Source organism: Labeo rohita, chromosome 3, assembly GCF_022985175.1.
Source record: "Labeo rohita strain BAU-BD-2019 chromosome 3, IGBB_LRoh.1.0, whole genome shotgun sequence".
Lineage (NCBI taxonomy): Eukaryota > Metazoa > Chordata > Actinopteri > Cypriniformes > Cyprinidae > Labeo > Labeo rohita.
The window spans coordinates 3,150,268-3,438,625 of NC_066871.1; the positions used below are offsets into that span (position 1 = coordinate 3,150,268).

A 288,358-nucleotide genomic window follows, 5' to 3' on the forward strand; every position below is an offset into this window, starting at 1 on the left:
CGCCATTATTTTGATGACGTCAAATGGTTGCACTCGGTGAGCTACTGGCGCTACCTGTTGCTATTTTTACCATAACACAACTCAGAAAATAAAAGACTGATATGATGCCACATTGAAGATGCCTGAGGATGAATAAAACTTCCTAAAGACCTACGTCTTTGTTCTCTCCACTTCAGCCCTGATGCCTTTGAGGCTCTTAGTAGACCACAGCTACTGAAACAGCTTACAAACGGCAGAGACAAGAAACGCTAGATGCCATCCTGACAGGATGTAAACATGCCGACGCTTGTCATGAAACCCCAACCACTAGAGGAGTTTCTCAGTGCGGACTTCACTTGATATTAAGGGGTATTTAGACTCTTTGTGGGGAAAATCAATGGTACAGCATTTGGTTAGTCTACATTATATCCATCACCACCTGTAAGCTCTTTCAGTAGTTGTGCTTATCGTATCAGTGTTTTATTTTCCGAGCTGTGTTGTGGTAAAAATAGCAACAGGTAGTGCCAGTAGCTCACCGAGTGCAACCATTTTACATCATCGAAATAATGGCGTCCCCCCCCATAGTCCAAAATATTTATAAAACTAGTAGATTTTTTAAATAACATAAGTTTTATGGGTTTTCTACTACATATTTCAGTAGGAGACATCATTTACATGCTATTAAGCCATACAAGTTTTAATACCCGGGGTTCCCTAACACCACAACGATATTTTAGAGGAGTGTTTGGAAAAGTTTAGTAACTTGGAAGCACTATAAGACTATATCACCATACTTAGAATTAAAGAGAAACAGTTGAAAGGAGAAACAGAAAAAGTTCACTTTTTAAGGAGAAACAGATGACTAGGATCAGAACTGTAATTTAAAAAAAGCACAGACTGATCACCAAATTGTTTTATCTTAATTGTAGGTCTACTACTTTGCTAATGTTTATATATTTCCTCAGCAAGTTCAGCAGAAGACTGTTTTTAGGATCCAATTTTACAGCAGTGCTTCAGGATATCAGATTGTATCTTCAATGAAACTGTGGTAGGTCTTCAAAAGACTCACACTCATGTCGTCAAAACTTGCACGTGACCGTTTCTCAAAGTTTCAGTGTTCTGTGAAAGAAAGAAAATTGCATGAGATTGGACTGACATGAAAGGGAGTAAGGAAGGAACTATATATAGAACATAAAGCAACTGCTACTTTCACTTTTTCCCCCTTGACCACAGATTGCCACAAAATCTCATTTTAACACTTTTGATATATATTTAACAATTCTGACGTAATAACTCACAATTGCAAGTTATAAAGTCAAAATTGTAAGATATAAACTTGTGTTTCTGAGAAAAAAGTTACAGTTGCAAGATATAAATTCACAATTCTGAGAGAAAAAAGTCACTTAATTTAGGCTTTCATATGTTTATATGTTTTTAGATTTGTGGAGTAAAAATTGTTTTTATTTTAAAAAGATTAAAAAGGTCCCAGAGTGGCATGTTGTTACTAGTGTTATTATTTTTAAATGTAATACTTGTAATAATAATAATAATATTCAGTATCTCCTTGAGTTAAAAGTACATTTCAGACATCTTTGCTTTTTATTAAACCCTATAGGCTAATTAAAGGAAATCATTCAATTTTTCATTTTTAGTGTTGATATAATGACATATCTTAAAATAAAGGCAATTAAATATGCAAACATTCATATGTCTGTATGTAAGTCATAGTATTTCAGATGGATCTCTTTTCAACTCTTATCAAACTAAATTAGTAAATGTTTCTACTTGTTTCTATTTATTTCTCTTCAGCATCATCATCATCCTGCACATGATATACTGTACATATCTACTTTCTGATAAAAATCCCATCAGAATCCCATTTATATATAATTTTTTTATACATAGATTGAATAGAGCCATCCTTGCTGTCTTGCCAAGTAAATTTGGGGCTTCCCGGATATCCTTATTTATCGAGCCAGTATCAAGGGATGATGTCCAATGTTCTTGTTTATGCTAATCTAATACTTTGTGATAACAAAAACGGGAAGGCAAAAACTCAAGCAAACATATGATCAAAGAGCAACACAAACACACAAATAATAATTTCTCTGACTCTTTTTTTATTATTATTATTATTTAAAAATCCACTGTGATAAAGACAATTGTTTAATATGAAGTGCTTTGTAACATGAAGCAATGCTGATAGTGCTATTATGAGAGTTTAGTAGAGGAAATAAGACATGCATTTGCTTACACTGTGCACTGTAAAAATAGCTGTGGTTGCTAGAAGTTATAAAAAATAAATAAAAATGCTTCTGGCAGAGCATGGTGCTGGCAATGCCAAGGTCATGGACTTCATTCCCAAAGAACAAAAATTCCTGTAAAATGTCTTGAATGCACTATAAATCTGTTTAGTTTAAAGTGTCTGCCAAAACAATAAAAAGTGACAAAACAATAAAAATGTGATGAGTAATGCAGGAATTTATGCACTTTTCCCTGCAAAATAAAAGGAATTCATTCTAACCCTAATTTTACCCTAAAAGTGCATGTCTTTATAAATATAACATGATTTTTATAAGTTGTAAATCTATCTATCTATCTATCTGCCTATCTATCAGTCATAGCCAAAAATATTGGCACCCTTGCAATTCTGTCAGAAAATGCAACCCTTCTCTCAGAAAATTGTTGCAGTTGTAAATGTTTTGGTACTCACATGTTTATTTATTTATTTATTTTGCATTGGAACAACACAAAAAAACAGAGAAGAAAAGTCACATCTGATGCAATTCCACACAGAACCCAAAAAATGCACTGAACAAAATTATTGGCACCCATAACCTAATATTTGATAGCACCCCCGTTGGAAAAAAATAACTGAAATCAGTCACTTCCTGTAACCATGAATGAGTTTTTTTTACACCTCTCTACTGGAATTTTGGACCACTCTTCTTTTGCAAACTGCTCTAGGTCATTCAGATTTGAAGGATGTCTTCTCCCAACTGCAGTTTTGAGATCTCTCCACAGGTGTTCTATGGGATTCAGATCTGGACTCATTGCTGGCGGTTTCAGATCTCTCCAGCACTTTGTTTGTAACCATTTCCGAGTGCTTTTTGAAGTGTGTTTTCGGGTCATTCTCCTGCTGGAAGACCCATGACCTCTGGTGGAGACACAGCTTTTGACACTGGCCACTACGTTGTGCCTCAAAATTCTTTGATAATCATCAGCTTTCACGATACCGATCACACAGTCAAGGCATCCAGTGCCAGAAGCAGCAAAGCAACCCCAAAACATATTTGAACCTCCACCATGTTTGACTGTAGGGACTGTGATCTTTTCTTTGAAGGCCTCATTTCTTTTTCTCTAAACAGTTCCATTATGTCCTTTACCAAAAAGCTCTACTTTTGTCCACAGTATGTTCTCCCAGAAGGATTGTGGTTTTGTCACTTAAGTTTTGGCAAACTCCAGTCTTTTTTTTTTTTTTTGCTCTTCCGTCCACGTCAGGGAGGATAGCTACAGTGCCATGGGCTGTAAATCTCTTGATGATATTGCACACAGTGTACACAAGAAACATTAAGATCTCTGGAGATGGACTTGTAGCCTTAAGATTGTCCATGTTTTTCCACAATTTTTTCTCTCAAATCCACAGACAACTCTTCAAACTTTTTCTTTTCTCCATGCTCAGTGTGACACACAACACAAAGGCTGAGTCAACTTTTCTCCATTTTAACTGGTTGCAAATGTGATTACTACATTGCCAACACCTGTTACTTGCCACAGGTGTGTCTAAATACAAATTACAAGAGCATCACATGCTTGAAAAGCAATTATTAAGATTATTAGGTGCCAATAGTTTTGTCCAGTCCATTTTTGAGTCTGTGTAAAATTTTATTAAGTTTGACTTTTCTTTGTTTTTTTTGTGTTGTTGCAGAGCAAACAAAAATAATAAGCTAATGAATACCAAAGCATTTGTGTCTGTGTGTAAAATTATCTATCTATCATTTGTTTGGTTTTGATTATCATGTCTATCGTGCTGATATCATTCATTTTAAACCATACTAGTTGAAAGATCTGACATAAGGATATCTGAGTGCACACATCCAAAGCACACGCACAGAAAGCGGCTGCAACACGGCATGTGAGTACTAAATACTAAGTACTAAGTTTTCTTTCATGTCTTATTGTGCTTGAACTGATAAATACATACAGGTTTATGTTAAAAACACACAACAGTGGGTCATTTCTGTGAAGGTAAGCAGCTGGGAAAGAAACGGCATGTTTATATTAGATCTGTGTGGCAGCAGCGTAATATACAGTAAAGAAATCAATAAATCCACTGCTCTCTTGTCTCCTGAGGCTGGGACTCTAAATAGTGCTTGTTCTGTACTCATCTGTGCAGCCAAAGACATATTATTTTATGACTGATCTGTAATAACAATGAACCACAAACTATGATCGTTTTTGAAGGGGAAATCCATTTTATTTGCATTGCAAATTTTATTAACAAAATTGTCATTTTGTTTTTAAAACTTCAGTTTCATATATGTGAATATCTTAATGGTACTATTTTATTATGGGCTTATACAGTGGCAAATAAAATTGGTAAATAAAAAAAACCACAGCACACCAAGCACTGAAATATAGAAATAAAAATAGAATATGAAAAAAGGCGTTTTTTTTTTTTTTTTTTTAATATTAAACACAGTTGTCAGAATTGATATTATGACTTTATCAGACTGCACTTAACATTTTATGAAAATCAAGCTCAGATGGAGTTAATTGGTTTTTGACCAGCAAATGAATCTGTGTTTTGTCTGTCATAAGAACAGCTGTATCTGAGGCAGCAAGTGCATCGCATTATGTGCTTTCATCAACGTACAGGTTATAACTTTTATTGTAGTTATATTGGCATTTAGTTATTCTTGTCTTTTAATACACCAAAATCTCATGATATAGACATGAAGCTCTATATTCACAGGATATTTAAAACGTAGACTACAAAAGTATATTGGCTACAACTAGACGGCAAAAGTTAAGAGTCTTCTCCGCTCTTCAAACACACCCAAAAAAAACATTAGCCTTTAAAGACATAGTGTTTGAGTAAAGAAAACGCTGTACTTAATCAAACATCAGTTATTTATTTACCCTTGCATTGCGAACAAGCGGAGAACTGTCCCCAGTCTGTGGTGACGTCACGCGACAATTGTTGCTTATTGTCATTGTGCTTTTTCCAATGAATTTTAATGAATATTCAAATTAATAAAAGTTTTACTTCTTTGTTGTTACAAAATTTGCATTTATTTATTTTTAACACCGCACCCCCATTTTTTCACATGCTTGCAAAAAAAAGTTAATCAAAATAAAGTTACTGGGTTGTCTTTTTTCCCGTTTTCTGGGTTGGTAGATGCACTGGGGACCTGATTATATCACTTAAATATAGAAAAAGTCAGATTTTCGTTATACGTCACCTTTAACTATACAACATTCTTTTAAACTGAACACTAAATCTCATAATATTCTCATAGATTTTGTCTAGCTTGAACAAGCTCAAAAACCTAGACAGTAGGTTTGACTATGTTTTGACCTCATAAAGCAGTAATGAAACATGACAGCATTACATGTGTAAGTCTGTGTAAATGTGCAGTTGATGACCAGGTGCTGAAGATGACATACGTTCACAGCTCCACATCTCCATTCATTGTTGTACACAGTGACCGTGAAATTTCCAACAACATCCTCGACACTTAAAAAGTCAGTTTGGACGACAATGTTGGTATTTCCTGGTAGCTCTTTTTGTTGGCCTGCTGAACAGAGAAGAGGTGAAACAACACACCATTAATCCACCACAACGGTGTAATTGACAGTCCTTGATGTTCTGCAAAACACCTGCAGTCATCTGGCCCATACAAAACAATGCTTAACGTGCAACATGTTCTAATAAAAAAAAATATGAGTGCCATATGATTGTGATTTAGAATTGGAGGAACCCTACAAAATGTAATTTCTTCCAGAAAAAATGCTTTAATCAGGCTGTTTCATAAGAATAATCTCCACACAATTCTATTACGCAGCAGCTGGAAACTTGGAAGGAAAAAACAGTATTCTGATTAACTTTTGAACTAGATTTCCAAACAAACCCATACGGCTCTATTTATCATGTGTCTAGAACACCAAAGTATTTCTTGTGATGTTTAGCCGTAGGTGTGCGGAGGAGTAGACAGACTGAAGTGTTTTTTTTTTGTTTTTTTTTTTAAACCAGGTCAAACCTGTTTCCACAGCTCTTCAGAGACAACACAGATCTCTCATCACTCACTCAACACTAACTCTTCTGCTCCCTGGAAATCAGCATCCATTCTGTAATTAATCTGTGCAGACAGATGTGTTTGAGATGACAGGCCAGATGTTGAAAGCATGCAAACAATGAAGCTTCGGAAAGGATCTGATACTAAATTTCTTTATTTTGCAGCTTGCCTCAAATTTCAACCAAAAATGGCAAAAATAAAAGTGATTTTCAAACTTCATCTTCTATTAGTTGCGCAAACAGATAGTTCAGCCCCCAAACTCACATGATTGGTTGAGCTTTAAAAATATTTTGAAAGCAGCACAGAGATGCAGAGCTAACATTTCTAATCTGGCCAAATCTTATTTTTAAAATGTATTTGTGCTAAAAAAAAAAAAAAAAAAATACAGTAATAACAGTAATATTGTGAAATATTATTAGAATTTAAAATAACTGTTTTCTAAGTTAATATATTTTAAAATGCAATTTATTTCTGTGATACAAATCTGAATTATCAGCATCATTACTACAGTCTTCAGTGTCACATGATCCTTCACAAAGCATTCAGTATAATTGTCAGGCATTCACCACAGCCACCTCCATCTGCCACACCTCCGGTAGCGCCACCCACTCGTTCATCATCACCCGAATTCTAATCAGTTACACCTGGACCTTATTGAGCCACGCCCCATTTTAAGAGACTCTCACGCACACACTCATTGTCTAGTCTACCGTTCACATGCTGCTTCCTTGTCTCTATGCTGTTTCCACGTGGACTTCTACATTGTGCTCTAGAGATTGGCGTGGCTCAATACTTGGACTCTGTTTCATCTCAACGCTACAAAACCATTCAGTTAAGAACTCTTTATTCTGCTATTTACCCTGCTGTTCAGCTTTCAAACATTTTAATAAATCACTGGATTGGATTGCCACTCACCTCTCGTCTCCTCCATCTCTGTGTGTGTTTGTGACAATAATATACTGCAATTATTATATGTGACCCTGGACCACAAAACTGGTCAAAAGGGTCAATGTTTTTAAATGCATAGAAAGCTGAAAAAATAAGCTTTCCATTGATGTAAGATTTGGTAGGATAGGACAATAATTGGCAATAAAATAAAAAATATTAAGAAAATCACCTTTGAAATTGTCCTAATTAAGTTCTTAGCAATGCATATTACTACTCAAATTAAATTTTGATATATTTACAGTAGGAAATTTACAAAATATTTTGACAGAACATGATCTTCACTTAATATATTAACGATTTTTGGCATAAAGGGAAAATCTAAAATTTTGACCCATACAATGTACAGGTATGTGCCAAAAAATTAGAATATCGAGTCCATTTATTTCAATAATTTGTTTCAAAAGTTGAAACTTGTATGTTATATTTTAGGACTGTAATATGAAGAGTGAACAAATATATCTTTAGCAGCAGTGTGAAAGTGAATAGCACATAACAGCCACAATTACCGGTATAAACATGGATATCTATTAATACAATATGCGTCACATGACTAAACATGCGTCATCGTTTTCAAAAGCCTCCGTTTTCACAGTCCACACTGCAACGTGAAAACGGCGTTTTCAAATTTATCCACTTTGGAGAGTGTTTTTAAAAAGCTCAGTTTTCCTTGACCAAAAACACTGTCTCAGTATGGACGGAAGGCCAAAATGGAGAGAAAAAGATGCGTTTTCAAACGAAAACGTATTATTGTGGACATAGCCTTAGTAGGCTTTAGAATCATGGGGAAGACTACTGACTTGACGGTTGTGCAGAAAACCATCATTGACACCCTCCATAAGGAGAAAAAAGTCTCAAAAGGCAATTGCAAAAGAAGCTGGATGCTCACAGAGTGTTAAGAGGAAGGGAAAAATGTAGCCGGAAAAGGTGCACAAGTGACAGGGATGACCGTAGCCTTGAGAGGATTGTCAAGCAAGGGCGGTTCAGAAATCTGGGGGAGCTTCATAAGGAGTGGACTGAGGCTGGTGTCAGTGCATCAAGAACCACCACATACAGACGTCTGCATGACAAGGGCTACAGCTGTAGAATTCCATGCGTCAAGCCACTCCTGAACCAAAAACAACGTCAGAAGCGTCTGTGCTGGGCTAAGGAGAAAAAGTACTGGTCTGTTGCCCAGTGGTCCCAAGTCCTGTTTTCAGATGAAAGCAAATTTTGCATTTCATTTGGAAATCAAGGTCCCAGATTCTGGAGGAAGACCGGAGAGGCACAAAAGTCAAGCTGCTTAAAGTCCAGTGTGAAGTTTTCACAGTCAGTGATGGTTTGGGGAACCATGTCATCTGCTGGTGTGGGTCCATTGTCTTTTATCAAGTGCACAGTCAACGCAGCTGTCTACCAGGACATTTTAGAGCACTTAAAGCTTCCTGCTGCCGACAAGCTTTTTGGAGATGATGATTTTATTTTCCAGCAGGATTTGGCACCTGCCCACAAAGCCAAAACTACCAGTACCTGGTTTAATAGCCATGGAATAACTGTACTTGATTGGCCGGCAAACTCGCCTGACTTAAACCCCATTGAAAATCTATGGGGTATTGTCAAAAGGAAGATGAGGGAACAGAGACCCCAAAATGCAGATGAGCTGAAGGCCAATATCAAAGCAACTTGGACTAACATAACACCTCAACTGTGTCAAAGGCTGATCGCATCCATGCCACGCCGCCTTGATGCTGTAATTAGTGCAAAAGGAGGTCCAACAAAGTACTGAGGACATAATCCAGTACATTAACACACTTTTCAGAAGATTACAGTTTCTTTTTTTATTGGTCACATGAAATATTCTAATTTTGTGAAATACTGGATTTGGGTTTTTTTTTGTCTTTAATCCATAATCATCAAAATTGAAACAAATAAAGGCTTGAAATATTTCACTTTGTGTGTAGTGAACTAATATAACATACAAGTTTCACTATTTGAAACAAATTATTGAAATAAATGGACTTTCCCTTGATATTCAAATTTTTTGGCACATACCTGTATTGTTGGCTATTGCTACAAATATACCCGTGCTACTTATGACTGGTTTTGTGGCCCAGGGTCACGTATGTGCTCAAATATTAATAATGGTTTTTATTATTAACAATGTTGAAAACAAATTTTGTTGCTCAATGTTTCTGTAGTTTTTTTTTTTTTTTTTTCAAGATTGTTTTATTAATAGAAAGTTCAGTGAACAGGATTTATTAAAAATAGATTTTTTTATTATTACATTATAAATGTGTTCACTTTGACTTTTGAACAGTTTAATGCATCATTGCAGAATAAAAGTGTTAATTTCTTTCTTTCTTTTTTTTTTAAACAAAAAAAAAAACATATTTAGGCCAAATATTTGAATAGTAGTATAGAATGGTTTCCACAATAATATTTAGCAGCAAACTTTAATAAGACATGCTTTTGAGTTAATGAGGTCAAATTATGATTGCCATAAATTTCGAGATAAACACTTAAGATTTTCAAAACAGTGAAAGGTAAACATTACATGATTTGTCTAAACATCGAGTCACTGATGAAAGATGTTTTTAACTGCTGTTGTGTCTTCTATTTCTGTCCTTAAGTGTCTTATCTAGGGAATGTGATTTATAGAGCCCCACTCACATTAGTGCCTGTCCTAAATATGCAGCACTCCAGTTTAAAAGCATCCACACTGTCTGTTCTGGTCAAGTGCAGCTGATCCTTCTGCCTGCTGGTTTGCCAAACACAACAACTCAGTGTTAAGCTGTACAGAAATGAGCGTTTGTTGTTATTCTGTGGAATTAGTACCCACCCTGCTACATTTAGATTTAGTCTCTCCATACCAGTACTGGACATCTTCCTAAACAAACCCAGTGGGATTGTTGACCTCTTTTTAGACGCTATCATCCTATCTTCTCTTCTAAACAAGTAATTTTACCATGGAACCATACATTTACAACCATATCAGTTCCTATAAAATCCCCTTTTCCCAAGCCTCTACAAACCTGACCACACACTTGACTTTGGGATCACCAAAATCCAGCCAACATCCCAAGCTTACTGTGACACCTGCTGTTGTGTCCGACCTTGGTTCTTCCGACCATGTTTGACTGTTTGGTTGAGTTTTTGATGGCCTAATCAAAATAAAGCATGAGAGGTCATGCATTAAAGAATTAGCTCATTCCTGAATTAAAATTTCCTGATAATTTACTCACCCCCATGTCATCCAAGATGTTTATGTCTGTCTTTCTTCAGTCAAAAAGAAACTAAGGTTTTTGAGGAAAAAATTCTAGGATTTTTCTCCATATAGTGGACTTTAATGGGGGTCAGCAGGTTAAAGGTCCAAATTGCCGTTTCAGTGCAGCTTCAAAGGGCTCTACACAATCCCAGCCAAGGAATAAGGCTAAAATCTGGTGAAACGATCAATCATTTTCAAATAAAAAATTAAATTTATATAACTTTTAACCATATATGCTTGTCTTGAACTAGCTCTGCGATGCGTGTTCGTGATTTCACGCAATATGTAATCACATTAGAAAAGTCATGCGTGGTTAGCTCTTCGTCTGTGTACTCCAGTTCAAAAAGGTAGGGTAGGGCGAAAAACTCCTTCTCATTTCTCATTTCAAAATCATCTGACATTGTTGCTTTACCTTTTGTTGTTAAAGGGATCATCAGATGCTAAGTTCACTTTTTCATGCTGTTTGAACATTAATGTGTGTTGGCAGTGTATGTACACATCTACCCTATAATGATAAAAATCCATGCTGTGGTTTTTAATTAATCTGTAAAAATAATATCCCCTTTTTCAAATCGAGCTGTTCTCAGATGCCTGTCGTTGTTGCGTCACACCCGCAGAGGCCGCTCCCACAATAGTTGATTGACATGAGCGATTTACCTTGAATCAGCCGTCACAGTCCGCCCTCTTTGTTTCGATGCCAGAGCAGGGATGTAAGTTAGACAAGAATATCTCCGATTGAGCGACTGAGGTGTTGTGTTGCTGGATGTAATAATGAACATAGTGGTTGTCATTTACTCCCGACATCTGAGCCGCTGAAGATGCAGTGGATTACATTTGTTTGTGAAGGGAATGCGGCTCCTGATCTACATATATCCGTCTATGTTCGCGCAAATCATTCATGATCCAGCTTCACTTACAGCACAAGTGAGTATAAGGGTTTTTTTATGAATCTTTGCGATCGCCTTTCCTTATAACGTGGTAGTTAGGAAGTTTAGCGGCTAAACGCGGCTAGATGCGGCTAATGTAAACAACACCGTCTTTTCCACAGAGAGAAGAGAGGGGCGGGGCGAGCAGAGCTCATTTGCATTTAAAGGAACAACCCCTTTAGAATGAGATGATTTTTTCTGAGCTCATTTTGACAAGGTAAAAAGGGTGTTGTTTTACAAAACCATTGAGAATTTTTAATCAAAGTATATTAGAGACTTTTTATTAAGACCCTAAAGAATCATATCAACTTGTGGAAAATGGGCATCTGATGACCCCTTTAAGGGCATTTGACTTTGCACATTCACTTTGTAAACACTGGGTTGGTACTTCTGCCTTCGTCACGCATGACATTTGCAATGTGACTACGTAATGCGTGGAATTGAGCTAATGCGAGACGAGCATTTAAAAAGTATATACAATTTAATTTTAAATGAGACCCTTATTCCTCAGATGAGGAATAGTAGAGACCTTTGAAGCTGCATTTAAACTGCAATTTGCAGCTTCAGCCCGTTGATCCCCATTGAAGTCCACTATATGGAGAAAAATCCTGAAATGTTCTCCTCAAAAACCTTCATTTCTTTTCGAATGAAGAAAGAAAGACATGAACATCCTGGATGACATGGGGGTGAGTAAATTATCAGGAAATTTTAATTCCTAAGTGAACTAATCCTTTAAAGAGATTTTACCACAGGCAAAAGCTAAAACATTATTAAGTAGAGTGACTAAAACTCCTATTAACTATGAGAAAAACTGGAATATACAGTATCAGGTGATTTATTGCATGATTTATTTCCCCTCAAACACTGAAACGACTGTTTATACAACAAGCAGTGTTTCCTTGACCACCCAAAACACAGTATGAGGCACGCGATTGGCTGGCTGTTGCTAAGGATCTAACAGTAACGGCGTATTTCCACTACAGTGTAGCGAAAGGAGCGGAGCGGAGCGTTTTCCATTCATTCCTATGGAAGCTGAGCGTAAACGCTCCTGAGGTGCATTATGGGATTGAAAGTTGTACGGAGAAAGCGTTGAGAGCGGCTGAGAGCGTTGAAAAGGTGGGGCATTCCTCAACTTTATGCAGATCTCGAGCGTAAACGCCGGGCATCAACCAATCGCTTTGAAAAGTAGATTTTGACGTATGCTTCCAAGTGTTTGCGGAACTGGTGTATTACAAAGCTAAAGTCACATGATTGAAAAAAGTCATGCAAAAGTAATTGCATGCTTTGCATGCTTTCATTATATACTAGTGTTTAGTTTGCGAACCACCGTTAAAATAAGAAGATAACACGCAAACAGGGTGTAAACAGAGGCGTGCTCTGCCTTAAATGTCACACGCCCCAAAGCAGTGGCGTTGTAGCGTTGCCGGCGGCACTGAGCGTGGATTTGACGCTGTAGTGCAGGGGTCACCAGACCCAGTCCTGGAGGGCCAGTGTCCCTGCAGAGTTTAGCTCCAACCCTAATCAAACACACCTGAACCAGCTAATCAAGGTCTTAGGTATACTTGAAACTTCCAGGGAAGTGTGTTGAGGAAAGTTGGAGGTAAACTGTGCAGGACACTGGCCCTCCAGGAACAAGTTTGGTGACCCCTGCTGTAGTGGAAATACGGCGTAAAGCCCCGTTCACACTACAAGCGACAGGCGGCGACAAAGCAACGCGATCCCATTCATTTCAGTGGAGAGCTGGCGATTTCCGGCGACAAGCGCGACATCGAGCTAGAGCGACCGTTGGCGACCGGATTGGGCGTGTCCAGCGACGCGACAAAGTTCAGAATCCCTCAACTTTATGCAAATGAAGAGCGACTTTCGGGAGCGACAGCCAATAGGAAAGAAGACGGCAGAGCTCATGTGATCGTTCTCCTCTCTCAGCCATAGATAAACATACTCAGTTGAAATAAGTAGGCTCTGCTTCTTGTTCGTTTTGTTCATATGTACAGATTTAACTTATATTTATATTATATTTAGTCTTTTTCCTCGAAAATGTTTGTATTTAGCGGCAAGAAACCTGATTCGCTGTCAAGGCAACCAGTAGTGGGAACGCCCACTAGCAACCTCGTCGCCAGCCTCTTAAGACTGAAGTCGCTGCTAGTGTGAACGGGGCTTAACGTTCTACACCGCATTGTTTCATTCTCTGTACAAGTTTAAGCGTTTTATAATCGCGGGTAAAAAGCAGCTAACTCTGCTTCTAGATAAAAAGTATTGACCTTGTGTAACCCTGCCCCCTTTTTAGCGCTGCATGTGTTGTCTTCTGTCTTGCGGTTGTATTTCTACAGTGATCTCACGGATTTATGAATGAACCACTCGTTTTAAAATCTTCCTAGTGGACAGTTGCTTTAAACATTACAATGCTCACGATAACTTTCGTTAACTCTACAGTACATAAATGCACTTTACCAGCTAAATTACTCTACAGTGATGATGCCATAGAAATATACAGCGGAAGTTCAAAGACAGTATTCTAAAGATGGTCATGCACTTGTTTCTCTGGAGAAAAAGCTCAGTAGAGCAAGATGAGAAGTATAGAACTAGATAATACATAAATGTTATAGGTAAATAGTTTAACTGTAGGCTGTTTAGTACTTGCTGCACTTGTTGTGTTTTTAAAAGTGAATGTTAGTAATTAATTTAGTCTTAATTTAGTAAGGCAGTTTCTTTTTAAGGCTTTTTATCAATCTGGAAAAGTCTAAAATGCACAACATGATTGGAACAATGGCTCATGGGTAGTTTAAAATTACCTCTCTCTGAAAGCATTCATGACGAAACATGTCATGGGAAACTGAAATCACAATTCAAGAATAAAAATAGCAGTGTGGAAATGTTCTAAAGATTGTTTTTAAAAACATATTTGCTTCTTCAGTTTTGCAGAAACACTAAGGCTGTGTGCCGACCAAAGCATTTTTTGCAGAGGCCAGTTTATCTCTTCAGTTCATCAATGTCGCTTTTTAGAGAGCCATTCAATCACAGTGGAGGAGGGGTGTGAATAATACATCAACCAACCGCCACATCCTAGTTGTACAACAGCAACAGACACAACAAGAAGTACAAATATAGCTCCAAGCAGTGGTTACTGGGGTTCAAGCATTTAAGCATATAAGGAAAAAGGCATTTCATATTATTTAGCAAGGCTGTACTCACCTAAATCAATGATTTAAAAAAGCATTTTGGCAAATCCAGTTCATTTACCATAGAAATACAATGTTTTTGAGTCTTTTTTTAACTGTTATAGCACCAGCTGTGGTCCAATCTCCTTTAAACTTTGCCTGCTTGTTTAAAATCACTTGTCGCATGTGCTCACCAGGTTTTGTGAAGTTTTGAGTTTTCCTTTAGGCTTTATACGATTTGGGGTAAATTTGCACAGGCTCCTTTTCTAAACGACCCCGTTATAGCTTCCCAAAGGGTAAATTTCAAAAATGTTTGATGATTATTGCCCTAGAGAGTCTAGAGAATTGTACTGCAGTGGCTTTTCCAGATTGAGCAATAAACCTAGAACTAGTTCGCAAAGTAGGTTTTTGACATCTTCTGAATCACTTAACAAACGATTTGATTGACAGCAGTGGTTTTAGAGGCAAAGTTGTCTGAAATGAGGAGTTCCATCATATGATATGAATATGTATGTATGAAAAACAGTGTGATGTACAACCATTTATGCCTTTGAAAAATATGATATTGCCCCACCAGAGGCCAATTTCTTTCAAATTTCTCTCAGACCTTTGGAGTTGTGAGTCAAACAAGCACACCAAGTTTCGTTCGATCAGCCTCTGTTAACCTTGACTAACAGGTGCTCAAACGTCGTCAGCCAATGGCGGCCATGTTTTTTGAGATATGCAAATATCCTTATAGACACTTGTGGCACTTTGGCCTAAGACTGTGTACTCACATTTTCATATTGAAAGGACAAATGGTTGCGTAGTTATAGCCATTTTTATGTTTTGTTCCCTCTAATAGCGCCACCAAGTGGCGAAGGTCAGAATTTTTTCACAAAGATATCTCATTCCTTTCAGGAGTTATAAGCATTTTACTAAAAGTGGCCCCGCCCTTTCAAACGTTTTGGTGTCCCTTTGTGACGGTGAGTCAGAAGTTCGACTTTTTTTTTTTTTTTGATTAATTATTGATATTCACTCACCAGAGAATCTTTCTGCACTGGTTTGGTTGCAATCGGGTGAAAAACCTAGGACTAATTTGAACACCTAACAATGGAACAGAATAATTTAAACAACATTTAATTTAAAATACATATTTATATTCAGAAATTAATCTGCGAAATCAGTTACACTTTGCAGATTTTCTATATCACAGCAGCCAAAGCATCCCAACTGTAAAAAACATGGTGTTACAGAAACGTAACTCTGCAAAAATAAAGGTTATTTTAGATAAGGTATGATTAGTTAATTGAAAGCTTTGTCATTGCTTAATAAAGACAATAAGTGCACAGCACAAAAAAATAAAAAAAAATAAAAACACATAAAATAATCACTTTTAGATTTGATACTGTGCATATTTTGCAGTTTGCACACATAATCTAGACACGTTTATATTGATGAGGCATGCACAAGACCCCATTTCCCCCTCTTGTTTCCAATTATTCACCTAATTTTCCTCATTTATCTAACTATAAACAGAGACAAAAGCCTAAATATCTTTAAAAACAAAGGAAGTTACCTTAAAAGACCTTATGATCAAAAGAACTGAAATGAGATTAACTTTTAGTGCAGAGTGAAGCAGATAGTCGATAAACTTTCTGATTAACTTAAAGACCATTTGTTTCCTATTTAGGCCAAGTCAGGGCAATTAATCTTCTAACACACACTCTTATAGCTGGCTACAATATCAGTCTGACCTTATTTCACCAGAAGCCAGAGAGAAGACCTGGTACATAAGAAAAGACGATTCATTTGCTGCACACACACAAACATAATCAAGCCCACTCATTTCGAGAGCTGCAGACGCTTTCTGTAAAGCCTAATATAGTGGTTTCTAATTTGGTTTGTGGAGTTACTCAAAGCCTCCACAAGTCTGAGAGGTAATGTCAAGGATACACACCAGCACGACTCTCATTAATATGCTTGTTTGAGCTTAGTGTTCCTCTAATGCTCCAGAGCAATAAATTGAGCCAAGACACTGTCCTTAAATATAACCTGTCTCCCACAAAGACCATATATTTACAGGCGGAGAGACTCGGTTCTTATGCAACATTGGAGAATTTATATCTTTGATCTTTTGCTTTGGCTCCGGGGAAAAAGATGCGTCACTTCAGTCTGTCAGGAAGCAATAATTTGAGAGATTCAGAAAAAATAGTGCGCTATCACTCATATTATTATTATTTGTTTATATTTTGGTAGAAGTTAGTATAACAGTTATATGCAGAAACAAAGTCACACCAAATTGTTTTTTTCTTCATATTTCTTGAGAATTATACATTCTTCACTAGTGATTCCCATTTACAATTATAAAAAAATGCTTATTGCTTATTAATTGAAAAGGTCATTGCAAAAACCCAAAGGAAATTCCCTAGGGATATCATGACAAATTAGCCTTTTGGATTTGCCTATGTAAGACATTACAGCTCTATAGAGGACTTAAATGTAACAGACTGAGTTCAGTTTAAAAAAAAATAAAAATGCATTGTTTATATATATATATATAAAAAAATCTGGTTTAAGAATAAGAACTTTATGTAAACATTCTTAAAACAATTCAAATAACTGACAATCTGAATTGTTCTAAGAATGTTTAAATATTTTCATGTAAAATTATATGAGAATGACACAATGTGATTTTAATAGTGATTAAAAAAATACAAATTTAAAAGGAAAAAATTAAAACAAAAAAAATGTAATTATATAAGAATAAGATAAAAAAATGAGTTAAAAGTTTTTACAGAAGAAGACAAAAAGAGACAAAATACTGGTAAAAAATAATCTTTAGAGAAAAAAGTCTTAATGTCTTGTGCAGTACTGCTTGTCAATTAAATTTAAATTGTTTTAGAAATGTTTTAATATTTTTATTTGAAAAAAAAAAATTACAGAAAGATATTTACAGAAAAATATAGGGAAAATGTGATTTTAATACTGATTTTTAAAAAGACAAAAATACTGATTACAAAAACATTTGTGACCCTGGACCACAAAACCAGTCTTAAGTAGCACGGGTATATTTGTAGCCAGTTATAGCCAACATTACATTGTATGAGTCAAAATAACAGATTTTTCTTTTATGCTAAAAATCATTATGATATTAAATAAAGATCATAAATATATTAAAACTTAATTTATGATCTGCAATATGCATTGCTAAGAACTTCATTTGGACAACTTTAAAGGCTGTATTTTAAAGGCTGATATTTTTGCACCCTCAGATTCCAGATTTTCAAATAGTTGTATCTCGACCAAATATTGTCTTATCCTAACAAATATAAAACAAATATATAACAAATATCCTATCAATGCAAAGCTTATTTATTCAGCTTTCAGATGAGGTATAAATCTCAATTTTAAAAAATTATATAATACAGGAAAAAAAAGGTAAAATGAGACAAAATATTGATTAAAAAGGGATTTTTACAATGGAAGACAGCTGTAATATAGAGACAGAAAGCTGTGAGAGTAAACTTTAGTGGAAAAAACTTAGGTAGACCAAGGCTTTGTAAAATTTATCCAGCCAGTCTGGTATGTTACTCCACTACCTCTGTGTAAACACCCCAAAAATACAGTGTTTAGAAACAGCGTTTCTGGTGCTGAAACTGTAATCAAGCCCTTAGGGCTCTTGTTTGAATCAGTCTCTCCCTGTTTAAGGTCATAAAGCAGACATTCAGACTGTGGCGGCCGGTGCATTAACTGTGATTATGTGTAAGCGATGTGTTAATATTCATAATCTCCACCATCTCTCATCTGAAAGCCTTGTAAACACAACCAGAGTTCATCTGCATGAGCACACACTCTTTAAAGTGGTCTCATCCCAGTATAAAACAAACTTTAAACCTATTTTACAAACTCTTTTGGAGAAGATTTGTCTCTCAGAAAGAGCTCTAATGCGTCTCAGATCTACTCTTACAAATCCCAGTTGCCCATAACAAACCATAGGGTGTATTTAAACAGCAGGATTGAAACAGTAATGTAAAAATACAAAAGCATTAAATTGTTAATGGCTGTTTAAACTACCCAGAGGAGCATTTACTGCTCAGATATTGCTCTTTCAAATTAATTATCGATATGACAGAGTAACCTCTTTCTTTGGATTAAACTACAAAGTAAAATTTCAAATGAATTTTGACAAATCAATATTTGTTAAAATCAACAAATACTACCATAAAATCAGCAAAATACATGTTGCTGCATCCTAGGCAGTGTTTATACAGTGCCTTGCGAAAGTACTCATACCCCTTCATTTTTTTTTACATTTTGTTATGTTGCAGCCTTATGTTAAACTGCTTTAAAATTACTATTTCCCACATCAATCTACTCTCCATACACCATAATGACAAAGCACAAAACAGATTTGTGACAACATCGCAAATTTATTAAACTGAAATACACTGCCCTCCAAAGTTTGGAAACGCCCTAGAAAAGTGGGGTTTTGGACAATATTGGCATGAATCCTTTTTAATTTGTGATAATTTTGCACTGATAAGGGACAACACTACCTACGAAAACATATTTTATTACATAAACAGTTTATACATAGAAAAAAATAAATTTTTAGATTCATCAAAATATCCACCATTAGCATAAAAATTATAAGGATTTATGCTGATATCGTCCAAAACCACACTTTGCCAGGGGTGTTTCCAAACTTTTGGAAGGCAGTGTAAGTACATTGCATAAGTATTTATAAGCATAAGTATTCATACCCATTCAGTTGAATTTGCCACAGGTTAACTTCACTCAAAGTGTAGTAACAGCTACATGTGATATGAATGCTCCTGAACTACATTTGTATGAAGTATGAATCAAGTATGAATACTTATGCAATGGAATCATTTTAGTTTTTTTCTAATATGTGTTGTTTTGTCATTATGGTGTATGGAGTGTAGACTGATGTTGAAAAAAAAAATAATTTCAAGCAGTTAAACATAAGGCTACAACATATGAAAATGTGAAGACAAAAAAATGAAGGGGTGTGAATATTTTTGCAAGGCACTGTATATTCAACCGTTTCGAGGTTTACAACATCTTGGGCTGTGCTCAGACCAGTCACCAAATTCAGAGATTTCATTTTCATTTTATATATATATTGTTGTACATCTCATATCGACTTGGCCCAAACAGTACAGTCATGACACTGCCACGTAACATTTGTGTCACTGGCTTCCAGTGCAAACATGCTGATTAATCTAGAGCAGTGACTCATTCAGTATGTGATGAAGAACATATATTTATATGATAATACTAATCTCTACACTTAATGTCACTGATGTTGTGTCTGGAGGACATGCAGAACACACTGGTGTGACAAGCAAACTGTTACATACACGCACACACTGGGATAAGAAGAGCGTTAGATTGATAGTGGCAGGTTGAGGAACTCAGATCTTTGGAATGTTTTGCAGAAGGAATATGGAAAGTGTGAATGTGACTGTGACTCAAGCATCTGAACATGGAGTTCATCAGCAGCAGACACTCTTAACAAAGACAGAGGGGAAAAAACACACATAAAGCATAACCTGTCAGGAGCATGCCTGAGTCATATTTCACCCTATAATTGAAAGAAAGTGAAGATGTTTTGTGGACAAAATGATTTAAGTAATACAAATAATTTTAAAAATAAATATAATATATATATATATACTTTTTTTTGTGATATTCACCTGCATACAATAATACACACGTGGATTGTATATTCTTGAAATCAGGGCTTTACAATGGAAATCCGTTTCTACCACTGACTAAAAAAATAAAAAAGGTAATTGTGACTTTTTATCTCATAATTTTGACTATTTTCTCAGAATTGTAAGATATAAACTCACAATTCTGAGAACATATCAGTCTTTTTCCCCTCAGAATTGGACTTCACAACTCGCAATTGTGAGTATATATCTCACAATCTTGAGAAAAAAGTCAGAACTGTAAGTTTTCATCTTGCAATTCTGACTTTATTTCTCGTTACTGTGAGTTTATATCATGCAATTGCGAGAAAAACGTCAGAACTGTGAGTTTTTATCTTGCAATTCTGACTTTGTTTTTCATTACTGTGAGTTTTTATCACACAATTTCGAGAAAAACGTCAAAATTGTGAATTTTTTCTCGCAATTCTGACTTTATAACTGGTAATTGCGAGTTTATATCACGCAGTTCTGAGAAAAAAAGTCAGAATATATTTCTCTTTACTGTGAGTTTATATCACGCAATTGCGAGAAAAACGTCTGAATTGTGAGTTATCTTGCAATTCTGACTTTATAACTTGTAATTGAGTTCATATCTCGCAGTTCTGACTTTATAAATTGCAATTGCAAGTTTATATCACATAATCCTGACTTCATTTCTCAGAACTGCAAGCTTTTTATCTCACAATTCGGAGTTTATTTCTCTTTACTGTTAGTTTATATCATGAAATTGCGAGAAAAACATCAGAATAGCGAGTTTTTATCTCGCAATTCTGACTTTATAACTTCTAACTGAGTTTATATCTTGCAGTTCTGACTTTATAACTCATAATTGCAAGTTTATATCACGTAATTCTGACTTCATTTCTCAGAATTGCGAGCTTATATCTCACAGTACTGACTTTTTTTCTCGGAATTGTGAGATATAAGCTCGCTGTTTTGAGAAACAAGTCGCAATCGGTGTTTGCAAACAGTGATGTGTTTTTTATAATAAAGCGTAAATTTGAGTTTATATTTCAAAATTCGGACTTTATTCTCACAATTCCGTGATTATATCTCACAATCATAAAAAAAAAATCAACTCGTCATTCTCTCATTCCCCTCGGCTCAGAATCACAAGTTTATATCCCACACTTCTGCCTTTTTTCCCTCAGAATTGAAAAGCTTGCTATTGTGGAGTAATATCAAGTTATAAAGTTCTAACTAGCAGATATAAACTTGCATTTGAAATGTGAGATAAAATGGATAAAATATGTAAAATATTATGTAGACAGATTAAATCAAATGTATGCTTTAAAAGTAGAGTAATCATAGCAGGTTTCATCCTTAGTCTGTATGTTTAAATGTCTGCGTTTAGCTTCAAATGGCATACCTAAAAAAAGATTTGCATTCCGATTCTGACATCCAAAGGCACAACAATACACAGCAGGTGACGTAACTGTGACGTCTATTCCAAAATGGTCAGTAACCTTTTTTTTTTTTTTTTTATTCAAGTGGCAGAAACGGCTTCCATACTTTACAGCTGAGCTTTGTTTAATCATGTCTCATTTTTTCAGAACAGTAAAACTATTAATAAAACTACTAATCATATATCAGCACATCCACAATAACCTGTTCTGACACCTTCATAATAAAATCTGTAAGTAGTGTGAATAACTTTGATGAGCAGATACCGGAATATTCTGATGACACGAGAGACACTAAAGCCTCCTAATGCACTGCACGAATCTTTCGGACATCGATTGTCCATCAGAGCCAGGAAGAAAGCTAGACTATAAATAAAAGATGCCACTTCATGCTCGTCTGCCTCAGATGGCAATTAAACAGGATGCTGAGCGGCAAAAGCAGAGGAAGGAAGGGTATTAGTGTCTAAGCCAGCATTACCAGGGGCTCTCAGAAATTCAAGAGAAGGGCTGTGTGACATAATGTGGGGCTCATGCGGGGAGAAGGTCATATGGGGTCTGACATGCTTTTTTACTTTAGGATTGAACTCAGAATAGAAACAGAACAACAGTAGCACAGAGGCTTGACATTTGCCCAGCTGACAGACATTAATGTTACTGTCAAAATGACAAATAAATGGAAATGTCACCACTGGCATCTTATCAAATTGTGCTTCCAAATGCAGAGATGACTCAAAAATGAGTCCTGGAATGCATTTTAGAGAAATTGTATCTAAAATTAAATGAAGATGTCTGACACCTGAGTCATTAGTCTTTGTTTTTCATTTCTGCTAGTTCGGACCAGCAAAATGCCTGTTTGGATAACAGCTTGAAACAATTAATCACCAATTTAGATCAGCTTGGGCCAACTACTGACCAATCTATTCCAGTTTTGACCATCTAGAAATGACTAACTGGTTTTAGCTGGACCAGCACAGAATCCTAACATTCCATATTCACATAGTTCTCTGACTTTATTTAACACTGACACTAACAAGACAAAACTCAGTTCGTCTCCCACATCTGCACTTCGTCAATGTCAGATTTCACAAAACTGATAAACTAAAATAAGTAGTTACAGTTAACAAGAAGTACTGGAAGAACGGACCTGATCCGCTCAAAGCTGCATGACTTTGACTTCACATTCCACTGACAATACACTGCAGTGGCTTTTCATGCATGTACAAGAAACTAATAGTTTATGAAAAAGCCAATGGAAATCAAGTAAAGCAGCTTGTCCTTTAAGATCAGGGCCAAGCTATGAATCAGAGTTACGAGAAAGCAATCGCAACCTCGATACACTCACCCCAGAGAATACCAAGGAACACCCCACACTTTTCATACCAATAAATTTATATTTGTAGATGCTAATATCCCACTTTAGCACAATGCAGGCACAAAAGTGTGCCAGATGCCAAATTAAAATGTAAATATTCAGTCTGACGCAGGCAATCACAAAACAGGCTGTTGCTTATTTAATTCTAATTTAGACTGACAAAGACCTCTGTTCTCACATCTGGCTGCAAAACCCAAGAGAGGGAAGGAGTGCAAGGTTATGATAGGGAAATAATCTGACAGAAAAACACTTCAGAAAGAGAAAGCCACAGGCACGGTCCCTTGAGACCAAGTATTTGTTTGGAAGTGAATTTTCAGCGGAGACGCTTCATCTTTGTCAGATCTGTTTAGACACTGGCAAACCTTCTCTAAACACGTGTTTTGCTCAGGAAAACACACTTTCCATCATAGAATTGTAGCTTGTGGCCAATATAAACACTAACCCACTTAGAATTGGAGAAAGAGTGTGAACGCAGAAAAACAATGACACACAAAATTAATATGAACCAATATGTGTTTTCCAGTGGCTAACAAAACAGTCCTAAATTTATTCTAAAATAAAAATTATTAGAGATTCGAGCGTGTAACACTGAAACCCTATTGTAATTGTTAGAATGGTCACGGATCAGCAGTCTCCACGTAAAACTGATCGTGCAGACCAAACTGTAAGTCGTTGAGAGTTGAAACTTGGAGGGGTGGTTGTACTCACACCACCGACAACAGGGGCGCCTAACAGGGGCGCTACAGCGATCAAAAGTACGAAATGGCTCATAACTCCTGTATCATCAGTCACAGGCTCAAGTGTTTTATGTCATTGGAATCCTTGGCTCACGCCAAAATAGCAAAGCCTGCTTTTGCGAACTACACTGTAAAAAACAATTTGTTGAGTCAACTTAAAATAATTTGTAACCTGGCTGCCTTAAAATTTTAAGTTCAGTCAACTCAAAAAAAGTTTATTCAACTTGAAATGTTAAATTATACTAAGTGACAACTTAGATATTTGAGTTGAATCAACTTTAAATTTTAAGGCAACTGGGTTATCTGTTAAGTTTAGCAAACACAAATATCTAAGTTGTTACTTAGTACAACTTAACATTTCAAGTTGAATAAACTTATTTTAGTTGACTGAACTTAAAATTTTAAGGCAGCAGGGTAACAAATTATTTTAAGCTGACTCAACAAATTGTGTTTTTTATTTTTTACAGTGTAGTCGTAGGTTTTTCGTGCGATCAGAACCAAACCAGTGCAGAAAGATTCTCTGGAGAGTGAATATCAGTATTATCAAAACTTAAAAAAAGTTTAACTTTCAACATTTGACTGTCACAAAGGGATGCCAGAACATTTGAAAGAGTGGGGCTACTTTTAGTAAAATGCCTATAACTCCTGAATGGAATGAGATATCTCCACCAAACTCAAAAAACTTATGTAAGAGCTCAATCTGACGCCACAGAAAAAAATCTGCGGAGTTTGGCTACTTGGTGGCGCTATAAGAGGGTAAAACATAAAAACGGCTATAACTGCGCAACCATTTGTGCTATCATCATGATAAACAATGTGCACGGTCTTGGTCCATAAGTGCCACGAGTGTCTATAAAGGCATTTGTGTATTTCAAAAAACATGGCCGCCATTGGCCGACAAAGTTTTAGCACCTGTTAGACAAAGTTAACGGAGGCTGAACGGAACGAAACTCTGTTGGCCTGTTCGACTCACAGCCCCAAAGGTTCTGGGAGAAATTTGAAAGAAATCATATATCACATTTGCTTTAGAATATCACATTTTTTAAGGGCACAAATGGTTGTACATTGCATGGTTTTCGCACATCATCCTGAACATCTTTGCCTCTAGAACCACTGCTGTCAATCAAATCGATTGTTAAATGAGAATTGAGAAGATGTCAAAAACTCAAAGCTTCACGAAACCTGGTGAGCACATGCAACAGGTGATTCTAAACAATCGTGCAAAGTTTAAAGGAGATCGGACCACAGCTGGCGCTTACAGTCATAACTGTTAAAAAACATAATATTTCTATGGTAAATTACCTGGATTTACCAAAAGGGCTTTTTAAAACATTGATTTAGGTGGTTACAAGCTTGCTAAATAATGTCTTTTTTTATATGTGCTTAAATGCCTTAAAGCACTTGGACCCTGATAATTGCTGCTTGCAGCTATATTTACTACTATAATTATTCTAACCATTCAAAAGGGTTTTGAAAGACGTCTCTGCTCACCAAGGCTTCATTTGTTTGATCAAAAATACAGTAAAACACTACAATTTAAAAGAACAGTTTTCTATTTGAATATATTTTAAAATGTAATTTATTTCTGTGATGCAAAGCTGTGATTCAGCATCATTACTCCAGTCTTCATTGTCACATGATTCTTCAGAAATCATTCTAATAACGATGAATTTTTAGGATTTTTCAATGCATAAAAGGTCCAGTATTTATTTGAAATAGAAATCATTATGACTGCTTGTACTGTGACTTTTTGATCAATTTAGTTTCTTGGGGAAAAAAAATCTTACTGATTGCAACATATAACTACCAAATAACATACTGGTTTGGAAGAACATGACAAAACTTTAATTTTTAGGTAAACTGTCCCTTTAATTTTTAAACTATTGCTCCAGTCCTGAATATGTGGTTACTTGTTTGCTAGACACGTTGCTGTTCTTCTTACACAGCTGCGTTTGGTGTATTTTGGAAGGAAAGTTTGTCTCTAAGGTCCCATATGCAGGAAGAGGAATGTCTGTAACAGTTTCTGTCCTTGGCTTTGATTCATCACCATCAGCGAGACACTGAACCTCAGAGGCCCCTGTAGTAAAACGTGCTGTGTTTTCATCTGTTTCATATTAAATGAACATAAAATTCATTCAGTGACAGAAAAACAAAGTTTCTTTCAGAAAAAGGTGCAATAACCCTCATGTCGTTCCAAACTCAAATGATTTTCTTTCTTCTGTGGAACACAAAATGATATTTTAGTATAATGTTCATGATATAATACAGTGGCCAAGGACTGTCAAGCTACAAAAAGTACACAATTTGAAAGTAACAGTAGCCTATATGATTCATGCATTTCATTGCAAGTCTTCTGAATCAGTATGATTTATTTGAGGAACAGAGCTAAATGTACAATATGCTTTTGCTGTATGGAAAAGACCAGACTAAACAATCAAGAAAGTCACACAAATTAATAACTATTTGAATAGGGAACATTGTGAAAGATAGTATTACGTAAACGTATGAGTAAGACTTTGTGTTGGTGTGCGTTTTAACAGAGGAGGTGAAAATGCAAGCTTCATCAAAGTGATGATAAAACTGATAAATCCTTAAACGCTGGACATGCTCCTGTTCTTTGTTTAAAACTCTGCATTACATCTGTGTATGAATAACTCTGGTATGGATTCTGGTTCATGTTCATGGGTGACCAAGAAACAGTCATCACCTTCATATTACATTGAGTTATAATGGAAATATCCATTGTGCAACACTTGAGAGGGAATCCTGGTTGAGACAAGAGCTGGACGGTCACCATAAGCGGTTAACAGTTTTATTCCCATTTTATGCGTTTCATAGCTTTATGGTTTTCAGGAATGCGTTAATAAGCAGAGGTTTCTTGGGGGAAAGCATGTCTTTTATACAGAAGGCTGGAAACCTGAACACAATTCATCTGTGAAACAGATGCATAAATGTTACTTGCAGATTGGTGACTGTGTTTCGTAAAGCATACCACAATAACTATTTTATCAAACTTAGAGAACATTCTATAATTTCCTATATTTCACAGTCCTATTTGGAGTTCTCCTAACAGGAGTGAAATATGTAGTTTTTTAAGCATATTTCATGAAAAAAACTTTATCGAAATTAGAGAACAATTACAGATACCTCCCAGCTATTGGTGTTAATTTGGTACTCTGTACTTATGTCCTTAAATAAATGACAAACCCTGTATAACTGGCAGCATTCCACCAAATTTCACTGAAATTGGAAGATGGTGGACCGCTCTAAGGTGACTGAAACTCTGTGACAGGAGGTTGTCCAGATGAAGGCCAAAGGGATGACCCTTTCAGCCACTGCAAGAGAAGTTGGTCATACCAAATCTGTGATTTCTCAAACATTGCAGGTTTACAATGATACCACTTCATTCGAGTCAGCCAAAAAGTCTGGTCATCCACAAGACAAATACATGAGAAGACACGATAGGGGAGAGTGGGATAAGTTGAGCCAGTGGGTAAGTTGACCCACCCCATGTATCTTGGCAACTGTACACTTTTACTGTCATGTGACCATGTATCTTGGAATCACACATGATTTCTGCCAGACTGTGAAAATAAGAAACACATGGGAGGAGCGGAAGGCACCCATTTAGTCTAAAAACTGTTTTTGGCTTGTCAAAGTAACATTTTAGCATAACAGATGTAATGGCTGTTACATCAGAACAAATTTATCCAGGTCTAAAAATATTTATGATGCATATAGGTGATATGACAACATATAAAACCATGCAAATCATTTAGATGAATAAGCTAGCTAGTTTTTTCCAAAATGCCAGCTATTTGGCAAAGTGAGCCAAATGCTCTGGGGTAAGTTGAGCCAACACTTAAACTTACCCCATCATAAGACACTAAAGTTAGATTAAATCTCTGACATATAAATTGGTATTTTAATGTAAAATTACGCTTCTGGTTTAGTTTATCATATATATAGATATTATTTGTAGTTTATTTGATAGGGACAGTGTACAAGTGCACCAGATCCTTCTCTAAGAGCCAGAAGATGCTTTTCATCACATTATAATCAAATATATCTTTCCAGCTGTAGTCTCTAATGGCTGGATGGACATTGCAGAAAAGGTACCATGCCAATAATCTTTTGACTAAAGTATTTATTAGTTTCAGTGACATTTATTCCTTCATTCTAATTCCGTTTTTATTTAATTTTACTCAACAAACTCTGTTTAGTCTGTTTTGGGGAAGGTTAAGACTTCAACAGATTGTTTCAGAAATGCAAACAATTAAAGATTTAAAAAAAAGTACAATTCATTTGATTGTTTTTATTTTGTTTAAGCTAGCTTTAGGAAAGAAATATGACTGTTTGTAAACTAAAATTTTATTATTAAGAGGTAAATTATCTAAAATTTCACATGGGTTTGAATCAAGAATCAAGATGGTGTATCTTACCCCCTGACTTGGGTCAACTGAGTCACAGGAACACTTTTTTTTATAAGAAGCCTTATTTTTAGAACCCTTTGTCATAGATACAATCAAACACTTGTTTTAATCAAAATGATAGGAAACATCCTGAAATGACTTGAGATACTTTTACTATACTTCTGCTTCATTTTCCCTTATCTTGAGGACCACACAAGTAAAAAATGGCCCATCTTACCCCACTCTCCCCTACAGCAGAGACTTTCAATGGGGAATCGGTTCAGCACTGCAGCTGGAATTGCTTGCCAGTTCAGTGGGTAAGGATCTGTTTCGGCGTGTTTTAAGAGAAGTTGGACTGAAAGAGTACTCTGCAGTCACCAAGTCTCTCATCAGCAGAAAGAATCGAAAGGCTAAGCTCACCTTTGCTGAGGAGCATGTTGTGTGGAGAAAGGAGAACTGGTCCAAAGTTAATTTTAGTTATGAGAGCAAGTTTAATTTATTGGAGTCTGATGGGAAACATTTTGTTTGACGTCAAACTGAGGAAAGACTGAAGCCCAAGTGTGAAAAGAAGTCAGTGAAAGGTGGAGAGGAAGTGGTATGGGGAATGTTTTCCGCAGCGGCAGTTATACAGATACATGGCAGAGTGAATGCAAATGTTTATCAGAACCTCCTTCAGCAGCATGCAGTTAACCTTTCCAATGTCAATAGCAATGTATTTTCATGTTGCACATTTGTTTTTTGTTTTTTTTCCCCTTCTTTTCTCTCATTATCCTAATGTTTGTAATTTAATGTCATGGCTGTTTCAACATCTGGCCAAAAGATTTCAGCTGGAAAATAGCCATCTGGCTAATCCTGCCATATTTACACAAGTTTTAATGAATGTGTTGTTCAAACAAATCAATGAATATCTGCTGTTTGTTTATGTAGTCATTATTTGATCAGACTTCAAATTTACAAATTTTAGGACATTTTACACAAATTTAATTAAAAAGGCAAAGCAACATTTTAAACAGAATTATTATATTAATGATAATGAATTAAACATGCAATGAGGTCATGTGGCAAGTGTGTAGCATTTTACTGTTAGAAACATATGTTTGCATAATGCATTCTGTTTTAAATGCCATTTGTAAAAATAGCTGGCAATAGGAGTCCCAGGTGAAAAAAAAGTGCACTTCCATACTTAAAGTACTCTTCTTAAGATAATCACATCTAAGTGTATTCAAATGTGCTATTTTGGGACACCATGGATATGAACTAAAATGTGCTTTTAACATACTATCTCTGTATTTCAAAAATACAAAATATATTCAGTACATTCTAAACGCAAGATACATTCAAAAATACATTCTAAAAACGTTTTGCTAACATTCTCATTAAATCCCGAAAGCATTTTTTCTGAATGCTCTCTTTTTTAAAATGTTTTAAAATCATGTTTTCTTGGTTACATAAACATTAAAAACATTAATTCCTTCATTTTGCTGTTTTTTTTTTTTTTTTTTAAAAAAGCAGCAACATTTAAAAAATCGTAGACAAATCGTCCCTTTATCACAATACCAGTGTTAAGTAGCACGGGTAAATTTGTAGCCAAAAACACATCGTATGGCTTAATTGGTTAAAAAAAAAAAAAAAAAAAAATTGATTTTTCTTTTAGCTCTAATTTCTTTTATCTCTAATCTCTAATTCTTTATCTCTATTTAAAAAAAAAAAGATCCTTATGACTGGTTTTGTGGTCCAGGTTCACAAATCTTAGACAAACGTCCAAATAAAAAACATTGCAGAAAACAATCTTGCTAGAACATTTTCCAAAGTTCTGAGAAAGTTCTGTTAGCAAAAGACTAACCACATGGTGAATCAAGGTGGCAAGGATTGTGTGAGAAAGCACCACTCACATTTTAATCACAAATATGCAGTTGTATATAGAGTTATTGATCTAACTATAGACATTTTGCTCTGGTAAATACCAAAACAAGCAACAGCAAAAACGTTGAGAAATCCAGAATTTTCCTGGAACATTTCCTGCTGTCTGTGGGACAACAACTGCCTACAAACATACACACCTACTCAAAACGTAAAACAACAGTGTCATTGAACTGTCGCGCTGTGTTTTCCTAGGGCACACTCCCAGGGAATTAACCTGCATCCTTTCTGGAAAGAAATAAGCAGATGCAAGGCTAAATATGGCTCTGCAAAAACAACACTCAACAGAAGTAGCCTAGATCAAGCCGAACTACGCAGAAAATCCTCTAAAGCTAATGGAGGTTGTGGATTTCAAATGTGGGCAACTCACTGGACGCAGAAAAGAAAAACGCAGAGCCTGACCAGATGAGTTTATTGTACGTGAAGTCATGGAAGAGGCATTCATCCAGCTGCTGAGTGATGGTTGAAAGAGCTCGGAAAGCTGGAAACGGTCACAGAAGATACTCTGTTGTACAAAAAAGACCTGCACTTTACTTCAATACAATATTTAGACACCAGAATTCTTCAAAAGGCTTCACGACCACAATTTATGTCAATCGATTTGGGACTTTTGGAAAAAAGGAAATGCCAAACTGTGTCATGTGGTCGCGGGCACCAACAAAAGTTGATTTATGAGTGGTGGGATTTGAAGAATGACTGAAAATGAATGTTCCAGTGTCAGATAAATAAAACAAAGTTAAAATATCGTGGTTTAGAGGATGGAACTGGTATAAGTTTGATGTGCATTGCTAAAAATTGCAAGGATTTAGCAGTAACGTCTTACAATAAAACACTTCAATACATTCAAAGCAGTAGCAGAGAGGAAAACTCTCAATGTTTGTTCACCAAACACACTTATAGTTCACCCAGAAATGACAATTTGTTTCAACCTTAGACTATCCAAGATGTAGGTGAGTTGTTTTTTCACAGAACGAGATCATTTGCTCACCAACGGATCCTCTGCAGTGAATGGGTGCCGTCAGAATGAGAGTCCAAACAGCTGATAAAAACAATACAATAATCCACAAGCAATCCACATCACTCCAGTCCATCAGTTAGTGTCTTGTGAAGAGAAACCCTGTATGTTTGTAAAAAACAAATCCATTTAAACCATCACCTGTGGCCAAAATATTCCATAATAACGGATCCTCCATAGAAAAAGTCCAACACCTGTTGTCCTCTCACATTAAAATCTGCGAACATATTTGTTCAGAACTGTTTTTTCACTTGTAACTGGTGCTTGATCTGTTCATATTTCTCTTCTGATTCACACAAGGCATTTTTTCACTGAAGGAAGCAATATTATGGATTATGGACAGTATTTTAGCTGGAAGCAACAGTTTAAAGCTACAAATATGTAGCTTTTCACTTCACAAGATGTTGACTGATGGACTGGAGTGATGTGGATTACTTGTGAAATATTGTGATGTTTTTTATCAGCTGTTTGGACTCTCATTCTGACAGCACCCATTCACTGCAGAGGATCCATTGGTGAGTGATGTTATGCTAAATTTCTCCAAATCTGTTTCGATGAAGAAACAAACTCATCTACATCTTGGATGGTCTGAGAGTGAGTACATTTTCCGCAAATTTTCATTTTTTGGGTGAACTGTTCCTTTACGTGTGGTAAACACTGAAAGATTTTCTCTCAAGCTTTCTATTTTAATACATGTTTTGCAATAGTTGAACATGACTCACTCCGCAAAAAAGGTCACTGTGTTTAGAGAATGACGTCTACAATGAACATCACATCAGTCATAGCATAAAAGCTTGATTCTATTAGCATGTTAAATGGTTGCTAAAATGAAATTCTGAATTATTGATAATACTATTAACAAAGGTATGCTGATGACGACGCCTGCATCAGTTCAGACAATAACATATGCAGAACTCAGGCATTTTTTTTGCATTACGTCGTTGTGTTTAATGGGTGCCATATAGGTTTGAATCATTTCTATTGATTGTATCATTAAAGTTCCAAAAAGTTAAAGGGGTAGTTCACCCAAAAATGAAAATTCTGTAATTTACTCACTCTCATGTTGTTCTAAACCTGTTTGAGCTTTTTTGTTCTGTTGATCACAAACAAAAATAATGTTGGTAACCAAACAGTTGATGGTTGTCAGGCATTCACCACAACCACCCCCACCTTCCACGCCAGTTCTAATCCTCCACACGTGGTTCCAATCAGCCCTGCCCTATAAAAGACACTCACCCTCAGTCATTCACTGTCTGGTCTACCGTTTACATCCCCTATGCTAGCTCCAGACCTCTCTTCGTTTCTTCTGTTAGACTCCCCTGTGAATGACCTGGAATCATCGTGGTTTTCCCCTTAAGGTGCCTGTTCTTATGGGAAAAATAGGGTGGATAAAAGAATTTCAACGTTTACACACAGTTCAGCTCATTAGTGCCAGTTCCAAAGCAGTGGACCAATCAGAAGACCCCAGAGGCGGGGCATGCATTGCAAGCTTTTGTTTACAGTAGCAGGTTGGCACGCTGCACTTTTTAAAAACCATTCCGGAACGCTGTAGCTCACGTTTTTAGATCCAAAGATGCATTCTCTGTGTGAACGGCTCCTAAGAATGTTTTCTCTCAGCATCATGAGAACATTCTGAAAATGTTGTTCCAAGAACTTTTTGTCTCAATGTTTTTAGAATATACACTACCAGACACAGGTTTTTGAACAGCAAGATTTTTTGTTTTTTAAAGAAGTCTTTCTGCTCTCCAAGCCTGCATTTCTTTGATCCAAAGTACAGCAAAAACTGTAACATTCTGAAATATTTTAACTATTTAAAAAAACTTACTTCTATTAGAATACATTTTAAAATGCAATTTATTCCAGTGATCAAAGCTGAATTTTCAGCACCATTACTCCTGTCTTCAGTTTCACATGATCCTTTAGAAATCATTCTAATATGTCGATTTGCTGTTCAAGAAACTTTTATTATTATTATCAATATTTAAAACAGTTGAGTACATTTTTTTCAGGATTCTTTGATGAACAGAAACATCCAAAGATCAGCATTTATCTGAAATAAAAAGCTTTTGTAACATTATACACTACCATTCAAAAAAGAATCAGTATTTTTTATTATTTTTTTCTTTTCTTTAGCAAGGATGCATTATATTTTATATCAAAATGATGATAAACACATGCTATTCTTCTGAACTTTCTATTCATCAAAGAAACCTGAAAAAATCTACTTAGCTGTTTTCAACTTAATAATAATAAATGTTTTTTGAGTAGCATATCAGAATATTAGAATGATTTCTGAGGTATCATGTGACTGGAGTAATGATGCTAAAAATTCAGCTTTGAAATCACAAGAATAAATTACATTTTAAAATATATTCAAAAAGAAAACAGTTATTTTAAATAGTAAAAATATTTCAAAATTGTACTGTTTTTTGTTGTACTTGCTGAGCAGAAGAGACTTCTTTAAAAACATTAAAAATCTTACTGTTCAAAAACTTTTGACTGGTAGAGTATATCAAGTATTACTAAAGTTATAAGAATATTCCATAAACATTACTTTAGGAATGTTTTGTCCTAAAATTTATATAACTTAAAAAAAAAAAGTGTAAGAACGTTCCCTGTTAGCTGTGTGGATCTGAACCATCAGAGCTTCACCTCACCATGACCTTATACACAACAATATAAAGCTGAAAGCCTGATACATTAGATCTGGCAACAAAAACAATCTGGAATTGACGGTAATGTACGTCTGCATGCAGAACAACAGCTCAATCATAATAGGACGGTTCAAACATGAGGCATGGAAGGACAATCTGGTGGATCAATGCAAACTTCATCTTTCAAGATGTCCAGAATCTCTCTGCACGTCTCAAGGGGAAATCACTAGCAGCTCAGTGAGATCTCCAGAGACCTGCTCTACTGCCAAGAACTGATGCAGATAAATGACGGGGATTAGATAGAGATCGAGAGAAACATGGCCCGCTGTCCTTAGAGAAAACGCATGATGGCTCATTAGAAACACTTAGAGCAGCTTGTCCACTCATCCCAAATCTCTAACCTAAATCTAAATGAAGAAAATCAGCTTTAAAATTTGATATAGATTTTATATGTAGAATCTTTTGACAAATGATGTGTAAATACATTAATTAATGATTATTAAACAATTTAGAAATTATAATAATATTTATTATATAATATTTATAATAAATATTATAGTAATTAATCATTTTTTTTAAATTACATGTTCAAAAAATTGACATTCATGGTCATGCAATTTCTCAAAAATAGGCCACACACTCCCAAAAATAAACATTTGCGACCTGAAACACTTTGCCAAAGATGTTGCTAAAGCTTCATGAGTCAATGTTTTGTGAAAGTCTTGTGGCACACTTGAGTAGTAAAAAAAACCTGCAGTACATCTGTATACCGCTCTTTCATAAGGCATGATGACACGAAATCAGCAAGCTGAAAGAAAGAGTTAGTGTTTTTCAGTAGTAAATCTAGACGGCTAATCTGTAACATTAGAAACCGCCATAAAGTTGTACTAAAGTGTATAAATCAGTCTTAACCAGCCTTTAAAGGATAGTTCACTTGAGGAAAAAAGAATTTGAAGAATTTGGTTAACCAGACAGTTGACAGTAGCCATTTACTTTAATAGCATTTTTCTATACATGGTGAACTACTCCTTTAAATCTTCTGAAATGTGATTTAATATGAATACTTTAGTCTATTAACACAACTTTAGAACAACAACTTGTAAAACTCAACATTTCATGTGACCATACTTTTTGTGAGAGCATACATCTCAAGTTATCCATAATCTTATTTTATACATCTTATTATCCATAAGCCAAATTTGCTTCTATACTGTATTCAAAAAAATATTACTACAGTAGAAAAGCTTCATAAATTCAAAGGATTGCTAGAACATTTGATAATTAGTCACTAATTAATAGTAAACATATAGTTTAATAATATATTTTTTTTGTATTCAGTATTTTAAGGAAATATTGTCTTGAATATTTATGTGATATTTATACTGTAAACACAATGCAATTAAAAAATTGTATCATGTATGTATCACAACCAGCACTGACCATTAAAAAAATAATAAAATAAAATAAAGTCAAATCATTTTTTTTTTTTAAAGTCAGTCAATTTCATTAACTTTGAGTATTTTTCAGTGTTAGTTCATATTTACAAATGTGACCCTGGACCACAAAACCAGTCATAAGGGTCAATTTAAAAAAAAAAAATGTTTTACCAATTTTTTACTGAATAAATCGGCTTTCCATTGATCTATGGTTTGTTAGGACAGAACACTATTTGTCCAAGATACAATAATTTGAAAATCTAGAATCTGAGGATGCAAAAAAATCTAAATATCGAGAAAAAGGCCTTTAAAGTTGTCCAAATGAAGTTATTAGCAATGCATATCACTAATCAAAAATTAAGTTTTGATATATTTATGATAGGAAATTTACTAAATATCTTCATGGAACATGATCTTTAATTAATATCCTAATAATTTTTTGGCATAAAAGAAAAATCAATTATTTTGACCCATACAGTGTATTTTTGGCTATTGCTGGATATATTTGGGTATTGTGGACCAGGGTCACAAATGTAGTTAGAAATGAACAATTAGAACCATATTGTATAGTTTTACCAAGCTGCTATGCTTTTTTAGAAGCTGCGAGAAAAATGCACAGAAATAGGCCTTGTGGGTCTTTGTTTCTTATGATGTCTTTGATCAGATTTAGCCATGACTTTGAGTCTTTCTGCCTGATGGTGTTTTTCTCTACTTTAAAGAGACACAAGTGTGTCTGTATAGTTTATGTCTGAGCTACTTCCCCATCCTGTCAAGACAACAGATCTCTGAAAGCATCTCGCCATGCTTCCGTCCCTTTGCTCGAGATCTGCCATTGTCTGGCTTTTTTTTTGGCTTTTACGTTTGTATTCATGTCTGAGCCGTTTGTTCTAGTTTGACACACAAACCCCCATCCACAGTAGTTCGTCTATCTTTCTATTTAACGCTGAATGTCCTAGATTTTCTGCGAATGTCCTAAGATTGTTCACACCATATAATTATTATGCATATAATGCATCAGACAGCTCACTCTCAGAGTACAACAATATACTCTCTCATGGTTTGAATAAGTCTTTTAAGTATGTTTTGATACTGACAAACTGAAAAGTACATGAATTCTTAAAGAAAACAGATATCCATTATCACATTAAAAGCCTTTCTGGATTGGGTGGCATGCAAATCAGACTGCTTTGAAATACCACGTGCTAAACTATGTTTATCTAATGAGAAGACCAACTCGGCTCCTCAATTTATCAGTTCTATCTGAGAATGTGAATTGCACAAAATCACTGAACATGGAATGCTTCCCGAACTTCCTGCCATCAGAAGCCTCTGGATGCATCCAGCTAAGAAGAAAATCTACAGTAACACTATCACAAAAAAAAAAAATTCAATGTTATTTCCTGAATTTAAATCCCAGGTGAGCAAATGATAGGCTGTTAATTCTTTAGTGGCTGAATCATAAGCTTGGCAAGAGGTCCGAATATGTGTTACGCTCTGTAGCTCAATAGCGCCCTCCTCTGATATGTTTGTTACATGTTCCACATTTACTTAGCATAAATAATATGATAAATAAAGTGTGAAAAATAGATATTATCGTGCTTTTTTTAGCCTAACCATATTGTGTGTGAATGTAACCGTATTAAGGACTCAAATACAGGACTGACAACCATATTCTGATGCTGTGTAAACGTGGCCAATAAGACGGCAGACCCCATTAATTAACGTTAGTTAATGCATTATCCAACAATAAGCAATAGTTTTGTTGCTTCTTGTTTTATGTATGTCCTAGTTTATATGTTATAGTATGTATTAATCTTTGCTAACTGTTAATTTTTAATTCATGTTAACTCGGATCTATTATATAGTATCATCCGATACAATTTTTGATTTTAAAAATGTTTAAATTAACAGATTAGGAAATGCTTTATGACTATTTTTCATTGTTTGTTCATATAATTAATTAACGTCAACAAATAGAACCTCATTGTAAAATGTTAGGCTACTGAAATTGATATACTGTTCAAATTAAAAATTAAATAAAATAAACTGTAGGTTTAGCCTAAATTAAACTGTCACTCAGAGTCAAAGCTTAACTAGTTTGGTTCTAAATATTGGTTCATAATATTTTTTAGACTTGACATTACCTCACCTTTCTTAACATAAAAATAAAATAATAAAATAATCAGTCAACCAGTAATAACTAAACAAATTGTAACACTTTACAATAAGACCCCATTAGTTAACGTTAGTTACTGTATTAACCATTAATATAGCAATACATTTGTTACAGTAAGTATTAATCTTGTTAACATTGGTTAATAAAAACAAAATTCCTCTGATCCATTATGTATCATCCAAAATAATTTTTGATTAACAGATTAAGAAATTTCAGACTATTTAATTTTTTGTTCATGTGATTAACTAATGTCAGCAAATGGAAACTTATCATAAAATGTTACTGAAATTGATATACTGTGCAAATAAAAAAATAAACTAAATAATAAAATTAATGTAGGTTTAGACTAAATTAAACTGTCACTCAGTAGAGCCTAGCTAGTTTGGTTCTATATATATTGGTTCATAATATTAGACTTGACATTACCTCACCTTTTTAACTTTAAGAATAAAATAAAATAACTAGTCAACCAGTAATAACTAAACAAATTGTTGTGACACTTTAAGACTCTACTAGTTAACGTTAGTTAATGCATTAACCAACAATATAGCAATAGATTTGTTACAATTTGTATTAACTATTTCATTGTTTGTTCATGTTACTGGAATTAATATACTCCGCAAAATAAAATATATTGGTTCATAATATTAAACTTGACATTACCTCACCTTTCTGAACCTAAGAATAAAATGAAATAAAATGAAATAAAATAAAATAAAATCAGTCGATTGTGGCCATTAAACAAAAAAGTATTTTTCATTGTTTGTTCAGAATGGGTAATTGGCTTAAAAGTTTAGCTTACATTAAACTGGCACTCTATAAAGCCTAGGTAGCTTAGGTCAACATGTTGGTTTATAATTTTAATAGACTTGACAAATCAATTACATCACCTTTCTTGACTCGGGTAATCGAGCTGAAATGGTTGAGCTTTTTTTTTCCACAGTGAAATTACTATCAAAACAGATTATGTTAAAATGTGCTGCTACATAATTTTAATTGCTGGATACTTAAGAAGTTCAAGACCTCTGAGACTGGAACGACCATATCATCATGTTGATTTTGGCCTACATACTGGGTACAGTGTGTCAAAAATGCTTTTTATGGCAAGCTAATTTTATGTAATAGTTTACATAACATATGTAATAGTGCTCACTATAAACACATGATTCATGAAAAGCGGCACGCATTTTACAAATATAGTACAGCAGTTCAGGAAGTTTGTTATCACTGTGTTACCATCGTGTCCACTTTAACCATTTACCAGCTGTTTGTTTTGTTATCTCACTGTTTGGAACAGTCCCAGTGCTGATAAGACACCTGCAAAGAAACATCACTCTCCGTTCAGTGAAATTACGCCGTTGGTCATCCCAGATACGAATCAAAAAACGAAGCGTGCACAACTCGCTGAGATTTCAGATCACATTTAATGATTTTCATTCAAGAGCAGATTCACACGAATCTTCCTCTGGTCAACACTTCCATGGCATTTCTCTCTTTCGGCCACAAAAAGTCCTTTCGTCTCTCTCATACACACAAATACTTGTACAGAGACCAGCTGAGGAGATCTTTAAGAGAACGTACACCATCAGCTGTAAAGCACATGCCAACTGGGCAACAGTCACAAAATGACCCAACTAACCAATAACATAATGTACAGAGAGCAGTTGCGTTTAAGACACGTTTTTAGAGTCCTTGTGCAAGGACTTGACAATCTCCCTTTGGAACAATCTTCACTTAAAAATCCATTCACATCCACTCGTCCGCATGAGCACCAATGTACTGTATCTTAAAAGAGAAACTGACAGAATAAAAAATAAAACACTGATCTATTCCACTGGTATGTAACTGCGAGTAAAGGAACGCACGTCTCATTAAAAAATACACAGCATTAAAAATCAAAATAAATTCACAATGATCAAGATCACATTTGAAGTGTTAAACTGTTAATATCTTCTTCTTGTCTATACATATGTTAGGTTAGATATATCAATAATATTCCCTTTTGGAATACTAAAAGCCTAACAGTCAAGAGTGAAATCATGAAAGCTGCAACAAACATCCGTAGCGGACCGGTTTGTTATTGCTTTCCTGTGCAGATATGGAAATTTAACCAAAAGCACTCGAATGTTCGGGAGGCAGTCATTGTATTAACGGTAAAAATAGCCATAGTCAATTCCTGGCACCACGAGTATGGTGTACTTGTACAGTATACTCACAAAGCACAACTCAGTTGTCAGTTTCCATTTTTAAAGCAAATCCACAGCAGCAAATCTGCTGCCGCCATCTACTGCTCAAAGACAAAACAACGGACTTGCAAAAAAGCTACGAGACATGTGTGACGTTCTCTTTGGCACATTCTGCCACTGGCAAATTTCTACAGTTTACGTTTTTGTGAAAATGCCTTTAAATTGATACAGGGAAAAGCTTTTTAAGAAAAAAGCATCATCGACTTTAGCTCAGAAAAACAAAATATATATATGTAAATATATATACAAGAGTTTGAACACACAAACGCTCCCTAATCTTCGCAGATAAAAGTGCATTAATCTTTTACTCTTGTGAAAAATTCAAATGTAGTGTAGCCAAATAGTTTAGTTAGTTAAACATTCAAATTTGGGTTCTCTTGAAATGCATCTGGAAAAAAAGTGATAAAATACTTCGGGCAATCAAGCAATTTCTCAGAAAGCATCATTATCATTTAAAAAGCAACCGAGAAGAATTTTAGACAGCTGCGTCGGCTGTTTCATTTGGAGTCTGCTTTGTGCCAAGCACAACGAGAAAGCTGCTGTGAAAATGGAGAGCGATCTAGGATCGGATTCATCAAAGCATTATGCAAAGCATCGCATAAGCTTGTGCAAATGCGCTACAAAATAATGTGCCGTACAAAAAAGCAACGAAGGCATAAATACGTATGGTTGAAAGCATGACAGAATTTGCATGCTTGCTTTGTACAAATGTTGGTCATGTGCTAAAATGATGCATTTAACTAAGTGTGCTTAGCTTATTTAAATATTTAGCAGCAGTTGGTTCCAGACAAATTTGATCATGGACTCTAAGTGGCAAGACATTATCAACGTCAAGATTGCGGGGAAAAGTTAACGGAAAAGAAAAGGCATGTCCTTTTTGGACACAAACCCATCTGTGTCTGCATAACGAATATTTTTATATCTTTTAATAACTGCATGGCAGTGCAAGCTTGTAGTCAATTATCACAGCTAAAACAGCTGTGAACTTGAAATGCTAGAAACAGATAAGCTTTGTTTCAAGGCTTCAAGGCCTTTTGTTTAAGTGCTTCATAGTGAAACCATTTAAGGTTACTTTTTATATATCTGTGCCTTTTTGATTGTAACCCTCTGATTTGTCAACAATTTATAAATACTTTTGGTAAGCTAAATGTTTCCATAAGTTTGTTTTGAACCAAAAATATTAGGCATTGGGAATAAGAGCCAAATAGCTTACAGATCTGAACTCACCACATACTCATTCTGCTTTTCGAAACAATCAAAGCATATCCACAAAACAAAACAAATGTAAAGTTGCTTATACTGTGACTTTTTCTTGTTCGTAAATACTGATCGATCCTTACGAGACAAAAGGGAGATGAGAACTGTCATGGCAACACACCTACCTCACGCCTGAATCATAACAGATGCTCGTGATGTAGGTCAGGGTAAGCGGGTTGCTAGCTTTTTCCAAAAAAAAAAAACTCTCCCTTTGATCAGAAATTGAAAGAATCAAAGATGAGCAATTCAGAAACAAATTATGGAAATAACCGGCAAAGATGATGGCATCTCATACATATGTAGGAAGGACACGCGGCCTAATTAGCAGGAGAAGGAATTGGCTCTGCTGTGGCCAGCCGCGCCGCGGAGGCTTGGTTGGGAGCGGGTGTAGGTGTGGAGGCTGATGTGGGCGTAGCTGTGGGCTTTGGGGAGGGCGTGGATGGGGTCGTGGCGGGAGCTGTGGTCGTAGTGGAAGTGGAGGTAGCAGCTGAGACTAAGGGCTTGGGATCAGGAGTGTCACTTTGGGCGGGAGTGTCGTTTGCGGGTGATGCAGTCTTGTTGTAGTTAAGATTGAGGATGTGCTGCTGGAGGTGCCTGATCCAGTCCTCCTGTACCGAAAGAGGGCCGTGAAACTCCACGTCACAGAACCTAGAAGAAATCATTTACAAATAAATGACAGTTGATTCTGAGGGCTTACACATTAATACAAAGCTCTGAGCTATTTTAAAAATACTACCTAGACACCAAAAGACACTATAGCCATAAATACGATCTTGAATAAACAATGTTTATTAAATGTTATGCTTATTGGTGCAAATATTGCAACATGCTAACATCAACTGGAAGTTGACTGTCCTGTATAGTCACTGTTTGTTCCTACAATTGTAGATAAGTGATTATAAATATATTTTACCATAAAGAGAAAAGTATAAAAACAGCTATGTAAATATAGCTGCAAGCAGCGATTACTGGGGTTCAAGTGCTTTAAGGCATTTAAGCACATGTGAAAAAAGACATTGAAAATGCAGGTAATTTACCATAGAAATATTATGGTTCGTAACATTTATGACTATTATAGCACCAGCTGTGGTCCTTAAAACTTTGCATGTATCATGGCACCAGGTTTTAATAAGTTTTGGGCTTTCCTATAAGTTTTATAGGATTTTGGGGAAATTCGGACAGGCCCCTTTTCTAAACTACCCCATTATAGCCTCCCAAAGGCTACATTTCAAAATCTTTTGATAAATATTGGCCTAGAGAGTCCAGAGAATGGTACTGCAATGTTTTTTTTCCGGACTAGTTCGCAAAAGTAGGTTTTTTACATCTCAATCATTTAACAAATGGTTTGATTGACATCAGTGGTCAAGGAAAAGTGGTCCAGAATGAGGAGTTCTGTCATATGATACAAATATCGTGTGTATGTGTGAAAAAACACAGAATGCACAATTGCTTATGCCCTTAAAAAACGTGACATCGCCCCCCCAGTGGCCGATTTCTTTAAAATTTTTCACAGACCTGGGGCCGTGAGTCGAACAGGTCCACCAAGTTTTGTTTCAATCGGTCTTCGTTAACCATGTCTAATAGGTGCTCAAACTTCATTGGCCAATGGCAGCCATGTTTTTTTTGAGATACGCTAATGTCCTTATAGGTGCTTGAGGCACTTTGAACCAAGACTGTGCACAGCGATTTTCATGTTGATAGGACAAATGGTTTGGTAGGTATAAACATTTTAATGTTTTTTTCCCTCTTATAGCGCCACCAAGTGGCCAAGCTCCGTGTTTTTTTTTCCTGCAACCTCAGATTGAGCTCTTACGTAAGTTTTCTGAGTTTGACGAAGATATCTCATTCCGTTCAGGAGTTATAGATAGCCAGTTTACTAAAAGTGGCCCTGCCCCTTTTGAACGTTTTAGAGCCCCTTTGCAGTGGTAAGTTGAAAGTTAGACTTTTTTTGGTAATTATTTATATTCGCTGTCCAGAGAATCTCTCTGCACTGGTTTGGTTCTGCTCGGGCGAAAAACCTAAGACTATTTTTAAAATAAATCATTCATGGGTTGTCTACTACATAATTTAGTAAGAGACAACATTTAAGTTATATTAAGCCATACAAGTCTTAGTGTATTATGCATTCTTTACGTTTATTGCAGTATCATGCTATTAGCTTAACAACATGCTAGCTAACTCAAACTGGTTGTACGTTGAGTCTCCTGTGAAAAGCACTGTTTGTGAAGCACACGGAATTTCCAGCATTCTAGATTGTTCTAAAACAGATCACTTACAAGGTTCCATTTTGGTTAATGCTAGACATCAAGGCAGCTCACTAGGTTATGAAATAGGTCTAATATGCAACTCACCGGCACTTGAGTGAGTAAATTTTACCCACAAGTCTAACCAGTGGGGTGGAGGGGGGCTTTGGCACAAGGGCAGGAACGGTACTGGAGCGAGGCTTCGGGGGGCCACTTTCTCCTTCGCCTCCTTCAGCATGTGACGGGTGTTTAAGTGGCCGTCTCTCAAATCCTTAAAAGAAAGAAATCTGCAAATTAGGTACAATTTTGCAGGTAGATAGGAAAAACGATTAGAAGTCATTAGGGTAAAGTTGTGCTCAGACCTCGTGGCAAACGCACGTTGAGTTCACTATGCGCCACCTGCGCATGTGGTAGTGCATTATTGGAATGATGACCGCCCGGCTGTGGAATAAGGCTATGCTGAGTGGAACTTCCACTCCTGCTTTTTGCATCTGTTCCCCGTGATGACAACCCCCAGGAACAACTGTTGACATCCCGTCCAATTGCTCTCTTTTGAGGCAAAGTGAGAGATGCCCATTTGGCCACAGCAGGCTTTTGGGAAACAGGAGTTGTAGGGTCGGAGTCACAGGACGGAGAGAGAGCAGCACTGCACCTCTGCAAAAGATTATATGCATTTTAACTGATATTAAAACAAGTTTTTTTTAAACTTTCACAGCTAGACACTACAGAATTGCAGTGACTAGGCAGAGTAGTAAAGAATCAAAAAATGTTCCAGTTGCTTTCATACTTTCTTTTGGGCATAGCGGGCTCCTTGTGCATAACTTTGCTGCATCTCTGCTGCCTTCTGTGGACGGCTGCGTATCCAGGCACTCAGCGTCTCAATAGGCGAACCATTTACACACCACTCCGTCACGCCAAACTGTCGTAAATGTGCTCGAGCGTGACTGGCCAGTGCCTTCCGGTTCTCAAAGTAGAATCCGCAGAGTTCACAACTGGCATCTGAAAAGGAAAAGCAAAAAGATGAAGTCACATTGTTCTTGAGAGTATTCACACAACAAGGAAACAAGGAAAACTTATTGTGCCAAACATGCAAACAATGAGTAGTTCACAATAAGACCAGAACATCTACAGAAACCAAAAAGGGTCAATGTTGATATCGCTTTTTGCTTAAAACCACCAACATTACTGAATCTATTTTAATCTGAATCTGGATTTCTGAATTGGGCTCTTCTATTTATTTCAGAGTCATTCTTCTGCAAACATGGAAGCAACAGAGACACTGCACTACAAATAGTCTTCAAAAAATGTCATGGAAAAGAACCAAATAAGGAGTCTTGCAAAAATATACCCTTACCCATGTGGCCTACCCCATGCTTCTCCACTGAGGCTTTACCCTTAAAGGAATAATCCTGTGGGGGAGGCGAGAAGTTTTTAGATTGGATGAGTAGTGCTTTTTCTCCTGGCTGTCCCTCCTCCCCCATCACCTTCTTCTTCAGTGGAGGCACTCCAAAAATCTTCCCCACAGGTGAGGTGGAAGATAAGGCAACACTCCCTAGCCCATGCTTATGGAGGCGCGAACCAGAGTGGAGCAGGTTAAGAGGTGACTTGCGGGACAGGGCAGAGGACTGATAGCCTGGACTGTTCAATGAAATCCCACCATCCTGTCCTGGCTCCTCCTTTATGCCCAAGGCAACAGATGCAGGGGTAGTGCCTTGCCTCCTCATGACTTCCCACAGCGTGTCAATGGGTGAGCCGTTCACAGACCACTCTGTGATACCCATATGCCTCAAGTGTGAACGTGCGTGGCTTGAGAGGCCTTTGCGGTTTTCAAAAAATTCGCCACAGAACTCACAGCGAATATCACGGGAAGGTTCCTTCTCCTGAGTCATAACTGTAGGAGGAAAACAGTACAAAGACAACAGATTGAGCTGGGAATGATTCAGTCATCCATTTAGATCACTGAAAATGCTAAAAGTAAACAAACAAAAAACATACCCAAGTTGACTGGATAAACATTATCTGAGGTGTTTACACTGGAATGTAGTGGCTCTGGGTTGTAGCTGTCATTTACTCCCATGTCTGATCCTTTCATGGTAACCTCTACAATTTCAGGCTCTGGTTTCGGTTTAACCAGCTCTACGGTTGGGGAAGAACTGGCAGTAGATGTTGATGGAGACATTTTGCGGGTAGGAGGCTGGTCGTGGCTTGGTGTTTGGGCAAAATGGAAAGGCAGGCGCCCAAGCACATTCCTTGGCGGAGAAGAGGACTGGAGTGCAGGTCGAGGCAGTCCTGGGCTCGGAGAAGAAGAGGGGGATTTCGGGGACTTCAGAGGCATGATGGACGGTAGGCCTCGACGGACTATAATCTCTTTTAGTGTGTCAATAGGTGAGCCATTCACAGACCATTCGGTGATCCCAAGTTGGCGCAGATGGGACCGAGCATGACTGGAGAGTCCTTTGCGGTTCTCAAAAAGTTCTCCACAGAATTCACAGCCCACGTCTTTCATTGGCTCTGGTGGAAGTGTACAGAACAATTTATCAGACTTAAGTCAGTTTAGGTGCATAAATAACCTTACGTAACTGAAAAGGCAAAAAATGCAACAAACACGTAAAAAAGTTATTACCTATAGGAAAGGACATCACTTCCCCACTGCTGAAACGAAGGACCTGTAACGAGGAGGGTTTCAGCTTCTTTGGGGGTGGGCCCAATAAGGGATGGGCAGAAGAGGAGGTAGCTTTGGAGCCAATGGTTGTCTTCAAAGAAGAAGATGCCGTTTTATATAATACAGGGCTGGAGGGAAGAGATCTCTTAGGGGAAGTGGAAGTGGAGGGTAAGAGGGAGGTCATGCTGGTCTTCTGGGACCTCAGGTCCTCTGGAGTATCTGAGAGAAAAGAATTTGCTCTGTGCTTAAAGTCATCAGTCAAGATGAACCGGTTGAGTAAGTCAATTGGGGAGCCTTTGGATTCGGAGTACTCAATCCCAAAATGGCGCAAGTGGGCACGAGCATGGCTCGAGAGGCCTTTTCTTGTTTCAAACCACGCACCACACAACTGGCAAATAATGTCTTTAGAGTCCACATCCATTGCTGCAAAGGAGTGTGAGAGGAACAGAAAAGTTAAAGAGATTGTAAGAAGCTCAGACAATAAATGCACAAGGTGTCCAAACTCAGTCCTGGAGGGCCACTGTCCTGCAGAGTTTAGCTCCAGCTTGCCTCAACACACCTGCCTGGAGTTTCTAGTATGCCTAGTAAGTCACTGATGAACTTATTCAGGTGTGTTTAATTGGGGTTGGCGCTAGTGGCTCTCCAGAACCGAGTTTGGACACCCCTGTGCAAGAGAAACAAAATAATCACCACAACACTACAAATCAAATTATCTTTATTAATATTTAGTACATTAAATGCGTTCTTACTAAGATTCAATGGGGCATCCGTCTCTTGCGGTGCCCAGAATGGTTTATTCGGACTGGAGAGGTTTGTAGACTGGTTCTTTCCTAAGGTCTTATGCTCCTGGGATCGCAGTGGGGAAGACACGGGTAGTAGGGAAGAGATGGGAGCCTTTCTCAGCACTGGGGAAGGGGAACGAGACTTTACAAATGGAGAGGAAGGCAGAGAGCCAGCTGCAGAGTGAGTAGTTGGGGAAGAGGAAACTTTAATAGCGGAACCCGCAATAGAGAATGGGACAGGGGGTTTGGTGTCCAGCAGTCCTTCTTCAGTTTCAACATCTTTTGTGGGGCTAGGTATAGGAACAATAGGGGCATGGTGCTGGGGCTTCTTAGTTGAATCCACAGTAGGGGATGTGCCAGTAAAATGTGCATCACTGGAACGTTCCTTAGTGATCTGGTAGAGGAGATCAATGGGCGCGCCACTGTTCTCCGACATGCCGATCCCGAGCTGGCGTAGGTGAGAGCGGGCATGGCTAGACAAACCACGACGAGTCTCAAAGGTAGCACCACAAAACTCACATTTTAACAGGTTAGAGCCTGTAAAACAAAGAATTGGTTATTCAGGACCTTAATCACTTCATGCATTTTGACAGATGGGACTGTTTACCAAATTTTTTCTCTAATTTTTTCACTAAGCAGAGTTAATAGACCTTTACTGACACTAGACTGTGGAAATCAAAACTAATTTTTGTAAAATGTCACGTAAAGAGACAAAAAATCAAGGTGGCAGACCAGACTAATAAGGACATATATTTCATCCCATAAGCTCAAATGTGACCCTGGACCACAAAACCAAGGTTGTAAGTATCATGGGTATAATTGTAGTAATAGCCAACAATACATTGAATGGGTCAAAATTATTGATTTTTCTTTAATGCCAAAAATCATTAGGATATTAAAGATCATGTTCCATGAAGATATTTTGTAAATTACCTACCGTAAATATTTTAAAACGTAATTTTTGATTAGTAACATGCATTGCTAAGAACTTCATTTGGACAAACTTAAAGGTGATTTTCTCAATATTTTTATTTTTTTGCACCGTCAGATTCCAGATTTTCATATAGTTATATCTCGGTCAAATATTGTTCTATCCTAACAAACCACACATCAGTGGAATTTATTCAAGTTTCAGATGATGTATACATCTCAATTAAAAAAAAACTGACCCTTATGACTGGTTTTGTGGTCCTGCAATTAACCCTAACAACTTTGAATGTTTTTAAAGGATTACTTCATCCAAAAATTACCATTCTTGTGTATATTTACTCACTATCAGGTCACTCCAAACCTGTATGAATTTCATTACCCATACCGTCTGTCTCTTTGGATTCAGGGCTCTGTTCCTCAATAGAGAACAGGGTCTTTTCTCCTGGACTTGAGGCCAGTTTATCTGTAATGGGCATTCGGGCCTCCTCTTCTTCCTCTTCCCCATTGTCTGCCTCCTCCCCACCTGAAAATGCATAGACAGAGACAACATTTTTAAATTAGCGAACTGTAAAGTCAAACCCACAAAGGTCTCAAATGAATGTTACCCTTTGAAAACTGTAATTCACAGAATAAAATAAAAACATTTGTAATTAATTCATGCTTAATTACCTGGCTAGGTGATTCTGTAAAATCATCTGCTAAAAGACATCTGCTAAAAGTTTTCCTCATTATGGGGACAGAAACTAGGGCAATCACAAAATACTGTATATAGGTTGATTTCAATTTCAGCAAAACAATTCTAAAATAAATAGTTTAACCTTTTAATAGCCTTTGAAATGCACATGAAATTTTCCTAGACGTCACAATTTCCAGTCATATTTCGTGACATTACAGTCTAGCAATTCTTTTCCCAAAAGTATGACAAATTCATCTCTGACTAAACAATTTTTTTCTATCTTATTTTTTTTTTTTATTCTCAAGCACTGTACTGCACAGAGAAAATGTCAAGGGGAGCACAGCCCACCCCAGCACCCTTCTAAGTGCAGAACTCTCACAGCTCTTTGATTGCAATTTGTGACCGCAATTAAACTTAACAACTGAGTTTTTAAAACAGACAAACTCTGCCAATAAAACTGTAAAGAACAACTAAGCAATGCGGACTAACAGCAACCAACTAGATAAGAAAACAACAGGTTTGTCTGACTTAAGAGTTGTTTTATTTTGAATTCTCTAGTCTAACTATTAGATGAACATACAGACTGACACTTCATTCACTCCAGAGGTAAATTCAGCAGATCTACAGTCAAGCAGCACACAGTGATTTTCTTTTGAAGCTCCTGCTGGTCTTGCTCTTCTCAGCATATTCAATATAATAAGCTGTGAACGCGTTCCTGCGGTGGGCGTTTCTGTTCTGTCATTTGATCTGCCCTAGACACAATTCTAGCAACATCAGCCCTTTTTCTGCTCAGACTGAAAATGAAAATTCACTGTAATGGCATACACTCCATGAAATAACCAGACAATAAAGAGACAAAAGGCATTAAATGCAATAAGTTTAACACGAAAATCCACCGTTTAATAACTTATCCAGGACAACATAAAAGAAGCAGCGCTGACATTTTCTTTTCAAAAATGTTTTTGTGAAAGTGCGCAGAAAAAGAAATAAGACCCAAGAAAAAAGCGCTGGCGCGCTCCATTTCAACATTAAAAAAAGCACCTCAAGTAAAATGGCGAAGACTCAACCTAATTTCGGGAATCATAAAGACATATATGCATTCAAAAAAGAAGCCGTCGTTTTGACAGGACATCAAAAACTGCCTTTATTAAGCACCTGAGCGCAAAATGTCACGTATCGTCACTTTTCAGATCGAAAAGTGTTCAGACACTAGGGGAATGAGTGGCTTTCGTACGTGCACTCTGTCTCACTGGACCATTCCTGGCATCAGTGATTTAAAACGCACATCGGGTATGACAGGAGCTTGTCTAAAATGTTAACACGATTGCATGCCATGCAAGCTTTAAAAGTGGCAAAGCTCTGTGCATATGCATCTCGCATGCATCTCCATGCACGGCGCGGAAGTGCATCCACTCACCATTCAGCGGCTGCAGCGCATCGGACTTATTACAGCACCTACAGTCAGACAATTTTTCCGCTATTGTTTGTGTCTGCGGGGAGGTGGAAGCAGCCATTTTGCCCCGCACACATGCACTAACGCACCAAGGCGTGACGAACCGAATAAAGGCGGAGACTAGGCAAAATATTAAATGCCAGACATCAATTACATTAATGAAGACTGCATTAAGAAATTAGCAAGTCTTCTGCACCATGCAAAAAATCTTTACAACTGCTTTCAACATCTGCCTCTCACAGCATTACAAAAATCCCAAGGCACGCACAAGCTTTTGAGGTTTCTCTTAGTGTATTTTGGACTTCTGACCACAAAGCAGATGAGGTAAAGGCTATCTATTTAATAGAAACATAACTTATGAGTAAGTACACACTTTATGCGTAAACACACTGCCTCAATTACCTTTTGAAAAGACATGTAAAACATCTAAACAGCATTTAAACAAGGAAAAATAACTGAGAAACAAAAAAGTGATCAAAACAGTGAAACCACTATAGTAAACCTCGTCTGAGCCCACTAGTGATTTAGCATTTTTGTTAATGCAATACAGACATTTCCATCAAAACAGACATTATGACCACAACAATCAGTTTTTTAAAATGATCTTTCTCAACTATTGCTTTAATGACAGCATGCACTTGGCCTAAGCATGGACTTCACAAGTTTGTGCAAAAAACTGTCATCTAGCATGACTTTACAAAGTTTCAAAACGCATCATGTGCTTCAAAAGAATCAACGAACATCTGACCTTTTGTACAAATAAGCTTGCATTTGAGTAGTTAGAGAAATGGTGTGTTTTCACGATGCATCATCTATCAGCCACATTGGCATAAACAATACATAAACAATGCCACTGAACTGAACAGAACTTATAAATTTAGCTGATTATTGCTGCTTAAAATGGTCAATTATTGTCATGTTTTGGGCTGTACTAATCTGTTGGTCCAGGACAACATTTGGAGTACTATAGACTGCCAAAAGTTATAACAAATCAAAGAGAAGAGTGCAAAAGACTGTCTGAGGAACAAAAGGCGTTGTTGTGGTTGGCCAAACTGAACCAGGATTTCCAGGGCAAGAATCTTGACAACATTTGTGTTTGTTCTTATTTCCAGTCAGGTAGGTGAAATATTAGGTTAATATCTTAATTAATACTGCTCGTATGTATCTTTACCACCTATTAACTTTAGTTTGTCAAAATATTGCGCCCTTTCCTGCTCTATATGAGTCCTTCTCTATATGATTTAGCAGCTTCCACACAATTTTCTGTGATTTGGACAGCATAAATTAGCAGAACAACATATTCTGTAATACATTAATTGTGCAATCCATGCTGTTGTTTACATCCAGGTATCTCCAGCATGGCTGCACATTTGAGTACCTGACCAAACTGTGACGTAAGTGCAAACCTATAATCCAGACTCAAATACAAATATTTCTTAAATATATTTTATGTAATGCACTTTTTAAAACTTTGTGCATCACTTTTTTCTAACATACAAAGAACTTGTTAAGCAAAAACTATGACATGACTCATGCCTTAATCCTTCAAAGTTTTTGAGAAATCAAGCAGAAGTAAATCCCATCTACTTACCCTCCAGTTCACCGATATTGAGCTCTTCCTTCCAGCGCCGTTTTGGAGAGTCAGAGGAAAGAGTGGCGGGCTCTCCTGTCATGTTCTCCTCCTCCTTCATATCTTTCCTGCACTCTTGTTCCTCATCAGAGCTTTGCTCTTGACCTGACTGAAGAGTATGAGTGGGTGCAGTGGGTAGAACAAGATCCGGATGCTTGGCAAAAAGCTCTCTGAGAATATTAATGGGAGAAACCGTGACTTCCCAGTTGGTGATGCCAAAGTCTCTGAGATGTGCTCGGGCATGACTGGAGAGACCAGCCCTGGTGTCAAAGCCAGCACTGCAGAACTCACATCTCATTACACTGAAGGTCGACGGGTCAAAGTTGGCAACTAGAAGTAGCAATAGAAAGAAGAGCAAGTTACACAAGGCATTGGTTCTGTGTGGTAGGCAATTAAACTTTAATAGTACATTAACAGTAGTGCCATCTGTATTTACATTTAAAAGCATCTTCACCTTTTTTCTTCTTTTTTTGGTAGGAGAATTTCTTCTCGATGGCATTGACCTCTTCGGGGGAGATGAAGTGCCTAACGTTGTAACTGACTCCCACTCTGTTCAGATGACCCCTAACATGATTGGCTAGTCCAATGCCATTATGGAATCGATCTGGGCAATAAGGGCATTTTCTTTCCACACTCTTTAACAACCCATCTCTATCATCGTCTTCATCATCTTCTTCAGTTAATGCACCAATGAGACGACTAACAACATCCTCTTCATCTTCGTCGTCATCAATATCATCATCAACATCCTCCAGTTTTGCAGCAACAAGTTCTTCTCCACTCTTCTCCTGACTATCAGATTTCTCTTCTTTGAGTTTAGGTTCCTCCTCTTGTGCTTCAAGCTTTTTGCTGTTCTCATTTGGCGAGGAGGAGTTGGCTTTAAGATTTGGAACATTAGCAAGTGGCTCCGTCCCTGGGGTGGGGTTAATGTGGAGTGTTACAGAGTGTTCAACAGTTATAAAAAAAAAATAAACAAGACCAGTATTGCACAATTTAATGGTTAAATGCAAACAAAATGTATGAGGGATGCAATGAGAATGGTAACAAGCTGTGTTAATAGAATAGTAGTTGATCAAAAATGAAAAGTCTGTCATCTTTTATTCACCCTCATGTTGTTCCAAACTTGAATGACTTCCAACGAAACATGAAACAAGCTATTTTGAAGAATGTTCATGCTACTTTTTTCTCCAAAATGTCCATCATAATTTCTCCTTTTGAGTTACAGAAGAAAGATTGTCATATGGGTTTGGAACATGAGGGTGAGTAAATGATGAGAGAATTCTCATTTTTTGGGCTCAGTGTATACAGAAGGAACAGCTTGGCCTGACTACTCTGCAATAATTTAAGATCTCTGTAGCTCTGCTCATCACTCACCCATCACCCTGCTGCATGAGAGGGGAGTTTGGAGGTCAGAGCTGAGAGACTCTATGAGGACGAGGGGTAACTCGTTTCTTAGCTGGGCTTGCTGCCCCTCAAGCAACCCCAGCCTCTCTGCTGCCCCTCGGAGGCTGGCTGAGAAGCTGCTCTTCAGCTGCAAGGCCAGGGCAGGTACCTCCACAGGGTCTGCAGGGGAAGGGACCAGGTTCAGACCAGAGTGAAACCTGGGATTTTCCCAAGTTTATGGCCAGGCTTGCCATTTGCCCCCCGTTCAAGTATTGGTCCTTGCTGACTATGGCCACTGACTGGGTTAACTGTTTGGGAAAAATTGAAGGAAGAACACCTGTGCACCACCGGCAGTGGCTAATAGTAAGCATTGGCCAACGGAACAGGAAGTAACACCTTGCAATTATAATAACTGGCCAGTGGAATGGAGTGAGTCACCACACTCTTTTAACCAGTGGCCAATCAAACAGGGAGTTGCACTACACAAAGTTTGATTCAAGGATGGTTCTGGCACATCAAATCCAGACATCACAATAACACAACAATACATACAGTGCACATACACATATACGTGCATCACCACAAGACCAAAGACAGCAGTACAATTAATGTATTTATTCAGATTTTGCCTATATTAAACTGGAATTGTAAAAGCAAATTCTCATTTTTCTGTTGTGGTTAATGATAGTATTATTTAACGTGCCAATATTATAAAGAGATTGTGAGAACTTGATAGAAAAATACACACTTTTCTGAAAAGACAAATAATTAAATTAAAAATATATCAGTTTATGATATTTTGCAGCTTCTTTTTTTCGTATGTAAATGTTGCATTGGTAAGTATAGTTTACTTGACACAAATGGCGTCGATAATGCTATGTGTTAGCATTTACTTACTGCATTTACCATTATGCTTTTGGCAAACACCTTATCCAAAGCAAGTTTTAAGGCATTCAAGTTTTATCCAACTTTTTTTTTAAATACGGAAGTAAGCCTGTGAGTGAGACTTCCGATTCATTAGCTGCTATAGGAAAATAATGAGAAGAATAACAATGTGCATTAAATGGTAAAACTGTTTGCACTACAAACTAGTGTGCTCATAATTACGATAATACATTAAAATAATACGATAAGACACACCAATCTGCAATATCAAGCAGCAAAACAAGCTGTTTTGTACAGTTAAAAATAGCTGGATGCGGATGAGACCGGAAGCCAGACCCATACATTTTTCAAATGGCCGCGCCCGCTCTTACGGGGAAAAAAAAGGTGGAAACAGTGTATATATTTCTGTTCTCAGGGCATGGAAGTCTTGCCACTGTTAACACCTTGTCAGTTTAGCTACAAGGCTAAGCCTTGACTGTTCTTGATGCTATAACCTGTTATTGACTTACCTTTTTTAGAGTCTTGTTTTGGATCAAGTTCTGGTTCTGCTGTTGGAATGTCTTCTTTCTGGCTCTTATCTTCGGTCTGGTTTGAGATGTGGACTTGTTTTTTCATAAGGGAAGTAGGGGTGGACTTAGAATCCAGTCTTGTACTCCCTCTTGTGCGCCCCGGTCTACCCCTTGTGCCCCGGCCTGAGCGTTTATTCCCAATGCTCTTGAATGCCACATCCTTACGCAGCGGAGCAGCCCTTGGATTGGCCGGAGATGACATGAGATGCTGAGGTTGTGGAACATTCTCTTCCACAGGATTAGCCACAGTTGTCCTGGGCTCTTCTGTTTGTCTCGGCTCCTCCGTAGGGTCTGTATTTTCTTGCAGAGTTGCGTTATCAGATTGGTCTGTGGCTTTTGCTGGAGTTGCAGAAGCACTTTGACAAGACAATGAACTAGAGTTTACTTGTGAAGCACCACCTTCGGGCTGTGTTTCTTTAGACTTTTTGGATGCTCGGATGGGGTACCTCTTGTTGAGAGGTGGCGTGCCAAAAGTTGACGTATCGTCTGCAGAGGACTGAACTTGTCCTTTCTTGCAGGACTTCTGTTGAAAGCGGGGTGAGGTTCGAGAGACACCAGCCCTTCTTCGTGTGTTGTGCGTCTTGGCATGCTCAGCAAGCTCTTGAGGCAAATCAGAGCTAAAGTTGCATTTAAGACACACAAACTGGCTGACCTCAGTTGACTCTTGGATGACTGGCTCCGATGCCTTACTGCAACTGGCTTGCTCTGCCATCCGCTTGTCTCCCTCATTTAATTTCTTAATCTCTTCAAGTATTTTCTGCCGTGACTCCTCATGGCACTGCTGATGATCTAGCAGCAGTACCTTGTCTAAAAACTCCAGACCACACTCTATACATTCAAAAGCATTTTTAGTAAGATGTCCGCTCCAAGAGTCTTTCTCTCCACCTTGCCATTTCTTCCCAGATCTACCGACCTGGCCATGCTCTCGCATGTGTTCACGTAGATGGGCACGTTTCTTAAAGTAAATGCTACATTCGACACATGTAAAAATATCTTGGGAGAGGCCTCCATCCAGTTGGTGGTCTACTACTGACCTCTGCCTTCCCCGTACCTTCTCTTCCTTTTCCTCTGTAAATTCGAACATCCCTCCCCCAACCTTTGTGGTTTTCTTACGCTCCTTTGCTCCCGAGGGTTTACCTCTGGTCTTTCTGCCAGTTCCCGTTGTGCGTTGCCAAGTATCTAAGCCAGAGAAAGGTCTCAATATGGCCCTCTTCTTTCTTCGGCGTTGGATGAAGGTGCAGTGCGCCCAAGGTCCAGGCGGTGGACTCTCTGGCTCAGAGTCTCCTGGAAAGGTGTATACATCTGGCTCTTTGGTGTTCTTTTCTTCCCGCCCTCTACTATTTAGCATCTTCCGCTTATCTTTCTCCTCTTTTTGGCATCCCTCTTTTGGTGTAGTTTCTGGTGGATGGCTCTTTTTGTCTTGTTCCACTGCAAATAAATAGCAGAATGTTTTATTGGCTAAAGTATTTTTTATATGACAGGGTGTTATTGACATGAATCAAAACTAGGGTTGGGCCAATAGACGATGCCATCATGCATCACCGATGGCAGACAGACATCACAATGTTGAGCCGGCATTGTGATTCCTCCCCCAACCCCCCGTCCCACAACCCGCTGAATCTGAATATTGTATTCAGAAAGGAATTTATGTGTACTACGGAACCCCTAAAGCAGGGGTGCCCAAACTTGGTCCTGGAGGGCCGTTGTCCTGCAGAGTTTAGATTCAACTTGCCTCAACACACCTGCCAGGAAGTTTTTAGTATGCCTAGTAAGAGCTTGATTAGCTGGTTCAGGTGTGTCTAATTAGGGTTGGAACTAAACTCTGCAGGAAACCTGCCCTAAAGTATTTCAATACTTTCTCTCGCAGTTATGTTATTTGGTAATTATACTGTATATGCACTGTGGGCATCAGAGAGCCGATATTAATATGCTAGGCATTGAAATCGCTTTTGAATGCACACTCACTTTTTACTTTTACTGTAGAGATTGACGATTACACGACTCTGTGTTTGCTACGAAGCGGCAGTACTTACCGCACATTTAACAAGATTAGATGTTTGTCAGTGGCCAATTTGGTAGACATCGCCCAACCCTAATCAAAACATGCATTGTTTTTTTACGTTTTGCTGTACGTTTCGGTAGGCTGGAGTCAGTTTTCGGCTCCTTGTATGCAACATCTCTTTGATTCTCCACCCCCAGGGGGGCAAGTGGGATCTTCTCAAGAAATAAATGCTTGGTTTCCAGAGGTTCTTGACACGGATCAATGTCAAATCTGCAAGCATAAGGATTAAAATGGATAAGTAGGTTACAACTTAATATTTATCTCAGTCAAACCCCTCAATGTTTAAAAAAAAGTAATGTATGCACCTTTCTGTAAACCTGTTTTTCCATGTAATCATGTGTGTCTCACCTGTCTTCTTGCTGTCCAGAGGTGGGACTTCCTGGGCTGTGAGCAGCCAGACCATGAGGGTTAGAAAAGTGCTGAAGTTCTTCCTCTGACATAAACCATTGGAATACACATAGGAACACAAACAATTTACACATGACTAAACAGAAAGCATGACTTAACTCACAGTTATATCTACAGCATGTAGACAAACAGAACCATTAACGCTGTTCACAGAGAGACACGTTTCACAGTACAAACACAGAAACTAGCTGAATCATTGCAGATTCTCATTTCCAGTAAGTCTGCATTTCTTATACTTTTAGGAAAAATGGTACATAAAGCTGTCAGTGGGGCGGTACCTTTTCAGGTACACTTTTGTACCTATATTGGTACCTTAAAAGTACATATTAGTATCTAAAAGAAACAAAAGTGTACCTTTTAAAAAGATAATACCACTGGTGACAACATTTGTACTATTTTTTCTGAGAGTGTATGGTTCAGACATGCATGTATTTTTCACTGACTTGAAAGTAAGAATGAACCATGGACAATTACCGTCCAAGGTTTCTTTCTCCGAGTCCGAGTCCCATGTGAGAGATGAGGGGAAGGCTGAAGATCGTGGACTTCTCTGTGCTTTACCACAAGACTCCAGTGTGGGGAAAAAGCATTTTGGACCGTCTGAATCTCCATTTCCATCGCCCTTCTCCATGTCATCGCAATGCAATAACCCCCCCTGTGAGTTCAGAGGGTTGAAACAAGTCCAACATTACATAGTTCTGTTTAGGGGAGAAATAAAATGTTGCAAGATTCTCACACAGCTGTACACTGATCGTTAAAAGATAGGAATCAGAAATGTGCACCATCACAGTAAAATATAATTATAATTAAAAAGTATTAAACTGTGTCAAACCAATGACTCCCACATGCTTTTTTTAAGTTCACAGAGTAACAATTAAAAATCTATTTTCTTGAATAAATTAATCCAAAGAGAAAAAGGGGTGTTAAATGCTGTGCCAATTTGCATACTATACTTCCTAAATAGCATAGAATTATAGTAATAGAATCAGCGTGTCCCAAATCATACTATGTTGAAATGAGTATCCCAAAGTACTACAAATAAAACAAATAAAAAGTGAGAAAAAAACATGGTGAATATGCAATACTGAGGGTTAACTAGAGAAGGTTAGATAAAGGAGTTTATTAATGATCAGTATCTAACCTAATCAAAAAAACTGTAATGTTATCCACATATTTCAACATTGTGAAATATTTAGTCATCAGTTTTTAAATGAGCCAAACACACGAGAGCTCTTGGCGCGACAGAACTACGACCGGCAGATCAACATGCTGCTTCATTTCTAATAAGTTAGGTAATTAAATTAAACGTGATGTGGAGGATGTTAACTGTGAGAAGATGATTGACAGGGCAGTTTAAACAGTGACTGCATGTAAGTAAATTATGACAAAGCTTGTCTGCTCTTCTGCTACACACTCAAAAGTATACTTTTTCTTCACAAAAAGGGTACATCTTTTTTGGGGATAATATAAGTAGGCAAATTGGGATGCAGCAAAGGGTCTTGGCTATACCAGGAAGCTGCAGTTGAGCAAGGAGGTGGATGTTGAAGGCAGTAGCCCTTGCGTAGACATCAGATCTTGGGGGTCCCTGGTCGAGAGATCGTCCTCAGGCTCCATGGTCCCTGGTGCACTGGTTTGGGTGCAACTGCAGTCCACCTCTCCTGTCCTGTGAAGAGCAATTCCATTTCTGGACAAAACTAAAATGCAATCTAATCTTTTTTGGCTCAGTCGACCATCTGTATGCAATAGATATAGACGAGAAGCCAGAAAAGTCAAATTATGGTGTCTTTAAAGAAAGCCTATAGAAGGTTTATAAACTCAAGGTAAATCTAGTGATAAATTATAGTGTTCTGTGCAGTCCAACCTTTGAAAAAGTGCATTTTAATAACTAAATCTTTGTGTTTAACTCATGAGGAGTGTCACTCTGCCTGACCTATTTTATCATGCCTCATTTCCCATGTTGATAATATCAAATGAGGCCGTTTTTACTAGGGAAAAACCACACCGGCTCCCGAAATAACGGGGCTCGTCTATGCAGATTACATGCGTTTATAACTTGCGATGTCAAGACTGGACTATCCGCACACGCTGTCCTTCTCTAGGAACACAATCTGTTAAACATCTCTCTGGATGTGTGCGGCGAGGATGGAATTGTGCAACACTCACGGAAAGCGGCCTGTCTTTGGAATCTTCTGCGTCCAATCACATCGCTCTATCCATGTCTAATATGGATTGAAGTGGCACGAACGCACGGGCGCTTATAGAGCATGTGTGCGTTGCGTTTTATGCGTCCCGGAGCGTCGCTGCCTTCCCTCAGGAGCACCGGGAAAAGCATGTAGGTTTAGCTAACGGTGAAGACCGCCTTTGCACTCTAAACACCGGACTCCATGTTGTTAGTTTCGGAGGGATGGTGACGTTGGTGGGGAGGGGAAAGGAGTTTATGTATCAGCCACGCTGTAACTCTTTCACAGCAGGTTGAGAGAGATGAACGACACCTGATCTGTGCGGTAACAACGGCGTTGTTGCGTGCGCGGTGCTTAGCGGACTACTTCAGTACACTTGTTAGTGTGTGAATGACTAAATGTCACTCATTTTAAGAGTGAAAAGAATGTAAAATGCTACAGTTCGAAATGGTAAAATAATTTAATAATTCAAAATACGCTTTAAAATATATAAAACGGCAAAATATAAATATTGTAATGTTTTATTGTGACTTTTATGTATATAAAAGTAATTATACATAATATGATATTAATTTCTAGAGGATTATTAAAAATCAGCTCTACAAAATCTGTTACATGAATAAAGTAAACATCAGGCATGATACATATCTAGAGTAATACTAATATATCTGTCTGTCTGTCTATCCATCTATTTTTGTGTGTGTGTCTGTCTATATATGTAAAAACTGGCAAATGTTAAATCATACTGTACATAACTAGATGTCTCTGGTAACTGTTAATATGCGTAAATAGTGTAACTACTCATATTTTACTGAGAAAATGCCTTAAAACATTTATTAACAAATATATAACAATTAAAACATAAGTACAATCAAGCTACATTTAAGGTGTTTTTGTTCTAACCACAGCATAGTTAGTTTTGTAAATATACAAAATCATATTAGCTAGATTTGCTGATTTTATTATATTCTAACAATGTGTAATAACACGCAATGTGTGATGAAAATAATGTACTTTGAACATTATAATTTTGTAAAGGAACTTTGCCTTTGATTAATCGCATTTAAGGCAAATTAGATTTTTGCCAATTTGCCTTACTAGATTCATTTTTAATGTAATGTGTAATAACACAAAACATTAAGACATGATTTTTAAAGTTTATTATGCATTTATTATGATTGATACATGTAATACTGTTTTCCAGAGACACAATTAGTTGTCTATTGTTGATGCCCCAGTCATCAAGGCAAATAACTCTGTAGAGAAGAGCAGAGAAACAAACAGTTAGAGTCTGAACTGTTACCACAGTGCATTTGTCAGAACATCATAAATACAATAAATCCCAAGAATCAATAATGTACTTACATCCCAATGCTCCCAATTCTGGATTTCACGGTAGAGGGTGTTTCCTGGGCACTCTGTGGAATCGGCTTGCCTGTGTCCGTATAAGCTGTAAGTTGAGGCCAGGTCACCTCTGCTTATAGCGCAGTCTATGAAGTTGTACCGCACCATGTTCATTGCACTCGTGCTGGGGAGGGTGGAGGTATAATCTCCAATGAAGCAGACGCCATAGCTTATGGAGTTGTACCCATAAGCGTGGGCACCAACCCAATCCCAGCCGCGACCTTCATACATGTTTCCGTCAGAACCTGCAACAAAACTACAGGGGGACAAACAATGATTGTTATTATAAATTAAATTGCAATGATTCTGTACAGAACATAAAACACAGTTTAAAAGCTTTAGGCATACAGAGTATACAGAGTTGTCTAACAAATTGGAACTTTTCTAACTTGTATCCAATGTCAGACCATCCATTGGTTTGCTGGTGGTACTGCTGCATGGATCTCATGTCACTGGCACATTGATCAAAGGTGGTGCAAGGTCTGGAGGGTGAATATGTGTGGTGGATGAAAAGGTAGTACACAGGATAAGGCAGAAAGGAGGGCGAACCAATATAAGCTGCAGCGCCCCACTGAGACCTCGTTTTGATGCTGGGACAAGCTTTGGAGGGAAAAAAGCAATGTAAGAACACAGTATTGCTACTGACGGATTGCAAATCTGTCATAAATAAAGTGGATCACCTAAATGATATTAAATATTTCAAATTTAACAGTATAAAACAATGTAGGTATATTAAGTCAGAAAAATGTGTTTATTTAAATATATGTTTAAAATGTAAAATCAGTAATAAAGAAATATGTTTAATTACTTGCATAGACATGGACAAACTTGTCAAACCCATTGTTCACAACATCATCCAGCCTCTTCCTCTCAGACTCATTTAAGTTGCGGCGAACTGTTAGAGCCTGGACCACTTGGCTTTTCATCAAAGAGAAGCTGACGAGCTGTTTGAAGTTCTTCCTTCTGTTTTGACTGATCAGACGGGGTGATGCGTTCAACCCTGTGGCGTCAGGCTGGTGGCTGTAGTAACTCTTCAACAAGTCACTCAGTGATTGCTCACGAACGTTAGATGAGGCAGCCTCTGACCCGAGAATGAACCCATCCATACCGCCAGTTATTATGGCGTCTGTGGCCAATGAGGGCAAATCTTCATGAGTGTAGACCTTAGGGAATGAAATGTTATCCCAGAAACCTCTGGTGCCAAAAGGTATGCTGGATTGCTCATTCTTGATATGATGTAGAAGTGAGGCAACCAGGTTGTCGGTCAGAGTTAAAGGGTACAGGCCTTTGATGGTGGACTGCAGCCCAGCCTGAAGACCGAGGAGCATTGGGGCCAACGCCACATTTGAACCATCTATGGTCAGAACCACACCCTCTTCCTTACCCACCTGAGAAAGGCTGTGTTTAATGACCTTGATTACGTAGGAAATGACTGATGGATCTGCCGCAAGGTTGTGGGCATCACTGAGTTCACCGAGGAAACGCTTGGTGAGGTCGGTTTCAATGCCAGCAATTTTACGTAGACCTTTCACCACATCGAGCATCTGAAGTCCTGGATTTGCCTCTTCAATACTCTCCACAGCTCTGATGAAGTCCCTCATGTGCATTGTGGTGGTGGCTGATGGAAAACGAGGGGGGTACAGGAAACAAGAACAGTAACAATGTCAACCTTTAACAGTCCTGAAATTAATATATAAAAACAAGCATAAAATTTGTGCATCTCCACATTTAATGTAAATGAACATAAAATGTTGTTAACCCTTTTATAGTTCAGCACAGCGAGTAGAACATTGAATATATGTCTTACCTTCAGCAGCAAACACCACAAGCAAAGAAAGAAGCAAGCGCAAGTGCCAACCCATGATGACAGAACTTGAGATCACTGGACAGTCTCTTTTCACACAGTCCCGTTACGCACCTACCCCATTATAAAGATACCGCTTATGTAAGCTCACGCTGATAAACTGTGTTCTGTTATATAAAGATTTTGCTTTGAGAAAGTGACAGATGCTTCCAGTCTACCTCAAATAAACTTATATGTAACATTAACAATATAGTATTTTATTCATCTTTGTCAGTTTACATTAATAAAATATACTAATATACTTCTGATTTTAACAATATTTTAGTGAATGTTGAAATTTACATAAACTAAGATTAAGAAAATCTTTAGAAGTATTTTTCATTATTAGTTCATGCTCACTAATCTAGTTAACTCATGTTAACAAATTAAACTTTATTGTAAAGCATTACTCAGCTGTTTACATTCATGCATTCTGATATGTTTTCAAAAAGACAAAAAGAAAATGGAGAATAGCTACAATACCCATTTCAGAGCTTTCCATTTAAAATCAAATCTTAGAGAAAAGTGTTTTTTATTGCTAAAAATCTTTCAGATATGTTTAGTTTTCCAGCAAAGAAAGAATTTGTTTTTGGAAACCATGTTGACAGATATAAAGTGTTGCTTTTGGTCTTATTCTGTATCAAAGCAGCCTCTGATACGTTTCATCACAAGGTAATTTGCAGTTTATCACAAAAAAAAATTTACTTTGCGATACGTTTTATCAAAAGGTAAACAACCTAACCGGTTCACCAAGTAGAAAAATGGTTAGGTTTTTCATGGACATTTGGTAAAGTTTAAATCATATTTGATAAGGGTGAACTCAGGTAACAGTCTGAAAAAAATGTTAAGAGCTGATATTTGTACAGGTGTTTTTCTGCTCTGAACGTTGGAACTCACTATTTTATTTATTTATTTTTTAAAGATAAGAATTAAACTCGGATGTTTGCATCAGTACACTCTCACATTTACTTTAAAATCCACAAAATATTGTTTTGTACTGATGATTTTTAAATTCATCAGGAACTGACTGGTTCCAGTGTTACTTTGGTAAAAATGTATACAATTGTAACATTTGTTGATATTTTAATTTAGCTTTGTTTTTTGAGTTTTGCATCTAATATTTATATTTTATTTCATTTAAATGAACTATTTTAATAGTTTTAGTTAACAACACTGACTGGCTCGTGAAAAGTGGCAAATCCATTATTTGCTATTATTGTGGTAGAATTGTATTGTGTTGATGTTAAACTGTCCCCAGTTTAATGGCTTTTAGTATAAATATGTTAGCCTTAAGGTTAACTTTAAGCTAGTATGCTCCAAAACAATGACAAAAAATGCATTTACAAGATATAAGCATTAAAAACATACAATCTTTAACCTCCGCCAATATGGATCAGATTCTTAACTTTTTTGTCCAATCAAATGCTCTCTAGAATCCGAAGCGTCCCGCCCCCTACACTATAAATACACGCTGCAGCTGCAGCTGAAATCGTTCACTTGTTCACAGAGTTGTTTTTTTCTGTATGGTGAGTGGCACGTAGTGTACTATATAGGATATAGGGAACGATGCAGAGACTCGATTTCAGGGGCGAAAGAAGATTTTGCAGAGTGCACAGTCTGCTCCGGTCCAGAGACACAACAGCACGGAGCGGATCATATGCGTGAGTCGGCGCAAACCACAAAACTTATCGGGGCTATTCTACACAGAATGCAATGTTTCATTTATACCGATATGGATGAGATTAGGAGGAGAAACTGTTCGACAAACAACACTGACGAGTAGAAGAGATAGCACACTTTTTAAACTACACATCCTCAGCTTTTTGTTTTGCTCTAGTTGCATATTGAATCTAAAGGGGGAATCTATTTGACTCTGACTGTCATACGCTGTCAAATGCGGCTTTACCGAGCTCAACGGCGCTGGCCCAAGGTGTGATATAAACGAAACGCTATTGGCTATTTTAAAAGGGTTATTTGTTTAATCCTGATTATGGAATTTTTTTCCAAACTTTTCAAACTTTTTTCCGTCGGAAGAGCATGCAAGTCATAAAAATAAAAAATCATAAACAATAAGACCTGGAAAAAGTACGCAGGGTCTATTTTTCAAGTTGACTTGAAAATTTGAAAGGCAAAGTGAGCTTTAAGCAAAATACAGGAACGTGCAATAACGTTACCAACCAGCAGAGGGCACCAAGCACATGTTCATGACATGTACTGAAGAACTGTCACAAGCTGTTGACAATCCCCACTGACAACATGGGCTGCATCCAAATTACATACTTTCCCTACTCTCAGTCATGGGCGTTGGAAGCAAAATAAATGTGGTTGGTTTCCATTAATGTGATAACATTACAAAAGACAGCTGTTTAAACACGTTTCCAGTGGCGTAAGTGGTAAAGTGAGTAATTAGTGTTTTTTGATGCAAACGACCCGAGTTCGCATCCGCCTATTGCCGAAATCGCTCTTCTGCCTTTTCGAATCTCATTTTACATCGTAAAGGCATATAATCAAGTAAATAATCAAAAAGTTTGAATAAAGTATCGGGAAGGGTTAGGTGTATCTGAGCAGCAGATACGGTCAGATGCTTTCTTTACTTTGGTGTGTTTTGAGAGTGAAGCAGCCACAAAATGGAGTTTAATTAACATGCAGTGTTGTAGTGCAGGGTATATCCAAGTACACTGCGTATACCCACTTCTTTATCAGTCGGCTTTGCGTATACCCATCTCTAAATCCCCTCTGATGCACATCATACAATAGTCTCCTCTATTAGCCAAAATCATAACAGACCACCAGTGGCTAATCAAATCGCATATTAATAAATAAAAATATTCCCTAAACACACCCAGTAAAGACAGCAATGCGGTCAGGACCGTGGCACAATTTGCACAGCTTATAAACCAGAGCTATTGAATTGGCGGACTGCCAATCATCTTCATCTGGCCTGAGGGAAGAGTATGTGCAGGTCACATATACACTTTGAATTGTTTTTTGCACTTATTAGTTTGTCCACAAGGTGGCGCAACACTAGCCGAGGCATTCACAGCCGTAAAAGAAAAGGAAGAGGCACAACATCAAGAATCTATCAGAGACCGCCAATATAAATATACGGCAGCGTTGACAAGCGCTTGTGTGAGGGGATTATTAGATATCCACAACTCTAGTTTAAATGAGTGTAAAGACAGTGTTATTGGTCAAAACCTCTGGCGAGAAATAGTGCAGACCCTGGACACAGATGATTTTTAAATGGAGTATAATTTGAAAGGCTCCACGTTTGGCTGTACACATACACTGATGATTCAAGCAAGTGCGCCAGTAGCACTTAAACTGACACAAACACGTCTAAAACAGTTTTATAGGAACTAACAGTGACGTAAGTGTACGCTGATTGGCCAAACGCATACAAAACACCGGCTACCATTCCACTAACATGGAAAACAGTGATAACGGCAGTGCTGCTGGTGTGAATTCAACCAGGAAAATGGCTCGAGGGGCAAATTGGTTCCTAGAAACCACCATGCTGGCTAGTTCTTAGGACTAAGTTCTTAGAACTATGCAGCGTGAAAGTGCTTTTTGGCCTTATTTAAGCCATATATGATGCTGGTGTAGAACTGTTGATCGGAGCTAATGTGCCAGAAGCACTGGAGCCATGGCAGAACATTCGTAGTCAAGACACTGGTCCATGCGATATAAAGATCATGTTTGGATGGACAGTTAATGGACCAATTAAGCGAATGGATAAGCATGTTGTTGAAAACCATCCTCACATGACTGTTAATAGGATCACAGTTATGAAATCGAATGAGTTGTAGGAACAACAGTTCAAGGCTGACTTTCCTGAATGTGTTCAAGAGGAACAAATAGGATTGTCAAAGGAAGATCACTAATTCATGGATTTTGTGTCACATTTTGCAAAACTTATCAATGGCCATTATCACATTGGTCACATTGTGTCAAATGATACCAACACTAGGGGTCCCTGTACTAAGCACTAAAGATGCTGGACTGCTTTACGAGAGCACGGGGGCACAGATGTTGACAAGCCAATTATGTGCATTTGGTTGTGACACCTCCTCACAACCTTCCAACACCCAAGACTTACAACCTCACTCTCCAACATAAGGGAGAGCCACCAAAAGTTTCAGGTCACCTCAGCCGGAGCCTTTTCTCATCAAAACAGGAATAAAAACAGTCCTGGTAATCAACGGGAGCATACATTTTCCCAGTAAGGAAAAAAAGATAATATGGAGGTCACATCCTACCCAAAGGGGAGGTAACATGAGGATCATCCTATGGACTTACAGAAGGAAGTACCACATAGGGAAGATTCTCTGATGGGCTCCACACCGGGGAGAGTTACCGGACACAGAACCCAATAACAGACCATGTGTGTGTCTACGGGAGGCACTGAACCCAAGGGGCAAATCAGTGGAGTGCTACACATATGGGGCCACGAAGAGGAGCCACAATATATGGGGCACTAGCTCATTGCAGGAGTTTACTCAGGGGAAACTCTCTCATAATGAATTCTACAGCGAGTTCCTCTGCCAAACTATGCTATGTAAAAGGTGCTTAAGTGATGGAACGGTTGTCCAGGGTTCATGAGAAGGAACTGAACTTAATAAGCGCAATGCCATCTGAGATGGGGAAGGTGCTGTGTGCAAGCTCTACACTCTATCAGTCACTTGAATTCAAGAACTAGCTGAGAACTAGTTCAGAACCCTGAATGAAACTGGTTCTATTTGCAGCTTGTAGAATCTGGCAAATGTATTAGGTGTAGCCCAACCTGCAGTTCTACAGATGTCTGCTAGAGAGGCACTATTCGCTTAAGCTGATGAAGCAGCAACACCCCTGATTGAGTGAGCCCTCACTCCCAGTGGGCCTGATAATCCATCAGGATCGCATCCACAAAACTGTAGGAGATCCTCTGTTTAGAGACAGCATTCCCCTTCTACTGTCTTCCAAAGCAGACAAAGAGCTGTTCAATCTTAAACTCCGTGTGCATTCCAAATAAATGTGCAGGGCTTGCACTGGGCACAACAGAGACAGGTCAGGGTCCTCCCAGTGGGATAGCTTGCAAGATTGCCACCTGATCCCTGGAGGGCGTGATGGGATCCTTGGGTACATATCCAGGATGGAGTCTCAGGACAACATGAGAGTCTGCTGGACTGAGTTCTAGGCATGATTCGTTAACAGAGAGGGCTTGAAGATCCCACACCCACTTGATAGAAGTGAGCGCAGTCAGGAAGGCCATCTTCGTGGAGAGGGCACTAAGATCAACTGCCAAGATCAAGAGGCTTGAACGGCTCTCTCTGTAGGGCCTGAAGGACCACTGAGAGACCCAAGAGGTAATGAGGCGTGATCTTGGGGGATTTAACATCCAGGCACCTCTTAGAAATCTGACAACTAGATTGTGCTTCCCTACCAATCTGTCATCTACAGTGCAATAGCAGCCACATACATTTTAAGTGTAGAAGCAAACAGGTGGCTGTCCATGTCTTCTTAAAGGAAGGAAAGCAGTGATCAGATGGCAGGGAAAGAACACCAATCAACATGGGACCAAACATGGAGGTTCTAGAGGTCTGGGCGCAGGTGCCAGATTGTGTCCCTCCCCTGCGAGAGAAGGTCCCTTCTCAGGGGAAATTGCCAGGGGTTAGCTGATATCAATAGCATAGGCTGCGAGAAACAAGTCTTGTTGGGCCAGAACGGCGCCACTAGCAAGAACTGTTCTCTGTTCTCCCTGACTTTGCACAGGGTCTGTGCGATGAGGCTCATTAGGGGAAATGCATATTTGCAATTAGAATGTGAATATCCACTTCCCTGAGAGAAGCAAGGGCAGCCTCTGCTACTTTCATAAAGATGGTTGAGTGGAGCAGGGGCACCATGGTAGGAGGTAAAATGTCCTTTGGAGCATATAGTGCCTTGTCCGCTAAGTCTGTCAAACAAGGCACCAACAGATGAGGGAACCAACATGCGTTGCGCTGGCTGGATGATGGACCTGTTGCATCTGTGTCCAAATGACTGTGTCTGAGCAGGCTCTGATACATGGTTTCGGCATCTGGCCATTGCAAATGGGAGGGCCAAAACGCAGAGTGTGTGTGTAACCCGAGGAAACGAGAGGTATCCGCTTCTTGCAGATAGATGCTGCATTCGGCTCCAAAAAATAAAAAGACTGAGCAAATGGCATTTGGCTTATTTATACCTGGATGTCCAGGGTATGGTCAGCTATGCAAAATTTGCTCACCAATTTAATTGGCCTTTTCTCAGTGATGTCAGTGCTGTTTGGCCTCCCAAGAGTGACTCCTAGTGTTCATCATTCGTCACAACATCAACTAACTAAAAGGGAAACTTCATTTTTTCGCGACTGAAGAAAGAAAGGCATGAGCATCTTGGATGATGTGGGGGTGAGTAAATTGTCAGGAAATTGTTATTCTGGAAGTAAACTAGTCCTTTAAGCCTGATCACTTCAGTACACCATTGTCTGGTCTCGTCATTCATACATGGACACTTGCCTGACTACCTATCTGCATTCAGCTCCCCAGTCTGGCTCACAAACACCACTGGATCCATACCTGCTAAAGATAAGACTGTTATTCTCTGCCATTACCTCTTCATTGACCAATTTACCAGTTACTCACCTGCTATTCACATTTACCTGCCACAACCAGCAATAAAACCTGTTGTTTGGATATACCTTTGTTGCATTCTTCTGTTTTATGACAACCATTTGGTATTAGACATGATCACATTATCATTAATAAAAATATAATTAAACAATTTTGTGTCACTCAGGTTGGCTTTATGTTAGACTTTGCTATCCACACACGCACATATTTGAGGTGTATTAATTATGCACTATTTATTAATTCTAACCACATAGTTTTGTAAATATACAAAATTGTACAGTGAGGTGGTGATGTGTCTGGTCAAAATGATGTACTTAAACATTATTTTGTATTATTATTTTGTAAAGGAACTTTGTTTTTGACCAAAAGTATTGAAGGCAAATTCAATACTTTTCCAGTTTGCCTTAAATAACTTGAATAGAATAATTTATTATGTGATGTGTAATAACACACACACACACACACACACACACACAAAATGATATGATTTTTTAAATGCAGGAATTAATGATACATGTAATACATGTACTGTTTTCCAGAGACACAATTAGTTGTCCATTGTTGATGCCACAGTCATCAAGGCAAATAACTCTGTAGAGAAAAGCTGAGCAACACAGTTGTCCGCCGAGAGCACAGATCAGTGGCCGAGAGCGCGTCTGACTAACAAATAAACCACAAGCTCTTATATCAGTGTTCTTGTTAATGTTCTGGTTATTTTGTTTTAGTGTACAGTTTGTTAATTTTGTGCAACGCTCAGCTGTGGGCTATGACTAATTTCGTGGGCGATGCAGATTAAAAATAATTTAAATACAGAAATGTATCGAATCCCATCAATATATAACTCAGACGTGCTCTTTTCACTCAGTTTATTTTCGTGAATCGACGTTCAGGGACGTTTGATGACAGCAGCCGAGATGTGCAGCCTTCGTATGATGCAGTCGTTTGTTTAAGAGGCACCCATATATGTGACCCTGGACCACAAAAGCAGTCATAAGGATACATTTTTCGAAATTAGGATTTATACATCATCTGAAAGTAATGTATAAAGTAAGTAAGTAAGTAAATAAATAAGCTTTCAATTGATGTTTGGTTTGTTAGGATAGGACAATAATTGGCCAAGGTACAACTATTTGGAATCTGAGGGTGCAAAAAAATCAAAATATTGAGAAAATCACCTTTAAAGTTGTCCAAATAAAGTTCTAAGCAATACATATAATCAAAAATTAAGTTCTGATATATTTACAGTAAGAATTTTACTAAGTATCTTAATGGAACATGATCTTCACTTAATTTCCTAATGTTTTTTGGCATAAAAGAAAAATCAATAATTTTGACCCATACAATGTACCTTTAATAGTGCCTGTTAGCTGCTTAAAGAGCGAGATGGCGTGCCGTGGCATGGCGTGGCCTTGAATGCCTTAATTATGTCAACTGGCTCCAGTGTCTCTGTAAGTTCTTGCTCAAACATCAGCAACGAGAGGCAATTTAGTCTTTCTGTGAGTATGGTTGCTGTTTTTCTGGATTTGATTCAGTTCACTACTGAAAACAGGCTATCCTGTCCCATACAGTTTTATGTGTCTTTTTTGCTCCAACAAATAACATTATGATTTAAAGAATGCATGTTTTATGTTAGAGTTTGTTTTCATTTTCAAAACAATTAAGTATGATAGAGAGGCTACACAAAAACAGAAGAAATCAGAATGGGGACAAACACTTTTCCACAGCACACTATACATATACGTATATACACACAGTCTAAAGCCAGGGGTTAGCTACCAAAGCAGTGTAAGATTTGTAAATATACATAATTACATTAGCTAGATTTGCTGATTTTATTATATTCTAACAATGTAAAAATAAGGCACGTTGTGTCTGATCAAAATAATGTACTTGAATGTTCAAAATACTTGAATGCGATTTTATAAAGGACCAAAAAAGGACATTTTGATTATATCAATTTGCCTTAAATTACTTGACCATATTAATTTGTAATGTAAAGTGTAATAAAAAACAAAAAAACAATAGACATGATTTTAAAAGAGAATTTATTATGCATTTATTATGATTGATACATGTAATACATGTACTGTTTTCCAGAGACACAATTAGTTGTCCATTGTTGATGCCCCAGTCATCAAGGCAAATAACTCTGTAGAGAAGAGCAGAGAAACAAACAGTTAGAGTCTAAACTGTTACCACAATGCATTTGGAGAAGTCAGAACCTCATGAATACAATAAATCCCAATAATCAATTTTTTTTTTTTACCTCCCAATTCTCCCAGTTCTGGATTTCACGGTAGAGGGTGTTTCCTGGGCACTCTGTGGAACTGCCTTGCCTGTGTCCGTATAAGTTGTAAGCTGAGGACAGGCCACCTCTGCCTATAGCGCAGCTTGTGAAGTCGTACCGCACCATGTTCATTGCACTTGTGATGGGGAGGGTGGAGGTATAATCTCCAACGAAACATACGCCATAGCCTTTGGAGTTGTACCCAGAAGTGTGGGCACCAACCCAATTCCAGCCGCGACCTTCATACATGTTTCCGTCAGAACCTGCAACAAAACTTTAGGGGGACAAACAATGATAGTTATTAGAAACTAAACTGCAGTGATTCTGTACAGCACACGAAACAGTTCAAATGGCTTTATGGTACAGAATGTTGCCTAACAAATTGGGACTTTTCTAACCTGTATCCAATGTCAGACCATCCATTGGTTTGCTGGTGGTACTTCTGCATGGATCTCATGTCACTGGCACATTGATCAAAAGTGGTGCAAGGCCTGGAGGGTGAATATGTGTGGTGGATGAAAAGGTATGGTACAGGAAGAGACAGATAGGAGGGCGAACCAATAAAAGCTGCAGCGCCCCACTGAGACCTCGTTTTGATGCTGGGACAAGCTTTGGAGGGAAAAAAAGCAACGTAAGAACACAGTATTGCTACTGACAGATTGCAAATCTGTCATAAATAAAGTGGATCACCTAAATGATATTAAATATTTCAAACTTAACAGTATAAAACAATATAGATATATTGAGTCAGAAAATGTATTTATATGTTTAAAATGTTTTTATTAACATCAGTAATAAAGAAATATGTCTACTTACTTGCATAGACATGGACAAATTTGTCAAACCCTTCGTTCACAACATCATCCAGCCTCTTCCTCTCAGACTCATTTAAATTGCGGCGAACTGTTAGAGCCTGGACCAGTTGGCTTTTCATCAAAGAGAAGCTGACGAGCTGTTTGAAGTTCTTCCTTCTGTTTTGACTGATCAGACGGGGCGATGCGTTCAACCCTGTGGCGTCAGGCTGGTGGCTGTAGTAACTCTTCAACAAGTCACTCAGTGATTGCTCACGAACGTTAGATGAGGCAGCCTCCGACCCGAGAATGAACCCGTCCATACCACCAGTTATTATGGCGTCTGTGGCCAATGAGGGCAAATCTTCGTGAGTGTAGATCTTAGGTGATGAAATGTTATCCCAGAAACCTCTGGTGCCAAAAGGAATGCTGGATTGCTCATTCTTGATATGATGTAGAAGTGAGGCAACCAGGTTTTCGGTCAGAGTTAAAGGGTAAAGGCCTTGGAAGTTGGACTGCAGCCCAGCCTGAAGACCGAGGAGCATTGGGGCCAACGCCACATTTGAACCATCTATGGTCAGAACCACACCCTCTTCCTTACCCACCTGAGAAAGTCTGTGTTTAATGACCTTGCTTACGTAGGAAATGACTGATGGATCTGCCGCAAGGTTGTGGGCATCACTGAGTTCACCGAGATAACGCTTGGTGAGGTCGGTTTCAATGCCAGCAACTTTACGTAGACCTTTCACCACATCGAGCATCTGAAGTCCTGGATTCGCAGCTTCAATACTCTCCACAGCTTTGATGAAGTCCCTTATGTGCATTGTGGTGGTGGCTGATGCAAAACGAGAGGGAAAAACACAGAAAACAAGAACATTTTAATAGTAACAATGTCAACCTTATTGACAATCCTGAAATTAATATATAAACACAAACATACAATTTGTGCATCGCCACATTTGACGTCAGTGAGCATAAAATGTTGTAGGTTCTTATGTTTTGTTATGAACCTAGGATGACCCAGAGCAATATTTTAAATAATAATGAATACATTTTGGTCTGTTACTCAAAGCTCTCGTACAGCTTCTGAAGAGTTGAAAGTCACATAATAAACAACAAATCAGTTGTAATTCAGTATGACTTACCTTCGGCAGCAAACACCACAAGCACAAAAAGAAGCAAGCGTACGTGCCAACCCATGATGACAGAACTTGAGAGCACTGGACGGTCTCTGTTCACACAGTCTCGTTATGCACCTACCCTGCACCTCATACGCATTTATAAAGACATGCAAATGCTTACATCAGCACGTGCTGATAAACTGTGTTCTATTATATAAAGATTTAGCTTTGGGAAAGTAACAGATGCTTCCAGTCTACCTCAAACAAACTTACAGCTGAACAAACCAAAACCCAAAAACAAAATATTTTTTAAAGTTGCTGCATGTATTTTTTTTTTTATTGTACCAAAGCATAAAAACAACATAATACATAGGCAGATATTTAGGAATTATGTTAAAACGTTCATAAACTGCATTTGTTGTTATTTTACATTGTTCTCTGAGGTCTTATACTGCTAGTTTGATTTTATATATTATATATATATTATATATTATTGAATATATATATTTTATATATTCTATATATGCAATTTTGCCCATCATGAAACCTGTGAGGAAGGTGAGATTTTGTATAACTCCTTCATTTATTTTACATTAAGCCTTAAAGTTGTGCATAATTAAGGGCATGGCCACTTCAGTGACAGGTGGATTGCTGCTTTGCCCTACAAAGCAAAAGACTCGTTAGAGTGTGAAACTGAAAAAATGGCTTTAAAGATTTTTATTTTTCCAGAAAAAATAATTACAGGTAGGAAATCTGGCAATTAGATGTTTTAATGAAAATGATCTCAAACTTTTTGTCACTATTTTGAAGTTATTGTACTCCTTTGCATTGTCTGCAAAAACTGAGATGTCACGCCAAGGTAAAAGGCAGTAACTACCACATTATATACAATATTTGGGTGCTGATCACCATTCACAGAATCATTATAGTAACATCTGTATAAAATCTAGTGAGCATTCGTTATCTCATAGGCTATATTGTGATTTAATTTTTCTTCTTACTGTAACAACCAGACTAAAAGTTAAACGTGAGTGAATACCTTTTTGCAGCCAATTTATTTGCAATGTTCGCTAACATTAAAGGATGCAAGACATACTTAGCATACTGTTTTACATCTAATTAAATGAAAATAGCCTAATCTATAAGAACAATGGTGGATTAATGAACGGCAGCAAGTAGGAATAATGCTCAGAATGGTTGTGAATTAAACATCCACGATTACGTTAATTGCCATGGATTTTTTCGAGTTACAAGAAAAGGTAGAAAAGGGATTTAACTGCAAACTGTTACTGATTTTATGTGTAATACATGCTGACACAGCATTCCAGTCCTCACACGTGTAGAAGTGGGCAGCCCCAGACTGACAGCTGGCACTGAGTGAATAATCTGCATTATAAAAAGAAAAAAAAAACTTTAAAGATTATTTACGATTAATTATTGTTGCCAAGGTATCTAATCGTTGCTTGCTTACAGTGCTTTATGGAGCAGTTTGTTAGATCGTGATCTATCTAATTTGTTTGTCTAATGAAGTGCCGACCGATGTATGAAAGTCAACAAGTTAGGCTACACCGTAATTTAAAAGCGGCAGACTTTAATGGACAGTAAAACAAAGGCAGAATAGCGTATAACTCCAGGGCGGCACAGTAATATTGATGAACGGATAAACAAATGCAGAGCACCGTAACTCAATTTGAGCGTTCCATAAAAAGAGCGGTAACTGATGTAATGTGTTCTGCCTTGGTTTCTCCTGGGCTTTTCTCACGGCAGCACTGCTGTCACTATTGTCGAGTAAGGCTTGGAGTCGATTCCAAAAAGAATCGATTCCGAGATTCCGAGGCGTTGGGAATCATGAGTCGATTCCAAAGTTTGGAAGCCTTGCTCACCAATAGTTATTAGAAGTCCAATTCGTTTCCACGAAAAGGTTCTTTCGGATATATCGTTTTAATGAACCAGTTCAGAAATGATTCAAAAGTTATTTTACGGTGGAATGGCCTTATATTGTGACAGAATAGATCATGACGTGATCGAGGGTCTTCATTCTATTTCCATCTTAAATAAAATGCTATTTTTAACCTTTCTATCAGCCAATGATAATTCTGAAAAAAAACGGCGAGAGCACAGATCAATGGCCGAGAGCGCATCTGATTTGACAGATAAACCATGAGCTCTTATATTAGTGTTGCTGTTCTGGTTATTTTGTTTCAGTGTACAGTTTGCTAATTTTGCGCAAAACACACCATTGAAGTACACATCATTCAGCTGAACTGTGCCTTGTTCCATTCATGCAATAAATGCATATCCACTCCTGCATTGTGAGCTATGACTAATTTCATGTGCAATGCAGACAAAATTACAATTTAAATACAGAAATGTATGATAATTTTTAAAAATAAACTTATTATGATTAGGCTACTTTCTAATACCTTTATATCCTACAGTCATGGCGAAATTAGGTTCCTCCACTCTATAAAAAACAAGAATCGTAAAGAATCGCAAACAACAGTGAGGAATCGATTCTTGGAATCGAGTCTCATCGATTCCAGAACCAGGAATCGGAATCGGACTCGATTCCAAAATTTTCGGAATCGCACAGCCCTACTGTCGAGTTAGGCGGGCGTGGTTTCAGCAACTAGGCACATCAGCTTCACCCACGTCCCACCTTTTTGCCCATTTTATAAAAACCATGGACTGTAAAAAACTACGTCCATGTTTTTTACAGTCTATGGTTTTTATAGGTGAGGCAATTTTTTTTTTTATAGCTGAGGCAAGTTCTTGAAGGGCAAAATTAGCTATACAGACCAAACCACTTTTTGTACCAGACTGTAAACATATTTTTTCTGCTGTAAAGTTGGGCATTTTAACAAGGGATTGACTCCCTTTTAGAGCAAGTCTCTAGCGGCCAGTCGATGAATTGCAGTTTTAGTCACTTCTGTGTTGGCTTCAAGAGGGAGACCGGGAGGTTGCCGCTTGGTAAAAACATATAAATGCTCAGTATATATCAAACGGTCTGGAACAGACGATGCAATAGTGGTAAAAAACCTTTACTCAAACTTACGTGTTGAGACATTACTGTTGGATCCACCCTAGTCAGACTTAGCACAGCAAAATCTTTTACCTTCAGTGTCAGTCTCTGAACATTCTGCATCATACTGTCTTATTTAAAAATGAATCCACAGTAAAACAAACGCGATCTGAAGCTCTTTCCTAATTTTACCTCATGTGTTCCCCAGAGCGGAGTCATCCTGTGTTTTTGTCTGTCTAGTATTTCCTCTCTACTACTATATGCGGCATCAGTAGGCGGGGCTAAACAGGCAGTGATGATGAATGAGGCGTTGATCTTCTCCTGAAGAGATGAGATTTTGCCTCACTATTACGTCATAAAGTGGCACATTCCAAAACGAGTCATTCTCTGGCCTTGGTTTTACTAAAAGCTGTTTTCAAACTAACAAGAAAGTTTTGAAACTTACAGGATGTTTTATAGTACATTGACCTGTTAAATGTCAAAAGGTCAAGGGGAATTTGATTTCTCAGTTCATGACTCCTGTAAGATTGCATACTTGTTTCTTCAAAAAACAGCACTAATTCCAGTTATTCTATTTTGAAGATGTACATTCCATGGCAGAATGTCTGTTTTAATTTTTTGTCTGTGCAATTCCACCCACTGACACTTTAACGACACCCAGGGTTGCCGGAGATTGGAAAATAGTGTATCACACCCATGAAAACCAGCAAACGAACTGGGTCAGACCTAAAAAGCTGCAGCATCAATCTAAAAAGCTCTAAGACCAGAGGCATATTAAAATGTGGATAAATCAACTCGTTGCCTTTTCACTGTCAGTTGCGCTTCTGTCTGTTGCATGTCCTCAATGTGACAACCCACGTGAGTTCAATATTTTGAATTTGGACTGCAGTGCCCATTTTACCCATTAGCTGTCAATATTACATACTGCACCTTTAATGGACATCACAAAAAGTGTACTGTATTGTGTTAAGTGTTGTATGGGGGAAATTTACTTAATTTGGGACTTAAACCATTATTTAAAGAGACTTAAATATGGAAATAAGTTTCCACTGTTCATGTAAAATCTCTAAAACCATTAGTGCTTCTTGTGAGTGAGTGGAAACTATTGATAAAGGCTCTATTTTTACATTCTTTCAAAGCAGCCTTTCATATGTATTTTACATTGTGATACAGTTTATCACAAAGTAATTTACCTTGTGATATGTTTTATCAGAAGGTAAACAACCTAACAAGTTCAGCAAACAGAAAAATAGTTAATTTTTTTCTTGGAAATATGGAAAAGATAAAATCTTATTTGATAGGAGTGAATTCAGGTACACTGGGGAAATTTTAGCATGGGGCTGATAGCTAGGGAAAAATGTCACAATTCTCCTGAATTAACCCCTGAATAAATGTTTTTTTTTTAAAGTGTCTCAGGGTTGCTGCAGGATTTTTAAGATCAAATTTAAGACTTTTTAAGACCTGCACAAATAAAATTAATACCATATGAGCAGGGGAGGGCAATGTCTGTGGTTAAATATTAAACTGTAAAATGACTGTAAACTACTGTAAAAACTGATTTACAGTTCAGATTTTTCACAAAAACAAAAAATAGATGAGTCAAAAATATTACGTATATTAATTTAAACAATTGTTATCAATAAATTATTATAATAATTTAAAAAACATACAAATGCATGTTAGCGTTTAGATTTTTATGATGAATTATCTTCCTAATGATCCACCAGTTCACATTTACAGCTTTGCATGTTAAAAAAAAAAAACATGTGTCGCTTTTCGCTTTGGTCTGAACAAAAACAACCCCAATACCGGAGGCTACAGTTCTAGGACCACATTTCTAGAACCCTATTTTTTGGGACAGTGCCATCTAGCAATTCCATTCCAACAAAGAATCATCAAACAGAGACAAAGTCTAGATCCATGGAAACTATTCATTTTTTTATCTTTCCATCTTATTTTTAATGTAAAAGCTGGCATAAACTTGAGCGTTCAAGGTGTCAGCAATCTCCATTTAGCCTATTTAGCTGTCCAAAACAGTTCATTATGCTGCTGGATGTTGCAAATTAGTATTGGGGAACCAGTTAGTATCTGAGAGAATACAATTTATACTATTATATTCTATGTATATTATATTCTATATCTTAATCAGCTGCATGTTAAACATACTGCAACTGATTCTTCAAAACTTACAAGTGAATCGATACTTAAACACTAGGACCAAAAAAAATAAATAAATAAATCACGTTGTTGGCATTTCACTTAATATATTACATTTGAAAGATAGAATGAAAGTTTTTAGCAATCACATAACAGTTTTTTTTTTTTTTTTTTTTTTTAAAAAGCTGATATTTGCACAGGTGTTTTTATGCTTTTGAATCTTGGAACTCACAACCTTTTTTGTTAGATAAGAATTAAATCTGGACAGATGCTTGAATCAGTACACTCTCACATCAATTTAAAAAACAAAAACAAAATATTTATTTGAATTTCATGTTAGGTTTTACATTATGGCTTTGCATTTGTATGGTTGTTCAGGTGTGAGGAGGAAGAGTAAACATTTAGAAAGCTGACCCTAAACAGCACATAACTTACAATAACAAACTGACATATTATACAATATGTACATATTCATAATATAACAAGAGTGATAGTGTACAGTTCATGATGTATAAGTATGCAAGAGCACACACAGCCAAACTGAAACTGAATAAGAGTTAAAAGTCTCTTTTTCTTGTCTTAAAAGTTTGTCTCTTCATCAATTCTATTTCTAGTTTTAATTTCTCTCTTGAACAGAGAGGGAATTCCAGTCAGACCTCAGCGATCCATTCCACTGTCCTCCTGGGGTTGCCCTTGGAAACAAGCCGCTCGTAAACGTTCACAAAATTCCAGCTCCTCCTGCAGGAAAGAAAATAATCAAACATTTAAGTCATCATAAAACATTATTCACAACCCATTATACTGGCAAAATGTTGCATGTAAACCAGAGCTTTCAATGAGGGAATGGATAAACAGTATTTTACAATTACTGTATTTTATTAATATTTTGAATTTACGTTTTTATTTTCATTTTTAATTTCAGTTCATTTTTTCCCCTTCGATGCTTTGTCAATTTATTAGTTATTTTTTGTAACATTTTGGTTTAACCTTATTTTTATTTCAGTTCATCAATTTGACCACTTTTTGTTAATTATTTTGATGCTATTTATTTTATTTCAGTTAGTAGCTGAGGTAACATAACTAATTTTCCTTTTTCTTTATATTTTATCTAATGTATACTTTTTAATTTATTTCAAATAACGAAACAATTTTTTTAATAGTTTTAGTTTATGATACCAAACACTGACTGGCTCATGAAAAGTGGCAAATCTATTGTAATTTGCTATTATTGTGGAAGAAATGTATGATGTTAATGTTAATCTACATTTAATTGCAGTATAAGCTGCATTTACATACAAGGGCAGCATAAACAATGCATAACAAATATTGCACTATATAGCAGTATTATTTTCTCTATTATTTTTCTCCACCTATGCTGCCCATGTTTACACTAAAAAATGATGTAGAAACTATTTTCATTCAGAAATCGCTAGTACATTGCTAGTTTCACAAATAACTACAAAGCAGCAAGTAACACATTGAATTAAACATGTTGGGGGGGGGGCGTTAATTTAAGATAATGTACTCACACCTTTGTCATCCAAAATGTTCATGTCTTTCTTTCTTCAGCTGTAAAGAAATTGAGGAAAACATTTCAGCATTTTTCCCCATATAATGGACTGATAGGTTGCCCCGTTTTTGAACTTCCGAAATGCAGTTTAAATGCGGCTTCAAAGGATCCCAAATGGGCACCACATCAGTCCATTATATGGAGAAAAATCATTAAATGTTTTCCTCAAAAAACAATTTCTTTACGACTGAAGAAAGAAAGACATGAACATCTTGGATGACAAGGGATTCAGTACATTATCTGTAAATTGTTGTCCTGGAAGTGGACTTCTCCTTAACTAATGTTAACAAACACAACTTGTGATTTTAATAATGCATTAGTAAATGCTGAAATTAAAAATTAACTAAGATTAATAAAGGCTGTAGAAGTATTATTCATTCTTAGTTCATGTTAACTAATATAGTTAACTAATGAACCTTATTGTAAAGTGTTACCAGGTTAATAATGACATATCACACAAATCACAAAAAAATAAGACAACGAAAAAGTAAATAGGATTCATTTTGATTTCATGTTGACTTTAAAATATTAGATTTGAACATGAGTGAAGAACAAAGTAAAGGAAAGAGAAACAAATAAAACAATAGTTTACCAGGCTCTCCTCTCGCCCTTTTAGGTCCTGTACTCGCTGATTGAGCAGTTCCTCTAACCCAAGAGATGGATCTCTGCAGTCATTCACACCACGGGGAGAGTCCTCAACCAGACTACAAACATGCATTAAAAAAAAAAAAAAAAAAAAGATTCAAAAATCAGGTCTCAAACTTCAAAGCTGATGTACTCTGATGAACTCCTGCTAGGCTGTTGACCGATAGTAAAAAAATTTGATTGTATTACTCCCATCTTGATGTCTCTGCGCTGGCTACCGGTTAAATTTAGAATGGAGTTTAAAATTTCAGTTTTTGTTTATAAACCTTTACATGGCTTAGCTCAGGGTTACCATAGAGGGGACAAAGCCTTTGTAAAGGTCGGCCCTAAACTATGGAACAGCTTACCAGTGTCAGTTCGAATGGTATCATCTCTTTCTATATTTAAATCCAAGCTTAAATTTTATTTTTTAACCATGGCTTTAATAACAAATTAGTTTTATTGTGTGTACTTTATTTTGCTGATGGCATTTCTCTATTTTCTGTATTCTTGTGTTCTGTACAGCACTTTGGTCAACCTTCTAGTTTTTTAAATTTGCTTTATAACTAACTAACTACTTAACTAACATGCAATTACAGCAGCATACTGCAGTTTTGTTTTTATCATGCAACAATGCTACTAACCAGCAGAGGGCACCAAGCACATGTTCATGTACAGAAGAATGAGGGGAGCGAAGAACCGACACCAGCTGCTGAACCATCCCCATAGACAACACTGTATCTGAAAAAGAAAGGATTGAACGCATAAAACACTAGCTATGTTTCCTACCAAAGTAGGAATATCGTATAAAACATTTGTGAAAAAAGCACCGTTTGCATCCAAAGAGTCAAAGAAAACAAAATTTTCACTTCCTGATAAACTGGCATTAAATATCACTAAGAAAAATAGGTGAAGCCACTAATGTAATTGTTTTTATATATATATGATACATTACTCGCCTCAGAGCGAGCACATGAAACTATAAATGTGGTCATTGCTTTCGGAGGTGGATGGACTTCACTTCAAGCAGGCGTAAAAACTTTTTTTTTTTTCAGAACTATGCTTTTTTCCCCCTAAATTTGGTGAATCCATTACTCCTTTCTAATTCTATACTTAAAATGCACATAAAAACAGGGTGATGCAAACATAGCTCATATAAACAAACATAGCTCATATAAACTCATATAAACTGGAGTCTTGATGGTCTACCTTTGTGTTCTGGATGACTGGTCAAAAGGTTTAACAGAAGGAACGCTGATTTAGTTCTCAGTTTCTCACTGTCTGACTGCATCCCCCTCATCAGCACTGAAAATCCATCATGTGATAGGAAATCCTGCAGACCTGCTTCCTGTTCCCGGACTAAACCTGCGAAAGACAAGAGTTGAAGATGCTTAATTTAAAGACGATTTGATTTTATATTTCAAAATACAGATTTTACTCTCACAATTCCAAGATTACATCTCACAATTCTTTTTTTTTTTTTTTATGGGCTTTTTATGCATTTTTGTAGATATGGCAGTTGAGAGATGACAGGAAAGCAGTGGGAGGAAAGAGGGGGGGGCAGGATTTATGCTTTAAAAGTAGAGTAATCATAGCAGATTTCATCCATAGTATGTTTGTTTAAACATCTGCATTTAGCTTCAAATGACGTCTTTGACTACAGTATTCTATAAAAATTATTTGCATTCCGATTTTGACATCAAAAGGCACAAAAATATTTTTTTTTCCTCTTATTCCACAGATTTTAACCGTTTACCTTCACTTGTTACCAGTGTTTTTCTGCAACCACTATGCGTACGCAGCTGCAAGTGACATAACTATGACGTCTACCCCAAATTGGTCTATTTCATTTTAAACATATTTTAGATTAAATATCTATGTACAAAATTTCTTCTTAAGATGAATAAATTAATTTAGAATAAATTTTAGTATAAAAGTTCATGGTAAATTATAATGTGTTCATGAAAAGTATCCAGTCACACACTTAGTGAATATCATGATTCCCAATGTAAAATCTTAGTCAAGACTTACTTTTATGCACATTTATACTTACAGGACACTGCATAAAGTGCTTTAACTCTAACTGTGCTGTTTGCGTCATGGTCTGTCAGTTGTAGGAGTGTCAGCAGCGCTCCCTGGTTGAGCAGGTAGAACTGCACCTCTGGCATATTCTGGGCACAGCTGGCAATGAGCTGAGCCGCCCTCCATCGAATCCCGGCCTCGGAGTGACAGAGACACCGTGACATACATAATTCCAGACCGCCCAGCTTCATCAGATCTGCAAAACACACACGTTACAAGATTGTTACAAGAAGACAACAAAAAGGTTTGAAGATCAAACACACACACACACACACACCTCTAGCATTGTCCAAGTTCTCGCAGAGCTCAGAAAGCATTTCAAGCGCTTCCTCTCGCTCATCCTCCTCTTCCTCCTCATCTTCCTCACTCCCTCTCTCCCTGCATTCATCTCTGCTCAGCACTTCCAAACACTGTTTCATCTGCTCGACTTCATCCGTCTGTCCTTTACACACTTCTGCAAGAGCTCCTCTCAGAAACTCCATCCTCTAGGAAAAGAGAGAGTGAAAGTGGCTTACTTATTGTTGGATAAAAGAAAGTGTTTTAATATGCAACACAAACATAAACATAAAAGAATACACTTTTAAATCTGTTGGGATACATTTCAGAGCATGCATTGTGGCTGGTGCTACTGTTTAGAAGTAGAGAAAAAAAAAAAAAGTTTTTCCAACCTCTTGTGTCATGGGTTCTTGAGGAGCTGGACCTTCAGAAGCAGAACCGGCCTCCACAGCCATCTGAAGCACACCTTGCAAATTATGGGGGTGATGCCTGTTGCTTCTGCCTTCAGCCATCTAAGGAGAAAAAGACGCATCACACATCATAGTTTTTCTGTTAGTCCATTAACGCTGTTTAAATAGGCCTAATAAATAAATTCATTAAAACTTTGTAAAGGCAAATGAGAGACACAAAAATCACATTTGTTTCCACATTGTACAATTTGTAATACTAAATATTTGTTTTGATTGACTTTTGATTGATTCACTATCCTCAACACAGTCATGCTGAGAATAGTGAAATTCTCTAATTTTTTTAACACATTTATTTCATATATTATCATCACAGATGACTTTGACATGTTTTTCTATTTTACTTACGGATACAATACCAGTCAAAAGTTTTTGAACAGTAAGATCTTTAAGTTGTTTTTAAAGAAGTCTCTTCTGCTCAACAAGCCTGCATTTATTTGACCCAAAATACCCACAAAAGCAATAATATTGAGAAATATTTCTACTATTTAAAGTAATTGCTATCGATTTAAATATATTTCATAATGTAATTTATTCCTGTGATCAAAGCTAAATTTTCAGCATCATTACTCCAGTCTTCAGTGTCACATGATCCTTCAGAAATCATTCTAATATGCTGATTTGCTGCTCAAGAAACCTTTTTATTATTATAATTATTTAAAACAGTTGAGTACATTTTTTCCAGGATACTTTGACGAATAGAAAGATCCAAAGATCGGCATTTATCTGAAACATTATACATTATACCATTCAAAAGCTTCGAGTCAGTATAATTCTTTTTTGCAAAGAAATTATATAAAAGAATACATTTTTTCACAAGGATGCTTTAAATTGATCAAAAGTGTCGATAAAGACATTTTTAATGTTACAAAAGATTTGTATTTCAGATAAATGCTGTTCTTCTGAACTTTCTATCCATCAAAGAAACGTGAAAAAAATTCTACTCAGCTGTTGTCAACATAATAATAATAAGAAGAAAAATGTTTTTGAGCAGCAAATCAGAATATTAGAATGATTTGTGACTGAAGTAATGATGCTAAAAACTCAGCTTTGAAATCATAGAAATAAATTACATTTTAAAATATATTCAAATAGAAAACAGTTATTTTAAATAGTAAAAATATTTAAAACTCTTACTGTTTTTGCTGTACTTTGGATCAAATAAATGCAGGCTTGGTGAGCAGACTTCTGTAAAAACATTAAAAATCCTACTGTTCAAAATGTGTGTGGTAGTGTATTCATTTTATTTATTTTACTAACAGATATACTATCACAGATGATTTTGTCATTTTTTTCTATTATACTTATAGATAACATTTATTTCATTTCACTTACAGTTACATTTTTACAGCTTAAGTTTTTCCCCACATATGCATTTCTTTTGTTTCACTTATAAATAAAATATTTCAACGTATTTATTTCTATTATTTAACTTACAGATACAGTATCTTACAGATAAGCGTTCAACAGCAAAAACAACGTTATACAACTAAACTGAATCATCTTTTACTCCAAGTACAAAATAAAGACAAACCAAGTAAACACGGGAAAAACAAACCGGACTTACCTTTGAAAATGCGGCGTACCAAAGTTTAGTAGTAGTAGACGTTATACGGCCGTGTGTCAAAAAGTGTCCCAGCAGCAGTAATAATATCGCGCACGAGCACCGCAATTATAAACACACCATCGCGGGTCCAGAAGCTTCCAGATCTTGCTGCACAGCGGCGTGCGCTGAAACCGTCGACGCACAAAGACGTCACCAACTTTACCGTAATGATTTTAAATCATCAAAGCCGTCCTTCCATCGTTATATGTTGGTGATTTTGAAATAGAGAATAAACTCTGCACTAACAAATATTTAAGACAGCATATCATCCAATCAAGCTACCCTGGTCAAATATTAAGAAATAATTTAGATCACACATTTGATAAAAATACTGTTAAATATTTCAGAACAGCCTATCTAAAGTTTCCTATTCTCCCCAAGGTAAAAGAAATGCAGTTTAAAATATTAAATGATATATATCCCTCCAATATGTTTTTTCATTCAAAATTTAATTTTGAAAATATACCTTGTTACCTATGCAAACATTTATATGAAGATACAGAACATATATTTTTACATGTAGTTTGTCTCAGTCCTTGTGGAAAGCTTGGCAGGACTGGTTGGTAGAGAAGCGTGTGGTTGCTGATAGTTTCACTCTGTCCTTACAAGATGTAATGTACGGAATAACCAAAGAGTGCTCTGTTTTGTATGATCTGATTAATAATATTATGTTATTAGCAAAATACTTTATACACAAATGTCGATACTTTAAATCTCCCCCCTTGTTTATTGTGTTTAAAAATGATCTAAAATACTTCTCAGATGCCCTTAGTAAAATGAAAAAAGCAAAGGCAGTAAAACTGTTTAATTTATTTGTATTATATAATTTGTTGTAATTATATTTTCTTTATTATTTTCGTTTAGTCTTTGTTTCGTACTTGTATTTTTGATTCTCTTTCCTCTTTCTTGGAATATTTGATTATATATTTTGTTAGGAATCTAATATGATTCTGTTGTGTTGAGCCCAGCCTTCCATACCAAATTTCTTTTTGTACACGTATCAATGCCTTTTGATGTATCCAGGTTTTGTACTTAATTAAAAAAAAAAAAAAAAAAAAAAAAAAAAAAATCAAAGCCAAGGGAAACAAACGGAATATACATAAATATAAAAATTACAGTTCTTCACATAAATCCGCATATATGTAATTGTCTGGTGCCTAACTCTTTTCATAAATGTTATAATTACAGTTTATACAAAATATTAATATCCCCCCAAAAAAGAACAAAGGTTATTACAGTCACAATATTTACATTAGCTGCCAGAAGAAAAAAAGAGAATGCTTTCAGGTTTTTTTTATCATTTATAATTATAATTAATCAAATTAATTTGTTTATAAATAAAAGTGTAAAAAAAAAACACTTAAAAATTAAATGGTCAAATTGTTTATCATTTTTACGGTAAACTACAAAACGCGTCCAGGGTTGATGGCGTATGTGTATGTCTCCGCGCATGCGCATTTGTCATTGTCCGCAAAATGGCTGCGCTCGTAGGTATCCGCGCATGCTTGTCCGGTAAGTTACAAAATGTGTTTCTTTTTCTTTTCGCGTGGCATTGACATTGTGCTTATGTACGTTTTGCGTGCGGGGTCTATCGTTTACATGTTTGTATGTGAATATGAGTGTGGGCATGACTGTTATTGTGGCTAGAGGAAGGATGCTCGTATGTTCCATAAGCAAGGTCAAGTTCCTCAGCCTGTGTATTATGTACCATTGTGATACAGCAACTTTAACGACAGTAAAGCATCAGACTGTGCATGCATAAATAATCTTGAACCTGTCCTGTGTCAAGATTAGACGTCTGGGAAATGGATTAGGGTTGTTTCAGTCTCAGTGCTATTTTTGACAGCTATGCAGAGAGGCTGAGACTTTGATTCATTGGTTTTGTGGTAGGTTCACAAAACCAATGACAATGAGTCCTGTTTTTAATTACTAAACTGGACACATATCTTAATTATAAGACGCTATACATATTATGTAAATTAATTATTAGGTTTGCCTGTGACATAAAGCTGATTTTCCCTTCATGTTTTCCAGCTCTGCAATTGACCTCCCCGAGTTTACTGCACAGCTCTTATAAACTGGTAAGTGTTTTCATGTTCAAATGTCTGTAACGTCACACAGTAGAAGATTTTATTGAAATGCATTAGAGTGAAAGTATTGTTTGGGATCATGTGGATTTTTGTTTTCTTTTAGTGTGCAGTTCCTCTAAGTCGAAGGAATTTCGCAGCAGAGTCGAAAAAGGTTTTCTCTCGTAGTAAACCCCATTTGAACATCGGGACAATTGGTCACGTAGATCACGGCAAAACCACGCTAACCGCCGCCATCACCAAAGGTATATTGACTACTTTTACAGTTGAAGTCAGAAGTTTATAGAATCTGCAAAATGTGAATTATTTTACCAAAATTAGAGGGATAATACACAATGCATGTTATTTTTTATTTAGTACTGACCTGAATAAAATATTTCACATATTTACATATAGTCCACAAGAAAAAATTATAGTTGAATTTATAAAAATGACCCTGTCAAAAGTTTATATACGCTTGATTCCTAATACTGTGTTATTACCTGAATGATCCACAGCTGTGTTTTTTGGGTTTTTTTTGTTTAGTGATAGTTGTTCATGAGTCCCTTGTTTGTCCTCAACAGTTAAACTGCCCGCTGTTCTTCAGAAAAAAACCCTCAGATCCCACAAATTCTTTAATTTTTTAGCATTTTTGTGTATTTGAACCCTTTCCAACAATGACTGTATGATTTTGAGATCCATCTTTTCACACTGAGGACAACTGAGGGACTCATATGCAAAAATTACAGAAGGTTCAAACGCTCACTGATGCTCCAGAAGGAAATGTGATGCATTAGGAGCTGGGGGGGGTGAAAACATTTTGAATTTGAAGATCAGGGTAAATTTAGCTTATTTTGTCTTCTGGGAAACATGTAAGTATCTTCTGTAGCTTCTGAAGGGCAGTACTGAAATGATATATATGATATTTAGGCAAAATAAGAAAAATGTACACATTTTTTAGTTTTTGCCCCCGGCTCTTAATGCATCATTTTGCCATTGAGCATTTAAACCTGTAATAGTTGAAAATGAATCCCTCAGTTGTCCTCAGTGTGAAAAGATGGATCTCTAAATCATACAGTCATTGTTGGAAAGGGTTCAAATACACAAAAATGCTAAAAAAAAACAAAGAATGTGTGGGACCTGAAGGATTTTTCTGAAGAACAGGAGGCAGTTTAACTGTTCAGGACAAACAAGAGACTCATGAACAACTACCACTAAACAAACAAACAAAAAACAAACACAGCTGTGGATCATTCAGGTAACACAGTATTAAGAATCAAGTGTATGTAAACTTTTGAATGGGCTAATTTTTATAAATTCAACTTATTTTTTCTTAACTATATGTAAACATCTTTCATGTGAAATATTGTATTCAGGTCAGTACTAAGTAAAACAATAACATGCATTTTGTATGAACCCTCTTATTTTGGTAAAATAATTCACATTTTGCAGATTCTGAAAGGTGCATGTAAACTTTTGACTTTAATTGCTTCTCTTACTAATCAAAAAGTGGTGCATTGACTGTATTTTCCTCATCTGTTTGTGTCAGTCCTTGCCGAGGCCGGTGGTGCACGTTATAAGACATATGAAGATATTGATAATGCTCCTGAAGAGAAGGCTAGAGGGATCACCATTAACGCCTCACATGTGGAATACACCACCGCCAACAGACACTACGCTCACACCGACTGCCCCGGACATGCTGACTACGTCAAGGTATAGCATACAGATAACACATCTGACTATACTACAGTTCAAAAGTTTGGGCTCATTCAGCATGGATGCATTAAATTGATCAAAAAAGACAGTGAAGACATTTATAATGTTGCAAAGGATTCTTTTGAACATATTATTAACCAGTTAATCCTAAAAAATGGATCATGGGTTCCACAGAAAGTTTTACATTGATGATAATACTAACAAACGTTATTAAAAGGATCATGTGATACTGAAGACTGGAGTAATGATGCTGAAAATTCAGCTTTGCATCACAAGAATAAATTACATTTTAAAACATATTCAAATAGAAAACAATTTAAATCGTAATACTATTTCACAATATTACTGTTTTTACTGGATTTTTAATCAAATAAATACAGCCTTGGTGAGCAGAAGAATCTTCTTTTTAAAATTTTAAACAATACCACTGACCCAACAGTAGTGTGTGTGTATATTTATAATATCATTATTTCTGTATTGTAAATGCATGTCTCTGTCTGAAGAACATGATCACAGGCACATCTCAGATGGACGGCTGCATCCTAGTGGTGGCGGCGACCGACGGTCAGATGCCACAGACACGTGAGCACCTCCTGCTGGCGCGGCAGATCGGCGTGGAGCACGTGGTGGTGTTCGTTAACAAAGCCGATGCCGTGGAGGACAAGGAGATGCTGGACCTGGTGGAACTGGAGATCAGGGAGCTGCTCACAGAGTACGGCTACGATGGCGAAAATACACCAGTTATTATTGGATCTGCACTCTGTGCTCTAGAGGTAAGGATAGGGGGGGGTGAGATGGAGAGATTTAAGTATGTATCAGTAATATTGTTACAACTGAGCACCAGTAATTATTAATAACTCAGCAGCAAATAAGCATATTAGAATGATTTCTGAAAGATCTTGTGACACTGAAGGCTGGAGTAATGTTGCTGAAAATTCAGCTTTGCTTTAAAGGAATAAATTACATTTTTAAATATATTCAAATAGTATAGCCAGTGGTGAAGAGACTGGAATTATGTGTTTCGAACGGTGTTGAATCACAAATTTCAATGCTGCTGTTACAATTGTGTGTTCAGAACAGACAGCCGGAGCTGGGTGTAAACTCTATTATGAAGCTTCTGGACGTGGTCGATAATTATATTCCTTTGCCAAAGAGAGAGCTGGATAAACCATTCCTGCTGCCCGTAGAGGGAGTCTATTCTATTCCAGGTGTGTTTTCTTTTTGAGGTACTGCTTATGTAATATCTGTATGATGAGTTGTTTGTGCCTTTCTACTTTGGGTAAAAGCATAAAATGATTGAATATTTTACGTTTGTGTGTTTAACTGTATGAATCCTATGTGCAGGTCGTGGTACTGTAGTCACTGGCACGCTGGAGCGAGGAATGATCAAGAAAGGAGATGAATGTGAATTTCTCGGACACAATCGTTGCTTTAAGTCCGTCATCACTGGTGAGAAAATGTTTCCTCCTCAATGCATGAACTTGCATGTTATCTTAGCAGGCAGTCTTTCAGTTTGCAAAATATGGTTGCTATATTGGTTTTGGATTTTGCATCGACCGTAGCTGATGACTCTTTGTGTTGTGCTGCAACACATTAACTATTGCAACTATGAACTACAACTATTAACCACTATTGTGGCAAGCTAACTGCAAACAAAGAAAGCAACTGTTTTTTTTTTTCCTGTATCAATCTCAACATGTCCTTGAGCTTTGGTGCTTATGGTAGTGTTATTCTTAAAGGGATAGTTCATACAAAAATGAAAATTCTGTCATTAATTACTCATTATGCTGTTCCAAACCCGTAAGTCCTTTATTCATCTTCAAAACACAATTTAAGATATTTTTGATGAAATCCGAGAGCTTTCTGACCCTGCATAGACAGCAATGCAACTACCACGTTCAAGGCCCAGAAAGGTAGTAAGAACATTGTTAAAATAGTCCATGTGATATCAGTGGCTCAACTGTAATGTTGTGAATCTACTTTTTGTGTGCAAAGAAAACAAAAATAACAACTTCATTCAACAATTTGTTAGATTCAAAATTGTTTAATAAAGTCATTATTTTTTTTATATTAATAATTAATGACAGAATTTTCATGTTTGGGTGAACTATCCCTTTAAAAAGAATTAAATTAAAGCTTGAAATTGTTGCTTTGGCAACCAACCAAAATAAGTTGAAGTACTAAAATTGTTAAATTAAAAGCTGTCTTAAATTTAAAACATTGCTAAAAACTGTAATAGTGTACAAATAATACTTAAACAATAAATATAATTTTTATTTATTTATTTATTTTTATTAACTTCCGTTGTTGTGTGATATGTTGAACTATAATAATAAAATAAAAAATGTTAGGTGAAAAGTTTAGAAATGTTTCCTTGGCAACTAACTGAAATAAAAAATAAACAAAATAAGTTTAAGTTGATGTTCTAAAACTGAAATAATAAAAAAAAAATAATAATTTAAAGCTGAATAGAAATATTTACCAAAAAAGATTAAAGTTAAAAATTGTTGCTTTGGCAACTAACTGAAATAAGTTGAAGTACTAAAATTGTTAAATTAAAAGCTGTCTTAAATTTAAAACATTGCTAAAACTGTAATAGTGTAGAAATAATACTAAAACAACAAATATAATTTTTATTATTATAGTGTGTTTTATTAGTAACTTCAGTTGCTGTGTGATACGTTAAAACTATAATAATAAAATAAAAATATTAGGTGAAAAGTTTAGAAGTGTACTGAAATAATAATAAAAAAATAATAATAATTTATTTTATTTAAAATTAAAAAAATGTTATTTAAAATTTTTATTTAAAAATGTAATTTATTTTATTTAAAAATGAAACCTAATTAAAATGACAGCCACATAACAAAAACTAAAATTAAAATGAAAGCTGAAAATATAAAAATAAAAGTACCTTTAAAATATTATTAAATACTATAATGGTATATAAATAATACTACAACAAGAAAAAAAAATACTATTATTATGTTTAATAAGATGCTTAGGTTGTTCTATGATATGTGTTTTAAAATATAATAATAAAATTATTAAATTAAAAAAAAATATAAACAGAAATATTTAAAAAAATCTAATAAATGACAAAAGCAAAACAAAATTACTCAAATTAAAATGAAAACTGAAAATATACAAGTAAAAGCTCATTCAATACATTAATAAATACTATAATAGTATATAATTAATACAAATAAAAATCATTAATACAAATTCAGTTTGTTGCTTTGGTTGCTGTACCATTGTGTTTTAAAATATACTGACTTATTCATGCCAAATGATGTGGATTTTTCACCAGGCACCAAACATAATAGCTAAAATCAAATCTTTTAAGCAAAGAATCACTTTTGCTCCAAGAGGGATATGGACTGGTCAGAGCCATAACATAAAGAGGGACAACACAAAAAGCCTGGATTCATTAGGGGAATTTATTCAAAGCAAAAGCATAACATAATGTGGGGAGGAAAATAGAACACAGAACAAAAAAAGCACAACTGGACCGCCACTGAAAATCCTGCCACACCAATCTGGCAATTTATAGGCCTGAAAAAAAAAAAACCACTTCTAACCCCTAAATGGACAAATAATTTTAAAGATAAAAGAAACCCAGTTATACTACACACAAGTAACATTGGGCTTCACACAGAAATTAATCTCTAGCTCTGATTTTCTCTGTTTCTCGCTTGTTCTCTCAGGTATTGAGATGTTCCATCAGTCTCTAGAACGGGCAGAGGCGGGTGATAATATGGGCGCTCTGGTGCGTGGTCTAAAGAGGGAGGATGTGAGAAGAGGCATGGTGATGTGCAAACCTGGGTCCATCCAGCCACACCAGAAGATCAAAGCTCAGGTGGGTGGTTTTTGAAACCATAAACCTCAATTCAGCACCTCTGTCCTACTTCACAAACCAATGAACCATTTCAACTGTTTCGTCAGGTCTATGTCCTGAGCAAAGAGGAAGGTGGCAGGCACAAACCGTTCTGCACAAACTTCATGCCGATCATGTTCTCTCTCACCTGGGACATGGCTTGTATAGTAGAGCTGCTTCCAGGAAAGGTACGTTTTAGCTGTGCAGATATTTAATACTGTGCAGAAATGTTTACTCTAAATTTGTTGTTCTCTCCATCTCTTGTTTTCGTAGGAAATGGTGATGCCGGGAGAGGACACGTCTCTGATCCTGGCCCTCAGACAGCCCATGGCTCTTGACAAAGGCCAGAGGTTCACGCTCAGAGACGGCAACCAAACCATCGGCACAGGCCTGGTCACAGAAATCCTCCCCATGTCGGAGGACGACAAATACAACTGGGGCTGAGAGAGATGAAAGGAAAAGAGGAAACTCTTTGAGACTTTGGCGTCCGAAGCCTTTTGGACTGAAGTTCTAGAAATGTTACTCTAGAATTGAATTACGGCCCTGTTTATATTGCAAAATTAAATCTGTTTGCTAAAAAGGATGTCTTTGTCCTGATGTGTCACGAACCCTTAAAAAATGTGCCCACCAACTGTCTACATGAAGAAGCAAGTAAAGTATCACTGGGATTAGAAATCTGGAATAATTTGTGTCCATTTCAGCTCTGCTTTCATTATCCTCTGTCCTGTCTGAGCTGTCAGTTATTCACAAAGTGAAAAACAGTACATTTGGGAAAGTTTCCAAATTTGAGCTGCACTTGGCTTGTCATTCCTTGCTGTTCATCTACAGACACATCTTGGGTTCTTTTGCTGTTTTCCGCTCATCTGTCTAAAGAAATGTAATAAAATGAATTCAATAGATCTGTAGACTCAGCTTTGTGTCTGTTTGCATTTAACTACATTTCAACAATAAAAAAATGTAATAGGGAGAAAAGTGTACAAAGATAAATTAAGTTGCAAAAGACTATTATATATATATTTCAAGATGGGATAACAAACATATGTCGTAACACAGATGGCAGGTTTTGAATGTTGCCGTTATTACTTTAAAGTGTGATGGTGATGGTGATTATTTGTGTGTAAGAAGAGAAATTTATACAAAAACAGGTCTGTTTATGAATCTCATTCATGAGGGGTGATGACATGAGAAAACAAATTTTGCCACGTTGGTTTAAACAGCTCGTTTGCATTTTTGTAAATAAGGGATCCCAGCATAAGGAACAAGTGGATAGTTTATTTTAATGGCATCCCGTGTCAGAGGAATGTCCAGAGCATTTTGTTTTGTAATGGAGAAATTACGAAGAAACATTTGTTGAAAGATGAAACGGTACTAGATACTTACAAACGGTAAGTAAATGATTTCTTCATTTTGATTATTTTGTCAAAACACTCACATGTAATAGCAGTACTGTTTCCTATGCAATGACATTAGCCAATCATAACGGTGGTTGATTATTGAGAAGCCTTAAAGGAACCGCCCCTTTAAAACAGGTCGTTTCAGACAGAGGGTCAGAATGAGGGTTGAAAACAGAGACTGTAAAAAATATGGGCGTAGTGTCCGTGACGTCACCCGTAGGTTTCTGAAGAGCATTTCTGAAGCTCTTAGTGGGCGGGAGTCGGTCATCGCCATCTTGAAATCATGTCACTCCCGGATAATCGAAAATGGGCAAAGAGACAGGACGTGGGTGGAGCTGGTTGCTAAAACCACGCCCGCCTAGCACAACGGTGGTGACAGCAGAAGCAATCCACCTGTCACTCAAGTGGCCACGCCCTAAATTATGCACAACTTTAAGGCTTAATATAATTTAAATGGATGAGTTATAAAAAAATTCACCCCCCTCACATTTGACATGAAGGGCAAAATTAGCTATATAGACCAAAACCACTTTTTGTACCAGGCTGTAAACATATTTTTCTGCTGTAAAGTTGGGCATTTTAACATGGGAGTCATTGGGATTGACTCCCTTTTGGAGCCAGTCTCTAGCGGCCAGTCGATGAATTGCAGTTTAAGTCACTTATTCCGTGTTGGTTTCAATAGAGTTTTTTGTTGTTGTTGTTGTTGTTGTTGTTTGTTGTTTTGTTTTGGTGCAAAAAAAAACTTTATTAACATTATAAGTAAACCTCAAGGAACATATTCAAATAATAATTAAAAGAATCCATGTCATGATCCCTTAAATTGTGATGCTATTTTAATATTAATACAGTAATAAAACATTAAACTGTGTTCAGGAAGCTCTTGACAGTTGCAACCCAGATGTCAGATTTCACAAAGAAACATCATGGTCGTCAAGGCTTCAAACAAACAAAAATGCATTTTAAAAATTACTATTGTAATTTATCATTTCACTATTCAAATAATTGTATTCATTGTTTAGAAATAATACATTTAAATAATGAATTTACATTTTGAAATAAGATACGACCAAGACATTTCTTTACATTTTCGTGATATTTGTGACCTTGGACCAGTCGTAAGGGTCAATTCGAAATTGAGATTTATACATCATAAGAAAGCTGAATAAATAAGCTTTTGATAGGACAATATTTTGCTGAGATACAACTATTTGAAAATCTGAAATCTGAGGGTGCAAAAAATGAAAATATTGAGAAAATCACCTTTAAAGTTGTCCAAATGAAGTTCTTAGAAATGCATATTATTAATCAAAAAGTAAGTTTTGATATATTTACGGTAGGAAATTTACAAAATATCTTCATGGAACATGATCTTTACGTAATATCCTAATGATTTTTGGCATAAAAGACAAATTGATCATTTTGACCCATACAATGTATTTTTGGCTATTGCTACAAATATACCCGTGCTGCTTAAGACTGGTTTTGTGGTCCAGGGTCACATTCATCAGTTTATCTCTAAGTACAATATACATTTTTTTTTTCTCAAAATACATTTTCCTCCACCCAGAACGCATCAGTTAAAAGCAGTTTGAAGTTAAACAACACATCTTAAAAGCATCTGTAGGTAGTTTTCTGTATTTTTGCAACTTTTAAGCCCCCTATAGTTAATTAAGTGGAACTCACTGTTGCAAATATATTACAGTCGTAATAACAGATCATCTCTGATGTGCATTTGTTGGTGCCGTAAAGCAGTTCGCTCTTTTCACGGTAATTCGTACCCGTTCACCAAACATACAAACTCCCAGAATAGACGTTTAAGGTCGCCAAGGTTAAGAAACAGAAGATGGAAGGATGAAACTTTTTTTTTCAAGGTAAAAAACACATACATACAGTTGCTTTAAGGTCTTCTGACGACATGTCGTTCGCAACCTTTTAAAATGTGTCATGCGATATTTCTAACGAAATACTCATAGAGAGACTGAATACAGTGAAATGTAGGTTATTATATTGTATTTTTGGTCTGTGTGCCTTTGTTTATCATGCCCAATAACAATACCAGGTGTAAAGAAAGTAAACAATCAATTTTGAAATAATAACTAGCTATTATTTATCCTGTAGCTGCTCTCTTAATGTAATTTCGCTGCAGTTTTCCATTTCTCTGCACCTCTTCATTCACCCTCTCTTCCTCTGTCCATTTCTTTCTAGAACGGGACTGGGATTCCATTCATCTGTTCATATGAATCTAAAACAAGTATTTACACACAAACTTAGTTAAATGTATAAAAACATGCATGTCTTTATAAACACACACACACACACACACACACACACACACTCACCATCCTCTGTGTCATTTGTTGCTGTGAAGTCTGTGTTGTTGTATACACAGTCTGGCCCAGCCATCATTTCATATGACTCTGAAAGTAAAGTAAGAGTCAGCTTTTGCAGTATTTCAATCCGTGCATGTGCATATAAACACATAGTGAAATGCTGACCAGTGTCTGTTTGGTCCAGAGTGAGATCTTGTTTTCTGTCTTCATCAGGATTGATGTAGTCTATGGCAAGAATCATATTTAAAAGAGATTATCACACATTATCACATTCGTTACAGTTAATAGAACATGAGATGTTTGATCCCTCACCCTCATCTTCACTGGCGAGTTGCTGTGTCTGTTTGCGAGGCTGAGCATATAAACACCCCTCCATGTTCTCATACGACTCTCCATCTAAAGAGAAATCAGATCAGACCCCTGATACGACTTGTGCCATATATTTCCAACAGGACTCCAGTCTAAATTACATGAAGTACTTCATCTATAGATCCACACTCACCTGTATCTGTCAAATTGCTAGGCAGTTGAAGGGTGTTGTGATCTGGCCCTGGCATTTCCTCTTCCACAAATGCATCCGGGTTAAGATAATCTAAAACCAACAAGCATTTAATTGCACAGTAAAACCACTCACATAATTAATGTTGGTCAGGATATACCTTCATCTGCAGAAACATAATATGTGACTTTGTCTTGATTGTTGTAGATAGCTGCTTCTACATTCTCATAGGACTGTGTCTCATCTGTCGAAACAAACAACTAATTATTGACTGCGCTTTTTTAGTTTATATTATGGTATCAATCATATTTTTTATGATGTTGAAATCTATGCACATTGTATTAGTGCTGTCAAATGATTAATCGTGATTAATCGCATCCTAAATAAAAGTTTTTGTTTACATATTTTGTGTATTTATTATGCATATATAAATACACACATATAGTATATATTTTGAAAATGTTTGCATGTATTTACATGTATATATTTATATTCATAAAATTAATATTATATATAAATATATTTAATATATAAACATCTCATTGTTCTTAAATATGTACATGCATGTGTGTGTATTTATACATAATAAATATACACAGTACACACACATATGTATTTTGTATTTTTGTTTTGTAAACAAAAACATTTATTTTCAAATGCGATTATTTGTGATTATTCATTTGACAGCACTACTTACCCTTCTTGTTGTTTTCAGCACTCTCTGTATTTCTCTGAGAAGCACTCCCAGTGTACCTGTGACAACACGCATTCAAAAATATGAAGTGACCATCTTCTTTAATTGTGTGTTTCCAGGGTAAAAATGAAGGGAATGGCTTGATTTTATTAAAAGATAGTTTACCAAAAATGAACACTGGCTGAAATTATACTCACCGTCAGACTATCCGAAATGTAAATGAGTTTGTTTCTTCATCAGAACAGATTTGGAGAAATGTAGCATTACATGACTTGCTCACCAATGGATCCTCTGCAGTGAATGGGTGCCGTCAGAATGGGAGTCCAAACAGCTGATAAAAACATCACTATAATCCACAAGTAATCCACACAACTCCAGTCCATCAATTAATGTCTTGTGAAGCCAAAATCTGCATGTTTGTAAGAAACAAATCCAACAATAACATGCTTTAAGCTTTAAACCATTACTTCTATAATCCATAATAATTGTTTCTCCAGTGAAAAAGTCCATCTACCGTTGTCCTCTAACACCAAAATCCACTGACACATTAGTTTAGAACTGTTTTTGCTTGTAAACAGTGCTTGATCTGTGCATATTTCTCTCCTGATTCAGACGATATGACTTTTTCACTGAAGAAAGCAATATCATAAATAAGCAGGAAGCAATGGTTTAAAGTTAAAAACATCTTGATGGATTTGTTTCTTACAAACACACAGTTTTCACTTCACAAGATGTTAACTGATGGACTGGAGTGGTGTGGATTACTTGTGAATTATTGTGATTTTTAATCAGCTGTTTGGACTTTCATTCTGACGGCACCCATTCACTGCAGAGGATCCATTGGTGAGCAAGTGATGTAATGCTATATTTCTTCAAATCTTCCAGGGAAGAAACAAACTCATCTACATCTTGGATCTGAGGCCCTGATGTTGGTCTTAGGTTAAGTACACTTTAGGCAAATTTTATTAAAATTTAAAAAAGTTATTTCTGATAATAGTGTCCATTTTGGCAAACATTTACCTATCATTTCACATAAAAATAGATAGAGAGCAAAAAGAAAGTTAGAAAACAACAATGCATCACCCAAAGTCATTGTATGTGGCTAGGTGTCCATTTGTGTTTGTCCTCTGCTTTGTAGGTGCTGCAAGAAAAATGTGTTTGTACAGATAATTTCTCATCATTTAGTACCGCATATACTATGATATACAGTATAATTAGTCAGCATGAAGTTTGTGTGTTGAGTATTTCTTTTTTGTCAGTGTGTATATGTACATTACCAGTCAACAGTTTTTGAACAGTAAGATTTTTAATGTTTTTTTTAAAGAAGTCTCTTCTGCTCACCAAGCCTCCATTTATTTGATCCAAAGTACAGCAAAATGGTAACATTTTGAAATATTTTTACTATTTAAAATAACTGTTTCTATTTGAATATATTTTAAAATGTAATTTATTCATGTGATCTTCTGAAAGCTAAATAAATAAGCGTTTTTTTTGGTTGATGTATGGTTTGTTAGGATAGGACAATATTTGTCCAAGATACAACTATTTGAAAATCTGGAATCTGAGGGTGCAAAAAAATCAAAATAATGAGAAAATCAGCTTTAAATTTGCCCAAATGGAGTTTTAGCAATGCATATTACAAAAATTAAGTTTTGATATATTTACAGTAGGAAATTCACAAAATATCTCCATGAAACATGATCTTTACTTAATATCCTATTGATTAAAAGAAAAATGTATAATTTTGACCCATACAATGTATTTTTGGTTATTGTTACAAATATACTTGTGCTGCTTAAGAAGTGGTTTTGTGGTCCAGGGTCACACTGACTCCAAGCTTTTGAATGGTATAGTGTTTAATGTTACAAAAGCTTTTTATTTCAGATAAATGCTGATCTTCAAATCTTTCTATCTATCAAAGAATCCTGAAAAAATGTTTTAATTTTAAAACTGTTTTAAATATTGATAATAATAATAACAATAATAGTAATAATAATAATAACAAATGTTTCTTAAACAGCAAATCAGCATATTAGAATGATTTCTGAAGGATCATGTAACACTGAAGACTGGAGCAATGTTGCTGAAAATTTAGTTTGATCACAGGAATTAATTACTTTTTAAAATATATAACAATAGAAAACAGTTATTTTAAATAGTAAAAAAATGTCACAATATCACTGCTTTTGCTGTATTTTGGATCAAATAAATGTAGGCTTGGTGAGCAGAAATGTATTCTTTAAAAAAATCTTACTGTTCAAAATTTTTGACTGGTAGTGCATGTGTTTGGGTGTGTGCACACTTACTATTCCTGCGTCGTTGTGTTTTGCAGATGAATGTGAATAAAACAATCCCAATTAGAAAGGCTAATGCAGGAACTGAGTAGAGTAACCAATCAGGTCGAGATTCTAAACACAACACACACAAATAAATGAATAAGTGAATCAACGTCTGATTTATAATGGCGTAATGCTACACAGAAACATACCTGTTTTATTTGAGGGGTTTTGCACTTGGCTGGAATTAGGTGTGCTGTCGGACACGTTGTTAAAGCCTGTGGACATGTTTTAATTGCTTTTCTTTAGAGCAGGAAGTTCACTTCATCATGCTAGTTTGTATAAACTTACACATATGATCTAATCAGACACCATGAATAAATAAAAATGTAAAATGATCTTTCAAAGTTGTAAGTAAAATTAACTACTGGAGCACATTGTACAAGAAAATACTATTTCACTATTTCTTCTTCAAAACAAATGTTTTGTTCAATTTAGTTAGATTTATTACATTTACTAGCAATTGGTGGCTGAAAATTGTTTCAAATTATGTATAATTCAAATTATATATAATTTTTTTTTTCAGTGTACTATCTGAATAAGTTGATTCAAGTGTAAACCATTGATTACACCAAGATAAAACTCTCTTGAAGTACATGAAAATCATATTTAAATAATTTTAGAGAGTTTGACTTTTGTGCATTTGTGGATTTATCACCTGATTTGACAAATTTCTTTTGAAAAACAATGTCATCTTCTAGATTTGCCTCATGTGACACCTTCATACTTTCAGTCTTACTCGGTTTCTTTTCATACGTGCTTACAAACAGATCCCGAGGGAGGGACTGCGTTTAGTTTTCTCAGCAGCTGCCACACGTTTCCTTTCTTTAACACGCTGCCCAGAAACTAAATTTGCAACTGTGTTTTCTCTGAAGTGATGTTTTCACAAAAAAAAAAAAAAAACTCTAACCGTCAAACATGCAACCCAAACACAGAACAATCAAGTACCAAAAACGATACTTCACTCTTTAATTAAAAGTGTGGTGCACAGAAAAACTGTCACTGAAAATAGTCGTGAGTGTCCGTAAGTCTAAATAAATAGTATTTTAATCCGTTAAAATATTTAAACATCTATGCACAGTTACAGGAATCTCTCGTCAATTTACATCGGTTGCATATATAAATATATATGTATATATATATATATATATATATATATGTATGTGCATAACTATAGGTCTGTATGAACTAACGTAAAAGATACAAATCATTTCTCTTTTCGAACAGATAAATATCAGCACTGTACTAATTCCCTCTCTGTCTTTACCTTTAGTAGTGGCCTCAACTGTTGTGTTCATCCTGAAGCATCAGAAACCTTGATGTATACGCAAAGATGGGCAAACCAGAACTAACAGTAAAAGAGAGGAGGACAAAGACAGATGTGGCGGAAGAGACGGAAGGAAGGAGAAACAGAGAAAAACATCAAATGGCAAAAAGGAGAAGTGAGAAAGTAAACATGTCATAAACACATACCTCACCCATTATGTACATAACTGTTTTCACAAATAAACTTTCACTTATAATAATACACATATAATAATATGTAAATTATTTAAGTTATACTGTTTTTAAAATATAATAATACAATAATTTAGTTCACTTCCAGAATAACAAATCCCTGATGATTTTTTCACCCCCCATGTCATGCAAGATGTTCATGTCTTTCTTTCTTCAGTTGACAAGAAAACATTCCAGTTTTTGAGGAAAACATTCCAGAATTTTTCTCCATATAGTGGACTTTAATGGTTCCCAACGGGTGAAAGGTCACATTCTGCGTAGGCAGAAGTTCTGAACCAGTGTTTACAAAGCAAACGTGCAAAGAAAGTCACACGCCCTTAACAAAGAAGGGTAACAACAATGTCTGACGATTTTGAAGTTGGAGGAGAAAATATCATGAGTTTTTCACCCTACCCTACCTTTTTGAACCAAAGTACACAGATGAAGAACTAATCACGTGTGACCTTTATGACATGTTTACGTAATGTGTAAAGACGCAGTCACACATTGCAGAGCTATTGCGAGACAAGCATTTGTGGTTAGCAAGTATATGGGACATTCTACTGAATTGATGCAAACTGCTGTTCCACAACCAAAAAAAAAAAAAACTAATTTAAAAAGCATTTAAGAATTCCAATCTTAGATATTTACTAAGATCCTTCTATTAACTTTTGAAACCCACAATAATATTTCAAATATCAGTAAGCTTAATATATAAAATCATTATTTATTGTGTACTTTCAGTTGGGAGGTGGATGTGCCGAACCCTAACCCCTAAACTTCAACTTATGAAAATGATAATGATCTAATTTTTGTATAGTTTCTTTTAGATTTTTTAAAAAAGATCTATTTATTTATTTATTTTAGATTTTCTTTGTAAATCATGAAACTTTATGTTAAAAAAAAAATGTCCTGCATCTTCATGTCACTACCAAAACAATGTTTGTTTTAGTCCATTGGCCGAGATTGATTTTAAATACACCCCTACATTTATAATCAGGAACTATTCCTGTGTCCCTCTCTCTCTAATAGCTACAAAGTGTGAGTAGATAGGCCCAATCAATTTAAGTGTAAATGTGTTCAAAAGTCTGAAAAATCTGTGTGTAACTTTAAAGAACGTCACTACTAAACACCTTGTTTCTGCAATTAAGCACACTTTTCCATAACAGTTAGTTTTTATATTTGTACAACTGTTCATAACTGTGCTAGCTAACCATGTGCTGATTAGCGTCTTTGAGCTAGCTTCAAAAGTGAAACTAATGAATCTTTAAGTTTAAAAGCAGTATGTTCAACTCAACTTTTTGCCTTTTACAAAGAAAAATTGGATTCAAAATACAGCAAATCTTATAAATCGCACTTGAAATATATAATAAATAATATAATAAATAAATAATAATAATAATAATAATAATAATATATATATATATATATATATATATATATATATATATATATATATATGCAATGTAGATGTAAGCAAAATCTTAATAGGTCAATATAACCCTTCTAATTAAATTATATATTACTGTGTTTCGTTAGTGACAAATTTGGGCAGAGGATAAATATTAGAAAAATTTCTGAAAATACAGTATGAAGCTGCACAATTACTAGAAATGTGTACCTTGGATATTAAACAATCTGCATACATGCAAATTTGTGGAAAAATTTCCAGCTCTGACTTTAGACCAATTCTGTATGGCCCATATACTGTATGTATTTAACTGTTTTAAAAAATGACTATCGTTTTGCTAGATAAGACCCTTATTCCTTGGCTTGAATCATGTAGAGCCCTTTGAAGCTGCATTGAAACTGCTTTTTGGACCTTCAACCCATTGATCCCCATAGAAGTCCACTATATGGAGAAAATCCTGGAATGTTTTCCTCAAAAAAAAATACATATATACACAAACAAATGCACAACATGGAGTCATCTGCACTTTTATTATCTTACTCTTTCTTCATCAAACAAACATTTTCTTCTCGTACTCACATAAATAGGCTATAGAATTTAAAACATAATATAGGCACAACCACAAACGTGTCTTTATATTAGTAAAGTCCACTAATCACCTTCTCAAGAGTTACAAGGGTGGGTGACAAGAACAAGTCCGGTTCAAATTCCACCCCAGAATATGCAGAAATGAATATGTAAAGCTATAAGCAAGCGCAGCCGCACTGTGAAATCACCGGGTAGTGCGCGCGGATCCACACGCAGCGTTTAGGCGCGCGCGAGCCCTGCTGATGGCAGTGCCACCGGAGGAGCGTGACGCTCACGGACTGCACCGGTTTACAAAACATCCCCTCCGGTAAAGAGCACGAGCGTTCGGCGGAGCACTGTCCCTCTCGAACGTATCGCGGCCAGAATCGCACGCCCAGATCTTTCCACACCGACAGCACCGGGCACCGGGTGTACGACCACAACCACCGGCGCACCCTGCGCTCCGTTTTCGCTGCCGCCTTGAGACCTGACAAATCCAGCTGCTGGAACTCATTGGGAATTGCTCCGGCGAGACTAATCTCGTCCTCTCGCGTGATTTCGGACCCGTTACCTGGAGTCGGTGAACCGATTGAGGAGAGAACGGGGTCAAAACTGCTGCCGAGTTTCCTCCGGAGCAATCGAGGGGCTAAATCCTTCTCTCCCGGTTCCACCGCGGGGTCAGGGTCCTCGTGCAGGTCCGGTACCGGCAGGTGGTCGCTAGGCGACGGGCGCACGCGCAGCTGAAGCTGAGTTAGCGCTAGGTGAACGGTGACGGACACACAGAGCACGAGTGCAGGAGACGCCTTCATTTCCATTCAGTACACGAAAAGTTAAATGTCTTATTTAAGTATTTGAAGTGTAAAGTTTATCAAACAAAACTTGTTTTGAATCGCAGTTCTTGGTCAGGCTATAAAAAGCTTGTGAGGAATAAATCATCCAAAACTGGTTCAACGCTCCCTGTATCCCACAAACTACATTTCACCGACAGGTAATTCACTTTTAAACAGGCTAGAGACCTTTTAATGTTAGGCTGTGTGCTCATGTTTGGAAAGTGAAGCCTGTCTCCCTCTATATGGAGCTTTTTCTGTGGAGACGCCAAGCGCGTCATGAGTTGCGCGCTGTACATCAGTGTCGCCCCGCGGGCTTCAGCTCAATGTGTCACCCGTCACAACTACAACACCCTCCCACAGGTGAGCTGACACCCATGAACGACACAATTAACCCTTTAACTGTCACTGTCCGCTCTGTGGGACGCCTAAGTTTACTATATGGTCGTGATTTAACGGTAAAAGACTGTAAAAATGCAACAGTAAATACCTATTAATTGGTTAGTGGTAAGGTCCCCTACAGGCTACAGTGAGAAATTGTACAGAATTGTAAGAAACAGTTTCTGGAAGTGAAAAAGAAGGTATAATTTACAGTGGAAAACCCCAAATTCCTTGCATTACATTTCACATTTGATGTTTTTTCGTTTCTACTTATTTTTTTCTTACTAAATATGTTTATTAGGGTTGTATGTTGACAAATTAATGTTTATTGCAATATTATCATGTGTGTTACCATTATGGTATTTAATATTTGTGTGAGTGCATTGTGGACCTTCCATATGTGATCCTGGATCACAAAACCAGTCATAAGGGTCAATTTTTCAAAATTGAGATTTATACATCATCTGAAAGCTGAATAAATAAATAGGACAATATTTGGTCGAGATACCACTATTTTAAAACCTGGATTCTGAGTGTGCAAAAAAATCAAAATATTGGGAAAATCACCTTTAAAGTTGTCCAAATAAAGTTCTTAGCAATGCATATTACTAATGAAAAATTAAGTTTTGATACATTTACAGTAGGAATTTTACAAAATATCTTCATGGAACATGATCTTTACTTAATTTCCTAATGATTTTTGGCATAAAAGAAAAATCAATAATTTTGACCCATACAATGTATTTGTGGCTATTGCTACAAAATATACCCCAGCGACTTGAGACTGGTTTTGTGGTCCAGGGTCACATATTAGTATTTTTTCTCTCAGCTTGTGGAAAAGCTATTTGTGATGGCTTTGGTTCCCCATCGCCTGCTTTTGGTGGTTATCAGTGTATTACAAAGGTACTAAACCGATTTCAGCACTTTAGTAGGTTGGTATATTAGTATTACACTCTTAAAAATAAAGGTGCTTTAAAAGGTTCTTCACAGCGATGCCATAGAAGAACCATTTTTGGTTGTACAAAGAGCCATTCAGTCTAAGGTTTTTAAAGGACCATCTCTTTTTTACCTTTTTATAATCTGAAGAACCTTCTTTCGCCACAAAGAACCTTTAGTGAAACAGAAAGGTGCTTCAGATGTTAAAGGTTTTTTATGGAACCATTTAGACAAAAAAGGTTCTTCTATGGCATTGTGAAGCACCTTTATTTTTAAGAGTGTATATTAGTTAATGAAATTGTGGTATTTAAATGTAAATTTAAGTTAAATCTGTAAAACCTGAAATGTTGCTACTATATTTTTTACGATAAAATTCTGGCAATCACAGCTGCCAGTTTTTTACTGTAAAATTTACTGTTTTGTTTTGTTTTGTTTTACAATGTATATTCTTTTTCTCCCTGTGTTATTAAAATGTTATATTATAATATTAAAATGTTTATTATATGCTGTTATTTTCTAAATTACTTTTATTTATTAATATACAGTAATGGGCAGGTTTAGCTCTTAACCATTTAATAAATGAACTATTTGATAAATAATTATTCAATAATATTAACAATATTTAATAATAATTATATTAATAATATCTAATAATTTAATAAATAAATTATTACATTTGGTGTATGTTTAATGAATTTATAGTATTGTTTAATACATTTTAGTATGTTTTATAATACATCTTTCTATTATTCACTATTACTTTTATTTTAACATTTTACATTTTTATTTTAATTTCAGGTTAATTTATAATAATTATATATTATTTATAATTTAATTTATTTAATTTATATTATTTGCAACACTTTTTGCATCTCCTTTAGTTTCTCAGAGACAGTTTGTATTAGAAAAGTTTGTATTAGAAAAAATTTTAATACAATAAAGCCACATCTGTCAGCTATTTTATTTGTGCACAGACAGGGTCTTCTATAAGATAAATTGGCTGTATAAAATCAAAGAATAGTAAATGGAAAAACATTCTCAAGTAACAAGTACACTGTAAAAAACAATTTGTTGAATCAAATTAAAATAATTTGTTACCCTGCTGCCTTAAAATTTTAAGTTCAGTCAACTCAAAAAAAGTTTATTCAGCTTGAAATGTTAAATTATACTAAGTGACAACTTAGATATTTGAGTTGAATCAACTTAAAATTTTAAGGAAGCTGGGTTACTTACCCATTTGTTAAGTTTAGCAAACACAAATATCTAAGTTGTTACTTAGTACAACTGAACATTTCAAGTTGATTAAACTTATTTGGGTTGACTGAACTTAAAATTTTAAGGCAGCAGGGTAACAAATTATTTTAAGCTGACTTAACAAATTGTGTTTTTTATTTTTTTAGAGTGTAGGTTTTTAACCTATTCACTTAAATAAAAAGGAGAGATACCTACTGAATTTTAATTGGTTCATTATTAATCCATAAATTACAATTCTGTAATGTTATATCAAGCCTTTAAATCAATGTTGTGGTAAGGGACAGCATGTTTTGATGGTTGCAACAAAGGATGAGGGGCTAATAGAGCATGTGCAGTATGAATATCATCACTGTAGCTTGGACTCAGAACCGCATTCTTCCCAGATAGTCCTGAAAATTTACTGGTGTGAGTTCGGTTATAGAATACGGTTGTCACACCCGTAAATAACCGCACTGTGTGTGAACGTAATCGTAACAAGGACTCAAATACGGTACTGACAACCGTATTCTGCTGCTGTGTGAATGTGGCCTTAGATTCCCTATAGAATCTGGATCATGAGACATTATAAAAGGTTTGGACGTAGACTGTCTACGTGACAGCGTACAGATACATGGCCTTCAAGTTGACACTTTGTCACACATTGAATGAATGACGCATTTTATCACTTTAAATTAATCAATTAGCTCACTGCTCAACCTCTGACCTATAACGAGCACTGAGTTTATGCCTTAAGGATCTACGTCACTGACACCCCCTTAAAACATCCGCTCACACAAACGATAAACACATGCACAAACACACACACCTCACCCACGCCTTTTAATAAATCTAATCATCAGGTCAAGCATGACGGGGCAACCACCAGTGAGGTGAAGCTTGAGCTCCTAGACCAAAACAACACAACCATGCAGAAATATATGCAAATATACATGCAAACATTTTATGTTCATTCCTTTACTCTGAGGTAATACTTATTAGACATTATTTGAAATGCTTTATTCACTTGTATCCCCAAAGAAGCTTTCACTGAACAGTAAAAAAAGATAAATTTTATTTATTTCTCACTATAAAGAAACTTTTCTGCAACTTAAAATTTCCATGGATGTTAAAGAATGTATCAATGGCAATAAAGAACCTTTTTTTTTATGATATATGCATATACAAACTAATGGTTGATTGAATTACTCATGACATTACAACATTTATTAAATTATGCTTGTTTTAATATGTTCTACAAACTATAACGTCTTCTAAAAATAGTTGTCATTAATACAATTTGTTTTATAGATTTTATTAATATACAGTGATGGTCAGGTTCAGCTCTGACAGGGTTAGTTTCAACTGAACTATTTAATACATTTATTGAAAATTGATGAATTATTTAATCAATAAAATAATAATCAATAATAAAAAAATAATATGAATATCTATTATAACAGTAATAATATTTAAGAATTTCTTAGATTATATGTTTGTAATAAGTTTCATTGATTAGTTTATACAATATTAGCAATATTAGTATTGGTTAATATATTTATAATATTTTTATACTATATTTTGTATTTTTATTATGTATTCATCCCCTTTTTTCTTTTTTAATTTAATGGTTAATTTTAACCATTTGGTTATAAATAGTGCTGTCAAAATAATTGCGATTAATCGCATACAGAGTAAAAGTTTGAGTTTGGCTAATATGTGTGTGTACTGTGTGTAATTATTATGTATATATAAATACAAACACCTTCATGTATATATTTAAGAAATATTTACAAGTATATGTAATTATTATAATTTGTATATAATTTATTTTATATATAAATAAAAAAATATATTTAAAATAGTTCTCTTAAATATATACATTAGTTTGTGTGTATTTATATATACATAATAATTACACGCAGCACACACACATATATTAGGGAAACTCAAACTTTTATTTTGTATGCGATTAGTCACGATTAAACACGATTAATCATTTGACAGCCCTATAAATAATGCTAAAAATTTAGTTGCATAGACCAATAATGCTGACAAATGTGTTTGTTTAGGTTTTTCAAGCATCTATTTAGGACTCATTTGACATTTATCAAATGGAAAAAGATTTCATCTAATCTAACTGCCTGTAAACAAACTTTAGCAACATGACAACAACAGCAGCATAACCTCAAATACTCTGATATGTTGTTTTACTAATGAAGAGAGTTTGTTTTCTCTATTTTTCCTAATGTGTGATGCTGTGAATGTGAGAGGCCAGCTGTCTGACACAGGTTAGAGGATGGCGGGAAATGAAGGCGTGTGTTTGGCCCTGCGGGGCTGTTCCCAACAGTAATGACGCAGGTGTGAGGGGTTTGTGTCCGAGGGTAAAGCCGGCAGCTCATATCTGTCCTTTGATATTAATGTGCACCGAAAACAATGTGTAGCCTCACTGCACATAGAGCGGCTAAGATAAAGTTACCTCTGCTTGACATTATTAGTGTCAGTGGCTTACACATACACACAAGTCAGTGAACTTGAAATTTGCCTTTTATTTGACTGGCTTTGATTTTGTGTGTTTTATTAAGCATGTGTTTAACTGTATTTTACTACAATAATCTGAGTGGTCAAGGTCACACTGACATGCGTTAGTCGTCACTTTTTCTGGTTTGTTTAAATTTGTGTATCAACCTTATTTTTTAACGTGGAAGTTAGATAATGGACAAGATTTCCGGTTTATTAGCCACTATAGAGAAATAACGAGAAGAATAACAATGTGCAGTAAACAGTACTACAATTGTACTACAAATTAGTGTTTTCATAATTAAGATAATACATTAAAATAATATTTTATCAAATAAAACAAGCTGTTTTGTGCAGCTAAAAATAGCTGGATGTGGATGAGACTGGAAGCCAGACCCATAAAATGTACAAATGGCCACGCCCACTCTTAGAAAAGTTATAAATTCTTTGTTGCTTACAACAAACTATTTAACATTATAATACAATTCTCTAAACACACATTGATCTGTTGTATGGGGTAAGTTGTCTTAAAGAGACGCTGACACTGCTTTAAAAAAAAATGAAATACAAGTAAACAAGGCACTTTATAGAACATATGTATTAATTTATATATTGGATGCTTTGCTAAATTTAATCAGTAAAACAGTTATAATACAATACGTCACATATATGAAACAAATATGTCATGACTTGCAATTAATTCATATTATTATTATTATTATTTTGTTGCAGTATTATTTTGTACATTAGGGTAAACGGAAATTGAATAATAATTATAATAATAATAATAATATAGAAATAAAATCAAAGGGTAAAGTTAGATAAAAAACATTACAATATTTACAAATAGTAGCCAAACAAATTTAAAGCTTTCTTATTTTTCAGACAAATTGTTTGTTAAAATTGTTTTAGATATTGCTGAACTTGTGTGTTTAAAAGCTTACATTTTGTTTTTGTTTGTATTGGTTCTATTTTTTTTTTTTTTCATTTAATGATAATTATAATAATAATAATAACAATAATAATGATAATAGTAAATTAGAAAAAATAGGATAAAGTTAGATAAACATTAAAATATGTACAGATAGTAGCCTAATACATTTTAAAGCTTTTTTATTTTTTAGACAAATTGTTTTTTCAAATAGTTTTTAGATGTTGTTGAAATGTATTTAAAAATTAAAAAATGTTATTTATTTATTTATTTTTATTTTTTGTATTTGTTGTATTTTTCCATTTAATTACCACTGGGGATACATTAGGATAAATAAAAATACTATAATAATAATAATAACAATAATAATAATAATAATAATAATAATAATAATATTTAAAAAAAGAAAGAAAAAATGTAGGTAAAAACAATAAAATATTTACAAATATTAGCCTAACAAATTTTAAAGCTGTCTTATTTTTCAGACAAATAGTTTTTAGATGTTGTTGAAATTGTGTTTAAAATTTATTTATTTATTTATTTATTTATTGTATTTGTTGTATTTTTCCATTTAATTGCCAATGGGGGTACATTAGGATAAATAATAAATAATAATAATAATAATAAAATTAATAATAATAACAACAATAATATTTTTAAAAAAGAAAGAAAAAATTGTGTAAAAACATTAAAATATTTACAAATATAGGCCTAACAAATTTTAAAGGTTTCTTATTTTTTAGACAAATCGTTTTTTTTTTCAAATAGTTTTTAGATGTTATTGAAAATGTGTGTTTAAAATGTAATTATTTATTATTATTATTATTATTATTTTGTATTTGTTGTATTTTTCTATTTAATTACCACTTAATTACTACATTAGGATAAATAAAAAAAATACTATAATAATAATAATAATAATAATAATAATATAGAAAACATCAAAGGATAAAGTTGGGTAAAACATTATATATTTAGGCTACAAAATGTAGCCTGACAAATTTTAAAGCTTTCTTATTTTTTAGACAAATTATTTGTTCACATTGTTTTTAGATGTTGTTGAACTTTTGTGTTTAAAATTACAGTTTTCGTTTTTGTTTTTGTTTGTATTGGTTGTGTTTTTCAATTTAAAGACGCTCGGAGCGCGTGTACGCTGGCCACGCCTCCTCATCAGCTGACAGCGCGCGTGACACACAGTGCTCTACTGACTTCCTACCGAACAGAGGCGCGGACTGCATCGGAGTAAAAGTATGTAAATTAACGGTAAGTGCGTTTATGAAAATACAGCCGATGATCATATGTTTGTCATAATACGGTATCTGTAAGATGAATGAATGAAAGAAAAGTTCGATCCGTACTTCCGGTGTGTTTGTTTACCTTCTGCTGCATCAATGTAACAGTGTAAACGCACTGCTTGTTGTTTTAAAAACAGTGCCATTATGTGCTACTTAATTATTAAATAACAAAAATAACAACAACGCAGGAGTCGACAGATCTACTTGTCCGTATAAACTTAGTTTCTTTACCAGGAAAAATTGTTTGACAGTGCAAAGTTAAACTACAGTATGTCATAAAAAGACATAAAATGTGTTCGAAAGGGCAATGATTGTTCGGTCATTGTATTTGACCGAGGTCAAGATAGTCAATTTGTATAGCACTGTTAAGAAAACATAAAAAAGTACATAAAAAGTGCTCGTTAATGACGTTGTCATACATAAAATACAATTATATAATAGTGTCAAAGGGAAGTGTGCATCTTGTAAGTTTTATTTTTAAACTTATGGAAGTATTTTTATATTTCACATGTGGTTTGTGTGAGTTTCATTGTCCGATTAATAAACCAAGATGATTTGGGAGACCATACATTACTGCATTGCATCAATTAAGTTGTCATACAAACATCCATTAAAAACAAAACATGATTATTATGTAAGTATTTTCTGTTTTTATGTGGTACGTATGTGTTATAATCAAATCAGAATGGTCCGCTACAAAGACCTGATATTTCTGGTTTCTTTTCAGAGGGTGTTTTTAAGTGCAGGGGTGGGAATTCGGAAGAGATGCCGTCCAATAAGAGTGTTTCGGATGCCCCAATCACACAGTTTGTAAACTGTAGGATACTGAAGGACCACAGGCTGCATTGGTAACATATGATAACACACCTGTGATTTCTTTATAGTTATAATTGATCATTTTGTTACCTTAAGAAGTTTGTTGTACACAGTACAAATTTACATGCGTAAACATATTAGACATATTAGACTGGCCTTTACAATCTCAGCAACTACTGTGTTAGATGTTGGATAATATAAGTGTGTTTATTAATGACTTGCTTATTAATGAAAAGCTGGTTAAAACATTATGAGTTATAATTGACCCCTGATGAAATCTGCACAATTTCTACAGTGATTGTGAGGGGAAATCTCTGTGTTTGTAGGGAAGACCTTTGGGTTCGTGACGGCAAGATTTTGAACCCAGAGAAGCTGTTCTTCGATGAGGAGGGTTTTGCGGATCACAAAGTTGACTGCGGGAGTAAAATCATTGCACCTGGATTCATAGATGTACAGATAAATGGTAAACAAGAACATAAGACTAATGTAAAAGTACACAGTGGGTTGACATTGTTACATTCACCAGTTTGTGTAAAAGTCTCTGTACTCATACTGATATCTTGTAGTGATAAGCTTTTCCCCTCTTTACCTATTCATAGGTGGATATGGCATGGACTTCTCCCAGGCCAGCAGTGACATTAGAGGAGGCGTGGCTTTAGTGGCCAAAAAGATTCTAGAACATGGCGTCACTTCCTTCTGCCCCACCCTTGTCACGTCTCCACCGGAAATATACCATAAGGTACACCTAGCACCAGGAATTAATGTGTTGGTATTGTGTTCTTGTGCTCAAGGTTGCATTTATTTGATAAAAAAAAATTGTTTTGTGTCCAAGGCTGTATTCATTTGATCTAAAATCCAGTAAAAATAATAATACTTGTGAGCAGGTCTTCATGTATTTGATTAGAAATACAGTAAAAACAGTAATATTGTGACAAGGGCTGCATTTACTTGATCAAAAACATAGTAAAACAATAATAAAAAATACAGTAAAAAAAATTAAGACTGTGAGCAAGTCTTTATGTATTTGATCAAAAATACAGTAAAACAGTAATATTATGATGAGGGCTGCATTTTTTAAAATCAGAAAACAGTAATATTGTAAACAGGGCTGTATTTATTTGATCAAAAACACAGTAAAAAATAATAATATTATGACCAAGACTGCATTTATTTGATCGGTGATGCAGTAAAAAGAGTAATATTGTGACCAGGGAAATACACTAAACTGAAATACAGTAAAATAGTATTGTTGCGAGCAAGTCTGCATGTATTTGATCAGAAATACAGTAAAAATAGTAATATTGTGACCAAGTCTGCATGTATTTTATCAAAAATACAGTAAAAACAATAATATTGTGACAAGGGCTGCATTTATTGATCAAAAATACAGTAAAATAGTAATATTGTAACCAAGGCTGCATGTATTTGTACATTTTGTACTAGGAATATGTCTTATTTTAAACATACATATTACTATTTTTACTGTATTTCTGATCAAATACAGGCAGCCTTGCTCACAATATTACTGTTTTACTGTATTTTTGATCAGTTAAATTCAGCTCAACACCGTATTACTATTTTTACTGTATATTTGATCAAACAAATGCAGCCATGGTCACAATATTACTGTTTTTATTGTATTTTTGATCAAATATATGCAGCCATAGTCTCATTTATTACTGTATTACTGTATTATTACTATGTTCTTATCTTATCTGCATGTTTTTAATGAGAAATACAGTAAAAATAATAATATTGTGACCAGGGCTGCATTTATTTGATCAAAACTAATATTGTGAAATACTTTAAAATTTAAATATTTTCTATTTGAATATATTTTAAAATAATTTATTCCTGTGATAACAAAGCTGAATTTTCAGCATCATTTTTTTAGTCTTCAGTGTCACATGATCCTTAATAAATCATTCTGATTTGCTGATTTGTTGCTCATTTCTTAATATTATCAGTTTTGCGAACAGTCATGCGGCTTAATTTTTTAGCATTAGTAATGTTGCTGTCTTTCTCTCAACAGGTTATCCCTGAGCTTAAAGTTCAGGATGGAGGACCTGAAGGGGCAGGAGTTTTAGGTAAGATGTACACAGACATAGTGTGCTCTGTGCAAACAAAATAAATAGACATTATTTACTTTATTATACTTACATACTATTATATACTATTTACTTTATATAAACATTAACTGAAAGTACAATATAAAAACACATCTTACTTTTATTTAGTTTAACTTTATGTAGTAAAATAACTAAAATAAAAATGAATGAATAGATTTTAAAAACTAAGAAAATGACAAAAACAGGCAATAAAATTAGTAGAACTCGAAAAATGGAAAATATAAAAATACAAACTTATTCAAAATATTGATTAAAAAACTGTAATAGTATCTTGATTATATATATAAAACGTGTTGACATTAATTGTGTTGATGTTTTATTGTATATTTTACTGCAAAAGGATTTTTTTTAAATGATTTTACTCCCATTTATTTCAGGTATTCATCTGGAGGGGCCCTTCATCAGTGAAGAGAAGAGAGGCGCACACCCTCCTAAGTTCCTCCGCACTTTTAAAGCGGGGGGCGTGGCCGACCTGATGGAGACCTATGGCAGCCTGGACAATGTCGCTATGGTAACCCTTGCACCAGAACTTGCCAATAGCGCCGCAGCAATCCGTGAACTCTCAGGAAGAGGCATAGCTGTGTCACTTGGTGCGTATGCAATTTATTATTTCTAATACATTTCTCAATTGGCTGAGCATTTCTAAAATGTTTCTCTCTCCAGGTCACTCTACGGCTGATCTCTCTCAGGCTGAAGAGGCTGTGAAGAATGGAGCCATATTCATTACACACTTATTTAATGCCATGTTGCCTGTTAGTATCACACAATCACACACACACATTAATACAAAGGCATACACACACGTATGCAAATTTAGTAATTAACAATTATTTGCATTAGATAACATACTTTTTATGCACAAGTTTATGCACACATATGTATGTTTAAAATGGAAATATACTAAAAACAATAATATTGTGACCAGGGCTGCATTTATTTGATCAAAAATACCGTAAAATAATAATATTGTAACCAGGGCTGTATTTATTTGATCCGAAATACAGTAAAATAGTAATACTGTGACCAAGGCTTCATTTATTTTATCAAATATACAGTAAAAATAGTACTGTTGTGACTATGGCTTCATTTATTTGAAGAAATATACAGTTAAAATAGTACTGTTGTGACTATGGCTGCATTTATTTAATCAGCAATACTGTAAAAATAGTAATATACATACATATGTACGTTTAAAATAAGACAAATAATAATAATCTTAAATCAAAGGCTAAACATGATTATTTTTCTGGCCCCATTGGCAGATATTTTTTGCTTGTTTTAATTTGGGTAATTTTTTCAGAAAACAAGGCATAATATCTTAAGTAATATTACTTGTCCAGTAGATCCGTAATCATTTTTAGATATTTATACTAGAAAAAAGACAAATATACTAAGGAAGAAAATTATTTTTTTGCAGTGCATGACCACTTATGCATACCAACACACCAGGTATTTAATATTCTGTTTTGTTATAGTTTCATCACCGGGATCCAGGCATTGTGGGATTGCTCACAAGTGATCACATCCCACCAGGTCAGACAGTTTACTACGGTATGATCGCAGATGGGATACACACACACCCTGCAGCGCTGCGTATCGCACACAGAGCTCATCCTGCAGGTACACACCCACACACCCACACATACAAATCTGTTCATAATACTGACCGTATAATGCATTTCAAAACATTTTAAAGCATGCATCCCTAGCAGATTTTCACAGTAATACAGTTAATCAGTGTGTAAGAATAGAGTATGTCTCTGTGTGTGTGTTTGTGTGTTTGTCAGGGTTGGTGTTGGTTACTGATGCTGTGACAGCGATGGGTCTCCCTCCTGGTCGACACACACTCGGACAGCAGCAGATAGACATCCAGGGGCTTCACGCTTATGTCGCAGGTCTGCTTTTAATGGTTTCTATTCAAGTATATTTCAAAATGTAATGTATTCCTGTCATGCAAAGCTGAATTTTCAGCATCTTTACTCTAGTCTTCAGTGTCACAAAATTCTTTGCTGCTTTAATATTTTAAAACCATTTTTTCAGGATTCCTAGATGAATAGAAAGTTCAAAAGAATAGCATTTATTTGAAATAAAAATGCCTTGATGTTAGTTTATTCATGATTTTAGGCACTACAACTTTAAGTGGCAGCATTGCGACCATGGACATGTGTGTGAGACACTTTAGAGAGGTGTCAGGTCAGTGTGTGTTTTTGTGTCTGATTACACTTGCATGTTCACTGACTGCATGTTATCCATTATAGGGCTGTGTGTGTCCATCATAGAGGTTTTATCCTGATGTGTGTGTGTGTGTAGGATGTACAGTAGAAGCTGCATTAGAAGCTGCATCGCTGCATCCTGCTCAGCTGCTGGGAATCAGTCACAGGAAGGGAACGCTGGAGTACGGCACCGATGCAGGTATGAACATATCTTTTTTTGACTTGTTTTAAAATTTGCATAGTCATTTGTAAAAGCTATAGTTGACCCAAAAATAAAAATATGCTAAAAATGTACTCACTCTCAGGCCATCCAAGATGTAGATGAGTTTGTTTCTTCATCAGAACAGATTTGGAGAAATTTAACATTACATCACTTGCTCACAAATGGATCCTCTGCAGTGAATGTGTGCCGTCAGAATGAGGGTCCAAACCGCTGATAAAGTTAAAATGCATTAATGATGGATTTGATTCCTACAAACCTGCAGTTTTTCACTTCACAAAACATTAATTGATGGACTGGAGTGGTGTGGATTACTTACTTACTTATTAGCTGTTTAGACTCTCATTCTGACGGCACCCATTTACTGCAGAGGATCCATTGCTGAATGGCTCAATTTCTTCAACTCTGTTACAATGAACAAACTCATCTACATTTTGGATGGCGTGAGGGCGAGCACATTTTCAGCAAATATTCATTTTTGGGTCAACAATTCCATTAAACTCATTCACAAGCAAGAAAAAGCTTATGCACATTTGATGTGTTGTTTAATAGCATATCACAGCATTGCCACTTTTGCCACTTTTTCCCTATGTCATCAAATGTAATCCTCTTTGATGGGCAGACATATTTATATTTGCACATTTTGAAGGTTATTAGCAGTTAAGACATCATTGTGTCCACTGGATAGATGATGTGTTCAAAATCAAGTGTTTTTGATATGAAATGCATCTAGTTATGTGTATTGTTTTGTAGATTTTGTAGTGCTTGATGACACACTGACAGTCAGGGAAACCTACATTGCTGGACAGCAGGTCTGGAAGAAGTGATGTCAGCTGGACGACTGTCTTCTGCTGCTGCTTTTCTCTCTTTGGACTTGAATCACCAAAAAGACACATTACTGCAAAATGTATTATTCTCTCTCATATCATTTCATTTTGTTGATTAATCCCTGAAAACTACTACGTATATATACAAGCTCTGATGACACTCATGCTCATGTACTGTAGCTGAAAGCATCTTGGGGCATTTCAAAAAGAGCCAGAATCATTTTTTATCAAATACTGTGTGTATGGATGTGTGTTGCTGTTCAACATAAATTTAACTTGTTCAAATATGAAAAACAAAAGTAAAATAACAATAACAACGGTCCAGTTATTTCATTAATAACCTATATAAAATATTGCTCCCAATCTGATGTGAAACTGGACAGTTTAACTAACCGATTTCAATAAAGTTTATATTCTGTTCTTTTTATTTGTTAACATTTTCAAGGTTTTATCTTTTTTTGTATCACTCAAATCTGAGAAAAAATCAATTGTGAGTTTGTATCATGCAATTCTGAGAAATAAAGTGAGAACTTCAAATTTCTATCATGCAATTCTGAGAGAAAAGTCAGAGTTTTTGTCTTGAAATTATGACTTTCTCATAATTTTGAGTTTATATCACTCAAATCTGAGGAAAAAAGTCAATTGCGAGTTTATATCACACAATCCTGAGAAAGTGAGAATTGCAAGTTTCTATCCTGCAATTCTGAGAAAAAAAGTCCAGAATTATGATGCGAGGTGCGAGGACACTGTTGGAATTGCTCTGTTTATTATTATTCCGTTCCAAAATGAATCGCATTTTTGAGGGCCTAAAAATGCTCGAAAACTCATGAAACTTTGTACACGCATCAGAACTGGAGAAAATTTACATCTGATATGGGTTTCAGAAGTGGGTGTGGCAAAAAGGCTTGATAGCGCCACCTATTCATTTTCAACAGAGTGCACCTCGAGGTACGCTTCACGTACATGTATGAAAATCGGTACATACATGTAACACACCAATACCCACAAAAACGTCTCCAGGTACGAAATCCAAATCCCTACAGGAAGTAAGTTCTTTTGATTTTGAAGTTTTGTGCTGATTTTGCTATTTTCAGGCGTCATTTTTTAACAAACTCCTCCTAGAGATTTATTCAGATCAACACCAAACTTGGTCAGCCTAATCTAAAGGCCTTTGTGATGTTAAATTGTGAAGATCTTGAGTTTTCGTTGAAGGGTGTGTCTGTGGCGGCCTGACAAAGTTTGATGTTTCGCCATGGGAATAGAAGTTGTTATAACTCAGCCATACAATGTCCAATCTGCCCCAAACTTCACGTTTGGTAAGAGTCCGGTCCTGAAGACATCTAAAGGCCAATATTCAGTTATAATCATATAACAATGTTTTACACTAACTTAAGCATACCATGTTCAATCTACACCAAACGTCACACATTTGGCAACAGTTTTGGTCTGAATACATCTACATACCAATATTCAGTTATAGGCATAGCGCCACCAGCTGGCACCAGGAAGTTTGGCACATATAAATGACTTTAACACATTCTTCCTATATTTACTATATTAAAAGCATACTGCCCACCATTCACTGCTTTACTAAAGCCACCAGTTGGCGGTGAGCCCGGGTGCAAGGGCCCCTTCACTGCTGCTTGCAGCTTTAATTTGTCTTGAAATTCTGACTTTATGTCTCATAATTGTGAGTTTACATTACTCTGAGAAAAAAGTCAATTGCGCATTTTTAATTACGCAATTCTGAGAAAGTCTAAATTTCAAGTTTCTATCATGCAGTTCTGACTACAACTCGCAATTGCTAGTTTTTAATCATGCAGTTCTGAGAAAAGTCAGAATTGTGAGTTTTTATCTCACAATTCTGACTTTATAACTCACAATTACGTGTTTACATCTCACAATTCTGAGAAAAATATTAGAATTGTGAGATAAAAAGTCACAATAACCTTTATTTTTTTATTCAGTGGCAGAAACGGGCTTCCAGTGGAAGACATAAGATCGATTACTTGAATTGATTACCTGTTTAGTTCAATGCAACTATGAAAACCAAATGCAAAAAATTCAAATCATGTGTCTAGCATGATTTGTCTAACACAACTTTATTTTAAAAAATTACTTAAATCTCACAATAAAAGCAGCTTGTATTAAAACATTAATATTGCTCAAGTTAATGGACGGATGGCTTGACTTCTTCGTTTTGCTCAAACTGAGTCAAACTCCTCTGAGTTGGTCCTCTGAACAGCGAATCTTGTTCAGTCCTTCAAGTCAAATACACATGGCGTTTGTCCCACCACATCAGTCTTCACCCCAGAAAAGTTGAAATGAAAACGCTGGTGTCCAGATTAAGAGTTGCATGCCACCAACGATCTGGAAAATACAGCACCTGCACAAAAACGTGATTATGTGATTTTGACTTGACTTTGACACTTTGTGCCTGGTATTTAAGTATGTAAAAGGGTTCAACCTCACCTCTCCGGGTCGTATGGTGCACTCCAGGGGCCTCTGGTGGAGCTCCAGGTTTGGGTAGGACAGAGAAACCCAGGAGAGAGTGGTATGGTTGGGATGGAACTCAGGTGCCTCGTCAGGCGGGTATAGAAACCAACGCTGGAGATCACAAGCACATCAATATATGGACAGGGAAAATTACATAAGTACGTAAGCTGTAAATAATGCATTTGTAGGAGTTTAGAGCCCCACAGACCTTCCTGCCATAGATAACTTCAGAGTAGCCAGGACCGTGCCAGTGAAATGGGACACCAGTGCCTGGTCCTGCAAGAGAGATGAAAACTTGCTGAAAATTTCCTTACTCTCAGGCCATCCAAGATGTGAAAGAGTTTGTTTCTTCATCAACAGATTTAGGGAAATTTAGCATTATGTCACGCTCAGCAATGGATCCTCTGCAGTAAATGGGTGCCGTCAGAATGAGAGTCCAAACAGCTGATAAATACATCACAATAATCCACAAGTAATCCACACCACTCCAGTCCATCAATTAATGCCTTGTGAGGTAAAAACAAATCTATTATTATTTCATAATATAAATTATTATGAAATTTTTGGTTTGTAAACACTGCTTATCTGTGCATATTTCTCTTCTGATTCAGACAAAACTATTTTTTTTATGGAGAAAGTAATATTATGCAATAGCTTAAAGTTAAAACACCTTAAAGATGGATATTTTAAAGATGTTTCTTAGAAACACAGCTTTTCACTTCACAAGACATTCACTGATGGACTGGATTGGTGTGGGTTACTTGTGGATAATTCTAATGTTTCTATCAGCTGTTTGGACTCTCATTCTGACAGCACCCATTGCTGAGCAAGTGTTGTAATGCTAAATTTCTCCAAATCTGTTTCAATGAAACAAACTTACATCATAGATAGCCTAAGGATGAGTAAAAAAAAAAAGTGCATTTTGGGTAAACTATTCCTTTAATTGTTGAAAATGTGTGCATGTACACTCAAAAAACAATTGAAATTTTGAAAAAATTAGCTTAATCAGAGATTTGCACATACCAGCAATCCCAAAGCTATATGCAGGATGCATGAGTGGAAGAGAAAAGGGTGGCGCATTATACTCTTCAAACAGCGAATGCCACTCTGTGAAATTATTGTCCCCAAAAAAGTACAGTGTATCTGAAATAAATATGCACACACATTATAAAAATAATAATGCACAGTGCAAACAAGCCTGTAGAATGATTTTGGTGTGTGTGAGAAAGAGAGAGAACTGACCACTGCCCAGCGTGTCTTCAGGCTGAGGGGTCAAAAGGAACTTCACAAACTCTTCAAACTGCACATCCACTGTTAAAAGACAGCAAAATTGGATATATAAATAGAGAAATATAAAACACTTATACAACCGTCCAAAAGTCTGGGGTCAAGTATGATTTCATTGACCATGCACATGATAAGTGTACAAGCGTGCTCATGTTTACCTTTTCTGTATGAGTGTGTGTTGGCTGTGCTGAGACGGACTGTTCTCACTCCATACTCTCTCAACAGATTGGATTTGGAACACAGGAAGCGAAACTTCTGAAACAACCAATCACAACACAACACTGTTAGGAACAAACGAATAAGAACGTAAAGCAATAAACAAATGATATATACAGCATAACCACAATTCTTACTGTGTTATCTGTAAGTCCTCTGAGTATGACTGGTTTTGCATAAGCATACCTGTAAATATATATACACAGCTAAGGTCAAAAGTTCACCTACACCTTGTAGAACCTGCAAAATGTTAATTAATTTACCAAAATAAGAGGGATCATACAAAATGCATGTTGTTTTTTATTTAGTACTTACCTGAATAAGATATTTCACATAAAAGACATTTACATGTAGTCCACAAGAGAAAATATTAGTTGAATTTATAAAAATGACTCTGTTCAAAAGTTTACATATGCTTGATTCGTAGTACTGTGTTGTTTCCTGAATGATCCACATTTCATTTCATTTTATTGATAGTTGTCCCTTGTTTGTCCTGAACAGTTAAACTGCTCGCTGTTCTTCAGAAAAATCCTACAGGTCCCACAAATTCTGTGGTTTTATAGTATTTTTGTTTATTTTAACTTTTTTTAACAATGACTGTATGATTTTGAGATCCATCTTTCACACTGAGGGACTCATATGCAACTATTACAGAAGGTTCAAATGCTCACTGATGCTCCAGAAGGAAAAACGATGCACTAAGAGCTGGGGGGTGAAAACTTTTGAACAGAATGAAGATGTGTACATTTTTATTATTTTGCCTAGATATCTTTTTTTTTTTCTTAATTTAGTACTGCCCTTTAAAAGCTACAGAAGATACTTAAATGTTTCCCAGAAGACAAAATAAGTTACATTTACCCTGATCTTCAAATTAAAAAAGTTTTCACACCCCGGTTCTTAATGTATCGTGTTTCCTTTTGGAGCATCAGTGAGTGTTTGAACCTTCTGTAATAGTTGCATATGAGTCCCTCAGTTGTCCTCGGTGTGAAAAGATGAATCTCAAAATCATACAGTCATTGTTGGAAAGGCTTCAAATACACAAAAAAAACAGAAAAACCAAAGAATCTGTGGGACCTGAAAGACTTTTCTGAAGAACAGCGAGCAGTTTAACTGTTCAGGACAAACAAGGGACTCATGAACAACTATCACTAAAAATAAATAAATAAATAAATAAAACACCTGTGGATCATTCAGATAACATGATGTATTGTAATGTATGTAATCCCTTTACTAATGTTAATATTTTAAAAAAAAATCAAATGAAATTCATATTTTTACGCTTTTATGTGTATTCATGTTTTTATGTTTTTATGTCTAAATACTCCCAACTAAGTGTACATGTGCATGTTTGTGGTTCTTACTCTTCAATAAACTCTGTGTGTGTTATTGAGTTCACATCTCTGATCTCAATGTTGCACTCGCCTTCATCCTCTATACTGGAATCCAGTCCCCTGAAAAACAAAACATAATTAATCTCACTCACGTTTATTCAATTAGATGATCAGTTGCATATTGTCAGGATTTGGAATGGATCACAGCATCGTGTTTCAATACAAAGTGAGCCGCTTGGTTTTGAGACACGGCCAGTGATCCATATGGTAACGTATTTCTCTCACCATCCTCCATCATCTTCACTGAGGGCATCTTTGCAATGAAATGAAGCCGGTAACTGCGCTAAGAGGAAGAGTAAAAGAGCCCTGACAAGCTGATCCATGTTTCTTCATCACCTGTCATAAAAACACGCACATGACACCTCCTGAGTGTTTCACCGCGGTTCACCATCAGCCGCTTTCAAAATCCCACGACCCTCAGTTCCTGGTTTCAGGCATCGCGTTAGTGACCAATCAGCGGAGGCCACACTAGGATGTGGGCGGGGCTCACAATTCTGACCTCAGACTCTGTTTTGTTTTGTTTTATTTTATTTTATGTTTTTATGATATTCAGTGATTATTATTTATTCTGTTTATATGTTTTGTAGTATGTCCTCAGTAATGAATACAGCAAGACGTCTTGGAATAATTAATGTAATTTGATATGGTAAAGAAAAATATAAAATTTATTTATTTTTATGGTATGTAACAATTATTAATCTGTATTTATATGTTTTTTTATATGTATTCAATAACGTAAATAAAAATAGATTTTTTTCATGTGTTTATATATACATACATGACATGAATAACATAACACGTTATATACACAACGCGAATAAAAATGAACAGACAAAATATATATGAATAATTAATGTAGTGACTGTAATGATAAGTTTGCTTCTAATTACTTTACTGACGTGTATAAAAAAAGAAAAATCTTTGTTTCTTCTATTATTCTTTTGTATTCTATTCTGCCATGACTTTGTTGCCAAAATATTCTATTCTATTCTATTCTATTCTATTCTATTCTATTCTATTCTATTCTATTCTATTCTATTGACATAAATTAAGATAATTTTTATCCTGAACAGTGATTTTTGTAGTGTTTTTATATATTATTATAGAATTTATTGACATTTCGAATTAGCTTATATATATATATATATATATATATATATATTCATTTACATTTTAATTAAAATGTTTTAATGTTTTATTATTGCTTTTTTATATATATGTTTTAGATTTTTAATTAAGCTTTCATTTATTTTATTTTTAATGTTGTCAATGCTTATGTATTGGTATGTGCTTTTTTTCTTTAAATTGATTTCTAATTCATTATTTTTTAGATTAGAGTTTTTAATCTAATATTTAACATTTTGTTTCAGCTTTACTGAAAATGTTTAGTTGTTTAATAGTTTTAGTTAATATTAATAATGCTCGCCTGTTGATGTAGCAATAAATTAATGAATGTTCTATTATATTCTATTCTACTTTGAACTTGTAGCAATAAATGAATTTTTTCTGTTTCAACCACATTTTAATGGAATGTCCCATTTTTTAATGATATTAGACAACTTTTTTTCTCAGAAAATATATTAAAAGACATTTTTAAAATGGTCTCTTGCAGCAGAATTTTAAGAATTTTTATCATTGATTAAACTGAAAGATTCTATATGATTTTTATCAGTACTATTGTTGTTACTTTTATGTTTTTGTGTAGTGACTGCTTTTTAAAGAAAATGTTATATTATTGTAAACGATGTATTGAAATTATACTGTTAATGTTGCTATGAATATAGCCATTGTTGCTGATATGGCGCTAAAATATAAATAAATAAATAAATAAATAAATAAATAGCAATAAGTCAGGGTTGCCAGGTTTTCACAACAAAACCCGCCCAATAACCAAGCGGTAACCTCCCGCTTTCTCTATTGAAACCAACACAACCAAGTGACTTAAACAGCAATTCATCGACTGGCCGCTAGAGACTGGCTCCAAAAGGGAGTCAATCCCATAGACTCCCCAAGTTAAAATTCCCAACTTTACAGCTGATTTTGGTCTATATAGCTGATTGTGCCCTTCATGTCAACTGTGAGGGGGTTGAATTATATAACTTTTTTGTTATATAACTCATCCGTTTAAATTATATTAAGCCTTAAAATTCTGCATAATTTAGGGCGTGAAAAAACACTACCTCCATATTTTTTACAGTCTATGCCAGTTACTCAAAACTAGCCCAATCGCGTTTAGAGGGGGGCCTGTTAAAAATAGCTCAGAGGGTAAAATAGATGTTTTTGGTAGGGTTACCCTGGTAAAATTTACATTCCAGAGGATAAATATCACATTACTAGGATCGCTTTAACCTGTGGACATTTAACCCGCGGCAACAGTGGAAGAATAGCCCAATTCCGCGGAAAAAAACGGGGACTTGGCAACACTGCAATAAATGAAATAATATCTGATTTTGTTATATTCTGTTCATTATTCAGAGTTTGCATGTGTTGAGAATTTATTATTTTATGTTCGCGTTAAATACCAATATAACTATGTAAATATAATAAAACGTTTATTAAACTAAATATTATTACATACAATTAAAACGAAAGGTATGACGGTAGGAACCAATGTGCTCGGCGTGAAATCCAGCACGGTCAGTAAACACAGGCGCGCCGCTCTGTCATTGGTCTGTGCTTTTCAACAGAAATTATGAAGGGAACATGAGGAGGTGTCCTCTAACATCACACCGCTGCTATGCACTCATAAGACAACATCACAAAAAACATATTCTACAGAGGAACTCGGTGCACACGAAAGTGCACACAAGAAAGGTATGTTTACGTTTTCGCGAGTCTGTATGTTTAAGTGTCTGCTTAGTATGTGATGTAATAGCGAAACACTGGTTGTGTCTCAAACCATAAAGGGCAGCTAACCAAGACAACATTTTTGGGCATCATAGGCACGTTCCGGACCAAAGCATCTACGGCTGACCATGTAAACATTAGACAGACAGCTTAATAGATTTTGAAACGCAGCCATTGTGTCAGTGCCCCTTGCTGTCATGTTTAGTGGGCGGGTACATTCAATTTAAATATAAAATTATTTATATTTTAACGCATAATATCTATCTATCTATCTATCTATCTATCTATATATATATATATATATATATATATATATATTATTATGTGTGTGTGTGTATGTGTGTGTGTGTGTGTTGTATTATATATTGCATAATACTTTTTTATAATTTGGTTTATTTATATTTATTCTACTGTAGCTGTCATACATCCACATTAGTCATGTTGATGTTGTTGTTGTTTTTTTTTTTTTTTTTATCCAGCTGAAGTTATTCATGTAAATCAGTGGCAGCAATGTCACATTCATAAAATGCTTTTCACTCCAATGCACAGGCTGTGTCTGATCTGAGCAGGAATGGTGGGTTATGATCCAAACTCCCCCGCCGCGGCTCTCACCCCAGAGGAAGCTGCTCTGGCCGGGTCAGTGGCAGGCACGGTCACCCGAGCCCTCATCAGCCCTCTGGATGTTATCAAAATCAGGTTTCAGGTAAGAACTTTTCTTTCACTTTTATTTCACTCAGCCAAAGGGCTCTTGAGTTTGCTCTTGAGTGCTGTTATTCTGTGCATAATAATGAAATGAAAACATAAATATTAACACATTCACTGAAAACTGTTTTCATAACACAATAGCCTCTATTCTAGTACATCTGATTCATACAAGCATCTTCATGCCTAAAACATGAGTCATGCTTTCCTGTGGAATTTTAGTACCACTCCCAAATCCACAGCTGTACTGAGTACGCTCAGTTCAAAGAAGCCTGTTTATCTGCTTTAAACTGGTTACAAATGCACACCAGAAGATGCAGTTGATGAGCTGTTCTGTGGTTGAATGAGTTTCTTTAGTTTCTCTACTATTGCAACACTTGGTCAGGCCTCAAGGTGGCAGCGTTACACTTTTAGACTTTTTCAAATCTTCACTTGCAAACAAAACTGCTTTGTATTGTGATACAGCAGGATTATTGTATGATTTTGACTGTTTTGTGCGTGTTGGTCTGTGCACAGTTGCAGATCGAGCAGGTGTCCTGGAGGAATCGTCAAGGGAAGTACTGGGGTTTATGGCAGGCCACACGCTGTATTATGACTGAAGAAGGACTTCCTGCTTTCTGGAAAGGTCACATTCCTGCCCAGCTACTGTCTGTGTGTTATGGGGCAGTTCAGGTACTTGGAGATATATATATATATATATATATATGACGCCAGAATCATCTTCCCATTTAATTATTAAGCCACATAAAAAGTTTTTGACCTTAAAATGAACTTGAAATTGAAAATAAAACCCATTGTAAGGGTAGAAAAAGATTCTCTTCTCTTCTGCTATGATTTTGTTGCTAAAATATTCTATTCTATTCTATTCTATTCTATTCTATTCTATTCATCTTGATATCCAGATCATTTTTGTCTCGATCAGTGTTATTTTTATTAATATTAATTTCAATATTAATATTATTAATATAGTATTATTTACATACTATTATAGTATTTATTTATATTTCAAATTAACTTTTATTTTTATATTTTCAGTTTCCATTTTAATTGTAATGAAATTACATTCATTTTAATGATTTTATCATGTGCTTTTTTTTTGTTTTGTTTTTTATATTAACTCATTCATTTTCATTTATTTTATTTCAGTGTGTTATTTATTTTTATTATATTAATGATATTTATTTTTACTATATATAATTATATCTATCTATCTATCTATCTATTTCTTTATTTTTATTTGTAATTTCAATTTATTAAATTTATAATTCATTTTTATTTCAATTATAGTTTAGTAATTTTAATAAATGTAAACATAATTAATTAAATTATGCTGCCAATGTAACATTTTTAATATTTTAATATTTTTTGTTTACATTTTTAAGTTAAAGTTTTAAATCTAACATTTAATATTTGATTTCAGCTTTATTTCAGTTACTGGAAATGTTTTAATTTTTTAAATAGTTTTATTTAATATTGATATTGCTGGTCTGTTGATGCAGCAATAAATTAATACATTTCTATTCTATTCTATTCTATTCTTCTTTGAACTTGTAGCAATAAATGAATTTTGTCTTTCAAAATTTTGTAATTTTTAAAGAGATTTAAACAATAAATATCATTTTGTGGCTCTTCAGTGTGTCGTGACAGATGACCTCAGTTCAAATGGCATGTGACCCGATCATCTTTTCCGCTTTACTAGTTATAGCATGAAATAAACATGAATGAACATCAAAATGTATGTTTCAACTGCAGAAAGACATCAGTACACACCATTTTTCAAGTTCAAGTCCACCGACGTTAATCTACTCGTCTGTCTGGTTTGTTTGCCAGACAAAAATGGAGGATTCTGCGTTATGATTGGTCAGATCGCCTGTCAATCAATCACCCTGCAAAGGGTCAATTATATTCTACTTGTAGCTTATCCTGTTTAGTACTTTATATAGACTGATCAAACATGTGGTTACTCTTCACACAATTGTAGATATTCAACAAATTCTCTTGAAATTCACTGTTTCTGTTTGTCTGTTTTGAACTAGTTTGCGAGTTTTGAAGCCTTAACAGAGCTGGTCCATAAGCAGACAGCCTATAACAGCCAGACACCAGGAGTACATTTCATCTGTGGCGGTTTGGCCGCCTGCTCCGCCACCGTCGCCTGCCAGCCGCTGGATACCCTCCGCACACGCTTCGCTGCTCAGGGCGAACCCAAGGTCAGGCGTCAAACCTCAGGAGTGTGATATTATGCGTTATTAAATAATTTTAATGTTCTGTGTTGGAATGATTCTGAAAGTGTGGACAAGTAGTGTTTGGTGGGCCCACGATGCAAAGGATTTTCAAAGATTTTCTCATATGTACAGATATATCGTAACCTCAGACATGCCGTAGCCACAATGTTCCGCACAGAGGGGCCCTTCACCTTCTACAGGGGCCTCACACCTACCCTAGTGGCTGTGTTTCCTTATGCAGGGCTGCAGTTTTTCTTTTATAATGTCCTGAAGAAATCTCTAGAGTCCAAGGACACGAAATCTAAAGGTCAGAGCATGCTTGTTATGTACTTTTTATGTACTATTACAATATTTAACTGTACTGTCATGATAAAAAAGGCGCATTCTGCGTACGAGAATCAATTAGACGCATTATTAAGACCTAAGGGTGCACGAAATATTAAAACATTTAAAAATCATAATAAAGCATAATGTTATTGTGAATTCACAATGGCTGCGATTCAATTAATAAAAATATGCGCTGCGGGTTTAATATGCGTTTTATTTATATGCATGTAATGCTAGTCCACTCAAACAGTTATGATTTACATGTGTGGAGAGTCTCCATCTCCATTTTTGCATATGCTGTGAGTCTGACTTACTTATAACGTTCACCTGGGAACTTTGTCCAGATTTCTAAGGTAAATCATTTATCAACGTACGTCAAAACAAGAGAATACCTCATTGTCTTTCTAAAATATGCTAATTGTTCATTGCGATTTCAAAATAAAAAGATTAAGGCTTTGCTCTTACTCTTACATGTTTTGATATCCACATGTTCTTGTTCAAGAAATGTTGGTGGCTGTAGCATTTCTGCATTAAAGAAATGACCAAATATTAAAGACTAAGTGGACATTTGAATTAAATGTTGTTTAGTCAGTATTAAACAAGTATTAGATTGCACTGGAAAGTGTAAAAACAATTGTCAGGCCGTCTCAGATGTAATACTAATGTACATAAGTTGTGATTATATTATTACGTTATGTATTTTAACTGTTTTGTTTAATAAAACCATACTATTACGTGCTTTTGATATTTAATTTGAAACAATTGTTATTAGCTCATTGCCATTATATGTGTATTTTAAGTCATTTTTATTATAGTTTTTATTACTACAATAAAAACTTTAAAACAAATAAAAATATTACTACCAATTACTTCATTACCAAATCAATCGTTACCAAACAGCCCTAATATTTATTATTTTTAATTAGCTTTTATTTATTTATACAAAGTTCTTTATTTTCTTATTCAGCCAATGAGCTTTTATTTTTATATTTTCAGTTTTCATTTTTATTTTAGTTAAAAAGTTTTAATAATTTCATTTTGTGCTTTTTTTTACATTGTAATTCATTTTATTTATTTACTAGCTTTCATTTTTGTTTTAGTAAATTTAGTACTTCAGCATAAACTTAGTTAATTTAGCTGCCAGGGCAACCATTTTAAAAGCAAGTGAGTAAGTAAGTGCAAGTTTTCACCTAATATTTATATTGTATTATATGTGATCCTGGACCACAAAACCAGTCATAAGTAGCACAGGTATATTTGTAGCAGTAGCAAACAATACATTGCATGGGGCAGAATGATTGATTTTTCTTTTATGCAAAAAATCATTAGGACATTAAGTAAAGATCATTTTCCTTGAAAATATTTTGTCAATTTTCTACTGTAAATATATCAAAATGTAACTTTTGATTAGTAATGTGCATTGCTAAGTAACTTAATTTGGACAACTTTAAAGCCGATTTTCTCAATATTTTGATTTTTTCCTTTTTTTTTTTTTCTTTTGCACCCTCAGATTCCAGATTTTATTATTCAAATATTCTTCTATCCTAACACACCATACATCAATGGAAAGCTTATTTATCAGCTTTTAGATGATGTATTAAACTCAGTTTCAAAAAATTGACCCTTATGACTGGTTTTGTGCTCCAGTCACATATTTTATTTATTCCAGCTGTTTTTCAAGTAGCAGAAACAAATTTTAATAGTTTTAGTTAACAATAGCAACACTGTTCTGAAAGTGCATGTCTATGAATTAACATTGAATTTAAACCTTGTGTGAAGTGTTTTTCTGTGCCATTGTTAATGTTCCTGTGGTGTCTCGTCTGTTTTAGGAGGTTTACACAGTCTAATCAGTGGTAGTTGTGCTGGAGTCATCAGTAAAACCATCACGTATCCGTTTGACCTGACTAAAAAGAGACTTCAAGTGGGTGGATTTGAAGAAGCCCGGATGAAGTTCGGACAGGTGGGTGGAGCGGTGTGGTGGTTAATAATCTGAGCTGCTAACCAAAAACTGAAGGTTCAAACCCAACAGTGATTGAATATTCTTCCTATAATAACTATTTTTGCTTTTTAATTGTTGTATACCTGTAGATTGCAGGAATTTCTGAGTTTAATACACTTTCTGTCGATATTTTGGGGTCTGTAAGGCGCTGAAGACTGAAGTAATGATGCTGAAATTTCAGCTTTGCATCACAGGAATAAATTACATTTTAAAGGGGTCGTCGGATGCCCATTTTCCACAAGTTGATATGATTCTTTAGTGTCTTAATGAAAAGTCTATAATATACTTTGGTTGAAAATTCTCAGTGGTAGTGGAAAACACCCTTTTTACCTTGACAAAATCAGCTCTGCAAAATTCATCCTGCTCTGATCGAGGTTGCTTTAAATGTTAATGAGCTCTGCTCGCCCCGCCCCTCTCTTATCTCTCTGGAGAGACGAGCTTGTTTACTTCAGCTGCTAAATTTACTAACTAGCACGTTATTAGGAAAGGCGATCGCAAAGATTCATAAAAAAACACTTATACTCACTTCTGCTGTAAGTGAAGCTGAATCACGAATGATTTGCGCGAACATAGACGGATATATGTAGATCAGGAGGCGCATTCCCTTCACAAACAAACGTAATCCACTGCATCTTCAGCGGCTCAGATGTCGGGAGTAAATGACGACCACTATGTTCATTATTACATCCAGCAACACAACACCTCAATCGCTCAATCAGAGATATTCTTGTCTAACTTACATCCCTGCTCCAGCATTGAAACAGTGGAGGTCTGACTGTTACAGCTGATACGAGGTAAAACGCTCATGTCAATCAACTATCGAGGGAGCGGCCTCTGTTGGTGTGACGGCACACCGACATACATCTGAGAATGGCTCGATTTGAAAAAGGGGATATTATTTTTACAGATTAATTAAAAACCGCTGCATGGATTTGTATCATTATAGGGTAGATTTGTACATACACTGCCAACACACATTAATGTTCAAACAGCATGAAAAAGTGAACTTAGCATCTGATCACCCCTTTAATATACATTTAAATAGAAAACAGTTCTTTTAAATTGTAATAATATTTCACAATATTACTGTTTTTACTGTAAATAAATGCAGCCTTTATTAGCATAAGAGATTTCTTTCAAAACCACTTTTGAATAGTAACGCATGTTCTGTTCTAATCTGTTTTGCAAAGTGATACTTATGTCTTGTATTTTCCATGCAGGTGCGAACGTATTATGGATTTGTAGACTGTGTGGTGAGGATCAGCAGAGAGGAAGGGCTCCGAGGTTTTTTTAAGGGCCTTTCCCCCAGTATCCTGAAGGCTGCGGTGTCTACAGGCTTCACCTTTTTCTGGTACGAGTTCTTCGTCAATGTCATTGTCAGCCTCAAGAGCAGTTAGTGAGCACTGAGAGAAGCCTTCCAGACATACTTGAGAAACATTTTAGATCATCAGATGGTACTCAACATGTGTTTTATGGTGTGTAGATGTACATAAAGAGGAACCAGTAGCTGCTCTCAAAATACAGGCACTGAGTGAGGATCTGTGCCTCTGATGCTCTGCTAAAGCCTTGAACTGAACAATCAGACGAAATGTACGTGTTTACGTGTAACAGTGAGCTCTGCCTCCTGTCTCTCTCGACTGGAGACTTGAAAACCACTGTTACATATATTAAGATTTTAAGTTTTGTCATAATGTTTTGGTTTGCACTCTGCATTAGGGTCTGTTTTATTGTTTTTATACATAACACTGGAAATCAGAATGTTTTGGCTTTTAAGTTTTTGTGGTTTTGCATTTCACAAATATTTAAACTATACTCAATATGGTGCATGAACTATTCAGTCATCTGGTTTCTACAAATAGTTTCATTTCAGGTTTTATGTTGTTTTTAATGTGTTTTACGTCATTGTTCAGGTTTTTAAATGGTGAATGGTCAAATATTTTATGGATTGCATTTTTAAAAATGTTATGTTCCATATTAACGATAGAGGAAGATTGTTTGAAATAGTTACTCTGATATTTATGCCCATATTTATGTATTTTTGTTATTGTTATTGTGCTTTCTCTCTGACATCAGTACAAACTGGTTTTACCTCTGTCCAAAAACACATATCTATCATATTACAAAAATGTATGGCAAACAAATGAGTGACGTAAGATAAAAAGCTATTTTTCTAATAAAGTTATTTTATTTTGATGGTCTTTGTTGTCATGTACTGCTTTTACGTTTGGAGTATGAATTATTGCAAAAAATGTTTATTAATTATTACACAATCTTTAGTTACATTCAGATTTTTTAACAAAAGTTAAGATGCCAAAAATAAAACAAACATTTGTCAATGTTTATTGAATGAATTTAATAACACAACACATACACATTGTAAAAAATACAATGTTTTACTTTTAATTATCTCTTTAATTATCTTTTCAGATTAAATCAACAGTGTAAACCTTAAGCATTTCTTCATTTTTTGACTATGCTTAGACTGGATTTAGATTAAAAACCATGAAATATTCAGTCATCTGGGTTGTACAAATAGTTTAATTTCAGGGTTTTTTATTTTATGTGTTTTATGTCATCAAAATGTTTTGTGCCATATTAACAGATAGAGGAAGATTGTTTGAAATAGTTACTCTGATATTTATGCCCATATTTATGCATTTTTGTTATTGTGCTTTCTCATTGACATCAGTACAAACAAACTCTCTTCCAAGGATTATAGTGGTTTTACTTTTACCATACTGGTTTTACCTGTGTCCAAAACACGCATCTATCATATTACAAAAATGTACGGCAAACAAATGAGTGACGTAAGATAAAAGCAACTATTTTTCTAATAAAATTATTTTATTTTGATTTTCTTTGTTGTCCTGTCCTGCTTTTATGCTTGGAGAATTGATTATTGCAAAGAATGTTTCCTAATTATTAGATCATCTTTAGGTACATTCAGATTTTTCAACAAAAGTTAAAATGCCAAAAAATAAAACAAACCTTTGTCAATGTTGTTTGAATATTAATGTTAATTAATAACAAAACACATACACATTGTAAAACATATAATTTTTTACTTTGAATTATCCAATTAATATCATTTTAGATTAAATCAGTAGGGTAAACCAACCATTTCTTCATTTTTTATTGTCATATAGGGGTGGTTTCCCGGACAGAGATTAAGCCTAGTCCTAGACTAAAGTGGCCCTTTAAACCAGATTAACAGTAATCTGCTTTCTTTGTCATGGTTTTAAATAGTCTTAGACTTAGTCTAGTCAGGAATTTAATAGGCTGATTTCCTGAAGGAAGACTAGAGCTACTTCAGGACTAAATTGAAGCTTAAATTAAACCTACCAGGAGGCAGGTTTAACTTCAGATTAACATTGTGTTTCCAGTCTTCATATATCAAAATTATTGGTATCCTTGGTGGATGTAAACAAAGAAGCCTGTGAAAATAAATCTGCACTGGTAATTATTTTGATGTTTTATTTAAAAAAAAAAAAAAAAAAGCCTTTTACTTTAAGTATAATGAAAAGGAATGGAAATGTCACTATGAAAGTTTTTTTTTTTCTCACACACTGGCCACAATTAATAGCACCCTTTTATTCAATACTTTTTGCAACCTCCTTTGGCCAATTTAACAGCTATGGTCTATCCTATAATGCCTGATGACTCTGAAAAACACTTGACAAGAGATCATATACCATTCCTTCATCCAGATTCACTACAGACCCTTCAGATTCCCAACTCCATGATAAACTCTCTTGTCTTCAGTTTTCTATAGGGTTTAGGTCAGGGAACTGGGACATCCATGGCAGAACCTTCATTTTGTGCTCAGTGTCCCATTTTTTTTTTTTTTTTTTTTTTTTTTTTTGTTAATTTTGATGGTCCTTTTGATTCATTGTTCTGCTGGGAGATCCAACCATAGCTCATTATGACTCCAAGACTATTTTCTGCAATTCTCCAGCTGTGATCCTTGGAAAGTCTTGTGCCACTCAAACTTTCTTCCTCACATTGCATAAAGACAGTTTAGACAGACAAATCACTGTAGGCAGATTGTTAACATTTCCTGTTGATTGGAACTATCTGCAAAACTCTATTTTTTTGTGTCATTATGATGGATGATAAAGGGAATTGACCTTTGTGTTCCCTCATATTTATATTCCTTTATATATTTAGTCACCCTGGTGTCCTAAAATGTAAATGTAAATGGGAATGTACAGTAGATCTTCAAAGATTTTACTCATAATAATTTCTAGGCCAATGTGTATTAGAGAAAAAAATATTTTCATAATGTGATTTTGTTAAAAAAAGAAAAGATTTTTGTGATATAATATATATATATATATATATATATATATATTTTACTTTTAGTACTTTTACTTTTTTTTTTTTTTTAAGAAAGATCAGAAAGACAAACAATAAATACAGATTTATGTTCCCAATGCTCTTATTTTTATACTATTTTTTTAGGGTGCCAATATAATTCTGACAATGTCTCTCTCTCTCAAACAGCTATTCTTTTCTCTTTACTGTTTTCATGGGGATATTGTTAAAATATGTAATTCTAACAACAAATAATAACAATACTAATGTTGCAAAACTAACAACAACAGCTGATTGCAATAATTTATGCAAGAATTCATTACAAAGCGATTCCTAGACATTCCTAATTTTATATTTTGACACCTGTTGTGTGCAGTTTACATTGCTTGCTTTTAAAAAGCTTTCTCTTGTTCAAACACTTGTTTGTGTGTTAATTAATTATTTAATTTGTTTGTTTTTTGATTGCTTTTTCTGCTGCTATTGTTTTTCTTGGATTTGCTTCTCAGTTACATATAATTTTAACCTTTTCTTGGTTCATTCCATGTTTTATAGGCAACCTCAATCCAGCTAATCCTGATTTGCACAGGTGGTTTTAAATTAATCGAGTGTATTTTAGTTGAGGACTCCATAGTCCAGGTGTTAGTAATCTGTACTTAATCTGTGTTTCAGAAAGCCATTTTTTAAAACATGATTAGCTATTCTAGATTAAGGCCTACTCCTGTCTTAATTTAATCTTGGTCCGGGAAACCACCCCATAATGTTTTACTTTTATCTTAATGATGTTTGATAACAAAGTTCGGGAGGAGCACAATCAAGATAATCAAATAATTTGGCACAGGTGCAACTCGTCTAGCTAATCATCCAAACTAGCACAAGTCATATATATGCACACAGCCAACTTACATCTGTCATTCGACTGTTTTTCGGCATCCCCCTCCACCCCAACTCCTCACTCTTAATCTGTCCTCGTCCTATACTTGGGATGGGGGGAGTTCTCTGGGTTCGGGCCATATTCCGGGCTCGGAGCCCTCCCCCAGGACAACACACCAAAATATGCTTACTGTTTACTCAACCAGATTAGATGTAAGGGTGAACTTGTGAATTGTCTTTTTAGATTAAATCAGCAGTGATAATGCTTAGGCTGGATTTAGATTAAAAACCATGAAATATTTAGTCATATGGTTTCTACAAATAGTTTCATTTCAGGTTTTATGTTTTTTTTTTTTTTTTTATGTGCCGTATGTCATTGTTAAGGATTTTAAATGGTGAAAGGTCAAATATTTTATGGATTACATTTTTAAAAATGTTATGTTCCATATTAACGAGTAGAGAAAGATTGTTTGGGACAGTTACTCTGGTTTTATTTATGCCCATATTTATGTATTTTTTAATTGTACTTTTTTATTGGACTCTCTTCCATGGTGGTTTTACTTTTACCATACTGGTTTTACCTGTGTCCACATGTACAAAAACACTTATCTATCATATTACAAAAATGTATGGCAAACAAATGGATGACATGTAAGATGAAAAAGCAACTATTTTTTTAATAAAATTATTTTATTTAGATTTTCTTTGTCCTGTTCTGCTTTTATGTTTGGAGAATTAATTATTGCAAAGAATGTTTCCTAATTATTAGATCATCTTTAGTTTCATTCAGATTTGTCAACAAAAGTTAAAATGCCCAAAATTAAAAAAACCTTTATCAATGTTGTTTGAATATTAATGTTAATTAATAACAAAACATACACATTGTAAAAAAATTTACTTTGAATTATCGTATTATCTTTTCAGATTAACTCAGTAGTTGTAAACCAACAATTTCTTCATTTTTTGTGACAATGCTTAGGCTTGGATTTATCTAAACATTTCTCACATCACACAACTTTCTTTCAGCTTTTTGCGAGAATGTACAACAATAGACAAAAATAACATTGGTAACAAAAATAAAAATCACTGTACAAAGTTATAGACAAGACATTATTGTGGAGTGATATAAATCGATACCTTACTCTAGGAGGCTTTGTAGGTTAATGCTTCATAATTACCCATGAAACTTACTCTGAGTAAATATTAACCATATGAGACTTCCTGGGAATTTATAACTCATCTGTAATAAACCTTCTACGTAATGTGACGGACTAATTAGGGTGCGGCCACATTTACCTTTGCTTGGCGAAATCCGGTCATATCAATAACTCGTTGGTATTTCGTGTGAGACGAAATGTTTTCCCCACATCCAATAACATCCTTAAACATGTATATAGATTATCTTTTCATGCTAAGCCAAAGAAATAACATACTCTTATAAAAATTAACCATGGTTTTATTATAGTAAAAGTGTAGTGGTTTTTGGCGTATTGATTACCACATGATTAAACTATGGTTAGAATATGGTTAATTTGTAGATACCATGGTTTAAGTAGCCTATAGTAACCATGGTTTAATGGTTTATTATTTGTAGTAAAACCATGGTTAATTTTCGTAATTGTGCTCAGTATGAGTAAAAAATACTATTTTAACAGAGTAGGCCATATCTCCAATGTATACCAAGAAGTTAATGACAGTCATGAAGGTCACCACCACCAGATCATCCCACGAACAGTGGTTACAGATGTCTGGGCGTGGGTTTCTTTCAAACGCATATAGCGGCCAGATAACAACAGTGGTTGTGTACATAGCCACGGCCCCAATGTTGAAGCCAATGACGGCTTTGTCAAAAGAAAATGGCAAGATGGAAGGCAGCTTGGCGATGGTGAGGCAAATAATGAGCAGCGAAAAAATGAAGCATATGGAGTAGACGGCCACGCACCACTGCATTCCTGGAAACTTCCTATATTCGGTGGGACTCAAAGACATGAATATGATGCAGGCGACGAATGTCTCCAGGATCTTGAGGAGACCAGGAATGGTGGTGAGAAAGCCACTGGTTTCACCAGGTCTTTTGTGGACCAACCAGACCTCTACTGCATACAACCCGAAACACAACCAGGACACCGCAGATGCCCCGATCTGCCTGGAGCAGGTAGAGCAGGTGAAGAACGTGGGGTAGATAATTGCAATGGTGACCATCATAAGTGTGGCTAACATAGCAAAAGCCATAGTGAAGTCCTCCCATGAAATGAACACTTTGGTGTTCAGGTTGGTAAACTCCAAAATGATGATGAGGAGGGTTGTGAAACAGCAGAAGCACCAGCAGAACATGCACCAAGCCCAATGTGACGTGGCGGAGACCGGGATCCCCGCTGATGCCGCCAATGCAAAGCACATGCATGTTAGAACCACCTCCACCATCCGAACAATGCCAATAGGCAGAATCAGAGTTCTGAAATCCACGTGCAACATAATGAAACTGTTTCACGAATCCCAAAGCCTTTGTTTCTTTTCAGATTCCCAATGGTTTTGATTTCGCAAAACCGTGTTGCATTCTTCTGAGCTTCTTTGTGCAGTTTCACTGTGCCATAAGTGTCAACAAATCCATAACAAATCCTCAAGTTTTGTATCCCACAGGTGTAGATGGGTTCTTGAAAAATCAATAGCCAAAAGTTTCTTTTTGCGGTAAAACCTCAGTTCCTTCTCGGGTGGCACCAAACATGCTTGATCATGTTGACACTAGGACAGAAGCCGCCTAGCTTATCGCATTTATGACCTTTCTCTAGGTTCTCATTGGTCGTTGGTCTGCTGTTGTCCTATGAGCTGATTCCAAACCCTGAACTCTGGTCTGGAGCCAGGCTCTTTCTAATCTGCACCTATGGGCTTCAGTCCCACCTCAAGATGGTTTAATCACAGGAAGGTTTAATTTGGATTATTCTTTTACTTGGCCTGATAACAGCATAATGTGGAGTGCAAGGTTATTTAGGGCAAGAACGTCAAACAGATAAAGCAAACAAAGTTGCAGAACTCTTTCTTTGTCTACAGCTTGTAAAATAATTTAGAGCTTTTCTCTTCATTGCTCAACATTGCTCATTCATTGCTTCACTCAAGCCCATTTCCAACACATAATAACAATTAACTAGGCTATGCTTTAGTAAACAATAGAAAATTGTAACATAAGTTGAATATATGAGAATAAAAGTCATATTTATGATATAAAAGGTTGAAATTATGACAAAGTCATAGTTGACGTAAGTCAGATTTATAATACAAAGTGATAATTATGAAATAAAAAGCTGAAGTCGAAAGTATGATATAAGAAAAGTCATAAAAAGCTTTTATTGAATAGTTTCCACTTATGTCATAACTTACGTATGATGATAAATTATTACATTTTGACATTTTATATCAATTATATAGCCATGTATTTGAGATAACCTACTCACAATCATAAGTATCACGGGTCATCGCTAGCATTTGACAACCAGAAGGTGTCACTTACTTCTTGATTTCATTTTGAGTTTTAACCATTTGTATGTGTTTTTTTAAATACCAGCTGCCATGTTCATGTTGAAATGCAGGTTAAAATACAATAGTAGATAGATAAATAGATAAAACAACAAAATACCTAAATAAAGTCTGGAATACACTACATTTATGCCCCGATGATTTTGTCCTGATATTCCGCTGATTACAATCTGGTGAAGTTGACGCTAGTTGACGAAAGTCAGAGCCAGTCTGCAGATTAGAGTTGACAGATTCCACAGAAAATCAGACTCTGATTTTATCCAGTCCGAGGATATCAAACATGTTTGATATTTTCAACCGATTGTACAACACATTTTTATTTTTTTAAGCAATTCCCTGGTGAAAAAACCAGCATATGCTGGTAGGTATGTTTTGATGCTGGAATGCTGGTTAGGTATGTTTTGATGCTGGTTTAAGCTGGTCCTTTGCTGGTTCATGCTGGTCCTTGACCAGCAACATGACCAGCAAAAACCAGCAACCAGCTTAAACCAGCATCAAAACCTACCTACCAGCATATGCTGGTTTTTTCCAGTGGATTGTGTTGGTTACTCTAGACCTAAAATATCACTGGTAACAAGTTTTTGTTTTTTAAGATCAGAAAGCTGAAGTTCATCCTCCTGAGCATCTAAACATCTCTCAGCTCTCAGTTATTTGCTTTCATGCCCATAACCTTTAGTACATTAACATTATCTGCATAGTCATTTTTAGGATCCAAGATCAATATTACGTCGACACTGAATTTTACTGATATGATGCTATAAATACATTATGATGTAGACCAGCTGATATGTTTCCTCTCCTTCTTTCACTTTCTGTGGTTCCAGTGGCTAATTGCAAACACTGATAGTGAAAGAAAGAACAAGACTGAGAAACCAAAATCTATACCAAAATAAATATATATTTAAGCATATACACTGACGTTCAAAAGTTTGAGATCAGTAAGAATTCTTTTACGCTTATCAAGGCTCCACTTACGTTGTCGAAAATACAGAACAAACAGTAATATTGTGAAATATTATTACAAAATTTTAAAACATTTTAAAATATAATTTATTCCTGTGATGCAAAGCTGAATTTTCATTACTCCAGTCTTCAGTGTCACATGATCCTGCAGAAATCATTCTAATACACTGATTTATCATAAGTGTTTTTCAGGACTCTTTGATGAAAAAAGAACAATATTTATTCAAAATAGAAACCTTCTCTAACAATATACGTTTTTACTATCACTTTTCATCAATTTAATACATCCTATTAAATTAACACAACAGCATTAATTTCTTTCAGAAAAAGAAAGAATAAAAATTGACTGAACACACTTTTAAATGGTGGTTTATATTGTTACAAAAGATTTCTATTTTAAATAAATTCTTTTCCTTTTAACTTTTTATTTTTCAAAGAATCCTGAAAAAAGTATCACAGGTTCCAATTAAGTATTATGCAGCACAGCTGTTTTCAACACTGATAATAAATCAGCATATCAGAATGATTTCTGAAGGATCATGTGACACTGAAGACTGGAGTAATGATGCTGAAAGTTCAGCTTTGCATCACAGGAATACATTACATTTTTAAAATATATGCACATAGAAAACTCTTATTGTACACTGAAATAATATTCCACAGTATTACCATTTTTTTTTTTTTTTTGGAATTTTGATCAAATAAATGCAACCTGGATGAGCAGAAGAAACTTCTTTTAAAAAACTTTACTGATCCCAAAAATCTTTCTGATCCTAAACAAAATGTATCTGTGAACATAAAATTCATGTTTAAATGATTATACATTATATGTTTGTCATATCACATTTTTTATTTGTAAAAATTCTCATCAGGCCAAATTTTTTTCAGAATGCATTAATATCAATAAACTATCAGTCAGTTTAGTATATAGTAATATGAGATCAAAATCAGTATGTGCATATTTAAAGCTGCGTATAACAAGCTGATGCCACAGTCTGGCTACATTTAATAGATTTTACATTTCACAACTATACATCACAAGCATTTATTTTGGTTTTCTAAGCAGGTGAAATGAAGAACACCAGACGCACTGAGTAAACCGTATCCACGATGTAGACGATCAGATTAATGCAAGTCATGCAGGTCACAACAACCAGGTTGTCCCAGCATTGGCCAGTGCAATCTGATGGTCTGAGGTAATGGAAACTGTAGACGGGCCATATCACCACAGCCGTGAGGTACATTAAAACAGCCAGTATGTTGTACCCCGTCAAACATTTGTCCAGCGGGAAGGGGATTCGAGCCAACAACCTGCAAATTGTGAGGATGATGATGAGGAGAGCAATGATGAAGCAAATCGAGTACACAGCCACGCACCACTGAAGCCCAGGAAACCTGCTGTAAACACCTGAATTCAAAGAGATGAAGATGATGCAAGCTACGAACGCCTCCAGAACCTTCAGCAAGCCCGGCACGGTGGACAGGAACCCGCTGATCTCCCCGGGTTTGGCTCGGGCCAGTCCAACCTCGGCCGCGTATAGGCCAAAGCACACGCAGGACGTCACCGTGGCCGCGATCCTGATCGAACACGAGGAGCATATGAAGATCGTGGGGTAGATGACCGAAGCGGCCAATTGCATGAGCGTAGACAGCATCGCAAAAGCCGTAGTGAAGTCATCCCAAGAAATGGGCACCTTGGTGTTCAGGCTGGTGAACTCCAGGATGATAATGAGGAGCGTCACGAAACAGCAGAAGCACCATGTGAACATGCACCAGGCCCAGAATGAACGGCCATCGTGGCCTTCAGAAGCCACCAGGCTGAAGGTAATGAGAGTTAGTGCAAATTCAAAGAGTCTGATTATTCCTATTGGCGTGGTGAGAGTTTGAGGGTTCAGGGTTACCATGATAATGGTGTTGTTCCTCCTTAGAAGTCAGTTGAAATGATGTCCTGCTTTAATTTTGATGCCTTCAGCCTTTAAAATGTTGTCTTCTCATTGACTTCTCTCTCATACTCCCAAAAATTCTGCTCCTTTCTCAGCTCGACAGTCGTCCGTATCAACTCCAGGTTAGTCTTTGCATACTAACCTCACCCTGAAGGGAAGTGGTCCAGGGAGGGGCAACATGTGTTCATGCACATCCTCTGATTACTCATTACCTTATCAGTAGCACCTCACTAAACTGACCTGCTTTGTAAATGTCCAGTCGGTGTGAACTTCGAATGAGAGGAGTGTGAAGATAAGAAACTGGGTGGACTCTGAAATGTCATTGCTAAATTAGATGATAAGCATCTAAATACAAGAGATTATGGGTTTGATTTTTGCTCTGTAAATTACTAGAGTTTTCATTTGCGAAACAAGGCTATAAAAGATGGAGAGATACGCACTGAAGACGAGAAATGAAAGTCTTCCGATGCTGTTTTTTTGGTATAGTGTCATGAAATCCTGAAGAAGTCAGGTTGATCTTCTCTCCATGCCATTTTTTTTTACCAAAAACCTGGCAGCCTTTACCATGTAAATATTTTTTTATATTTTGACATTTGAACTGGATTTTATGTATGAGCTGTGCTAAAGAAACAACATTGTATTTTAGAGTATTGTCGCTTACTTCACATTCTTTGCCGTCCGATATCTAACTAATTATTCATCCTCTTCAGCTGATAAAAGTTTCTAAGCATTGATAATAGTGATAATATCTTTATAGTACTTTATTTATTTAATATATTTAATATTAATTTGCAAAGTAGGCTTTCAATACTGTTCCTTAGTTATTGTCTGATACAGGGAAGTGAATTTGAATATTGTAGTAGAAAAGCAAACAAACGGCTATGAAATGAGCTTGTGTCTGTACAGGGATGTGACAAAATGTGCTGGACTTTGACCTTACTATTCTTGTGTAAAGATTCAGATCACACCTATTTACACAGGCATAGACTGTTAGAAATAGCGCTGTCTCATTTTAAATGTAAAATTAAGCTGTATATTTAATTTTTAGCATGTGTGTGCGGTCAATTGTGAATTTAATTTGTCTGGCTTCCGGGCTCATCTGCTTACAGCTGTTTATAGCTGTACAAAACAGCTCTTTTTGCTGCTTGATATTGCAAACTAGTGTCTTACCATATTATTTTATGTGTTCTCTTAATTATGAACACACTGGTTTGTAGTGCAAACAGTTTTACCATTTACTGTATGTTATTATTCTTCTCATTATTTCCCTACGGCAGTTAATGAACAGGAAGTCTCACGCACTACCACAAAACAGCTTACTTCCACATTGAAAAATAAGGTGGATATGTTAAATAATTTGAGTGCATTTGACTATATTTTTATTGATATTAGTGAAAAAAGTAGCCCTCTTATCTGAATTCGCCATATTGCATTGCATGCATATCTTTACATATTTAACATTTAATTCACTATTTTTCTGATACGTTTAACTCGACGTTCTTGCTGATTTCCCTGGTGAAAAAAACAGCATATGCTGGTTAGGTATGTTTTGATGCTGGTTTAAGCTGGTCCTTTGTTGGTTTATGTTGGTCATGTTGCTGGTCAAGGACCAGCATGAACCAGCAAAGGACCAGCATAAACCAGCATCAAAACATACCTGCCAGCATATGCTGTTTTTTTCACCAGGGTTGTATGCTAAACAGCAACTAGAGATGAACTTGTTTGTTTTTACAGACATAACGCATCTCTTTAACAACTCACAATAGTGTCTTGTTTATTTTGCTTAAGTAGTACATGTATTTCCAACCTATTAGAAAATCATGAATATTGGAATATTCGAAACTGGGAAATTACGTCTGTCATAATAACAATCCATTTGGAAAAACGTACTAGTTTCATGAAAGAGTATTAATATAAACATGATTAAATTCGATTAAAAATACATAAAATAAAAAAAAACATGAGATATTGTTAAAAGCTAAGTAATGTATTTTATTTATTTATTTATTTATTTTTATTTATCTATTTTTTTTTATTTTTATTGAGGCACTCAACTTCTGCATTTTACAGTAGCCAGGAGGTGAACACAAAGAAAAGGAAATACAAAATTATAGTGAATTAGGGGGGAAAAATATAATAATAATAATAATAATAATAATAAAAGTAAAGAAAATTGCATAAAAACATGAAAATGTTTACATATATTAATACATTTAACAGCTTTCTTGTTTGTCAGATTGTAAATAGATTTTAGGTATTGCTTAACTTCTGATTTCAAAATGAGTAACAATGGTTTATAATCGCCATACTCGCATTTATGTATACTAATACTCAATACTCAAATACTATTCCTTATGGAATGGCATGTGGTAAGTGAAAAAAACCAAACCAAACATTTTCAAAACAAAGTGGAATATTTTATTTATTTATTTACTTGAATTTATAGTTCTGCGTCGTCGTGACGCGGAAGTAGCGATGACGCAAATGATATGCGCCGGAGAAGTGTAGTGTTGACAAGCGTCCGTTGGTGCCAGTCACAGAGATGTCAATATAACTTTGGTCAGTCATATATTCGGCGATGCGGATCGAAAGTCCGTTTCACTCTTCTGTGATTGTTCTTTCTTTTAACACTAATACTCGCCTTTAACACAGCAATCAACACCGTAATAGATGTAAAACAGGGTGAGCACAGATGATTGTGCAGTGTCATATCATAATAATCAATAATTCATGATATAAACCAGGTGGATGAGAAATGTGGATTGTTTACCCTTACAGTCTGTTTTGATTTGAAGGATTTCCGAGTAATATAAGGTATGTGCTCACCATATCTCATATTTACTTGAATTTATTTGTATATATAATACTATCTTTATTTGAACTGGCACCTGATTATGTTCTGTTTGAGAAATCTGCTTCCTTGATCATTTTTGCAATCTATTTCAATTTATGCTCTGGTTACTAAAGGAGAGTAAATGATTTAGTATTAATGCGAATACGGATCTGTCGGTTAACATAAATGTGAATAGCAGAAAGTGATGTCAGCATCCTTTTATGTTCATGGGATTCAGTCGATGTCAAGAACAAGCGTCACTCTGGAGGATGAGGAGAAGCAGAGATGCCCTGACGGTGCTGATCCACCCAACTTCGCCTGCAATGACACTCCACACTCTTTACCTGAGAGGTCTCTTTTAAATTCTGTTTCAGCATTTATTGTCATTTATTTTAGTTTGTTGTGGTTTGTATGCAGTATGTGCAGGGAATGAATAGTCATGCCTTTTCTTGAGCTTTATATGTTTGCGAACTTTAAGTTTTGAGTTTTTTGACATTTTACCTCACAGACTTAATTTGGAACCATCTGTCATCGCAATGGAGACAAGCCCCTCCCCTTCTAGCAATGGGACAAACCTCCTGTCATTGCCATGGGAGATAGTTACCCAGATAGCCTCACATCTCCCGGCACAGTGTGTGATTAATGTGCTGCCGCATGTAAGCATTTCAAAATTTTCAAGCATTTTCAAAAGACATTTAGAAGTCAAAATTGAAGCTTTTTTTGCTAATTGTGTATGCAATTCTTACTAATAGTAATATTACGGTAACACTGTACAATAAGGTGTCATTTGTTAACATGAGTTAATGTATTAACTAACATGAACAAACTAAGAACAATACATTTATTACACTATTTATTAATCTTTGTTCATGTTAGTTAATAAAAATATAGTCATATAGTCATTGGTAATGTTAGTTCAAGGTGCATTAACTAATGTTAACAAACACAACTTGTAATTTTAATCATGCATTAGTAAATGCTGAAATTAACATGAATTAAGATTAATAAATGCTGTAGAAGTATTGATCATTTTTAGTTCATGTTAACTAATTAACTAATTAACTAATTAGTTGGCAAGGCAACACATCTTCTAAAAACTTAAGTATAATTTAATATACATGCATAAATTATAATGTATCTAATATTTATTTTAACTAATATTTGTGTTTTTTTAATCTTATTTAAGCTTTATTTTATTAAAAATATTTTTAATAGTTTTAGTTTTTGTTATTAATAACAGCATTGCATGTGAATGATTAAAAATTATTCACATTTTTTAATTATTTATTTTAGTTAATATTTCTGTTGTGTTTAATTTAATTTAAGCTTTATTTTAATTACAGAAAATTATTTTAATCGTTTATTTGTTAATGCTAACAGCATTGCATATGAATGATTCAAAATTATTGGTATTTTTAAAAATAATTATTTTAATTAATATTTCTGTTTTGTTTAATTTGATTTAAGCTTTATTTTAATTACAGAAAATTATTTTAATAGTTTATTATTTGTTAATGCTAACAGCATTGCATATGAACAATTCAAAATGTTTCACATTTTTAAAAATATTTATTTTAATTAATATTTCTGTTTTGTTTAATTTAATTTAAGCTTTATTTTAATTACAGAAAATTATTTAAATAGTATATTATTTGTTAATACTAACAGCATTGCATATGAATGATTCAAAATTATTTACATTTTAAAAAAAATAATTATTTTAAATAATATTTCTGTTTTGTTTAATTTAATTTAAGCTTTATTTTAATTGCAGAAAATTATTTTAATCAAGATCCTTTGAAGAGTAAATGATTATAAATGTCTTTACTGTCACTTTTGATCAGTTTAATGAATCTCTGCTGAATGAAAGTATTAATTTCTCTCAAAAAACCTTTTGGACTCTTGCTGTTCGTATTTATTTAGGTGTGTCAGACGTTGGGAAAGCTTAGCGAGGATCGCTTGGCATGGCAGGTTCGGGCTCAAAAACTCTCGGGTCCCGCAGCATCTTTCCCGGTCGGGCCAAAGGAGGATTTTGATTGGTCCAAGGCCTGCTTAGAAATGGAGCAGCTGATTGGCTGCTGGGCAGGGCGTGGGAATCAGGCAGAGCGACAGGAAACGGAGGGAGCGAGACAGGAAGTGGCAGCTGGTGGGGTGAACGGTGAAGCGCCGGCAGCTGAGGGGAACTTGGTAGAGATGCAGCTGGATGTCGAAATAAATGATGCAGCGGATGTTCAGTCCCAGACTGCCTCTAACAGCGGCCAGCTGAACGAGTCATCCAGCGCTTCTTCACCCCTGGAGCACATCATTCTTCCTTCTGGCCACATTGCAGATGTGAATTGTGTCCTCCTGTTGGGTGGAAAAGAGGCATTGTGCGCTTCCGGCTCTAGGGACAGAAACGTGAACCTGTGGGATCTTCGAGAGGGTCCCAGAGGCAAGTTGATGCACACTCTAGCGGGACGGGGCACCATTAGTACCCACCGGGGCTGGGTGTGGTGCCTGGCATCCAGCGGACCTCTGTTGGCGTCCGGCTCATTCGACAGCACCGTCAGGCTCTGGGATCTTGAAGCCGGAGGTGCGGAACGGAGACTCATCCAGTGCAAAGCTGCTGTATTGTGTCTGTCCTGCGAGAGGGACACGGTGCTGGCCGGATCACATGATCAGAAATTAAGCATATTTGACACCCGGGGTGAGACAAAGTTCAGAATATGTTCAGAATGATTCACACGTGTTGATTTAGTATTATTTATATACTATTGTAGTATTTAATATTTTGAATGAGCTTTTATTGATATATTTTCAGTTTTCATTTTAACTAGTTTAGGTAATTTTGTTATGTGCTTTGTCATTTTTATTCATTTTTTCCTATTTATATTGGCTTTTATTATATTTCTACATAGCTTTAATTAATTTTTATTTCAGTTTTAGTAGTTGTAGTATTTTAACCTGTTTGTTTTAGCTAGTTGGCAAGGCAACATTTCACATTTTTTAAGTATAAGTTAAGTATATAAGTGTAGTTTAATATTCAAGTATAACTTTTAATATATATAAATATATAAGTATACAACTATATCTTAAAATATATAAAAATTTAAGTATATTTTTATTTAATATATTTAATATATAATACTTTAATATAATTAATTTAATTTAAGCTCTATTTTAATTACTGAAAATAATTATTAGAAGTTTTTGAAAAATATTTATTTATTTTAATTCATATTCATACTTACAACCCTAAATTTAGATATAATACACTACCAGTCAAAAGTTTTTGAACAGTAAGATTTTTAATGTTTTTGCAGAAATCTCCTCTGCTCACCAAGCCTGCATTTATTTGATTCAAAGTACAGCAAAAACAGTACAATTTTGAAATATTTTTAATACTTAAAATAACTGCCTTCTATTTGAATATATTATAAAATGCAATTTATTCCTCTAATGCAAAGCTGAATTTTCAGCATCATTACTCCAGTCTTGATCCTTCAGAAATCATTCTCATGTGCTTATTTTGCTGTTCAAGAAATGTTTATTATTATTATTTAAAATAGCTGAGTGAATTTTTCAGAATTCTTTGATGACTAGAAAGATCCAAAGATCAGCATTTGTCTGAAATAAAAGCTTTTGTAACATTAAACACTATACCATTCAAAATCTTGGAGTCAGTATTTATTTATTTATTTTTTGGGGGGAAAGAAATTATAGAAATTATTCCTTTATTTTGCAAGGATGCTTTAAACTAATCCAATATGACAATAAAGACGTTTATAATGTTAGAAAAGATTTATATTTCAGATAAATGTTGTTCTTCCAAACTTTCTATTCATCAAAGAAACCTGAAAAAAATTCTACTCAGCTGTTTTCAACATAATAATAATAATAAATGTTTTTTGAGCAGCAAATCATCATATTAGAATGATTTCTGAAGGATCATGTGACACTGAACACTGAAGTTATGATGCTAAAAATTCAGCTTTGCATCACAGGAATAAATTACATTTTAAAATATATTCAAATAGAAAACATTCATTTTAAATTGTAACAATATTTAATAATATTACTGTTTTTTCAAATAAATGCAGCCTTGGTGAGCAGCACAAACTTCTTTCAAAAACATTAAAAAATCTTACCATCCCCAAACTTAAACATACACATTCTATACACTTTGAAGATGGCCCGAATACCCTGAAGTCCACTCGGACACCAATAGTCAATTGTAATGTGCCCATCGTAACTGTATTTGCTGAAGACTCTCATTTATGTGAAATAGCTGCAGATCCATTGGTCAAGAGTCTTCGTCTTCATGGCGATGCTGTGTTGTGCCTGGCGTCTGATGACCAGTATATCATATCAGGCAGTAAAGACCAAACCGTCGCTCTGTTTGACCGCAGGGCGGGAAAACTCCTGCAGAAAGTTCAAGTATGCACACACAAGCTAAAAACAAAATAATAAAGCACACAATCAGTCAGCTAATGCATTTCTCTGTCCTCTTCACATGTCTGCAGCTGAGCTCCTACCTGCTGTCGCTGTCCTACAGCGGTCGAGAGGTGTGGGCCGGGGATAACCGTGGACTCGTGCACACCTTCTCCATGCACAACAGCTCCCTGACGTCCATATCCCAGTTTAACATCCACAGGTCACTGGTCACAGGTGTACACTACTCCTCTGGTGCTCTCTACACATGCTCCTCGGACCGCACTATCAAGGTAAATCTTCTTTTGGGTTAAAAATTAATTTAGCTGATCTTTATCCAAGGTTATCGGCAGCTCACATCTCTTATTGGATGCAGGTCCATCTTCCATGTGCTCCACCCAAGACACTGTGCACCCTTCATCACCAGGCAGGAGTTAATGGGGTATGTTGACATTTTTACCTGTGATTTATTTCTGTGTCGATTAGTTTTATTTCTTTTTTTTGTACATTCCCTTTAAGCGGTAATAGAAGTGGGCTGTATTAACAAAATCGTATCCACCTTTTTCTTCAATACAGAAGTAAGCCTATGAGTAATTAGCCGCTATAGGGAAATAATCAGAAGAATAACAACATGCAGTAAACGTTAAAACTGTTTGTACTTCAAACCAGTGTGTTCATAATTAAGATAATACATTGAAATAATAAGGTAAGAGACACCAGTTTGCCAGGAAGCCAGACCCATAAAATTTACAAATGGCCATGCACACTCTTACGGGAAGAAAAAGGTGGATACACTAGCATTTAAAAAGTTTGAGAAGGTTAAGAAATTATTATACATATTTTTTTTTTACAGTAAATTGATGAAACATGACAGTAAAGGCATTTACAGTTGAGGTCAAAAGTTTACATCCCCCTTCCAGAATCATTAAAAATACCAAAATAAGAGGGATCATACAAAATCTTCAAATTTAAAAGTTTTTCACCCCCCGGCTCTTAATGCATCGCGTTTCCTTCTGGAGCGTCAGTGAGCGTTTGAACCTTCTGTAATAGTTGCATATGAGTCCCTCAGTTGCCCTCAGTGTGAAAAGATGGATCTCAAAATCATACAGTCATTGCTGGAAAGGGTTCAAATACACAAAAATGAAAAACCAAAGAATTGGTGGGACCTGAAGGATTTTTCTTAAGAACAGCAGGCAGTTTAACTGTTCAGCACAAACAAGAGACTCATGAACAATGATCACTTAACAAAAAATACACAGCTGTGGATCATTCAGGTAACAACACATTATTAAGAATCAAGCGTATGTAAACTTTTAAACGGGGTCATTTTTATAAATTTCCTCTATATGTAATTATCTTTTATGTGAAATATCTTATTCAGGTCAGTACTAAATAAACAATAACATGCATTTTGTATGATCCCTCTTATTTAGGTCAAATAATTAATATTTTTAAACATTCTGAAAGGGGGATGTAAACTTGACCTCAAGATTTCTATTTTAAATAGAGGCTGTTCTTTTGAACTTTCTATTCATCAGTGAATACTGAAAAAATGTTAACACAATGTTTCCACAAAAATATTAAGCAACATAACTACTTTTTAACATTTGATAAACTGAAATAAAAATTGTTTAGAAATATATATATTTCACTCAGAAATTGCTAATAAATTTCATAAACAATTACAAATACAAATACATTTTTTTAATTTTTGTTTTTAATTACAAGTTCAAAAAACAATTCTTAATAAGAAGAAATGTTTCTTGTCAGTGAAGACTGGAATAATGGTTGCTAAAAATTTATTATACAATACAATATTTTAAAAAAAAAAATTCAGTTTTACTTTATTAACTGTTTTTATTGCATTTTGTTAAATTAGTGTTGGTAAACGATTAATCATGATTAATCACATCTAAAATAAAAGTTTTTGTTGACGTAATAAATGTGTGTGTACTTTGTATGCTTATTATGTATATAGAAATACACACACATGGTCGGCGCCGATAGCCTTGTGGATGTGCGCCGACATGCAGCGCCATTGCACACCGGGCGCCCCGAGTTTGAATCCGAGCTTGAGGACCTTTCCCGATCCCGCCCCCTTCTCTCTGTCCCACTTCACTTCCTGTCCTGTATGATCTGCCCTATCATAATAAAGGCCAAAGAAAGGCCAAAGAAAAGAAATACACACACATGCATGCATAAACACAAATATGTTATCTTCATATATTAAATATATATAATCTAAATTATATAAATATAAAATATTTTCAAAATATATACTGTATATGTGTGTATTGCCATATACATAATAAATACAGTACACACGCATTTATTATGTAAACACAAACTTTTACTTTGGATGCAATTAATCGTTTAACAGCACTATTTAAATCCAATTAGATCAGTTCATCACGTTATAGTATATTTTTGCTGGGAATTTTTTACATAAAAAATATGGCACAAATGTATTTATTTAATTATTTATTTAAGTATTTATTTATGAAGCCTGTTAGTCTAAGTTATACTCGCTCTCTTTTTTTAACAATTTGTTAGTGACTTGCACCTTTATATTTAGATGTGCCTTTATTTTTTCACCATTATTTATTACGTAACCATGTGATAGTGTCTATTATTGATAATAGGCAATAATTAAATATTTGTATCAAATGAAAGATACTTAATCTCATTTCATTATATTATGTTTTTATTTGGAATTTGATTGATGCAAACCAATAAACTGTGTTTATTCGCAAATCAACAAGTATTTCTGTTGGATGATACCACTATTACTTTTATCTAGTTTGTATCTGTACTGCCATGCATAAATTAATGATTTTTTTCTTCTCAGTTAAGTGTTGAAGGAGGAACGCTGGCCATCGCTTCCGGTGACATGAATGTTGAAATTTGGAGGCCCAGATGCACAGAGTCGACAAGCATTTGATAGCAGGGAACAATCAGTTCTTCAACTCCACATTTCCAGGAACTTATCAGTGCATTTAATTTTAATGAAAATTAAGATGAAAATGAATGTTTTAGGTGTCGGATACATGTTTCTAGTGATTCTAGAAACAAAAATAAGACATTCCTAGTTTTACGTCATTCTTCGCAAGTCGCACTACAATTGCAACATATTTCAGTGCCTCGTAACAAAAGAAACATCTTGAGATTTATGTGATCATTACTTGAACATTTCAACAAAACTGATGCTAATAATACGTTTAGACCGAGGAGAGTAAATTCTGAAGCATAGTTAAATGAATACAAACAAGAATCGTTAAAAAATATATCTGCTTTCAGTATTTAGCTCTCTAGATGTGTAGTACACTAACGAGGAAATCAGTTGTTAAAAATGTGTGAATTTAAGTTCAATTTGTTTTTGTATACTTGTCAGTGTACTTGCACAAGTATACAGTTTACAAACTTGGCACATATGCTTTAAAATGTATGCACTTCATGACCAGAACAAACTACTAATACTATTTATGAATTATTTATAATTATTGCAGACAGTGCTGTTGTATTGTTCTGTGACTGACTGAATGTCCTATGATCATTTTTTCTTCCTTGTTTGTTTTTAAAAGCTTTATAAATGTACAATTTGATAATTCTGTTGGATTTGTGAAGGTGTCGTTATTCTCAAGGCTGCAAATAAACAGGGAGATTGATGTTGACAGTGGTTGTGAGGCGCTGTTCACAGCAGGACGCACGTCTTCTTGTCTTTGAATGGGTTGGAGGATGCGGCGATCCCGGTCAGCAGCGGATCAGCTCTCCGGTGTTCCTGACAGTATTGAACCAGCTGCTCTGCTGCTGCGGAAATCTGACACACACATATGCCAACATATGTGACACATATACGGTTGAAGTCAAAAGTTTACATACACCTTGCAGAATCTGCAAAATGTTAATTATTTTACCAAAATGCATGTTATTTTTTATTTAGTACTGACCTGAAAAAGATATTTCACATAAAATACATTTACGTAAGAGAAAATAATAGATGAATTTATAAAAATGACCCTGTTCAAAAGTTTACATACACTTGATTCTTAATACTGTGTTGTTACCTGAATGATCTACAGCTGTGTTTTTTTGTTTAGTGATAGTTGTTTATGAGTCCCTTGTTTGTCCTGAACAGTTAAACCTGCTGTTCTTCAGAAAAAATCCTTCGGATCCCACAAATTCTTTAATTTTTCAGCATTTTTGTGTATTTGAACCCTTTCCAACAATGACTGTTTGATTTTGAGATCCATTTTTTCACACTGAGGACAACTGAGGGACTCATATGCAACTATTACAGAAGGTTCAAACGCTCACTGATGCTTCAGAAGGAAAACGATACATGTAAGTGTCTACTATAGCTTCTGAAGAGCAGTACTAAATGAAAAAAATGTACACATCTTCATTCTGTTAAAATATGAGTTCCTGAGTTGTCCTCAGTGTGAAAAGATGGATCTCAAAATCATACAGTCATTGTTGGAAAGGGCTCAATTACACAAAAATGCTGAAAAACCAAAGAATTTGTGTTCAGGACAAACAAGGGACTCCTGAACAACTATCACTAAACAAAATACACAGCTGTGGATCATTCAGGTAACAACACTGTATTAAGAATCAAGTGTATGTAAACTTTTGAACAGGGTCATTTTTATAAAATCAACTATTATTTTCTCTTACGTAAATGTATTTTATGTGAAATATCTTGCTCAAGTCATTACTAAATAAAAAAACTAACATGCATTTTGTTTGATCCCTCTTATTTTGGTAAAATTATTAATATTTTGCAGATTCTGCAACGTGTATGTAAACTTTTGACATCAACTGTACCACTATGGGAAAAACCTGTTAACTAGTCAATGCTATGTTTCTTTACTATACACTCTTAGAATAAAAAGGTACAAAGCTGTTACTGGGGCAGTATCCTGAGGCACAACAGCTAAAATGTACATCTTTGTACCCTTAAATTGTAATTATAAGTACTTTGAAAGTAGGGTACATATTAATAGGCCTAAATAAAGTAATATCTTTTGAAAAGGTACCGCCTCCGTGACAGTTTTTTATGCTTAAAGTTAAAATGGACGTGAAAAGTGTCCACTGTAGTATTAAATTTAGAACTGGTCATCCTATTTCTTGTTACGCATTTTTGGAGAGTTGAGCATTCTAACCAATCACAAACGACTCTGTTGAGCTTATGAACGCAACGGCCAATCAGAGGCGTTCAGATGAGTCATCGCCGAAATGCCCGAGTTTCGCTTCAACGCACTGAAGCGAATTCTCTCGTCAAAAACAACAAATTCAGTAAGATATTAATTTCACGGTGTAGACAGATTCACTGATTATAACGGGTGTTGTTTGAGAGTGCAAACGCTAGACTGTCACTTTTGCTCTCTTTCTGTAGCCTATCCACCTTATTTTTCCCGTAAGAGTGGGCGCGGCCATTTGTAAATGTTATGGTTCTGGCTTCCGGTCTCATCCGCGTCCAGCTATTTTCAGCAGTACAAAACAGCTCGTTTTAAAGCTTGATATTGCAAATTGGACTTACCATATTATTTTAATCTATTATCTTAATTATGAACACACTGGTTTGTAGTGCAAACAGTTTTAGCGTTTACTACATTGTTATTCTTTTCGTTTTTTCCCTATAGCGGCTAATGACCCGGAAGTTTCACCCATTTAGGCTTACTTCGTCACTGAAGAAGAATTATGGATAGGAATTTATTTGCTGTTTAATTGCTGTTGAATAACCATGGAAATGAAAGCATTTTAATCAACCTACAATATTTTTTATTAATTTGTGATCACATTGAATATGAATTTAGTCGTTTTAAAAATATTTTTTGACACTCATATCTGACATTTGCCTAAATAGACAGGTTTATAATGTGCATAGTTAGATTAGCATTAGGCTAATCATTAATTATCTTAATTATCCTTATCCTGGAGTTGATTCACCTATGAATCTAAATGTCAGTGTGGTTTTTGTATTATTATGCAGTGTTGAACGCACTCACCTTGATTCGCTGTAGTTCTGTCTCTAGTCTGAGCTGCTCCACGGCTCTCCTGGCCTGAAGAACATTGTTACTGCAGTATACGTCCATCACGGCTGCATCAGTATTTGACTTGCACCCTGAAAAACGTGTTTATATTAACTTGGGCATAACATATATTGCTTAAACTATCTAATGAATGAATAATTAGGTCTGGTAGGTGATGAGTGTAGCTGTAGTTTTACCTCAAGAGTCTATTTGGTTCGTCGTGTGGAGCTCAGATATTCTTGTTTCAGCGAGGAAGAGTTACTGTCCAGTTTTTGAAGGCTTATATACCTCCAAGGGGTGTTAAACCCCTCCATCCTTCAACACACACACACACACACACACACACACACACACTGCTGGAAACTTCAAAGCTCCTGTGATGTGGCCGAGTTCTGAGGTCACATCAACAGTGCCAGAAATGTCATGAAAGTTCAATAGTATTTGATTTCACTCTGGTGGTCATGAAACCTCTCTTGAATTTGTTTAACTGTGTGCACAGAAGCGTTATCATCCTGAAATAATAGTTTGCAGAATTGAGTGCTCCTGTTTTATGTTTCTTAGAAATTGCATTAAATCAAGTGTTCTGTAATTAGCTATGTAGCTAAATAAGCATTTTATTTTATTTTATTTTATTTTAATTAATTAATTTATTTATTTATTTATTTGTTTTTATAATTAGGGTGGTGAAATATTTGTGAAATTGTCCAGAAGTGTGAAGTGTTTTTTTTTTTTTTTTTTTTTAATTAAATTAAATTATAAAATTAAATAAAAATAAAGTAAATTCAATGAATTAAATACATATTACATTTTTGTTTTTATTATTTATTTTTTTATTTAATTTTATTTGGGTGGTTAAATATTTATAATATGAAAATGCTTATTTTGGATGAAATGTTGCTAACTTACTAAGTAACTGACTAAGAAATTATTTAATCAAATTAAATAAATCTTCCTGAAATAATATTATGTTAGCAGAACTGAGTGCTCCTGTTTTATATGTTTCAGAAATTGCATTAAATCAAGTATTCTGTAATCTGTAACTAAATAAGAATTTAATTTAATTTAATTTAATTTAATTTAATTTAATAATTTAATTTTTATAACTGGGGTGGTGAAATATTTGTAAAATTGTCCAGAATTGTGAAGTGGTTTATTTATTTCATTTTTAAATTCATTAAAATTATAAAATAAAATTAAACTAATAAAATAAAATAAATATTACATTTTTATTATTTAATTTTTAATTTCATTTTATTTGGTTTGGTTACATATTTATAAAATAAATGCCATATGTTGCTAACTAACTACCTACCTAACTAAAAAGTTAAGAAATTATTAAATTAAATTAAATTGGGGTGGTAAAATATTTATAAAACTGCCCAAACAGAAGTGAGAAGTTATTTTTTTTTTACATTTGTAATTTAATTTAATTTAACTAGGAATTAATTTAATTTTTGTAAAAACTACAAATGATGCTGGGAAAAAAGATGAGAATGTTTTATTTCATTTTTTTTTTTTTTGTTTTTACTCTCTTTAATTTGTTTAACTGTAATAATAATAATATGTTAGCAGAAGTGAGTGCTTTTAGAGAGTTTTATATGTTTCTTAAAAATTGCATTAAATCATATGTTCTGTAATTTTACATGTAGTTAAATAAGCATTTATAAACAGTGTATTCCAAACGTCTCAATTTATATGTAACAATACATACAAAAATTTGATTTATATGCAATACATAAAAAGACTATATAATACATTTTATTTGGTCAAAATGATCCAAAAACGGATCATACATTAGTACTGAAAAACGCCCTGTGGTGACTGTATATACAAACGACATACGTATGGCTAAAACAGATAACTAATTAAAATCGTATATTAATTATTCATTTAAATCTGTAAAATATGTTAAAATACATAATAATATATTAATAAGAAGAATTATAACAATACATATTTTTATACTGACGCTGCTTTTGTAACCGTTCCTTTATATGCTGTTTCAGGTCATTTATACAACATTAGTGGTATCTCAATATCGTTTTAAATGACAGTTTTATCATATATTAATAGCTAACATATAAGCCCATTCCACAGCGCAAAACAATCCTCACATATACAGGCGCTTCGCGTTTTGTATTTCGTTTGTTCCGCCGCGCTTGCTGTAGTTGTTTAGAACATGTGGATGATGAAGTGTGCAGCGCTGTGAGTGAGATCAGAAATAATAGAAATAAACTACATTAACAACTCGGGAATTACATACGTAACAGCTGGGGTGAGTGTAATATTGTTTTAGAGATCAAAATAAATAGAAAACAAACAACATGCATTTGTATTTGCGTATTAGCTTATATAACACTTCATCAATTATTGACGTTTTAAGTGTTTGCTCTCAGCACTGGAGTCTAGTTAGTCTTCAAACTGATTTTTTGTCTTTAAATGACATACACATGACTTGTTAGAAAAGAACTGTGATGATTACCATAATAAAACCATGTTATTCTTTGAAATACCGTAGTACATGAATATTGTACTCGGTATATATCAAGGTATTATGGTGTTAGCATCAGATACCGTACCGTGGTAAAACTGCTTAAAATCAGTTGAATTGTATGTTTACTTGTATTGTTATAGTTGGGGCGATCATGGCAGACCAGGCCCCCTCTGTGGCGAGGGATGCGGTGTTGAAGGAGAGCATCGCTCTGCCGGAGGACATGCCTCAGATTAAAGGTTATGACTTCAACCAGGGTGTGGACCACAAAGCCCTGCTGCAGTCCTTCCTCACCACAGGCTTCCAGGCCAGCAGCTTTGGCCTGGCTGTGCAGGAGATCAATAAGATGGTGAGTGTCAACAGACTGTGGGGTGACCCATTTTTTGCACATTTCATTTTTTTAATGTGTTTTTTCTAACGTCTGGTGTGTTTGTGTTTGGAGTAGATAGAGAAGAGACTGGAGCCGATGCAGGAGGAGCACGAGGGCTGCGATTCAGATACGTCTGCTTCAGGATGCACCATTTTCTTGGGCTACACATCCAACTTGATCAGCTCCGGTGTGCGAGAGAGTATTCGCTACCTCGCACAGCACAGAATGGTATGGCCGGCCCTGTAACTTTGTATAAGCATCTTTATGTTTCACGTTAACATCTGTCTAGGTCTATTCTGAAAGGAATATATTTATGTTGAATTATTCGAATGTTTTTGTAGGTAGATGTGATTGTGACCACAGCAGGAGGGATTGAGGAAGACCTTATCAAATGTTTAGCACCCACTTACCTCGGGGAGTTCAGTCTTAAAGGCAAAGAGTTACGACAGCAAGGCATTAATAGGTGAGAAAACGGTTCCTCTTTAGATCGTTGTGGTGTTTACATGCATGTTTATAAGTAATTATTAACACATGTAATAATACTTTGTGTCACAGAATAGGTAATCTCTTGGTACCAAATGATAATTACTGTAAGTTTGAAGACTGGCTAATGCCTATTCTGGATCAAATGGTGCTGGAACAAAAAACAGAGGTGGGAATTATTTTATTTTGTTTTGATTTATTAATTAAATTGTGGTGGTTAAATGTTTGTGAGGTGTCTTTTTATTTCATTTTTAAATTAAATTAAATTTTTAAATAAAATTGCAATAAATTACATTTTTTTTATTATTTAATTTTTTATTTCATTTTATTTTGTTTTACTTGGGTGGTTATAAAAATGCCTATTTTGGCCCAAATTGTGCTGAACCAAAAGCAGAGGCGAGAATTAATTTAATGTAATTTTATTTAATTTTATTTCATTATTCTGTTTTGTTTTATTAAACTGAGGGAGTTAAATATTTGTAAAAAAAAAGCTCATTCTTTGTGCTGAAATTGCTGAAACAAAAAACTGTGGTGAGAATTTAGTTTATAATTGGGGTGGTAAAATGTTTGTAAAATTGTCCGGAAGTGTGAGATGTCTTTGTTTTATTTATTTTTTTATATTGAATTACATTTTCAATAAAATGTAAACTTAAATTATTACATTTAAATTTTTTTTGTTATTTAATTTTTTTATTTTTATTTTATTTTACTAGGGTGGTTACATTTACATTTTGTATATAATATAAAAATGCCAGTTTTGGTTTAAATGGTGCTGGAACAAAAAAAAAAAAAAACAAAGTCTGGAATTATTTTATTTTTTTTGTTTTGTTTTATTAAATTGTGGTGGTTAAATGTTTGTAAAAATGCTCATTCTGGACCAAACTGTGTTGAAACAGGGGTGAGAATTTATTTTATTTTATTTTATAATTGGGATGTTGAAATAATTGTAAAATTGCCCAGAAGTGTGAGTTGTTGTTTTTTTTATGAATTAAAGTGAATAATTAAATTTTATTTTATTTGAGTGGGTAAATATTTAAAATATAAAAATATAAAAATGCCTATTTCAGCCCAAATGTTGCTGGAACAAACTAATTAACTAACTAAATAAATAAAAAAATAAACAAGTTGGTAAATTATTTTATTTTAATTTAATTCAATTGAAATTAAATTTGGTGGTTAAATATTTGCTTGAATGCTCTTATTGGACCAAACTGTGCTGAAACAAAAAATATTATTTAATTTAATTTAATTATTAATTTAATTTAATTATTATGGTGGTGAAATACTTGTAAAACTGTGAGGTGTTTTTTTTAAATTCCTTTTTTAAATTAAAGTATTAAATTAAAATACATTTTAATTTTAATTAATTATTTTAATTAAATTTATAAAATATTTATTATATAAAATGCCAAATGATGCTGGAACTAACTAAACAAGTCAAGAAATTATTTTATTAAATTAAATTTACATATTTACATTTGGGTGGTTAAATATTTGTAAAATTACCCACACAGAATTGAGTTGTGTGTGTGTGTTTATTTAATTACTATTTTTTTTATCTTACTTTATTTGTTAAATATTTAATAATTATTTGGGTATAATAATTACAATAATTATTTTGAGATAACAATACTAAATTTTTTTGTATCAGGGCACACAGTGGACACCCTCCAAAATGATCCACAGACTAGGCAAAGAAATCAACAACCCAGACTCTGTGTACTACTGGGCTTACAAGGTAACGTTTGAATTAAACGCATACAAATCACCTTCACCTCAGTCCTTCCTCAAACATGAATCTCTTAATGTCTGCATGATTGTCTTTCAGAACGACATCCCAGTGTTTAGTCCCGCCCTCACTGACGGCTCATTGGGTGATATGATCTATTTCCACTCGTATAAAAACCCTGGCCTGGTGCTTGACATAGTGGAGGGTGAGTCCATCAATCTGGAGATTATCTGACAGTCGCATTTATAATTTTATCATGATATAATTTTGCATACTTCAGATATTCGGCGGTTGAACAGCAAAGCGGTGTTTGCTAAGAGCACAGGGATGATCATTCTCGGAGGAGGACTCGTCAAACATCACATCGCCAACGCTAACCTCATGGTAAACGCATGAACCCAAAAGCACAATCATCTTGAGTTACGATGCTTTTCTCATCTGTTTTTGTCACTCTCAGAGGAATGGAGCTGACTTTGCAGTGTTTGTCAACACTGGTCAGGAGTTTGACGGCTCGGATTCAGGCGCTCGGCCAGATGAAGCCGTTTCTTGGGGGAAAATCCGCATGGACGCCTCACCTGTAAAGGTGAGATTAAATCATGAATCATATGGCGTCAGACTCTTAGTAACATGATCTGGTTAACTGTGGTGTTGTGTCTGTGTGCAGGTCTATGCTGATGCCTCTATAGTCTTTCCGCTTTTAGTGGCTGAAACTTTTGCACACAACGCCAACAAGTTGATCAAGGAAAAGAAGAGTGATTGATGGTGCTTTTCTCCTGTTAAATCTATTTAAATGCTTAACCCCTCTTCACTGTCTTCCCATGTGCTTGTTTTTCAATGCAGACGGTTTGAATGCTCTATTTAAATTTATTAAATTATGTATAATTATCCATTTGATCCTTAGTTTCTTATGGTTACGGCTTATGGTGTACCACTATCTAGTACTAGCTGGTTGCTAGCTTTTATGTTTAATTTTGTACCTCTTTGAAATGGTACAATGTGTGTTTTATTGTATTGCATCCCTCAGTGTTAATGCACAGTATATTGTGCGCTGTTTGTGTATTTTATTTTATCTGGATGTTTATGCTCTTTTAATTTTCAGATAAAAAAATTATGTAAATCTCACCATGGAGTCATTTATTCCATAACCTACATTATTTTATTATTATATGACTGTTAAATTGTTGGTTTGTTAAACTGCATTGACAATAAATGATTCATCAACACCTAATAGAATATTCAATAACGTATAATATAAGGCATAATAATAATGCATAAAACTAAAAGTTTAATTTCTATTTTTCTTTTTAACACATTACACTGTCATTCAGACGTTTGGGATTTTAAATGTTTTTTAAAGGCAGTTCTTATGCTTATCAAAGTTGCATTTATTTGATTAAAAACTGTAATATTGTGAAATATTGCAATTTAAAATAACTGTTTTCTATTTTAATATTCTTTAAAATATAATTTATTTCTGTGATGCAAAGCTGAATTTTCAGCATCATTAGTCCAGTCTTCAGTGTCACATGATTCTTCAGAAATCATTTTAATATGCTGATTTATTATCAATGTTGGAAATAGTTGTGCTGCTTAATATTCATTTGGAACCTGTGATTCTTTTTTTTTTTCAGGATTCTTTGATGAATGAAATGTTTAAAAGAACAGCATTTATTAAAAATAGAAATATTTTGTAACAATGTACATTACTGTTCAAACATTTGGAGTCAGTAATTTCGTCGTCTTTCTTTCTTTCTTTCTTTCTTTTTGTAATTTCATTTTTTAATTTAATTTAATAAATATTGTAAATTTATTATTTAATATTTTTATTTTACTTTATTTTATTTGGGTGGTTAAATATTTATAATATAAAAATGGCTATTTTGGACAAAATGTTGCTGGAACTAAGTAACTAACTAAATAAAGTTAAAGTAAAAGTCAAGATATTACTATAAATGAAAAAAAAAATTAAACTAAATGGGTGTGGTTAAAAATGGGTAAAATTGCCACATAGAAGTGAGAATTTTTTTTTTCATTTAATTTTCTTTCATTTTGTTTTATTCATTTATTTGATTTTACTTTATTTTATTTTAAATTTAAATGGTGAAGTATTTGTAAGATTGTCCAGAAGTGTGAGGTGATTTTAAAATTATTATTTATTTATTTATTTATTTCATTTTTATTATTTATTATTTAACATTTTTATTTTATTTTATTTGAATGGTTGAATGTTTAAAATATAAAAATGTTTTTTTGGACCAAATATTGCTTGAACTAACTTATTTAACTAAATTACTTACTAACTTTGTTAACTAAATAAATAAAGTTAAAGATAAAGTAAAAGTCAAGATACTATATAAAAAAGGAATTTTTTCACACTTTTACAAATATTTCACCACCCTAATAATTCAATTCAATTCAATTGTTTTGGTTAAATATTTGTAAAATTACCCATGCAGAAGTGAGATTTTTAAATTAAAATGTAATTTAATTTAATTTAATTTAATTTTTAAAAATATAAATATTTAGTAACAATATACATTACCATTCAAAAGTTTGAATCTATACTTTTATTCTGCAAGTTTGTGTTAAATTGACAAAAAGTGTCAGTGAAGACTTCTATTATTAGAAAATATTTATATTTTTAATAAATGCTCTTGTCGAAGACTGATTAAAAAGTATCACAGGTTCCCAAAAATATTGAGCAGCAAAAAACTGTTTTCAACATTGAGCATATTAGAATGATTTCTGAAGGATCATGTGGCACTGAAGACTGGAGAAATGGCTGATGAAAATTCAGCTTTGCCTCACAAGAATAAATTATATTTTAAAGTACATTAAAATAAAAAATAATTATTTTAAATTGTAATATAAATTATATAAAATTATATATATATATATATATAAAAACCCAATGTACTTTCCATCTCAAAAAACATAATTCATCTTTCTCGTTCTGTCACTTTAAGGCCAGCAGAGGGCAGTCGTGTATCACTACCTGTGATCCAGCAGTCTCCCAGTCCACTACTGTACATTTTTTGTTATTCACAAGAGACTCTGATTTAGTTCTCTTGGCCTGGCCTGTATAAACAGTTTATTTAATTACAGTGAGAAACTGTAGAGATGTATACTGTATTTAGCAGTTCTGTTTAAAGCGGTAGTCGAGATGTTAACGGCATGTGCTGATATAACATTTGCTCAGCTGTAGTCAAAAATGCAAAATCAAGTGTTTTGACCTAATTGATCTATTAGAACGTGTTGGTTTTGTTAGCCTAGTTTCAAACTTCCTTTTGCACGTTTGAACTTACGATATGAAATTAAGATACGTAATCTGTCTCTTGAACTAAATAGTGCATATCTGAACTTGCATGCAAAGTCTGTCATTGTCTCGTGTTTCCTTTTCTTCTTTTGTTTAGGACAGGTTGCTGTTTTTGGAAGTCAGATTTATGGCTCTACTTAAATAGATGCCACATGAATCTGAAACTTATTTATACTGTTTGACATTTTCATTCAATTTTTTACACATTACACATTTGTGCATATTTAGTAGATACCTGAATCCAAAGTTTATTTCAGTACACTAGCCAGGACACTGATTTTTAGCTGATCTTACCCAGCAGCACATTAGGCTCAATTCCAGTAAAACGTTCCCCCGTGTTATGGATTTCCATTTTTCCCCATTATTGTCTCATTTGGAAATGCTCTCCTGCTCTAAGTGTTTGCTTTACTGGCATGAATGTTTATTAAAGTCCTGCAGAAGATGAGTTGTGCGTTGCACTAGAGACATGGCTTTTTCCTAACCCTATACAATTTATTGTGTGTGTGGAAGGATTTATCAAGAGGAAATTTACACAAAGGCTGTGAATGGAAAAGTATGAACACCAGCTGTCTTACATGAAAGCCTTTAGCCTGTTTGTAGTCTTTTCTTAGAAGAAAGGCCTGGCCTGGAAATCTTAAACTGGCCTGAAAGACTTAAAACAAACAAAGAAACAAACCTGTAAACTAATTTTACATATTATTTAGATTTATATTGAATATTAAATATTATTTTATATATTCTGTATTTATATAACTACTTTTTTATATGAGACTGAGAATTCATGAAATCAAATATTAAGAATAAAAATGACAAATCTGGAAAAAATATAAAAAAAATACTATATATACACAAATTCAGCAATATATATACATATATATATAGCATAATAAAAACATTATTTACATATTAACATTAAACATTACTAACATTAAATCAAATACAAAATAAAACAAAAATAAAAAAATAAACCCAATATTATATATATATATATATATATAAATGCACAATAAATATAAACAATATTTCTAAAAATAATCACATAATGTGAAATTCATTAAAAAATTATTTTTTAACATTAAAGCAAATACTGAAAATAAAATGTATTGAATTATAAAATAATTTAATAAAAATTAAATGATAATTGAATATTTAATAATGCACAATGCAATGCACAATAAAAGCATTACTTCTTAAACATTAAATCATATTGAAAATAATAATAATAAAAAAATCCAAATTTTACCATTCAAATACTGAAAATAATATATATATACATTACCGTTCAAAAGTTTGGGGTCAGTACATTTTTATTGTTTCTTTTTTTTTTTTTTCTCTTAAGAAATTAATACTTTTATTCACCAAGGATGTATTAAGTTAATAATTAAAAGTTTATTAAAAGTTAATAATAAATCATTTACATTGTTATAAAATATTTATATTTTGAATAAACACTGTACTTTTTAAACTTGTTATTCATGAAAGAATCCTGAAAAAAAAAATGACAGGTTCCAAAAAATATTTGGCAGCACAACTGTTGATATTATCCAACATCATTCTAATAATAAATCTGCATATTAGAATGATTTCTGAAGGATCATGTGACGCTGAAGGAACATTATTTTATATTGTAAAAACATTTTGCAATATTACTGGGTTTTTTTTCTATATTTTTAATCAAATAAATGCAGCCTTGATGAGCATAAGAGACTACTTTAAAGACTATTACAAGTCTTACTGACCCCAAACTTTTGAACGGTAGTGTATATATATATATATAAATGCACAATAAATATAAACAATATTTAAAAAAAAAAAAACACAAAATGTTAAATTTATTAAAAAACTATTTTTTAACATTAAAGCAAATACTGAAAATAAAAAAATATGCAAATTTAAAGGATAATTGAATATTTAATAATGCACAATACAATGCACAATAAAAGCATTACTTTTTAAACATTAAATCATACTGAAAATAATAATAAAATAATAATAATAAAAAAATAATATTTAAATTTTCTATATATTTTTTTTTTATAATGTAATATTTAATATTGCACAATAAAATACTTTTTTTCACATTATGTCATACTGAAAATTTTTCAAAGTTTTCTGTTTTAAAAAGGGGAAATGATCATGCGTTATGGGTGTGACAAAAAACGACAAAGTTTTTGAGAGACTATGTCCAGCTTATTTTTCAATACAGAAGTAAGCTGTTTTCTGGTAATGTGTTAGACGTCCGGTTCATAATCCACCATAGGGAAATAACGAGCAGAATATCGAAGTGCAGTAAACGGTAAAACAATTTGCACTACAAACCAATGTGTTTATAATTAAGATAATACATTAAAACAATATGGTAAGACAAACCAGTCTGCAATATCAAGCAACAAAACAAGCTTTTTGTGCAGCTAAAAATATCTGGAAGTGGTTGAGACCGGAAGCCATAAAAAATTTACAAATGGCTGCGCCCACTCTTATGGGAAAAATAAGGTGGATACTTTGTAGGATTTCTGCGAATTAAAATGCACAAACCAGACACAACAATACCCAACAAATAGAGAAGTGATGGCTCTTCGCAGAACATACAACTGTTACTTCATTTTAATTTTGATGTGTCTATTTATGAGGAATATGAACTGTTATGGATGTGACAAGCCTGTCTCTGGAAAATCATGCACTAAAATTAAAAAAATCCTTTAGAAACTTTAAGAGAGACCTCACATGGGTATTTGAACCACCAAATGTTGACATCTGTGCTATCAGTATAAATAAATAGAATAAAAAGTACATTTTTGATTTGAGCCAAACTGAACATGTGTCATTTATAACAAATATTGATTTACTACTACATCCAAGCAACCAGTAAAGCCTATTCTGCACTTCCAACGAATGACAAGTGAACGCTGGACGTGTAGATATAACCAGACGGAAGGGGGGAAAGTGCAGTGTTATTCGTATCTGTGGGTGGCTTATGTGCAGAGTTTTGCTGTGTGTGAATATGTTGTTTCAGCCGCCTCATTCTCTTATCTTACTCTCTATTTACCTGTTATGTTGCCATGGTAATCCGCCCCTCACTACCTCACGACTGTCGTAAATATGCAGAGGTGTGAGAGCTCGTCGGCGTGAACTCTCACATGAGACGCGGCCGAAATACGCTAAAGGTGAAAGCTGGGCGAATGGGCCGCAAAGGAGCTTGTGTTAAAACTTGAGAAATAACGAGAGAAGCTGCCTCGGCTGTCTTCTTCGAAACAGGAAGTGCGATGATGTCAGTTCGAGCTCTGACGCAGTCATCTGGTCGCGCTGACGGACGGGTTTCTTCGTCGCCATGGAGACAGCTTTAGTGTGAGCAAACATCCGGCGCTCTTGTTCTCCACATGAGCAGCAGCAGCAGCGTCATTTACATCTGAAGCGTCCACACCTGCTGGACTACACACACACACACACACACACACACACACACACACACACTCATACTCATCAATGAAAGCACCATTCAATCATTAAACAGCACCTAACGTTTCATTACACGGAATGGAACACAGACATATAATAGAAAAATATTATGGGTTCAAATATGGATAAATATAATATTTTAAAATACAAACTATTTTATAAAAATAAAGCGCATTTTAAAAATCTAATTCTCAATATCTCAGTAATCAAATATTTTTTAAAACATTATTATATTAAATATACAGCTAAACAAAATTAATTAAACGTAATATTTATAAATATTGTGTGTGTGTATAATTTTTAAAATATAAACAACTTAAATATATAACATGTGCATGAATATTTTATAACAGACACACATAATATGCAAAAATTTTTAAGCATTGCTAATGTGTTTATAAATTATAAAAGTAAAAATATATTTGCATGAATAATATACATTTTAATATTATTTGAATATACAAATATACGCAGTTAATAATTATTAATCTTTGAAATTATATTTAGATATTTAAATAGTTAAAAAAAAAATAAAAAGCATAATAATAAAAAAGAAGAGCCAAAATATTTTTCCTTAATTCATATATTAATTAAAATTGTTTTTATTTTTATAATATATATATATATATATATATATAATTTATTCCAAACAAAATTCTATGAAATATATAGTTAAACAAAATTAATTTTAACATAATATTTATAACAGTGTGTGTGTATAATTTGTTTAATACAAACTAATTAAATATGTAACATATAACAATATTTTATAATACACACACACACACACACACACACACACATATTATAGTATATATACACATATTTTAAGCATTATATAAAACATGTTTATAAATGAATGTTTACAAATTATAATCGTAAAAATATATTTACATTAATGATATTATTATTATTATATATTATATACATATATTATATTATTTGAACGTTAAAATATATGTAATTAAATATTGTTCTTTTAAATTATATTAAAATCAATCATCAATCAATCGATAAATAAATGAATAAATAAATAATTTTATAAAAGAAAAATAAAAATCCAAAAATGAAAGCAAAAGTATTTAGACTTAATTGTTTACTAATTAATTAATTAATATATTAATTAAAAAGTATTTGTTATTTTAACATTTTTAATATTTTTTTTAATATATTTATATTATCCTAAACAATATTATGTGAAAATTAATTAAACATGATATTTAGAAACATTGTGTACACACACACACGTTAAATATTTATTTTTATTTTATTTTAAATATGATTATTATTTTCGCATTATTAATTATTATTAACCAATTCTTAATAAATTATTAATATATTTTAATTATATATATATATATATATATATATATATATATTGTAACATTATGAATTATTGTTTATTAATTATTAATAAAATTAAATACATTGTAAAAATATGAATAGATGAATAATTTAGTATTAAATGATCTGTTCATATATTAATTACATTTTTCTTTTCATTTTTTTTTTATTTGAACATTTGTGAAAAATAAGTCTTTTTAAAGAAAGCTTAAAAGGAACATAGCATATGTTGCAGCATTTTTGAAACATATGTTGCAGCAATTGTTTGCTAATTCTTTTTGCATAACGTCACAGGCCGCTGTATCTCCTCGGATTATTCTAAACCGACTCAGACCGTGGTTCCTCTTGTGGTTTGGCGATCAAACATTGAAATGTCTGTATTTGTATGTATTGTATGCGTATGTATTTGGGTTTCCATGGTCACTTGCTGTATTTTCCAATTGTTTGGCCCGCGATGGCAGCTGGGAAAAAAATGAAAGCTGTTGACACATTTCACTGTTTACCGTTTGGGGAATTTCACAGAGAATTGAACGTGACATAGTAGGAGAAGAGAAATGATGAACAAACGAAGAGGACAGGTGCTGAAAAACACTTACGACATACTTTTCTAAGTATAGACTGAAGAGAAACTCAACATTCTCTGCAATGCAAATAGCAAACGCTAGTTCACAAACACTTGTCTGCTTGTCTAAGCACTGTGAAATGAAAAGAAACGGGTTTGGCTTTGCCATGATGAAAGATATACGTGATGCTTAAGAGACTTTTGGAACAGTATTCATGTCGGGAGTAAAAGATTGCGCCTCTGTAAACAGCTTGCTAGGTTTTGAAACAGAGCCACAATTATCATACGATAATTAGCGTACATCCATACAGAGTAGTTTGCATATGCTGAAGACTGGGCTCGTTGGCTTTATGTGTCAGAGCATTATTCATTATTCTGTTTTCTGCTGCTAAGTTATTTTGCTGATTTATTTATTCAAGATGACTAATAGTACACTTAATGCAGGAGTATGGAGCAAAAAGGTACAATGATAATGGCCCATTACCCCTCACATCCCGAGTAAACAAACATTGAATTTGCAATTTTTCTGGGTTCCAGACCAGACAGTACTTAACTAAACCACCCCTTATTTTTTTTTATTTTTCGCTTATATGTTTTTTATTAACTGACTTGTAGATTTTAAATATATTTTGTAGTATTTTATTTAACCAGTACCAGAACCAGATCAAATATATATTTTCAATTAAAATATAAATATAATAAATATATGTATTTAAAAAAAAAGTTTTAATGTAATTTAAAAATACTTTAATAATTCTTGCAATTATTCTAAATATGCAAATCATATATGAATATTTAACAAGATATATATAAAATATATATTTAACGACGTTTAATCTTTTTTAATGTGTTAATAAATAATAAATATTATATAGAATTTGCACTAATCATACATGTATATAAATTATTTTATATATAATTACTATTATTATTAGAATGACGTATTAACACCAGAAATCCTAAAATTGTTTTTTATATAAATATATTATACTTGAAACATACAAGACACCACACATATTTCATATTATACACATAATATAATTTGTACAATAAATAGAAATGATTGATTTATACCAGATAAAATATAAAAATATATTTATTTTAAATTATAAGAAATATATTTATAGTAAATATATCAGTTTTACTGTTTTGAAATACCAGCTTTCTCACATCTTTTTATATCAAGTGCTGATAATTAAAAAACAAAACGGAAACACAGATAAGAGATTTTTGAAAATTGTTTCATTTGTGATGTTAAAGTTGACAATATAATATCAAATGATTGAATGTTTGAATGTTTAACATTATTGTTCATTATACATTTGAATGTTATTTAAGTACTATTATATCTGGGAAAAATGTGAATATATATTTTCAATTAAAATATACATATAATAAATATATTTATTTAAAAGAGTTTAATGTCATTTAAAATAATTCAATAATTAAATAAAAAAATAATGTAATTATTATAAATATGCACATTACCTTTATATGCATATATATATCAATATATATCACATATCTGTATATATATCAATATTTAACAAGTTCGTATTTTAAAGGTTTATATTCAGCAGTATTTGATGTTAATTTTAATGTTAATAAATAATAATAAATAATATATGTAATTATGCAGTAATAATACATGTATATAAATAATATTCTATATAATTAATGTTATTATATTAATTATTTATTTACACTAGATAAAATATAACATTGTTTTATATAAATATATTATATATATTATAAACCATACAAGACACCAAATATAAATATATTTATTTTAAATATATAATAAATGTATTTATAGTAAACATATCTGTTTTAATATTTTAAAATACCAACTTTATTTATTTTTTGTTATTTTTAAATGCTGATAAAAAAATTGAAAACACAGATAAGACAGATTTTTGAGATGTATTTTATTTGTTGTGTTAAAATTGTTAATACATATAATACAACATTTAAATTCGTTTATATAGTTTACCATTAATTAACTACTATTATATCTAGTCAAAGTGTGAATATTCCATGATTTTTGTATCATTAAAAATGACATTTACATTTTCATACCTGTGACTTACAGTGTGGAGCAGCAGCATGAACAGTCCTCTCTCTGTGTTTCAGTGTGTTCGGAGCAGAAGGCCACAGAGAGAAGACCAGACCCCTGTTCCTGCTGAACTGAGCCAGCTACAGCCATCCACTGATTATCAGCACAGCAGGCACAGGCGACCAGCCCACCGACACAGACAGACACAAGCCACACGCACCAAAATAAGAGCGAACTGAGACACAGACGGCGAGTACGAAACCAGTCAAACAGTTACAGTGACCTCGGGTCGGATTTATGACTCATGCATACATAAATGCACACACCCACATATTTAATAAAGACAGTTATATTGCATCAATTATTTTCTTGACACTTAAGCACCTTTTCCCTCCAAATTCTCATCTTAAATTCTCATTACCATAACAATCCACAAATTTTTCTTTTGAGTCCCATTTGGTTCTTGGCAACATATACAATAACTTATTTAAATAAGCATAACTGAAAGGCTTTTTCACTATGTGTTTCTCAAATCTCCTGTAATGGTTCAATGCTGTTTTGGTTTGGCTTCATGCAGTCAGTGACGGGCGTTTGACTTGATTCTGGCGTTCTTAAAATCCGTATATGGAAACATTACGCTAGAATGCCGTTCGTGAACCTGGGTCGCCGTTACACGATCCTGCGGACCAATTACCGAAGGATTTGTGCGAGACGCCAGCCTGTACAGTTACAGATCCCCCTGCATGTTTTACAGCTGGCAACCGACATTGCGGGCTCTAGGCATCCTTTGGCTTTCTCGTAAGATAAACCCGCCTGGATGCAGGACATACGGTAAAAGATGACTCACTGGACCATTTTTTTTTCCATTGTTTTGTGTTTAATGCATCGTTTGGGCCTTGGTTACAAACAGTTTCTGAATGGCTACCCTGCCATAAATTGCGCTTTTGTGTGGCGTCCGTTTGAAGGGGTTTTCTTGAAAGTGGCCTGCCGAAGTTCAGATTCAGTTCGGACATGTGCGGTCCCTTAGCAACTGTCCTAAACATCCCTACTGGTGAACTTTGACATCAAGTTTGTGTCTGTTTTGCATGAATACGTCATGCTTTTTGTTCTTTTTTGAGACTGTTCGAATTGAGGTAGCAATAATATAGCCTAAAACACACTGAAGTGATAACCAGTTGCAAACTTACAAAAGACATACACTATCAGTCATAAGTTTTTGAACAGTAAGATTTTTAAAATCGCTTCTGTTCACCAAGCCTGCATTTATTAGATTCAAAGTACAGCAAAGCAGTAAAATTTTGAAACATTTTTACTTTTTAAAATAACAGTTTTCTATTTGAATATATTTTAAAATATAATTTATTCCTGTGATTTCAAAGCTGAATTTTTAGCATCATTACTCCAGTCACATGATCCTTCAGAAATCATACTAATATTCTGATCAGTAAACATTTATTATTATTATTTTTAAGTTGAAAACAGCTGAGTAGAATTTTTTTAGGGTTCTTTAATGAATATAAAATTCAGAAGAACAGTATTTATCTGAAATAGAAAACGTTTGTAAGGAATGTCTTTATCATCACTTTTGATCGATTTAAAGCATCCTTGATAAAGAAAAGTATTCATTTCTATAACCCCTCCCCCCCCCCCAGATATATATACATATATACATGCACTGACTCCAAGATTTTGAATGGTATTTCAGATAAATACTGTTCTTCTGAATTTTCTATTCATTAAAGAAACCTAAAAACATTCTGCTCAGCTGTTTTCAACATAATAATAATAATAATAATAATAATAAATGTTTTTGGAGCAGCAAATCAGAATATTAGAATAGGATTCCTGAAGGATCATGTGACACTGAAGACTGGAGTAATGATGCTGAAAATTCAGCTTTGATCACAGGAATAAATTACATTTTAAAATATATTCAAATAGAAAATGGTTATTTTAAATAGTAAAAATATTTCCAAATTTCAAAATATTGCAGGCTTGGTGAGCAGAAGAGAATTCTTTAAAAACATTACAAATCTAACGGTTCAAAAACTTTTGACTGGCAGTGTAAATAAAAAAATGTAAATAAATAAATAAATGTTTCACATGTCTGAAGGCAATTTTTATTTTATTTTTATTTTTTTTACAATAAATTTTTTAAAGTAAAAAAAAAACTGTCTAGTTCATGTTAATGAAATATGAACAAAAACACTCTGGAAAAACTATGGATTAGTTGAAGTGAGGCTTTTGGGAAATAATGTGAATATTGGTATTCTACTTTAACTATTATTCTTTGAAAGTTATGAACAAACGTTCTTCCAGTAACTAATAGAATGTTAAAAAATGTATTTAATTAATAGAATGTTTGTTTAGAGTTTCCTAGTCTTTAATCATGTTCTCAAAACATTAGCACAAAAATGTTATTTATACATCATTCATGGAATGTGTCATTTGCAAAACATTTTAGTTGGATGCTCATCTAATGTGTTTTTTTTTTTTTTTTTATATTAATAGTTATTTCAGAACATTTAGAGAACATTCAAAAATAACATTCCTTTAAGGTTTGCAAAATTCTAAAATGGAATACCTCCTTAACACTTAACAAATTTTTGGTATGTTTTGGAATGTTCTCTGAACGTTCAGAAATAATGTTTTTATTAATGAGAATGTTAGTAAGACACTCTTGGGTCTTTTTCTTAGGTGGTTGACTGCCTGAAAAAAAACCCAACCACGTTTGACAGGAATTTTTTCCAGTACCAACAAAAGATTTTTACTGAAGGACTTTTATTTTCTGTCTACGGCTCGTTTGTTGTATATTGTGCTTAACACCTGAAATGAAGCGTACTTGAGAAAAGATAAAAACAGGCCTTTCACAACAGCGTGAGATTTACGACAGCAAGAAGAGTCAAACCTAGAATTATTCTTTAGTGCATCTTTAATGCAGTTTTTCAGGAACATCATACATGCAATGAGAATGTCATGTCACAGTACTCAGTGTGCATGCATTTATTTTGATGATGCTATTGGCTTTAAATTCTCTTTTGGTGATTTGGGTCCCAGGATGGCAGAACTTAACCACTGTGAACAAAGAAGTTTACTGCAGTGTTCACAAGTGGGTTAAGTCCTGACACCACACAACCTGCAAAGTGAATTGGCACTTCTGTCACCACTAACTCATGTGTGAGACGGTCTGCATTCCTTCAGGATTAGGGTCTTGTGTGTTCAGGTATGTGTGTGTTTGCAATGCATATATCTGGCGTGTCTGCAGTCTCAGAGTCGAGTCCCTCACACGAGCCATTGGAAATCCCTGGCAATGTGATTCAGTCATTAGGTTTAAAAATCACTCTGCCAGGAATTCCCCTGGCCGGCAGAAGAGGAGGGTCCGGGCTTAAGTCATTCTGTCTGAGGTGGGGTCCTACATTTCTATATCTGTCCTAACACATCATGCACAAGGGCTCTGTGAGAACAGCAAACAGTACAGCAGACAGATAGCAAACAGCTGGGACAAAAAAAGAGGTTTGGCTAAAAATGAAACTTTTGTCATCGTTTACTCACCCTCGTGTCATTCCAAACCTGTAGGAGTTTTTTTCTTCTGTGAAACATGAAATGACATGTTTAGGAGAATGTTAGTGCTGTTCTTTTCCGTACAGTGAACACGTTGAAATCTTAAAAAGACAGAAAAGCACCAGAAAAGTATGTCCTAAATATGTCCTAAAAACATATCGTTTCCATTAGGTTATAAAAAAAAACATTATTTCTGAATGTTCTCTGACTATTCAAAACATCCATTTATTAAATGTTTTAAAGCATTTTTTTTTGTTATGAGAATGTAGAGAGATCATTCCATTTTAGAATTTTGCAACATTATGGCAACTTCACTTTTGAATGTTCTTTTAAACGTTCTGAAAGAATCATTATTTAATTTTATTTCATTAAAGCTGAATGCCCAAATAAAACGTTTGAGAAATTCATTCCGACAGAGTTTTGGTGCAGATGTTTTAAAAACATTGTTAAAGACCAGATAATTGTAAACAAATGTTAACATTACTGGAAGAACGTTTGTTTGTATCTTTGAGAAAATCTTGCCAGAATATTAGCTGGTTATAAAAACGTGCCAGATGTGAGCTAAACCCAAGTAAGGACATTTCTGCGAAATAATATTACGCATTTCGCTGCGTTTTCAAAGTCAAATATCCAGTGAGTGGAGTTCGGTTTTATCCAAAACATAAGAAGTCAATCTCCCAAAGGTTTGTTGTGTTGGTTGTTGAAATATCCAGTGAGCGGCGCTAAAAAGCACGTTCAGATTATGCGAAACAGATGAACGCGGTGATGCGAACTCCCATTCATTTCCGCGTACCGGTTCTTTTTGGATAATTCGGATCTTTTTTAGTCGGACCGGACGTGCTACTTTGGCTTTGCATCTTGTGTCATCAACTCGGAACTACAGTTCGATTCGGTTCGATTTTTTGAACCGGCTCAAAAGAACGATTCGTTCAAGAATAGAACATCACCAATTAAAATGTTTGGTGAGTGGCGCTGAAGGCTAAAGTTCTATAGAGTGTCCTTTGCGCCCTTTGCTGCTTACTAAGTTTTTTCTATATGATTTAGAAACTTCCACACATTTTTTCATGGTTAGACAGCATAAATTAGCAGAACAATGTATTCAGTAGTACTTTAACAGTGCAGTCCACACTGTTGTTTACATCCGAGTATCGCCAATATGACCGCGCACCTGGGTAACTGACCAAATTTTGCAAACTTGCACTTGAAAATACTGTAAAACCTTTGTTAAAATGAGTTAAAAATGCTGTCTATCGAACTTGTTTAATTATGTCTATCGAGTTTAATTTCACTGGACTCCTCATACTTTTATTTGAGGAAAGCCACACATATGGAACTGGTTATGTGAGGCAAACGTCAAAATGTGTTAGTTTACAAATCATGCACTGTGGTAAAAGTGCATTAAGATCATAGCACAGCATTGTGAATTGAACTGTGTGAAAAAAAAGTCCCTATTAATCATAATTTGTGTGAAAAAGAATAAAAGTTGTTGATGTTTTACTGCAAATACTGTTAATTTAAGTAGGAAACTGCAGTGAATAGCAAGTATAGGTATGTTTTTGCAAAAATGTTGACTTTAATGGTGCTTTTTGTTTCTTTTTGGAACTTAACAGGCAGCGTGAACATCTTCTAAACATCTTTTGGGTTCCATTGAAGAAAGAAAGTCCAACACGTTTAAAAGTAAGTAAATGATGACACATGTAAACTTGCCTGCACTAGTCTGTGTATAACATGCGTGTGTGTGCGTGTCTTCCAAGAGCACCTAATTTTTTGTCATGCAGTCCGTGGTCATTGCGGCTGGCCCCTCCTTCTGCTAGCGTCTGGTTGACTGGGCTTCCTGTGGACTTATAAAAATAGCTTTTCAATGACAGTTTGAAATGAGGTCAGAAAGACGTGCAGTCCTCGCCGAGTGCCGTAAAAAGAAAAAAAAAAAAAAAAAGTATGCTGCTCTGTTCAAAACCCCGGTGTCTCATCTGGAGTAAAAATTTTAGGAGTGACACAAAACAGGCAGAACCTGTGAAGGATCTAGTATATCTTGCAGGACCACTCATTTTCTCAGATAAAGTCCCTGAGGACCAGACACTTGTTTCACGGTTGGAAAGTTTTAGTATTTTAATGGTTTACTTCATTTTCAAATCCAAATCCACTATTATTACCAATACAAATTTGTGCAACAACTATCTCCATTTGCTCTTGATTTCACCTCATTTCGTCTATTACGGCGATCTTTCCTAAAGCGACTCTTTAGTTCGGAGTTTTTAAAGCAGAAACATATTTTCCAGTTGTAACTTGTCACTTCGCATTCTCGTCAAACTGTTTTCCCTCTAAACATTTATGAAGAACATTTACAGCATCGTAACCAGTCGACAGAATTGTTCCAGTTCCTTGCAGCGCCTCACAGTTGTCAATACAAATGTCAACATTGAGAAAAGGACATGAATGTGTCCAGACGCAGGGGAACTCCTAGCTTACGTAAACCAGGAGCATTATGTTTATGTCTTTACATAAAGCATCCCAGATAATGCTGCAAGTAAGCCTGCCAGCTCTAAACAAAGACCTCCATTACTTATAGAGCATTGACTGCTTGTGGTGCAGTTGTTTTTTCAGGTTTTTCCCTTAACTATGCAAGATTTGACTTTGCAGTTGAGTGTAACAGACAGACAGTCATTTAGATGCTGATCAGAGGATGTGGCCCGTCAGTCTAACACGCACAGGCCCCGAAAAAGACACTAAAGCCACAATTAAAAATGTCTGAATGGCATTCGATAGCAAGATATCTCCTTTAAACCTACTTCACTTTTCTTATTCATTTTTGCTTGGTGAACCTGGCCTTATTTGAACTTTTTTTTTTGCCAGCATTTCTGAAGAAATTGACAGGAAAGTGTCTGTCTTTTAATAAAAGACATTTGGTTTAATGTTTATGCGTCAAATGCAAAGACATTCAGACAGTTTTGGTCTCACTTCCACACCCAAGTCAGGATTGAGCTCAAATGTCCAGTTACAGAAAGCTGCAAAAGTGTTTAAAGCATAATATTTTCCCCCTAGAAACATCATTACGCATTTTCCACACACAAAAAGGCGCCTTTCCAAGTGAGACTGCAACTGAAATGATGCATTAAGAGCGAATATTGCTTTTGAAGGGCATCTGAACCATCTGAAGCACTGTGATGTGTTTTCCCGATTGTCGAATGCTTGAAATCATCCACCCAATCTAGACTTGATGAAGTGACGCCTCGCGAACGGGAAGATCTTCTGTCCATTAATATTTTCCATCAGATCTTTCCTTTCAGCTTTTTTCCCCCTAAATTGAAGCCGCAGTTGTTCTTTTTGCCAGTGATCTCAGTCTTTCCTCTCGCTAATGACAGCGTCTGGCATGATGCAGTCGATGCGGTTACACCTCACCGAGGAAAAGAGCAGGAAAGACTTTTTACGGCTGTCCTTATGATGAGAAGTCACACTTTCATCCTGCAGTGCTGTAGCTAATTTTAGGGATCGGAGAAAAAAATACCCGTAATATCCCATTTGCTCTGCTGCTCGCCAGATCAGTGTATATGCCAGCAAATTTGATTTTGCATTTAGGCGCTATAGGTAATCTGATACTAGGGCTTTTTAAAAAGTGAACATTGGATTGGATGCGCCAATTTAGGCCCATGCGGCATATTTATGTATATTCACTAAGCAGATGCAAAGTCACAAATGAAAATAATACAATAAGCATTTTAATTAAATACAAGTCAAATATGAAAAATGCCTAATTGTGTGCCAAAACACCAACACAATATTTTTTATGATTTTAATAAATAAATATGAAACCATATATATATATATAGTTCACATTATAATATTGAAGTGTGAATTTAATTTTGTATAAATATCAAAATATTTATACAAAGAAAAGTTTTTCATATTTACTTCATCCTGTTGCACATTATCAGATAAGCAATGCTTTTAAATCTTGACATTTAAATTGTTTTAAGTGAAATTTAATCCGTTAAACAGTAGATGAGTGCATGTAATTAATGACTCAGCAAAAATCATAACAGACGGCTTTTATAACCGTACAGTACTCCACCCTGCCCGTGGGAATATGTCTCTCTCATTTGTTCGTAGGCTTCATTCATTGAACTCAAACCCAAGGTGACTGACACCAAATACAACTTCTGCAACGGCATTTACTGCAGAGAAAAACTCGCTCACATGAGCACAAAGGTGCTTGTTCCCTTTTAAAAAGAGAGCGTAAATTCACACAGCTCACGGTTCTCGTGCTAATGTGCCTGTAACTTTACTCCAGATACTATTACACCCAATCCTCCGTAGCAGCCATTAACTTCAGCATAGAGGGTATGAAGAAAACACTCAGCAGCAAATGCAGGAATCCATCACACTTGTTCCACTTGCGCACCGTTTCTTAATCTCTGTAGCAGTCCTGAGGACTCCTGTGCTCTCCGAAATGTGGGACGGGCCTGTTTCCATAACCTCGAACCTTCCCTGCATCTCTAGTTTCTCTCGCGGTCTAAATTTCTCATTTTTTTAGACTTAATGAGCACCTCGTGAAATGAATAATAACTTTTGTGGCTTCCTTTGAAGTTTCAGACACTGTACTATACTGTATTCACTGTATTACATACAAGATACAATATTTCATAAACTCAGTATTATATACTACAGTGCACACTTTACTATAACATACACTATATAGTATAAAAATACTAGTCTTTTTCACTACACACTTTACCGTACTGTACTATTTACTGTACTGTACTTCAATTTATAGTATAGTGTGTAATATTACTGTATGCAACACTATTTTATTACTATATACTACAGTTAATTGTAATATTTACTACATTATAAAATACTTTTAATATGTGCTGTACTACACACTTTACTATACTGTTGTACACTGTTTTATACACTTCACAAGACTACACAACTTGCTACAATCTACTATATACTAGAGAACACTGTAATACACTATATGGTAAAACACTTGTCTTTTTTACTATAGTATACCATGCTACACACTTTATTGTGCTGTGCACTTTATTATACTACACACTATTATATTGTACACTACAGTATATCGTACTATACTATAGACCGTACTACAGTATAAAATGTAACACTATTTTAAATACTTCACAATACAACACCATTTACTACATTTTACTTTTTACAATTTACTATATACCGCAACACACTTTATTATACACTATATACTACAAAATACTTGGCTATAGTATATAATATGCTGTACTACACGCTTTATTATACTAGACACTTTTATAGACAGAATCTATACTAAACAATACGCCGTACTATACTACAGTATAAAATGTGACACTATTTTATATACTTCATAATACTACATCATTTACTACATTTTACTTTTTGCTATTTACTATATACTGTAACACACACTTTATATATATTATATACTACAAAATTAATATACAGTATATATTATACACCATACTACACTACAGTATGAAATGTAACACTGTTTTATATTTTTACAATACTACACCATTTACTACACCTTTTTTTACAATTTATTATATACCGCAACACACCCTTTATTATACACTATATACTACAAAATACTTATATACTATATAATACTTATATACTATGCTTATATACTATATAGTACTACACACTATTGTACTACACACTTGTATTGTACACCACAGAGTATCACACTAAACAATACGCCGTACTATAGAACAGTATAAAATGTAACACTATTTTAAATACTTCACAATACTACACCATTCACTACATTTAACTTTTTACAGTTTACTGTATACCGCAGCACACACTTTATTATACACTATATACTACAAAATACTTGTCTATAGTATGTAATATACTAATATACAGTATATAATATACTGTGCTACACACCTAATTATACTACACACCAGTACACTACAAAATATCTTATAAACGCTTCAAAATATAAAAATCTATACTATGCTACAGTACAAAATGTAACATTATTTTGAATAATTAACAATACTACACCATTACACCACCACTACACCAACAATCTACTAATACCGCAACACACGTTATTATGCACTATGTACTACAAAATCTGTAGTGTATAATATACTAATATACAGTATATAATATACTGTACTACATACTTTATTATGCTACACTACAAAATATCATATTAAACGCTTCAATACACCGGACTATACTACTGTATAAAAAGTAACACTTATACATTTCACAATGTATTATATACTAAAGCACAATACTATAAAACCCTTGTCTTTTTACTATAGTATACTGTACTATACTTTAATATACTACCTGCTTAAGTTGTACATCACAGAATATCATACTGAACAATTTGTACTAAACGCTTTCAGTATATTATACACTGCACTATACGACACTATAGTATTTACTTTTATATAACTGGGTTATATTAACATTTAACACAACTGATTAAACTGTCAGGTTTTCTTATTCTTACTCTGAAAGAGCACACGATAAATAATCACCTCAGGTCGCTTTCGCTCTCCTGTGATCTAGCGCTCCAGCTTGGCCACCTCGTCTAACACTCCCGGCTCGGCCTTTCTGTTTTTGCCACACTTTTTTTTTTTTTCCTCCTCCTTCCTCTGAAAGTTGTTTTGGCTGTGCAGCGTCTGGCACGGTCTTCCGAGACTTGAGAACAATGAGAAGAATGTTTGAGCTTTTCTCCACAGCCTCATCCTCGCACTCCTTGTTTTGAGAGCGTTTTTATGACCTCCGCTTTCACGCCGCCCCGAACTCATGTCTGGCTGACAGATGTCGCGCAGTCGCTCAGACGGCCCATTCAAAGAAACTATTTACGGATGACCTTTCCTCTGGACGCTCAAGTGGATCACTTGTCTGGCTGAGCTCGAAAAGTCAGTCCCACCATCACTGACTACACCACAAACTTCCAGAGTGCTGAACAATAAGTGTTTTTAAACCAAAACGCCTTGAAAACTTAAAGAGCGACAGCGGATAGTGGAGAAACCACATGCAGATGTTATTGAAAGTTCAGAAGTGCGACGCTGGCTTCTTACCTGGATGATCTGAGTGCTCTCTCTGTATCTCCTCCGTTGAGAGAGTGAGAGGAACCTTATAGCAGTTGTGTCTCAGAGGGAGTGTCTGTCTCCTGTATAGACGCTATGAGTGTTTATATAGGAGAGAGAGAGAGAGAGAGAAAGAGAAAGAGAGAGAGATGAGAGAGAGAGTTCGTCTGGGGGCCAGACGGGGTGAAAGTGAATGAGAGCGGAGCGAGAGAGACCAGCGAAGGGAATTCCTATTTGTATAACGTCAGAAGTTGAGCCCTCCCCTCCATCAGCGTGGATCACAGGAAGAGGCAGGGAACAATTATACAGCAGAAGAGCTCATAAAAGAGAGACACTGTTTCCCTCTACACGCACACGCACACACACACGCACACACACCTCAAGCTAGTCACGTTTCATCTGATCTCTTCCAATCACTGTTTCACCTGCATATGTTGAGTTTCATTCACTACAGCAGCATGTGATCACTCTCTTTCTAATTCTTTTACTATACTGTACAGTACTTCAGCATTCTGCACTGGACTACACCATACTACACAATACTTTACTTCAGTAAACAACATTATATTAATATTTTGTAGAATTGCACACTGTAAACCACTACTATAAAATACACAGTACTATACTTATTGTATACTATACTGTAGATTATTATTGTATTATTATATAAATGTCCCAAGAATATATATATATATATACTGCAATACATTATTTATATCTATCTATCTATCTATCTATCTATCTATATATATATATATATACATTTTATATAATATGATATACAAATCTATATTGTGGTTATATAATAATTATTTTTTTTCTTTCTAAACACTTTTCTCTGCTATACAATAATATTTAAATGTGTGTATTTAAATAATATGTAAAATTATATATTGCAATACATTTTATATAATATGATATACAATTATATATTGCAGTTATATAATAATAATAATAATAATAATTTTTTGTTTTCTAAATGCTTTACTATGCAAAACAATAATATTTAAATATATGTGTGCGTGTATTTAAATAATATGTAAAATATATATGCAATATATACATGCAACACATTTTATATAATATGATATACAAATATATTGTGGTTATATAATATTATTAATAATAATAAAAAAAAAATAGAATTTAATAATTTATTATAATATAATTTTTTCTAAACACTTTACTATGCTATACAATAGTATTTACATTTATTTTTTATGTGTATTTAATAATGTGTAAAAAAAAAATATATATATATACTACAGTATATTTTATATAATATGATTTACAAATATGTTGTGGTTATATAATATAATAATTTTTAATTGATTTTTTTTCTAAACACTTTACTATGCTATACAATAATATTTAAATATGTGTGAGTGTATTTAAATAATATGTCAAATAATTTTTTTTTTTTGTGGTGCTGGTGCTGGTGCTTCATTTAAACATTTGAATGGCATTTACAGCATGTCAACACTTGTATTGGGTCAGAAGGACACAAAGAGGGTCACACCTGCGCAGTGTTTACAGGATAGACACAGACATACACACACTGACAAACACTAACCCTCCTCCAGCACTCAGAGACGTGTGTTTACTTTGCGCTCGCACACACTTTATGACTGTCCGCTGCTGCCCGACCCTCCCCAGACACAGGCCGAAGAACAGGGTCCGAACAACTGCGCACTGTCTGGACATCACACATTCCTCACACACGCTCACACGTCAGTCTCACAGCAACCCAGAGAAATGCTGCTGTAAGCACAGACTCCAACACATGACGGATGCATTCAGCTTCCATTTTGCCTCACATCTTAATATTTTTTGGCTTGAGTTTTCATATGCGTTAGTCTTTTGCGTATTTACAGTCAGCGGTCAGGATGTCGTAGTGTCAAATAACTCATGGAGGGTTGAATTTGTCATACGCTGAATCAGAAGGTTATAAACCGTTTGTCCGTTATTATATTTGGCACATGAGCTTGAGAAGGGTAATTTTTCCATTCATGATTCTCTATTGCTGCACAGTGAATTCACTTTATTTCATTTTTGACCTCCAGTGTGAGGAAAAAAGGTGAATTATATAATCTACCTGAGTTTTCAAAGTTCATGGTTCACAATCCAAGGCTGTTGTACATAGACATTCGTGAATTCTGCGATAAGGGTTCATGTGTGGCTTATCTAAAAGCCAGCCTAGATATTGTAAGTGTGTGTGTGTGTGTGTGTGTGTGTGTGTGAGTCGCAGACACTGACTCAGGTTTCTATAACTGAACTAGTCTCGGCCCCCCTAAAAATCAAGTTTGGTTGTCATGACAGCAGGGATCTAATTATACAAGCATTCCTCAGAGGAAACACAAGCTGCTCTACAGACACAACGCTCTTTCACTCGCACATCAACACACAATAAACAAAACTTGTGCTATTAGGAAGTGAAGTAAAGTACTGTACTCATACAATCAGAGGAAAAGACTTATCTAAAATCATCTAAAAATCAAACATTCTAAACACAACAAAAAACTACATTGAAAGTGTATTTTAGAATATGGCAAATTTACTTATTTAATGCATTCTGTACACAACTTGATTCTTTCTTGTAGTACCAGTGTTTTTTTCAGTATTAATTATATAATATTATATATGTAAAATATTTTAAATGAGCTTCTATTTTAGATTTTCAGTTTGAATTTTAAGTTTTAGTAATTTTAGTATGTGTTTTTGTCATTTTATTAGTTTCTTTAATATTTCTATATAGCTTTAATTTTATTTTAATTTTATTTCAGTTTTACGAAGTAACTTTAAACAGTTAGCTCCTGTTTACACTAGTGCGTTTTTATTTTAAAACTACATTTTAAGATGAAAACAAACCTTGTCTACACTGGCATTTTCATTGCGCTATCAGAAATGATCTTGTGCATTTCAAAGAAGCATGTCACAAGACCATTCATAATGAGCACGATATCATTGTTTACATGGTCGTCAAGCATACGCAGAGCGAATATGGGCAGGCATGCTGTCGTTTTCAAAAGTCTCTGTTTTGGTCCATTTACACTGCAACGCAACCTCAGCGTTTTCAAACTAAAATGTTTTTGTTTGCAGAGTTTTTGAAAGTCTCGGTTTCGAGGATTGAAAACGCAGAGTGGTGTAAATGACAGACGTAACCGTAGCAAAAGTTGTGAGTTTTTAAATGAAAATGCACTACTGTAAATGTAGCCTTCGTTTCTTAAGTACGTTTTCTGTTTAATATTTTTATCATTAAGTAAAAATAGTTTTAGGCCATTTACACTAGTGCGCTTTTGTTGTAATGTTCTGTTTTAAAATGAAACCGATCCATGTCTACACTGGTGTTTTCACCACTTTTCAGAAGTGATGTCATGCATTTTGAAAACGCATGTCACATGACCATGCATAATGACCATGATGCTATTGTTTACACGGTCGTCAAGGATACGCAGAGCGAATGTGGGCAGCAACGCCGTAGTTTTTAAAACTCACCATTTTGGTCTGTTTACACTGAAATGTTGCATAGTTTCAAACTAAAACATTTTCAGTTGCAGCATTTCGAAAGTCTCGTTTCAAAGGTCAAAAACTCCAGAGTAGTGTAAATGACAGGCTTAACCTAGCAAACGTTATGTGTTTTAAAATAAAAACACACTAGTAACTAGCAAACATAGCCTAACATAGCCTAAGTTTCTTAAAGTTTGCTGTTTCATATTTGCATTATTAAACATAAAAATAGTTTTAGTTAACAGTGCTGATTAGTCCTTGTGTACTGGGATTTTGTGTTTCTAAAACACAAAACAAACATAAACAAAACACATACACACTTTTGTATTTTTTAACTTGAACCACTAAGCAACCACCTAACAACGCCCCAACAACCACCCAGAGCACCCTATGAACCTCATAGTAGTCCATTAAAACCACTCAAAACAGCTACAACTGTTAGAGCTGTGCCTAGCAACCATAGAACACCATAGAACGTGCTGACAAACAGTCAGAACACCTTAGCAACCACATAGCAATGCCCTAGCAATTATAGAACATGCTGACAAACAGTCAAAACACCTTAGCAACCACATAGCAATGCCCTAGCAATTATAGAACATGCTGACAAACAGTCAGAACACCTTAGCAACCGCATAGCAATGCCCTAGCAACCATAGAACATGCTGACAAACAGTCAAAACACCTTAGCTTGCCCTAGCCAACATGCACAAACAGTCAAAACACCTTAGCAATGCCCTAGCAACCATAGAACATGCTGACAAACAGTCAAAACACCTTAGCAACCACATAGCAGTGCCCTGCAACAAACAAACAGTCAAAACACCTTAGCAACCACATAGCAATGCCCTAGCAACCATAGAACATGCTGACAAACAGTCAAAAAACCACAGAACGTGCTGACAAACAGTCAAAACACCTTAGCAACCACATAGCAATGCCCTAGCAACCATAGAACATGCTGACAAACAGTCAAAAAACCACAGAACGTGCTGACAAACAGTCAAAACACCTTAGCAACCACATAGCAATGCCCTAGCAACCATAGAACGTGCTGACAAACAGTCAAAAAAACACAGAACGTGCTGACAAACAGTCAAAACACCTTAGCAACCACATAGCAATGCCCTAGCAACCATAGAACGTGCTGACAGTCAAAAAACCATAGAACGTGCTGACAAACAGTCAGAACACCTTAGCAACCACATAGCAATGCCCTAGCAACCATAGAACGTTCTGACAAACAGTCAAAACACCTTAGCAACCACATAGCAATGCCCTAGCAACCATAGAACGTGCTGACAGTCAAAACACCTTAGCAACCACATAGCAGTGCCCTAGCAACCATAGAACGTGCTGACAAACAGTCAAAACACCTTAGCAACCACATAGCAATGCCCTAGTAACCATAGAACGTGCTGACAAACAGTCAAAAAACCATAGAACGTGCTGACAAACAGTCAGAACACCTTAGCAACTGCATAGCAATGCCCTAGTAACCACAGAACATGCTGACAGTCAGAACACCTTAGCAACCACATAGCAATACCCTAGTAACCATAGAACATGCTGACAAACGGTCAGAACACCTTAGCAACCACATAACAGTGCCTTAACAACCACACAACACAGCAACAATCAGTCAAAACACCTTAGCAACTACACATCAGTGTCCTAGCAACCACACAACACCCTGGTGTAGGTGAATTTTGCAGAGCATTGAACCTTCTTCTGAAAAAACAAGAAAAGAAAAAGTTTGACCTACATTAAAAAGTAAATTATTTTTATATTGTGTATTTTATATAAATGAATTTTTTTACAATATAGTTTAGGTAAACAATATTATCTGCAAGTATTTTATACTTTATACAGGTTTAGCCAGGCTCTTCACAACTGGTGCTTATTAATTACACAAAATGTTTTTCTTGAGCTTCATGCTAAAACATTTTCGTTTACAGCGTTTTTGAAAGTCTCACTTTTGAGGGCCAAAAATGCCGCAGTAGTGTAAACGACAGGCGGAGGTGTAATAAAAGTTATGCGTTTTAAAACAAAAACGCACTAGTGTAAACATAGCCTAAGTTTTCTTAAGTAAGTTTTCGTCTACACTGGCGTTTTCACTGTGTTTCAGAAGTGATCTCCGTCCACACTGCACAACCGAAAACACATATCACATGACCATTCATAATGAGCATAATGTTATTGTTTACACATTCGTCAAGGATACGCAGAGCGAATGTGGGCAGCCATGCCATAATTTTCAAAACTCTCTATTTTGGTCCGTTTACACTGAAATTCAACACCAGAGTTTCAAACTAAAACGTTTTCATTTGCAGCGTTACGAAAGTCTCATTTCAAAGGTCAAAAACTCCAGAGTAGTGTAAACGACAGGCTTAACCTAGCAAACGTTATGTGTTTTAAAATAAAAACACACTAGTGCAAACATAGCCTAAGTTTCTTAAGTAAGTTTTGTTTCATATTTACATTAATAAACATAAAAATAGTTTTAGAACCATAGAACGTGCTGACAAACAGTCAAAATACCTTAGCAACCACATAGCAATGCCCTAGCAACCATAGAACGTGCTGACAAACAGTCAGAACACCATAGCAACCACATAACAGTGCCCTAACAACCACACAACACAGCAACAATCAGTCAAAACACCTTAGCAACTACACTTCAGTGTCCTAGCAACCACACGACACCCTAGTGTAGGTGAATTTTGCAGAGCATTGAACCTTCTTCTGAAAAAACAAGAAAAGAAAAGGTTTGACCTACATTAAAAAGTAAATTATTTTCATATTGTGTATTTCATATATATGAATTTCTTTACAATATAGTTTAGGTAAACAATATTATCTGCAAGTATTTCTTTACTTTACACAGGTTTAGCCAGGCTCTTCACAACTGGTGCTTATTAATTACACAAAATGTTTTTCTTGCGCTTCAAAATGTTCTGAATGTGCATGGCATGATCACTTGCATTTACATATATTTACTGGAATGTGTTCGGACAGGTCGTAAAAGCCTATGGAAAGAGCAGGTATTATAATGTTGCTTTAGGGGCCGCTGCTAATCCACAACACACACACACACACACAGCAGTAAAGCCCTGTCTGGATGCATTTGCTTTTTCATTCCGGCTAGTCATATGGGTTTGTCCTCGATTTCTCAGTTTCTCTCTCACTCGCTCCTTTTTTTCTCTCTGGTATTTATGTGTTCACGGTTGCCACGGCAACATGAAACACAAACACTGTGGCGGCAGACAGGAAGTGCGTTTTGAACCACAATGGCGTCACTGTGGCTGCTGCAGTGTAGCGCTCGGACTGCTCATGTAGTCTTCGTGATATTATCCGTTACTGTTACGCGCGCCGCTCGCAGCCATTAATAGTATTGATTTTCCAGCTGTCTCGCTCACTCCTGCGCTGCTTTCTCTTTATGTCGGTCATTATGTGTAATGTCAGAGCGTGTGTTGTGCTCTTGGTCCTTGAGAGTAATTTGCAGCAGATTTTCTCAGGAGTTGCTATGTGTGTGTGTTTGCATGTGTGGGCCTATTGCACTATGTTACATCAGATTCGTACTACTGTTTATACATCACTCTTTTTCCTCTCTCCTTTTTTTTACAGTCGTGTCTAAATATACCCTGTTGAAATAAACCCTTAATGGGACCTCCCTCTTCTCCATTCAGACCACCTTTCTCTCTCTGACTGTCATGTCTGTATTTCCTTGTTCATTTGTGGTAATTCAGGTATTGTCATGCACGATGATAAAGATCTTTCAGGTAGTTTGATCATGACAATTTCTGCAATGCAGTTGCACTCAAGGAACTGCCAAAAAAGCATTTTTTTTTTTTTTTTTAGCTGCAGCAGCTAATGCACATACTCTGACATACTGAGCCATGCGCATTTGACATGAGGATGTTTCGTAGAAGTACCCAAAATTTTAATTCTGGCATCATTTACTCAATCTCATGTCATTCCAAACTTATCTGATTTGCTTTTTATTGTGATGAATGTTTATAATTTCAATGCTAGGAACTTATTTTAAAGAAATAGTTCACTCAGAAATGAAAATTTGCTGAGTATATACTCACTCTTAGACCATCAGAGAGTGTTTCTTCATCGGAACAGATTTGGCGAAATTTAGTATTTCATCACTTGCTCACCAACAGATCCTCTGTAGTGAATGGGTGCCGTCAGAACAACTCGAAAAACCCGAAGATTCAAAACAGGTGAACTAATTCCAATACAGAACCTAATAGGATGTTGCGTATGCGTGACTGAACGGATCACTCCCCAAGGTGACTCGTTCTTCCCAAGTCACATTAAAAATTCATTCAAAATGAACGAATCATTTAAGAATGACCCAGCACTAATTTGTAGCATCCCTGTGCTACACAAGCTTTTGTGCTTAAAAAGTGTACAAATTTTTATTTTTTAAAAAAATGACAGATCGTTTCGCTACATAAGACCCTTCTTCCTCGGCTGGGATCATTTAGAGCCCTTTGAAGCTGCATTTAAACTGCATTTTGGAAGTTTAAAACCAGGGCACCAGTGAAGTCCATTATATGGAGAAAAATCCTGAAATGCTTTCCTCAAAAACCATAATTTCTTTACGACTGAAGACAGAAAGACATGAACATCTTAGATGACAAGGGGGTGAGTAAATTATTTGTGAATTGTTGTTCTGGAAGTGGAGTTCTCATTTAAACCATCACTTTTTGGCCAAATTTTTTACTTTTTTTACAAAGTAAAAAAAAAAAACACTTCCTCAATCTTCTGTAGGCTTCTCGCATCAAAATCCACTGACACATTTGTTTAAAACTGTTTTGGACTCTTTCCACTTGTAAACAGTGCTTGATCTGTGCATATTTCTCTCCTGATTCAGACAAGACTTTTGGCGGGGGGGTTTTTATGCCTTAGATAGGACAGTGTAGGTAATGCTGGGTCAGGCCCGTCACCAAGGCGGGGCATTGGGGGCATATAAATGACTCAAAGAACCCCACATAATCACTAGAACTTACTATTGAGAATGAAAAACATTCACTGTACTGGTCTAGCATTAAATATTGCCAAACAAATAATTTAGCTCAAAGAACCACTAATCTCTAGAAGCTAATAACTCAGTGTTTCCTATTTTTTATGCACATTTTGGTATATTGCATAAAAAACACTGGATGGAAACACCAAGTTGTGCATAAATTATAAAAATGCGCATAAAAACTAAGTGGTTAAAATTCCTATCTGATAAGAAAACATGCACATAAACTACGATGGAAACACCTTAATGGGCATTAAAAATTATATGTAACTTTGCGATGGGACAGCACAACTGGACTAACCATCGAACGAATCTCTTTGCACAGCATCTGAAATGCTAGTTTTGTCATTCTAAAATGCCTGAGCAAAGTATCGTCAAAGTGCTTCCTTATAAACTCCTAGATCTGCATTTACAAACAGCAGGCTCCGTAAATAAGCTAACATGACCGTATTTCATCTACACGCTGTAAACCTTTTACAATTCCAACTAATGTCTTATTCTTATCTACACGACCAAAAATGACATAGTAAGTTGTTTTCGCTACTATAAGGAAAAAAAAAAATAAGCGATTGCGCCGGAGCCTCTCATGGGAAATATTTGCATTCGTGCCGAATGAAAGATGTATTAGTGCGTTTCAGTTTCTCTTTAAATTTGTTTTGGTTAGACTTTTATATGTTGTTCATTACGAATGCCATAATAATTTGTGTTTAATTTTATAATTTGTCTGTTTCTTAAATTCGTTTTGGTTAGACAATTTTTTATGCTGTTAATGACGAATGTCATTATAATTTGTATATATAAATTTGTACTATAATTTTATAGCTGCTCATAATTGTGCCCCCCCTATGAAAACGAAATGCCCCCCCCATTGAAGATTTTCTAGCGACTGCCCTATGCTGAGTTCACGCAAGATCTTATAAGATCTTCAGAATGTGAGAGACCACAAACATGAGGACAAAAAATCTCAGATTTAACCGTTTATAGTGCGTGGTGTGCCACAGTTTGACAAAGACAGCACACCACACACCAACAGTCCCAACTGTGAACACGAGAAAGCTTGCAAAATCTCTCAAGATTTGAGAATAAACGTCACACAACAGTTCTATAAGAGCTTTATTTCAACGAGACAGTTTGTCTTTGCCTTATGTTTATTCATGTTGGAGTCAACTGACAGACAATATTGTTTGGAAAAAGGTTTGGTTAGTACCTAATCAATATTTACTGTAATTACAAACAAGTTTGAGGAAGTATTATTCAAAATTACGCACAGGATTTACCCAGCAAAATATTACTTGGTAAAATTTAAATGTTCTGCTTTCATCTTCTGTCAGCTCGCTTTCTGATTGGATATTGTTTCGTTTCATGTGATAATCCACATGTTTGTCCTCGGGGTTCCCCCCCACACATCAGGATTTCTGATCGTAAATATTCACCATGTTTGTGATTGGGACGCCTCTGTCGTTCTTCCAAGCAGATTCAGTCACTCTTAACATACCTCACAACACAGGAAAATCTGATAAGATAAGCTTTAGAACCACCAAGATCATCAGACATTGCCTAGAATTGTCGGAAGGCGAGAAATCGGTCCAAAATCAGCCTGTTTATCTTGTGGTGTGTACCCAGCTTAAGACAGGAAACGAAGTGGGTAAGAGAGAAGGGGGTGGGATTGGGAAAAGTCCACGAGCCGGGATTTGGGATGCCCACGGCACTATATGTCGGCATGCTAACCACAAGCTTTTCAGTTCACAAGACATTAATTGATGCATTGGAGTGGTGTGGGCTACTTGTGGATTATTGTTTTTATCAGCTTTTTAGACTCTAATTCTGATGGCACCCATTCACTGCAGAGGATCCATTGCTGGTGATATAATGCTAAATTGTGGCCTACACTACTTTTTTTAAAGTGAAGTACACAATGTGTACTTCAATGCACGTGACCTTTCCAATGTGATCACGTAATGTGTGAAGTCACATTACGAGCATTTGTGGTTAAAAGTATACAACTTTGTTTTTTTTTTTTAGATAAGACCCTTATTCCTCTGCTGGGATCGTGTAGAGCCCTTTGAAGCTGCATTGAAACTGCATTTGGGCCTTCAACCCGCAGTCCACTATATGGAATGTTTTCCTCAAAAACCTATTCTTTTTGACTGAAGAAAAAAAGACACGAACATCTTGGGTGACATGGGGGTGAGTAAATTATCAGGAAATTTTCTAAATAATGTCTGGCTGTTTCTAGTACACATTCTTTTCCTCACGTGTGAGGGCCGAATCTGTGTGCACTTGACCCCTCCTCCCACACTCCGTCCAGCTGACCAGCATGCTGCCCATCAGCTCCCAGAATACATCTGCATGTGACCCTCCAACTGTTTCATTCAGCAAAGCCGGAACAACAGATGCTAAACCGTTTTCAACAAAAATCTAACCCTGAGCAAACAACAACCAAGCAGTGCTCTAGCAACCATAAGAACATAAGAACACATAGCAACACCCTAGCATCACTACAGTGAGTTTTGCACATGCATTCATAGTAGTTACAGTCATTTTTAAAACAAATTAGTTTGAATGTAAATGACTTAAGCGTTAAATGAAGTCCTTTTATAGTGTAAATGGGAAATGAGACAAAGTGATCTCAGAAAAAAGGAAATGAAAGCACCAGCACTTCCTTTGCATGAGATCATTTTAATGAGATCATCCGCTGTCACGATGACACACTGCCGTTCTCAAGCCTCCCTATATAAATAAATGCACATCTAATATACTCCCTTCTTTAAAGGAGACGTCCACTACCAGAACAATAATTCACAAATAATTTACTCACCCCCTTTTCATCCAAGATGTTCATGTCTTTCTGTCTTCAGTCGTGCTGAAATTATGTTTTTTGAGGACAGCATTTCCGGATTTTTCTCCATATAATGGACTTCATTGGTGCCCCGATTTTGAACTTCCAAAATGTAGTTTAAATGCAGCTTCAAAGGGCTCTAAACGATCCCAGCCGAGGAAGAAGGGTCTTATCTAGCGAAACAATCGGCCATTTTTTTCAGAAAATAAAATTTTTTATACTTTTTGTTTACAACTATGATTAGCTCACCTCACCTCTTATCTGACAAGTTTTTGGGTTTGAGTCGTTTGTTCATCACATGACAGCCCCATAAGATGAACGAACTACTCGAAAAACCCGAAGAGTCAAAACAGGTGAACTAATTCCAGTACAGAACCTAACTGAACGAATCACTCCCCGAGACAACTCGTTCTTCCTGAGTCATTCAAAATGAAAGAATTGTTTAAGAACGACCCATTAGTAATTCGTAGCATTGTGGACTCGCATCCCAGAGCCTGTGCTACACGAGCTTTTGTGCTTAAAAAAGTATACAAATTTTTATTTTTCGAAATAAAAAAATGACAGAACGTTTCGCTAGGTAAGACCTTTCTTCCTCGGCTGGGATCTTTTAGAGGCCTTTTAAGCTGCATTTAAACTACATTTTGGAAGTTCAAAATCGGAGGCACAATTGAAGTCCATTATATGAAGAAAAATACTGAAATGCTTTCCTCAAAAACCATAATTTCTGTACGACTGAAGACAGAAAAACATGAACATCATGAACAAGGGGGTAAGTAAATTATTTGGAAATTGTTGTTCTGGAAATGGAGTTCTCATTTAATACAATATATCTTCCAAAATGCATTTTCTCTCTCTCTTTCTCACAGTGATGCCCTTCCAATGCCACTTTTTCATGGGAACGTCCTCATACCTCACCCAGCACCCACGGCCTGATAAATGTGAGCCCTTGAATGCATTACCGCACAAACAGTCAATATAATATCATGCCACTACTGCAGTCCATTATGCATGCTTTAAAATCTGCTCAGCAACATTTATCCCTGCAGTAAAGGTACGCAGAAAGTGCACTATTGCAATGATGTATGGCAGGACACTTAAACCATGAGTACTGCTACTTGAAAACAACACTATAGCAACTGCAAGACAACCCACTGTGCATGAAATTTTTTTTTTATGTTTCTATATAACAAGACATCAACTGCCAACCTTGAACTAGTATTTGACTGATAGCTTGTGCAAATATCAGGTTTATGGATGTGACCATTAGCCTACCATGTAATCTGGATCACTTAATCAGATTCCAAAAATGAAGTACCTGTAATTAGATCACTTTACATTTTAAAATGCTTGTAATCAGATTGGTTACTTTTTATAGATTACATTATTCGCACAGTGGCAGTAAATTATTCGCAATTTTACTTGCTCCAATTTTCATCAACTCACAAACCCCATGTAGTTCATTTATGAACTCCAGTTTGCGAAACCTATCCACCTTATTCTTCAACGTGGAAGTAAGCCTATGGGCGAGACTTCCAGGTTCATTAGCCGCTGAAATAACGAGAAGAATAACGACGTGCAGTAATTGGTAAAACTGAACTATAAACAAGTGTGTTCATAATTAAGATTAAGACATTAAAATAATAAGGTAAGACACACCAATTTGAAAAATCAAGCAGCAAAACAAGCTGTTCTGTACAGCTAAAAATAGCTGGACGCAGATGAGACTGGAAGGCACACCCATAACATTTACAACGGTCGCACCCACTCTTATGGTGCGTTCACACCAGAGGCGAATGAAGCGTTAAGTGTGAGTGTTTTACATGTTATGTCAATGCAAAGACGCGATAGACATCCTGCACAAATTGTGCAAATGACGTGGCGCGAATTGAGCGTTTCAGGTGTTTGGAAGAAAGTGACTGAGGAGGTCAGACAATCTGATAAGTTGTAAAAAACACTCTTTACTCAATTTGAGCTATATACATATTGATAGACTGATCCGATGGACCCAGACACGACGCCGAACGAGTCTACGCCGTTTTTCAGCCTTCCATAGCACATAAAGCGCAGCTACCCTCTTGACAAAATGCATGTCAGCCATTTCGCAACGAGACTGGAAAGAAGCGAGTAAACTCAAAATGTTCAAGTGTCCAACTACACGTGAATAGCGTGATTTATTTGCGCAAGTCACGTCCGATAGGGAACAATAGGGTAGATAATATAATGTTTAATACACTTTCTGTTGATAACAGTGAATAGAATATATTTTGTCAAAAGTAATCTAAAAGTAATCAGAAAGTAGTCTGAATACATGTAATCCAATAGATGACTTTACAAACTTCAATGTCTGTCATGTAATTTGTAATTAGTAATGTATTACTATTTGTAAGTAATCTACCCAGCACTGGCTATCATTACAAGTATATAGAATGTAGAGCTAAAACTTTTCCCCTGAAGTATACCAATCAATCTGAGCGATTTTTCACTTCAGGTTTACTGTGAAGGTGATTATTAGGGCTTTCTGAATCATCCGGGTTGCAGTGCTTTTGCCAACACACAGTTCTGGTTTCAGTTGAATAGATTTTTGGTCATTTTGGCAGAACGTTTGCAGTGAAGAAATCCAGTGTATTCCCAAAACACCGAGTGCTGAGGTTGACCACCATGGTGTAATGGCTGCTGGACTCTGGATCTCAGTCAGTATGATTACATGCACTTGAAAACTTCAATTTTATTTAGACTGAATGTTAGCACTTTAGTCAAACAAAAAATAGAGATAGTTAATCCAAAAATGTTGTTCCAAACCTGTATGAATTACTTTTTTTTCCATACATGAAAATCAGACAATGTTGTCTGTGCCAAAATATCTTCTTTTGTGTTCTGCAGAAGAAAGTCATAATGTCAAGTCAAAAAAAAAGTCATAATGGTTTAGAATACAAAATGAGGGTAAGTGCTGACAGAATTCTCTTTTTAGGTTGAACTGTCCCTTTAATTCATTCTAAAAGCGACTGCTAAATGGCTACTTGCTGAATGTAGATGCCACACTGCTGTCATCGCTGCACAGCTGCAGAGCAAATACAGAAGATTGCACTTAAAAGTGAGTAGAGATTATGTTTCCAAAAGTTGCCATGATTTTCCAAAAGACGCCTGATTGGATGTGAATACCATGTTTTGAAATACAAAAAACCTAAAAGCTGTTGAATATTTTCACCATTACTGTCTGAGAAGTAAAAAAGCATATGTTGGCCTTAAATTGTGACAACATGCCTCAAAGGCAGGGTATGTTGTTATACTTTGTGGTTTAACACTGGGAGCCTGATATTTAATAACCTGTTATAAGGCATAGGTCACCCAAAAATGAAAATTCAGTCATTAATTACTCACCCTTATGTTGTTCCAAACCCGTAGAACCTTCGTTCATCTTCAGAACACAAATTAAGATATTTTTGATGAAATCTGAGAGCTTTCTGACCCTGCATAGACAGCAATGCAACTAAAATGTTCCCAGGCCCAGAAATGTAGTATGGGGAAATGCATGATTTGGAGGAGAAGAATTGTTGAATGAAGTCATTATTGTGCACAAAAACTCACTTCATAAAATTACAGTTGAACCAGTGATGTCACATGGACATATCCTTACTACGTTTCTGGGTCTGGGAACATTTCAGTTGTGTTGCTGTCTAAGCAGGGTCAGAAAGCTCTCGGATTTCATCAAAAATATCTTAATTTGTGTTCTGAAGATGAATGAAGGTCTTACGGGTTTGGAACAACATTAGGATGAGTAATTTATGACAGAATTGACATTTTTGGGTGAATTATGTATAAAACAGCAAAACTGTAGCTCTAAAAAAAACAAAGAAATAATTCACCAAAAAATTAAAAATAATTTCTAAAGTTGTTCCAAACCTGTATGAGTTTCTTTCTTCTGCTGAACATGACTGTAGCTACTGATTTTCATAGTATTTTTTGCCTATACAATGCAAGTTAATGGCTCCCATCAACTGTTTAGTTTTTAGATGAACGATCCCTTTAAGACCGCTTCACACCAAGGATGATAACATCAAGATTCTGATCAGTCAACATTTTTTTTTTTTTTAGTTTTCATTCATCAGCTGAAAAAAAACCTCAGAAACACTGTGAATGTGACTCCAGCGAAACTGTTGCTCTGTGTCGCTACTGTTATAATTGTGGCCTGGACTTTGCTACTTTCATAGAATTAGAATGATTATAAAAATGTTATCTTTCTTGGTCTTTAGAGGCTTTAACAGGTCTTTTTTTTCAGTTGATGAACGCTAAAAACATTGAGAGCCAATCAGAATCCACCAAATTTATTGTGGCAGACAACAAAAGTGTAGCACATGCTTATAATAAACAGAATGTTATTGCTCGTCGGCCTCTATGCTAATATAAACCCGTTTCACACACATAGTCTTTACTGGTAAATTACCATTGACAAATCATGTGTGAATAGGACATTTTAAAAAATACCAGTAAATTCATTATGGCAATTTAGTTGTAGTTGTAACATTAACAGCAAATTACCAGTAATGTGCTCTGTGTGAATGCAGAACGAGATTACAGGTATAAAGCGGTATAAAAATGCATTTACTTCATGCTGTGTATTTCGGTTTGAAGTTGTCTAATATTATGTCTCTGGGCCAAAGCAGCTGCATAAAAGTGAATGTTTGACACAAAAATGACAACATCAACAAAAATACTGACCATGTTTACCCCTCCATGTTTACAAATGATGTCACAGAATTTACCGGTATTTTGTGAATGGTGTGTGAATGGTGCTTTACCGGTAAAAAACGGAATATCAGTGCCTGAACAGCGCATTTTTGTATTTACTGGTAAAGTTCTGGTAATTTTCCATCAATTTAGTAGTATTACAGTGTGAAAGGGGCTTCTAGTTAGTGTTCTTGGTGTGAACGTGCCTTGAATGAAATTTCACGACCCAGATTTTTTGTTTTGATGCCGGAGCAGGGATGTAAGTTAGACAGGAATTGAGCGATTGAGGTGTTGTGTTGCTGGATGTAATAATGAACATAGTGATTATCATTTACTCCCGACATCTGAGCTGCTGAAGATGCAGTGGATTACGTTTGTTTGGGAAGGGAATGCGCCTCCCAATCTACATATATTTGTCTATGTTCGCGTGAATCATTCATGATCCAGCTTCGCTTACAGCAGAAGTGAGTATAAGCGTTTTTTTTATGAATCTTTGCGATCGCCTTTCCTTATAATGTGCAAGTTTAGCGACTAAAGTAAACAGGCTCGTCACTCCACAGAGAGAAGAGAGGGGCGGGGCGAGCAGAGCTCATTTGCATTTAAAGCAGCCTCGACCAGAATGGCTTTGCAGAGCTGATTTTGACAAGGTAAAAGGGGTGTTGTTTTACACAACCATTGAGAATTTTTTTAACTTAAGTATATTATAGACTTTTCATGAAGACCCTAAAGAATCATATCAACTTGTGGAAAATGGGCATCCGATGACCCCTTTAACATAAGATCTTTGTTGATAAGAACAAAAGATAATGAACTTGCCACTATCCACTAACCACTAACCAAGGCCAGGGTATTAGCATATGATAACATCACCATACAAGTTGTTCATTCATAACCTAAAACCCAACAGAAAGGGCTGGGGTTGTACTACAAAAGCAGAAGGCCACTTTATCATCGCGAAATTGCTAAACCGTTTGCGATGTGACTCATCGAGTGAAATATTATCACCTAAATCGAGCTGTTTGGCCAGCAAACTGAGGTGTGAAGTCGCTGGGTGTGACCGTTCCCCTCTCTACTCCCTCCACTCACAAACTCATAGCCGGCCACTGACAGGACAGATTTCCCGTCTCTCTCTCTCTCTTCGAGCTGTTGTCCTTATTTGGCCTCGGTGAGAGTGTGGTTGTGTGAATCGAGAACAGAGAGTGTTTCCTCCTGACTGTGACTCACTGCTGCTCTGACTCACGCGCATACTAACAAAAACACTGCGTCGCCATGGAGACGCACACTGCCGCCCTCTCGGCTCGTCTGCAGAAGCAGCGCTCCGGTTTCACAGGCGGCAGCTGCCCTTCACTGACAAAAGGTAAAGCGCTGGAACTGGATAGTAGTTCAAAGTATACTGTGGTAGTACTATTACTATAAGCTAGCTGGAGCGCTGAATTTAACATTACAACCGCACAAATATGCGTAGACTACACGTAACGCCAGTTAGCATTTAGACAATCGCTTCGGCAAACCGGTTTAAGTTATGGAATGAGTCGTTGGCTTATTTTTGGCCAGATATCTGTTAGTTTATTTAAGGATCATGCCCAGCTTTCAGCTGTGTTTTGAAAAATGTTTTATTCAGTTTCTTCAAAATGAATATGATTTTATTAATCTGCTACTTCTGATAGTTACATTTAGTGTCAATTATCGGGGAAGTAAGCCTTTATTTATTCATTTATTTATTTTAAAATCAGAAGTCCCAAAGAAAAAAAAAAGCTTTTAAAAAAAGTTTGAAATAAAAATGTTAATTATAGAGACTAATTATATAGATGTGTCAGCAAAAATCCACATTGAAAATTTACCAACCTGAAGGCTGAAGCAATGTTTGCAGCACCTTTTTGAATCCATGCCACTAACAATTCAAGCTGTTTTTGGGGCAAAAGTGGATCTAATATGTGACCCTGGATCACAAAACCAGTCATAAGGGTCAGTTTTTTAAAATTGAGTTTTATGCATCATCTGAAAGGTGAATACATAAGCTTTCCATTGATGTGTGGTTTGTTAGGATAGAACAATATTTGGTCGAGATAAAACTATTTGAAAATCTGGAATCTGAGGGTGCAAAAAATCTAAATATTGAGAACTTTAAAGTTGTCCAAATAAAGTTCTTAACAATGTATATTACTAATCAAAAATTAAGTTTTGATACATTTACAGTAGGAATTTTACAAAATATCTTAATGGAACGTGATTTTTACTTAACTTCCTAATGATTTTTGCAATAAAAGAAAAATCAATAATTTTGACCAATACAATGTATTTTTGGCTATTGCTATAAATGTACTCCAGCGACTTAAGACTGGTTTTGTGGTCCAGGGTCACATATGTGACCCTGGACCACAAAACCAGTCTTAAGTAGCACAGGTTTATTTGTAGCTATAGCCAAAAATACATTGTGTGGGTCAAAATAAATCGAGTTAAAATCTTTAGGATATTAATTAAAAATCATGTTCAGTTAAGATATTTTGTCTTACTGTAAACATATCAAAACTAATGTAATATGCATTGCTAAGAACTTCAGTTGGACAACTTTAAAGATGATTTTCTCAATATATTGATTGATTGTTTTTTTCTTTTTTTGCATCCTCAGATTCCAGATTTTCAAATTGTTGTATCTCGGACAAATATTGTCCTATTCTAACAAACCATACATCAACGGAAAGCTTATTTATTCAGCTTTCAGGTGTATATTTTATTAATAAATAAAAACTGACACTTATGACTGGTTTTGTGATCCAGGGTCACATATTAGAAAGTTTGTAATTAAGAGTGCAGTGGCTCTAGAAAGTATTTCAACTCTTAATTATGCATGGATATTATTGCATTAATATATGGTTTGTTAGGATAGGACAACAGAGAAAATCACCTTTAAAGTTGTCCAAATGAAGTTTTTTTTATTTTTAGGAAATTTACAAAATATCTTCATGGAACATGATCTTTACTTAATATTCTAATGATTTTTTGGCATGCAAGAAAAATTGATAATTGATAATAATGTATTTTTGGCTATTGCTACAAATACACCTGTGCTACTTATGGCTGATTTTGTGGTCCAGGGTCACAAATAATAGATAAAAAAATCATGTGAATAATACATTTAAATAGACACACAGTATGTATGTACATACACAAGTATTATGGACATTTTATAAACGTAAAAGATTATGTCCACAGTTAATGTGAAGATAAACTACACCTGTGGTCTTCATACACCCATTAAAAATCTCCAAAACACCAGCTGATTAAAAGAAACGGAGCAAAAATGAAAAAGGAATTTGAAGTACAGATACTTCATCTAAATGCAACATCAGACATTTTTACAGTAAATGCATTTTGGATTTACAGTATATACATTGCATGCGTTTCTTACAAAGATTCATGCTGTTGTAGCAGAGGGTTAAACATGTTCCTTTGATGCATTACACTGCTAGACAAGCACGACAGTAAATAGTTTTTTTTTTTTTTTTTACGGTTCTCGCCGCAGGTCCCCAGTTTGTGCAGATTTTACAGCTCTTCACACCGTCATGGGATCCTTAAAGTGTTTTCAGAGATTATGAGGTATTTATTTAGTTTTTAGGAAAAGACATACCAGACAAACCCTGTCAAACACATGCACTGATTTATAACATATGAGCTGATTGTCTTTTTACTGCATGTTCAATTTTTTTTAAAGGAATATTGTTTAAAGACTAAATTGGGTAATTACAGCCGTGGTCTAGTTTTTTAGCAAAGTGTCTGCATGGTATATTATGAGATCAGTTATTTTTTTTTCCGTTGTAGTATGTCTTGCATGATTATATTGCTCAGGTTTCTAAAGTGTGCAAACAGACACTCCTTTCTCTAATCTAAAGACTGAAAGATCCGCTCACATATCATTTATGGCTCATAGGGTGTCATCGGGTCATGGTTGGACACGTTTACTCGCGCCTAGTGTCTCACAATGAGTGAACGTCTAGAAGCTGCGAAAAAGTGTGAACAAAAATGAATGGAGGAGTTTTAGTGGGGTTTGTATGACATACAGTGAGAAAGCTGTAGGTTTTGCAGGGATCAAACCACATTGACATAAGAACGGAAAAAATGAGAGCAAAAATGACTACGTAATTGCCAAAAGTGCAAGATTTGAGTGAATCATTGCGAATTATATTATTAGAGATGTTATACAAGCATCACTATTACTATTGCTCATACTTGTGGTTAGAAAATTAAATTAACTCTGAGGATTTGTGAACATGAATGATTTCTCAAATTGTGCTTCGTCTTGAGACGAGGTATGTTGTCATTTTTTTTTTTAGAGCGATTTGACTTAGAATTTCCACCTGACCGATGATAAAAAGGGTAAAAATAATTCCCACTGCATGCACTGATGGGACACATACGTAAGGTCCAGAATATTCTGGAGATGGGCTCTTCTGATTTAGGTCAGTAAGGAACCACCTAGCAACCCAACCCAACACCCTAGCAACCGTAATGCAACACAACAAAAGGTCAAAACACCTTCGCAACGGAAAAGCATCATGGTAGCGATCTTTCCATGGACACGCAGCACTCAATCCAGAATCTGGTTCAATTAGCTCTCACAGCATCTAAAGAAAACTTTGGGAAAAGCTGGTTAGACAGAGGAAAATATACACTACATTTCTGACATATCTTTTTTTTTCTGAGTATAGATCTGAATATAGATAAGGAATATACAAAACTAAATAATATTTATTTAAAAAATGTTTTAAATGAGGCCAACTACACTTTAGAATTACTTTTTAATTTAGTAATAAAATGGCCAAATATCAGCCCAAATCCATCATCTTATCACTCATTTTTTAAGTTTATAATTAGTTTGATCAATTTACTGTCTAGAACACATTTTTGTTGGGAAGACAGTATATGCTTAAAAAAAATGTGATAAATGATACATTTGGGCTGATATTTGACCATTTAGTGATTATAAGCACACCTGCTTCGCCAAAACCAGCTTTAACAAAATCATTTACAAAAACCACCACCTTACTTTAAAAAGACAATAAACATTCTATTTTTATGAGTGAAATAAAAAAATGAGTAAAAATACTGTTTAAATTAAATATAAAATTTGAACATCATATTTTTGCTGCTGTATTTTATTTTAAATAAAAAATTCTGTTTTGTCATCTTAACATAATTCATTAAAAATAATAATTCATTAAATATTATAATTTATTAAATGTATAAAATTATTAAAATACATTTGACTTTATATATATATATGCACACATAATTATATACTTATACTTCATATATATACTTTTTTACATTTAAAAATATAAAGAATTTAATAATTTAATAATTATGAAATATAAGTTATTACATTTATAAAATTATCACATACATTTGACTTGAATAAACAAAAAATATACTTTATTACATTTATATTAAATTTATAAAATAAATAATTTTATAATACAATAATAATTTGTTAAATATTATAAGTATTTTTTTTAATTATTGCATACATTTGACTTGAATAAACAAAATATGTATAATTTATTAAATCTATATAATTAAAAACATTTTGACTTGAATTTTAAATATTATATACATGTTGATTTAAATTCAAAAATAATATAATTTTATAATATAATAATAATAATAATAATAATAATTAATTAAATATATATTGTACTTTTTATAAAATGTATAAAATTAATAAAATCATTATGACTTGAATTTTATATATATTTTATACATATTTATTCCAATTTAAAAAATAATATAAATAATTTTACAATAATATAATAATTTATTAAATATAAGTTATTACATTTATAAAATTATTACATACATTTGACTTGAATAAACAAACAAACAAAAAATTATTAAATGTATAAAATCATTAAAAACATTTAAACATGTTAATTTTAATGTGAAATAAAAAAAGTAATATAATAATAATAACAATAATTAATTAAATATATATTGTACTTTTATTACATGTATAAAATCTCATATGTTTTTAATATTTTGTAAATGTAATAAATTTATATTTAAAAAATCTATATAATATTTGCTAAAATATTTACATAGCTTTACAACAATTATTTAAAAAAAACCTGCTAAACAAATGAAATAAAGTGCTGAATGCCACTTTCTGCTGATGAACGCATTTAAATTACCACAACAATCTAATTCAGAATGTGATTGTCACACTTTATTGAAAAAAATAATACTAATATGAATATTTCTGACAGGAAATGATTTCCCATTACTGCTCAATGTCGGCGTAGGGGAGCGACAGAAAAGAAAAAAACAGAAACTACTTGACTACATTAATACTAAATTGCAAACATGGAACGTATCATGAATTATTAAAACGAATAATAGTAATGCTGATGTTATATATCACAATATGTGTGCTGTAAATGCATATAGCGCTCTCTAGAAAGCTTTCACAATGCCTGCGTTACTAAAATTCAAAATGATAAAGGTGGGAATCTTACATCCATAACAGAGACCCCCTTCAGAGATGAGTGTCATGTGTGAATCCAGCTGTCTTCATGCACAAAGTTCAGTGACCCTGACAGCATCAATACTGCTTCAAACGTCTCTTCCTCAAACTCATTTCTCTATAGATAAGGCATGCATTACGCTTTATTGTTTTACGAGGTTTATTACGTTAGTTCCGAAACGATTCGGCTTTGCATGATTGTGACCACTCGCATGACACCTGTCTGTTGCATCCACATCCTAGAATGCACCAGTAGACACTACACTGTAAATACAGCAATAAGTCTTTGTGGCGAATCTTGCAACTTTGCACTTGTTCGATGCACAAGTTTCACTTCTCTTGCAGTCAACTGAGCTGGAAGAAAGCAGCATGTGTTGTGATGCTCCCTCTGGTGGTTCAGCATGTTCTGTTTAACTCCGTCTTCTTTCATAATGAAGCCCAAATGTGCATAAACAGCGTCCTCTAGTGTTGAAGAAGTGCAGATTCCTCTTTCTGGGTCACTCCAGTTTTTTCTTTCTTCCTCTGAAATCTCAGTAATTCCTCGAACTCGATAATCGACAGTGGTACGTCCCTTCAAGACAATCGAAACTCATCAGGTCGATTATAGGTTGTGTCTTTGGCAAAAGAACAATTCTAAATCCTCCCATGATTCACATAAAAGACGTATTACATAAAATGAGCTTCCTTATTTTGGTCCTAAATTGAATAGCATGATTTTGTTCTGTTGAGTTCTGCAAAAGCACAGTCCTGTATGCTAGTCTCATTTGGCTTTTGTATTCCATTATGTACGTTTTTTGTCAACGTGCTATATTGAAGTGGTCGAATAAACAGCGTGAACACTAATGACGCAGAGATCCGAGCAGCTTGACCATCGATTTTTGACTTTCTTAGCCTTTCGTAAGATAGAAATCCTGTTGCGCAACTCACATCATCCCCTCCGGGTGTGTCTTTCAATTTTTTATGTTTCAAGTTTCCATTTTCTACAAAAATAGGTGCCTCTTTTTCATCAAAAGCAGTCACGTGTTCATGGGTTTGAATGCAACACACGTAGGGGGGAGATTCTCTGGGGAAGGAGGTTCAGAAATTGCTAAAAATCTCGTGCTTCTTGTTCCAGTCCATCTGGGGCGCTCGCTTTCTGGCACGCTTGGCGTGGGCTTTCTCTTTAGCCTCCGCCGCCGTGGGGCTCAGACTCAGACCTATTTCTTCAAACGGGTCGAGAAGATGACTGCTGCTTTCCCTCAAGAACTACAATATATAAATATACACATAACACAGTTTGAAGCAGCCACATTACAGTATGCTTAAAATATTGAGTATTTAGCGCTTAAGTTAAAGTTTGGAATAATTACGAAGTGTCTTGTTTGATCAAAATGACAGTACAAACAGTAATATTGCAAAATATAATCACAATTTTAAATAAATGGTTTCTGTTTAAATACATTTTAAAAGATAATTTATTTATGGGATGCAAAGATGTTTTTCTGCATCATTACTACATTCTTCTACAAACTTTTGAGCAATGGTGTGTGCGTGTGTGTCAGTTAAAAAAAAAAAAATCTGACATTCAAAATGTTTTGTCATCCAAACATCATGTTGATTGAAATTTAAATTGATTAAATGTAAAAATAATAAAATAAAAATTATAAAATACATTTTGAATGTATACATTTCATATACATATTTTTGACTTATTATGTATTTGATATATATATTTATAAAACGTATACATTTATTAAATACACTGAGTTTACATTAATACATTATGAAAAAAAAAATATATATATATATTAAATTATTATTATTATATATTAATTTATTAATAATTAGTTTCTTAAATTGATACATGTGAAATATTAAATATATTTAGACTTTTTTTACTTTGAAATTTCTTAATTAACAGAAATCTGACCCCTAAAATGTGTTTTGTCATCTTGATATCATGTTGATTTAAATTTAAATAGATGAAATGTATTATAAATACCAGTATTATAAGTAATTTATAATGAAATAAAATTTCATAAAATATTATAATTAGTTTTATAAAATTATAAAATACAATAATTTGTTTTATAAAATTACTAAATACATTTTGACATTAGATGTATATATATATATATATATATATATATATATATATATCTAATGTCAAAATGTATTTAGTAATTTTATAAAACAAATTATTATATATATTATTATATATATTATATATATAAATTATTAAATATCAATAGTATATATAACTTGATTTGAATATATATTTAGAATATATAACTTTAAAATGTATATATATTTGTTTTATAATATATATATATATATATATATATATAATTTGTTTTATAGAATTACTAAATATATTTTGACATTAGATTTATATTTATATATATATATATAATTATTAAATATCAATAAATATTTAATGTACATTATATATATATATTTAGAATATATAACTTTAAAATGTGTGTGTATATATATATATATATATATATATGAAATTATTAAATACATTATAACTTGAATAAATATACCGGTATATAACTTGACTTATATATATATATATATATATATATATATACACCTTTTAAAATTTCTACATTTTATATATATATATAAAATTTATACAATTATTAAGTATATTATGATTTGAATATACACACACACACAAATGAATCAAATGCCAGTGCCAATATAACTGTTTTTTGTTTTTGTTAGTTTTTTTTACTTAATGCATGAATATGCCATAAATATAAGATAGACATATTATACAGTATAATAACTGCAGATGCATTTGTGTTGTTTTGGTCACCTGTGTGTTGTTGTCCTGACTGCTGCCGTCTGAGTATGTGGATCGTGAGGACGTCCCGTTCACATGTGGGCTGGAGGAGCCATTAGTTATGGACTCATCAAAATCTGTTTTAATTAGAAGAACAAATGTTCAGATTGCTCTTCATTTATCAACAGAGAACATTGTGGCTGATTGTGACAGCCATAAATGTACATGTCCAATGTAGGTTTATCAGTATATAATGCATGAAGACCCTGTACATTCATAGAAACATGTGCAGTGATGAACTTCCTTGAGAAGAGCATTGCTACAGCTGGAAACCTTAAGAAAGGCTCTTGAGAAAGAAAACTGAGCTGTGGCATACAAGCAGCATACATCTGTGGCCTGAACAACCTAAACTGGGTCACCTGAAGTTCAAAGACCTGACGCAGAAGATTTACTCATCCAGAATAAAATGCATGAAAACGATACAAAGAAAACAAACAGAAAAGCAAGCAGACTGGGCTGGAACGACCTTCCAGAATCCTGCAAAGTACCAGTTATCTAAGAGATGTCAATAGCCTGTTTAAGGTGTTCGCCTCAATTTAACTCTAATCTGAGCCACGTGTCTGCTGGCTACCAGACGTGGATGAAGCCCAGAGAACATGGATTTAGACGCCTTTGTTCAGAGTTTCACACGTCTATATAGAGCCCCGAGAGGAAGCCGAACATCTGTCTGTCTCTAAAGCTCAAAAGCACCATTAGCACGGAAAAAAAACGTCAAACTCCCCCTCAAATCCCAGGAAGAGGAAATCAAGGCTGCACAAACACATTGATTGTGCAATATAGCAAACTGAACTCAAAAGTCATCTGGATTCAAAATCATTTTTCTTTCTGATGTAGAGGCATGTAGATGTATTACATAAATATCTTTTTGGATAAAAATCCATATCGTTTTATACATATTTTGGACTATGGGGGGCGTCATTACTTCAATGATGTGAAATGGTTGCACTCGGTGAGCTACTGGTGCTACCTGTTGCTATTTTAACCACAGAAAATAAAATACTGATATGATGACCACAGCTTCTAAATAATATAATATATAAGCGCAGGCTTAAACCAAATGTCGTACCATCGATTTTCCCCCACAAGGAGTCTAAACACTCCTGATATCGAGTGAAATCTGCACTGAGAAACTCCTTCAGTGGCTGCAGCGTCATGACAAGCGACGGCACGTTTACATCCTGTCAGGATGGCATCTAGCGTTTCCTGTCTCTGCCGTTTGTAAGCTCTTTCAGTAGCTGTGGTCTACTAAAAGCCTCAAAGGCATCGGGGCCTTTGAGGAAAGAACAAAGACACAGGTCTTTAGGTAGTTTTATTTGTCCGCAGGCATCTTCCCAATCTTTTCTCATCTTTTGATCGCTAGAAAAGCAATGAAGACTTACAACGCTTTTCTACTTGCCTCACCTAGTGCAACCAATTTACGTCATCGAAATAATGGCGCCCCCCATAGTCCAAAATATGTATAAAACAATGTGGATTTTTTAAATAATGTAAGTCTTTTATAGGTTTTCTACTACATATTTCACTGACAGACATTATTTATGCTGTTAATACCTGGCTTTCCCTTCAAGTAAACATTAGCAAGAATTTCTGTAAAGCTGCTTTAATATAATGTGTATTGTGAAACACGCTATACAAATAAATTTGACTTGGCTTATATTGCTCTCTTTGATATCACAGCTTATTAATTGGATTTTGGGTGAATTCTCTTGAGTGAAGTCTTTTATTGTACCTTTGACATGGATGCTGGTGGGAGTGATGCCCATCTTTTTGAAATGCTCATCTGTATCCGGATCCACCACTAGCAAACGCGTCTCGTTCCCGCCGTTCTTGATGAAGGCCACAACTTCAGCATGTCTCATGCTTTCGATGTTCACTCCATTCACCTGCACAGACAGACTTGATTGGAGTATGTATTTAACCATGTTTATATACTGTATATATTGGACATGTTACCATGGTAATGTTTTTTTTTGGATACTGCAATTATAAATTATAAATATGTATAGATATACAGAATAAAAAATACATTTTATTTTAGATTTTCTAAATATATATATATATATATATATTTTTTTTTTTTAAATAAAATCTGCAATAAAAAGATTTTGAATAATGTTAAACAGTTAATAAATGTGTGTGTATATATATAAATAATGTGTGTGTGTTTATATATATGTATATATATATGTGTATAATTGTAAATAATTTGTAATTTTTAATATATATATATATATAATTTTGTAATAAAATTTACAAAAAGATTTTGAAATGTTAAACAATTAATAAATAATGTGTGTATGTATATATGTGTGTGTGTATAATTTTATATAATTGATAATTATATATTTAATAAAATGTAAAATATGATTTATGCTATATATAGTTATAATAAAAAATATTTTTAAATAATGTAAAACAATTAAATGTATGTATATATATAATTTTTTAAAAACTCTTTTAAAATGTTATTTAATAAACGTGCTTGTGTGTGTATATATATATACATTAATAATTAATAGAATACAATTTTAATGTTAAATAAATGTGTATAATTTTAAATAATTTGTAATTATATATAAATTGTATGAATTTTTTTAAATAATTTATTCTATATATATATAAATAAAAATGTTTTAAATAATGTATATACAATTTCTTGTACTTTTTTAAATGTTCATTAATAAATAACATATATATATATAGACACATACATTTTTAAAAATAATTTATAAAATGTAAAAAAATAGAATTATATATGTGTGTGTGTTAAGTAGCACGGGTATATTTGTAGCAAATATACAAATATTTGTATATTTGATTAGTAATATGAATTGCTAAAAACATAATTTGATTTTTTTGCACCCTCAGATTGCAGCTTTTCAAATAGTTGTATCTCGGCCAACTATTGTCCGTATTTCAGTTATTTACATACATAAAAATGCACCATACAATTATTTTTCTAATCGATTTCACAAAGTGATACTGTAAAGTACTTTATCCTGGTAGGAAGAAGCCTAGTATTACCATTTGCCATGGTTTATTTTTGTTTTTCGTAAGCATTTAAAGAGAGTAGAGTTACAGTGATGAAGTATAAAAGCTTTTAATCAATAGATTATTGTGGGGTAAATCCTCACTTCTGCCTCAGTGACTTTAATCATATGTAAAAGCTTTATTTATCTCCTGATAAACCTGTTCATTCAGTTTTGCCTTATAGTGCCCTGCTATTGGTTGCTTAGCAACGCGGTTTGTGGTAGAATTAGGTTCCCAACAAGCCGAACAGAGGAGAGACGGCGAGGAAGACTTTTTACCGAAATTACAACCAAATCAATCAAAACAAAAACAAGGGCACGAGAGCCGCGCGCGCTCCCCTTCTGCTGAAGGTGATTTAATCTGAGTGTTTGTCCCGAGGACAGATGGAGCGTGTGCTGTATTCAACTGAACACCATCAAATATTAACGGGTGTTGCTGTGGCCGCAGCGGCAGCCGGGTGGGTTTCAGGTATCAGTGTCCTGAGCTGTTTCCCAAAACTGAAGGGGGCAGGACTCTCACTCTTATATTGAGGCTGGACAACAACTGAGAGATGGAGAGAAATGAGGGAGAAAGTTTGTCTGAACTGGTCAACCTCACAACACTGGTCAAGATCATGCTGTCAGAGCTGCAGTTCACCTCAAAATCAAAAGAAAGAAGTAAGAAATTATATTGTGCTTAAAGAAACTAAAGGCTTTTTAAAGGACCATTAAGACTGTTTGCATGAAAATTAAGTCTTGCTTTACTTTTCCATAATTCCAATGATAATCGATAATATTAAAAGTTGAAAAAGGCCTTCTGCCTTTAATTTATGCTTATTTTAATAAAAAGTCGGAAGTAGAAAAAATTAAGACTTTTATATTCAAATCAGCATAATTTATTAATTACTTATATATACTATATATATATAATTAATTGGTAAATTATGCTGATTTGAATAAAGTCTTGCATAGCAGATATGACTTTTTTGTATTTTTCTTATATAATATGAAATTTACATATTAAATAATATATGACATCTAAATATATTAATATTAAATATAGCAATATAGAAATTACTAATTAAATTATAAATATATTAAATTTCCTAATTGTAATAAACTTTTACATAACCAACATTACTTTTTATTCTGTTATATTTTTAAAGTTAAAAAAAATGAATTACATTTCCTAATTTATATATATATATATTGAATTTATGAAATTATGCTGATTTAAATTTTTACTTTAACTTTTCAATTTTTAACATTTAAAAGTTAAAAATGCTTATTTATAAATAAATTATTGAGAAATTATGCTGATTTAAAATTTTCATTACATTTGACATTATTTAAAGTTAAATAAAATGCATATATAAATAATTGAGAAATTATGCTGATTTAAAATGAATAACATTTTTAACATTTAAAGTTAAATAAAATGCATATATGTATATAAACATCTATTTAACTGGTGGTGGTAAATAAAATTGTAAAGCATAGCATATAAAGCGCTATATAAATGCGGTCATTCATTTATATAAATATATAAAAATATACATCTAAATATATTAATATTAAATATAGGAATACAGAAATTAATAAATAATTGATAAATAAATTATGCTCATTTTAATTTAAGTCCTATATAACAGAACTAATATTTTTAATGCATACATGCATATATGCATGTATATATAATTGAGAAATGATGTTGATTTTAAATTGTCATTGTTTAATTTTTAACATTTATTTAAAGTTAGAATAAAATAGGCCTTGATGTTAAAGCATTTTTCCTTTCTTGTGATTTTGTTGAAACTTATAGTACATCTGGGTTTTATAAGATTCACCATTTATTATCTATAAAACAGTGTCGTTTTTCTTCTTTCCGTCAGCATTTATAGCTGAAATAGAAACTTGCTATAACTATTTCATAAAAGTTCATCATTTTGAACATTGCATTGATTAGATTAAGCAAATATGTTAAATTCACACTCAATCGAAGTAAACCACACAAGAAGTTCATGAATTACCAGAGGTTATGAGAACATGTTATTATTCATTTCGGTGATAATGAAGGATGTATTCGGCTCTGCCGATCGCAAATGTAAGTTTCAACAGTATGTTATTTTGCTTGACTCAGTCTCTCAAGCACAGAAATATTTTGTGCGAGTCATCATATCACAAGCCGCCCACATGCATCTGAATGTGATGGATGGTCGGTGTGTGAGTGTGAATGCACAAGTGAATTTAGAAAGTGTGGGTGTATATCTGGCATCATCACGGTGTACACTGATGCACATGTGTGTGCTTTCCCTTATGGGAATGGTTAGAAAGATTCATTTCGGCAGCATCAGAATTATTTGTGTCTCACCTCTATGAGTCTGTCCTGTGGTTTGAGTCCAGCGCGGTCAGCGGGCGAGCCGGGGTCCAGAGCCCGTATGTACTGACCCGGTCTGGACCTCTCGCTGTGGAGATTAAAGCCGTAACCCGTCTCGGACCGCACCAGGTGACACAGCCTCGGCAGAAGCTCAGACGGGTCCCGTGTCGAGGACTCCGATGAGGGCTGAACCTCCTGTGAAAGGAGAAATAAAGACACTTAGATACAAATAAACCTAAAGCTAAATCTTTACTTAGACACACTTTATTGATTCATGTACTGTATATTTACACTGCTGCCACAAAGATCTAATATAAACATGCAATTTCTTTCCCAGCTGTTTACCTTCACAGACATAAACAACTGTTTTTGTAACTCATGTGTGTTGTTAACGTAAACTTGTGTGTATTTGACCGTTTAAGCGCAAAAGACATGAAAGAGCATTGTGGCCTTTTATGGTTTAAAACACGATTTCAGTGCGACAGACATGATAATTAAAACCAAGCAGATGTTTTGTAGCAAAGTATCCGAGTTACGAGCTGCCCTATTCTGGAAAAGGGGGCGGGAGCAGCAGCTCATTTGCATTTAAAGAGACATGCATGAAAACAGCATGTTTCTGCTTCCACTCAAAATAGGCTTTTCAAAATGATATAAGAAATGATCTGTGGGGAATTTTGAGCTGAAACTTCACAGACACATGCTGGGGACACCTGAGATTGGTAAAATGTGGCATAATAGGTCTTCTTTAATGTAAAAGAGATGTAAATCAGTTAGTAAAATTGCTAAACGTTGCTTGAACAACTCAGAAATCATGATAACAAACACAAAATTAAATGTTTTTGTGTGTAATACTGTTGAAAATATAACAACAGGGTTGCTTTCACAATGAATTCCACCATTGTGATTTGAATACTCATAAAAATGTGTAATTGAAGGTTGCAAAGGACAAAACCAATAACATGATCCAAGCCAGGAAATCTGCCATTCATCCAAGAAGGAGAGTGGAAACAATACACAACAATGGCACGAAGGACGCTGTTTGACACTGCAGGATGCCTGGAAAACTGAAAGCGAGGCCAGGAGGAGAACAGAAAGATGCTGGTTGTGTGAATTAACAGCAGCACGTGAAGCATTATCAGCCTGCCAGAGGAGAAACTCTCAAATGGGAGCAAAAATAGCCACGTCACCATAGAAACCACAATAAAGTGTCATAACGAACATGTCAAAATCGGTTTGTGCTTTTTAAAGAGCATTTTTTTTACAGGTTACAAGATGACATACTCCTACATATCTGGTGGCGTGTGCACATGCATCACAATTACTAGTGTGCATATTTTTGAAATTATTACCTTTCTGCCCTTAACTCAAAAAAACAATAGAAACAAACACCTTGGAAAGGACTTATCACACCATAAAAATGGAGAGTTTTGAACATGTAAGTGCTCATAAATGCATCATACAGTATAATGGTTGTAAAAGTCGCAATAAAACAGGCCACTGCAAAGGAATCCAGGATGACTTTTACTGTTAAAACGTAAATCCTTTTAGTTTTTACCGCTTAATATGGAGGTTTAAAATCATACTGGAAGTCAGCATCAGACCAAATTGAAAGGAAATGTCTTGTATGCATCCAGAGCAGATCTGCTCTATTTAATAAACAAAAAGTCAGGAGAAAGCACATAACCACTCTTGCGAATACAAAAAGAGAACATGTTTTTAAAAAACCAAGGAACATTCACTATGCAATGAGGAGGCAGTATTTAAAGTGAAGGTCAAAGGTCAAGGTCCATTAGGCGAGTCTATTAAGAACAAATCTTTTACTAAAAGAGTCTCTAAAAGTCTCTTATGCTCATCAAGGCTGCATTTATTTAATCAAAAACACAGAAAAAAAGTAATTTGCAAAATGTTATTACAATATAAAATAATGGTTTCTACTTTACAAATAATCTACTTTAAAAAATAATTTATTCCTGTGATGCAAAGCTGAATTTTCTTCAGCCATTACAAAAGTCTTCAGTGTCACACGATCCTTCAGAAATTATTCTAATATGATGATTGACAGTTGTGCTGCCAAATATTTTTTGGAACCTGTGATTCTTTTTTGCAGGATTCTTTGATGAATAAAAAGTTAAAAAGAACAGCATTTATTCAAAATATAAATCTTTTCTAACAATAGAAGTCTTTGCTATCACTTTTTATCAATTTAACACATCCTTGCTGAATAAAAGTATTAATTTCTTTCAAAAAAAGAAAGAATAAAAATTTGCTGACCCCAAACTTCTGAATGGTAGTGTATATTGTTACAAAATATTTCTATTTTAAATTAATTCTGTTCTTTTAAACTTTTTATTCATCAAAGAATCCTAAAAAAGAAGCACCGTATCCAACATTGATAATAAATCAGCATATTAGAATGATTTCTGAATGATCATGTGACACTGAAGACTAGAGTAATGATGCTGAAAATTCAGTTTTGATCACAGAAATAAATTAGATTTGAATGTATATTAAAATAGAAAAATGTTGTTTTACATCGTAATAATATTTCACAATATAATTTTTTTTCTGTATTTTTAAACAAATAAATGCAGCCTTAATGAGCATAAGAGACTTTTTTTTTTTAAACAAAAATCTTAGTGATCCCAAACTTCTGAACGGCAGCGTGTGCTTGAAAATGCAAATTATATTGATTTGTGTTTCTCAAAAACAAATTTTAAAAAACTTGGAGGATAAATTTCCAGACAAACGGTTAATGTTCTCAGTCTCGCTGTCTGTGTTTGCTGAGGTTTGACCTGTTTGGTGGGATGAGAGTCATTTGACTGACAGCCGTACGTAAGTTGATCTGACAGGCTGGAGACAGCAGACCCCCAAACGCACATTGTTTGAAGGAAGAACAGACTACAGCACTGTCTGCTTAAATGATATTGTATCTGAAGGTAAAGAATGAAACGCTTCTGAGACATGACCTAGACCAGGGGTCACCAGATCTGGTCCTGGAGGGCCGGTGTCCTGCAGAGTTTACCTCCAACTTTCCTCAACACACCTGCCTGGAAGTTTCAAGTATACCTAGTAAGACCTTGATTAGCTGGTTCAGGTGAGTTTAATTAGGGTTGGAGCTAAACTCTGCAGGGACACCGGCCCTCCAGGACCAGATCTGGTGACCCCTGACCTAGACAAAGGGGGTTCAGATAAGAAGTACTTTATAAACCAGTAAAGGCTGACTCCATATGTGGAAAAGCGAAAACAAGTGCATTTTTAACATTTATTTCAGATGAAGTGCCTTTGACTAACATTTGTCTATATCTAGGTGTATATTGTGGAACTATAAAGGGTTAAATTGATTTCTTCAGTATGTTAATATTAATCCTGCAAAGACTGAGTGTTTTCACAATGCGTCGTCAGTTGGTCATATTGGCAGCACTGAATGTAAACAGTGTCACTGAACCAAACAAAACTCGCATATTTTGCTGATTGTTGCAGCTGAAAAGGTTCAATTATTGCCATGTTTTGGGCTGTACTAATCGGTCAGACTAGGAAAAACATTTGGAGTAATATAGACTGCCAAAAGTTATAACAAATCAAGGAGAAGAGTGCAAAAAACTGTCTGAGGAATAAAACTGAACCAGAATTTCCAGGGCAAGAATCTCAACAACATTCGTGTTTGTTCTTATAATTTCTGGTCAGTTAGGTTAAATACTAGCCTAATATCTTAATTAATACTGCTTGTACGTATAACAGCATAACAGACTTCATACATAAAATGTATATAAATATCAGTTGTCACTATGTCTCCCAATAATATGCCTTATTAAGACAATATTAAATGTTTATTTTTATGATTATAAAATGTTATATTTATGATTATTGTGGGGGCAAAACATATAATGCAGTGAAATACGATGATGATTGAGAGATGAACAAATAAACGTTCCTCACAATACTAACATATGACATTTAAGACTCACATTTGAACATGATTTTTCTAAAAAAATATTTTTGAATAAGCAAGTGAACAATCATCTTGAAATATTACTAATAAAATACAAATTCTTACTTAGTTTACTTAAAAAAAATCAGTAAAGATTTCAAAAAGACAAACATTTTGAAAATTACACTAAAGGTATTTTACTTAATAAAACCGTACTAATCTAAGTATAAAAGTATTATACTATTAATCATGAATTAAATTCCTGTTTTAGATATGATACAGTATTACATTAGGGGGGTGAAAACTTTTTGAATTTAAAGATCAGGGTAAATTTAACTTTTAAATTTTACTCCTGGGAAACATGTAATGTATCTAGTGTAGCTTCTGAATGGCAGTACTAAATGAAAAAAATATATGATATTTAGGCGAAATAAGAAAAATGTACACATCCTCATTATGTTCAAAAGTTTTCACTCCCTGGCTCTTAATGCATCGTGCTATTGAGCCTTCTGTAATAGTTGCGTATGAGTCCCTCAGTTGTCCTCAGTGTGAAAAGATGGATCTCAAAATCATACAGTCATTGTTGGAAAGGGTTCAAATACACAAAAATGCTAAAAAACAAAGAATTTATGGGACCTGAAGGATTTTTCTGAAGTACAGCGGGCAGTTTAACTGTTCAGGACAAACAAGGGACTCATGAACAACTATCACTAAACAAAAAAACACAGACGTGGATGATCCAGGTAACAACACAGTATTAAGAATCAAGCTTATGTAAACTTTTGAACAGGGTCATTTTTATAAATTCAACTATTATTTTCTCTCGTGGACTATATGTAAATGTCTTTTATGTGGAATATCTCATTCAGGTCAGTACTAAATAAAAAATAGCATGCATTTTGTATGATCCCTTTTATTTTGGTAAAATAATTAACATTTTGTAGATTCTGCAAGGTGCATGTAAACTTTTGACTTCAATTGTATATGGTTAAGAACAATCAAAGACAGGCAATGCATTATTCCTCTGAATTCAGGAGCAGGCGACCGATAACACTTGTCCATCCCACCTCCTCAACACAGCTGACCTCTGAGAGAACAACTACTGTTAGTGAGAAACCAGAGAGGAGTCTGGGACTGGTAGGAGGAACAAGCATTTCTCTGTTTCCGGCACCTCCACTGTTCTAAATACCTCCATACGGCTTTATGATTCTGTGCAAATAAACCTCCCTGCTGAACCATCAGAGTTAGAATATTTCCATTGTCACACCCCTCAGTGCTCCCCAGCATTACGCCCTCTTCCTGCCACTCCGGGTCCTGAGGTTTCTGTTCCTGGCCTGGACACGGAGATGTGTGGGATAAGTATGGGAAAACAGTCGGAAGAGCGGCAGATGCAGCACAAAGCATTCCTGAAACTTCCTGTCACAATAAGACGCTGGCCGTGTGTTTCAAAGCATTGGCTTGTAAAATGATACAGATGCTTCTGAATTATTGACACTAGGACCTCTGGGATTTCTCGCACGTGACTATCATTAACCCTTTCACCGCTGGGGCATCCAGAGCACAACACAAAGCACAACAGAAATTACACACTCACTTCAAACATGGATTCTGATTACAGACTAATGACTCTTATGAACCAGTTCTTCTGTCAAAAACACACAGCACAACCAGTGTAATCTGATTCCTCAATTAATGACTCTAACAATTAAATTTTATGTAAATCAAAAAATGCAGTAAAGCATAACTACAGCAGTCTGATTCTCAAACAAATGGACGAGTCAGTTCTTTTTAGTTATTTTTTTTGTAAATTAAAAACATATAGTGCAACTATAGTGTAGTGCAATTCCCAAACAAATTATTGTACTGAATCAGCTTGAATGGGCCGTTTTTTAGTGAATCACACCATTCAGTACAGCACAATCAATTAATTTTGATTCTTGAACAAATGACTCTAATGAGTCAGTTCTTTTTAGTGAATCTAAGACACTCAGCACAGCTTAACTAGTCTGATTTTCAATCAAACAATTCTAATAAACTGGTTCTTTCTGATGAAGCAAAAACATACAATGGAACCAGTGTAGTCTGATTCTTGAATTAATGAGTCAACAAGTCATTTCTTTTGTAAATCAAATACATATAATGCAACTAATGTTGTTCAGTTAATGAACAAATGATTCTAATGAATCGGTCTGAATGGGCTGGTTCTTTCAGTGGATCGAAACTTAGTACAGCACAACCAATGAAGTCTGATTCTCAATCAAATGACCCAAATAAGTCAGTTCATTTGAATGAATCAATAACATTCAGTACAGCACAACCAATGAAATCTGATTCTTGAACAAATGACTCTAGTGAGTCAGTTCTTTTTAGTGAATCAAAAACATTCAGTACAGCTTAACTAGTCTGATTCTCAATCAAATGATCCTAATGAGCTGGATCTTTTAATAAATCAAAAACATAAAGCACAATCATTGTAGTCTGATTCCTGAATGAATGACTCAACAAATCATTTTATTTTGTAATTCAAAACAAATGATTCTAATGAATCATTTTGGATGGACTGATCATTTTAGTGAATCAAACAATTCAGTACAGCACAACCAATGAAGTCTGATACTTGAACAAATTATTCTAATGAGCCAATTCTTTTTATTCAATTAAAAAAATTCCAGTAAAGCACAACCAGTGAAGTCTGTTTCCTGAACAAGTGACTCTAATGCTTTTTACTGAATCAAAAACATTCAGTACAGCTTTAAGTAGTCTGATTCTCAATCAAATGATTCTAATAAGCTTGTTCTTTCTGATGAATCAAAAACATACAATAGAACCAGTGTAGTCTGATTCCTGAATAAATGACTCAAGTTATTTTGTGTAAACCAACAACATATAGCGCAACTAGTGTAGTCCAATTTCCGAAAAAATTATTCTAATGAATCGGTTTGAACTGGCTGGTTCTTTTAGTGAATCAAAATAATTCAGTAGAGCACAACCAGTGAAGTCTGATTCTTGAACAAATGATTCTAATGAGCCTGTACTTTTCATTCAGTCAAAAACATCCAGTAAAGCACAACCAGTGAAGTCTGTTTCCTGAACAAGTGACTAACGAGTCAGTTGTAAATGAAAAACATAGTGCAACTATTGTGTAGTCCAATTTCTAAACAAATGATTCTATTGAATCGGTTTGAATGGGCCGTTTTTTAGTGAATCAAACAATTCAGTACAGCACAACCAATGAAGTCTGATTCTTGAACAAATGACTCTAATGAGTCAGTTCTTTTTAGTGAATCAAAAACATTCAGTAAAGCTAAACTTCTCAACTTCTCTGATTCTCAATCAAATGATTCTAATAAACTACTTATTTTGATTCATCAAAAACATACAGTGGAACCAGTATAGTCTGATTCCTGAATGAATGACTCAACAAGTCATTTTTTTTGTCATTCAAAAACATTTAGTGCAATTAGTGTAGTTGAATTTCTGAACAAACGATTCTAATGAATTGGTTTGAATGGACAGTTTGTTTAGTGAATCAAAAAATGCAATACAGCACAACTACAGCAGTCTGATTCCTAACCAAATGACTCAAATGAGTCAGTTTGTTTTAGTGAATCAATAACATTCAGTACAGCACAACCAATGAAGTCTGATTCTTGAACAAATGACTCTAATGAGTCAGTACTTTCAAAAACATTTAGTATAGGGTGACTAGTACAGTCTGTTTCCTGAACAAATAACTCTAATGAGACATTTTTTTTAGTGAATCAACATTCTTTGACACTTTACCAGTTGAGTCAATACATTGCAACAAGTATAGTCCTATTCTCAGTCTAATGAATGATCCGTTTCTTTTTGAAGAATCGAAAACATACTGTGCAACAAGCGTGTTCTGATTCCTGAACAAATGACTCTAATGACCTGATTCTTTTTTTTTATCAAAAACATTCAAGACAGTGTAACTAGTGCAGTCTGATTCTCAATCAAATGACTCTACTGAGTTGATTCTTTTTAGAGAATCAAAAACATTCAATATAGCGCAACATAAAATGTTGCCACATTGGTTTGTTAATTCAGTTTTGTGTAATATGTAGTTCAGGCTATATGAAAAAGGCCAAAAAAGACTCAGATTCAAAGAATCATTAATGGACCCAATTGAAACCACAAGTATACTCGATTCAGTTAATTACGATTGACCTCCCTAACTATGAACGTTACTTCACATGTTAGCTGTATTTTCCGCATAGCTGTTCTTCTCACGTTTGTAATGTGTTTTTTTGTATGTTGATGATGCTGCACAGCCCCACACCCATGTTATCAGTCCAGCACAGACACGCTCCGCACGGCAGCACCGCCTGCAGCCGTTGACACGACGCGGGACCCAGACGGCAGGGCGCAAAGCAGAGGGGCCCCCACTGACGCCCGTGCCTCACGGCTCTGCAGATGGACAAACCGACACGGGTGTTTCACCCCCAGCAGGAAACACAGGAGGGAGTCACACAGGAAGTACACAGATCAGAGCAGGGAGGAGGCTGGAAACATACACACATATGAACTTATTTTTCCACATCATATGGACTTTCCTACATGCAAAATGATCTGAAACACTCGTTTTGTGCGCAAAAATCAAAACTAACTATAACGCCTATTTGTGTTTACTTTAAAATGAAAATAATCCATTATGTTTCACTTTAGCCTTATTCACAACCAATCAATTTCCATAGCAAAAAACATCTACACACAGCGGTGTTGTGTTACGCAGCCCCCCTCGTAGCTGTGTGACCCCTAGCAAGCATGTTGAATCAATTAGACCAAATTCCCAACCACTTGCGACACCACTTCCTCCCCCAAAAACATGTTTTGTGAGTGTAACGACATCAGAAGTACAGTTTTAACACATTGTTTTGGTAACACACATGATAAAACTTGAGAAGATGTTGACTATGCTTTTAATATAATGCATTATGAGGGTAAATAATTATAATGCCACATAACATACCTCATTTATGTTCTCGTACTACGATTTAACCCCTGTTGTAATGCCTACTTATAGTTATACCTGTAACTTTTGTAATGCATGATGACCTCCACTATAGTGGTCAGTCTGTTAAAAGCCTTTTTTAAAAGGGTGTGATGTTACACCCAAACCAGCATGGGGCGATAACCTTTGACCTTTACTCTCAATCACAGCCACAAGGAATTTGTCAATCTGAAGTTAGATTTTAATTACATTTTTTTTTTTTTTCAGCAAGGATGCATTCAATTGATCAAAAGTGACAGTAAATACATTTATAATGTTGTAAAATATAAGCTGTTCTTTTGAACATTGTATTCATTAGAATCCAGGAAAAAAAAATCAGTTTTCACAAAAATATTAAGCAGCACAACTGTTTTCAACATTGATAATAATAATAAATGTTTCTTGAACAGCAAATCAGCATATTATAATAATTTCTGAAGGATCATGTGACACTGAAGACTGGAGTAATGATGCTGAAAATTCAGCTTTGCACCACAGGAATAAATTACATTTTAAAATATATTCAAATAGAAAACATTTATTTTACATTGTGATAATAGTTTGCAATATTTCAGTTTTTACTGTATACTAAGGACTGTTGAATGCTTGAATCTGATTGGCTGACGAACATTCGAAAGTGTGTATTTATTTTCAGGGAAATGCACGGCTGAAGTAGTTCTGGCAGGTGTCCGCATTACACCTCCATACCACCAAAACACACCACGACACTTATAACCCTTCTGCTGTAGGTGAAGCTGGATCACGAATGATTCGTGCGAACATAGACGGATATATGTAGATCGGGAGGCGCATTCCCTTCACAAACAAACGTAATCCACTGCATCTTCAGCAGCTCAGATGTCTGGAGTAAATGACGACCACTATGTTCATTATTACATCCAGCAACACAACACCTCAATCGCTCAATCTGAGATATTCTTGTCTAACTTACATCCCTGCTCCAGGATCAAAACATGGAGGTTGGACTGTTACAGCTGATCAGAGGTAAAACGCTCATGTCAATCAACTATCGTGGGAGCGGCCTCTGTTGGTGTGACGGCACACCGACAGGCATCTGAGAATGGTTCGATTTGAAAAAGGGGATATTATTTTTACAGAGTAATTAAAAACCACTGCATGGATTTTTATCATTACAGGGTAGATTTGTACATACACTGCCAACACACATTAATGTTCAAACAACATGTAAAAGTGAACTTTGCATCCGATGACCTCTTTAAAAAATACATGACATTTCTCACTAGCAATAATAACAGTGCTGTTCGCTGAAGAAGACGAACGTATGTTTCGCTATTAGTAGAGACACTGCTGCCGAACACTGTTGAGAGACGCATAGACTCTGGTAATTCACACAAATCTCTCTCTTTCTCTCCCCCTCTCTAATACCTTCGTTATTAACTGCATTCATGGTTGCCAGGTTTTCACAACAAAACCCGCCCAACTGCTACTCAAAACTAGTCCAAATCTAGCCCAATCATCTCTCAGAGGGGTGATAAATAAATATTGCGTTATTGGGGTTGCAATACTATTAAATTATCCCAATTCCACTGTAAAATCACGGACTTGGAAACACTGACTGCATTAGTCTGCTCTCAGGCTCAAGTCTCCATTGGATGGTGTTTCAGTACTGCCACACCCCTTGTCAAAGCAGTTAGTGCAAGCTAGGTTAATAGTGAATCTTATGCTTTAAAAATTGATATTTTTCTTACAAAAACGCATCTATTCGCTACAGGAGACCCCCGGGAGCTGTGTGAGACACTTTTTATTATGGATGGATGCTCTTTATTAGACTTTATTAGACTCAATTGCATTCGTCTGACAGAAGGAAGTCATATACACCTAGGATGCATGGAGGGTGTGTGAAATAATACGCCACAGTAATGTTGAGTCTCATCCTCAGATGCACTGCATCACTAAAGTTTGGCTAATCCTCCTCCTCCCTACCCACTGCCCAACAATTTGAATTTCCGTAGGTGGGATTTAATTTAATTATACTCTAATGGACCGCGTTGTGACATCATTGCATGGCAAAAACAAAACATCTCCCTTTTATGCCTGAAGATACACACCACACACCGACTAAAATTCAAAAAAGTGAAAAAGCATAATAGCACCCCTTTAAAAGGTAATTATTCACAAGAACATACAACTGATTATAAGGCATTATAAGAATAGCTTATTATGGTGCATTATCCAAAAACAAAAAAAGAAAGTGTTAAAGACCTATTATACCCATTTTACAATATGTAACATAAGTGTCAGGTGTCCCCAGAATGTGTTTGTGAAGTTTCATCTCAAAATACCCCACAGATCATTTCTTATATCATTTTGAAAAGCCTATTTTGAGTGGAAGCAGACATACGGCGCTGTTTTCATGCATGTCTCTTTAAGTGCAAATGAGCTGCTGCTCCCCGCCCCCTTTTCCAGAATAGGGCTTTGCCTTTACAGCTCATGCCCTGAGATACTCTGCTACTAAACATCTGTTTGGTTTTGATTATCATGCCTATCGCACTGAAATCACTGATATCAGTTTAAACTTCTGATATAGGGTTTTCTAAGCGCACACATCCAAAGTACACAAACAGAATGCAGCTGTCACACGGCATGTGAGTGCTAAACTAAGTTCTCTTTCATGTTTTATTGCGCTTAAACGGTCAAATACACACAAGTTTGCGTAAACACACAGGAGTTACAAAAACAGTCAGCTGTGAAGGTAAACAGCTGGGAAAGAATTTGCATGTTTATATTAAACTCGTCTGTGCAGCCAACGACAGAACAGCTAGAATGCTTTGCTTAAACTTTTGCCATGGCGTTAGAACTGGTACACCATTGTCGCTTCCAAAACCAAAATATTGGTGCCATGGGTGAAAACATGCAGATTATGGAGTGGTAATACTATAATAAGATCCCCTTTCTACGTCACAGGGGAGCGAAATCTTACGCATTTGTTTTTTCACATGCTTGCAGAAAAAGGCTTTCCAAAACAGTTACTGGGAATCTGATTATAGCACCCAAACATGGAAAAAGTCACCTTTAAAAAATAAATACATAAATAAAGTAGACACATACAGATGTGAGGATGTGACACTGTAATTGTGTAATTGCTTATCTTCAAGACAAACCTCATACATGCATCGAAGCTCTTACATGTGTGAAGGCATCATTAGGCTCCTCTCAGAGCTCGGCTGTGTTTGTCAGGACCATGTGTTGGAGAGAGAGACAGCATGAAGACACCCAGCGTGAGGCTGCCGCTCAGCCTACGCAGCGTGACCTCCACCGTTACATCACATCAACGCTCTACATTCACAAGCTCCTCACATCCTCTGTGTGTGATCACTAAATGTGTCCATAATCTCCTCACTTTCAGCCTCAGCAGAGGTTTTTTTAATCAATGGTTCAGAGAAGCTCAAATGCAATCACACTGAATGAAGAGGCCTTAGCAGAGTCATTTGGTCTCAGTTATCATGTTGAGAGTCATGGTTTCTAACCATCCCAGATGTATTTTTGATGTTAAAATGCTTTTTTAACTCCATTTTTAATACACATAATATTTTGGGGTTGGTAAGATTTTAAAAGCAGTCTATTCTGCTCACCTTAGAACATCTGTCAGCCAATCAGATTCAAGCATTCAACAGCACAACAGTATAAAAATTCTTTAAAACACAATAGTAACTTTAACCGCATTTTTAAAATAATGAATTAGCATAAATGTCTTACGCCCACAAAATCAGTAATATTGTGAAAAATCATTACAATTTAAAAGAAACGTTTTTTATTTTAATGTATTTTAAAATATTATTTATTCCTGTGATGCAAAGCTGAATTTTCAGCATTGTTACTCCAGTCTTCAGAGTCATATGATCCTTAAGAAATCATTCTAATATGCTGATTTGCTTCTCAAGAAATATTTCTGATTATTAGCAATGTTGAAAACATTTGTTCTGATTCATATTTTGGTAAAAAAATGTGATATTATATATATTTGTAGGATTTTTTGATCTATAGAAATTTTAAAAGAACAGCATTAATTTGAAATAAAAATGTAACAAACAAAAATGTAACAAAAATTGTAACATAAATGTTTCTACAGTCACTTTTGATCAATTTAATGCATATTTACTGAATACAAGTATTCATTTCTTAAAAAAAAAAAATAAATGAATAAAATGTTACTGACCCCAAACAAAAATAAAAATGTAACAAAGTAATTTTAGTTTTTGAATCATGCCATCTTTACAACATGAAAAAATTAGAACCAATAATAATAATAGTAAATAATAATAAATAAATAAATAAACCTAAATAAAAAACACTATATTAATAATACACAATATAACAATATAAATAAATAAATTAATTAATACATTAATTAAAAACACTATATTAATCATAAATAATATAGAGAAAACAACTACTGAAAAAATAAATTTAAAAAAAGTGCTGGGCAATAATTAATTGTGATAAATCGCATTCATAATACAAGTTTTTGTGTACATAATATATATATATATATATATATATATATATATATATATGTGTGTGTGTGTGTACTGTGTATATTTATTATGTATTATATATATATAATATACATTATATAAATATAAATATATACATGTAAATATTTTCAAAATACATACTCTATGTGTGTGTCTTTATATATACATACTTTACACAGTAGACACACATATATTATATAAACAGAAACTTTTATTTTGGATGCGATTAATCATGATTAATCCTTGCCCAGCACTAAAAAAAATGTACAAATTAAAAAATGCAAACTGAATAAGAAAAAAATTAAAAACAAAATCTCTGAAGTCTTTTGAAGCATGCTTCTCCAATCCTGGACCGGCAGGCAGGGAAATGAGTGATGTGTTGGGCGTCCCGCCATGGCTTTCACTTACAGTCACATGAGTAGCACGTTCAGTTTTAGGCACTCATTGTGAGACGGGTCTGGTTAATATCCTCATTGCAGACAAACAGACATCGTTGTTCTTGTTATCAAAAACACCAACAAGCCCTGTTAAGTGGGATGAGGCAGGCCTGTTTTGTCACCCATCCGACCCCTTAATGGAATCTGCGCTCCCTCCCCCATCAGCACTTCAACCCCGGCCTGAACCCCTCTCGCTCAAGAATGTTCCACAGACCCGCACATCTGGACTCGACACAGTTGCCCCTCGTCTCACAGCGGGAACATGGGGGGGAATAATGAGGAGGGGCTCAGACGAAGAGAAAGAAGCCATGTCGTTCCTGAGGTACTGCGGTGTGCAGAAACAACACTTAAACCACAACCAAACCATAACTAATGCATAAAGCATCAGCGTGAGAGTCTGCAAACCAAAACTGTGCTGCGTTACAGCAGCAACAAAAAGGATTTGCCTACTTAAAGAGACAGTGAACACAAAAATGAACAATTCTGTCATCATTTTCTTGCCCAATTTTCATTGCAAACCAAATATATCTATCTATCTATCTATCTATCTATCTATCTATCTATCTATCTATCTATCTATCTATCTATCTATCTATCTGTCTGTCTGTCTGTCTGTCTGTCTGTCTGTCTGTCTGTCTGTCTGTCTGCCTATCTGTCTATCTTTAATACTTATAATAAATGAAAAATAACTCATATTTTATGAATGTGTGTGTGTGTGTGTAATATATTACATTACATATTACAAGTCATTTTGCTGACGCCTTTTATCCGAAGCGACTTACAATTGAGGACAAGGCAATCAAAATCAACAAAAGAGATAATATAAAGAAATATTGCACAAATAGACGTTTCTTAAACTTTAAATGTATAAATGATATAATTACTATGACATTTATAAATATTAATAAAAATACATATAAGCCATCTGTTGTCATTGTATTATGTAACAAAAAATAAATAAATACATATAAAAAAATTGCATTTATTTATAAACTTAAGCAATTATTACTTGTTATTTTATATTATATATATATATATATATATATATATATATAATTAAACCATTTACATAATATATATATATATATATATATATATATATATATATATATATATATATATATAAAATATTTAAATAAAATAAAAATATAAAAATATGTAATAATTTGTTTATTAATAGTTACTTATATGAAAAAAATTAAAACCAAGTGGCATTTATTCTTATATAAATATATTTTATAATACATACATAAATACAATATTAAAAAGTGAAAAATTGGTAAAGACAAATGCAAATATTGCACAGACAGACATTTGATATGTATATGTGTGTGTGTGTGTGTAGAAATAAATAACACAACCAATTTTTATTAAAATTAAGACATGCAAATATTCTAATTCAATAACTATGAATTATCTGTTGTCATTATATTACATAACTAAACATTATATATATATATATATATATATATATAATATTACAAAAATCTAACAAAGTTGCATTTATTTTTTAAATTAAGAAAATATTATTTGTTATACTAAAGGTAAATAATAATAATAATAATAATAATAATAATCATATAAAAAAATTTGCATTATTTTTAAAAGAAAATATTTGTTATACGTTTGTCTATCTATCTATCTATACAATATATAATTATTTTTAAAAGAAAATATTTGTTATACGTTTGTCTATCTATCTATCTATACAATATATAATATTATTATTATTATTATATAATACCTCAGTTAAGTTGCATTATTTTTAAAAGAAAATATTTGTTATACATTTGTCTATCTATCTATCTATCCATCTATATATATATATAATAATAATATTATTATTATTATTATATAATATCTCAGTTAAGTTATACTAATTACAAAACTGTAAGCAGTGAAACTTTAAAAAGTCTAGCTTCATAAGACTTCAATTTAGGCACTACAACAAACACATTCATATGAGACAGACAGATCCAAAAAGCAGAATGCAGCCAAACTGAGATGAGTCAAACCACAAACGCTCAGACAAACAGAGCAGAGAGGCAACAAAAACAATACCGGACCACATAGGAATCATTTTTATAAGGTGAAACCGCACACCAGCGTGTTGAAATCGAAAGCGCATAACTTTTAGTTCGTTTCCATGGAAATATTGAGCCAAAATTGTTTTAAGAGCAGGTTTGGCTGGTACATGCCTACAGGGATATTAGTCTACTAATGAACCAACCCTACTGAGTGATGTTCAAGTATGCAGACAGATCACGTATGCAAATGCAGACTGTCATACGAACCTTTACCTGCCTGTCTAACTTTCCCATGATGCTTACGTTTCAACACACCAAACGAAAATCAACCTCTCGGCTCATGGATGTCAGTATACACAGGTGATCTGTATGTCATTACTATCTAGGCCAGAGTTTGTCCTCACACATCACTTGCACTCCAACATTAATTCACATCAAGTTTGTTTAGACAGATGTGTGATGCCAAAGCAGATGGTTTCATTTATGCCAGCGAAAAAAGATGTTTGAAAAACAAGCAGATTGGAGAACCGGAGACTTCGGGATCCGTTTCGATCTCCCGCATTCATCACGAGCGTGTGTGGAAGTAGGTCAGTGCAGCATCGCTCCAGATCTCACGTTCTCTGACCCAGATGACTGTCAACACCTCCGGATGGCCGAAGTGTGATTAACTTTCTTAACCTGCCTCGTTCAACAGCCTGAAACTTGGCTTGACAGCTGCGTGAACAAAAGTGGATTGTGGGGAAGATTTTCAAACTATTTTCCATGTTTAAGGGATATTGAACCACAAAATGAAAATACTGTCATCATTTATTCAGCCTAATGTCATTCAAAACCTGTATGACTTCATTTATCCGCAGAAGAGAAGTGAAAAAAATTGAGGACTATTTACGCCTGTACAATGAAAGTCAATTGGGTCCAAAACAAAAACGCACCCTTTGACTTTCTCTATGGACAAGAAACACAATCCTTTCTGTTGCACTGATATTGTTTGAAATGACATGAGGGTGAGTAAATGATGACTTTTTCATTGTTTGGGTGAACCCAAAAATCAGTCAACTAAATAGCTTGCATTATTGTCTGCCCACTTTTCAGCCGAAATAGTTTCGAATGTATTATTCTCATTCATGTTTCCCATAGGGATTTAAAAAAGTCTTCATTAATATGTTACAAATCATGAACCAAATCAACCAGCTATGAGTTAAATCACAACATTACAAACTTTCATCTAAAATAAAACGTATTCTCATAGCTTCATAAAATTACAGTTTATCCACTGATGTCACACGGACTATTTTAACAATGTCCTTACTACCTTTCTGGGTCTTGAACGTGTCAGTTGTGTTGCTGTCTACACAAGGTCAAAAAGCTCTTGGATTTCATCACGAATATATTTAAATTTGTGTTCCGAAGATGAACAAATTACTTACAGATTTGGAACGACGTGAGGGTGAGTAATTAATAACACAATTTTCATTTTTAACTTAGTTGGATCTACAGAATTTTAAGTTCCTTGCAAAATATTAATCTATATAATATAAATGTAAGTACTTTGAGAGCATAGAGGGCTGGGCGATAAAATCTATAATGATAATTATTGTTTAATTTTTGTTTAAGTTGATATCTTTCTCTGTCATAAGCTTCACATTCTATTAAAACTATAAAAGCTTTACTGTTTCTGGACTCCCACATTTATCACAGCTGCCAGTTTCACGTTTCCCTATTTTGGGTCAATTGTAATTTAACGCTGAATGTCCAGTTCTCATTCTTGTTATAACATCATCTTTCTTCCTACTACCACATCTCATTCACTCATCTCCTACACACTCCTGAATCTTTTGTTCCACTACCCCATAGCTTTTGCCATATCTTTCTTACTTTAATTGATATTATTCTCTTGATTACAGATTTGCTAATAGCTGTATTCATTTCATTTCAATTCATTTCAATTTCAACTTTCTATTCATCAAACAATCCTGAAAAATGTATCTCAGTTCTTGATCATCAAATCAGCATATCAGAATGATTTCTGAAGGATCATGTGACACTGAAAACTGGATTAATGAAGGTGAAAAAAGAAAACAAAATAACAATCCTGGTAAAAAAAAAAAACGGAAAAATTGGTGTCATCATGACATCGTGGTACTCTCGTGAACGTGTCGAAGACTGACAGGGAAGAGAAGAAATTGTTGAAGAAAGTTGCTATTTTTGTTTTCCTTGCGCACAAAAAATATTCTTGTAGCTTCATAAAATTACGGTTGAACCACTGATGTCACATGGACTATTTTAACAATGTCCTTACTAACTTTCTGAGCCTTGAACATGTCAGTTGCATTGCTGTCTATGCAGGATCAGAAAGCTCTCAGATTTAATAAAAAAATATCTTAATTTCTGTTCTGAAGATGAATGAGGTCTTATGGGTTTGCAATGACATTAAGGTGTGTAATTAATGGCAGAATTTTCATTTTTGGGTGTACTATCCCTTTAAAGGTTTATCACAGTTATTGTTCAAAATCAGTTTCCCTATGGAGAAAATGAATGGAGTTTTTACTTCCAAAACCTGATTGATTTGCTGTATTCCACAGAGCACACATAACAACCTAGAATAGCAACATAGCAACCATCTAGAACATTCTAGCCACCACAGAACAACATACTAAAATCCACTAGCAACGCTTCTTCAGAAAACATGGAAGCGTAGTAAAGATGCAACGCTGTCACTGAGCTGAAGTGTTGTGTAACAGGTTCAGGCTGTTGTCTCGCATGTGCCAGTGATTTAAACACTTGAACAGAGTTTAGGGGTCACAAATCAAAGCCAGACAATCCCAGCGCCAATTAGCTAAGGATGGGAACGGGGCTGCTTCTAAATATCCCACTGCTTGCTCAGTTTGCTGTTTTATGAACATTCGGCAGATTGTGAAATTCCCGGACATCTTGAGAACAGTTTCAAATGATCATGTAATTCCTCCATATGAGTAACAGCTGGAGGGCTACTCTGGAAAAACAGGGAGAAATAACAGCCCCAAAATCCTCAAATATTTATAAAGCACTATGGAAGATCCGTACAATGGATTACTGAGTGGATCTGTATTCACAATGCTTTCTTTTGCATGTAACTTTTCCTACAGTTCCCTGAAGGAAAAACTGAAAGGGAAAGATGTAAGGAGTCCAAATGCCTTTCCAGGTTGCTGAATCTGACAATTTGCTAAGTATGAAAAAATGTTAAAAGGCCAACACAAACAAGCAAGCACTTACTCTAGTGGGGAGTTAAATATATATTTTAGAAGAGTATTCTTAAAAAAAACGTCCCATACGTTTGTTTCTGGATTTTTTTTTTCTGAAATAAAACAATAAAACTGCAAAATAGTAAAACGATAAATAAAACTGTGACAAGACAAACTTTAAGTTGGCTTGGGAAAGCCAGACCAGAAAGTTTGAAAAGTTTTTAAAAGTTTTAAGTTTGATGGTTTTGCTTTTTGAAGTTTGAATGCAGTCTTTCAGATAGATAGATAGATGATTCATATGATGTTAGTATGATTCTAACATTATTAGCATGTTGCTAGTCTGTTTCTAGCATGATTACCATGTTACTAGCATGTTGTTAGCATGTTTTTAGCATAATTAGCAAGTTGTTAGCATGTTGCTAGTCTGTTTCTAGCATGATTTGCAAGTTGTTAGCATGTTACTGTCTTGTTTCTAACATGCTTATCAAGTTGCTAGCATGTTCCTAGCATTAGCAGGTTGCTAGCATGTTTCTAACATGACTAGCAAGTTGCTAGCATGTTTCTTGCATGATTAGCAAGTTACTAGCATGATTGTAACATGATTAACATGTTAATAGCATATTGCTTGCATGATTAACAAGTTAATAACATGTTAGTAACATATTTCTAGAATGATTAACATGTTACTAGCATGATTCCAACACGATTAGCAAGTTGCTAGCATGATTCTAACACTATTAACATGTTGCTAGCATTAATAACAAGTTATTAACATGTTGCTGACATGTTTATAGCATGATTAGCAAATTACAAGCATGATTCTAGTTGCTAGGCTTGGCTAGATAGATAAATAGATTAGAAATATTAGATAGAATGAAAGTTTGAATTGATTAGAAATTAGAAATATAAGGGAAGTCTTGATTTAGTCTCAAGGGATTCTTGGAGTTTAAGTTTGAATTTTGACAGCTGGATTTTGAATAGTCTTGGCTCATTTGAACATTCCGTCAATGTAAGTCTATGGGATTTTTATGATTTTTAATCTTTAATTTTATGAAAACTATAAGTTGGATCAGTTAGAAAAGAGATAACACACTAAATGAGATCAGTCTGAAGATCTGGGCTGAGTTTGGTGGTTCTAGCTTGAAAGCTCTAGTAGCAGTAGCGTTCAGAAATTTGGCTAAGAAGAATAAAAATAAAAAGCTTAAGTAGCAGATCAGTAGGTTGGCTTTCTCAAGCCATATTTATTTGTATGTGAAACATTCTACATGTATTGCTTTCAGACAGACACACATTCTGATTAAAGTCTGCATGTATTTACCTCAGTTTCACTCTGTGTGGACCAGCAATTCATGGTGATTCACACAAACCCTCTTCAAATGGCGTGAGTTTAAGGTTTCTACCCCTTCCTAGGACCCCTTCCTTTATGGCTCAGGACTCCCATATCACCTCAAACACACACGATTCTTTTGCTTCCAAAAACAGCTTCTATTTCCTGCCTGAGAGGATTTATAATGTCTTTGCGCTTCCTAATATGCTCCTTTCTGATACTGTCCTGAAGATGCTGCATGAGGTCATGTGACACTGGGGCTAGTTGTCACATGTGTGACCCTGGACCACAAAACCAGTCATAAGTTGATAAGCTGAATAAATAAGCTTTCCATTGATGTATGGTTTGTTAGGATAGGCCAATATTTGGCCTGAGATACAACTATTTGAAAATCTGAGAGTCAAAATATTAAGAAAATGTCTTTTAAAGTTTTCCAAATGAAGTTTTTAGCAATGCATATTATTAATCAAAAATGTTTTGTTATATTTACGGTAGGAAATTTACAAAATATCTTTACATGATCTTTACTTAATATCCTAATGATTTTTGGCATATTAGAAAAATGTATAATTTTGACCCATACATGTATTTTTGGCTATTGCTACAAATATACCCGTGCAACTTAAGACTGGTTTTGTGGTCCAGGGTCAAATATGAAAGTGGAAACCAGAAAAATAGAGACAGGTTTTTTTTTAAAGAGAACTGAATGAGGATGCATTAAATTGATCAAAAGTGACAGCAAAGACAGTTATAATATTACAAAAGATTCATATTTCTAAATGCTGTTCTTTTTAACCCTTTAACTGTCACCCCCATTTTTGAACGGATGTGAACTATCCAAAGTTAAATTGGTATAACTCATGAATAAATAGATTTTGTAATATGATTTTGAAGTACCATTTTCATGATAATGCAATGTCCAATTTTAAAATGGCTTTTACAGGATGAATTTTGAGGTTTCAAGATATATAATTTACGATTATTTCTAAAATGTGACAGGAAAAAAGACAATGAAAAAAGACCTTTTTTGACAAAGGTCAGAACTCCTGTTATGGCGTAGATTTTTGAGGTCATAAATTAATCTATTACTGCTCCTAAATAATTTGTAACAAAAAACTGTGATAAAATATCTATTTAGGAGTTTTAGACCTTTTCAATGATATATAATTTGTCATGATTAAACTTTTTTTAAAATATTGAAGTAAATTTTGGCATCCCACTAGGGACTTCCTAATAATAATCAAACAGTCCTAAAAAGATGTATTTCGGATACACTTTCCACAAAAATGAACAAGTAGCGTCATTTTTTTTAATAATGATAATAAGAAACATTTAATGAACAGCAAATCAGCATATTAAAATGATTTCTGAAGGATGATGTGACACTGCAGACTAATGATGCTGAAAATTAAGCTTTGCATCACAGAAATAAAATCTATTTTAAAGTATATTCAAATAGAAATCAGATTTTTTAAATTGTAATAATTTTTCAAAATATTACTGTTTTTACTGTGTTTTTGATCAAACAAATGCAGCCTTGATGGATGTACGTGACTTCTTTTAAAGACATAAAATCATACCAAACACCAAACCTTTTGAATGATCATGTAGGTGATGAACAAAAACTAAAATTATGTGATAAATGTAGATGATAGTTAACATGAATACTATAAAATAAGAGCCTCAAAAATAGCCCCAGATCTGAATCACTTGTGAAACTCTGTAAATGGAGAGTTTCACAAGACAAACTTTATGGAAGACGACTATTCCAAAACCTCTTGTATCCAAGACCAATACACAAAGATGGATAATTTGTGTTAGAGGCACCAAACCTGGAACCCTGAGCAATGGTCTAACGGGAGTATGGTTTGATGAGTCATCACTTTCCTACAGTCCGACGTCTGGAGAAAGTCAATGCATGGTTTCAGTACAAGCAACTGTTAAACACCAACAGGGAATCATCAAGTCTAACGATAGGTCTGTATGTGCAATAATATCAGCCAATATGAGGCCACTGTACAGGAAGACATCCCACATGGCTAAACACAATTAGAGTGGTTTTGGAACACCAGGATATGGCTTTTCCAATCACCAAATCCAAAGACTATTATTATTAGACGTTTTGGAGAAGAACATTACCATGTCCTTTAAAGAAGAAGGTTCTCTTGGAAAATATCCTTCTACTAATTGAGTTTATCAGAACGTACGAAAACAAATGCTGGATTTAGAACCAAAACGAGAGATGAGAACATGTTGAACATTCTATTCTCCAGTTCTGTTCTTAGAAGAACACAGAATCCAAAACATTGATCTGAAGGTTCTAAAATGGAACATTAAGAACTTTTTAATGTCCAACACACCATAACACAATAACTTGTGTTATGGTGTGTTGGACATTAAAAAGTTCTTAATATTCCATATTATTGAAGAGCATCTTCAGATCATAGATCACTCCAAAATCAAAAGAAAAATGTATGATTTTGAGGTGAAATGAGACATTTTTACTACATCCGAATTTTATTGTCCAAGGTTGCTCCTTTCTTTTTATTCATCTTGGATTGGATTGCCAAAAAGGAATCGCTTCACCAGCGAAGGCTCAGATTTGCAGATGTTGTTCTGTGTAAACGCTATCTGATGATGAGCTCTTCTGATGGATATCAGACACCGTTCCAACACGTCCCTCTGTTTTGACCTAGTGGGCTGCTGCGATGTTAGCGGTTTTAATGTCATATTTAACATTATCACACACATGTGGTTGAAACACCCACCCGCTCACACGCTCTATCTTTCCCACTCCACTCCATCTTGTTGAAACGGCAGTGAATTATGCAAACCCATTTGGAAAGTGGGCTTTAAGTGAGAGCAGATGTTGGATGTATGCATTAGGCTGAAGAAAAGACAAATATAATATTTAAGATCTTGTACAAATATTGCATTAACAGACTAATGGTGAGCATTATTTGCAATGCAGTATCTTCAAACGTGATCTAGACTTGCCTGCAGATGTTAAAAACCACACTTTTAATGGCTAAACAAACCCCTGACCCTTAATATTATACACTTCAGCAATTAACCTGTCCAGAAATGTTTGTTCTACAGACATAAATGATTCCTCAAACCATGTGTCTCGTTGGGGAGAGATGTGCTAGTGCTTCTCTCTGTCATCAGACTAAGCCGTTTTGTCTGGAAGACATTACAATGGGTTAACAAAAACTGAATCTGAGACTTAGTGTGGGCACTTTTGACTTGGGATAATAAACAACCACTTAGCAACCACCCACAACACTCCTTCAGAACATCCTAACAACCATCTACATACTGTAAAACTGCAAACTGTAACAAAACAATAAATAAAAAAGTGGAATAAATAGTGTAATAATCACTGAAGAAATTCCTGGACAGAATCTTTTATCCTTTTAAAGGCCAAAATCCAGAGATTGATTTTTCCTGAATGAGTAAGCCATGGAAAACAGTAATGTACTGGAGAAACTCATCCAAAATGCACACAGAGCAGCACATTTACTACAAAACAATTACAGCGTCACATCTTGGACACCGACCAGCCATGAGAGAGCCAACAAGATCATATCTGAGTTACTTACTTAACTCATTATAGTTTTAAATGCAACAAATTAACCCATTAATCTGTGATTGTGGCAAATTGATATTTGTCTGAGACACAATAGGAAAAACGAACCAGAAACCTATAAATAATCCATCTGTGTGGATCTGTGAGAACTAGATATAACTCCGATGACATCACTCAGGCCAGCTGTCCGAGAACATCCAGATGTTCGATGTATTTCATGACGCAGTGACATTCATTTATGTATTAGTCAAGGGAGAAGAGCTAACAACGTGGGTTAATTGAAAAGTTCTAGACTTTTTAAAACAAAGGTTCCAAAAGTGATGTCATAAAACAGCTATTAAACGAATAGTTCTTAAAGTGATAGCGCACCCAAAAATAAAAATTTGCTGTCCATTTATGCAGCTGCGCACGCATTGTGGTGGCAGAAAAACACTGGTAACAAGTGGAGTGAAATAGGTAAAATCCATGCAATAAGAGAAAAAATGTATTGAATCGGATGTTAGAATCGGAATGCAAATCGTTTTAGAATACTGTCATCAAAGATGCCATTTGAAGCTAAATGCAGACCTTTAAGCAGACAGACTATGGATTGAAACCTGCTATGATTACCCTACTTTTAAAGCACAACATTTAAACAATTTGTCTACAAAATATTCATACATGCAGTTCATAGGGGACATATTGTACTAGCCCTACAGTTATACCATGAAATGCTATTTAAACTTATAATATTTTACATAACATTTACCCATTTTATCTCACAATTCTGACATTTTTATTTCTTGCAAATGCAAGTTTGTATCTCCTAATTCAGACTTTATAACTCGATTTAACACAACGACTGTGAGTTTGTCTATTATCATTATTATTATCATTTTCTGTCACCAGATAAGCCCTGCCCACAAAAACCAAAAATCATCACTGTTTGCAAACACCAAATTGGTCTATTAAAGCACCCAATAACTATGTAAAACAAGGATGTTTTACGTGTCTAAAGCATATAAAGTGAATAAACTACTCTTCTGCTTACATTTTTACGTAAACAACGAGAAACCATTAACATTTTCATTTCGCCACTTCATTCAAGTTTCCGGTTCACGCATGCACATATCACCAATTCACTATTCAATATCACCAGTCTTCACGCTCAACTGTTTTCTCAATTCATTGACTGCTGGAGTAACTGGAGCACTGAATACAGACCATGAACACTGTTTTTTTGGCTCATTTTGAGTCTGAGTGACTGTCAGTTCTGATTGAGTGACTTGTAGATCTGAGCTGCTCAAGCCGTGAACTGTTTCAGGTGGTTCAGTCCGATTTGGTGAACTGCTTCATCAGATTGACTAAAAAGCATCTCCTGAAGCTCTAGTTTACAGGTAATAATGTTGTAAATAGTGTTCAGTTTCTTGCACAGACTGATTTTTTCGCTACATAAGACTGTCAGGAGCCACAAGTATTAATTTTGAGCTCCTTGGTATGCTTTTTTAATTCTCAAAGACGGGCTGCTGACTTGCATTTTAAGAATCATCAAGGAAACGATCACAGTTTTAGCTAAAAATAATCTACATCTTTGATGGCCTGAGGGTGAGTAAATTAACAGCAAATTTTCAGTTTGGGTGAACTTTCACTTTAAGAGAATCATTTTTTGTAAGTGTGAAGAACATTTTAATCATGCAAAGAATGTTTTTTCACTGCAAGGTTGTACTGATGTTAAAAGTTCTTCATGGAACCATAAGGTGCTTTTGCACCGCATAGTTCCATTCCTGGTTTGCATTCACACTGGTAGCAGCAGCGGACAGCGACGTCTTTATTTCCGGCATTTACGTCAGCAACCGGTGAATGGTGGATGCCGTGATCAGAGTTGTTTTTGTTGTGTGTGTGATGGGTTTCATTATAATGGAGTTAATGTATTGTAAACACACAATTTTCTCCAGGGTCCCAAAGCCCCCTCAGACATCTCCTATGACAATTTGCAGTCTTACATAATATTGAGGCTGAGAAAAGAACTACACTGTTGACAACAAATAGCTAAATGCCGTTAACGCTGTTTTCCATGTTCGTGGAGTAAATATTTTTACACAGCTTTTTAAAAAGTGCCGGGTGGCCGCTGTTTCATATGCGTTTGGCCAATCAGCATACACTTACATCCAATAGAACTGTTTTAGACCCTCTCTAAAGTAGGAGCTAATTTAGTTTCCCCAAATGGAGTTCCTAGAACTAAATACCTGCCTAGTTCCTGCACTGCAAAAATGCCAAAAAGCAGGAACTTTCACCAATAGTTCTAGGAACTATGAAAAAGTTCCTCTGGTGTGAAAGCCCCTACTGATGCCCCTAAGGAACCATTACTTTTTAAGAGCGTTGGCAGTGAATGGATCCATACCTTCTTAGGAGCTCGTGATGGAGGTTTCCTGATGGGTTTGGAGATCTCAGGTCGTTTGGACACCGAGCCATTGCCCTGTTTACTGGTGGACGGTGAGGGTGACGGGGCTGTGACTGCAGGGCTCATCCGGATGGCCATTTCCTCCGTGCAGGTGAGACGCAGGCTGCGGAAGTACTCGTCAGTCTCCCGGTCGACCACCAGCAGTCTGGTCTCATGTTCCACGGCTTTGATCCGCTGCACCACCTGAGCTCAAGAGAAAGCAAAACTATAGGGTGAGCTCTAAAAGATGTGCTTTCCAATACACTTACAGTACATTCACACAATGTTATGTGATCCTCCTGTCAAAGCTGGAACTGTATACATGCCAAAATACCAAGACTTTAACATATGCATCATGTTAGTACGTCTGAGCAGAAAGACAGATCTGGTCATATGTCTACTGCTGTAATGCTGTAAAGCCTCCAGCTGCTGTCAAAGCTTCAACACTCTATTAGTGTCAGTGCAAATAAAGAAACGCATGGAATTTCATTGTGTATTCACAAGAATGTTTTCCACTCAAGGCAAAGTTTCACCACAAGTTTCTGTGGAAGTCTGTTTCCGCTTTTCAAAAAGTAATAATTATAACATAAAAAGTCGCAACCTTTTTTTTTAAAATTAGTTTTTGCTTTTACTAAGATAGGACAGTGTGGAGTAGATGTAAGTGAAGCGGGAGAAAGAGGGGGGTGGGATCACGAACGGTCCGATTCGAACTCGAGACGCCTGTAACGCAACAGCATGATATGTTGGCACACTGCCCACTAGGCTATCAGCATATGGCACCTTTTTTATTTAGTATAAAACAAAAAAACTGAATTGTGATTTAAACTCAGAATTCAGAGAAAAAAGTTTGTGACATGTAAATCATAATTGTAAGATTGTAAGAAAAGTGTCAAAATTGTGGGAAAAAAGTCAGAATTGTGAGATGTAAACTCGGAATTATGAGAAAAAAAAGGTCAGAATTGCGAGATGTAAACTCGGAATTGTGGGAAAAAAGTCAGAATTGAAATGTAAACTCAGAATTGAGAGACGTAAACTTTGTAATTTTAAGATGTAAACTTGGAATTGTGATATGTAAACTCAGAATTGCGAGACGTAAACTCAGAATTGTGAGCTGTAAACTCGGAATTGTGAGATGTAAACTCGGAATTGTGAGATGTAAACTCGGAATTGTAGGGAAAAAGTCAAAATTGTGAGATGTAAAAACAGAATTGTGGGAAAAAAGTCAGAATTGCGAAATGTAAACTCGGAATTGTGAGATGTAAACAGAATTGTGAGATGTAAACTCAGAATTGTGAGAAAAAAGTCAGAATTGAGAGACGTAAACTTGCAATTTTGAGATGTAAACTTGGAATTGCGATATGTAAACTCGGAATTGCGAGATGTAAACTCGGAATTGCGAGATGTAAACTCGGAATTGCAAGATGTAAACTCAGAATTGCAAGATGTAAACTCGGAATTGCGAGATATAAAACACAAAATTGTGAGATGTAAACTCTGAATTGTGAGATGTAAACTCGGAATTGTGAGATGTAAACTAGGAATTGCGAGATGTAAACTCGGAATTGCGAGATGTAAACTCGGAATTGCGAGATGTAAATGTGGAATTGCGAGATGTAAATGTGGAATTGCGAGATATAAACTCGAAATTGTGAGATGTAAACTCAAAATTGCGAGATGGAAATGTGGAATTGTGAGATGTAATCTCGGAACTGCAAGAAGAAAAGTATGAATGCTGAGTCCGACTTTTTTCTTACAAATGTGAGAAACAAAGTCCAAATTGTAAGATAAAATATTGCAATTACCATTTTCTTTTTTAATTCTGTGGCAGTAAAGGGCTTCAATAAGTTCCATAGGTCATTTCCAAAGCCAAAACCTTCTTACCTCAAATAAACCATGTCAAATGTTTCAAAGACACTCTCCGTTGTTTATACAGACCTGTACACTACCAGTCAAAAGTTTGGACACACTGGCACATTCCAATATCTGTCTTTATAAATTCAGAATAACAGTAGTCATTTAACCTATAAAGTAACACAGAAGTAACACCAAAACACAAATAAAAACCTTCTTAAATACAAGCTGCTTTTTTGTCTAGATTCCAACTATGCTCAATCTTGACATTCATCTACCAAGTTCATAAAGGGCACCCCGGGATGCTTTAAACACTGCTGAGGGAGTTTTTATTAAGGCTTCTTCCCCTTCAATATCATCTTCTGCATTACATTTTAGTTTTATAAGGATATTCATACATAGTCACAATTAATACTTTTAAACAAAACTCATTTCAAACATTACACGTACGCTGTAAACCTGTGATGCCAAGCTGAATTTTCAGCATCATCACTCCAGTCTTCAGTGTCACATGATCCTTCAGAAATCATTATGATATGCTAATTTGCTGCTCAACAAAAATGTCTTATGATTATTAATGTTGAAGACAATTGTGCCGTTTAATATTTTTGTGGAAACTGAGACACTGTGATGAACAGAAAGTTCTAAAGAACGCCATTTATTTGAAATACAAATCTTTTGTAACATTATAAATGTCTTTAGTGTTACGTTTGATCAATGTAATGCATCCCTGCTAAATTAAACTATTAAACAAACGTTAGTATACAACAAATTAACCACATGTATTAAATGTGCAGTTACCCTACAGAGCATTTTTACACACTGGTGTTAGTATTAGTTTAGGCTACTGTAAAATGACATAATACAAACAAGCATCATAGCCAGCGTAATATGAACTGTTATGAGGGTGGAATATGTGAGATCAGCACAGGTGTGATGTACCTGATGGTGTGTCTCTCTCTCCACGTTCTCGCCGTTCACCTCCACCACACGGTCACCCGCGCGCAGCCCCGATGCCTCCGCCGGGGACGCGCGTTCCACTTTCCGTATGTACTGTCCGGTTTTTCCTTTCTCTCCGTGCAGATGAAACCCATAGCCGTTCTCTCCTTTCTTCATCACACACAACCGAGGCTTCAAATCGCTTGCCATTGTATTCCGCTTTTGCATTCACATCCAAACTTGCAATACAATCCAAGCGCTATTTTAGTTTTTCTTTCAAAAAACTTAAGGAAAACGCATCTGCAAATGTTTACAAACAACCATCGTTGTCGGTTCTACTGTAAATAGGTTACTGCACACTCCGTTGTGTATTTACAAAAATGTGCAAGCAAGTAGGCTCAGTGCAATAGTTACACAAGACAAAAAGCACAAGAATCGTCTCCAAATCGATTATATGCTTCTTGCAAGAAAAATGCAAAAGTGGTGCCGGCGAAAACAGACTGTGTAGCCTAACTACCTGTGGATGTTCACAGACGCATCCAAAACTCCTCCATGAGACATTCTGCCCACGGAGAGAGAGAGACGCAACTGGTGCCGCTGTCCACTGAGAAACTGCGTGGCGTGGAATAAGACCGCCCATTAACAGCTACAACACAAATGCGCAGAGAAAAGTAGCCAAAGAGCCCTGGCAGCGATGCTTTTGGGTCGCACAGCGAGAAAGGAGGCTTCTGTGTCCCTCATGAATATATATACGTGTGTGTGTGTAAACAACGGCTTTAACAATAAAAACCGACAGTGACTTTTACCATGTGTAAAATAGCCTAAACGCTGTTTGAATTATACAGTTATTGATTTTAAAGGCCATTTGGGCATTTGAAGCTATTTAAAACACCTTCTAAAGTTCTAAATGTAAAGTAAAAATGACGTAATCTGTCGACGTTCTTTTTTTCGCGGCGTTTTAAATTCGAATTTGGCGGCACGAACTCCGTTATTTTTAAAATCATGTAAGTTATATACATAATAGTTTAAAAAAAAGACATGGAGGTTTTGTGATTTGCCTACACACACACACACACACAAATATATAAATTAAATCGAAAACTACACAATTATAGCACTCATGGTTTATCGACATACTTATTATAATGGAAGACACGAAGGCAGCATTTTTTATGGTCACAAATTATTTGGCGGTGATTAAATATTCTAAAAAAAATGTTTGTTTAGCCCATAAATACTTATGTAGAAAGGAAGTAAAAAAAAAAACTTTTGGAGAGAGATCGAAGCCTTAATTATTGGGCCGTAACACTATCATCCTGCAAGTCAATAACAATCCTGTGTGCATATGGACAACTAGCAACAAGTTCACTTCAGCACATTACCGTTGAATGAACGGGGAAGAAAGGTGCATGACCAGAAGAGAGAAAGTATTTGGCGTTTATAGTACAGTCCCATGCGCAACTTCGCATGAAATATTAATAAATAATGTGAATTTGAGAACATTTCAGGTCACAACCCACATACACGGCAAACACGCACATTGAGGACAACAGCAGCCTGGTTGTGCTGCACTCTAGTGGCGGAAAAGAAGAACTACCGCGAGAAGAGCAAGTCACATGGCTGGCACTACTGTTGACTGATTACGTCTCATTAGACGCGCTCAATTAATAAAGCTGTCAGTTTTATATATATAAACAAAGCTGATTTAAATACATATATACAGTTGAAGTAGAAAGTTTACATACACGTTGGAGAATCTGCTAAATGTTAATTATTTTATCGAAATAAGAGGGATCATACAAAACGCATGTTTTATTTAGCACTAACCTGAATAAGATATTTCACATAAAAGACATTTACATATAGTCCACAAGTGAAAATAATAGTTGGATTTAGAAAAATGACCCCGTTCAAAAGTCCACATCTGTTTTTGTTTAGTGATAGTTGTTCATGAGTCCCTTGTTTGTCCTGGAGAGTTAAACTGCCTGCTGTTTTTCAGAAAAATCCTTCAGGTCCTACAAATTCTTTGGTTTTTCACCATTTTTGTGTATTTGAACCCTTTCCAACTGACTGTATGATTTTGAGAACAATCTTTTCACACTGAGGACAACTGAGGGACTCGTATGCAACTATTACATAAGGTTGGAACGCTCACTGATGCTTCAGAGGGAATCAAAATGCATTAAGAGGGTGAAAACTTTTTTTTAATTTGAAGATCAGGGTAAATTTGACTTATTTTGCCTTCTGAAAAACATGCAAGTATTTTCTGTAGCTTTGGAAGGGCAGTACTAAATGAGAAAAATATAATATTTAGGCAAAATAAGAAAAATGTACACATTTACATTATGTTCAAAAGTTTTCACCCCCCAGCTCTTAATGGATTGTTTTTCTTTTTGGAGCATCAGTGAGCATTTGAACCTTCTGTAATAGTTGCATATGAGTCCCTCAGTTGTCCTCAGTGTGAAAAGATGGATCTTAAAATCATACAGTCATTGTTGGAAAGGGTTCAAACACACAAAAATAATTTGTGAGACCTGAAGGATTTTTCTGAAGAACAGCAGGCTGTTCTGGACAAACACAGGGCTCATGAACAACTATTACTAAACAAAAAATAAAACACAACTGTAAATCATTCAGGTAACAGCACAGTATTAAGAATCAAGCGCATGTAAACTTTTCAACAATGTCATTTTTATAAATTTAACTTCTTTTCTCTTGTGGACTATATGTAAACGTTTTTATGTGAAATATCTTATTCAGGTCAGTACTAAATTACAAAATAACATGCATTTTGTATGATCCCTCTTATTTTGGTAAAAATAATATTTTGCAGATTCTGCAAGGTGTATGCAAACTTTTGACTTCAGCTGCAAGCTTTTTTTTTTTTTTTTAAATCAAATGTACATTATGCCCCACTCACATTTTCTCGGTAATTAAAAAAAGACATATTTTTTTACATTAACAATGCATTCAATATTCAATTTAAGCAATAGATTTTATTTGTGAACTTATGTTCTGCTGTTGTTTGTAATAGTTAACTTTTAACTATTTTTGAATATATTGGTTTATTATCAGTCATTAAAGCTCGGTAAATATTGGTCACATACACTGAGATTTATTTAAAATTTCACCAAGCTGATTATTAAAAAAAAAAAAAAAAAAACTCCCACAAATCATGTTTTCGGGCCTTTTTAGGTCTTATTTTGACGTAACGAAGTGGTTATATCTAAATGTGTGAGTTGTTTACTTAGTTTTTTAAATTACTCTTCACATTATCGCCATTATATTGTTCATTCAGACTGATTCGCGAACGCGCACAAACACAAGAGGCGGGTTTTATCGCATGAACCAATCACAGCCGATCAAAACCAGTCACATCCAATCATATCATCGATGGAGGCATCGCCGCCTCTCACGTGACTTTCCCCCATTCACTCCCCTCTCGCTGTAACTTTACCTGCTGGTGTGACTGCTGGACAATGTTTCTTTAGAAAAACGAGTGATTTATACACTTTTTAATGTTATGCAATATTTGCATTGTTTTATTTTCATACTACAATTTTTTTTCGCATCCAATGTTTTGAGGAGGCCTTGCTTCCACGGAGGAAACGCCTCTTTTTAATGAAAATAAACCACACGAAACATTTTTCGTTACTTGAAATAAAATACATGACCTGAAAAAAGTAAAATATTATATATAATATAAAAAATACAACTTTATTACATAAAATCGGTTTAAAAATGCAAAATAACTCATTCCTGGAAGTCCAATTTAGTGGGGCTCTATAAGTGGGATTCAAGCTAACTATCTGTATTCTGCCAATGAATTATTTATTAAGGCTATGACTTCATTAAACATAATTACCTTACAAAAAATATCTACAGCTAATCACTGATAATACTTACCATCAGGCAATTCCTTTTATGACTTCAGGTGAACTTGTTTTAACCACTCAACTTCTAATCCACATTTTAATTTAAAAAAAGCAAATAATACTACAAATATCCTCAAAATTAAAATTCTTTACTGGTACAATTCATAGTACTGTAGCCATTTTATAACAACAAAAAACAAACAAACCTAAATATAAACAGACCGATATGCACTGAAAAGCATTTTACAAAAACACACTGCACAAAGTCCTATTTCTCAACTAAATTTCTGTAAAATAAATAGTCATGAACAAATCAATAGTATTTTACAAAACGGACTCTTTTAGGTCAACACAGCGTTGACGTTGCGGTTCTATAAACGAACCCGACTTTTTCCAAACATATCCAATGAATTACATAGGACTTGTGCAACTTACAATTCCTTTATAAAGACATAACAGTGCATTGTCTACTTTTAACTAAAATGCTTAAAAACACAATAAAAAGGAAAATGATGGTGATGGTGTAAAATAAACACTGATGTAAGTAGATCAAAAAGGACTAATTACAATAAGTTACATTCCTGCAGAGTGTCATGACTGATATGACTACTGACGAGAGAAAAAAATTAAATGTGAGTGAGTGTTTTACATCCAGTTTTGTTCAAATGTACACATATTAGTCCACATGCTAACATGCGGTCCATAAACATCCATTCCCTTCTCTGGAGAAACCATCTGAGGTCAAACTAGTGTCTTCTGCAATGTATGGCTATTATGAGTTTTATAAAAAAAAAAAATCCCCTTAAAAACATGAAATGAAGTGTCTGTTTGGTGAAAATGTGACCGGAACATATCCCACCCAATTATAAAGGACTGTTGTCAATTTTTTTTTACCTTTTCACATTACTGTAAAATTAAGAACACGTCCTTCCAAAAATGACCAAATTATAATGCAAAAAAAAAAAAAAAAAAAATCTTTATTATAATATATATATATATATATATATATATATATATATATATATATATATATATATATATATATATATATATATATATATATATATATATATATATATATATATATATATATATATATATATATATATATATATATATATATACATATATATATATATATATACATATATATATATATATAGTTTTTTTTTGTTTTATTTGAATTTACAAAAATTTGTGCAATTTATATATATATATATATATATATATATATATATATATATATATATATATATATATGATATGAAAAAAAAACACTCAATAATAAATAATATTGTAATATATTGTAATATTTCTGCATTATTGTTTTTTGTTATAATTAAAAACTAATTTCATGGTAAAAAAAGCAGTACAACTGCTATCATTAAAAAAAATTAAATCAATTTAAATAAATATATTTTTTTCCATTATAGTAATGAGAAAGTTCATCTTAATGATAATTAAAAAACAAAAAGTCACAATGCAAAAAAACTAAAAACAAAAAACTTAGCAACTCTAAAATGGGATTCGCTTAATAAAAATTAAAAAAACAAAACAAAACTAAAATAATATTATATTTATACATATACACATATTTTATATATATATATATATATATATATATATATATATATATATATATATAAAATCCTGTAATATTTATGCATTACTGTTTTTTGTTGTTACAATTATAGCAATTTCAAATGGGGAAAAAAAAATGAAAAGCAGTACAACTGCTATTATTAAAAAAAAAACAAAAAAAAAAAACTATTTAAATATTTTTTCCCCCATCACAGTAATGAGAAAGTTACCCTTAATTATCATTTTAGGAGATAAAATGCTTAGTTTTTAAGAAAATAATGATAATGTCACAATGCAAATAAATCATAGTAACCCTAAAACAGAATTCATTTTTGGGATAAAATATGCCCCAGACATATTCTCATCAGGTTTTGTGAGATTTAGCAGTGGTAAATGTTTTGAAAACCAACAAACACTTCCTCTTATAGCTTTGCAGACTATTCAAAGTGGCAGTGAATAGTCGACGAGGCTGAAGTCAAGCTTGGATACTCACACGAGCTTGTCCTGCACTTCACACCTCTCTGTACATTCAGAAAACAAAGGGGAAAAAAAGACAATGTACACAGAATAAGAAAAGCGTGTTCTGTCTGAAGGCACAGATACCTCTACGGGTGAGAGCGTATGGGGCAGGAGCTTAATACAAGGCCCAGCTGAAAGGGCATAAATCAGTGCAAGAACAGGGATTTGGGAAGGAAATGAGTGGGAATCCTTAGCTTAAACGCATCGCTCTTTCCCGCTGTGCTCCTCGTAACTCTGTTTCGGCCATCATTCGTATTAAAGTCTTAAAAATGTAGCTTGCAAGCCCAGTTCTGTCAATGGTGCATCAGTGTCCGAGCATTTCCTGTATGTACATAAAGGGTTATATAGTAATGTACAGCGGGGCCTGGTTACGGAGTGTGAGGTTTGCCGTGAACTCTGAAGCGATACAGGCAAGTGTATTCGGGATGACCCCAGTTCGACAGCACTCGCATCTCAATGATCTGAAAGGCCCTGTCGTTCTTCTCCTGGAGAAAAAGACAAAATGAAATGGGGTCAGAATTTTACTGTAGAGCTATTCCAAAACATACTAAACAGCATGCTAACTAAAAAGAAAATGCATACACTACCAGTCAAGTGTTTTTGAACAGTGAGATTTTTAATGTTTTTAAATAAGTCTCTTTTGCTCAGCAAGCCTGCTTTTATTTGATCCAAAATATAGCAAAAGCAGTAAAATTGTGAAATATTTTTACTATTTAAAATAACTGCTTTCTATTTGAATACGTTTTAAAATGTAATTTATTTCTGTGATATAAAGCTGAATTTTCAGCATCATTACTCCAGTCTTCAGTGTCACATGTTTTATTTTTTCTGGATTTCATGTTAAATTAAAACAGTGGTAATAAAATAAATGCATTAACTTTTTACCAATTTAATCAATATTTCATGTAAATCATGAAAATCAATTTTTTTCGTTTTCTGACAGAACAGAGGTGGGAATGAAATAAATGTTTCAATTAAAAAAAGGCTGGGAAATGGTGTAATATGCCTTTAAAAATAATGTTTTAATTATCCATATTATTATTTTTACTTTGACAAATACATTCTGCTATGCACATATACTTTCTTTACTAATTTCAAGTTAAACTGAACTTTTATTCGTTCAGAACAGCTCTGGATATGAAGTTTGCTGTTTGTAGCAAATGAGACTGTGGCGCTCATTTAGCCAAAGACACACAGAACATGTAGACTTCATATTAAATAGCTGTCTTTTTTGTGCTTCAGTATTCATAGATACTAGCCCATATCATGATTTGTTTAAATACACATCCCTACTTTTCTGATCTATTTATCCAAATTTAGCCAAATCCCATACAATTCCATGTTATGCAGTAAATTTCATTTTTATTACTGGATTTCATGATTCTACTCTTTATTTTACCATAACTGGGAAGATCTGGAGTGATTCTCCATCTTCTTGATAGGTGTAGTCACCCAGCAGTTTCCCTTCCTCCTGGTATTCATCATCCAATCCCTGCGGACACAGACAGCAAGACTTACATGTTGCACAACCTGGGACTACACACCACTTCTCAACACAAAAACACATTGGTTTAAGCATAAATAGCCATAAATATATGTGACTGCATGCTCATAAATCAGGTATAAGCGTGCATTCTTACATAAACAGAGAATCTGCGTGGTGCGCTGCTGATGTTTCCAGAGGGAGAGAGGCTTTTGGGAATATGCTCCAGGCAGAAGGATGTCGGGATCACGCTTAAAGAGAGCCTGATTACCAGATAACCTTGGGAGCCTTTAAACGCCCAGCAGTTTCCTGGGTACATGTCCGGCTACAAGGCAAACAGAAATTCACATCACACATCTTTTCACTTCTTACATGTTACGACAAAATATTTTTTAGCTGAAAATCAGCTACATGCTTTTAATGTCAAGCAACTTACATTTATTCAAGGTATACATTTCATCATTTCGTAAAGTTCATGCAATCCTACCCTTGCATTGCTAGCATAATGATCTACGGTTTAAGCTAAATAAAAGTTGCATATATTGATATGTATGATGTTGCTTCATGTTATAGTTCACAGCAAGTGTGTAATTGAAGGTTTTACCTGGATTACGACACGTGGTGACTGTGAGAAGTACCACAGTGGGATTCCAAACAGGCTCATCAGTGCTGTTTTTGTCTCGTATGTCTCAGAACAACGTGTGCTGAGGATACTGCCACCTACACACACACACATCAGTCACATGTAAAAACCTTTTTGAAGCACCAGCGATGCTCACATGTATGTGTTTTGTAGATGTGCTTACCTCCAGACTCCAAAGCGTAGTCCACCTGTCCAGTGCGATCCTCAGAGTACAGCTTCAGCGCACGCTGGACGATCAGCTGGACTTGCTGGGAAATTTAGGGGAAAATGACTGTTATTAGAAAAGAGATTTAAATGACATTGGTATGTTAACAAAGAAAAAAAATGGCCCATTAAACTCATTTCAATTTGTTTGTTCTTTCCTCTTCACACAATTTTCACACTTGCGTAAGATCATGTCATTCATGTCCTAACAGACTGCTTGTCGTTTGTGACCCTGGACCACAAAACCAGTCATTAGTAAAATCAGTAAAATTTTCTAAAGCTGAATAAATCAGCTTTCGATTGATGTATGGTTTGTTAGGATAGGACAATATTTGACCGAGATACAACTATTAGAAAATCTGGAATGTCAGGGTGAAAAAAACAAAACAAAAATCTATATATTGAGAAAAATCGCCTTTTAAAGTTGTATAGCAATGCATGTTACTAACTAAAAATTAAGTTTTGTTATATTTACAGTAGGAAAGTTAAAAATATCTTCATTAAACATGATCTTTACTTAATATCCTAATGAGTTTCGATAATTTTGACCCATACAATGTATTTTTGTCTATTGCTACAAATATACCCGTTCTACTTACGACTGGTTTTGCGGTCCAGGGTCAAATTTGATGTGTAAAGAACTTGATATTTTAGTTAAGAGTTGAAATTAGTAAGTCCATTTCAAAAGAGCAAGACATATACACTTCCTTAGTTTTGGGGTCAGAACGATTTTTATTTTTTTTTTTTACGATTTTTAAAGGTATCTTTTATGCTCACAGAGGTTGCATTTATTTGATCACAAATACAGGAGAAACTGTAGATACTGTGAAATGTTATTGCAAATCAAAACATCTATTTTCCATTTGAATACATATTAAAATGCAGTTTATTTCTGCAATAAAAAGCTGAATTTTCAGCATCATTACTCCAGTCTTCAGTGTCACATGATACTTCAGAAATCATTCTAATATGCTGATTTGCTGCTCAAGAAACATTTATTATTATTATCAATGTTAAAATATGTTTTGAATATGAACATTTTGTAACATCAGAAATGGCTTTAATGTAATTTTTGATCAATTTATTTATACTAGCTGAATCAAACTATTAATTTCTTTAAAAAAAAAAAAGAAAAAAAAAAAAAAAAAAACTGGTCCCAAACTTCTGAACACTAGCGTATAACAAAACAATAGTTGCTGTACCTCCTCTGACATCCCAGCAGCACCGGCGGTGTGGGCGACGGTCTGAGTAACTGTTTCAGCTGTGAACTGTTGCTGTTTGCTCTCCTGCAGCTGCAGAGACAGATTTCCCAGAATGCTGCGCTCCAGGGTCAAAAGGGTCGCGGTGAGGTCAGAGGAGCGCGTGTACTGAGATGCCAGCCATGGCAGCAGGGGCTCGGGAATCTCTGCTTCACCTCTGTCACGACCGTACAACAGCGCATACAACTGCTCTTTTACCTGTGCTGACACCTGGGGAACGAATTAGACTTTTTATACATGTATAAAATGAGAAAAGCAGGACAAATGTATTATGTGCCATATAAACATTACATACGGTTTCATGTATGGTGTCGAGTCGGTCGCATTTCCCTTTGCATCCCATCACCCCTTGCAGGTCTCCTCTGATGCGGCCCAGCTCGGCTTCCAACCTCTGAACCTCCAAGAGCAAAGCATCATGCTTCTCCTGAGAAACTCCAGCACTGCAGCGTGAAACACAAGAGCAAATATTAATACTCAGACAGAAAGTGGCCAAAGCAACTACTGTAAGCTGGTGATTTATTAGTGTATCTACCTGACAGGAGCCTGTACTGGAGTCTGTTGTGTTAGATGAATTTCCTTTGATTGAGAAGAAAAACGAGACAGAATTAGATTAATGTGAAGGATCAATAAGAAGCTAGAATGAGCAGAGTCAGGGCTCTACAATGTGACCATTTCAGTCGACTGAAAGCTACTCATGCGACTATGAAAAAATCTGCAAATCTGTGTTTGCACTGAGGAGAGCTTCAAAGGTTTCTTACAAAGTGACTTACATTGTCTGACTATAACACTATTGCCTGATTTTGCTCTATTTCGTCATCAAAAATAGTCTGAAACAAGTCACAACTGAGCCACTGCGCATCTCCATTCAAACACAGCTGTGTTTTATGAACGAATGTGTGAAATGAATCTAGTGAGTCAATGATTCAGTTTCCTATTCATAAAGACAGTCACTTGCTTTATTCCTGCATGGCTCAGCTGTTCAAATGAATCAAATGAATGAAGGATTCAGTAATTAAATCAGTGAGTAATTAAATTAGCTGCCACCTACTGGCATTTTTATTTAGTTTTATTTTTAAAGCATCTTTTCAGTCACTTAAATCATTTAATATTTGCCATTCTATTCTACTAGCATCATATCATAAACACACAGAAATGTAAAGGTAGACATGGCAACCCATCAAAATAAAAGTCTGGTTTAACTTGAAGACATTGTGCCAGAAATATATTACTACTACTACTACTACTAAACTGAAACACACAATATTTTTTAAGGGTATAATCAAACAACATTTCTTCCATGTTTTAATTTTTTAATAGCAAATTCCCCATTTTTTTTTGCCAAAAAAAAAAGTTTGCTTCATTTTCAATAATTAAAAAATAAATAAAATTAATGTTTTATGCCTTCATTTGATAACCAGGACATTTTAAATACACAACACAGAATTTCTGAGGGTAAAAAAAAAAACAAAAAAAACCTTTCATAAGGCTATTTTAAGATTACACTTGAATAAATTAAGTAAGCATTCAAATAATTAGACATGCTAAAACACACAATTTGATAACAATAAAAACATATTGTGAGAAAAAAATAAAACATTACATAGGGCCCTAAACATGTCATTTTTATTAAACCTTTATTAAATTGACATGAAATTGTATAATGTATAATTGTTTCATGATTTTAATTAATTAGACATGCTCTTTGATTAATAAAATTTAATTTAACCATTAAAAATAAGTTGATAAAAACTAAAACAGGGAAAAAAACGGAATCCAGAAAAAATAAAACGGATTTCATAGGGCCCTATAAACGTATGAAAATACATCTACAAGCCACTTGTTTTCTTCTGTGCCATCTCTGTAGTAAATATTAAATTTTGTTAATACTGATTTCATTTGATTGGTAACTTACTCTTATTCTGTTGTTTTAATTAAACATTTAACTAAAAAATAAATAAATTATATATATATATATATATATATATATATATATATATATATATATATATATATATATATATATATATATATATTTAAAAAAAAATGGACATAACAGATGACATACTTTTAATAAAGTTTGAAAAATGCCATTACAAAGGTAAAACCACAATTCCCCTGTAAATCACTTTAAGGAGTCAAATATCACCTCGTAGTGGGAAGGCTAATATTTGATCAGATATTTTGATTATTGATTAGAAGGTGTTCCTAAAAAGAAAAGTTTGCATAAAGCCCTGAGAGTCAGTGCAATTCAAAAGGTTGGGGTACCATTTTTTAAGAAACGAATACTTTTATTCAGCAAGGATGCATTAAACTGATCAAAAGTGAGAGTAAAGACATTTATAATGTTACAAATGATTTCTATTTCAAATAAACACTTATTTTCAACTTACTGTTCAGTATGTTAGTATTTTGTAAGATATTATAGTTTTGAATCAATGTAGTGATGAATGTTGTGTCCAAGTAAGAGGAGATGGGAGAACAATCACTACATTGTAATTGCAGCAATCCAACAAGACATGAACATCTGAAAAGTGTAGGAGTGTATGTTATACCTCAGTTCTTGAGTTCAGGCTCTTCAGTAGGAGTTCTAGCTCGGCTAGTCGAGCTTCAAGACTCGTCTGATGCTGCACACGCTGTTCCTCAGTCTGGAAGACACAGAGCAAAAAACTTTTTGAAAGACATCATTTGAAAGACAGAAGAGAAGTTGTGAGATAAAATAATGCCACTGGTGACAAATGAAGGCATAGAAGGGGAAGACACAGAGTAAAACAAGCAAAACAGCCATCTGAACCAGACACTAGATAAACCTTTCTAGATAAATCTAAAACTTTAAATGCTGTTAGCAGATGCAGCACTCACTCTCACTGATGTTTTCTTTAGTAATAATTTGAACCACTCACATCTTACTTGTAAATAAAACCATATGTTGTTGCAGTTTTTATTTGTCAATTTCATTCTTGTTTTTGCTTATTTTATTTGTTTATTTTTGAAATCCAAATGTGACCCTGGACCACAAAACCAACTGTGAGTAGCATGGGTATATTTGTAGCAATAGCCAAAAATACATTGAATTATCGATTTTTCTTTTATCCCAAAAATCATTAGGTTATTAAGTAAAGATCATGTTTTATGAAGATATTGTGTACATCATCTAACATGAATATATCAAAACTTAATTTTTGATTATTCATATGCATTGCTATGAACTTCATTTAGACAACTTTAAAGGCAATTTACTCAGTATTTTAATTTATTTTGCATCCTCAGATATTAGATTTTTAAATAGTTGTATCTTGCCCAAATATTGTCCTATTCTAACAAACTACATCAATGGAAAGCTTATTTATTCAGATGATGTATAAATCCCAGTTAAAAAAAAAATAAAATAAAATTACAAATATGACTAGTTTTGTGGTCCAGGGTCACAAATAAGCTTTAAAGGTAATATTCCTGAAAACAAATTAAACAGTGAAACGCAACATACAATTACATGTCTTACACATTATATTAACTATTTAAAATCCTTACGATTAATATATAATATTTTCCCATGACAAAAACATCTATTAATGCAAAAATAATGGGGAAAAAAAGCACAACATGATAAATTAAAACACTGCATAGTAACATTAAAAGTATGACAGTTCTCTAAAATATGCTTCCAACTAATTTTATATACCTGGCTTTTTTTTTTTTAAAGCTTCTTACACAACATTATAATATCAACTATATAAGTTATTTGAGTTTAGTATTTGATAAAAATTACAGTCATTTTACCCAGAAAACAAAGAATCTTTTAATACCATAAAATAAAATTAATAGTTCTGTAAAATAGGCTTACATTCAATTTTCTTTCACAAAAAGTATTCTGTGTTGATCACTGACAGACTATTTTAACAATGTCCTTACTACCTTTCTTCACTTTGAACTTGTTAGTTGTGTTGCTGTCTATGCAGGGTCATAAAGCTCTCAGATTTCATCAAAATATCTTAATTTGTGTTCCGAAGATGAATAGAGGTCTTATGGGTTTGGAACGACATGAGGGTGAGTCATTAATGACTGAATTTTCATTTTTGAGTGAACTATCCCCTTATAGACACAGATGAGTAAAACAAGATGAGAACTCATTCTGACCTCCACCCTGCTGACAGCTACTCTCTCCATCTCTCCCTTGAGTGCAGTGAATTTGGGCTCGAAGAGCTGAGTGACCCACAGGCTGAGACTCTCTCTGTCGGTTTGTGTGTTTATCTGCTTCTGAAGGTCCTGAACCAAACCCACGGCCTCCTCATGCTGCTCCTTGGCTTTCAGCTCCCCCTTCTGGATGCTTTCCCACAGCGCCGCCACACGCTGCTCCAACAGAGCCAAACGCTCATCGCTAATGGACTCTGATGCAGACTGAAAGAAATTCATGGATTGTTGTTGAACGCCTACATATCAGATTTGACTTAAGATATCATTCTATACCGACTGCTCCTGGTTTGTTACCTGTGAGATGACCGGGGATGGGATGTGTTGTTTTTCAACCAGTGGTTCTTTTGTGAAAGAAGGTAACGTGGGTAAAGAGGGAAGAGACGGGAGAGAAGGGAGTGAAGGAAGTGAGGCGAAAGAGGTGACTGCTGTTTTCCACTCTGTGAGGTTTACAGCTGGAAGGAAGGACAGAGCGATGGGCGGACCGAGGTACCACAATCCTGTAAACAGAGGGAAAGGGAAACTTTAAAAAAAACAGGATCTCTAACAATGAGTCATTGATCAAAAGCTGCTATTAGGAATTTATGGACTTTTTGGTACAAAAAAAAGGCACTTTTCCAATGTTATTTCGAAGGCATTTCGGCACTAACCAGTCAAACTGAAATCATGGATTTGAAGAGGGAGACAGAACAAACATATTTGTGCAATCCTGGATAAGTGCGAAAGTAATCAAAAGAATAAGTAAAACCATCTGGGTATAATTACGGTTGATTGCACAACTGTGGCTGTTCATCAGTGCCAGCGGTTTTATGAAGGAATGTTTGGATCATTATAAAGGTTTCTGTACCACCGCTGTCACCAAAATGAACTGCAACAATGCCTGTTTTTAATATAACTTGTCTCTGTATATTAGACTCAAACAGGAGTATTGGAGTTTACTGTTGGAAACTCAGAAGCCACACTACCATTATATATTTATATTTTACAAGGTACAGTTGCAATTAAAATTATGCAACCTCCTTGACCTGCAATACATTTTGCTTCAGAGAATAAAATGGTGGGAAAACAATTAAACGAAGGCACCAGTACACTATTGGACAAATTTTTTCAGTACACATTTGAGTAATTCTGAGAATGCCCAAAAGTCAAATTTGGTGCAGAACCTTTTACTTTTTAAAACCACCAATAAATGCTACCTGGAAGTGCTTAGAAGCTTCTGTCACCTCTCTACTGCAATCTTGGCCCATTCCTCGCTTGAAAAAACAGATCACTGATAATCTTTGGTTTTCACATTGCCACTGCCTTTTCAAATTCAACATTTTCAATGATAATTAAATCTGTAAACCGAACAGGCCACTCAAGAACATTCTATGACTCATCCCTGAAGCACGCATAAGAAGATTTGGATGTTTACTTTGGGATGATTGTCCTGCAGGAAAGTTCATTGATCATTAGCTTCAGTCTTTGGACCAAAGGCATCATAATTCTTGCCAAAATGGTCCGATACTTCAAAGAATCCATGATATCCTTCAAACTTCCTGCTACCGTAAAACAACCCCATAACAGGACTGGCCCACCTCCATGTTTGACGATGGAGATGGTGTTTTTCTGCTTATAAGCTTTGCTTTTTTTGCACCAGATATACTGCTGATCCATGGGTCCAAAAAGTTCCAGTTTGGTCATATCGCTCCATAACACATTCTTCCAGAACTTCACAAGTCCATCCAAATGAATTTTAGCATGTTCAAGTTGGCCTTTTTGTTCTTCTTGGCCAAGAGTGGTATTTAGCAAGATGCCTCAACACGAAGGCCAGTGTTGCCAAGTCTGCGGTTTTCCCGCGGAATTTGGCTACTTTAACACTGTTGCCGTGGGTTGAATCATCAATAATGTCATATTTAGCCCCTGAAACGCAAATTTACCAGGGGAACCCGACAAAAAAAGTGTGTATTTTATCCCCCAGAATGCAATTTGGCTAGTTTTGAGCTAGTTTTGAGTAGCAATTGGCCGGGTTTTGTTGTGAAAACCTGGCAACCCAGACGAAGGCAATACTTGTCTAGTGTTCTTCATATACACTGCACTGAAATGTTTGTCCTCCTTTTGTCGGGCCATCTTGCAAGTCTTTGACTGCACATTGCAGGCTTTTCCTCAGTTGCTCTGATCAAACATTTTATAATACTGTGCTTTTTTTGTTCAACACCCTCAAAGGTTTTTTGGTACAACACACTTTAAACAAAGGAATAAGGCTGCCAGCTGTGTCTCCAAGAACTTTTAATGTCTTGGAAATCTTCATGTAGTCTTAGACTCTCTAATATAATAAAACTATTTCTTCTCTATAGGTTTTGTGAGAACTAGGTTGACTTTACCATATTTGCTACTTAACTTCAGCACATGCGTGGGCTAAATGTATGTACCTGTAACACCCCAAACTAATTCTGTTTTTTAATAGAGTTTCTAAAGGCTTAATTATGTTTTAGGACAATTTTGTTCCCTACCATAAAAATAAGTGACTTAAAATAACAATATTGAATAGGGGTTGAATAATTATGACATAGCTGTGTTATTAAAAAAATTCTTGAACTCAAAGACATTACATTATATGTGACCATGGACCGCAAAGCCAGTCATAAAGGTCTTTTTTTGTTTTTAAATTGAGATTGCATAATCTGAAAACTGAACAAATAATCTTCCCACTGATTTGTTGGGACAGGACGATATTTGGTCGAGATACAGCTATTTAAAATCTGCAATCTGAGGGTGCAAAAACATCTAAATATTCAAGTAAATCGCCTTTAAAGATGTCTAAAATTGAAGTCCTTAGCAATACAAATTACTAATCAATAATTAAGTTTTGATATATTTACAGTAGAAATTGTACAAAATATTTAATGGAACATGATCTTAATGATTTTTGGCATAAAAGAACCCATACAATGAATTGTTGGCTATTGCTACAAATATACCCATACAACTGGTTTTGTAGAACAGGGTCACATATATTGACATTATCACTTTTAATATGCTAGCAAACTGCTGTAGATGCAATTTTTATAAAGTCCTAGATCTTCAGAAAAGCCTGTATTTGTCAAGTACTGTAGTCTCTGAGGGGGTTGAAAAATTTCGCTTGCAACTGTATTTTAAGTATATATATGACATGCTTTTAATTACAACATATAGCTTTTTGCAGGCCCTTTTTTTTTTTTTTAAATATAAATGAAAAATGTATTTGTTCATGTCTGACGCACCTACAACTGAAGCCTAACAAGCAACTGCGCGGTAAGGTCAATACACATTTACACTATGCAAATAAAATACTGTTACAGATGTATAACAATAATTTGCAAACATTACACATTAATACGAATCTGGTGTATCACTTAGCACCCTTTTCTGTGCAATGTTGCACTACCATTCAAAAGTTTAGGGTGGGTAAGATCTTAAAATTTTTATTTTTTTTTAAAGAAGTCTTTTATGCTCAACAAGTCTGCATTTATTTGATCAAAATACAGCAAAAATCAGTTATATTTTGAAATATTATTACAACGTAAAATAACGGTTTTCAATGAGAATTTATTTCTTTGATGCAGAGCTAAATGTTCAGCATCATTACTCAATATATTTTTCAGGATTGTCTGATGAACTGAAACTTCAGGAGAACAGTATTTACTTGAAATTGAAATCTTTCGTAAAATTACAAATATCTTTTAAATGACTTTTAATCAATTTAGTGCATCCTTGCTGAATAGAAGTATTCATTTCTATCCAAAAAAAGAAACCTGACCTCAATATTTTTGAATGGTAGTGTATATCTAAACTTTCATCTCATGCTTCATCAACTAAACAAGCAAATCCGGTTACTTTTGCTTGCTATCAGCACAGGAATGCCAGCAGGCAACTGGGTGTATCTATCTGTGAAGGACCATTTTAATGAAGAAAATCCATCTATATGTGTACAAGTAATGCTTAAGCAAAAGGTCTTGCACTTATTCCCACCTCCAAAAGTATAGCTTAGACTTAATAGCTCAAGGACTACTTCACGTAAGTGCATGTTACAGAAGTAAGTATGTAACATGCTAATGTAAATCACTGTAAATGTGTTTTTGTTCATTTTCACAGCATCTCACAGATGCTTAAATTAAATGAACTGTATTATTCCTTTAACATTATGTATTAATATATCTTCACTGGCATTATTATAAATCAGTCCAACTTGAAATCTCACCGAACAGCAGCAGTAATGGTAGTAGAAAGAGAAGAAGCTTCAGTAGTTTGGGCAGACACCTGACAGACAGAGAAGAAAATACTCTCAAAAACAACATTTATCATATGCACAAGTGACAATATTTACATCCTTAGCAAAGAAAAAACATCACATGATAATAGGGCATTATTAAATAGGCATCAAGATATTTAAACTAACAATTAAATACTTCAAACTTTTACCTGGTGAGAAGAAAGACGTTGATCAGAGACATAAGTGCTACCAGCTGATACCATCCCGTTCCCAGCCACCAGAAGGCGCCAGTCGCTGCTTTCCCTGTTCAGAGCACACGTGTAAGAGCAAAAGAGGAAGTTACATGGAGTGAAAGTTGCCTGCATGTGACACACTGACAGGTTTAAATGATTTAGGGAAGAGAATTATTAGTCAAAGAATCAGAAACAGAGATGGATGGACTCAAACCACCAGAGCTGAAAAGCTAAAAAGGAAGTGCTGGTTAAAATGATCTCAGTCTCAGCCAGAAGTAATGTGGGTTCACTGTGCTTGAAACATTATCAAGTCAAATATATGCAGAAGTCTAATAATAAGCCAAAAACCACACTGAGATGAGGAAAAAGAGAAAGTGAGAGATAAAGACAAGCATGCTGGAGTCTGAATTCATATCGACCTGGAGAACACACTGCCAACCACAGAACGGATTTCAGCTTCCGAGTCACAAACGCACCGGCTGAGCCGAAACCTCGGCAAACCCGCAGAAGCCCGTAACCTAAAAGTGTGTATCATCAAAACAGCCAAGACAGAACAAAATCATACAACATCCAGTGATTTTAGTGTTTTACATATTAGTAAAGTCTTTCAGCTAACAAATAGAATGCATAAATCATTAAAAAAAGATGACACTCAAAAGCTTCTCTACTGGAATGGGACACTGAAGTCGGTGTCTACTGGGAAAAGATCTGAAGTTGTATAACCTGTGTAAGAAACAAGGGCCCACAAGGCTGCGTATACATGGTGGGTGTAGGAATAGCGTTTATGCTCCGTGTGCATTTCCATGTGTTGTTTTCCTTTACAGTCATCACCTGTAAATCAGCAGTGATGACAACATCAACATAAAAGACTGAGTTTTATTACAGTACATGAACGGAAATAATAAATCAGATGAACAAAGTCTAAAACATACATTTATAAAATGATACACTACTGTTCAAAAACTGAGGTCATTTCTTAAAATATATTAATACTTTTATTTAGTAAGGATGCATTAAATTGATTTTGTTCTTTTGAAAGTTCTATTCAAAGAATCTTGAAAAAAAGTATCCACAAAAAAATTCAGCAGCGACTGTTTTCGAAATTTATAAGAAAAGATATTTTAAATTGTTATATTTCACAATATTACTGCTTTTGTGTATTTTTGATCAAATAAATGCTGCCTTAATGAAAATACATGAGACCTCTTTCAAAAACAACTTACCGATCACAAACTTTTGAACAGCAGAGTACATTAAAATTTCAAACTGTAAAATAATACATTCAAAATGACTGAAAACTACAAAAAAAAAAATAACATACTTCATGGTAGTAATAAAAGACTAAGATGCAAGGACAGAAAGGCTACATAAAACATCACAAATAGCTTAAGTGTCTGGTAACTTAAGGCAGTAGGTACATCCAAGCTCCCATACTCTTGATTTCCCATGGATCATCTGTCATCCTTAAACTCAGTTGTCATTCAGAATGGGTCAATCACATGCTCTGTTGACCATCAGGCTTAGGTAGGTTCTATCTATAAACTAGCCATACTAGCTCAGCAGTCAGAAACATGGACATCAACTCTAATCTAAGCATGTGGTTCACTTAACCCTTTCTAAACCTCTGAGAATGTGCTGATGTGAGTGACGTGTGTGTGTGTGTGTGTGTCTTTGTGCATCAATTATAGCAGCGCATTAATATAGAACGGTGATTAAACTGACTTGGAACTACCTGTGCATTAAACGGTTTTAATCCATACCTGCCAGCCAATTACAATTAAGTATTCAGACAGACCATGGTATAATAATATTTAATGCAATCTAGACTTCTGCTGATGCAGTTTCACTATTACATTTTTTTTTACCAGCACACAAGTCCACGCTGTTATTATAGTTGGCGGTATTTTTTTTTTATTTAGTAAATGCTTTTGTTGCTGTGGATGCATTTGCACTGAAGGATTATTTGCGTATCCTGTGTGTACTTACAGAGTGAGCCGTTGAGATTGAGATGGCTGTCTGTGGTCACCAGATCTCGCACGTTCACACTGCCACAGTAGCTGTCATGAGCTGGAAAACACACAGAGCAAATCAGCACTTGTTCACCCAAAATTCCAGCAAGCTTTTCACTTTACTTCAAAAAGAGTGAGTGGGCATGAATTTGCATGTATTACAACAAAAGGACACATAATGCAACTGATATTATTTACAAATGGGAGCTAGGAGATTATTTTCTGGGAGAGTTTTTCGACATACCCTAACTGTCTTGAACCAGATTACCTAAGAGTTCAGGCAGAGCAAGACAAGACGAGCGTTTGAGATGAAAAAATATTTAATTGTTTTGCTAGATAAGACCTTTATTCCTCGGCTGGGATCGTTTACAACCACATTTGGGATTGTTTAAAGCCGCATTTAAACTATATTTTGAAAGTTCAAACTCGGGGTACAATATCAGTCCATTATATGGAGAAAAATGCTGAATTGTTTCCTCAAAAAACAATTTCTTTACAACTGAAGAAAGAAAGACACAAACATCTTGAATCACAAGGGGGTGAGTACATTATATGTCAATTTTTGTTCTGGAAGTGGACTTTTAAAGCAATAGTGCACCCAAAAAAGAAAATTTGCTGAATATTTCCTTAGACCATCCAAGATGTAGATGAGTTTGTTTCTAAGTCAGAAGAGATTTGGAGAAATTTAACATCAGTTGCTCACCAAAGGATCCTCTGCAGTAAATGGGTGCTGTCAGAATGAGAGTCCGAACAGCTGATAAAACATCTTAATAATCCACAAGTAATCCACACCACTTCAGTCCATCAGTTAACATCTTGTGAAGCGACAATAATAAACAAATCCATCATTAAGGTGTTTTCAGTTAAAAAAAAAAAGTCACTTCTGGCCAAAGCACGACTCCATAATCCATAATAATGCTTCCTCTATAAGAAGAGAAAAAAAAAAAAAAAAAAAAAAAAAAAAAAAAGTCCACCTCCTGTTGTCTTCTCACTTCAAAATTCACCCACATATTAGTTTAGAGCTATTTTCACTTGTAAATGGTGTTTGATCTTTGTATATTTCTCTTCTGATTCAGAAAGACTACTGTTTCGCTGGAAAGAGTAATACTATGGATAGATGACTCATATTTTAGCATGAAGCAAGGGTTTTAAGTAAAAAAAAAAAAAAAAAAAAAAAAAAAGTCTTGATGGATTAGTTCCTTACAAACCTACAGCTTTTCTAGACATTAACTGATGGACTGGAGTGGTGTGGATTACTTGTGGATTACTGTGATGTTTTTATCAGCAGTTTGGACTTTCATTCTGACGGCACCCATTCACTGCAGAGGATCAGTTGGTGAGCAAGTGACACAATGCTAAATTTCTCCAAATCTGTTCTTATGAAGCAGCAAACATTTTTCTTTTTATGGTAAACTATCGCTTTAATAAAGTGTTTTGAAATATGGAGAGGTGATGTTTACAAACTGACTCGATTATATCCTCACCTGTTTTGTCAACACTGTTCAAAGAAGTGGTTATAGTGGCGTCTGCAGCTGTCTGATACGCCGAAGACACAGATGTCGAGTACGGCACTGTCGAGTAAGCCATTTCGTCCTCCTTCTCGTCTGCGTGGAACGAGCAGTTCTTACAAATATAGCCGTTAGCCAGATTAGCGTGTGCCTCTGTTTTACTGACGTCTCCATTCTCCAACAGAGAGCTGTGAGCGGTTCTTCTTCTCCGTGCTGAACACAACATTAAAAAAAACAAAAAAAAACAAATAAATTGTGTGAATCACAGAGGACTAATGATAACATGTCTTGACCTACAGGTCAGAGCAAGAATGAGTCGTTTACTCCATTAACTTAAACATAACCTTGAGTTTCCTATAAAAAAAGCTGTTTATGCATAGTTTTATAGTTTAAACAGTCATGAGTAAATAAGCAACAGCTACAGTGCAACATTTGCATGTTTCCATGAAAGATTACAAAGACAATCTTTTGAAATAATAAGAACTGATTAAAGGAGTAGTTCATTCAAAAGAGGTTCTAAAGTTTGTTTTTCATCAGAACATATTTGGAGAAAGCTTTTTTTGAGCTGTTTAGCTGTTTGACAGCAAGAGGATCCACTGATGAGCAAGTGATGTAATTCTCCAAATCTGTTCTCCAGAAGTAACAAACTCAGCTACATCCAGGATAGCCTGAGGGTGAGTATATTATTAGCAAGTTGTCACATTTTGGTGAACTGTCCCTTTAAGAAAAATCGAACAGGGTTGGTTTTGACTTCCTGTTGACTTTTCGCACACTCGAGAAAGGCCACTGACCAGAGTATGTGTGTGTCGTTGAGCTCTGTCTGAGCGTGGACTGATCCAGAAGGCTGGAGATCAGAGATGCATCACTAGCTGTACTGGTGAAACTCAGGTCTGACAGGGTCTGCTCTTTCTGAGGAGTCTGAGTCATGCTCTGAGACATACTTTGAGACTCATACACGGTTGATCCCTGCTGCTGCCTCCTGCTCCGCACAGACCTGTGGGAAAAATACAATTACATTTGTCAATTACATCTGAAAGTGAATATGCACTTGTAGCAAACCCTACACAGTCATGGGTCACTGCCACTTAAAGGGATAGTTAACCCAAAAATGCTGAAACGGCACTTTCGTGTGAACGCACATACAACAGTTAGAAGAAGCTATAAAGTTATAAATATGGATATTTTTCTTAAACTCTTCAATTTGCTTCAGGAGGCCTTTATTAACCACTCTGATCTGTGTGGAGCACTTTTTATTTTTTATTCACTGCCATTATAAAGCTTGGAAGAGCCAGGACATTTCTTAATATAACTCTGACTGTATTCATCTGAAAGATGAAAGTCATATACACCTAGGATGGCTTAAGGGTGAGTAAATCATGGGGTGATTTTCATTTTTGGGTGAACTATACCTTTTAATATTTCAAAATTTTGCAATGTTTCCCCATCTGAACATGAAAGTTGTAAAAACATGTTGCAAGTCATGTAAAATATCTGCTGTCAGGCTGATCGCATAAACATATCTTTTTGGGAAATTTCTGTAAGGCTGGAATGATTGGTATTTTCATCATGTCAATCATTTTTCTTCATTCATTTTACTCAAGCACTAACATGTCAGTCATTACAGGACAACCTCTTTTGCTACTCCAAGTTGAGATGCTGACTGTCACTACTTGTTTATTTCTAAAAATCTATAGTTGCAGAATTGCGTAATTCAATCAAATTAATAACATTTTAAAATGACACATAGTTTTAACAGTTTTAAGAGTTTAATTTTCCAATTATGATGACAAAAATACCCCACTTATCTCACGTAGAACAGTTGGCACGATGCTTTGTGGGTTTCTCGATAAGAAGTAATATTGCACACTTGGTTTGTTATCTTATACCGACAGAGAGATGAAGATCTGACCTGCTGACGCTGCTGCTGCTGGCGGTGCTGGTGCTAGTGCTGGTCTGCTTATAGGAGCCGACATTGTGATTGCTTGTGAGCTCAGCGAAGCTGCTGTCACCATACAAACCACTGCTGGTCTGTAGTCTCAAACTACGGCGAGACATTCTGGGCGAGTCGTACACGGGATTGATTTGGTGCTCCTTCTCAAACTCAAGGGCTGCAGATGAGTAACTCGAGCTGCGGGGGGGGGAAAAACATGTAAATTCAGGCAGCACAAACTGGTTACATGGCACAACCTGTGAATTACAGTTGCTCATATTTACAAGTTTAATCTTCAGACACCTGCAGTCAGTAGTGAAATGTAAACCCAGTGTGAATGCGTTTCAAATGAGCACATTTGCATGGACAAAATACTGGAAGAAAAATTCAAATTTTGAATTTGAATGACCCAGAAACATTCCAAAAACGAAGGAACGTTATGAACTTTTCAAAGCAATGAATATTCTTGAAAACTCTCTGAGGCTATAATTACAGGTGACAAATATGAGTTATGCACATGCCCAAAATCGCCCGGCCCTGAAAACTGGGCGTAGCAGTAAGGGAGGTCACAAAAGAGGCCTATGGCAACTCTACGAGAGTTGAAAGACATAGTCCTCCATGAAAGATATGGAAGACACAAACGTCTCTGCCTCAATAAATCTGACTCATTTTGGCTAGAGATGAAGATAAAGCTCAAAATGTATGAATGTGGTAACTAATTTGAGATGATTTGCTGTAAACCACGCTACCAGTCAAAGTGTTTCAACAGTAAGATTTTGAATGTTTTTTAAAGAAGTCTCTTCTGCTCACCAAGCCTGCATTTAAGTACAGCAAAAACAGTAATATTCTGGAATCTTTTTTACTATTTAAAGTAACTCTTTTCTATTTGTATATATTTTTAAAATGTAATTTATTCCTGTGATCAAAGCTAACTTTTCAGCATCATTACTCCAGTCACGTCACGTGATCCTTCAGAAATCATTCTCATATGCTGATTTGCTGTTCAAGAAACATTTATTATTATTATTATCATCATTATCATTATCAATATTTACAGTGAATGATGAATAGAAAAATCCTGAAATAAAAAGCTTTTGTAACATTATACATTTTACCACAAAATTTCATTCTTTTATTTAGCAAAGATGATTTAAATTGATCAAAAGTGATGATAAATACATTTATAATGTTACAAAAGATTCTATTAAAATGTATTAAAATGTTCTTCTTAATGTTCTATTCATCAAATAAACCTGAAAAAAATTATATATATATATATATATTTTGTTTTTTGAGCAGCAAATCAGAATATTATAATTATTTCTAAAGGCTCGTGTGACTGGAATAATGATGCTAAAAATTCAGGTTTGATCACAGAAATAAATTACATTTTAAAATATATTTAAATAGAAAGCAGTTATTTTAAATACTAAAAATATTTTAATATTTTACTGTTTTTGCTGTATTTTGGATTAAATAAATGCAGGCATGGTGAGCAGAAGAGACTTTTAAAAAACATCAAAAATCTTACTGTTCAGAAACTTTTGACTGGTAGTGAACCTGCATGTAATGTTAGCATTACCCAACATTAGAAAAATCAAGAACGTGTAAATGTGTAGCCAAATCTTTCAAATAATATTTAGAGTAAATACTTTTTTGCTAAAAGAGATCAGCTGACAAAATGTTTGGGAATCCCTGCTCTAGATTAACGCTCTCAAACACACTGCTAACAAACTGAGGAATGCTTTTATAAACATCAGGATGAAGTTTAACATCTTTAATGGCCTCCCAGCTACTAGATATAAACATCACTGAATCCTAACAGGAAGTTCACTTTCCCTGAAAAACTCATTTTCTGAGTTTAATGTATCAGTCACACTCATCACCATCTCTTTATTACAAAAGCATGAAGATGGCTAAGTTATAAACGTTTATCATAATAATCATATTGGTTTCAAGCTTCATTAAACAATCGAGAAAATGGTGACAACAGTGAAAGCTATTATATTACTACAGAAAACTAGATTTACAATATTATGGGTCATAATTTTTATCAATTCAATTTCAATTTGATTTCTTACATAAGCATTGTGTACGCATGTATATATACATCTTTCAGTCCTTTCAAGACTTTTGAAAGCAGTAAATGTGTATTACAGACAAATCTGTTTGTAGATTTGTAGAAATCTGGTTGATATGGCCAAATCAATCTCGAAAAGGCCAAATCAAAACCCTCATATTACTCTGTAGGCAGCAGTCAATAACTGATTAACAAAACAGATCAGAACATTATAATAAACAACTCAGCTTGGCAACACCACAGCAACCAGAACACAAATGCATTGCATAAACCTAGAAACGGAAATGAGAAACACAGTGCAAACATCTTAAAATAACAGACCCTTAAAGGTCATGTCTTTCTGTGAGAAATACCCATTGGACGTGCGCCACATCAGATTAGCTTGCATAAAACACACTCTCGCAAACCTAAAACTTCACAGAATTACTAGAAGGCCCTTTATCTTCAGTGCGCACACGCTCTACACCTCCAGCAATTACATCATACATGTTATATTAACTCCTGAAAGATAACTTTGCCAATTTTGCAGCTGGTTTATTAATGACATAGGAAATTAAAGGGCTCCGTTACAATCAGGATCATACTACTAAAAATAATTATATTATATAAACATACCACAAAAATTGTGTTTAAAATGCAATTATATTTTTTCCTTTTTGTGCTTGTAGGGCTGCAAAATACAAAAAAATGTGCAATTATATATCAATATAGCTATAAAATAATAATAATTTTGTTACTAAATAAAATAAAAAAATGGATAAAAAAAAAATATTACTATTATAATAGTTACCTAAAAAATAAAAATCATGTTTTAAAAAAGTTAGATGATAATAATAATAATAATAATAATAATAATAATAATAATAATAATAATAATAATAATAATAATTTTATTTTACAATACAACTGTAAAAAGTTCAACAATAATGTTAATGGCTTTCTTAATTTTCTTATTTGTTAAGCCATCATTAAACCTATTGTTTTTTTTAGAAAACATGCATTTACAGGAAAAAAAAAAAAAAAACACTTCTACAAAATTAAGACTCTGGTCTGCAAACAAATGCGCCAAATTTCTTTTCTCCCTATAGCGTGAACCATTATTGAAGAAGTTTATGCATGTTGGCTGCTTTTCTTTCACTATCTATTGTTTTTTGCAGAGAACTGTATCTTGCAAATTTATCTTGGTCTATAAAGTTGAAGTCTTCAGGACAAACACTGAAAACAAATTATTTGACCGTAGCTGCACATCAGCATAAGTGTGAGTGTCCCTTAACATGACAGAGATTTACTGCTTGATGTTTTATTGCAGCATGCCTTTTTAGGACACTGTATTGGTATGCTAACTGCATGATTAGCACACTTTTAGCCCAGATAGCAGGCATACAAAGGTCAAAGACCTCCCCAGAATCCATCTTCCACTCACACAATGAGACAAGCAACGAGTGACAGGAGGAAATCTGATTAGTGTGAACACACGGAGCTCACAGTGAGATTAAGAAGCTCAGGCTCATGAGCGTCTAAGCTCAGAGTTCACGGTGCTATTTCAGAGCGCTACTACAGGACCTGAGTGGGGTTAACAAGCAGCATCTTGATCCACTTCAGCATCATTACTGCATCAGCTGACCCTCTTGACCAATCACTTGCTTCCCACTTACTATCTTAATACTTCATCCCTCGTCCTTCAATTGACTGTTAGATATTGATTATTCTGTAACTCCCACTGCCAATATTCATACAGGAATGCACTGATTTTGAAATAGTAATACAAAAATCTTATTGACTGCGGAAAACACAGACAGAACAGTGGAATCCAGTCAAAAAAACGGAATGTACTGTGTAATGCGGAATGTTTGGATAAATTAATCAATAGTAGGTCATTACACATATTTAAATATGATTCGTTCATGTTCTGCGTGTTTCTGTGTGAATGGTGCAGATGCATGGTTTCGTTTACTACACACAGACTGAAGTGCGTAATACTACCACAACAATTAAAAAAAAATTGTTAAAACTTTATTTTATTAAGGAATAATCACACAATATTTCTTTCATGTTTCAATTTTAATAGTAAATTTGTTTGCCAACAAATAAAGTTTGTTTCATTTTCATTTGATTAAAAGATAAATTAAAATAATGTTGCATGCCTTCATTTGATAATCAGAAATTAATTCAAAGTTTATTTTTACAATATTTTAAGACGTTTTATGCATTCAGATAATTAAATGTGCTTAAACAGAATTTGTTTAACAATAAAACAGAAGGTGAGAAAAAAATAAAACATTTCATACATTTCAACACACAATTTTTGTTAAACCTTGAATAAATTGATGTTAAACTGTATAAGTTTCATAATTTTAATTAGACTTAGACTTGCTTTTTGATTAATAAAATTAACCATTTAAAAAAAAAAAAAGTTCAGAAAAATTAAAATGGAAGAAACTGAATAAAAAAAAACTAAAACAGAAAGAACGAAAAAAAAAAAAAAACTGATTTCATAGGGACCTACCTATAATTATACTGATAAGACGAACGATAGCTAATATTATCTATGCAACAACATTTTGTTTTGCATAAACATTTAAATATTAAAAACTAAATTGACAAGTTTGACACGCTTTCTGTCCATGCATTCTGTCCATAATATATATTTACATATGGTTTATGGCTGATAAACCATATAATGCCCGGTTTTATCCATACTAGTTTGTCTCTATAATACAATAATAATAATAAAAATAATAATAATAATAATAATAATAATAAAACAATTTAAAAAATAAAATATTAAATCCCTAATATGAGCTGACAGCAACATATTGGGCATTCCTTCGTATATATGGTAATGTTTGTCTTCTTGCAATTAGGTATTCGACTGATTTTTGTGATAGATTTTGTTTATTGATGAATATTTTTTGCAGTCAGGTAATTCATGGTATGTATATAGTTAGCATTTGCAGTCAACTGTTGTTTTCACTTTTATGTGATATGTTTATTGCCCTTATGTGATGTGATTTCTTGATTGCCCTTGTGTGTGTGTGTGTTTTGTCATGTGGGTGATCATGTGATTTAGGTTTGTTCTGTATATAAAGGATGAGCTGTGCATGTGTTCATTGTCTGATGAAGAGCTTTTAGGCTCGAAATGTCACCTGTGGTGAGAACATAAACATATTTTTCTACTTTTAGAGCTGTGGTAAGCCAACTTTGATCTTTTTTGCAACTTTTTGCGGCTGAGCACCCACTTTGAGCTTTTGGCCTGTTTGATGTGCGCACTTTGGGTGTAATCTTTGTGGAACATTCCTTAAAGGAGAAGTCCAGTTCCAAAACAAAAATTCACATATAGTGTACTCACCCCCTTGTCATCCAAGATATTTATGTCTTTCTTTCTTCAGTCGTAAAGAAACTATGTTTTTTTTAGGAAAACATTTCAGCATTTTTCTCCTGATATGGTGCCCCAATTTTGAACTTCCAAAATGCAGTTTAAATCCCAAATGTGGTTGTAAATGATCCCAGCTGAAACGATCTGTCATTTTCATTTAAAAAAAACAACAACAATTTAAATATTTTTAATCTCAAACGTTCACCTTGCCTTTCTCTCCCTGAACTCTGTATATTCTGACTCTGAATATGTCGAAAAACTCCAATCGTATTTTCTCCCTCAACTTCAAAAATCATTTCAAAATTATCCTACATTGCTGCAGAAGTACTGACCCAGTCTTTGCAACGTAAACATGCAAAGAAGATCAAACACCCTTAACAAAAAAGGTAAAACAGTGATATAGGACGATTTTGAAGTCGATTTCAAAAATGAAAAAAAAAAAAAACAACAAAAAAACAAAACAAAACAAAACAAAACAAAACGATTGTTTTGCTAGATAAGACCCTTCTTCCTCAGATGGGATCGTTTACATCTGCATTTGGGATCGTTTAAAGCTGCATTTAAACTGCATTTTGGAAGTTCAAATGAGGCACCATAGCAGGCCATTATAGGTTGAAAAAAGCTGAAATGTTTTCCTCAAAAAAATTATTTCTTTACGATTGAAGAAAGAAAGACCCAAGAAAAAAAAAAACCAAAATCTTTTACAATAAAAAAAAAAAAAAAAAAAAAAAATTATATATATATATATATAAATATATATTTTTTTTTTTTTCTCAATTTTTGTTCCAGGCTCACTGTTTAGGGAAAAAGACATTTTGTGCTTTTTCATCTCCCAGAAAACTATTATCAGAAGGAAAAGGCACTGTTGTTATTCAAATTCTGTATTATCATTTCCTTCATTACAGCTCAGCTAAAGCAAAACAAAAACACTACTAAGTAACTTCAGTGCATTCAGCACACGCACACATACACACATACACACACACACACTATCGTACAGCTGTCAAATACTCCAGCAGCTGCTGAGGGTGACACTGCAATGAAACACACTCAAACCATTCTGGTGCAAGTATTCCCTTCATGCAGGATACTTCCCAACATGCACGTCTTCTACTATATATTTTTTCTCTAGAGTTCCCAGATGTCCAAATCAGAAGAGGCTATATTAAAACGTTTCTTATTTCTTGGTGCTTCTGTCCCAGTTTCACACCGGTTCCTCTGACAATGCAACACATCACACGTAACCTAAACAAAATATGCACAAACTACTAATACACCGCAAACAACAAGCCCTCAAACACAAACCACACTGACTGTCTGCCAAATGAGAGCAAAAATTGGTTTTACTGTCATACTTCCTTGACATTTCATCAGTAAGTGCACTAGTTGCAACATGGTTCAAGTTAAAGTGAATAACATTCAGCCCCTTCTGGTGTAAGTGAGACGACACATGAGAAATATTCATATTTAACCAATAAAAATTTGAAATATGAGGAGGAAAAGAAAAGAACAATGAGTCACAATGTTTTGCCAGAGATTGCACGATTCAATGTGCTCCACTGCCTGTCATAAATATGCAAGGACAAAGTTAGCAAATAACTGCATTGCCACTGGGACAAAACACACATAAATATCTCATTTAATTAAAAAAAAAAAAAAAAAAAAAAAAAAAAAAACATGGCTCAAATGCATATGACCTGATACTGGTAGGTTTGGCACAATCACAAACCTATGAACCTTGACACCAGGCTAAAATATAATTTATAATGATTTTTTTTTGGCCTACTGTCTCTCTGAGGCATTTAGATTCCCTTTGTGACTGCATCAATCTTAAGTAATTTCAAAAATGTTATTTCTCACAAAAGCTCAACATGCACGTGTTGCTCTATTGTGGCTGCGCTCCTTTCTCTGTTACACAATTGCACAATGACTCTTTGTACGCATGTCTTCCCTGTCTGACACGCGTTGAGTAACTCTGATTCGTCACGTCCCTCTGAGTGCCAGCGACAGATGGCTCAACGGTTTGTCACACGATCCCACTTCTTTTTACGACGCTTTCTGCCTGAAGACCACAGTCATGCAACCTACACGGACACACTCCAGCGCGCAGCCGCCAGCACTGCTGAATCAAACCCAATGACAGCCAATGAGGCCGAAGCTCTCTTACGAAAAATAACACCGACAACATACATTCTTGACTAAAACATAGACGCTCAATTTACAGTAAATTGAAAAGGATCCAGACACTGTGTTATGTAGCATTATTTTTTCATATAATATTGCAGTATTTATTAATATTCTAAATGTAAAATCTTTAGCATCTTTTCAGCTTTCATTTTAATTTAGAATTTTGTTAGGGGGATTTCTCTTTTTTTCTTAGTTTTTAAAAAATATTTGAAATACAAAACATGTTCAAAGCAATTAAAATAAATAATTCATACAGTTATTTTAGCATTATTTATATTCATTATAATATTTGGTAAAACTTTACAATAAAGTGTCATTTGTTAATATTACTTACTGCATTAACTAATATGGATGAACAATACATGTTTTACAGTATGTATTCATCTTTGTAATGTTAGTTAATAAAAACAGTGGTTCATTGTTCATGTTAGTTTACAGTGCATTAACACATTCTTAACAAGCACAACTTATAAATTTAATAATGAATTATTAAATACTGAAATTAACATTAAGATTAATAAATGCTGTAGAAGTATTGTTCATTCTTAGCTCAATGTTAACTAATATAGTTACCTAAAGTTAACTAGTGAACCATATCGTAAAGTGTTACCTATTATTTATTAATATTTTTGTCATTATATATTTTCAGTTTTAATTTAATTTTTGTTCAAATTTTAGTGATTTTGTTTAGCATTTGTATTATTTTTATTTCAATGCTTTAATTTACATTTATTTCAGATTAGTAATTTTAGTACTTCAATTTAATTTCATTTATTTTTTTCTTAAAGTTTTAATCGCTAACATTTTTATTTTACTTTATTTCAGCTTTATTTCAATTACTGAAAATGATTTTTAATAGCTTAGTGCATTAATGTTAAACACAACTTGTGATTTTAGTAATGCATTAGTAAATGCTAAAATTAACATTAACTAAGATTAATAAATGCTGTAGAAGTATTCTTTATTTTTAGTTCATGTTAACTAATGTAGTTAACTAATGAACCATATTGTATTGTTTATTAGTATATTTTTTCGTTTTTATTTTATTTTTTAACATTTCTATACTTTTTTAAACTCATTTGAGTTTTAGTTTTGGTAAGTTTTTTTTTTTTTTTTTTTGTTTTTTCTCAATTTAAAGTTTTATGTCTAACATTTTTATTTTCATTTATGTAAGCTTTTTTTCAATTACTGAAAATGATTTTTAATAGTTTAGTTAACAATAACAACACTATCCAGAAAACTGAAACTTTAAATTCTATTATTAGTATTATTAAAAAAAATAAAAACAAAAAATAATTAAATTATAATGAATTAAACTAAAAGTAAATTTGGTCAAAGTTTAGCCAAAAATCACTAACTTAAAACTGCTTTTATTAAAAAAACAAAACAAAAAATAGCCTATAGGTTTAATAGCCTATGTTGATAGTACAGCATGAACTTGGATGCCTTTAGTCTGCTAATACTGCATTCAAAAAATGGCAATTACACAAATTAGTGCTTCATTACTAACAACACTTCAGTTTAGTCAGTTATAATTTTATAATGTATAAAAACTATTCAACGTTAACTGCAACTACAACTACTGTGGTTTAATCATTTCAAATAGCAGTTCCCAACCTTCTACTCCAACGATTTTTATTACTTTTCAGATCCACTCAAACTTTTAAAACCCCTGACATGAGAACAGCACAATTTTGGTGGAAATGTGGTATCAGTCAATGCAATGAGGAGGGTACAAACTCTTATCTGCTCAAAAACGTCAACACATGTTTTTTCTTAGCACACTATTTTTCTCCAAACCATCTAAAATACAGTTCACAACCAAGGGTATTATTACACAATTCACATTACCCATCCATTAATTCTGTGTAACTTCATAACTCGCCTGAGGTCAACAACTGTGAATGCAAAAGCACCACACCTGCGTGCTGTCATCCAACCCTCACCTGGAACAAAAATAATGCTACACACCTGAACAGAAGTGCAGAATGATGATTAAAATTGGACCACAAACAGATTTTAACATCTTCAAGGTAAAACTAGAGAAGTCTCCGTCTACAACCACAAACCCACAAGGCTTGAGTAAAAAACAGGTTTAACCTGACACGGTAATCCATAAACAGAAACTCCTGGTTATTTGCTAAATATGAGAAGTTCTCGACTAGTTACACAAATCTTTGTAAGATCTACTAGAAGCAGATGTGCTATAAACAGAACAAATTAGGGAAGTGCACTGTAGTTCCACCCAGCAATCGTTTCTTCATTCTCACAGTGATCTCACCTGAGTGAATAGGTATATCCCGTGTTATCCGGAGTACAGTGAGGAGGAGTGTACGTGTGCAGACGGGAAAAATCCATGGTAATTTGCTGACCACGCTGTAAAGATCAAACCAGATGTGAAGAGCTGACTTCTCAAACTACGGCAAAAGCAAACGTGTGATGATGGGTGTGACTTCAATGTATAAACATCACAGTCACACCCATGAAAGCATGCACACACACACACACACACACACAGTCTGCAGTTCAGCCTGCCTCTGGAAGGAATCCTGATCGGCAACATAGGAACAACTTTAGTTTAATTGTTTAGTCTGATGCAGGTGATCCAACACAATGCTAGTGGTAACTACAGACAACACCACTTTCATAGTAAACTGTACTCTTTAATGTGGAAACACTTTATCTGATATTGTTGATCAAACAGGAAGTGGCAAACCACACCTACACCTTCAAAAACCAACAACACTGTCCAGTGTGACTCGCACTAACAGGACAGTGAGAGCAAAGAAACTTTAATACGTAATGTATTTAAAGAGATATGGCTCTCAGAGCTGGATAGTAACTGATTATATGTAATCTGGATCAAGAACTTGAAAGTAAAGTATCTTTTATAATGCTTGTAATCAGATTACAGTTACTTTTTAATGGACTACCTGATTACACAGTATTCACGCCATGGCAGCAAATCATTTACAATTTGTTGATTCTGAAAGAATTACTGTCTGTTCTAGTGCTGTCAAAATGATTAAATCGCAATTAATTGCATCCAAAAAAGTTTTTTTGTTTACATAATGTGTATATACTATGTATATATAAATACACACACAGTATGTATTTTGAAAATATTTACATGTTTTTCTTAAATATATACATGCGTGTGTGTATTTATATGTACATAATACATGTACACAGCACACACACATATTATGTAAACAAAAACTTATTTTGGATGTGCTTAATCTAGAGCTGCGAAACGATTAGTCACGATTAATCAATTCAAAATTTGTGTGTGTACGGTGTATATATAAATACAAAAATGTATATATTTAAAAAATATTTGTATGTATTGTATGAATTTGTATGTAAACACTTGCATAATTGATATTTATATAAATATTACATATAAATCTAACATTTTTCCTTAATATGTACATGTATGTGTGTGTATTTATAAATACATAATAAATATACACACTGCACACATATATTGTACGCATCAAACATAAACTTTTATTTTGAATCGATTAATCTTGACTAATCGTTTTGCAGCTCCAGATTAATCATGATTAATCGTTTGACAGCACTAGTTTGTTCATGTAATGCAGGGATGCCCAAACATTTTTGTAAGCCAAAATACTTTACCATGACAGATCATCACTTATTGAGTACTTTTTTTTGCAGACTTTTAAATGATTACAAAAAAACAAACAAACACATTTTCATAATGTAATTTTTAATATTTTAAACAGTGCTGGGCAACGATTCATTGCAATTAATCACATCCAAAATAAAGGTTTTTGTTTATATAGTATACGTGTGTACGGTGTATATTCATTATATATAAAAAGACACGCACACAGTATATATTTTGAAAAAATTTACATGTATACATTTATATTCATGGAATTGATATATATACATGCATGTGCGTGTATTTATATATAAATAATAAATATACACAATACATATACGTATATTATAAACAAAAACTTGAATGCGATTAGTCGTGATTAATTGTTGCCCAGCATTAATTTTAAATTAAGGTTAACTGTATTGACATTTCAGTGTTTCTTAATGACAAAATGTCCTTAATTACTTGCAATAATGCTGATAAAGTCAATAAACAATAGATGAGGAACTTATTATTTTAATAATTGAACACGCATTCATACGTTTTCAGTTTTTGGATGTTGATTAATGATCACACTGATATGGTAAAAGGGTAAACAGGCAAACAAATTATTTCTATTTTTAGTGTTCCAGTATTTTAATAGTTCTTACATTAAGCTTAATGTAATGCTTAATGTACTTCATGATGTTGATCTAAAAAAATAAAAAATAGAATTTATTTTCTCTCTTTACTTTTTAATCTCAGAAGGGTACATTTAATGGCAAAAAGTAATCTAAAAGTAACCAGAATACATTACCTAAAAATGAGTAGCCTGCCTTACTACTACAGTTTTCATCTTGAATCTGCAATCAGTAATGGACTACAATTTGTAAGCAATCTACTCAGCTCTGCTAGCCAATCATAAGTACTGAATGAAGACTTCTAACATATTTCATACATAGTGCAATTCTCAGGCAATTAAATATTATTTGATAGCTGAGCATTACTAGCTACACTTATATTCATTAAAGAAAACTAATTAAGCATCATGAACTACGCTGAAAAAAAAATGTTCACTCAGAAATTACTAGTAAATTTCACAATTACAAAAAAACAGCAAGAAACACATTGAATTAAACAATTCTGAAGTAGAAACACTGAAACAGCATTTTCTTGCACAACGTACTACGATAATCTTTGCTTTCGATTTTTACATTTAATAAAGAACGCATCTCAAGTTAATATTATAATTAAATTTGTTACCAAATTATAGACAAAAATATAATTAAATGAATACTAGTATTAGGTTAGTATTATGTACCAATGAACAAAAGTATATTTGTGACCCTGAACCACAAAACCGTAAGTCATAACCAAAACCAAAAGTCATAAGGGTAAACTGTTTTTTTTTTTTTTTTAAATTGACATTTATACATCAAGATGAATAAATAAACTTTCCATTGATGTATGGATTGTTATGATATTTGACGGTATTTGTCAGATATCTGGAATCTGAGGATGCAAAAAAAAAAAAAAAAAAAAAAAAAAACAGTGAGAAAATTGCCTTTAAAGTTGTCCAAATGAAACACGGTAGGAAATTTACAAAATACCTTCATGGAACATGATATCCTAATATCCTAATGATTTTGGCATAAAAGAAAAATCAATCATTTTGACCCATACAATGTATTTTTGGCTATTGCTACAAATATACCCCAGCGACTTAAGACTGGTTTTGCGGTCCAGGGTCACATTTTAACATTAACCTTAATATCAAAGATTACGTAACAAATGCTGTAAAAATTGCTGCTGTTAGTTCATAATACCCTTTGCATTAACTAACATAATTTTAACTTACTGTAAAACGCTACTTAAATTTTCATTAAACTTTATGATTTAATTAAATCACAATTTAAAAATGCCTGGTTTTGTTTGTTGTGTTATCACTAACATAATTGAATGCTTAGTTTAGTCATCTGCAGACTAGCGGACCTTAAACTAACCTAAACAACCACTAAGAGTTTAACTTCGAACTTTAAACTTTACTCATTACTCATGCTATTATAAATACTAAACTCATTATGACATAAAGAGTCAGCTAAATCCTGGACCTTTATTGAAGTGCTGAACAAAAGAAACGCTATGGTATCAATTATCACAATATTCAGATAATAATACACTGAATCCCCAAAACCAAATATCATGCTCATTTTGTTTACCTTTCCTCTAAACGCACGTCCTGACATTCTCAAAACCAGAGGAGATCCAGAAAACCACTCTCCAGTATCCAAGAGACAGGCTGAACATCCAGAGAAAATCTTTTCCACCTCTTTTTCTCGTCTAAAACGCACATTTCACAAGCCCAAACAAGCACAGCTATGTTTCAAACATGACCTGCCATAGTGCAATAAAACAAGTCTATGGTGGAAAGCATGAGCTCCTTTCTTTGTGCATAAAGACAGAAAAAAAAGTCAGGATTTGTTTTTCTATCATGATCTGTTCACACCTTCTTGGCCTTTTGCGTCTGTATCTCTTGTGGAAAAGGTGCATTTGCATTTATAAACATCAACAACTCTCCAGATCTGACGTCTCATATCTGCACCTCTGCTACATTTGGGATTGCAACATTGATTGCGTCTCAAAAACTAGTGAGCTGCCTAACTAGACAGCACTTCTGGGCATGGCAGATGCGTTTGGGACGTTCAAACAGATCTGTATTCCCATATCAAAGAACTTTCGATTCGATGCATGAAAACTGACTCGATTTTATTGTCTAGAATGAATCTACAATGCTGACTATGTAGGCAGCTCACAAGGTTTTGAAACACAACCTTGGACTGCAACAATATCAGCGCAATTCTTTTATGTAAATGCGTAAAGAGATTTTTCCGCACTTCAGTAGTGTTTACTTCTGAAGATTGCATACTATATCATACATCTTAGAAAAACAAAGCCCTGGTGCGTGTATGACAGTTAATCCAGGGCCATGTTTTCTGTCAAGAGTTTGGAAAGAAAGGAGCTTCACTGACTGCCCACCATAGACTGAAGAAAACACACACAAAATATCAACGTATCTGCGCATATGGCTTGAATGAAATCATAAATAGCAACAAAAAATTCCATCACTTGCCAGTTTGACCATCAGTTTCTATAATCTCTTGTTGTTTTGAAGATAGTCCAGTTCAGAAATGACAATCCACTTCAAGGATGCGCACAATCTGCGCCGCATCTCGACGGCAGATGTATAAAAATAAAAACAAACAACTGTGTAACCCAACACCAGATCCGAATTCCGCGGTATTCGTGGGAACAGACAAAAGTTACAAGCTTGACTCGCTATTACTACTAGGAAAATCCCAAAATGGCTTCCACAACAGAGCAAAGCCAGACGGATAAAGTCGTTCCTCCTATTTTCCAGACTCAACTGTCAATCACGCCGCATACTTTGAATCTATTGGTGGAAAACACGCGAGTCACGCCTTTCGCTTACGTCACACAGATTGGATATAAGGATCCAAAGCGCCCGTCCGTAAATCTGTCAACAGATTCACTACAGCGTGCAGCGATGTAAATATGCGCATTTGGCGTTAAAATAGACAGTAAATAAATGACAAGATTACAATCTTTACGGATAAATACCAAATGTAGTTAAAGAAACACAACGTTAGTCTGACTTTAGTCACATTCTCTCGCAAAACTGTTATTTTGTCGGAAAAAAAAAATGACCCACTCATTTTTAACAGTTGACTTATAAAACACATTAAAAATGCAATTAATTTTATCCAAAAATAATAACGTAAATACACGTCTTTAATGATGAGCATATTTTCCAAGTCTTTTATATTATTTTTAGAATGTAAAACTCATAAAGAAGCATAAAGAAACGGTTTTAATATTTATAACATTTTTTTAACCAAATATTTATCAAAAGCTCATACATTTTTATTTGCCACTGACATACTGATAGACTGATTCATGAGTTTGATTCATCCCGTTTTCTTTACCAATCCATTGTGCCAAAGTTTAAAAGCAGCTATTGCGCAACTGACTTCATCTCCAAAACAAAAAAACCACAAGTCTTGCAATATTTAGCAAAGCAATTCCAAAAGCTGACTCAAGATGCAAACAAAATTGATTTTTCTTTAGTTTAGACACAATGTCCCTAACGGCCATTGAACAATCAGTCAATCACATTATTTTTCAAACACAATCCACTTTTTCTTTTTGCAAAATCACAAACCCAAAACATTGTAGGCCTGCTGAATATTACAAAAAACAAACAAAAAAAACCCACAACATACCAAGACCGTTATATTTTATTGATCCCCAAAAGACAAATTTAGATGCAAAATATTGCAGGATACAAATAGATGGGAGGACCAAACCTGCAGAAATTAAAGATAAATAAATGAATAAATAAATAAATGTAATAACAGGAAAAAAAGAAAAGACTTGGTAAAAACAAATATATTTTAAATAAAATTTAATCCAGATTTTTTTTTATTACCCTTTTCCTCAATGTATTGTTTTCTGCACTCATTTAATACATTTATTTTTATTAATTTCTTACTGTTATTTAAACTTTCCTTTATTTTTAAATGTATTTACTCATCCGTTTATTGATTTTTTTTTTATATTTATTTATATGTAGTCCCACATGTATTTATTTCAAGATTTATTTATTAATTTCTTTATTATTTATTCATTATTCATTCATATTTCTTTTTACTTTTCTGTGTACAACATGGAAATGAGGGAGGCATTCTTTGCAGAGCTCTGGTGAATCACTGTAAAAAATAAATGTAAAAAAATAATAACAATAATGATAACAATAATATTAATAATAATAATAATAAATATAAATAAATAAATAAATAAATAAATAAATGTATGTAGAAACAGGAAAATAAATAAAGACAAAATGGCTTCATAAAACAAATTTCCTTTTCAATAAAATGTAATCCAGAATTGTTATTTAAGGGAGGCGGTCCTTGCGGAGCTCTGGTGAATCACTGTAAAAATAAATGTAAAACATAAACACAAAAAATAATATATAAAGTCTAATCTAAATCTATCTATCTATTTATATTTAATTTTTGCATATTTGGGCCTCCATACAAGCAGATGCAAAAAAGGTCTTACTCAACAAATGTTATCAAACTGTGCCAAGAAACACAAATGCTCTGCAATCATTTTGCGTATAGACCAGATACACAAGTGTAACTCATCTACTTCTCAAAAAGGAAATCATGGACATTGCTTATTTGTATATCTTGCAGTTGGCTCGCAGTCTACAAGCTAAACTTTAATGCTTAACTTTAACACAATTTAAAAGGTTAAAGAAAAGTACAGCAAAACAATGCATTGCATGATCAGATTTATGTGTCTCTTGGTGATACTGCATGATGGCAATTGCAACATGTGTCCTGCAGAGTTTAGCTCCAACCCTAATCAAACACACCTGCCTGTAGCTTTCTAGTGATCTGAAAGACGCTGATTAGCTTGTTCAGGTGTGTGAGCTAAACTGCAGGACAGTGGCCCTCCAGGACCGAAGTTGCCCATTAAACTTTAATGCTCAACTTTCACACAAATCAAAGGTTAAAGTAAGCTACAGCAACACAATGCATTGCATGATCAGATTAATGGGTCTCTTGGTGATATTGCATGACTTTATTTAGCAACTACTACTCAATACGAGGCCAAATACACTGTATGACAGCGCCATCTGCCGGTCTTTCAGAGCATTGCAGTGACGTTCAAACACATCATAATTAAACATGTTTGAAGAATGAATGCACGTACAGGGTGGAGTTACCGCCTAACGTGAAATTACAGCTTACAATTCAAACTCACTAACTTACTGCTTGGGAACAAAGAGGACTTTAAAACAAACTACATTTAATGCTGCTATACACTCATTTAACACATAACTTACAGTGTCTTGCCCTTCAAATGAGGTAGAATTATTACTTCATACACTTGAAACGTTGTCTGCCTTTTCACTATTATTTAACAATGTGAGATAATCACACCGAATAGCAAAATAAGTCAGTATAATCGCTTATTACTTACTGTTTCTTTCGTCCTGAGGTACTTCTGCAAACTCACCCAGGCGGCGGCGGCGGCGGTTGTCAAAATCCACTGGTTAAGTGAGTTTAGTCCTTCAAATACAAACGACTGACTTATAACGAGCTGGAGAATCGACGACTCAAACGATTTCTGTAAGAACCGCGTCCAGCTACAGTTCACTGTGTGTCTGTAAACACATCAAGACTGAAGTTCAACGACATTTTCACGCTGTCCATCCACACAGACCAGTGGGTTTGAGCAGTGACTGGCGCGCAGCGAGGCATGAGTGGAAAACACGCCCACTGCAACTGCAGCGCATGACAGTCATTACACTACTGGAGCACAGATTACCAGAATATGATTTGATATAGATAGATAGACAGATATTTGAAATAGCCGCTTTCTATTTGAATATAATTTAAAATGTAATTTAATCCTGTGATCAAAGCTACATTTTCAGCATCATTACTCCAGTCTTCAGTGTCACATGATCGTTTAAAAATCAATCTTATATGCTGATTTGCTGCTCAAAAACATTTATGATTATTATTATTATTACTATTATTATGTTGAAAACAGCATTTATCTGAAATAAAAATCTCTTGTAAATTATATAGTATTCAAAAGCTTATATATATGCTGTTATTTAACAGTGTTATATACTGTAAGTTAACAATATATATATATATATATATATATATATATATATATACACATTTATATATAATATATTAATAAATATATTTTTGGGGGGGTATAGAAAGTAATACTTTTATTTAGAAAGGATGCTTTAAATTGATCAAAAGTGATGATAAATACATTTATAATGTTACAAAAGATTTCTATTTCAGTTAAATGCTGTTCTGCTGAACTTTCTATTCATAAAAGAAACCTGAAAAAATTCTACTCAGCTGCTTTCATAGTAGTAGTAGTAGTAGTAATAATAATAATAATAATAATAAACTAAGTGTTTTTTGAGCAGCAAATCAGAATATTAGAATGATTTCTGAAGGATCATGTGACTGGAGTAATGATGCTAAAAAATCAGCTTTGAAATCACAGGAATAAATTACATTTTGTTAGATCAGGTCCCCACGCCAGACAATTAGGATCCAGCCCCGGACACCAGATCCCGTCAGAAAATATCAGTCTTTTGGTAACAGGACAACCAGTCAGCAAGCTGTAGTTACCCCAACCCCACTAACAAGCAGGTTTCTGTCAGTTAGGAAGTTGACCGATGAAAGCCAGAAAAGAGCAGAAGCAGGAGACAAAGTGATGATGGTAAAAAAAGGTATAACAGAATTTATTGAACAGTTTTAGTTGCGTATGTCTCAATGTTCAGACTTCGTCTGGGGAGTACAGCTCAAAGAGCAATGATATATCAAACGGATTCAACATCCCATAAACCTTGAATTTCCATAAACATCCCCGTTATCTATTTCTTAGACCAAACAATTCATGGAACTGAACAATAAGGAAAATGCATAAGCAAGGAAAATAAAAAGAAATATAAAATATAAAAACATATAAATGAATAATATATATAAATAAATGATAAATATTTAAATAATCAAATAAATAATTAAATATGAATTATGTGAATGACTAATGATTGTAAAATGATTATGAATAATTATGTAAATAAATGATTATAAATTAAATTAAAAACAAACAAAATTTAAACACAACACAATAATTTGCATGGAAGGATCTAAGGATCCTTCAATTTTAAATTATATTCAAATAGATTTTTTTTTTTTTTTTTTAAATAGTAAAAAATACTTTTACTGTTTCTGCTGTACTTTGGATCAAATAAATGCTGGCTTGGTGAGCAGAAGAGACTTATTTAAAAAAAAAAACATTAAAAAAACGTTTGACCTGTGTATGTGTGTGTGTATAAATATAATGTATTTTTTTTTTACTTTCTCTAGACATAACTGCAGAAATAACATTCATTCATTCTGTTACAAACTACACAGTAAAAATAGATGGGTTATTTTTTTAACCCAATAGATGGGTTGCACATATTGGGTCACTATGTTGGGTTATTTTCTAAAACGTTGGGGTATTTTTTAAACATCGTTGGGTTGTTTTTAATAATAACCCAGCGTTCAGTTTAACTGGTTCCCGCGGCGACAGTTCAAATTTTAACGGACGACGGTGACTGACGACAGAAGAAGCTGCTGCTGCATCAGTATGAGGTGAGTAGTAGGGTTTTAATAACTCTTATAACATTATACTTATAAGAAGAACGTGAAATGCACTTCAAAATTGAACTTTTGTTGTTGTATGTTTGTTTTTTAACGAAGTTGTAGTTTCCTTTAGTCAGTGTATTGTAACGCTACCGCAGAGAATGATCTCGATTGTAAATGAATAACTAAACGTTAAAGTTAACTTAGCTGTCCCAGTTAGGTCGCTAGCAGTAATAAAGTAAATAAAAATTAGCAGAAAGTTGTAAAACTGTTTAGAGATGTATAACAGTGACCTAACGTTAATAATGTATGGTGAAATGTATATAGGAGTACTTATGTTACTGAAATCACCGTCTACCATTACTACAGGGTTAATATTATTTTACAGCTGATGAAGGGTTCTAGACATACGGTTTCTGACTACAGTTTGTTTGGTCGCACTAATGATTATCACATTTAACGTTGTATATGGGAAATGGCTAATGCTAAATGAAACATTGGTGTTCATTTGAACCGCGCCGCACGGACCATTCAACTTCGGTCCAGCACGTAACGTTCGCTCAGCGGCAGCTCAGAGAGATGCGCTCAAATTCGGCGAATTCTCTGTTTAAAAGAAAGTCTAAAAATAATCAGATTTTCCCAAAAGAAAGACGTGATGGGAGAAACGAAGCTTTTCAAAGTTTCGAATCAATTAAACGAATCGCTTCGCAAAATGATTCACCGCTTCCAATCGTTCGTGACACAACGGCGACGCCTGCTGCTCAAAACAGGGCAAGCGTCAGTTGTTTGGAAAGCGAGCACTAACCCACTGAGCAAACGACGTCCAAACGACGTCATTTCAACGTCTTTGTCGGAATATAGACATGATCTGCACGTCGGGTGGACGTCTCATGTTTGTTGGGAATTGTAATAACACTAAATGTGTTTTTATGGTTTATTTACATTCAGTGAGGAGTCAATGAAGGAAGTTTTATGCGACCGGATGACACCAGCATTGCTGCACTAATTCCAAGAACTCCTCCCAGGTTTTTAGCATTTTCAACGGTGAAGCAGTGGAACAGAAGACCTTACTACAAGCAGTGGATCTGTGTTTCAAACATTTCTACATGTATGACATCAACTACCCAAAGCCCCCTGCACCCATTTGCAGCACAGTCTTTAATATTCCAGGAGTTCTTTCAACACATTACCTCTTCCTTAGAAACTTTGTATTTATTGATCAGTAAAAACTTTTTATGTTGCTGATTATCAGCAACTCCAGCAGCCAGCAGATTTACTTTGTTTTATGATTATTATTATTGTTATTATTATTACTTGTGTTTATGATTTTTTATTTTTGTTTTATTGATAAAGGTTTGTATGTTATGTTTGTTGTATTTGTGCACATTTGTGTATGTGTTGATATAAATGAATATGAACTGATACACATTTATGACCATGGACAACAAAACCAATCATAAGTATTATGGGTACATTTGCAGAAATAGCCAAAATTGCATTGTATGGGTCAAAATTATCACATTTTCTTTCATGCCAAAAATCATATTTGTGTGTTTTGAATGTATTATATTTTCACATTCTTGTACACTTATTTTGTAAACATTTGCAGTATGACTGTTTTACATTTAAAAATATATTTGTAAAAAAATTATTTGCATATTTAAATAAAATATTTATTTGAAAACAAAGTAGTGTTATAGTGTATTTTTATTAAAAAATAAGTAAATAATTAAATAAAAACTGATATAAATGAATCTAAATAATTAACTCAACTGTTGGGTTACTTTTAACCCGACTGGATTTTAACCCAATTCATTGGGTTAAAATAACCCATAGATGGGAAGGTGCTATACCAACCCATAGTTGGGTTACTAGTTGGGTTATTTTTAACCCAACATTTTTTAGTGAGTATGATTGGTTTTGTTGTCCATGGTCATAAATGTGTATCAGTTCATATTCATTTATATCAACACATACACAAATGTGCACAAATACAACAAACATAACATACAAACCTTTATCAATAAAACAAAAATAAAAAATCATAAACACAAGTAATAATAATAACAATAATAATAATCATAAAACAAAGTAAATCTGCTGGCTGCTGGAGTTGCTGATAATCAGCAACATAAAAAGTTTTTACTGATCAATAAATACAAAGTTTCTAAGGAAGAGGTAATGTGTTGAAAGAACTCCTGGAATATTAAAGACTGTGCTGCAAATGGGTGCAGGGGGCTTTGGGTAGTTGATGTCATACATGTAGAAATGTTTGAAACACAGATCCACTGCTTGTAGTAAGGTCTTCTGTTCCACTGCTTCACCGTTGAAAATGCTAAAAACCTGGGAGGAGTTCTTGGAATTAGTGCAGCAATGCTGGTGTCATCCGGTCGCATAAAACTTCCTTCATTGACTCCTCACTGAATGTAAATAAACCATAAAAACACATTTAGTGTTATTACAATTCCCAACAAACATGAGACGTCCACCCGACGTGCAGATCATGTCTATATTCCGACAAAGACGTTGAAATGACGTCGTTTGGACGTCGTTTGCTCAGTGGGTTAGTGCTCGCTTTCCAAACAACTGACGCTTGCCCTGTTTTGAGCAGCAGGCGTCGCCGTTGTGTCACGAACGATTGGAAGCGGTGAATCATTTTGCGAAGCGATTCGTTTAATTGATTCGAAACTTTGAAAAGCTTCGTTTCTCCCATCACGTCTTTCTTTTGGGAAAATCTGATTATTTTTAGACTTTCTTTTAAACAGAGAATTCGCCGAATTTGAGCGCATCTCTCTGAGCTGCCGCTGAGCGAACGTTACGTGCTGGACCGAAGTTGAATGGTCCGTGCGGCGCGGTTCAAATGAACACCAATGTTTCATTTAGCATTAGCCATTTCC

The 288,358-nt window shown here is 34.6% G+C and overlaps 17 protein-coding genes and 1 long non-coding RNA gene across 27 annotated transcripts; 6 read left to right on the top strand and 12 right to left on the bottom strand.

The window, feature by feature from the left end:
* Positions 1-38,798: 38,798 nt before the first annotated feature.
* On the bottom strand, positions 38,799-58,970 carry wizb (WIZ zinc finger b). Of its 2 annotated transcripts, none has more exons than XM_051105829.1 (17): positions 58,740-58,970; positions 58,086-58,239; positions 57,054-57,231; positions 56,520-56,604; positions 56,242-56,381; positions 54,050-55,537; positions 51,727-52,185; positions 51,234-51,602; positions 47,899-48,036; positions 46,551-47,120; positions 45,763-46,224; positions 45,135-45,650; positions 44,494-45,030; positions 43,927-44,138; positions 43,502-43,793; positions 43,248-43,410; positions 38,799-41,544 (listed from the first exon to the last, which is right to left on the bottom strand). In XM_051105829.1, the coding sequence occupies exons 2-17, from the start codon at positions 58,188-58,190 to the stop codon at positions 41,214-41,216; spliced, it is 6,045 nt and encodes a 2,014-aa protein (XP_050961786.1). In that variant the 5' UTR covers positions 58,191-58,239; positions 58,740-58,970; the 3' UTR covers positions 38,799-41,213. The 2 variants fall into 2 exon arrangements, with proteins under 2 accessions (XP_050961786.1, XP_050961785.1); XM_051105828.1 differs by having other exon boundaries at positions 56,230-56,381.
* A 931-nt stretch (positions 58,971-59,901) lies between these two features.
* Positions 59,902-62,094, bottom strand: LOC127162998 (N-acetylmuramoyl-L-alanine amidase-like). The gene is made up of 5 exons (XM_051105981.1): positions 61,968-62,094; positions 60,969-61,778; positions 60,550-60,760; positions 60,122-60,416; positions 59,902-60,012 (listed from the first exon to the last, which is right to left on the bottom strand). The coding sequence occupies exons 1-5, from the start codon at positions 62,020-62,022 to the stop codon at positions 59,998-60,000; spliced, it is 1,386 nt and encodes a 461-aa protein (XP_050961938.1). The 5' UTR covers positions 62,023-62,094; the 3' UTR covers positions 59,902-59,997.
* Positions 59,902-73,000, bottom strand: pglyrp6 (peptidoglycan recognition protein 6). 3 transcript variants are annotated; one of them, XM_051105979.1, is made up of 5 exons: positions 72,850-73,000; positions 71,730-72,539; positions 71,312-71,522; positions 70,893-71,187; positions 59,902-60,012 (listed from the first exon to the last, which is right to left on the bottom strand). In XM_051105979.1, the coding sequence occupies exons 1-5, from the start codon at positions 72,902-72,904 to the stop codon at positions 59,998-60,000; spliced, it is 1,386 nt and encodes a 461-aa protein (XP_050961936.1). In that variant the 5' UTR covers positions 72,905-73,000; the 3' UTR covers positions 59,902-59,997. The 3 variants fall into 3 exon arrangements, with proteins under 3 accessions (XP_050961936.1, XP_050961937.1, XP_050961934.1); XM_051105980.1 differs by lacking the exon at positions 59,902-60,012 and adding an exon at positions 69,130-69,217; XM_051105977.1 differs by lacking the exon at positions 59,902-60,012 and adding an exon at positions 70,655-70,775.
* Positions 61,318-72,279, top strand: LOC127162999 (uncharacterized). The gene is made up of 2 exons (XR_007827436.1): positions 61,318-61,416; positions 72,178-72,279. It is a non-coding gene; the product is annotated as an uncharacterized LOC127162999 (long non-coding RNA).
* A 5,315-nt stretch (positions 73,001-78,315) lies between the features above and the next one.
* Positions 78,316-84,687, bottom strand: hspbp1 (HSPA (heat shock 70kDa) binding protein, cytoplasmic cochaperone 1). The gene is made up of 8 exons (XM_051106728.1): positions 84,591-84,687; positions 82,949-83,068; positions 82,558-82,765; positions 82,252-82,476; positions 81,408-81,563; positions 80,843-80,939; positions 80,167-80,278; positions 78,316-78,742 (listed from the first exon to the last, which is right to left on the bottom strand). The coding sequence occupies exons 2-8, from the start codon at positions 83,066-83,068 to the stop codon at positions 78,662-78,664; spliced, it is 999 nt and encodes a 332-aa protein (XP_050962685.1). The 5' UTR covers positions 84,591-84,687; the 3' UTR covers positions 78,316-78,661.
* A 1,395-nt stretch (positions 84,688-86,082) lies between these two features.
* tufm (Tu translation elongation factor, mitochondrial) lies at positions 86,083-93,190 on the top strand. Its single transcript, XM_051106812.1, has 10 exons — positions 86,083-86,141; positions 86,664-86,710; positions 86,823-86,961; positions 88,245-88,411; positions 88,918-89,187; positions 89,490-89,622; positions 89,759-89,863; positions 92,122-92,273; positions 92,360-92,479; positions 92,565-93,190. The coding sequence occupies exons 1-10, from the start codon at positions 86,105-86,107 to the stop codon at positions 92,733-92,735; spliced, it is 1,341 nt and encodes a 446-aa protein (XP_050962769.1). The 5' UTR covers positions 86,083-86,104; the 3' UTR covers positions 92,736-93,190.
* A 1,266-nt stretch (positions 93,191-94,456) lies between these two features.
* LOC127163297 (uncharacterized) lies at positions 94,457-100,955 on the bottom strand. Its single transcript, XM_051106464.1, has 11 exons — positions 100,812-100,955; positions 99,697-99,762; positions 99,515-99,616; positions 98,292-98,349; positions 97,212-97,267; positions 96,675-96,758; positions 96,518-96,607; positions 96,328-96,411; positions 96,181-96,240; positions 96,025-96,102; positions 94,457-95,927 (listed from the first exon to the last, which is right to left on the bottom strand). The coding sequence occupies exons 1-11, from the start codon at positions 100,840-100,842 to the stop codon at positions 95,887-95,889; spliced, it is 750 nt and encodes a 249-aa protein (XP_050962421.1). The 5' UTR covers positions 100,843-100,955; the 3' UTR covers positions 94,457-95,886.
* A 2,240-nt stretch (positions 100,956-103,195) lies between these two features.
* Positions 103,196-103,942, bottom strand: nog5 (noggin 5). The gene has a single exon (XM_051101183.1). It carries the CDS (start codon positions 103,832-103,834, stop codon positions 103,196-103,198), a length of 639 nt encoding a protein of 212 aa, XP_050957140.1. The 5' UTR covers positions 103,835-103,942.
* Positions 103,943-110,995: 7,053 nt separating this feature from the next.
* amdhd2 (amidohydrolase domain containing 2) lies at positions 110,996-117,885 on the top strand. Of its 2 annotated transcripts, none has more exons than XM_051106461.1 (12): positions 110,996-111,107; positions 111,867-111,987; positions 112,282-112,418; positions 112,555-112,694; positions 113,988-114,042; positions 114,462-114,674; positions 114,748-114,836; positions 115,560-115,704; positions 115,872-115,979; positions 116,209-116,277; positions 116,395-116,496; positions 117,271-117,885. In XM_051106461.1, the coding sequence occupies exons 2-12, from the start codon at positions 111,905-111,907 to the stop codon at positions 117,342-117,344; spliced, it is 1,215 nt and encodes a 404-aa protein (XP_050962418.1). In that variant the 5' UTR covers positions 110,996-111,107; positions 111,867-111,904; the 3' UTR covers positions 117,345-117,885. The 2 variants fall into 2 exon arrangements, with proteins under 2 accessions (XP_050962418.1, XP_050962419.1); XM_051106462.1 differs by having other exon boundaries at positions 111,010-111,092.
* A 1,391-nt stretch (positions 117,886-119,276) lies between these two features.
* jmjd8 (jumonji domain containing 8) lies at positions 119,277-123,162 on the bottom strand. Its single transcript, XM_051099137.1, has 9 exons — positions 122,960-123,162; positions 122,705-122,794; positions 121,481-121,529; positions 121,286-121,382; positions 121,083-121,151; positions 120,864-120,983; positions 120,049-120,116; positions 119,817-119,951; positions 119,277-119,730 (listed from the first exon to the last, which is right to left on the bottom strand). Exons 1-9 carry the CDS (start codon positions 123,055-123,057, stop codon positions 119,650-119,652), a joined length of 807 nt encoding a protein of 268 aa, XP_050955094.1. The 5' UTR covers positions 123,058-123,162; the 3' UTR covers positions 119,277-119,649.
* A 2,233-nt stretch (positions 123,163-125,395) lies between these two features.
* On the top strand, positions 125,396-133,029 carry slc25a19 (solute carrier family 25 member 19). The gene is made up of 7 exons (XM_051106814.1): positions 125,396-125,548; positions 126,131-126,284; positions 126,800-126,955; positions 128,320-128,490; positions 128,638-128,812; positions 130,662-130,792; positions 132,052-133,029. The coding sequence occupies exons 2-7, from the start codon at positions 126,153-126,155 to the stop codon at positions 132,226-132,228; spliced, it is 942 nt and encodes a 313-aa protein (XP_050962771.1). The 5' UTR covers positions 125,396-125,548; positions 126,131-126,152; the 3' UTR covers positions 132,229-133,029.
* A 3,498-nt stretch (positions 133,030-136,527) lies between these two features.
* LOC127157492 (myeloid-associated differentiation marker homolog) lies at positions 136,528-138,779 on the bottom strand. Its single transcript, XM_051100756.1, has one exon. The coding sequence runs from the start codon at positions 138,488-138,490 to the stop codon at positions 137,621-137,623; it is 870 nt and encodes a 289-aa protein (XP_050956713.1). The 5' UTR covers positions 138,491-138,779; the 3' UTR covers positions 136,528-137,620.
* A 2,421-nt stretch (positions 138,780-141,200) lies between these two features.
* Positions 141,201-142,568, bottom strand: zgc:77748 (Myeloid-associated differentiation marker homolog-like). The gene has a single exon (XM_051106385.1). It carries the CDS (start codon positions 142,411-142,413, stop codon positions 141,568-141,570), a length of 846 nt encoding a protein of 281 aa, XP_050962342.1. The 5' UTR covers positions 142,414-142,568; the 3' UTR covers positions 141,201-141,567.
* Positions 142,569-144,950: 2,382 nt separating this feature from the next.
* On the top strand, positions 144,951-153,305 carry fbxw9 (F-box and WD repeat domain containing 9). The gene is made up of 9 exons (XM_051106471.1): positions 144,951-145,134; positions 145,231-145,266; positions 145,524-145,636; positions 145,794-145,941; positions 147,209-147,971; positions 149,553-149,701; positions 149,788-149,988; positions 150,072-150,137; positions 152,544-153,305. The coding sequence occupies exons 3-9, from the start codon at positions 145,527-145,529 to the stop codon at positions 152,634-152,636; spliced, it is 1,530 nt and encodes a 509-aa protein (XP_050962428.1). The 5' UTR covers positions 144,951-145,134; positions 145,231-145,266; positions 145,524-145,526; the 3' UTR covers positions 152,637-153,305.
* gng14 (G protein subunit gamma 14) lies at positions 153,228-156,085 on the bottom strand. The gene is made up of 3 exons (XM_051106472.1): positions 155,925-156,085; positions 155,704-155,819; positions 153,228-153,512 (listed from the first exon to the last, which is right to left on the bottom strand). Exons 2-3 carry the CDS (start codon positions 155,788-155,790, stop codon positions 153,387-153,389), a joined length of 213 nt encoding a protein of 70 aa, XP_050962429.1. The 5' UTR covers positions 155,791-155,819; positions 155,925-156,085; the 3' UTR covers positions 153,228-153,386.
* A 1,808-nt stretch (positions 156,086-157,893) lies between these two features.
* Positions 157,894-161,922, top strand: dhps (deoxyhypusine synthase). The gene is made up of 10 exons (XM_051098869.1): positions 157,894-158,002; positions 158,362-158,567; positions 158,664-158,816; positions 158,930-159,051; positions 159,144-159,240; positions 160,723-160,809; positions 160,900-161,005; positions 161,081-161,184; positions 161,258-161,383; positions 161,465-161,922. The coding sequence occupies exons 2-10, from the start codon at positions 158,373-158,375 to the stop codon at positions 161,558-161,560; spliced, it is 1,086 nt and encodes a 361-aa protein (XP_050954826.1). The 5' UTR covers positions 157,894-158,002; positions 158,362-158,372; the 3' UTR covers positions 161,561-161,922.
* Positions 161,923-204,910: 42,988 nt separating this feature from the next.
* Positions 204,911-242,973, bottom strand: LOC127163266 (Na(+)/H(+) exchange regulatory cofactor NHE-RF2). Its single transcript, XM_051106418.1, has 6 exons — positions 242,288-242,973; positions 239,456-239,698; positions 213,010-213,210; positions 209,360-209,513; positions 207,604-207,707; positions 204,911-206,042 (listed from the first exon to the last, which is right to left on the bottom strand). The coding sequence occupies exons 1-6, from the start codon at positions 242,510-242,512 to the stop codon at positions 205,875-205,877; spliced, it is 1,095 nt and encodes a 364-aa protein (XP_050962375.1). The 5' UTR covers positions 242,513-242,973; the 3' UTR covers positions 204,911-205,874.
* A 4,472-nt stretch (positions 242,974-247,445) lies between these two features.
* Positions 247,446-283,522, bottom strand: sun1b (Sad1 and UNC84 domain containing 1b). Of its 6 annotated transcripts, XM_051105667.1 has the most exons (22): positions 280,331-280,598; positions 279,420-279,540; positions 275,872-275,966; positions 265,927-266,145; positions 264,809-265,011; positions 263,994-264,230; positions 262,487-262,567; positions 261,224-261,331; positions 260,920-261,018; positions 260,477-260,570; positions 260,256-260,314; positions 256,334-256,536; positions 255,983-256,243; positions 254,401-254,493; positions 252,381-252,424; positions 252,144-252,288; positions 251,792-252,058; positions 250,549-250,633; positions 250,347-250,462; positions 249,900-250,067; positions 249,659-249,751; positions 247,446-248,744 (listed from the first exon to the last, which is right to left on the bottom strand). In XM_051105667.1, the coding sequence occupies exons 2-22, from the start codon at positions 279,444-279,446 to the stop codon at positions 248,628-248,630; spliced, it is 2,814 nt and encodes a 937-aa protein (XP_050961624.1). In that variant the 5' UTR covers positions 279,447-279,540; positions 280,331-280,598; the 3' UTR covers positions 247,446-248,627. The 6 variants fall into 6 exon arrangements, with proteins under 6 accessions (XP_050961624.1, XP_050961625.1, XP_050961626.1 ...); XM_051105668.1 differs by lacking the exon at positions 279,420-279,540; XM_051105669.1 differs by lacking the exon at positions 279,420-279,540 and having other exon boundaries at positions 275,872-276,007.
* Positions 283,523-288,358: the final 4,836 nt, after the last annotated feature.

Coding starts and splice junctions, on each gene's coding strand:
- LOC127163297 (XM_051106464.1), bottom strand. CDS start 100,842: ATGAACACAACAGTTGAGGCCACTACTAAAG. Junction 96,103..96,180: donor TCTGGACCAAACAGACACTG/GTCAGCATTTCA, acceptor CTTTACTTTCAG/AGTCATATGAAATGATGGCT. Junction 95,928..96,024: donor AACAAATGACACAGAGGATG/GTGAGTGTGTGT, acceptor TACTTGTTTTAG/ATTCATATGAACAGATGAAT.
- amdhd2 (XM_051106461.1), top strand. CDS start 111,905: ATGCCGTCCAATAAGAGTGTTTCGGATGCCCCAATCACACAGTTTGTA. Junction 112,695..113,987: donor CACCGGAAATATACCATAAG/GTACACCTAGCA, acceptor TTCTCTCAACAG/GTTATCCCTGAGCTTAAAGT. Junction 114,043..114,461: donor TGAAGGGGCAGGAGTTTTAG/GTAAGATGTACA, acceptor CATTTATTTCAG/GTATTCATCTGGAGGGGCCC.
- jmjd8 (XM_051099137.1), bottom strand. CDS start 123,057: ATGGATCAGCTTGTCAGGGCTCTTTTACTCTTCCTCTTAGCGCAGTTA. Junction 122,795..122,959: donor AGTGAAGATGATGGAGGATG/GTGAGAGAAATA, acceptor TTTGTTTTTCAG/GGGACTGGATTCCAGTATAG. Junction 119,952..120,048: donor AAGTTATCTATGGCAGGAAG/GTCTGTGGGGCT, acceptor TGTGATCTCCAG/CGTTGGTTTCTATACCCGCC.
- gng14 (XM_051106472.1), bottom strand. CDS start 155,790: ATGGACGTATACTGCAGTAACAATGTTCTTCAGGCCAGGAGAGCCGTG. Junction 153,513..155,703: donor CAGAACTACAGCGAATCAAG/GTGAGTGCGTTC, acceptor TGTGTGTGTCAG/ATTTCCGCAGCAGCAGAGCA.
- nog5 (XM_051101183.1), bottom strand. CDS start 103,834: ATGGAAATGAAGGCGTCTCCTGCACTCGTGCTCTGTGTGTCCGTCACC.
- tufm (XM_051106812.1), top strand. CDS start 86,105: ATGGCTGCGCTCGTAGGTATCCGCGCATGCTTGTCCG. Junction 86,962..88,244: donor AACCGCCGCCATCACCAAAG/GTATATTGACTA, acceptor TGTTTGTGTCAG/TCCTTGCCGAGGCCGGTGGT. Junction 92,274..92,359: donor ACCAGAAGATCAAAGCTCAG/GTGGGTGGTTTT, acceptor CTGTTTCGTCAG/GTCTATGTCCTGAGCAAAGA.
- hspbp1 (XM_051106728.1), bottom strand. CDS start 83,068: ATGGCTGAAGGCAGAAGCAACAGGCATCACCCCCATAATTTGCAAGGT. Junction 81,564..82,251: donor AGCACTTTATGCAGTGTCCT/GTAAGTATAAAT, acceptor TGTCTTTCGCAG/GTTTAGTCCGGGAACAGGAA. Junction 80,279..80,842: donor GTGCTTGGTGCCCTCTGCTG/GTTAGTAGCATT, acceptor GCATGTTTGTAG/TCTGGTTGAGGACTCTCCCC.
- wizb (XM_051105828.1), bottom strand. CDS start 58,190: ATGGAGCCTGAGGACGATCTCTCGACCAGGGACCCCCAAGATCTGATG. Junction 46,225..46,550: donor GGATGCCCCATTGAATCTTA/GTAAGAACGCAT, acceptor ACTCCTTTGCAG/CAATGGATGTGGACTCTAAA. Junction 45,651..45,762: donor AGTGATGTCCTTTCCTATAG/GTAATAACTTTT, acceptor CACTTCCACCAG/AGCCAATGAAAGACGTGGGC.
- pglyrp6 (XM_051105979.1), bottom strand. CDS start 72,904: ATGGGTTGGCACGTACGCTTGCTTCTTTTTGTGCTTGTGGTGTTTGCT. Junction 71,523..71,729: donor ATTTGTCCATGTCTATGCAA/GTAAGTAGACAT, acceptor TTCCCTCCAAAG/CTTGTCCCAGCATCAAAACG. Junction 71,188..71,311: donor TGGTCTGACATTGGATACAG/GTTAGAAAAGTC, acceptor GTCCCCCTAAAG/TTTTGTTGCAGGTTCTGACG.
- sun1b (XM_051105667.1), bottom strand. CDS start 279,446: ATGTCAGGACGTGCGTTTAGAGGAAAG. Junction 261,332..262,486: donor CAATCTCAACGGCTCACTCT/GTAAGTACACAC, acceptor GCTGATTTACAG/GTGATGACTGTAAAGGAAAA. Junction 256,537..260,255: donor ACCATTACTGCTGCTGTTCG/GTGAGATTTCAA, acceptor CTCTGTTTACAG/GATTGTGGTACCTCGGTCCG.
- LOC127163266 (XM_051106418.1), bottom strand. CDS start 242,512: ATGCAAAAGCGGAATACAATGGCAAGCGATTTGAAGCCTCGGTTGTGT. Junction 239,699..242,287: donor AGAGAGAGACACACCATCAG/GTACATCACACC, acceptor TCTTGAGCTCAG/GTGGTGCAGCGGATCAAAGC. Junction 213,211..239,455: donor CATCACGAGCTCCTAAGAAG/GTATGGATCCAT, acceptor CTCCTTTCACAG/GAGGTTCAGCCCTCATCGGA.
- LOC127157492 (XM_051100756.1), bottom strand. CDS start 138,490: ATGTTGCACGTGGATTTCAGAACTCTGATTCTGCCTATTGGCATTGTT.
- fbxw9 (XM_051106471.1), top strand. CDS start 145,527: ATGTCAAGAACAAGCGTCACTCTGGAGGATGAGGAGAAGCAGAGATGC. Junction 145,637..145,793: donor CCACACTCTTTACCTGAGAG/GTCTCTTTTAAA, acceptor TTTACCTCACAG/ACTTAATTTGGAACCATCTG. Junction 145,942..147,208: donor TGATTAATGTGCTGCCGCAT/GTAAGCATTTCA, acceptor GTATTTATTTAG/GTGTGTCAGACGTTGGGAAA.
- slc25a19 (XM_051106814.1), top strand. CDS start 126,153: ATGGTGGGTTATGATCCAAACTCCCCCGCCGCGGCTCTCACCCCAGAG. Junction 128,491..128,637: donor CTGCTCAGGGCGAACCCAAG/GTCAGGCGTCAA, acceptor TCATATGTACAG/ATATATCGTAACCTCAGACA. Junction 128,813..130,661: donor CAAGGACACGAAATCTAAAG/GTCAGAGCATGC, acceptor CGTCTGTTTTAG/GAGGTTTACACAGTCTAATC.
- dhps (XM_051098869.1), top strand. CDS start 158,373: ATGGCAGACCAGGCCCCCTCTGTGGCGAGGGATGCGGTGTTGAAGGAG. Junction 159,052..159,143: donor CGACAGCAAGGCATTAATAG/GTGAGAAAACGG, acceptor TTTGTGTCACAG/AATAGGTAATCTCTTGGTAC. Junction 161,384..161,464: donor TGGACGCCTCACCTGTAAAG/GTGAGATTAAAT, acceptor GTCTGTGTGCAG/GTCTATGCTGATGCCTCTAT.
- zgc:77748 (XM_051106385.1), bottom strand. CDS start 142,413: ATGGTAACCCTGAACCCTCAAACTCTCACCACGCCAATAGGAATAATC.
- LOC127162998 (XM_051105981.1), bottom strand. CDS start 62,022: ATGGGTTGGCACTTGCGCTTGCTTCTTTCTTTGCTTGTGGTGTTTGCT. Junction 61,779..61,967: donor TGTGGTGTTTGCTGCTGAAG/GTAAGACATATA, acceptor GTTTTCCATCAG/CCACCACCACAATGCACATG. Junction 60,417..60,549: donor TGGTCTGACATTGGATACAA/GTTAGAAAAGTT, acceptor GTCCCCCTGTAG/TTTTGTTGCAGGTTCTGACG.